Source organism: Gymnogyps californianus, chromosome Z (assembly GCF_018139145.2).
Source record: "Gymnogyps californianus isolate 813 chromosome Z, ASM1813914v2, whole genome shotgun sequence".
NCBI classification, from domain to species: Eukaryota; Metazoa; Chordata; class Aves; order Accipitriformes; family Cathartidae; genus Gymnogyps; species Gymnogyps californianus.
Genome location: NC_059500.1, coordinates 26464211 through 26720889, shown reverse-complemented (window position 1 = coordinate 26720889; position 256679 = coordinate 26464211). Strand labels below are relative to the sequence as shown.

Below are 256679 nucleotides of genomic sequence, written 5' to 3'. Positions count from 1 at the left end.
AAGAGCATACAACCCAAGGAAGAGGATAAACCCATCAGTTTGGTGGAAACAAGCCATATGAGCAAATATATGAAATCACCCTTCAGATCAGAAGAGTAGACTGATTAATTCTCAATACTTTGCTACAAAATTATTACATTGTTTTTCTCAGGTCCTTTTACATCTGAGAACACTTTTTACTTAAGCAAACAAAGGGCAAGCTTGTCCACGCTTTGGGCTCACAGGACATAAAACACAAGGAAGTGCTTGCCACACAGCAGATTTAAAGAGAACTGTTTACACAGATGTTATAAATGCATCCATGAGCTTTATCATGCCTTCCTCCAGAAGGAAGGGCACCATAGTGGTGGTGGAATCATGTAACACACAACAGGTGATTCAGTGCTGTTGCACAGAAACTGGCCAATGTAGAGTGATGGGAAAACCTCACTTCAAGAGGAGGAGTCATTAAAGTTTTCCTTCCTTTCCACTTAGGAACAATCCCCATTTTAATGCTATACTGAAACCACATAGGGAACATTTTATTATGAATCACTACTCTTAAAGTTTTTAGAATATATTTTCCATTTATTGTCAGTCTGCTTTCTTTAGCAATATTCCTCTTTTCTGCAGGAAATTAAGTCTTAAATCAGGTTAACTTTGTACTATTTACATGCACAGCACCTAAAACTGACTATAGAAGGACAACATGTCCTACAATATCTTGTTAATGTACACATATTCATGTACAGCACATATATAGAATATACCTGCAGTTATAAGTTAGCCTCTACTACCTATTAGGCAAGTCTAAAACAGCATTTAGCTAGTTATTTTATCGTAGTACACAAATAATAGTATCTTGTTAAAATATACACATCAGAAAATAAGTAATGCAGAGCAAGAAAATGCCATGAGCAATGTTAAATGACAGAAGTGTAGCCTAATTTGAGATCTAGAAATAGGTTCATGAAATAAGCAGATTACATATGGTAATGACAATCAAGCTCTGACAGACTGTGGTTCATAATCAATCCGCATCCCCACCCCCAATACCTCAGTTCACGTCAATCTAAAAGCCTGTGCCATTGTGTAACTAATTGATTATAGCGTCTCTCCTTCAGTTTTCTAGCTCTTCAATTTACATGCCCTAGGAAATTTATCCTGACATTGAGGTGAGAGAAGCTTATCACACTAGTTTGTTTTCAGAACCACATAATCAGGCCTAACTACAAAATTAAGAGAACCATCAATATACACTTTAATACAATTATAATCCTTTTATTTGCATCAGCTATCAGACTTTTTTTTTTTTTAAAGTCAAGAGTGGAGTCATGGACCATATTTTATGTTTCCAAGAAGCATTTTAAAAGCAAAGACGATTTACCACAAAACTATGAGATTAGTTTAAACCACCATGTCAAAACTGCCATCAAACAACAGTTTACTCTCTCTACCTCAGCCATTCATGTCATCCCCTTCTTGTACCAGTCCAAGGTTTAAGCAGATTGGTAAAGTGACACAGGTTAAATCTAACCTGGATTAGATCCACAAACCTGTTTCTTGCTGGCATAAGAATGGAGAGAGAAGGCACTGGCTTTTACATGATCAAGAAAGTCTGATCTGAGATAAGCCAAGCTCTGGGAGAAGTTTAAGATGGGTGGCTGACCATTTTTAACTACCTTTTCTCATTAAACTTGTTTTCACTTCTAAAAGTCAGTGGATTAGACTCACATTTTAAAGAGCAGAACTGTATTAAAGGCAACACCATCCAACAGAGTTAGTCATTATAAACCTTCTTGCATACTTTAACCTAACACATCTACCTGAATCCAAGTTATGTAAAAGCCAAAATATTCCCAAATATCTAATGCAACATACTAGCCAAGAAGGCAGAACTGACTGTGAGATGCTTTAGCAATTACATTAATCAGAAGTAAGACAGGTCAAGACTAGTTTTACTCACATCTTAAACTGCAGCCAGTAGGTGTGGGGTTTTTTTGTCTTTTGGGGAGCGGGGAATAGTTTAAAGAGAGTTGTAAGGAGTGAGAAATAAAGAACAGCTTGGTTTCTATTCCTTTTTAAGCTTGAAAATCTGTCTTCCCTTTAAGTCTTGAATGGCAAAGTCACTCAAAGCTTCAACGAACATGCTGAATGAAGACTAAGTTCTTAGTTACAGTATTACAGAACATCTAAGTGGTATAGATAAGCAGACAAAGCAATGTAGAGAACAGCAGCACTATCCATTATCTCACTAATCAGACAGTTTCTTCAGAGAGCAAAATCAACAGAAAAACCACAGACACACTGATGGTGCAAGACAAAACAGTCAAATTAGAGGCTGGCATCACACATTCTGCCACCATTAGTACCCAAACGCCACAGTCTTCTTCACTCCTTAACTGTCCTTGGCATGTTCTGGGAAGGAAGATCAATTAATGTCCTTCCGAGAAGATCTGCTAACTCTCAGATCCTAAAATGACTTATCCACCACCTGAGTTTCCAGTAGAACAGAGAACTGAAGAAAGGTATTCAAGTAATTCTCTCTTCTCAAATCACACCACACACATTTCAACTCAAATAGCTAAGACTTGTTATTAACAAAGATATTTCTTTTTTCCAAAGACATCATTCACATCCTGTTACTGAACAGATTCATGGAATAATTCAGGTCGGTAGAAGCATCAGGCAGTCATGTAGTCCAACCTCCTAATCCAAAACAGCATCAAAACCGAATGCAGACCAAGTTGCTCAGGACTTTACTCAGCAGGGTCTTGAAAACCCCCAGAGATACAGACTGCACAGTCTTTCTGGGTAATCTGGTCCAATGCTTGACTGTCTTCACAATAAAGTTATCTTCCTTGTGTCAAGTGAAGAACTACATTTCACATTTGCTGCGACAGACATCTTCTACAAATTTAAACATGTTTCAGTAAGATCTGAGACAGAAGTTTAAAAGCACATTGCTTATAGCATCTGCAGTTTTTACAGTCCTCTGTACTGCCTATGGCTAATCAAATACAGAATGGTTTCATTACAGACACACCACTAGATGGAGCTCCTGACTACAAATATCAGAGCCAGCTGAGACACTGACGATCCTATGTAACCTAAAAAAGTTATCAGAACAAATAGCTGGTTACAGCTAGGTTACAAATTTGAGTCTGAAGCCTTTCTGAAGATTAGACGAGACATGTTTGCTGTGGCTAAAAATTTTTGTAAATAGGTAGACCATTGGTTAGCTACTCTTTCAATATGAAATGGATTAAACTATTTCTAAAGAGTGTTATGATAAATATTTCCAATTGAATAGTTTTGTAGAGTAGGATACTTATACACTCAGAATAAAAGTAAATTAATATCTCAAGGTAAAACAGTAAATTCCAGGAGTTCTGTAAGCCTTATACTGGAGGCTAGATATATTTTGTATTCCAGACTAGATCTATTAATTAACCTGGCAGCCATATTAAATATTGCTCTGAACTATACTTCAAAGTTGTCCTGCAGGTAAAACTCACTGTACTTACATATAACAGATGAACATAAATAATCAAGTAACCAACTAGGAACTGTTAAAAAATAAATTAGGTGGTTGATTTTAATACAAGGCATCAAATAAAAGAGTTTAATCCCAATACATTAAAATCTCTATAAACTACTCATCCAAACAAATAAGCAACAAGGAAGGTTTTTTGGGGTGTGGTGCTATTAAATCCTGCAACTAAATGTATAGTTAAGATGTTTCATCAACATCAGAACTAGCTAAAACAGACACCCTATAAAATCATGTACTGTGGTTTATTTAACTGTTAAACAATGCCATTGCATAGCACCTGCAGATTTACATCAAGTCTGTCATGGTGCTGACATTCCCTGCACTCTGTAGTCATTCATCTTTTATAGTGTTTTGTTTAAGTCAGCTTAAGTCCTTAAATCTGCTCACCACAGTCGCAGCATAGGTAACTGCATTACAGCAGTCAAAGCAGCATGAATTCAGTCAGCTTACAGTGCCATGGAGAAGAAAGCACATGTTCCATTTAAAATTTTCTCTACAGCTTTTAGATTTCAAAAGTCCATGTACAATGTGATCCCTAACAAGGTATCAACACCTACAGCATCTTTAATGGCAGATAAAGTGGCAGATATTTGATGAAACAGCAACAGATTCTTTGAGATTTCAACCAAAATTGGTAGGAGGGGGAGAGATCGGTTGCAATAGTTGGCCATCTCCCTTCACACTCCCACCCTGTCAGTATCTTGTTTCAATAAAAAACCTACAATCAGGTTGGAACTTTTTTTGTATTAAATTCAGCTTCCCTACCTAGCCACTAGTGAAGTAGGGAGGGTAATACTGAAACTGAAATTGTAGAGAAATGGGACTGTCATAGAACCAGGAGCAAGTAAGCTGTTCCCTTCTACTAAGGGGTAACAAGTAATCATCTGCTCATAGCCCCCAAACACTGAAGAGTTTTTTCTTTTGGCCTTGTTCAGTTAAAACTTCCATTAACTTCTGCCTCAGGTCTTCATTTATTAGATGCGAAACAATAGCTTACCAAAGTTATTTAACTAATGGTTGATGTCTGGACAGCTCATGGAAGTGTGTGACCTTTCAGCAAGAAGATGGTAAGTCTAACAGCTTTCCTTTAACATTTATTCTACATCACTGACCTAACTTGCATTGATATTCACAAAAAAATGCCAGATCATTTTTTACTCAAAGTGAATTTTAATTGCATTCATCAATGCAAGTCAAAAAAGCACTTTTTTCAAATGTTGCTTATGAGCAAGAACTGATATTGACACTCACACCTCTTCTGAAAAAGAAAGTTCACTGCGCATAGAGACAGCTCTTGAACTTACAGATTTCACAGAATCATTTTATTTTCAGTGCTAGAGATAATACCCTATTTTTAGGACTTTGATAAGAGATTAACTGTGTTGTACCAAATTAAGAGTTGCACCAAGTCGCTACAGAGATTTTTTTTTTTTAAATAATTTTCAAAACATAAGGAAAAGCTTACCTTCAAGTTTAGCTCCATAGTGGTATTTACCACTACTGAAGTGTGGTAAGGAAAATACAAGCGAGCCCAATCCTAGCATAAATGCTGAGAAAGCAAGCCATCGTGGTTTGTGCCCTCTTTCTCCAAAGAAAGATACAAACAGTGACAATATACAGAAAGCAATGTCATAGCTTGCAGAGATTAAGCCAGTGAGGGAACTGTTCAACTCATAACGCTTCTCAATTGTTGAAATACTTATGTTAATCAGGCCATTCACCACAATACCTACAAAAAAAAGGAGATAATTAGTCAAACATATTTTAATTCAATAGAGTTGCAAGGGTAAACTTACCATTGTGTGATGGAAGGGTTAAAATGAATATATTTACAAAGCTACATTTTAAGGTATTTATTAGCTTTAAAACCCAGGCATATAGCGGATTGATACAGTGCCAACTTAAGCCAGCCAAACTGCACAGGACCTATTCTATCTTGTTCTCTCCTGTGGGCATTAAAGATTCAACACTCAAGTATTAAGCCAGCAAAATACCATGCCTCAAACTCTGTTCATGTATTAAGGTTCCAGATTCAGTTTGAAGCACAGACAGATTTCAAACAGAATGCATTACCGTGTCATAAGATACTGTACAAATTAAAAGGAAATTAGTCAAGGTTATGACTTGCATTACAATACAAGCTACAACTGAAGCAAGTTCAGGACGTAGCTTTCAAATAACGTTTGTCAAACAAACATCACCTCCTCCCTGCCATCACAAAGGGAAGATACAAGAAGGCTTTTGAACAGACATCCTTCCCCTATAACACAAAAAAAGTGTAAAGCTATTTAAAAATACTTTGCAACTGTTTCAGAGCAACCGAGGTGATTTAACTGAGAAAAAAGTTTGCCCTCTGAGTCTTGAAGTTCCCTGAAGCAGAAGTATCAGACAACCTGAAGGCCTTGCATGAGCTGCCCTACTTAGGCACAGGCGAACTTCAAAAAACTGATCCAAAAGTAGAAGCAAGAAAGCTGCAGTTGCCGGTGCATGCTTATACACGCTGTCCATTTTTACAAAAGTGTTGTTTGTAGATCCTAACTTGAATCTCCCATCCTGCCTCACATTCTGTTTATACGTGAAACACCAAGTAGTTAAACTTACAGGAGTTTACTTTTAACAGTCCCAAAACAGGATTCTGTTACAAGTGAGATGAATAACTGTACTTCATAACAGGGTCAGATAACTTCATGGCAGTCTAATTAAACTGTGCCCATAATAAAATATATAACCTGTGTCTTGGTTTCAGCTGGGACAGAGTTAACTCTCTTCTTAGTAGCTGGTACAGTGCTGTGTTTTGGATTCAGTGTGAGAATGATGTGGATAACACTCTGATGTTTTAGTTGTTGCTAAGCAGCACCTATCTTAAGCCAAGGACTTTTCAGTTTCCCATGCTCTGCCAGCAAGCAGGTGTGCAAGAAGCTGGGAGGGAGCATAGCTGGGGCAGCTGACCTGAACTAGGCAAAGGGGTATTCCATACCATGGAATGTCATGCCCAGTATATAAACAGGGGGGAGTTGGCCGGGAGGCTCGGATGGCAGCTCGCGAACTAACTGGGCATTGGTCAGCGGGTGGTGAGCAATTGCATTGTGCATCACTGGTTTTCCCCCCCCCCTTCCTGTTTTTGTTATATTCCTTTTCATTACTATTATTATAATATTTCATTATTATTATTGTTAGTATTATATTTTACTTTAGTTATTAACCTGTTCTTATCTCAACCCACGAGTTTTACTTTTTTTTCCCCTTTCATCCTCCTCACCCCACTGGGAGGGGGGAGCGGCTGCGTGGTGCTTAGTTGCTGACTGGGGTTAAACCATGACACCCTGGAAAAAAGTTACGAAGTCTTGCAGTCACAGTTGCAAATAAGATTAAGAGTTCTGTAACCTCACAGATGACTGATGAGGATCTCTCATGACACAGGCCCTACAGTTATCCTTCCTCTTTCTAGAATTCAAACACAATTCTCTACTGTCACTCCAAGAACAGAACAGGACAGATGACTGGGGACAGCAATGGATTTAAGTTAGTTTTCAACAAGTACTACACCATTCAGAAGTGCTGAACGCAGGCTGAACTTCAACAGATCTGTCTAGCATGCTCTATGTATTAAAAAAATTACTCCAAATCTGTGATCAACCAGCTGTTTCCTTATCAGTGCAATCCCCACCATAACACTTCAGCTTTCTATAAGGAGACAGCTCTTGGCACAATCTTAGTTTTCTAGTACCCTACTATGGCCTCTTGATCAAGGGTGACAATTCCACCTGTCAAGTCTGACCACCACACTTAAATTCATATGGGATTAACAGATGTATTCAGGTGTTCTTCCACTGCCATTATTTATACATTTGGCAGCTTTCTTTTCTTTGTAAGGAGCATTGACCAAAGAACAATACTAGCATGAAGGAATGAACAAACAAGTTTTTCCCACTTGCCAGCACTTTAAACATTTACTAAGGCCTTAAAACATTCACATGAAGTAGGTGTGCTACGTAGCAAGTTGATTACAAAACTAGAAGACATTGTCTTTTACCTGTAGTTTAAGTTGCCACCTTTAATTTACATCCTAAAAGACATAAAACCTTGCAGTTAATTTTATTGGAGAATTAGATTTCATCTGTAAAAATGTAGATGTGATGAATGGCAGCATAACTTCTCCAATGCCATCACCTAGCGATTAATCACTGAAGTCTCTTCAGGAAAGATGAAACATGGCTGATACCAACTTGATCTGAAAAACAAATCCTACAAGGACACCTCAACACTTAAATAGTAGTACAGAAATTATTTTTCAACTATTCTCATCCAAAACCTTATTGTCCTGCCACATTTGTTAGAAGTTTAGGTAGTGTGTACTGTCCCACAAAATCCAGATTAATCATAAACCAACTTCAATTGCTTTAAGAGTATTTTTTCTTCATCCATTTAACAAAAAAGTGCTCTACAGTTGTTACAAGTATGGTGGCTTTAAAGCAGTGGTTTGCAGACACCCAATTAAAAAGGAAAAAACCAAAAATCATTAAAATCCTCCCAGTAACAAATCTCACCAGGGTATAAAATATTAGTGCTATCCAAAGTTTTGAGACAGATTAGACTGGACCAGTCTCAAACAGTAGTTCTGTTGTTTTGTTTAATAAAATTGTCACTGACATGAGAAATAAACAGTCCTTCTTGTACTGAAAATAGTGAGATAACTTCTACCTTGTTTGCTACTACAGCTATGAACTGCAGCACATCCGGTTATTGTATTACAAGATGCAATCATACATTTATGCAATTCTAAGTGCCATACAGAAAGCAGGTATTAGTCATATAACCATGTTCTACACAAGGAAGTGTTTTCTATTCTGGAAATAGAGGTTTCACATGTACTTGAAACAGAAACAGCCAAAAATGAAGAGTTAAGTTTCACCTGGAATATTCTGAGAAGCTGAAATACAGCATATCATGTGCCAACTAGGGCAGCTAGAAAATAACGTAATAAATACATGCCTTCAGTTAGACACACACACACAAAAATCTACACACATGTACCAGATCACTGCAGATAACTACCTACTATGTTCACTCCTTGTGTAAGAAGTCTAGTAAAACAACTTATATACATCAAAAGTGTGTTAAGGATTACTTCATTATTCTTCAGTGCATCAGGAAATAAACTTTCCTAGAGGTACATTAGCATTAGCAACTTTTATAGATATATTTTATCTTCCTCAGTGATGGTTTCTGTAATTTGGAGGGTAAATTAAATAATTAGACCCAAAGCTAGAGTACAGTAGTAGCTCACATAACTTCAAAACCCCAGTTGTGTTTTGTGTGCTTTTATCCAAAGTCTGAAGCCGCAAGACCTGAATGTTTTCACAAAGTTTCACATGCAGCACTGAATTTCTTGTCTGAAAATGATTCTTGTTTTTTCTGCTTCTCAAAAAGAGTTGCAACTTGAGACTTCAGTGCTCGAGTTCCTTTCCATGATCTAGCCAACGGGAAGGTACTTGTTCAGAAAATCCAGATAACACACCATTAAGAATGCCACAAGGTCTGTAACAGCCATGCCTACATCAGCTTTCAAAACAAGCACCAGAAGTTTCCTTACATTAAGGCTCTAAATCTGAACTAGATTAGAAAGGTACCTCTCTGAGGTCTAGCATACATCTACAGTAAGATAACAGGACTAAGACCTGCATAAGTGGTGTAACCAACATCCATAGCATCCTAAGGGGACAGAGATTCTTATAATACAAGACCTTTTTATGACTGGGAACCTATCCACACTACTAATAAGAGGCAAAATTTAAATGATACTGAATTCATTATTCAGCTGAGCAGATGATCAGATCAGCACAGCAAACTGCATTTTAAGAAATATTGCCATAGCAAATTTAGAAGTGCTGGAAATAGTCAAGACACTTTGTCTAGTGTAATATAATCTGAAACTTTTCAGTGCCACATTCAGGGCATTTTTGGTTGCCTATCCTATTTTTGTATCTTAAGCTACAAAAATACACATGCATGATCTAAAAGTCTTCTGCTACTCAGCTGCCATTGTAATCTGCCATGTTAGAAGTTCTTCCACCCCTCCCTTTCTTCTTTACTATGTTAGAGAAAATAAGTTTGAGCTAACAGCAGGACAACTGCAACAGTAATCACCTCGTGGTCCTACCAGCTGTAGTACGGCCTTTCAAATACAAGCAAGGAAAAACAGGCTCTGCCCAAAACTCTCTAGATGATACTTCTTTTCTAACACAAGATATATATGCTAAGAAAAGATCACATTCTAAAAAGGTTGAAATCAGAAAGAGTTCACGGAAATAAGTACTGAGAGACACTGTTCTAAGGATTTTCCAAGCAACACAAGTAGCAGTCAGATCCTGCCAGGTTTTAAGCAGAACCTCCTGCTCAGTTCTCCTCAGACCATCCCAGTTACCTCAGTATGGTTCCAGGCAGGAATGCAGCCATCCATATCCCGCATGTCTTCAGAACAGGCTGCCTGCTCTTCTAGCACTGAATCTCTTCTTCTACATCTCCCCCCAACCCTCTACCACGGTCTCATTCTTTATCAGCAACAAGGATGAGCTTTAAAGCCTCCTAATTTTTCAGGAAACGCAGTTTTATTTTCTAGTTAGTCCAATAAAATTGAAGGGTTCTGAACATTAATCCAATAGCTCCATTTGACAGACAAACGCGCTTTACAAACCTCAAGTTTGTACATTTGGTACACTAATGCTTCCCCTCCCCCTCAGCCATTACTACTACTTTCTAAGCCTAAGGCTTGCCAAGGTCCTAACAAATCTTTTTACAGAAAACCAAAAATATGGACAAGAATATGTGAAGCTGAACAACTGAAATTAAGAGCAAGCTAAACTTCAGGTTCCCCCCAAGCTTAAAGTAAGCTGTTATTTAAGTGTTAGAAAGATGGCTGCACTGGGATCCACAGAACAAAACCAGATTTTTTTAAAGCCATCTTAATTACCCAAAGTCCCACTCAACCATGCCAAGGTACCTTTTTAATTGGCAGGCAGGTAACAAAATACATGCTAGGGCACTACAGTTTTGTCTCTTAGTTTATATTGTGTGTTTTATTCCCCAACTCATATGTCTCAACCTGGGAGGTGCATATGGAGCACTATTTCCCTGTGAGCAATGGGGATGCAGTATAGACAAGAGCACAAAGCACACAGCTGATGGGACCACAGACTCAGCAGTGGTCAAAAAGGTAGGTGGGAAAAGAAGAAAAGGAGGAACAGAGTGAAGTACAGAGAGTAATACTGTATGAGCAACTTCCCTATCCAGGGCACTAGGGTACTTTCTCCCCCTAGCAAAGTCACCACTGTCACTTTTCAGCAACAGCACCAGACTCAAGCAGCTAGAAGAATCCTGCTTCCCCTTACCCACCACCCAAATCACCACCACTCTTTCCCTGCCTCCCCCAGCCCAGGCTCCCACTTGGCTTCCCCCACGGCTCCAGAATAAGGAGCAAGATGTGCCCAAGGCAGCACAAGGCCTGCAGGGGCCAGGCCCCACAGGGAAGGTGGGGAGGAGGGCAGCGGCTCTGGACAAGGTGGCAGGGACGGGTTACCTTGGAAGATAGCCAGGAGGCTGTAGACAGCCAGGTAGCCCTCAGGGTTGTTGCAGAGCTGCAAGGCCTTAGGGGCGCAGCGGCCCCACCCGCAGGGCCCCTCCTCAGCCTCCGCCGCGGGGACGTCGGCATCTGCCCCGGCGGGGCTCGCCTGGCGCTGGCGGCCGAGGTCGGGGCTGGGTGGCTCAAACACCGGGTTCTCGATACCGCCACCCTGCATAGCGCTAAGAGGCCGCTGCCCAGCACCGGCTGCAAGCGACACCCGGCCGCAACGCTCCTCTAAATACCACGAGGGCGGGCCGGCCCCCACGGGAGCAGCTTGCGGCGCCTTCCCCCTCCCGCCGAGGAGAGCAGCCCGCCCCGGCCCGGCCCGGCTCGGCCCCGCCCCGCCGCGCCCCGCCCCTCCCGGGGCACAGGGGGCCGCGTCCCGTGGTTCCCGCCGGCCGGCGAGACCCCGGCGTTGGTGGCGTCGCCTCTGAGCCCGCGCCGGGGAGGGGGCTGCAGCGGCCGCTGCCGGTGCCTCGCCGCCAGCCCCCCGCACCTGCCCCTCGGCCGCTCGGTGAAACGGCTTCCAGCCCCGCCGGGCCCCGGCTCGGGTCACTCTGCCGGCCGGGGCAGTCCACATCGGCGCCGCGCCCTCCCTGAAGGAAGATCCCCCGCACCGGGAGCCACGTAACGTTAGGAGCAGCGATTAACATTAACGTTGGGCGGATCAGCCCGGGGTGCGGTGAGGGCTGGGTTGTGTTTTGTTTCAAGTTCATGCGTCCACGTCAAGTTCTGCTTTAAACTGGCAGTTAGCGACTGGTAGAAGCGTGCCGTGGCGCCCACCGCCCACGAGGCAGAACCACGGGCAGCAGGCGTGGGGACGTAACGCAGTGGAGGTCAGCGGATGTGAGTGGCACATGCCCAGCAGCGGCAGCAAAAATGGCACATCGGTTTTATCTAGAAACATTTGCTCTGAAAAAAATAAAAAATCAAGCACCTGAAAAAAGTCCTCATGAATGTTTCTACCCAGAAACCAAAAAATTCAATGTAAGTGTTGGAAAAAGTGAAAGGGATGTTTTTCCAGATACGGTACTTTCCCACTTTAGGCAAGTGAGTTGGCATATGACCCACTTGGGTGTGGAAACCCATCTCTAACAAAAAAACCACTGGACATTTACAATGTCATCCTTTGGAAATGTTATTCCCCTGCTGTACCACAGAAAGTTTCCACCTGCAGGACCTTCCAGTCATTGAACAGGTTAATTCAGTTGCAGACATCAACCATGAGAATTTGTGAAGTGTACAAGGAAGTACCAAGTGTGTTTGCATATAGTGGGAATTATTTTACTCATCTGAACAAGAACAACTGGGAAGGAGTCCAGGGATCAATTAACCGTCACCACTGGTGGTAATCTCTGGGCAGTACAGGTTTGTCCTGAAGAGTCCTTCCCCTTTCAAGAGTCCAAACAGTTTTAGAGACAAATGAAATAAGACTGAAACTGGAGACAAGCAGTGGCTTTGGTTTCACCGTGAAAGCCAGGGCATCCTCCTGAATTCCCAACCATCCTCTCTTCCCCTGGTGTCACAGCTCTTCAGAGGGAAGCACACATTTTCAAGTACTCATTAGCAGCACAGAAACTACCTGGAGATGACCTTCTGCAAAAAGAAAACCAGTAGGTTAGAGAAGAGTATGTGTCTATATATTTGTATAGACAAATTGCAAATGAGAAGTCGGCTGCTTCTGCTGCCCCTGCAGCTTGCAGGGGCAGTGGGTCGTGGCTGGAGCTGGAGGGCCACAGGCTTCCCTGGCAGTCGGGCCTTTCCCACCCTCCACCTCGGCTACCTCAGGGTCCCTCCCAGGCACTGCCTCAGCCCCACAGCCAGCAGAAGCTCAAATAGCTGCTCCCCAGTGAAGCATTCCTCTGCTGGTCACTGACAGCCCCCAAACCCTGAAATTCGCTTATTACAATTTCAGGCTATAGTCTGGAATAGTTTTTCCTCAACTGGTTCTCAAGATATATCCCGGTTAACAGCCTCTTGAGAGGTCTAAGGATGAGCCTAAACCAGCTGGCACACTAACCTGTTTCAGAAATAGCATATTAGTAAAGTCTTCTTTTGCCTGTGTTTGTTTGCATTTTATTGATTTTTTTTTCTTCCCCCTAATTAAAATTAAGTAGGACATGTCATTTGAAATAATATCCTGATCTTCGCTAGAGTGCCTACATGCTAGAGTAGTAAGAATAATCCACAAAACAGCTAAATTATTACACTGCTAATGAGACATAAAAACCTCCCCTGATCTGCCAGGTCAGCTAGGTTTGGTTATCTTCATCTAGTTGTCACCCTCCCAACTGATGATTTTGGTTTTATCATCACAGGAAGGTAACAGAAGGGAAGGGAAAAAGAGAAGTGAGTGGAGCTTGCTATGAAAAATAGTGTGTTCAGCTGAAGCTGACAACATTTTTAAGAAAATTGGGGAGGGTAGCATTGTGGTGTCCAGTCTAGGCCTAGTCTGGGAATTAAATAGGGAATTGAATAATCCAGGGAATTAAATAGGATTGAACTCTCGTTTATAGCACGCTAGTAGAATACAGATTTTAGGAGAAAGCCACAGGGATAGGGAGAGAGAGAGGGAATAAAATATGATGTATTTTTGCACTGGTTACGTTGCCTGAGTGATACTGTTGTTCCTCAACAAGCAATTTACAGAGAAATGCAGTAGATCCAACCAGCTTTTATAAACTGCTTTAATATGAGACATTACTTAAAGCTATTAAAGAAGTTTGAATTCCTGACATTCAAAACTGGATACACAATCTACCTGAAAGTGCCAAAATACAACTGGTTTCTAGGAAAGTATTTAGAGTGCTCAGATAAAAATGGTAATAGACTGTGAGGTGAATAATCTGTTGGACTAGATGGAGGTTGCTCATGAAAAAGGCAAATATGACCTACAATTTATGTGTGTATTGCTATCAGAGCTAATGGAGACCTGCTAAAGTTGTTCTGCAAGCTGCTATCTGCCATACTGTGTACCACTTGGGTCTTCAGCTTCCCAGAGATCACTTTTAAAGGAGCAAATGTGCAGAAAGATTACTAGATAAGTTTATTTTCCAACAAAGAATTGGAAGAAACAGGCTTGTGCAGTCTAGCAAAGTGAAGTGCTCCATGAAATAATAAGCAACTGTAAGGAAATGGACAAAAGGCAACAGAAAATTTTAGAACAAATGATCAAACTGACCATAATTAATTTTCTCTTAGAAGTTAGAAGGCCTTTAATCTTCAGTAGAGGAGAGTTTTGGAACAAACTTCTAATGGATTTAGTGAATTCTAAAACTTTAGACGGAGCTTGATCAAATTATGACTAGGATAAGGACATGAGAACTGATTAACTAGGAGGTCTTCTTCAGATCCAAAGTTCCTGTGAAGTGGGAATGGAAAGCTATATTCTAGGAAAAAACTGATGGTTAACTTAGAAGAATATCATAAAATTCATACTGGAATACTTTGCAGAGAGACAAACAAGTATTTTAAAGAAAAAAATTGCTAAATTTGTGGAAGGATTATAAAATGTAGCCGCCTTTAACTTCACAGTGTTGCATTTGATCAGCTACAACTTCTGCAGTCTCACAAGTCGTAGGAGTTCTCCTGTTGCGTGGTATCATGGTGTGACACATTTTTGATTAGACATAAACCCCCCCATAAAAATGCTAGATAAGACCTGTGTATTTGTTTAAGAAATAGAGTTACATTTTAAAAAGTCTGAGAACGGCCGTTGTCTGAATTGCTAAAGTGATTGAGTTTTTACCATCAGATAAGGCAGATAAGGCAAAAAATGCATATTTAAAACATTTTTTCCAAGCATCTCAAAGCCATCCCCTCTCATTTAAAGGCCAAGTGGTGCACAGACCCACTCTCACCTTGTAAGAAGATTATCTCCGAGAAACACAGCACAACATTTCGTCAGTACAATACTCCCTTTGACTCGACTCTATAAAATAAGATGCAAAGTAGATTACCTGGGATCCTTACAACACACTTTCCAGGCAGCTTTTCAGTGTTTGCTGAATGTTTCAGATGTCAAATTCTTCCACAACTTTATTTCTGATACTTTGGCACTCTGAATAAAATCCTTCTCCTCTGTGGATTATTTTATCTCTACTGTGGTAGCTCTCTCCACATCACTTTCTGTTATTTGGCCTGGGTCAGAATTCACTCAAAGGAAGTTGTGAAAAAACAGTGCTACCTTTTTTAATGAAGGATCTTCCTTTGTGTCTGGTTTTTTTTCCAGTGAAGAAAAGCCTTGGGTCTTGGATTTTTATCTACTTTATGATATTTAAAGATGCAATTAACACCTCTACCAAGTATATTTCCCTGTTTTGAAGAGGCATGTGGATTGGGATATGGTAGCACCCAGAAAGAGTCATAATAGAGTAGAAATTAGCCTGCCTGCTTGGCTTGCAGAACCAGGAATTTAATACATCGGTTATCTTTTCTCTTGACTGTCTTCATTGTTTCATATTTCTAGTAAAATCTTAATTCCATTTAAATCCTGATGATGTGTTTGTTTTGGAAACAATGTAAAATCAGCATTTTGATTGTGTCTATTTTTCTAGTTATTTATGCAAAAATGATCTGGTTTTGTTTCTTTTTGAACACATTTATTATTTTGAAAGTGAACAAAGCAAACCTACAGCTGTGTACTCTTCTGCTGTAGGATCTGAACTAGCTCAAGGTATCTCTAAATTACATCGTGCCTCAGGGCAGTCATGTTCTTCTGCCAACATAGCATTAACCTCTCTGCTTGTTTAGAGTCTTGTGTCTATGTTAATTAAGGTAATGTAGCTCTTAATCTGCCCTGTGTCTAATTCTGGCACCAGTATAGGCCCAAAGAAGCAAGATCAACTTTTTCCCTGTTTTGAATATATGGCAAAGGAGACATTTTCTTGAATGATTATCTTTATTAAGACATTAGTAATGGATCTTCTGTTCTTACTTTTGTGCCTTTTTCATTCACGGGAAGTCCAACCAACTTATCCTGCAGTGAAATACATTTAAGTGTATGCAGGTTTGTTTACTTGGTTAGTGATGGTAAAGGGGTTAAACTGGTATCCTACAATTAATTCCTATAGTTATTCCCATCATTTGTTAAACTGTCTAATGAATGTGCCTCAATGTGAAAACTCAAGGCATCTCCTGTTTTTATCTCAATGCTGTGATCTTTTACTTCTAAACAAACCTCGCCTGTTTTCTGTAGACTTCATGTTCTTTGACCTGTTGTATTGGGTTTGCATGGCAAGGTTTTGGTAGCGGGGGGGCTACAGAGGTGGCTTCTGTGAGAAGCTGCTACAAGTTTCCCCTTCGTCCAATAGAGCCAGTGCCAGCCATCTCCAAGCTGGACCCACCGCTGGCCAAGGCCGAGCCCATCAGCAACAGTGGTAGTGCCTCTGTGATAACATATTTAAGAAAGGGAAGAAAAGTTACGGGGAGTAGCAATTGCAGCTGGAGAGAGGAGTGAGAATATGTGAGAGGAACAACTCTGCAGACACCAAGGTCAGTGAAGAAGGAGGGGGAGGAGGTGCTCCAGGCACCAGAGCAGAGAGATTCCCCTGAAGCCCGTGGTGAAGACCATGGTGAGGCAGGCTGTCCCCCTGCAGCCCGTGGAGGTCCACGGTGGAGCAGATATCCACCTGCAGCCCATGGAGGACCCCACACCGGAACAGGTGGATGCCCGAAGGAGTCTGTGGCCCCGTGGGAAGCCCGTGCTGGGGCAGGCTCCTGGCAGGACATCTGGACTCATGGAGAGAGGAGTCCACGCTGAAGCAGGTTTGCTGGCAGGACTTGTGACCTCATGGGGGACCCACACTGGAGCAGTCTGTTCCTGAAGCACTGCACCCCGTGGAAGGGACCCACGCTGGAGCAGTTCATGAAGAACTGTAGCCCGTGGGAAGGACTCACATTGGAGAAGTTTGTGGAGGACTGTCTCCCTTGGGAGGGACCCCACACTGGAGCAGGGGAAGAGTGTGAGGAGTCCTCCCCCTGAGGAGGAAGGAGCGGCAGAAACAACGTGTGATAAACTGACTGCAACGCCCATTCCCTGTCCCCCTGTGCCGCTGTGGGGAGGAGGTAGAAAATTTGGGAGTAAAGTTAAGCCTGGGAAGAAGGGAGGGGCGGGGGGAAAGTGTTTTTAAGCTTTGGTTTTATTTCTCATTATCCTACTCTGATTTGACTAGTAATAAATTAATTTTTTTTTTTTTCCCCCAAGTCGAGTCTGTTTACCTGTGATGGTAATTGCTGAGTGACTCCCTGTCCTTATCTTGACCCATAAGCCTTTAGTTATATTTTCTCTCCCCTGTCCCGTTGAGGAGGGGAGTGATAAAGCGGCTTTGGTGGGCACCTGGCGCCCAGCCAGGGTCAACCCACCACACCTGTAAACATATTCAGAGCTAATGTGACAAATCCCTTACCACAGTCATTGATTTTTCACATAGTAAGTTCCATGGATTGTTTTCTACCCTTGGAATCTAATAAGTAGATGAATAGAGAAGAACTAATTATTTCATTTCTTTTCAGAAACACTACTTTCAGTGTTTTCTAGAACTAGGCAGTCTCTTCCTGTTCTGTTTCTGCTTGGTTCCCACTTTGAACAAAAACAAATGTTCTGCCTTATAGTTTGTTTCATCAGCAAATACATGACCTCTAGTGGCAGGCAGTTAGTAATGATTCATGATGTAAAGTAAATTCTGCATACATAGAGCAGGAACAGGTAAATCCACAAAATTTCTCTCTGAAATGCTATGCTTACCATGATGGCAACCCCTTTTTTTTTTCAGTGAATTTAATCTATTTATAACATTCATATGGCAGGTGAAAATGTACACCCCCTCTGTGTTCATTCTGCTTCACTGGCTTCATCCTCAGATCACTTCTACTCAGCACTGGTGAGGCCACACCTGGAATAGTGTGTCCAGTTCTCCCCAGAACAAGACAGAAATTGAGCTAATGGAGAGTCCAGCAAAGGGCCACTACAATGGTGAAGGGACTGAGCATCTCTCCTATGAGTAAAGGCTGAGACAGCTGGGACTGTTCAGCCTGGAGAAGAGCAGGCTCTGGGGGGTAGATCTCATCAATATCTATAAATACCTGAAAGGAGGATGCAGAGAAGACAGAGCCAGGCTCTTTTCAGTGGTGCCCAGTGACAGGACTAGAGGCAATGGACACACACTGAAACACAGGAGGTGCCGTCAGAACATCAGGAAATACTTATTCACTGTGAGGGTGACTGAGCACTGGGACAGGTTGCCCAGAGAAGTTGTGGGGTCTCCATCCTTGGACATATTCAAAAGCCGCCTGGCTATGGTCTTGGGCACCTGGCTGTAGGTGGTGCTTGAGCAGGCAGTTAGACCAGGTGACTTCCAGACGTCCCTGCCAACCTCGACCGCTCTGTGATTCTGTGATCTGTCACAAAAAAGATTTCAGCAGCAGAAAAAAGTGCCTTTTTGGGAGTGGGATGGTATAATTCTCTTGTGTCATCATTTTAGTTACTATTGACTTTGCCTTTTTACTAACAGAGAACACTGCTATGAATGTGCATCTAGAGAGTATATCAAGTCTCTCCATTTGGGCTTTTAAAAAAATCCCTGAAAGAAATGTACACAGAAAGAAACTTGCTAGTGTGTTAGAGACACCACTGCACAAGAGGTTCAATCAATATTAAAGCTGTACAGTCTGTATAGTTAAAGTTTCAAAAATAAGTGACAAAATCATATCATTGTTAGATTTGGGCAGTTTTATTGCCATACTTGATGTCTCCTGTCTTAAAAACTGATGGAGGAGATACCTGAATTTTCTCAGGAATCGCAGATTTTTCTGAGAAAAGGATGTTTTCAGTTTTGGAAAATCCATTGTGTTTTAAGGGATGGATCAACTGATATGACAGTCTTGGCAATTCAAGGGATCAAGATTATATGGGGTTTGTAGCAGTTTTGCAAATTATAGCTACACAGTGCATGAACAAGGCTTCTTATCAGCTAGATATTTCTGTCTAGATGTCAGGTATATATTCAGATAAATATATAAATCCTGAATTTGTTGCTTTGATTTTCAGAAGTGTCCTGATGTCAAGTATTTCAAACTCTCCTAGCCTTTTACAGGAAATTTTTACCATTAAGTGCAATAAAGCTGAAATTACACAATTCTGCTCCATGTTTTTATTGATGCAGCATAAACTTGCCCAGGGTCTTTCAAGGATTTTCCCTCTTTCTAAATATATAAAGCTTCTGTTTGTTTAGGAGACTTAAGTCTGATTTCATTCACTAACTATTATCCTCCTGGCCAAAAATAATGTTTCTGTGAGTGATTCTTGGACAGGTTCTTTTTTAACTGATGTGCTCAGTCATGATAATTATATGTATGAAATATAAAAGCTGGAAAGTATTAATATGTATTACAAAATAGAGAATTTGTGCATGAAAATTGTTAAGTTGATGAACTCCCTGGAATATCTCTATCAAAAAATTAATCTATTAACAAATTAAGCTTTAAAAAATTGTCTTGCACAGACAAAACTCTAAAAATGAAGCTTTCCAGTTGATGATTGCCTTTTATATTTCTCTTAACCTAGAAAAACAACAAAATACTGATATTAACTTTAAAAAGGAAATATAAAAATTAAAAGCTGTAATTGCAAAAAAAAAAAAAAATTGAAAACTCAAAGTCAATTGCACTGGAGTTTAAAATATTTTTAGCTGCAAATTAAGCAATTTTCCTGCTCAGCAGTCCACTGAATATCAGGTTGATCAAATAGATTTAATGCACAAGATATATAAAAATAGATGTAAGAAAAAAAACCCAAACCCTTTGTATGTTAGCTCTTACCAAATGCGGTAGCCAAATTATAAAGTTAAGCCATAACGGGATTTTTTTGCAAAGAATCTCCAGTGATAAAGTGATTTATTTGACTGGAGAAGAAATGTTGATCTTCATTAAATGGTTTATTTTTAAGGAGAAGTTATAGAGAAAATTATCATTTTAGAGGTCCACAGCACAATAATTTAAATTCTATTTTAGTTTATACATAGAATCATAAAACAGGAGTTGTTCAGGAGAAACCTTAATAATACATTTCCATTTCTTAATTTCTGATTGAGGGATCATACGTACCAGTTTTTAAAAGTTGCTTCATATACAGTTCATTTTTGTACTAGATTTTTGTTTGGACTTTTGTAATGAGTAATGTAATGGAACGAGAAGATTTCTGTTGTGGGGCATGTAACTAAAATATCCTGGTCATCATTACCTGTTTCACTGAAGATGACCTGGTAGGGAAGCTGAAGCTCTGAGAAAACAGAAGTAAGCCAAGCTGATGGCCTTCCATCAACTAAATCCCATTCATATTTTTACATCATACACTAAGTTACTAATGGAGGTGATGTTAAAGAAGCCTTGCAGAAATAAAGCGCTGCATTCAGCATAAGATTGAAAAAAAAAACCCCTTATACTAAATGTATTTAAGAGCCAAACCACAGGGGCAGAAGAGCAATAGGGTGAAAAAGGATCAGAGGATGTCCAGCCATTAGTAGATCACTAAATACAACAGGAGAGGGTATAGCATACCCATCAGAAGTGGCAGGAGCCATATCACCAACAGCAATGCATGGGAATATTTTGACAGATCTAGGGGCACTTCATGCTGTCACCAGTTTATGGGATCCAAGTTAGTGTAGCTTGCTTGAATTCCCAATAGTTTGTTAAGCTCAGTCTTGTTCTGGGCAAAACAAACACACTGTCTTAGGAGTCTAATCAAGGAATTATTGCTAGTCCAATTACCATGGTTTTAACATTTATAGTTCAAGTTGCATACAGTTAAAATGACATGCACAAACTTCTAGTGTCCACCCCTTCCTTTGGTGTTATAGTCACACTTCCACAGACCCTCTGGGTCTCAAGGTTGACAGCTTCGGTTTGGATTGTGGGGGAGAGTGTAGCAAGCCATTAGCATCCTGAGTCTCCAGGCAGGCCAAGTGAAGTCCATACAAAGCCTGACAAGTCCTGAGGCCTGTCTTATCAGCTAGGTACAAAGCGTGTGGCTTGTTACAAGCAATGCCAGCCATATTTACAGGGCTAGGAGGCTGCTGTGCTCTTTTCACCTATGCAACTCAGAAAAGGATATTGTAAAGAGAGGCGCAGGAGAACAAGAGAGCCTATGAACCTATCTACTACTAGTCAGCACCTCTCAACAGGTGAGGATCAGGTGATGAATGAGCTAGCAGTCTGTTTCTGGCATACTCAGATTTCCCCATAAAAAGTCTGAATTCTCCAGGTGGAGATACCAGCACTGACACATTGAGGTTGTGAAACCTCAGGAGGCCTCAGGGAGCAAAAATCATGTCCAGACTAGCAGAAAGTCTTGAAGGAATCAATGGCACTAGACAGGACTGTTAAGGGGTAACAGTTGTTTGAGAGACCAGGTAGCATAACTCTTAACCTAAAGTCAGGGAGCAGCAAGGGCCAGTGACTGCGTAAGGGACAGGGAGCCAGGAGCGAAGGGCATCAACATGGCCCAGGGGCCTCATCAGCCCCAGCAGCCTTCCTCTGCACCGTCCCCTGGAGCCCCAGGCCCATGGGCAGGGGTGTGGGTAGAGACCCCACATGAGGCTGGTCAGGGCCTGTTAGTGCCCTGCCGGCCCTCAGACCTGAGGTGCCTTAGGGTGTGTCACCAGAAGAAAGTCAGACTCTCAGGAGTAACTGTGGATGTCTTAAAACTGAGGGAACATCCCTAGTGCTTTCTGTTTGGCATCAGAAACACAGGATGGACTTTTGTAACCTGGCTGAGGGACTGTCATAAGAAAAAGAATAGGGAAGATAATAGAAGCTGTTACAGAGGGCAAGAAAGTGAGCCGTGGCCAAGGCTTGGAGACAATATAGATACATCACTGTTAGACTCACGAACATGATGGAAGTACATTCATGATTGGTCTTGTCAGGGAGCAGCAGCACTTGCTGCTGTGCAAGGGCTGGGGAGCTGGGCGCTGAGGGCAGCAGCAAAGCAAGCAGGGGGACCTGAGCTAGATGCAGCTCCCAGGGGAAGCAGGGGCAGCCCCCCACAAGGCTTCACCCAGCTCCTGCTCACACAGCTCTGCTCCCAGAGGCCTGATCCAGGGCAGCACATCTGCACCATGTCAGAGCTGGCATAAGCACAGGCAGGGAAGCCCGGAGGAGAGACGGATGGGAGGAAAGACATTGGTGCACTGCAGACCCTGACTGATCTGATTAAGAAATAACACGTTATGAGTATTTGTTCAAATTTTCTTGGACTACATCATATTAAATAGCACCAGATGTGCATCTCTCCCACTTCTTATTTCTTTAGTTACTATTATGTGCTTTTCTTCTTTTGTTTCGCACCATTGCATAGATGGAAATGACAAACAGCTGGGGGGACACAATTTTTGAACTGTGTTTGTTTCAATGTCCTATTATATTACCTCCAACTATAAGCTATTAGCAATCTTAATTGAACCTTAGATAGTCTTTCAGTTGTTCCAAGCATGCAGCTCACACTCATGCAGATGCAGAAGGTTTAAGTAGTTGTTAAAATTTATTCTGACTTTAAAAATATTTCAGAATATTAGATTACTACCAAAGAGAAAGTGACAAACTGATTCCACTTAGACTATATTCTCTTTGGAAGACTGCTAGTCATCCGAGGGAAACTTTGAGGACGAATTAAACAGAATGGAAAGCATTCTAAATAAATGAAGACTGGCAAGTAATCCAAGAGATTGATGTCACAACCTGGGTGGAAGGGAAAGAAAACAAACTGAGCTTGTTTAAGTATAGCAGCCCAAACTACTTTATAGAGACAACACATCAGGAATTTTCTGGCAAATCTGATGCTATCTTAACTTGTCCTTGCTATGATTCCATTGGTTTTGCTACTGATGTTAGCTGTCACAATTACAACAAGTTATGCTAACACATGACCCAGCTGACATTTGGAACTGGTGTGACACCAAACAGTTTTCACTAAACAATTATCTAACTCTTCACAAGCAAAGACTTTTGAATCAAATCCTGCTGAGATATGTGTTCCCTTGGGGAACTATGCATATAGCTTAATGCACCAGTTTCTGGGAAGAGCATTTAAAAGCATATGAAAACCAGAGTACATGTTTAAATGTGTAAATCACAAAAGATAAGTTTAAATTGTCCAGTAGAAGGGAAAAGGAAGTTTTCAAGAAGGTTTTTAGGGTAGAATTACAAATGCTGATTCTCAGTTCAAGTATGCCAGAAGTAGGTATCCCACTGACTGGAGTTACTTTAAAAGCCTGACGTAAGAATATAATCAGAATGAAAACCTGACGCTATAGAAGCTGAACGTTATCCTGACATTTACGTCACTGAGCAAGAATTTTTTTCTTTTGACTATACCCATTTCATACCCTTTAGCCACTCTAATAGTCACCTTGGCATCAATGGGACACCTGTGTGAGTAGGAACACTAGAGCGTCTATTCACCATCAAGAATGTACGAACTCTCAATGACTGCAATATTCTTCCATAAATGTAGGTGAAACTGCTTAGAAGATACTTTTCAGAGGATGTAAAGGGACAATATCCATTCACATTAATAAAATGCCTGTTTGCGTCTAGTAGCAGATGATGTGAGTGAGGAATAAATTCATTATGTGGAAACAGGAAAGTAAGATAGTCCTAAAAATTTGGTAATTTTCAAAATTTGTTAGTTTAAGCCAGGTAAAATACATAAACATTTAATATTAAAAAATTGTAAGTATGAAATATTACAAATCATAAACTAATATACAACTATTAAAAATTAATATAAAATTATTTACCTTAAAACCGTTTCATCATCTAAATGTTTTTATGGGATGAAACAAAAAAAGGTGCTGGATATTTTTATGAAACTCATTATGACGTTTATTTTTCAGGGGCAGCATTACTGTAAGCTGTTGTCGTGGTTTTAACCCCAGTCAGCAACTAAGCACCACGCAGCCGCTTCCCCCTCCCCCCTCCCAGTGGGGTGAGGAAGAGGAAAGGAAAGAAAAAAAAGTAAAACTTGTGGGTTGAGATAAGAACAGTTTAATAACTAAAGTAAAATTTATACTAACAATAGTAATAATGAAATATAATAATAATAATAGTAATGAAAAGGAATGAAACAAAAAAAGGGGGGGGGGGGAGAAAAAAAAACAGTGATGCACAATGTAATTGCTCACCACTCGCTGACCGATGCCAGAGCCGCGATCCGCGCCTCCCAGCCAACTCCCCCCTGTTTATATACTGGGCATGACGTTCCGTGGTATGGAATACCCCTTTGGCTAGTTCAGGTCAGCTGCCCCGGCTATGCTCCCTCCCAGCTTCTTGCACACCTGCTTGCTGGCAGAGCATGGGAAACTGAAAGAATCCTTGGCTTAAGATAAGTGCTACTTAGCAACAACTAAAACATCGGAGTGTTATCAACATCATTCTCACACTGAATCCAAAACCCAGCACTGTACCAGCTACTAAGAAGAGAGTTAACTCTGTCCCAGCCGAAACCAGGACAGCTGTGTTACATATGAAATCTTCTAAAATTCCATTCATAAATACAGTCTGCCCAGTTTATAAGTTATGTGGCAATATGTAAATTGTAATCTTACATCACATTTAATTGATGTAGCCATAAACATTAAGCTAAATCCACAGCAATAAACCCAGCAATGCAGTGAATGTTTAAAACGTTCATGAGAAAGTAAGAACTAAATACAGTAGTAGTTCTGAAACATAAACTTCTACCCAATCAGTCACCCCATGGGTTTGCTGCTAACATGTAGTCTGAATAAAATTTGAAGGCAGTGTTCACCCATGCATCAGCCTGTATGCCAATGTTATCCCACAGAGACTCAGGCTCTCTTTCAGAACCAGATTAAGCATTCCAAAATTCTGGCTTTGACCTTCAGAAATAGTCTAATCAGTCAAATCTGTAGGACACATGTCTGCTGCAAATATGTGGAGAGGATGAGGAAGGAGAAGGGGACAGAAAAAAAGCAGTTTTGAAGGGGTTAGTCATATCCCATCCCATACTTGTACTACTGTTAACTTTCTCAATTCATCCTTTATGTTGAGATGGTTGTGAAGACAGGTACAGCCACCTTTACCTGTTAAATATTTTAATTTTTTTATAAATATATGTTATTGACGTAATTCACATAACATTTTCCTATGTAATATTTCAAACTCACTTTAATTCACTTTTATTTAATTTCTCCTTTGAGAAAGGAAAAATTATAAAAGCAGCTGTATTTCAAATCTACATATCTGAATGAGAACTTTTCCAAAAATTTCTGTAACACTAAGTTTGAACTCCATGTTGTAACTGTTAAGTTCAATTCAAATGTTGAAGCAATAAGCTTTTATCTTTAATTAATTAAATACATGGCTATCACTTCACAATTCTGATATTTAAAAATCATTTGGAAGTGTGAGAAAGCAGCCTGCTATTTTTCCATAATCCCATTTTTGTTCAAAAAATAAAATTAGATTCATGTTCATATTAAGAGTATAACATTTTAGGAAATATAAATTAGTAGCATGTCTCAAGCTGCCAGTTTTCTTACTTTCTGAAATAGATAATAGCTGGAGAATTTTCTAAGTTCCTGTTTCAAGTAATACAACTGTTGTATGTCTGGCTATTTGAGATAGAAGAGCTGGTATAAAAATGTGACTCACATAAAGTAAAAGAACTAAAGAAACACACTGATTCTGAGAGACAACAGTGGCCGCATGAGGTCTCAAGTGTACAAAGTTAACTGGAATTTCACTTGGCCTTCCTGATGCTTGGAAGTTGAAGGAGAAATTGGACTGCTAAGATGAGAAAACGAAAAAAAACCAAAACATCATTTCCAGGGGTTTATTGTCCTTTCCACATTCTGTGTGAGAGGATGAATCCAGATTTTGAAATAAATGGTTTATTGCGCTACTATTTTGTTTAGCTTTGTATTCACAGACATTGGTACACTCTGGAAATACCTAACTTGCTGCTACTGCTTTGGTCTTCATCTGCTTGCAAGCTAGCGCTTGATTAGCCAGTTCAGTTGACTTAGACCACAAAATTTTTCTTAATCATGTATGTAGGAAGATGTTTATATAGTTCATAAAACAAATACTTTAGAATCTATGTTTCTTTGTGTCCCATCATGTTTATTTAACAGTATTTGTTTTCAATAACAAAATTGAAAGTGCAAGTTTGTTTTAGAAAAAGTTCTTACAAAAAGGAGAAAGGAGTTTAATGCATAAAATATCTTTCAGTTAGCTATTATTTGAATTTAATTTCTAGCTTTTAAAGGCCTAAGAACACCTTATGGCTAAAGGTGAATAATGCACTCAATTGTAGTAGTGGTCATTACCCCATGGTTTCAACATAAATTGAAAGCACAGGCATCAGGTCTAGTCTGTGCTATGAGTCAGTAGGGCTTAGATCAGTATCTGTGTTTCAGCCAGCTGCAAAGCAATTGCCCTGTTAAATTTGCAGTGGTGCGTTAAGAACTTGCCTGTGCCCCAGAAATCTGGGTGATGTTATCAACAGGAGAAACTGGCCTTTTCAGTGCATGTCTCTAGAGAAGATAACTTCACCACAACTTCATAAAACTTGCAACAATGAGAACGGATAGCAAGCAAGGGTGGGTTGTCTAGCACCTGCCAGTGACAGAGCAGTTTGGGAGGTTCAGTTCTAAGGCATAGGCCAAAGAGAAGCTTGAGCATGTTGCTGTATCAAGTCACTGGAGGAGGACAGAGTTTGGTTGTTTGCTTATTGGTCAGTCAGGAGTTTGGTATTGGAACTCAGGTTAAAAAAACTCAAAAAATTGCTGTTAATGATATTAGAACATACCTTTAGTCCTCAATAAAGAAAAGAAATGTAACAAGCAATGGATGTGAGCAAATTTATATATCTGTGGTCATATAAGTAAAGAAAGAACTGCATATTGTATTCTCGTCCACATAACAAATGAATTTTGTTTGGACATAAAGGAATGAAATTTATTCTTTCTCAGTTTTGACATTAATGTTTTTAGAATAAGTAAATATTGTTGAGAAATGGGTGAACTGCCAAAATACTGAAAACTTAAAGTGATCTGCACGATGGCTAGAAGTTCCAACAGTGTTCATGGCTTCCGCTCCAGCAAGTATTGCAGCTCTTCTTTGGAACATCAGGGTCTGCTGGACACTGGTAGTCTGTATTATGGTAATTCCTTTATTACTGTATTTCACACTTGGTGCCTACAAAAATATCAGTCATATATTTTGCTGTCCTAATGGTATCTTACCTTAACGCTACAAGTTTGGGTGGTTTTTATTTTGGGGGGGGGGGGGGGGAGTTATATTTCAATTGACTATAAGAATGCCACTTTTAAAGAGGTTATTTCTAGAATTATGTTGCACTGTGAAGTCAATAGTGTGACTGAAACCTCTTGCAGAACAGAATACCTGTAAAATTCCTATATTCATATTGTTCAACAGAAACTAGCAGGTACCTAGTCCTCAGCTGCATTTTGGGACAACACAGAGGAACTCATTAGCAAGAAACACAAAGGAATTCATTGGCAAGAAAGAATGTTTTTCTTCCAACTATGACTTTCTAGCATTGTCTCTTTCTGGCAACATTTCATTCTTAGTGCTAACTGTGCCTCTATGACAGAACTCATGCTGGAGCAAAAAGGAGGCGTTCAGTCCCAGGGATAGTTTTAGAAGAGAACGATTTCCTGATTTGCTACTGGAAACATGGAGAAGAAGCTATGAGACTCTGAGTCACCCCTGCTGCAGTTTATTTTACAATCATGTATATGTGCTAAACTAGCCCATTTGTTTGCCCAGGCATGGGTCATTACCAGAAATAAGCTATTGCACTGACTGTATGAGCACTGCATGAATATTTCAAAAGCTGTGTTTGTGCTAGGAGGTATGGAAAAGCAGAGACCAGTTCTTTAGCTGTCATTGCATGCGCCTCTAAGAGAAACTTAGATGAGTGATAAATCAGCCAGGGACAGCTGGGGAGGTAGGCCATTGGGGAAGTTCCTTATACCTCTTCCATTTCTCTCTAGGCTCTCCTACCTCCCATTTCTTCTTCCAGAGTTTGGCAGAATCTTTCTCTTTATCTCTGAAAATACAATAAACGTACAGAGCTTTCTATATTAACTGATACAATTGTAGACGCAGGACAAGAAGGATTAATCAGCAAACTTCCCATGACTACTTTATCAATGCAAAGCCCTCAAAAGGCAGGCTGGCTGCAGTTCTTTCTGCCAAGAGAGCAGCTGAGATGTCAGGGATGGCAACTATTGCAGGAACACCAAATCCTCCCATCATCAGAAGACATGCCATCATGTCCCCCACCTTCCTAGTGGCCTGACTCTTCAAGGTTTTCCATCTCTGCTCTGCCAGTTTCCTGGCTCTGTACTCTTTGGATTTTTGCTGCAGAAAAGTTTTGAGCCGGATTTTGTTAACGCTTGCTAACACTAACAGACACATTGATTGTATTGTTTTTATTGGATTCTCTTTTTAAGTGTGTACAAGCAATAAAGTCAGTAAAACATTGTAGAAAATATACATGCTGTTGTTACTTGAATAAAAATTACTTTTTTACACCAATACTAAACCAGTCATTACACATTCTATGAAATCTTCAACAGTGGTTTTTAAATGCTATTCATGCTATTCATGCCAGTGTCTTTGAATTTCCCAAATTATGAATAGTGCTGCATTTAACTTAATTTCTTCCTTTATACCAGACTTGGCTCGGCCAAATTTTTTAGCCACAAGGAAGTAATTTTCTCCTGTTTCAACATTCCATGCCTGTTCTCAGAAATCTCTTTGGGTTTCAGTTGGCTTGAAACTAGAGGTAAGGCTGAGTAGTTTTGTTCCAACTTAGCCAGTGCAATTTCACAAGAGCTACTTGGGTAGCAGCCAGAAGTGGAGAATGTAAATACAAAAAGATCAATACCACTGCTTGGAACACTGTTTTAGTAATAAGTCATTATGTTCGTGTCCAGTTAAAACAATTACCTGAAGATTTAAAGGCAGTAAACCATAGTAAAGCTAGGGTAAATGGAGTATCTCAATGGCATTATCTTCATTTGTATCTTCTGACACTCTGGCCGATGGCATTGTCAAGACAGGCAGTAAGCTGACTCAAATTCAAGACAGAGGAAACTTAGCATAGGTGTATAATTTACATTTTTAATGTATTACTTTAGAATGAAATGGTGTTGCTGGACTGGATGCTAGTCATTTGTTAGTGAGTTTAAGTTACTAATACTCTGAGTTCAGAAAACACAGGCAGACTTTGTATTACCAAGAATTCATTGTTAGCAAAGATAAGGTTCTAAAGAAACACACGTGGAAGTCTGAGTTTGGCTAAGTTTCTGAAATAATTTCTCCTCGGATCTTAAAGCACAGCAATTAGAGCTCATATGTTGGTTTCCCAGTGTGCTTTAGGCATTACGTTTACTTAACACAATCTAACAGAAATACCATCTTTGGGGAAGGTTCCTGTTCAATTTGGAAGTTCCCAGGCAGGTGTTAACAGTGAGACCAGCAATAATTTTCTCCTCAGTCCCTAGGCAACGCATTTATACACGCCTTTCTGCCAGTGTATGCAAATTAAACTTCTAGAAGGTTTTGTTTAGGAGTTTGATATAAACTCTACAGCCATAACAAATATATTACATTTATTATTGCCATTGTTTCATTTGACATTTTGTTTCATTTGACATTTTGCATTTATTATTGTCATTGTTTCAGTTGACAGGTGCTACTTTGCTACTATTGTGTATTTTGCAGGGTACATAAAAAGTGATTAATGAACTGGCAGTTTCTAATAAGGGTGTTTTTTAAAAACCACAAAGAACAACTGTGCAACACATAATAATGCCATAATTAAAAGTAAACAAAACGGCATGAGAACTTTGGGCATGACCCCAAATTTGTTTATTAAAACAAAGCACAGCAGCTTAACAAAAGCATTTTCTCTTGTACTACTGCTTTCTGCTGCTTTTTTCCTTTTCTGCTGCTGCTTGGATTTTGAAATTAATTTCTGGATGGAAACCCTTCCAGGGAGACAATGGGGCAGCATGGGATGGGTGCAATGGCCTTGGGAAGAAAAGATCTGGCAAGGCTCTGCCAGCCGCAGAGGGTAATTCGTCCACAGCATCTGGGCTCACCTGCAGCCTCTTCCTCCTCCCTTCTCCTACAATTCTTCCTCCATGCCAGGGCCCAGCAAGGGCCAGCGGTTCCCATGGGACAGGAGTTGAGGACAACACCAGGCAGGGCCTGTCAGCCAGGGCCTATCTTGGGGCTGGGCCACCCCAATCAGGAGCAGGGGGCACCATGAGCAGCCCCAGTCCTGGGCATCAGGCACCTCCTTGGGGATGGGGATGGCTGCAGTGGGATCCAGCTTGGCAGGGACCATGGATGGGCAGGGCAGGGCTGTGGGGAGCTGGAGAAGGTCCCTGCTGTGGCATCACTGGGGCAGGGGCTGATAGCCCCAGGGGGCTAAGATGGGGTTCTGGGCCGTGGGCAGGTGAGGGGAGCCTCAGGGAGGCCAGGCAGGGACAGTCAGGGCTGGCAGTGCCCTCAGGACACTGGCAGCTGACATAAAGAGTCTTTTCAATAGAAGTCACTTACGAGTACTTAAGGCTTTTTGAAGACCATTATTATGGGAAAGCAAAAATTCAAGTGCCATGTCTGCTCCATCTTTGTTGTGCCTGTCTTTGATCTTTATTGATTTGTAGAAGCATGAGCTCCTCTACTGAACTGAACTGGAGTTAAATTCAGGTTTGTATGTGGGCCTCTCAATCTTCTGTTTTCAGGAATTAGTAATTGCACAAGAACTAGAACATTAAAATAGCAGTGAGACCAGAGGGCTCATTTCAGATGGCCTAGTAGCAAGGGAAACCTTACTTTTTCATGTTGGCATTTGCATGGATGGAAACTCATTTTGTGAGTATAATGGAGTTTCCATTCACAAAGAGAATTTCTATCCTCAGTGATTTCAGTAGCAACAGAGGAAAAAGATGAAAATGGAGAAATTAAATACTAGATGTTATAAAAGTTTCCCAGATTTCACAATCTGAAGTCTTTGACCCAGCTGTTACTTTTTCTTACAAATCTTTTAGCAAAATAAGATACTCATGTTTTGTTAAGCAATGATTCATTGAGGAAGCTTTATTGACATCATAAACTGATCCTTGTTGCTAGCAGAATTAGAACTGAAGCCATTTAGTTTACTGTAGGACACGTTACTGTTCGGATAAAAGGAAACTGTAAAAGATGTATTGCTAAATTGGTTGTACTTAAAACAGGAATTCACTCCAGAACTAAGAAACTACATTCCTGCACTTCATTTTGTCTCTCTAACACCCCTTCCTGTATGTCCACATAGCGTGGACAAAAGCAAATTCCCCATCTTTTCTCTAAAATCCTTTCTGCTCCCATTCCAAGTTACACTGTCATTCTTACTTTCATCCAGAACTGCGAGGAAAGAGTTGTTAATTCATCCTCTATCCTTTCTCACGTTCATGTGTCCATTGACTGTAGTCCTTAGGAAATGTTGTTGAAAAGATCATTTTCTGGCCTGTCAGTTAGACTGTCACCTTTATCTGAATAGCTCTACTTGATTCTTCTCTTCCCAACCAAACTGGAGGTCTGTTTTTATTTTTTTCTATTCTGTTTATTTGTTCTGATCTGTATTATACCCCAGTCCTTCTTCTTTGTGTCCTTATACTTCAAGCAATATATAAATTTAATTAATAATACATTGCACTATTCTTCTACAAAAAACGGGGTTGCTTAGTGTATCCTCAAATGTTTTGCATGTTGATTTGAACAAATGACTACATTAATGATGAAGTCACAGCCTTGGCTGTTCCTTTGGGAAGCCAGCTGCTGCAAAATGGAAAGAACATACTTCCCCCCGCCCCGATAATTTATATTCTTTAAGTAGATAAATTAGATATATTGCTTCTAACTTAAGAAAAGTAGGACATAAGTAAATTTTGTAATTAGTATGTGAAGATTGTAAGACAATCCCTGTGCATTTTTCTCAGTCCTCACATGACTAAGTGTATATAGAATTTGGTAACATAATAAGGCTAAAAACAAAATGCTGGAATAGTCTGGTCGAAGAGATACAGAGAATTCTGCTTATGTCCCATACCTCTGTATTTGGGATTTCAGAAGTTAGCAAATATCACAGTTTAAATTTTGGTGAGCCAATATAAAAATGTACCAAGGAAAACACATTGTAAATACTAGGTTTGTATTTAAGAGATTATTTCTGATTCTTAGGAAACAATGAAAATTGAATTGCTATGAATACTAATTGTTGGATGAATAAAGGAATGTCTGTCGTTACCATGGCTTTCATAATTTTAGAACTGAAGTGAGAAATACAGAATCCAATATATTTACATATACACTCAGATTAATTCTGCTCTTCCTTTTATATGAATTAACTCCTGCAAATAGAAGCAGAAAGGGAGGAGTGTCCCACAGATACCACTGATTTACCATTTGCTATCTGATAGTCTGAACCAAAACCAGGGTCATTTTTAAAAGAATTCTAAGGTGAACGCCAGAATATATGCCTTGCAATGTTGTTGTAAAGGAAGCTAACCTAATCTTGATGACTCACAAAGAAATAAATATTTTTAGTTTTACATTTAAATAACATTTTTTCAAACTTTAAGATACTATTAGAGAGAGCAGTGAATCATCAAGTACAAAATGATGGGCATGCTACTGAGTAGACTGCTGAGGATGCTCTGTTGTAGGAAATCAATTCTTAGAGAGAGTAACTCAATAAGTGCGAGCACTAGGAATCACTCATTCCTTCAGAACTTAATTGTGTTATAAAGAGACAGCCATTAATGCTTAGAATAAATTCTAATCTGTGTGTTTAGACAATGCAAATATTCTAATATTGGCAAAGTCTGTGTACGTTGCAGTTTCACCTTCTGCAAAGTTGGGGAACTGACCTCCTGCCTTGTAAAGGTCAGTATAGGGCAGCAGTGGTATCACAAGCAGAGAAACTACGTTTTTTTCTAGACACCTTTCCCAGCTACCTATCTTCTTCAATTCTTCTACTTTATTCACATGAGGAAAATGTGATGAAGTCAGGCTAGAGATCTCTAGTCTCACGTTTACTCTAGTTGACTGGTTTCCTGCCTGTGTGCCTTGATCTGTGTAAGGAATTAAAGTCTTATATCACACTCATGTATATCTATCTATTGTCTATTTAGTACTGATCATGAGATTTTAGTCCCTTAGCTAAGCCTGAGAGAATATGCTCCTTTTCTGAGAACACTGACAGAGTATTCTGAGAACACCTTCAGGATTTTACAAGGCTCCATCTTGTCACTTATTAAATGCACACATTAATTTGTTAAAGGCCTAATAAAGACACTTGGATGGACATTTTGATACTCTCGGGTGATAACGTTGTTCAGCTCTACTTCTCTATATATCAGCTATTTCTCCGCAGCATTGTCTAGCAAAGACTAGTGCTTGGAGACCTCAGTCTGGACCAGTGGTAAGCTAGTTGAATCATCAGTAGAAACAACACCCTCTTTACTGAGGAAGAATACCTGCATGCTGTTTTTCATTATTGTATATGGGTCTTGTTGCATACAAAAATTATTTGCAGGTAGCTGCTACAGACAGGAATACATGGTGAAAAAGATGCCTTTCTCTTTACTTAAAAAAAAAAAAAGATTGCTGTGGCTATCAGTATCATCATTATCTAACATATAAATTACAGACCCATATCATACATGCAACATTTTGAAATATGTTATTATGAAGAATTTGCTTCTCTTTTTATTATATGATTATTCACATCAAGTGTTTTGGATTTGTGGTTAAAACACAGTTGATAACACACCAATGTTTTGGCTGTTTCTGAACACTGCTTGCACAGTGTCAAGGATTTCTCTTTTTCCCGCTCTGCACTTCCCCCCGCCCCCTGCAGTGAGAAGGTCAGGGGTGGGCAAGAGATTGGGAGGGGACACAGCCAGGAGAGCTGACACCAGCTGGCCAGAGGGATATTCCATACCCTATTATGTCAGGCTCAGCAGTGAAAGCTGGAGGTAGAAGAAGGAGGGGGGTGGTTTTGGCTTCCAAGGTGTCTGTCGCTCAGAGAGTGGCTGAGCATGGGTCTGCTTGTGGGAGGTGGTGAGTGATTGCCTTTCTATCACTTCTGTTTTTTTCCTTTTTCTTTCCTTCGCCTATTAAATTGTCTTTATCTAGATCCATGAGTTCTCTTGCTTTTGTTCTTCGTATTCCCTCCACTGTCCCACTGGGCAAGGGGAGGAGTGAACAAGTAGCTGTGTGGGTGCTTGGCTTCCGAATGAGGTTAACCCACCACATCAGGAAAAAATATAGAAGTTTTCCATAGATTCCATGACTCCAGTTGCATCTTGGATTAAATTTATGGGGAGCGTATTGATCCAGATAGCACCCAATTGTCTTGAATCTTACTACTTTAGGCAGAAGCTCACTACATAGTTCTTGCAAAGCCATAACTAATACAAGGGACCAAGGTAACTGCCTGCACATTGAGAAAGAGAACTGGCTGTGAAAAGTTTCATCAGATCTTTGCAGATTCTTACAGCCACTGTAAAACTATCTCTGTGAAGATACTTTCTTATTATCCCGATATGAAATTTATTTTGATTACAATGACTCTAGCAAAACCAGCAGTGTGAAGAGGAAAAAAAAGTCCTGTTTTTTTAAAAAGAGAGAAAATCTTTTGGGCAAAATGGTACATTTCTGTCTGAGATAATTCATGAAGTTGCATATTTTTCCCAGACAAAAGATTTGCAATAAGAACAGGTCACATAATTACATTTCTGGAACTGCTTTTAGCAGTTAATCCTTCCTCTTTGCTTTAGCTGGGGTGAAATTAACTTTTAAACCTAGACTTCTATGTATGTAAAATACTTAGGCAATGTATCTTTTTTTCAGATTTTACAGAAGAAAAAGAAAAACCTCTAATGGAAATTTGCTTTTTAGGCCAAAATTTATTTGAAGATAACTTAGCAAAAATGAGTATTTATTACAACAAGAAATTATTTAATCACAGCTTCATGTTTCTGTTAGAAGAGTTTTGGTAGACAAACCTAGCTAGTCCTCAATTCATTGCTGACTTTAATGGGAAGTTGTTTCTCTTCAGAATTATTTATTTTTTCTTTTGATACACTATTAATGTGGAGTCTGTCTGTATGCTTCAAAATGGAAAAATGAAAACATGACATAAAATGGTAATGTAAATAGCAAAAGCTTTTCATTTAACTGACTGTTTATTTTTGTACTGAAATGCTCAATTATAGTGCATAATCCATGTGAATTTCAAGTGTCTGTTTATTTTATGCTATAGGCTAGAATATATATGAGTTCATAATACTTAGAAAAACACTATCTTAGCATTTGATAATAATCACATTCTTCATAAACTAGCAAGAAAGTTTGTGTCAGCCACCCTTCTATCTTCCAGCTGCCTGATCTTTTCACACAAGGTACTGTGTGGACCAAGACATGAAAGGGATCAGTGATGAATTTTACCTACTGTGTTTATTGAGTATAGACTATGTTTGCAAAGTTAGAATGACAAAAAGGAACATGGTTGTAAAATTTCTAGGATAATTTCCTATTGAAATACTATCACAGATTGTCACTACCAGGAGAATGAAGCGGCTTACTCTTCTATATAAAGTCTCATTGTCTGCAGTAGCAGAACAAATGTGATCCTCTCTTCTACTGAGTGATATCTTTTGTCTCACAGGAGACAATGCCATTGTTTTGGCATTGTCCAAAATTAATTGTTTCCTGAATTATGTCAGCAAGCCACTGCATTATTTCAGCATTTTTATTTTGGTTTGGGTTTTGTTTAATATAATGCCTTTAGATGTGTGTAACTTAATGCTTAATTTTTTAAGTATACCACACTTAGGAGGAGATTTTAGTTATTATCTAAAAACCTCTAAGATGTTCTCAGGGTGTCCTCAAATTATTTTTGTTCATAGAGGATATTTGCTATTTTAAATCTTATTTTTCCTCTATACAACCTGTGCTAAACATCAGCTTCACTAAAATAAGAACATCAGTTTCCTTTGGTAACTTTAAAGGTGCATCCCACACTTACAGGATAGAAGTTTTTATCAGAGGTTGTTTTCTACTTCTCCTCTGTGAGAATTCCTTCTAGATGATGAACAAAAACCATGCAGAGAAGTTTACACAGCATTTTCATGTGTAAGCGTAAGTGAATGCTACCCATAAAATCAATGGTATGTGGTACATAGTTCTGTCAGGCATAATGTTACCATGTTTGAATATTGTAAGAACTTATATGTTTCTGGTTTGTGGTGTTGAATCTCTTGTCATTGTCTTTTTCTTTTAAAAAAAAAGAGAGAAAAAAATTGTGGAAGAAAATATCCCTATGTGATAGAGTGAGCTCTGAAACCACTCATCATTTTTAGAGTTATGAACTCTTTTGGCAGTACTTCAGTGAGGTATGTTATTTCTTGAACTGTTTCATCTGTATTTCATAAGACAATACATAGATCTCTTTTCATTGAAAAATATGAATGGGAGCCACAAAAGAAAACAGCCTTTCAAGTAGATAATTCCATTTTCCAATTACTTTTCTTGTCAGATTTCCCTCTTTTTATCCTGTGTTACAAGATAAAAAAGAGATTAAAGCTTTAACTGGTTCTGTGTATAATGAAATACTTTATATTGTGTATATTGTGAAAATCATTCAGCAATAGTTGAATATGACATGAAACATTTCTTTACAATGGCATGCTTTTCACTGGTCTTTCTTTGAAAGATCTATCATCAAACATACATTGTTTTGATTATTGAAAGAGATGACTATGCAGAAAATCTTGATGTGATGATTCATACTGGCAGGATAAGTAGATGTTTCCACAGGCCATCTGCTATTCTCTACCTAGCAATAATGTTTATATATAGAAATGAAATTCTTCTACTCATTCAGCTTCTGATTGAATATTTCAGAATTGGACAAAAATTAACTGCAAAGTACATAAACTTTCAGCTCTTCCTAGCAGCATCTTGGAAATACAAAAGCAAATGAAGAAAATTTCAGACATACATTTTTATATCGTTTTCATTATTTCCTGAAACAGGTATCAAAGAAATAATGTTCCATTTCTATTGGCTTTTACACCAAAATGGCCTATTTGCTATAGGTACTATTTCTTGAGGCACATACATACAATAAAAGCATAGAACACATATATGCTTATACTCACACATACATGTACACACTGGGAAACAAGAATGTTTTGTTAGTCTTACAGATACTGAGCCAATTCCAGCTGACTGGACTGAAAGTTCTGTATAATATGAAATTTTTGTTTATTTTCATGCTGCTGTAAGGTATTTCCTCCTTAGAAATATTTTAACATATCAAACAACCTTTGTAGTTTGTGACATTGTGACAAACAATGAATGAGGAGGCTAACTGGGTAAGGAAACTTCACAAAAAATATTCTGCCACCACTAAATCCTAGCTTCTTTCCACCCGCAATGCAATGATATAGCATTCTTGACTATAGCACATAGTCAAGAATGACACTGAGACAGATAACAAGGCCAAAAAAAGAAAACAAAGCAGTACAAATGCAATCTACCCTACTAAAAAGACAGCAAAAGAGTTTAACTTAGTCCATGTTTTTGAATGAAAAGCCAAATGCAAGAACAGTCTCTGTAGCTAAGGCTGGATATGTCACATGTTTTTATTAAAAAAGTAACTCAAGCCCTACAAAATACAGCTGAAAGTGATTATGGACTACTGAGTCATGGTGTGTGAGATGAGTGTTCAGTTTTGTAACCTTGAATGCTGTCATAGCAAATATGAAGAAATAATGAAACAGGTCTCTTGCAAACATACTTGTAGCACACCAGAAACTTCCTGCACAATCTACCCCTAACAGTACAGTATCCCGTTTTCAGTTCATAGGGAACAAACACAGAGATTCTCAGAATCATTAAAGTGAAACCTTGCAGTGCAAAGAAGACTCAATTTGGGGAAGCTAAAGACATCTTCGAAAGTTCCTGCTTGCTCTTGCTAACAAGAAGGTTTAGTTATGAGTAGAAATAACTGTCAGGAAGGAAGTTTTGTAAATTTGTGTATGGAGACTCCTCTAAATCGAGGGTTCCTTTTTCAGCACCTGAAAAACCAGGGAAAAACTGATCATTTTCAAAGACAATGTAGTATTTCAGGTTTCGTAAACTTTCTGAAAATACTCTGTGCTCTTTTCTATTTGCAGAGAATATGATCACTATAATTACATGTGACAGAGCTAGAAGCTCGAGCTTCTAGTATACAGGAGAACTCTGTGAGAATACAAAATAATCTTGATATGTTGGAAAACTGATTTGAAAAAAAAGGGTGAAATTCCAAAGCCAACTACAAAACTTGTAAATTTGAATTTACAAGCCTGTGTGTAGGCTGAAATTGGCAGCTGCACAAATACGGAATGTGAGCCAACCACTTGGGCAACAGTTTCCTAGAACAGCATGTGAGTTCATAGTGGTTTGCAAAGCTGACCATGTGAGTAATGCCATATAGTTGAAAAAAAGAAAGAATACAGGTTCAACAGAAAGAAGCAGAAGCTCTGAGAACATGAAATGGTCTTTTCCTTCTATACTGCAGTAGTAAGGTGTTTGGGCATTGATAGGGCATTTTGGTACCATGCTTCAGGGGACATGTGGATCAATAAGGATGAGAGCTACAGAGATGTTCAAAGGCCTACACAGCGTGATCTACAGAGGAAGCTTGAACAGCTGCAGGAAAAGAAAAATGAAGAGGAATATAAATCCCCAAATTTGTAAAGGCTTTTGCTAAAGGGAAAGGGAAAAACTGTTCTACATGTCCAAGCTGAATAGCACATTTGCTGCAGGGAAGATTTGGGTTAAACAGTGGGATAAATGGGTCAACAATAAGGACTGTAAGGAACTGGAACAGATTTCCTGGTGTTGCTGCAGTGTTTCCATCACTGGAGGTCCTTGGGACCAAGTTAAACAAACCTTAGTTAGACATGCTGAAGGTACAGCTTAACATGACTTAGGGCACAGAGTTAGATCAGGTGACATCTCAAGATACTGTGAGTCCAGGGCTTTATACGGTTCTGTGCAATGTTGATTAATTTTAAAAGAAAAATGCTGTTTGAAATGAAAAATTGAAGAGTTTTACCAAGAAACTTTCAGAACAAATAATCCTCACATTTTCATAATCATCCCTATTTTTTTCATCCAACTACTTGCTACACTGAATGTCATTTCATTATTATTTTCAGCCATTTCAGATGTGGGATTTTTCTTTTCAGCATAGACAAAGGAAGCCAAAGCTATTCAGTATGGCTGCATCTTTGATCTTGAGTTTGAAAAAAACAGCTGACAAATATATTCTGTCTTTCCTTCTCCGTGATGACTGTACTACCACTAAGCAGATACTCCAGCCATTAAGTTTTCGTTATTCCGTTTCCATCTGCATGATTAAGATATTGAGACTCAGGGGTAAATTTGGAGTAGGAATTTCATATGCTAGAAACAAAAGGAATACTAGGTGTTCAGACCTGTTTCAGCAACCTAAGGTTCTGTCAGAATCTGCTTTAAAATTCTTGAAAGCAAGATGGTATAGTACAGTATGTTTTCAGGTGCAGGGACCTGATTAGGAAATTGCTTATTGACATTCTCAGGCATATAATCAGCTATTTAGGAGGCATTTACAATACTCAGTTCAGTGCACACAAAGGCCTGAAATATTCTTCCAATTACCTGTTGTGTGTTGCATGCAATTTCAGATCACAGATTCACACTGTGCCGCTTGTCTGTCTTTGCAGAGAATGTAAACTGAGAGGAGCGGTGATTCTCACAGAGACAGAGTGGTCCACAAGATTACAGAAAGGAGAGGTCTTGTGCCTTATGGAGCCTCGTGAAAGAGACACAGAGTGTGCTGAGCTTGGCAGTGGGGAGGACTCTGACCGGAGGGAATATGAAAGTGTCGTCCCCCCTTGCCCCTGCTGTGTACCCTTGACTGAAGAAAGGCTTTTCCACTGATTTTCTTCGGGGAGGTGCTGGTATTAGAAAAATGTTGATGGGAGCCAGGGGACTTTATATTACCCCCAGCTCACGACACCCCTGCAAGAGCTTATAAAGGAAAGAGCATAATGCAGAGTTTGTCTTTTCTACTACTACTCTGGAATAGTAGGGTGCATTTTTAAAGGGAGTTCCTGGAAACATCTAGGGGATGATTTGATACTGAAACTAGATTAAAGGGGAACAGGCAAGATTAAAAAGATGGAAATGCATAACCAAAGAGTGTCACAAGCCTGCCCCCAAAAGGGCCAGGATTTCTGTATTCCATACAGATATTTGGGTGTGAGAATTTTTCTTGCAACTATTCCATAGGTAATCCTCAACATGATATTCTCCCATAGATTTACTATGGAAAGAAATAGTCTAGCCTAGGATAAGGATCTTCATGGCATTTCTGAGTCTTGTAGGCTCCCAGACACTCCTTAAAGGAAATATACATTATTTTACTATCTATTTATTATTTTACTAGTTACTTCATTACAAGAACATCACTAAAATGATAGACAATGAAAAGCATCAGGGTGGAATTTTGACAATATGTGATGACACAGTGGGACTCTCTAACTCCACTTTGGGATGCCTGTGAATCACAAATGAAAGGTAGATTTCATTACATTCTAGAAATGTTTCTAATCAGTTCATGGTGGCAGTTAGGGAGCACTGCAAATTGCAGTGATGAAACCGCGTCATAGCTGGGATGGCCAAACTGACATGAAACATTCTAAGGAAAAAAATTCTCAACCTCATTCTGATATGAAGTTGGAAGGATGTCAAAGAGCACTAGAATTCCAGTTAGTGTCAAAGACAAGTACTTCCACTGAAAATCTAGCATGTGTCTTTTGCCAAGCTTTGTGCTGCCATAGTGATGCCTACGCCAAAAAGAACCTTTCCATAGTTTTGCTTTTAGCTTTCACATGTCACGGAAGCAAGATGTAGCTTGACCTAGTTTCATAAACTTAACTGTTTGCTCTATATTTCCTATTTTAATTTGATCATAGTAGATCTTAGGGATTGTTCTTTTTCTGAAGATTGCTTAAATTATTGTTTTAATGTAATGTTATTCAGCTGTACCAGTATCTCTTCAGAGCTGAGGTAGACTTCGAACTGTAACAAAATGGCGTGCATGAAGAGGTAGAGGAAAGGCAAGAGAAGAAAAAGGGAATATTTGGTGCACAATTATACAGGATGTGACAAAAAATGTGGATTGATTGGTTTTGTATTTTCTTTACTTACCACAAGATGGCATCAATTAGTTTTTACTGGCTAGAGAGTCTCAACCAAAGAATTACTTTTGTGGCCCACAGGTTTGGGGAATGCATTAAAAGGGGGAAGTCGTGTGTGTTTTTCTAATAAAATGCAAAAGCTCTCAAAATAAGTTCTATATTTAACAATGTAATATGAAGAAAATTATTAGTTAACCAAACTACTTGGAGTTCGTATGTAAACTGTATGTAAACTGGTTCCAAAAATGTGACCACAAGAACCCTGAAGTTAAAATTTATAAGTTTTATACTGCTTCAGTTATCTGTACTGCCCTAAAGTATATGTTACTGGATATGGCTAAACATTCAAATGAAACTCAGGAGCAGAAGGTATTGTTATAACATATTATCCTGCTCCACAGCAAGTTAACCAAAATTTTCATAAAGTGGCTTCAACTAAGGAGTTTGAATTCAGCTCCAGATTTCCTGAAGCTGCATAGATACTTGGTCTCTGATTTTTTTTTTTATTTTTTTTTTTCCCTCCTCTGGCTTATCTTCACTGTATTTTTCCTTTAAATGTTTAAATTTCTTTCAACAGGCCTTTCTTGGTCTAGAGGTACACACTTGTAACCTATTGAACTCTCACAGACCAGGAGCAATACATATTGAGGAAGGCTTTTGAGAGTAACATCTGTCACAAAGGTAATTTCTTTGAGGGGTGTATTAGGAAAGCAGAAGTCTTGAAGTAAGCATGAAAGAAGGAAAAGGCAAGGAAACTGTTAGAAGTCAAGGAGAAGGAAGGAAATGCCGACAAAGAAAGACCTGAAAGGAGTCTCTGAGCAACAGAAAATATTTCAGTTGGTTTAAATAACTGTATTGATATTTCAGAGTTTATCCAAACCTCAAGACTTCGGATTCCCCCCATATAACACTCAAATTGTATTGTCCACACTGTTGCAAAATGTTAGCAGGGACTGACCATCCATGACAGGCTTGGTCTTTACTCAGCCTACAAAGATGTAATAGAGATGGAGAAACTCTAATCTGTAACACAGAAGTAATATGTGGAATCATTACTCCCATTATAAAAAGGAATAGTAAGGGAACTCCTCTAGAAATATCTTTACAAACTTTAAAGAACGGGGGGTTTTGGGAGGGGAAGGGTTGTTGTTGTTAATAAATCAGGCACCTGAAAGCAGATGTCTGGACATTATACACTGCGTTAGCTGTTTTTGGAACAGGCTACGTCATCTCCTTCAATATCCTTTATAACTGCTAGAGCTATTATACAATATCGGGGTGCTCTGCTTCTCTTCTCCTTAGCTGTATGGGACAGTGATTCTGGTCTCCATCCTGTCAACTGCATTAATGAAAAAAGAGAATATCTCACTTGAAGTCAGTATTGTTGTAATGATATAGAAGTGAAGGGAGACTGGGACTGTTAACAGCCAGTATCTGAAAGCTCTTCAGTGACTTGCATCTTCTTAGACAAAACCAGGAATTACCAAGAATTGCCCCATGCCCCTTTTAGAAACTTCCATTGTTTACAGGTATAATTTTTATGAAGATTCTTTATTATTATTATTCTGGGAATAAGAGAGCTTTGTTTAATCTCAGTTTAAACCTTTGGACAGTACTGGTTGCTGCAAGCTGGCTCCAGTTTGAGAAGCCTGTAGTTCTGAAATGCAGCACCACCCCTTGTATTGGATATTACAGATTAAGCACAGGAGAGGCTTCAAGTAATAGGTCTATCTGCTGCACAGTATCTCAGAAGCAGCCCTCAAAATTGGTATCCTGGATAAGAGGATGAAATGGCTCATACTGCAAAAAGAGAATATTTGTGGCTGATTCTTTGGATATCTACTGAGGAACAAAAGGCTCAGCATGAGAAGTAGGAAAAAAGAATAAAAGCCAGGAGATTGACAGAAGATTCAGGAGGCTTCTGATGCCTGTGTCTAACATAACTGTGTCATTTTCAGTTGAACTAATGCACGTATCTTCTATATTTAGACAGCCTTATATACTAAATGACAACACAGAATTACATTTATTAACTGACTATTAGTGCACTTATAACTATCTCTGCATGAGTAAGCAAATGTATTTCTCAAAATTGCTTATATCTTTGAGGAGATATAACTACAGCATTTCACCACTGGAATTTACATTTCTTTCAGCAAGTAACAAGGGATTCTAAGTGGGAAACAGAGACAGAACAAGAGAGGGAAATTAATGTCTGACATTTGTAGCTAATTTTTGAATGGAAAACACCTCTTCAGCTGAAGGTCTATTCTGAAATTAATCAGTGTTAACGATTCTGTAAATGTTTTCCCTGTTTGAAAATATTTTCCCTTGATCTTGGATGGTAACACCTTGTATAACTAGCATTAGATTTAGAACAAGTAGGAAAATTTATATTACAAATAAAGACTATTTTTAACTAGTGGGTCAAAGCAAATGATGCAATTACTTAGATCATGCAATCTCCCATATCACTGAATCTGCAATAAATATTGTGTTACCTGGTTTGTTTAAGATGACAAGAATATAACTGTCAGTTGAAGTCCCAATGGAAACAGAAAAGCTAATTGTAATTCTTTCAATCAAATAGTTGGCAGAATGCAATGCTTTTGTTCTGTCTAGATGAGTGAGATCAATAGATTGCTGGTCTTCTGGCAAAATACTCTGTATTATCAAAAGCAATATAAAGATGAAAAACAAGTGCAAAACATAATCACTCTATTTGAACAGAGAATTCAGTTCCTGTATGTTGGATTTGATTCTTTTCCTTGTAAAGTTGGTAGAAGTATTTCCATTGCTTTTGGTAAAACCAGGGCTGGGTCCACTGTGATAGTGAATGACATGTCAAGAAAGGAGCAGATAGCAGTTTTGATGTGCAGAGGCTGCCGTTTTGAATTACAGGGTCATTCATGCAGTTCAGCTTGAAAATACGACAGACACAACATTTACCATTAGAGGCCATGCAATATTTTAATTAAGGGATAATGTAATTTGCATACAATTCTGTTCCAGGATAACAGTCTCCTGTTGCTGGATGGAAGCCAAGAAACCAAGACAGTCACTGAATATAAACACTGAGATGCAAATGTTTCCAAAGAGTCGACATTTATCCTTGGGATATCATTTCAACTGTTTCTGTTAGAGCAGGTGGTTAAAAAATGAAATAGATCAGTGAACATGGATACATCATAGTGACAATTGTTTACTGCTGACCAGACTATGCCCACAGGAAGGAAATTCCTCCATATTATTTGTTGCAGAGAGAGGCTTTTCTTCTTCAAATAGAAGTAATGTGTTCTGACCCTGGGCCTCAAGATGTCCTGAAGGCTGCCTTACTTTGACAAAAGCTTTTGCCATTTTCCTAGGGTTATTTGCAACTCTGATCTACAGCTTCACAACAGAGCTGCATACAGCATCTCCCCACCTGCTTTAACTATTTAAAATGACATCACATGGGTCTGCTTTATTATGTATGTAGGTCTGACACTTAAGAGGCTCCACCGTAAACAGGGACCTGATTGTGTTACAAATGCATCCCAGTAAGTTTCCAGAGTTTGTTCTCTATGTAATTTAACTGTTTGCTAAATGTCTGTATGTTTCCATATGATTTACAGCTGTTTGTATTGCTATGTCTCTACTGAAACAAAGATCTCAATTTTATCCATAGATAAGCCTGGTATTCAAGAATCTGGGCATTAGGTATGAATTATATTACTAAATCATCTTGCTTGAATAATAAATATTGAGAACTGCCATGAAAGAAACAATAGAGCAGAAGACAGATACCTCTTCGTAGACATACAAAGAACTGGAACAAAGAAGCCTGAAGTAGTTTGGCCTGCTGATGAGTTCCTCCCAATAAAATGTTTGTTTCAAAGCATATGAATAAGAAATGGGTAACTAGCTCTTTTAGGCTTTCTTCAAAAATCTCTGAGGCTTCATATTTTCTGTAAATGTCAGTGACAATAGCCTGGCATTAAATAATCCCTTAAAAGGACTGAAAGTTAAATATTTTAACGTGGCTGTAAGGAAAACATAAGCTGTCTCACTGGCAAAAATTTCTTGGCCAGAAGATTTGCAAGACTGTGGAACTATCTCCATATGAAAGTGATGTAGAATTATTTTACCTTAGATGCTTCCAGTTAAACTGAACAGACCTCTGATAAATATAACTATGTGAAACAAGCTCTGTTTGGAAGAAGCGCTTGTAATCTGGTTATGAATTCAGTGGGAGTTTTGCACAGTCTTCAGTGGGCCCAGGTTCACATCTTTAACATAGTAGACTTCCCAATCACAGTTGTAAGGGTAAGAGGTTATTTTTATAAACTAAAAACAGAGCTTTCCTTTTGGTACCCATTTTCACTGCATAAACTGTTCCTACTGCCAGAAATTCATGTGTAACATGAGTAAAGTGGAAAGCTGCATTTTTAAATTTTTACTTCAAATAAACTCAGATGCTTTTTAAAGGATGTCATTAGTTTGAAAATGCTGAAAGTGTTTTTAATAGCTTTCAAAACACGTTTTTATAGCCTTCCTCTAGAAGTCTTATAAAATAAGAAAGATTCAATATTTGGAAAGAAGAAATAAATGACTGGCAAGAACATTTTTCCCTTCTTATTTATGATTGCTTGGAAAGATACAAACACGATAGCTAGAAACCCCACTGGCCTTGATTTTTCACTTGCACTATCATACTGACAGTACACAAGCCCTTTAAAATGGAAATAAGTTAACAGAGTGGCTCAAAAGGTTCTTGATGTAAATGAAAACCAGGTTTACTGAGTTCAAAGAAAGCTGAGGAAAATTAACCCTGGAATGAAAAAAATTAAATGCATTATCCTGAAAAAAATGCTAATTACACAAGGGAGAGAAAGTTCAAATGAGACCCTGAATCTCTGTCCTGGTTTCGGCTGGGACAGAGTTAATTTTCTTCTTAGTAGCTGCTACAGTGCTGTGTTTTGGATTTAGAGTGAGAATGATGTTGATAACACTCCGATGTTTTAGTTGTTGCTAAGTAGCACTTATCTTCAGCCAAGGACTTTCCAGTTTCCCGTGCTCTGCCAGTAAGCAGGTGTGCAAGAAGCTGGGAGGCAGCAAAGCCGGGGCAGCTGACTTGAACTAGCCAAAGGGGTATTCCATACCATGGAACGTCATGCCCAGTATATAAACAGGGGGGAGTTGGCCGGGAGGGGCGGATCACGGCTCGGGAACTAACTGGGCATCGGTCAACGAGTGGTGAGCAATTGCATTGTGCACCACTTGCTTTGTATAGTTTAATTCTTTTAGTATTGCTATTGTCATATTATTATTATTATCATTATCATTGTTTTTCATTCCTTTCTGTCCTATTAAACTGTCTTTATCTCAACTCATGAGTTTTTTTTCCTGATTCTCTCCCCCATCCCAGGGGTGGGGGGGGCAGTGAGCGAGCGGCTGCGTGGTGCTTAGCTGCCAGCTGGGGTTAAACCACGACAATCTCAATGCACAGGAAGCCAACACGAGCACAGGCAGGTATCACTGCAACACACGGGTTACTCCAAAACAGACAAGCGGTCCCCAGTCCCCTACCTATGTCTATTGATTTTACTGCTACGGATATTTTTTTTTGTTCCATATTTTATATGGTGCTTTTTTCATTTCAAAGAAATGATCAAAATCTTGTTCTGAATCACATCTGAAAGAACTTGGGCTACTATCCTAAGAGTAATCAACTCATTGAGGCATTAAATGCATTCCTGGCTGCACTGTTCACAAAATTGTAACCATACTAGACAGTCTAACAGGGGAAACGCATACTAAATTCAAGATGACACTTCTTTTTTCTTTCCATGAAAAGTCAGACCACAGAGCAAGTGGCAAGTGTTATTAGTTTTACTCTTGGGAAAAAAATACAGTTCAGGATTAAGGAGAATTTATTATGAACTTTGCCACCAGACCAAATAATGATCAGCAAGTGTCCAAGAAAGATCAGTGCAAAAATGGACACAATTTTCAAGAATTTCTTGAGGAAATGTTACAGAGGGTGGCAGGCAAACTACTTCATTTGTTGCAAATAAATTAGCTGTCTTACCAATTTGGAAAAATACAAATATGGACTGCCCTTTTCACTTAAGCTGATATGTTTCAAATATCACAAGGAAGCAATATTAGATAGTAATTAAAACTAAAACATTATCAGTGACTGTGGGAGAAACTAGGAATATTAAAAAACTCAGTAATTTTGACCTAAAGCAAAACCATCAAGATTTATTAGTGTGCTACTTTTTTTTTCCTTTATAAGAGCATAAAAATATAACATAAACCTCTATAAAGCCCCTGGAAACAGACAAAAAAAACCTCACTGAACTACACTTTGGCAAATCTTAGCTTTCCAAGTAAGTGAAAATTAGAGCATTATCATTTCTGCTACATCATTTAGCTGCATACATTCATATATATGTGTGGTTGGGGAAAGTTTTACCTAGAGTAATAGCAAAGACATTCAGAATGGTTTATTTAAGGAAATTTTGCCAACCATTTCAAAAAGTAAACCTACTATATATTCCCAGTGATAGCATTCTGTATTTCTGGAAAAGTCTTGGACTCTGCTCCCCACTTATGAGAAGAAATCATAGCAAGAGTCCTTTTGGAGGTATATGGGATGCATTCTCGAACAGGCAACAGATTGGTGAAGCTAAGCTATGTAGTAAGCTACTCACTATTTGCCAGGAGTTAGATAAATCATTCATGCTCTCAAAAATGGACTTTGGTGGTATGAAAATAGTAATTTAGTACAATCATCAGAGCTGAAATGAAAGTCATGTTTCAGTATTACAATCTGCCTATCTTAAAGAGGCACCACCTGTATATCTACTTGTAACAGGGAAAAAGAATTTAAGATTAGTAAACAGTTTAAAGAAAAGTCTCAGAATAATCTGCTGAAAGATCCCTGATCAGACAGATCTTTTAAAAAGTAATACAGTACAAGTAAAAGCTACCGGATTATATGGCATTTTGAGGGAGCCTGTCAATGCCTACTGCAAGACCTGGCTAATATTAAAGAACTGGTTCTCTCATCAAGGAAAGGAGGGACCCAACAAACTGAGTTCATCAACTGAGCCATCAACTGTCCGCAGTGAACTTGAAACCAAAGTTCTATGTTATGGAAGGTGTTTATTGATGTGATACTTAAATCCACATTTGTGTAAGAACACACCCTCATAGCTCTACAACTTCACTATGAACTCTATGATACTTACTGCTTACTGAACTGAAAAGAAAAACCCTCTCAGTAATTCAGGAGTGAGAAGATTCTATTTCACCTCTAGTTTGAATCAAGCAGTCTACAAAATGAAGTCATTTATAAGACTGTAATTGTTCCATCAGTGACAGATGAGAATAGCTATCTGAGTCTTTCTCCTTTGAAGCTCGTTACAGAAGATTTAACATAATGAGTGACAGCATACTCATTAAGAAACAGAGGTGTTTGGAAGATTTAATCCAAATGAGGAAAGTTTGCAGACATTAACATTTTTGTAGAAAATGTTGCAACACAAATCCCCACAGGAACCTTAGATTCAGATTTGTTGTCTCTGCTGTGTTATTAATGAATGTGTGCGGCTGGTGCAAATGAGTCATGCAGAGCTGCAGCAGATTTCTGTTTTCTTAAATGTCTCATTACAGTATGTGTCAATATGGCAAGGTTACAACTGCTAGGCACATAGAGACACCAACAGACATTAACATCTGAATTTCAGCAGTAATTTTTAAAGCCCTAAATATTAATCAGTGTTTTGCACACAGAAATGAAATAGAATCTGAACAACATGGTTTATTGCAGTGTAAACTGTTTCATTATGTAAGACTCAATATCTAGAAGACAATTGTTCAAATTGAACTGGGATTTTTTTTAAGATTTCCAGAATAAATAATAAAAAATAAGGCTTTGATTGCCTAGCAAAACACTCACTTTACTTGTTTCAAAATGTTATTTTTTAAGATGCCTGCCTCTTCAGAAAAGATCATATTTTGTTCACATGCATTATAAAATCATTAAATAATCTTTTCAACATAAAATAAAACTGAAACATAGCTCTTTCAAAGAACTGTTTCAGCATTAGTCCTGTGAGAAGTGTACTCTACTGTACAAAACATAAGGAATGAAATATGGAAGACCTACCTGTATCAGGAAGGTTAAACCACGGAATTTTTTTAAAATGTCAACAATGTTATGCAAAACAGAGTCATTGACAGTCTCCTGCACTGAGAAACCCTCCACAATGCTGTACATCATAAGCTATTCTTTTTAGTTAGACATATAAGAGTATAGATTAAGCTGTGAGTGACTGACACTACAAATATCAAGAGAAAAAATAATTTTGTTATGCCTCCTGGAACAATCTTCCTTATCTTACCACATGCATTTAATATCTCTTCTTAATCCTCTTTAGAACCGTGAGAATCCCAAGGGATCTCAAACATGACATGCTCTGTTTCCTTTAAATACAGACATAGCTGTGTTTTACAGATTTTTTTCATAAAGGATAATAGGACAAAATTAGACATAAGACATAAGTTAGCAGTTTTCACGGAAGCATGACAAAACTGCAAAAGAACCAGGAAATAGGAGTAAGTCATGAATACTAACATTTCACTGGGTCAATCTAACATGCAGATTTGAAAGCACTGAAACTGTAATCTGAAAGCACAAGAATTCAAAGTAAGGAATGGTTAAAATGTATCAGTTACGTTATTTGAAAAGTATAGTTCCACAAGAAATGGAGGAACAATTTTCCATACATACGTTATTTATTAAGTTCAATTTATTGACTTCTGCAAGTAAAACTAATAATTAGCTGAGAATCGATGCATTTTGAATGCTATTTCAAGTATAGCTATTTTTTACCACAATAAATCTAAGGAAAAGCAAGATTTTTTTAAAAGAATAAAATGTTTCAAGATGCTATGACTTTAAATTAATTTATGTTGAACACAGTGGGTACCAGAGTCAATTCCCGTTGCCATGACAACAGACACTGAAAATTTAAACATCCAGTGACAGGCTGAATTCCCTGCAAAGAAGCTACTCTGCATTAAAATGATGTACTAGTGAAACATTAAACAGATCTACATGCAAACTATTTATTTTAAGCAGACAGCTTGATTATAGCTTATAAACAATATAACTATTCAGACACTAAGTTTATTATTTCAGATTAAATTTCTCTAAGATTTAAACAGTGACCTGAAGACCAGTAAGTAAAAAGATCAAGTAGCTAATTAACAAAGACTGTTGAAGGAAGATATATTTTTTTTGAGAGTGCAATTCCTTTATCTGTCTGTCATATACATTAGATTAAATCATCTCTGCAATATATATCATTCCATACACAAAATGAAGCCTATACATACGGCAGGCTGTGCTTTGCATATTCATTATATGCAGAGCATTTGGAAGCCTGATAATGCATAACTATTTCTCAGAAGGTTATTTTATAACAAGTTATAAAATTACTGGATTTGAGAATGAATATGCTCTGCTTGCACCCAGTAGAGTTTTTATATTAACCAGGCTCATGTATTTTAAATGCAGAAGAATTTTTTGTAGCTGAGCAGAAAGTTTCAAGTCATAGGTATAAACTAAATGGGGGGGAAAGCATTTTAGTATCTACCAGTCAAACTTTCCAATAAAAGGATATAGGAAAGGTAGGCACAAAATGAAACCACTACCACAGTTTATACTCTGAAAAATCACCATTTGACCATATATGGAGCAGAAGAGGCTGCTTTTGAGCTGGTGGGCAGAATCTCCCCCACGATATGACACCTTTCTTTAAATGGCTGTCCTTTAAAAGAATCACATTAGTGCAGTGTGGTGGGTTGACCCTGACTGGATGCCAGGTGCCCACCAAAGTCGCTTTATCACTCCCCTCCTCAGCTGGGCAGGGGAGAGAAAATATAACGAAAGGCTCATGGGTCGAGATAAGGACAGGGAGTCACTCAGCAATTACCATCACAGGTAAACAGACTCGACTTGGGGGAAAAAAAAAAAATTAATTTATTACTAGTCAAATCAGAGTAGGATAATGAGAAATAAAACCAAAGCTTAAAAACACTTTCCTCCCACTCCTCCCTGCTTCCCGGGCTTAACTTTACTCCCAAATTTTCTACCTCCTCCCCACAGCGGCACAGGGGGACAGGGAATGGGGGTTGCGGTCAGTTCGTCACACGTTGTTTCTGCTGCTCCTTCCTCCTCAGGGGGAGGACTCCTCACGCTCTTCCCCTGCTCCAGCGTGGGGTCCCTCCCAAGGGAGACAGTCCTCCATGAACTTCTCCAACGTGTGTCCTTCCCATGGGCTACAGTTCTTCATGAACTGCTCCAGCGTGGGTCCCTTCCACGGGGTGCAGTCCTTCAGGAACAGACTGCTCCAGCGTGGATCCCCCATGAGGTCACAAGTCCTGCCAGCAAACCTGCTTCAGCGTGGACTCCTCTCTCCATGAGTCCAGATGTCCTGCCAGGAGCCTGCCCCAGCACGGGCTTCCCACGGGGCCACAGACTCCTTCGGGCATCCACCTGTTCCGGCATGGACTCCTCCATGGGCTGCAGGTGGATATCTGCTCCACCGTGGACCTCCATGGGCTGCAGGAGGACAGCCTGCCTCACCATGGTCTTCACCACGGGCTTCAGGGGAATCTTTGCTCTGGTGCCTGGAGCACCTCCTCCCCCTCCTTCTTCACTGACCTTGGTGTCTGCAGAGTTGTTCCTCTCACATATTCTCACTCCTCTCTCCAGCTGCAATTGCTACTCCCCGTAACTTCTTTTCCCTTTCTTAAATATGTTATCACAGAGGCACTGCCACCATCACTGATTGGCTCAGCTTTGGCCAGTGGTGGGTCCGACTTGGAGACGGCTAGCATGGGCTTTATCGGACATAGGGGAAGCTTCTAGCAGCTTCTCACAGAAGCCACCCCTGTAGCCCCCCCACTACCAAAACCTTGCCACACAAACCCAATACAGTCACGCTGACAAAGCTGTGTCTGTTTTTGTAAACGAACAAATTGGAGATAGCTCTAACCTAAGAGGATTAATTACCTGTTCCTACTTCATGGTGTATTTAGTTCAAACATTAATGCTATGAAATTGTTACCATGATTTATGCCTAATTTTTAATTTCCTTCTTAGTATTCCTCAAATAGTCCTTTTCAGTTCCTGACACTCCTAGTCTTCTGCCATCTGTAAGACTGGACAAGAAGTTCAGACCTTTGATAAATCCACCTTGGAGAATTCCAAACATTTACAAAAATAATGATGTAATCCTCAATATCAGCTTGTTAAGACATTCATAAATGGACTCCTTGCATACTACCTTAGTCATTGTTGAAGCACAACATTTGGAGAAACACTAGCACTCACTGTTGGCCTCCAGTGCAGCAACAGGCTCTGCAACCTCCTTCCACCCATGCATGTCCTCTTCTCTGGGTTTGCCCACCTGTGCTCATGCCAGCTCTGACATGGCACAGATGTGCTCCCAAGTCACTGGGAGTGGAACTGCATGAGCAGGAGCTGGGAGAAGCCTCGTGGGCGACTGCTCCTGCTTCCTGGGAAGCAGCATCAAGCTCTGGGTCAAGCCCCTGGCCCTGACTTGAGCTATGCTGCAGATATCCCTGTGCTCCTGTGCCCAGCCATGCACATCCCTGCACCCAACCCTGACCCACAGACTTGACTTCCCAGCTTTGCCTGGGACCTGCCTCATCACCACATCCATGTCAGTCCCGCTGCCTGTTCCTGGCTACTGTCACTGCTCCCTGCTCTCCCCCCTCCCTGGGCACTGTGGGGCTGTGCCCTGTCCCCCTGCCTGCTTCACTGCCACCCTCAGTGCCCAGCTCCCCAGCCTTTGTACAGCAGCCCCCTCCTGCTGCTCCCTCATACCCTCCTTACTGAACTGCTGTCCTGAGCTTTTACTGTGTATGTTTCTTGGGTTACTTATAGAAGAAAGCACTATTATTTATTTACATGGGATTCTGTAGCAGCACAAGGAAGAAATGAAGCATGAACAAAAACATTGCACAGTTACTAGATTCAGTTATCCGGCTGAATCATGCACATGCCAGCACATACTTGGCCCACGTGTCTTCCTAATGCCCTTGAAGGACTCCAGGTGCTGTGCCCAGTAACAGCACAGTAACGCCAACCACATCACTGCAATGACAAACCCAGAATAATGCTCTTTCTGAGTTGTGACGGAGATTTGGGGCTCGCAGCTTCTATCACAATTCAGTCAAACTTTTGTTTGCCTTGTGGACTTCTTCCCTGGACAGTGTGAGCAAGGTCTTTGAGGAAAGACCACCTTTGTTATCTTGCCATGCTACTGCAGGTACAATATGGTGGGGTTTTTTTCAGTAATTCATCCCTAGTTATACAGCAGGGACAAGCCAGTAGCTGACTACTTCTTTTCAGGGCTTTCGGTAAACAGAACTTGAAGAGAGCTGCCCACGCAGAACATTATGTGTTTGTGGTGACCTTTTGGGAACACATTGAAAAGATGAGAAAATGGAAACATTTTACCAGCAAAACAGGGCAGCTCTGGGCAGAAGCAAAATAAGGCAGCAGATTGCCTGGAGTAGGAAAACACCTGGTCTCCTTCAGTGCTCCTGCTGAAGGAGAGGTCAAGACTGGTAGGGTAGCCCTGGGCATATGAGAGGGGAAGCAGAACATCCCTTTTCAGAAACAGATGCTCTGATTGTGCTCTAGAAACTACTTCAGGAGGAGCAGTGAAAATAAGCTCCATTTTCCGCCATTCTGCTCGCCAGTTCCTCCTCTTTTGACTACTGTGTTCCTTCTATGGCACTGTAGATGAACTGTCCCCTCTGTCCCATCTCCATGACAGAAATGCTGTCTGCTTGCATCATTGAGAAGCCTTCAGTAGGCAGAGCCTACAGAAGGTAAGGACCCGTCTTCACCACCTCTAAGCTGCTGTAGAGAGGAAATTGACAACATGGGATGTTCCAGCTTAATCTTATCAAATGACTCTCCTTTTTTTCTCTAAAATGAAAGATACATTAAAGTATAGACCCCATCGATATATCTGTTTTGACCTGTCAGGGCATTGCATGGATGGGTGGCTCCCTGCGTGCTGAGGGGCCAGGAGCACCAGGGGCTCCCCTGGCAGCCCAGGGACTGTCCCACTGCCCCAGCGAGGAGCAAGGCAGATGGGGGCACAGGGGCAGCCCCAGCCCTGGGCATCGGGCACCTCCCTAGGGACAGGCCAAGGCTGGGCCAGGGAGTGGGCTCATGGGTGGGCCCGGCTTGGTGGGACCCATGGACCATCAGGGCAGGGCTGTGGGGAGCTGGAGACACTCCCTGCTGTGGCATTGGTGGGGCACGAGCTTACAGCCCCAGGGGGCTGAGATGGGGTCCTGGGCCGTGGGCAAGTGAGGGGAGCCCCAGGGGGGCTGGGTAGGGACAGTCAGGGCTGTCCATGCCCTCAGGGCCATGACAGTAGTGACTAGCATAGCCTGCCATTCCTGAGCAAAATGTACAGTTGCTAAACATCGCTGTTACTTTCTTGCCAAGGAAAAGTAAGGTTGTTCAACAAATTTTACATCAATTTTCTACTTATATTTAAATACAACATTTTTTTTCATTAACATGGCAAATTTTCCTGAAGAAAATTCGTGCCATTCAAAAAATTTCAAGGTTATAGTGTCCTCAGCAAAAATTACCAGCCCTGCTGCTCCTTTTCTAGACCAGTCATCAAAGGCAAAACAACTGACAAATATGAAGTATTGTTGTCATACGGGTCATGCCTGAAATTTCATTCAGGATTTACTGTGCCAAAAATCTAGTCTGCCAATGTTTTTTAATTTTTTAATCACACTACAAACATTGCTATATAGCTCTTTTAATAGTGTAGTGGATTCAATTTTCCCTAGCAAGCTCACACATTCTTATGTCTTAAAAAAAATCGTTTACTAAGCCAATAAATTAACATAGATATTCTCCCTTTACTTTCAGATTATGAACAAGACTGCCATTTGCCGTAGCAGTTATTTATGGCATGAAATATCTTATAATAACATTAGATGGCACACAAAGAACAGCAGGGATTACTTTTAATTAAGATAAAGAGATGGGCTGTGTAATGTAGTAGTAAAAGTTGCATCTCAGAAACTAAACAACCATCAGCCGCTCTTGCTGTAAGTTTTCAAGGCTGTTGTAGAACACTAAGTCCAATAAATCCTCTCTTACAGTAAGTACATTAACCTTAAAGACTTCAAGAGATTTTGGGTCCCTTCTGGCCAATTTAATTGCCAGACTTTTGGACTATTTCCTGTTCCAAAGCTAGTGCAATTTTCCAGAACTGCTGAGTAAACCAGCAAAGTATACATTGATAAAATGCTTTTTTTTGCAGTTAAGCTTTTAAGATTCTTCAGCCCAAATTAATGAAGTCAAGTCATTGTAAAATTAGCCCAATTATTTTAAAATAGAATATATTTTTTCTTCTGATTTCCTGGAAGAGTTCCATATTTTCTTCTGTGTAACAAAGATATAAATCCATCAGATGACTAAGAGACAAAACATCAGCTTCAGTGATTCATTCTAACTCAAGAAGGAGCATGTACAAAACAAAAGAAAAGAAAGCATTTTCTCAGTACAGATTTCTGGAGATCTACTTTATAGCAACAAAAGCATATCACTCAGGATAGGCCTGCATCAAAGCATGAGTAATAATAACATTGCCTATTTTTTATCTTTCCTGTGACTGAAAATAATGTGCATTATTCAGGGATTGCTTACTCTCTACTGAAATGCAGCCACTTCAGGGACATAACACATTATTGCAATGTCCCTTTACAACAGCAAATTTTCAAAAGTGCTTTCAGTGAAACAAAAAGCAAATAGTGAAAAATATTACAATGGAGATAGAAAACATGAAGTTATTTTCTTTTTATTATCTTTTTTATTGTTTTTGAACAGGTAGCTTGTTTACTGAAAGTGAGATATTTTCTCAAAATCAAATGTAATTGACAGTTATGTGTGGGGAAAACAACTCAGTTTTATATAAAATCAAAGATTGTTGTTTTTCTCTATTTTACACTTTTGCCTGATGCCATCCTACCGATACTGCAGACAGCTATAGAGATATCTGAGACAGGTGGCCTTCAGAAATTCTCTTATTAAGACATGGAAGACAGCATCAAAAATCCAGTGTCAAATTTTGTGATCCTTAAATACCTCACAAATAGAGACTTCCTTCGTAGTCATGTCTTTCTATATGCAGCATTGCACTTTGACCCATGACTCATGAGGCAAATGCCTCAGATAATAATGTTTCTTAATCAGCCAGAAAGCTTGCAATTAACCCAAGAATGATACTCCCTCCCCTGCTTTTCCTAAGGCTATATGCACTACATCTGATGCATTTCCAATCTCTGCAGCTGGCACACTTATTTTTCCAGCATATTGTTAAAAACAGCTAGTGGCATAGACTGTTGTCACAGGGTAACTCAAAGTATTTCTGAGCAGCGTTTGTTAGAAGTCAAGTCAAGATGCCGCTGTCTAAGCTGCAGAGACTGATGGTATGACAATGTTCAATTGCATTTTTGGATCATTGAGATGGAATATGTATTTCTTTATACTTGGTGAAATGAACATTTACTATAGGGAACCATGCAGAACTTAGTGTTCATACTCTTGATCTAAACCTTTGTAAGTAATGCAGAAACTAAATATGTTCTTGTCATTTTGTAAACTTGGCTCATTGTGAAACATTTGGGGGCACTCTGATTTTCTTTTTTAATGTCTATTTCTCTTCTTGTATAGCTAAATTATGATAGGGTACTAAACCTGAAATAAATGGTGTGAACAGGTCACCAGACTGTTAAATTAAATGAGTTAGTAGTGCTAGCCAACCTCATAAAATTCCTGACTTATCCAATATTCACCTGACAATATATGTTCATCCACTCCGTTCCTCTACTTAGGCATGCATGCACGTACAACACAGCAGACAGAAAAACAATGCCAAAGTAAGCTAAAACAACATCTATTTCTTTATCACAGAGAGGTAGCATTTCATATATAGATCTTGAAGTTCTCTACTATAGTGACTTAGCATTATAAATCTCACTGGCATAACAAGTTTGGAAAATTTAATTAGTTTATATAAAGGCACTGTGTTGCAGAGGAGAGCGTTTGGGCTGACACACCAGACAAGAAGGTATTTAATATAGCCAAAAGTGTCTTTTGGCGCAGGGGGGCATCCACAAGCACATTTAACATGAATCAAGGCTTCTACTACTTGAGCTAATATGAGATAGCACCATAATAGGCTTAAGATCCTCTCACAGAATGGGCAGGATCTGTTTTTTAAAGACATAGTCAAGAATTTTGCCCATGAGCTATGAGCTACAAAATACTATACACAAGTTTTGAGTGTGCAACAGTGAGGGAATGAGAGCGCCATGTGTCTCACTTTGGAAACAGAACTGAGACTAAAAGGCTTCCATAATCACTGTCAATTCATTGTGACTGTGTTAAATACCAATTTTATCATTTGGCCTTTTTGGATTTTTACTTGTCAGAATAGAAGGAGACACTAGCTGAAGTTATCCTCAGCATGTCATGAGTAATGGGAATGCAGCAATTTGGAGCTGTCCACATGTTAACTTGTCAAAAGAAGGATAAAGTAGAAAGCAGAGGTTAGAATGCAAATTTTTCATTTATTCTTCTGTGGAAAGAGGAAAAAAATGGTGAAGGCAATTCTCCTAGCTAAGGAAAAAGTTTTAAAATAGCTTACCTGAAAAGAAGACTTCAGGTGATTAATTTGAAAACAAACTGCAAACACTGTGGCAGCCTTTAGCAAGTTATATATATTGGCACTAATTTGAATAGATGTCTAGAAACTTCAGCTACAGCTAGACACTAGAATCAGAATTTTACTAGTAGTTTTAAATCTTTTCAGATATATGTCACAATGACAATGTTAAGCCTTAAAACAGAAATACAAAATGGTAAAAGAAATGTAGTGGTAGAGATAGATGCAGGCATGGAAACCCCAAGGACCAATTCCTCTTTTTTCCATATCAGACATTCCAGTGATACTCCACAATGTATGTCATCCTTGTATTGATGAACCACCTCTCCAGGCTACAAGATAATTCACTTTCCATACTGTGTTATCAACAAGCAGCTGACGAGGTATTCAGAGTCAGATCTGAATCAGGTTTTAAGCTGAATCTTACGGTCTGGGCTCAAGGCCAGATCATGCTAGGGTTCATATTCAGAGACATAAACCTGATAAGTTCTTCTCACAAGGTATCAACTAAAAATGACATCCATTTGAAGTAATGGAAACCTCACAATATCTGCCAGTTCTCCTGCATGTGGGTTGTATTCCTACCTTCAGAACAGCACAGAGGTTAAAGCTCATGGACAGAACTTTGGCCCCAGCTCAGCAAAACACATTAAGTACATGCTTAAGTTGATCCCTAATCAAAAAAGCACAAACCGAAGCACATGTTTATACTTAGTCATTTGCTAAAGTGCTTTCCTGAATCAGGGCCTGACTCTGGGAAATGAGGTTCTGGCAAAACCTCCTCATTTGCTTTCTATATTCCAGTCAGCCAAAATATTGCCTTGTTTAACAGAGGTTTTGGATTATGAATAACAAGTAATTATCACAAAAATTTATGCAAGGAAATTGAGTGCATGTAGAACAGGTTTATTTTAAGAATACCTAATAACAAAGCAAACTGAAAGAAATGTGTACAGTATAAAGCTTGTATTTTAGCTTGTAGTCTGATACTGATGCCATTTCCAAAATGCTCTGGTTTATCCCAGACTCCCTTTACAGCATATAATGGTGTCATGGTTTAACCCCAGCCAGCAACTAAGCACCACGCAGCCACTCACCCCTCTTCTCTCCCAGTGGGATGGGGAGGAGGATTGGGGGAAAAAAAGTAAAACTCATGGATTGAGATTAAAGCAGTTTAATAACTAAAGTAAAATAAAATATAATACAAACAATAATAATATTAAAAATATAATTATAATAATAATAATTGTAATGAAAAGGAATATAACCAAAAAAAGAGAGAAATAAAAACCAAGAACAGAGAAGTGATGCACAATGCAATTGCTCACCACCCACTGACCGATGCCCGAGCAGCAATCCGCCCCTCCCAGCCAACTCCCCCCAGTTTATATACTGGACATGACGGTCTATGGTATGGAATATCCCTTTGGCTAGTTTGGGTCAGCTGTCCCGGCTATGCTCCCCCCCAGCTTCTTGCACACCTGATTGCTGGCAGAGCATGGGAAACTGAAAAATCCTTGGCTTAAAATAAGCGCTACTTAGCAAGAACTAAAACATCAGCGTGTTATCAACATTATTCTCACACTAAATCCCAAACACACTGTACCAGCTACTAAGAAGAAAGTTAACGCTATCCCAGTCGAAACCAGGACAAATGGGCATTTACATTTTCTCTGCAGTTGCTGCTACCATTTCAGAAGAACGGATGACAATCATGCTGCCAGATTTAAAGACTCAGCTGGATGAGGGAAAATAATACCTCATGACTCCAGTCACAATATTTGTGTATTAATGAGTTGCTAACTTAAGATCTGGAACTCATCTTTCAGTTCCAAACTTACTCAAAAACAAGGTGTGTTTAGAATTAGTATTTTAGATGAGCTCATTATCTATTTGTGCCTTTGCTCTTGAAGAGCTGTCCTTGATTGAATTTTAGTTCTCTATCTAGTTTAAAAGTTGGTGGTCGTGATTTACTCTTCAAGTAGTGTCCAGTATACTTGGTATGTTTACCCCACAAAAGATATGAAGCATTATTATGTTTCATAGATGCAGTAGCGGCATAGTCTCATACCTCACTTCTATGGAAAGTGAAGAAAAAAGAAATAAAGCAGGGGCCAAGAGTAAGCTATATTTTCAACAGCAAGAAAAAGGAATGGTCATAGCTGTATGGTGATTTCCTCAAAGTAATACAAAGAAACACACTCCTGTAGAATAATTGAAAAATAAAAATATTTTTAAAATAGTAAAAGCATAAATTAGGTGACTTTCATACAGGACAAATTATGCTAAATATGGGAGAGGAAATATGAAGTCAAGAATTGACATGGCAGGGAGCTGTCCTGATTAGGAAGTGGGCAATTTAATTTCTTCAGGAGCATGAAACTCCAGCATGAATTAATTTGCTTCATGCAGAGTCCTGCTGTTTTCTCTTCTTTCCTCAATCACTGTTTACTACATAAAGTCACACCTCACCTATCTTCTTTGATTGTTTAATTCTAGCAGGATTTTCTTTTCATGGCACTATTAGTAGAGCTAAGCTTCATTCTGCATGTAATACATAAACACATTACTTTGGGCCACAGGACCACCGAGGCTATTTCAAGTTTGAAACAGTATTGTTCCAATATTTTGCTTTCAGCAAATCATTTCACTGAATTTTAATAAGGTATCCAAGCCATAATCCAACGTTACTTTTGCAACAACTCCCACCTTCTTCAGTGGATGTCCTGGATTTCTAATGAATAAATTAACTCCCAAAGAAAAGCAGGCAGATGAGCTCACCTCAGTAAGATTAACCTCCACTAAGGTAGTAGGGCTACTTTTAGGATGTGACTGAAGAAATCCAATAGGACCAGATCATGTTTATAGGACAGAACAGAGAGAGCACTAGAAGGCTTTAGAAAGGCTTTAGAAATGTTTGAAGAATACAAATTACTAGGGAAAAGTGATCAGCTTTTAAATGGTAGGCACCCAGAAGCGTGAAAGTTTTGGACTGTGTATTCAAAAGCTAATAAAGTTCCTGTTTTGGACCACTTACAGGAAGATCTATAAGAACAGACCTATAGACTGCCAGTATAGAGTGACCTTTCCTACTGAGCCCCAGTAGGCCAAATGTTTACATGTTTACAGATTTCATTAATGTTTATTATGTTCATAAATTACAGTTTATTAATTAAACTAAATACATAAGCAAATGTATAAAACACAATAAATTCTCAACAAATCAAATGAGAAATGACTTATGGTCAATCATAAAATTAAACTCATTAGTAGGATTATTATACTAATTATTATACGAGATTTCATAAACTATAATTTCCTTAAAAGGCTGTTGTAATGACAGCAGTTTACATATCAGTCCACAAAGTACCACAGAATGAATTATGTTCCTGAAATATTAGAAGAAAGTGAGCCCTATATATGCAGAATTTGGCCCTATATTACTGAAAGATGCTTGTAAATTCCCCTTTTCTGTCACTGAATAGCTCAACACAGCCCAAACTGTGGAAACACTGGTCTTTAAACTGGTCAGGTAGAAATTCCTCTTCACGATGTGGGCACCATTTTTTACACAAAGTCTCGTCTCAGAGATGCCTATCATTGCCAGGACATCTTAGTTGCCTTTTGGCGGACCACTAGATGTAAGATTATGGTTATCCTTACATAGATTTAACTTAGACAGTGTTTGAGAGGATTTCCACTGTATGCCTACTTAAAGTAGATCTCAGTCAGTCCTGCCATTAATAGCGTCACAGAAAAATATTGTGCTTGACCTCTGAAAAAAATGAAGTTACTTGCTTCATTCACCTTTCTCAACCCCTCCTGCCAGTAATGGAAAACGACTGGATATAAGCATCCATTTCTCTGCCTTGCAATCTGGCATCAACATGCTGGAGGTGGGAGATGCTGTTAATGGGTAGAGGTAGAGGGGAAACTACACTCATGAACAACCAGGAAAATTGTACAAGGAACTCCCAAGAACACGGTCTGATTTCTAGCTCCAGAAGTCCCTTCTCTTAAATCCTCCCAATAGAGAGAGGGAAAACAGCAGGAAGTTTCTAGGGTAGGTTTATCTGATAGTCTGGGAGCTAGCTATAAATTTAACACCGTGTTCAACTAAGTCACCTGGGCTAGGATATAACAGGGTAACTTCACCAAATCCTGCATTTTGCTACCTCTCAGGTGACAAATGGTCCCTTGGGAGCAGCCCACTGCTCATGCATTCACAGCAGTCTCTGGGCTCCTGCAAAGGTTGGATTTATTCTGAAGGATGGCACTGATCAGAGGATCACTGAAGCAGGTTCCTGGCACCTTTACACTTCTTTGCCACTGGACGTGACAAAAAATTTGGCCTGCAGCACTTTATATCTGATTTGTAAATGAATGATAAGATATTTACAGACTAACCTCTGAACTTATGTGAAGGACAATGCCTGCAGGAATAGAATTTGAGCATAACCATTGTGGCACCTTCTGGTGTGGTATCTTAGCATAATTTTGATTTATTCCCCAAAGAGAATCAGCAATTCCTGAGGTAAGTGGAGACAAGTGGTAAAAACCTTATTTCTACAAAAGGGCCAACTGGGTTGCATTAAGCACAGTATAGCTAACCGATCAAAAGTGATTGTCCCACTATACCCGCTGTTGGTGTGGCCTCACCTCGAGTACTGTGTGCAGTTTTCGGCTCCACAATATAAGAAGGATATAATAATATTAGAATGTGTCCAAAGGGGGGTAACAAAGATGGTGAAAGGTCTAGAGGGCATGACTTATGAGGAGCAGCTGAGTATACTAGGTTTGTTCAGCTTAGAGAAAAGGAGACTGAGGGGTGACATCATTGTTATCTATACCTTTCTCATGAGGGGGAGTGGAAAGAGAGATGCTGATCTCTTCTCTCTGGTGTCCAGTGACAGGACACAAGGGAATGACTTAAAGCTGCATCAGGGGAAGTTCAGATTGGATATTAGAAAAAGTTCTTTACCGAGAGGGTGGTCAAGCACTCAGACAAGCTCCCCAGGGAAGTGGTCATGGCCCCAAGCCTGTTGGTGTTCAACAAGCATTTGGACAACACATGGTTTAACTTTCAGGTTGCCCTGTGTGGAGTCAGCAGTTGAACTCGATGGTCCTCATGGGTCCCTTGCAACTCAGGATATTCTGTGATTTGACGATTCTAAGAGCTCTCCCACTGTTCAAAGGAAAGAAAGATCCATGTAAGTGCCAAATAGCTGTGTTCCCACCACTCTAAATAAGAGTACCTCTGTTGTTTTCCACCATTTTTCCATATGCATAAGTAAATCTGTTCATGTCAGTAAAGACAGTATCACAGTGAATATACCAAAAAGAATCTAATTCTGATATTTCCTACATTTTCAGTGATTCAAGTGAAAACACATTCCTGTTAAATGAATCACCTTTTTCCGTACTGTTTTTTTTTCAGGGATTATTTAGTATAATAGACATTAGCATTTTAAATATTCATATACTTGAGAAAAAAAATTATGATTAATTATCTGCTAGGACCACTTTTGATTCTCTGCAAGGAAGTTTATTCTGAACTTCAAAATGCTTTCCCAGAAAACAACTGTAGCAATTACAATGGATGCCTTTACTTAACACATAAAATGAGGTTTATGAATCAAACGCCCACTCTGAAGCTATCACATTAGCCCAGAAGTATTCTTGTTCTTTGATCACCTTGCTTGTTGCAATCTCAGCATAGAAAGGGAAGGAAATAATTTGTATGGCAATAATTTGCAGCCACTAAAAGATGTAGAGTGGGCACTCAAAAAGGATTGACAAATGACTATAAGTTATTTCTATCTGTTTGAAAGGGAGTCCTTATAGAAGCAGCATATTATGTTTCTAACTGATTTTACAGAGCAGGTGGGCATCTTCTTGCCATCTGCTGTATTTCTAAGTCAAGAGCCCTTGAGGAAGTCACCAGTGCAACAGTAGGCTAATGAACAGTTACGGACATTAATCAAGAACTGCATCAGAAGAAATTAATTATTTTTCACAGGTTTTTGGTGTGCAATCCGTTCTGTGGCTTCAGAGTATCAGGCCTTACCTCACAACAGCTTCAGCATTCTTCCAGAGAGCTTCTAGTTGAGTAACATTTTTTCTGTTTGCTTTGCAAAATAGGTCTTTAGCAGTTATGTCTTCATTTCGACAGGTGCTTAACGTTCAGGCCAAGGGAAAAGACGAAAGAGCACATTAGAAGGTACTTCCTCTTTTGTACTAGAATTGACTGAAAAAGGGCAGGAAGGATGAGTTTCAGCTTAACTGATGCAACTGCCAGAAACGTTTTAACCATTCCTTCATGTAGTAACCAGACTTTCAAATATCCCCTTCTTGGGTAAAACAGAAGCCAAGTTGCATGGTTTTTTAGGAGTGGACCTGGGCTGCCCTTCACGAGGGACGTGCTCCTTCTGTTCCTTCCTCTGAACCACTGCAGGGTGATTTGCGAAGGAGGGAAGGGACGCAACAAAGGTATTAGTGATTGGCTTATCATCTCCTTATGCTTCACTGCTCCTGCAAAGACTTAAGGCAGGATACTACCTCAGATAGCTGTGTTCCCAGATTGCTCTTGCCTCCTAATTTACTCCTGAAGTGCATCTGATTTCCAGAGGGCTCAGTGAAATGCACTGAATATGTATCAGGATCGTTATTCTCATATGCCAGATGGGTGGTTTACAGCTGCCTGCAGTAGCTGGCATGGTAATAGACTCCTGACATGAATTGCCTGTAATAAAAAATAGGGAATTCAACACAGAAACTTATCAAATTTTCAGTAATGCCCAGGAGACAAAATATCTTAGTTCTGACCAGAACTTTGTAAGCTGGAGCATACGGACAGCTAGTATGGCAGCCTTGGAGAGAAAGGATTAGAACAACGCTATTTTAATCCCACATGTCCTAGAACAAGCAGCTTAATGACCTTCATTTGCATTGTCTGTGAAATGGGGATAAATAATACTTATCGTACAAAACCACTGAGGTACATAAAAGTACCTCTACTGAAAATCCTTTATAAAACATCATACTTTACCAGCATTTGCCTATTAGCATGAAATTGGTTCTCAAGCTGTTCTTGCCTTTTGCATGAATTTAGTTTTGAGCCAAAGAAACATATTTTTTTTCTTCTGTTTAATTTGTCTTTCCCTATTTACTTTAAGGCTTGCTCTTCTGGATGAAGTTTCAGGCAGGAGCTCCATGCAAATGCATATGTTTCTTATTTGCTGTCTGTGATACAGTTAGCTGCGCAAACTGAATGTTATTTCAGTGGGCATTTTGCCACTCAGCGTGGATGGATGCTACCTATTTGGCTTCTCTTATTGAGTGTGGATGTTTTCTTTCTCTTTATGACACTATTGCATTAAAGCATAAACATCGTGGATAGAAATATAGAATTTCAAAGAAATTCACAGTCAACGTTTTAGTTTTTAGTTCTGTGTAAAGTAGCATGTGCTTTTCTCTATCATACCTCTAGTTATCCTTTTATCAAGCTTCAGGCACATAATATATTAAGGAAATAAGTAAGTTCCCCAGGCTGACCTGACTCTCTTGAGCAGGGCATAGGGACAAAGATATTTCAAATACTGGGCTTATGCATAGGTCTGCCTTATTTTAAGTTTAATGATGTAGACTATCAAAAAAAAATGCTACCCTGGGCAAGACTCAGAGCAGCCAGAGCTGGAAGAGCACTTACACGAATATGCCTTTTTATAATAGCTTGGTGTGCTTCTGGCATGTATTTGTGATGGAAGCTAGGAGACTGTAGAAGAGATCCATTTATGTATTCTGCCTAGCATCACACTCCAGGGATATTTCCAATGTATATATTAGAGTTCTGAACCCATCTATTTCACTGAAATTCATTAAATCGAGTCCAGAACTGATGTTTGAAAATCTTGCTCAGCCCTTTTTTACATTGTTAATCTTTTGCCCTTTCACTGTCACTATGGGAGTTTTTATACATAGACTGCTACTGTATTTGTTGAGACAACAGCTGTGGCTAGAAAAAGATTTTGAAATTAGCATTTAAAGACTGTCAAAGTAAACAAAACCAATTTAGAGTTATACAGTTGTAAGCAAGGACACAATTGTCCTTATCTAAGTAATACTTAAACTCTTATTGGATTAGGCATCTGTTGCAACATATGCAGTTTATGAAGTAGAGCCACTGTGATGCTGAAAAAGATACGGGTGTCAAAAATATGTATTAAGTGTACTATATATGTATAGCACTCAAATTCAAGTGTATTTGAAATAATGAGCTTACAGATTTAATTAAAATGATAAATTCTAAGTACACAGTCCTGCAAAACACTCAGGCATTGAATTTGCCTTTAAATTTCATGTAACAACCAATTCGCTGGATAGGGGCCTAAAAATATCTGCATTGAGTTCTAAAGATAGGAAAAATTTATTTTTAGTTTGTAAAAAAAATCCTGAAATCAGTGGTTTTTTAATTTCTAATTTAAATTTTAAGAAGTTATTATATTCTAAATGTTATCTTAGCCTTTTTCTTTTGTTGCTCATTAAGGGGAGGAAGCAATGAGGTTAGATGAAGCTGATATTGCATGTGATCTTCCAGTTATCTTGCAAACATATGCCAAAGCATCTTAGGGATGATTTATGCTCACTGCTGCCCTAGGTTTGAGAAAGGATTAACGGTCATGCTAGCCTGCATAGTGGTTTTCTTTTACTGACAAGTCTGCATTAGGTATTACATTTAAATGCTCATTTATTTCACTTGCTGGCCTGAGGAAGTATTGAATTGTGGTTACGGTTACCACTGTGTCAGAAGGCAGACTTCTCATCACAGTTCTCCTTATGCCGCACTCAGTAATGTAGCCAGCCTTTTTTGTCAGGTGTGGATATAACGTAATATTATTTTGTCAACCACAAAGAACTGTTGCAAAGTATAATAATTTATAACCATATTTTAAAAGATACCTCCTTAACTATAGTGTGTAAACTTGAGTTTCTCAGAACACAGAAACATTTGTAATATTTTGATTGCACTTTAAAATCTGGAGGGGGATGGGTGTGGAGGTGTGTATGGGTGTGTGTGGGGGTGGGGGAGGTGTATTCACTCTGTACGGAGACAGTTTCTGCTGCCTGTCTAGCTGCCATCACAAGGTTTTTCTTGGACAGCTGCGTGGTCCGTATGTTCTTACCCTGGATAACTACCACCACAACTTGTATCACTCCTGAAAAGAAACCCTAATTATAGAAGAAAAAGGGTTTTGTTTAAATTATGTCACAGACTACTCCATTCTAAGGTTTCATCTTCTGGTAAAAAAGCATTTCATTCAGATTGACCTACATTATTATTGCATGAGTGTGTAGTCTCAACACAGCTAAAATTCTTGCATCAGTGTCTGTGATTCAGTACATCAAGCACTCTCCACTAAACTTTCCAACACTTAGCCAATTTTTTTTCTGGTTGGCAGGTAGAAAAATGGAGAACAGACAACAGGTGAGATAAGCGTCGTATTTCTTCTAGTGTGGCAAAGAGAGCTGTCTGTTGCTAGACAACACATTTCAGCTCAAGACAAGAGAAGTAAGCTGCCCAGCCTCAGCATCAGGACTCCAAAGAGTTTGATGGAGCTGACTGAGAAGGCTGTAAACCTGCCACTACAAATCACTGTGCAGAGGAATTATCAGTTATGAGGGGGAAAAAAACCCCCACCTCAAACTTCCTTTACCCAGGATTCTGTGCCATTCAGGAAAAAAAAAAAAAAAAGATGTTTTAACAAGGCTTACACACGACACCTTTGACCACAATTAGGAGAACAGATATATAAACATAAATTAACCTGCCTGTATGCCCCATACTCATCTCATCCCTCCTTGAGATTGAATGCCCAACCACAAGCACGTATGCAATGAAAGTGTACCTATTCATCTGCTTCGAAAATCCCTGTTTCTGTCCCCAGCTGGCTGGCTACCTGATTATTTACCTTCAGATAAGCTTTTGAAAATGTTGCCTTTAATCTTTGTGAAATAATTCCATATTTTGGACACAGGAAATTACTGTCAAAGAGCTTACTACTATTAATACCTGCATAGGATTTGAACCAAGGTTGTTTATTTCGTTTTTTGAACCAGATGTTGGCAAAGGTTGCTGGTCCTTTGCGTTTTCTAACTTCTGAATAACAAAAATACTCTCCTGAACTGAAAGTATCAAAAGCAAATCTCTGCCTGAAACTGCTGACCCATGAAAAATGTGGTGGATAATGGAAATCTTAGCATATCCCCCTAAGCAGAGATCTACTACTAGGTATCTCTATAATAGCCTCTGTTGGGTGAAATTATCATAGTGCCACTGAAGCTCTACTTGTTTGCACTTAGTAGTTTTCCTGCTTCATTAGTTCCCGATCCCTCCATCAGCTGAGTGATTTTCTGTTTCAAACATTAGATGTTCATATTTGTGCTATTGGTTTTTGTAAATGCCAGGAAGGAGAAACATGAGCACAGTCCTGTTTTATTTGCAGATTTACCTCAAGAAATCCACTGTGATTTGTGCTGCAGAGGCTGGGACTACTGTGATTTATCCTTGCATACAGGTGACTTTTACAGTAGCTGTAGGTGATATAGTATGTATTTAAAGGGGGGAAAAAAGAATCCTATGGGTAAGGACACAATTTGTACTCCTGAAGGACATAGTTGGATGCCACACTTTCATTTGTCTAATCTTCTTACATAGCCTATTCCCTGCAACTCTTGTGTTTCTGCTTCCTTTATGTGACATGACAGCCATGATGGGTTTGGAGCAGTAAATACGTGCTATCAATGCTTAAGGAATTTTTTTTCCTGTTGTTGTCATATTTATCAGTCTAAATGTGATGCCGGATATATTCCTCTTCCTAGGCAGATAACACTAGCACAGCAGCACAAATGTCATCCCCTCTGTCTCCAGGGACGATCCTGTAGTACAGATTTGGCATTTTAAAAATTTGCTTCGTATGGCTCAATGAGTTCAAGTGCATTCTATAATGTGAAGCAGTAGCTTGGGTAACAACTGCAATATATGGGTTACATACATCAGCAGTTTTCTCTGTTATTTTTCACATTGAACTGAAAAGAAAAACAGGTCTTTTTCTCCACTTCCTGCTACTAAGTAAACTCATGGTAGGAACTAAAGTATGCAGGTTAGTTGAGTGCAGACCGTGTGAGAAAGCAGCTCTCTTTCTCTTCCACTGGAGAAAAAAAAGCAAATGCAAGAGAAAGGAGCAATTCCATTAATTTGGAAAGCAGTTCCTGTCAAAACTTTCCTAATTTCAAACAAGGAAAATAGTGATTGTTTCTCCCCTTTTTTGTATAAAATCACCCACCTAATATTCTGGATTAATATAAATTGCTGACCACTACATTTACATTGCCTTTCAGGAAGCTCTGCTTCTGGTATTGCAAATTAAAAGTATATCCCTGGAAGATGTAGGACAAGTCTTACTGGAGGAATAAAATTCCTGCTCGGGGTCACACAGGAAGTCTTTAGTAGAGCTGGAAATGGAAAGTTAGTCCAGTGCCTTTACCACAAAACAACACTTCCTTCCTTAAACATATTGGCTAAGTGCACCACATTACAAATTGCTGCATTGGTCACCAAGATAAAAGCATTTCAGGAATTGTGAAAGTTTCGTTTCTACAGAAGTGGAAACATCATCAGATTTCACACATTCTCATTAGTTCTGCCTTCCAGTGTGACTCATTTCTGTGGCTTCTCCCTAAAAAAGGCACAAATCCACACACATCATTGTCTGAGCAAGCCTGGGGCTGTTTGTGTTTGCTAGGGCATTCTGGTGTAGGGATGTGAGTGCTCGTGAGCCTGGGGCTCTGCCATCTCCTGGGAGTGCTGGGCTGCTGTGGCTGGTTTGGGGACCAGTGAGGCCTAGCACAGCCTTGCAGGAATACCTGTTCCAAAACCCACAAAACTGCAAAAACATACAGTCATTCTACGTATCCCCACCCTTCTCTTTTATCTCCATCTCAGCGTATAGCAGTATTTTTTTATTCTGTTTTGTCTAGTTTAAATAACAGAAGTTCAATTTTGTGTTACATAAATACTGACGCTTCATAATCCCTTTTCCTGAGCAGAAGAACCACTATGGAGATAAGCCACCGATGAAGTCTTAATTTCCATCTAATGACTTTCAACATAGAAGCCTTTATCAGTGGAGTGTGTAACGGAAAGCAAGGTTCTGTGCAGGGCAGCCAGAACTCAGCATTTTCTGCACTGACCTGCCAGAGGCTGCCAGGAATAGCAAATAAAAAGAGTTGTTTCCAGAGCAGTTGAGCTACTGAGGGTTGTTTTCAATGATTTGGTTTAAAATATTTATTTCATTCAAATAGGCATGCGACTACAGTGTCTGTGTGCTGCAATACTAGTATTTAATTTTTCATTATTTCTTTGATAGTGCTTGGCAGAATACTTAAATTTGCAGTCAGTGTCCTGCTGATACATTCATCTGCAACACTCATGTCTTTTTGTCCTTTCTGCTCTGTCTCAACTCTTTAAATTCAATCCTCTGTTTCCTCTGGTACCCTGGTTGAGTTTTTCTACACTGCTGAGAGCCAGATGGTGTTTTGGGCTTGCTCCTAGAACACAGATCTCATTAAGCCAGGAGTCAGTGGCTTAACAGGTCTTTATCCATGTTACCTCATGATAAAGACGGCAAAGCCACATCAAATATCTTAACCCAGTTAGATGCTGCTCTTCAAGACAGCTTTGCAATTTTGTCTCATTCCTTCGATAATAATGTAATACATCTGATACGTGTGTGTGTGTCTGTGTGTGTAAGCATGCGCGCGTGTGCCTACCCCCATACCTTTTTCCTTGTGAATGCAATTTTAGCTTTTCATGTATTCTGCTGAGGCACAAATTGCTTTATCCAGCTGTCATATTACTTGCTCAGATGGAAAATGCAGCTGAGTGAATTGTGTAACAGTAGATCTGATTTTTTTGTTTTTCTGAATATTACTATATTAATTATGGACTGTAGGTATCAACACCACCTTTTCTAATTTTTGTCCAGTATATACGAAATAACTATAAGAAGGTAGGCAATTAATTCAAAAGTATTTGATTTTTAATATTAAAAATATTTACCACTTATTAGTCTCAGTGGTAACTAAATTTGGTCTAGTTATTTTTACTGCTTTAAAAACTGTTGAACAATTTGGAAGTGTGTTCTTTTTTCTTTAATGTTTTCTACTTGAGGCATAAGGTTTAGAAAAGAGCTAGATTTCATGTTTAAAATAACAGATTTCAAACGTTGTTGAAAATCTACCAACATAAGTTTTATTAATCTGTGCCTCTGTGGATCCTTTCTCTAGTCCATAAGATCTGGTGACACTCAGGTTGCTGTCCAAAGCGAAGTTGTTCCTTAACGTAAGAAGTCAGCCTCCTGCTTGTAGAGGCAAGAAAGGCAAAAAAAAAAAAAAAAGAAGAAAAGAGGGCTATCTCCACTGATGTAGCTTTTGGCTACAGCAAACTCCTTCTATACATTTGATGAGGAGTTGCAAAAATGAAGAGACAATGGATGAGAATGTTCCCCATGTTAGTAATGACAACATAAAACACACAATAAATAATTAACGCACACATACCCCTAATAAAGGGGTTTACCCTTTATTTTTACACTTTATACCATAGCATAACTTGTCTTTAATAAGACATGGCTGTGTAGACTGCATTTTTTGCAAGATCAGGGAGTAAGATACTGCATTCAGTACCAGTATATTATTAAATAATTTTCATGTATTCAACAAACATTATCTGGTGAAGGAAGCTGGATCAACAGTAGTTAATATTTTGCATTTGCATGGCATCTTAAGAACTCCAGTTGCAGAGGAAAGCTTAAAGGGCTGTGAACATACATGCCTATTTCAATCCATCATCCTGCAGTGAGCTCTTTATGATGAGATTGCAGAAGGAAGAGGAGGGAAAGCAATGCAAGGAAAGGAAGAAAATAAGAAATGAAATAGGACATAGCAGAATATATTCCTAATTTACTGCATGTCCTTCTTAGGAGGCTTATTCGGCATCCTGAATCAGGTAATTAATATACAATTATGCAACAGTTTCAGTAACCTGACCGTTCTGCTGCTGTAGTCAAAGTGGTAGGGCAGAGCTGCAGGTCTATGAGAGACCTCCAGCACATATCTCATGAGCTACCAGATGATACCATTCAAGATAGCCACGCTGGCGTACACTAACAAGAGCCATGTGGACATGTGGGAAGTGGGAACTCATTCTGCTCATGACCCACACTGCACATGGGAGGAGGAGTAGACGTGACTGTGGAAGGATGAGGAAAGAGAAAGGGTGCGAGAGAAGCGAGCAAGGCTGAAAGCTAACCAAAAAAAGTAGTCTTGCTAGTTTTGGCTCAGTGTGTCAGTTTATCCATATATGTCTATGCGAGGTGCCTCCATGCAGAACAAATCTAGGACTGTGATGGAAATATAAAATAGGTTCCTCGTTCATCATCTGTCACCAGTGATTTTTGGCATTAACCTCTGTGACTAGAGTGAGTAGATGACCTAAAGATCCAGTCAAATATGTCATCTTTCATCAACCCAGAGATACGGCCTTTAGACACTTCCCTGGATTTTCTAAAACAAAGAAATTCTGGACGTGGGTGAAATGCTCCACTTCCATTAACTATGGTATGTTCATACCTATTACTGAGTTCTTCATATTCTTGTATACTTACGTCATCTTAAATAAAATCTATTTGCTTCTGGTTTATGCAGAACAGCTTACCAGCTCTCTTATAATTTCTCCTGGTATTGTCACAGCTTCAGAAAAAACTACCTGTGTTGGGTTAATTGCAAGTTTTGAAAAATTAATAATTGGAGCATTGCTTTTTCCCCTGCTGTTCTGAAACGGAACAGAACAACCTGGAAGTGAATTCAGTGCTGGATAGAAACAGACCAACTCATATTTCATAGCACTCTCAAGTCATTTCCTCCTCAATTTCAGAAAAGCACCAAGGCATCACAACAAAACATTGAGAATGCAATTGTGACAATAAAATTAAATTGAGAACATAATAACAGTGGGTATGAATGCACACATGCAAAATCTGGTAATTTAGTGAGAAATGTGCTTTCCCTCGTGACTCATTCACCTGTGTCTCCAATATCTTTAAAATAGATGGGCTGGTTAGCTCTCTGCTTTGTACCACACCTCCAGTAGGACTGTCAGACCAGCTGCAAATCTGTTGTGATTGCAGGGAGATAAGGCCTATGCCTGCAACAGCCCTCTTCACCCATAGATCCAAATATCTGCTCCTTTCTGATGCAAAGGAGGTCAGCACTAAGATTCTTAATTTTGCATTGTAATCAATTTTTAAAAATGTTAAAAGCTGATTATCCTGCCTGCCAGAGACTTCCTCCCCATTACTGCCAGCATAATGTCATAAACACTTGATCTTGTATGATGGGTACCAGGATGACCTCTCAAAAAAGGACCAGCAGCTGGCACATCAGGTAATGGGCCCACACTGATGCCATACGGAGGGTGGACATCTACTTACACAGACTAAGTTGGAAATCTGAATAGTCAGATTTGCTTTTATTTGTCTGCAGTCTATCATGCTCATTGATGTTCAAATACTTGGCAGGTATTTTATCATATTCAAAGTAGTGTAGTAGGTTTTTAAGTTAAACTTCTCTCCATGATTTTTGATAGTTATTTCCCCTTCTTACCTCCTGTTCTTTCTTTGGATTCCTTAAGATAGTACCCAGGACTCCCCCAAAATGAAGCAAATCACTCTTAATTCTTGTTGTTATATTTTGCTTTCTTTTCAAACAATTAAAATAATGAGATCTGTTTCTCTACTTTCCAATCCCCTAAAACAAATCCCAAAGCAAGAGAAAAAGTTAGCTACTGCTTTGCTTATTTCCTTGCTTGTAACCTCTAAGACTTACAGATTCATGCCATCAGGGCAGGATGCTTTATCTGCATTAAGTGGATTTAAGCTTTTAAGAAGCAGTTCTCTAATCTGTACATGATCTAGTTCATTCTATGTCATTACTTGTAAACTGATCTCTGGCTTGAACTGATCTCCTCTGTGTTTCTCTGTAAAGAGAGATGCAAAGTAAGTGTTTAACAATGCTGCCATTGTCACAGTATCTCCTGCTTATAAACTGTCCGGTATCAATTTGAAGTGGCCCAGTGGTTTCTTTAATCCTTTGATTAAATCTTTCCAGGATAACATTTCAAAAGGTAGCAAAGGTCATGTCATTAATAGAGAGGTACATGTGCTGTGCATTGTTTGTTCTCACTCCAGCCCTACATAAAAAGCAGGCAGCATCATGTACAAACGGATGCATGCAAAATATCTTGTTCCACAGAAGGAATTGATTGTTTTTCTCCTACACATTGATTTTACTGCTGTATAAACCTCAGACATCCATTTTGAAATATTTTGAGAGTATCTGAGAGTTGCAACAGGCAACGCCCCAAAACCTTTCTTCTTAAAAACTATTGCTTTAGTTGAATGTATGAATCAATAAAATTTTTGAAAAGAAATATCAGATTCAAAGTTAAAATTAAAAAAAGCTATGACAACACATTATGTACTTGTCATACAGGGTTGTCTCACACAGATGGGAGAGGCTGCACAGCTACTCCGCTGACATGTAATCAGGTACATGTATTGCACCAGGAGGCAGGGCAGACAAAATAATAGCATCATTAATACCTTGGATAAATCTAGTCCTGCTTGTTCTTCATGCCCTTTTGATTGTACAGGGGAGAGAGAGAAAAGATTCAGACTGATGTCTGTGTTTTTAAGAGGAATTTGTGTTGCTGTGCTTGGACTACAGACGTCTTGATTGTCCTACAAAGAAAATCACAGTGATTGTAACCAGAGCTTTGAAAGAATGAAGGAAAGAAATATTAGAACTTACCATTTATTTCTAGATAAGAATTGATACATCTTAAATGGTAATCATAAAAATCAGAGTACCTCATTTTTTAATGTTTTTATTGGCTAAATAACAGCAATTTTCTCTGAGCTTAAATGACACAAACACCAAGATCTGAAAAAGTTAATATATAGGTGGCATGCACAGGAGGACACACACTAAGAGAACAAGAGGATCAAGCTGCTTTAGACGTTGCATTTTCACTGACTCACATGCTTGTGAAAGAGGCTCACTTTCTTCATTCACTACCTTTAAAATGGAGTGAACCGGATCAAATGTTTCTCTTCTCTGTTTAGAAGCTTCTTTTAAACTAAAATGAGCATGTATGAGTTTTCAATAGAAAACTGTCTGCTGGAAAGTCTGTGAATCCCTAAGTCTTCTCACTGAGCACAGCTATGATTCAACTTCAAAACTTGCTCGTGTTTAATTCCAGTTGGTATGTAATATGCTTTTCTGATTTTTAAGTCTTTTGCTTATGTTCTTAAAAAGGACATGCTTTCTTTTCTTCTCCATCAGGCATTTTGTGCCTGTTGGGACCTTGGCATCTTACACATTTCTGGGATTGCTCTGCTACTGAGAAGGAAAAACTGGAATATTTGTATTATAATATTTTTTTCTAAAGCAGAGTGACATTGTTGAAGTCATCCTGTTAAATTCCTTGCTGGTCACCAGATTTATGTCTTGAAATTGGCATTGTGTGGAGTGGTTTTAGTAATATGTTATCTTCTCATATTGCAAAAAACTAATTTAGTGTGTAAGTTCTACATTTCTGCTGTTCTTGCTATATTTTGGTATATTATTTCTAATAGATGCCAGATTTGCTTTCTGCATATTATAAAGCTGAGATCTATTATTTGTTTCTGTATCATATAGCATGTTCCCCTGTAAACTGTGTGTCAAAATATGGGAAATATTTAATTGCATTAGATTAGTAGAGTGGGCAATATTTAATACAGCCTTATAACCCACTGTGTGACTTTACTGAAACAACTCTTACTAGCATGCACAAATAAGATTCTTACATTTCTCAAGTTTGCATGAAGTTTCTACAATGTGTCTTGTCTCCTCCAAGTTCTGTGTCTGGTTATAACATCCTACATAAAATACGGCAACAGTGAGAGTCGTGTAAGAAAACCAGCTTTCAAGGATTCAGATTCTCTTTATCTAGTCACAAGCCTTCTTCAAATCAAATGTCTATCCTTGTAAAGCAGTCCAAAAGGCATGTGTTTAGGATGGATGTTTAAATGTTTGAGAACAGGAGAAGAAAAAAAAATTCTTTGTACTTGCTCACAAATGAAGACCCACATCCAACATAATACTCGGGCTGAATGAATCCTGAAACTGCACAGAGTGTCCTGGAAGTGAATTATGAAGCAACATGATTCAGCTTACATGGAGAAGTTTATGAAAGGATAAGGTGATGTTGTTGCTTTTGATAGCAGTTGTTTTTAATGCATTTTTAAATGAAGCAAAACTGTTTAAAGACAACCTGTGGAATAAACTACTAATCTGCTCAGGAAAAAAAGCAGACTAATAGAAACTAGCTGTGATTATTGGGAAAGAGGCTAGAACAGATGAGCTCAGTTTCCTTAACAGCATGCAGAAACTCTTGTAAACTACTGAGACAGAGGTTAGAGGTACATTTCTACCACAGAAAACAACCAGCAATAGAAACACTGTAAGTGCAGTAAGTTCAATAAACAACAGGGGTATGATGAACGTGCTTGTGAATTCTTGTTTCAAAGAGGAAAAACTACAGCTCTGTCCTCTGGAGTCATAACACAGAGTAGCTGAGTAATGTAAATTAGAGAGGGGTTGATAGAAAGAATTCCACAAGACTGAAAGTCAGCCTCTGAAAAGTCGTGTAATATCTTCCTCATTTCCACATACACCAGTGCAATGAGTTAGTTCTAGCAAATTTCTGCACACTTAGCACCTGAAGAAAAAGCTGATCAGTTTGATGTGCTGTAACTGCCTGCAATCCCCCTCTTCCTTTTTTTTTAAATGCTTCTCCTCTCTAACCCACAGCAATGCAATCAGAGTGTCAAGTCACAAATTAAACCCAGCTCCAGGCAGTGCTAGAAATGTCAAGCTTAATGGCATCTCCGCCATACAGGGTCTCAGCTCATGTTTCAGCCTTATAATAGGCTGAGTTTTGATACAGTTAATATATGCTATACGGGCATTTTATAAGAAATTACTGTTCCAGTCTCCAGTCTCATCTTCATCCTCTCTCTCTCTCCCCCTCCTAAATTGCAGCAATTCAGACTGCAAATAAGACCAAATAAGGGATGAATGTGGAACACTAGCAGGAAATGGGGCAATGTATTTCATTTATCTCCATGAGGAATTAATGCATATGCTTAGTGATGATTATTTAAACATTGACGTTATTAGCTGTTGCACTGTGGGTTTTTTCCTAGTGACTGATGCCTCACTCTGGTGCAAGAAGCAGCTGTTTTTGGGGGGAATGCCATCATGTTTCCTCCCCCTACCCGAAAAGAAGCACTTTGCAACACTGGAGATAGGAATGGAAGTAACTTGAAGGAAACGCGAGTTGGTACAGTATACAAAGTCCATAGTACACAAACAGCTATAGCTGCACTATATCCTCCAAGTTCGAGCATTTTCTTATTTTTGGCAACTCATTCAGACAGAGATTACTGTGCAGAACCCGAAAAAGTTCTACACTTCTCCCACCAGTCTTGCCCAAACCTGTCTCTGTTTCTTCTGTAGAAGCGCAGTTTGCATTTTGACAGAAACCAATGAGTTTTTTGCTATCTTGGAGAAAAGTCCATACCCTTCCTCTTCAGGGGTCTTCTTTAAGCTCTTACAAGTTCTTTTTAGAGGAAGTAAACACATGTGCACAAACAGTATTGAGAAAAAAGCTGTGAGCACTGCAGAAATTTTAGCAGCTCTTACTCATTGTTTCTTAACCCTGGACTTCTGAAAAAAAATATTTTTATTAGTTACACATGTTGATAAGAACCCTTTATAGCCAACACCTTAGTACCAGTGAGGATGTTACTGCAACCTAATGACACAGCCTTGCCATTTCCTCACACAGGATGACTAGCCTTCATACACTACACAGCAACTAAACATGGCAACTGATGTTCCAGAAGATGCTGCCACCACATATACAGTTCCTGACACTGACTGATGAGTATTATACAATGCAAATTGGAAACAAGAGGCTACATTGTCAAAAACAATCCAGTGAACGTTAATTCACATACACATACTTCTTTCTACATACCATTAGCATTGCAGCAGTAAATAAACCAGAAAGAATTGACTAGCACAAAAATCTACATAAGATTAATTTACTCTAAAATAACTTTGACCTTTAACAAAGGGGTGCACAGTGTCATCTTGCTGTGTTCTTTTCTGTTAAGTGAAACAATCCTAAGAATCAAAATAGAAGAAAATATATCTGGCCAGAAAGACCTAGTCTATGCTATAATAAACCCCAATGATCCTTTGAAATGCTCTTGATATGTTTCAAGCTATTCTGTTCAGTTACTGCTCAGAGATGAGGAAAATACTGAACTCTTATCTGGATCCTAGACAAATCTTGTGGATTTCTGGAAACAGAACTACAGGAGAGGGTATGTGTGGAAGAGTGTCCTTCTGATTTGGAAGTAGGGGAAAATTCATTATCAGGACAGACATGTGGGGAATAAAGCAGTATTTCCTCAATTAAACAGAAAAAAATGAGGGTAGATTATAAAGCAGAAGTCAGAGAAGATGGAAAGATGAGCTGGAAAACAGATTCAGAAAACTGAACTTCGAATGGTTTCTTTAATTTAGTTTGAAATGTTGGTAAAACTGCATGGAGAATGATATAGCTATGACTCTATGCAATAGTATGTTATTTTTAGGTCACTCAAGCTGTGAATAAAGCAAGAACCCCTGGGGAGACTTTTCTTTTGTAGACCTGGCCTCCTGCTAAAATATTTTTGTTCAGCTGTGGTGGCATGGGCTTTCTACAGGCCTCTGTATTAGTTCCACTTACTCTCTCAGAAAATAATTCATTTTAATTATGGATATGGGAATAGACATGGTGCTTACAGCATCTCAGGGAAAGAGAGAGAAAGTAGCTGAAGCCTGAGCAAAATACTGTCCTGTAAGTGACCAATTAAGAATATTCTAGGTCACAATAAGGAAAAATCAGTCTTATCTCTGACCTTGCAGCACTTCAATTTTGATGAAATATCATACACATTGCATCTGTAACTAGCATAATGTCCAGCTGTATTCTCCTTAAATCTTTTTCACAGTGGTAGTTGACAGCCTAATTTATTCCTAGCTGTGGAATTTTCCATTGACTTCAATTTTGCAAACAAAGCAAGATTTTCCTGTTATCATTATTAAAATGGAGGAGGTAACTGTAAGGTTAATTTAACAGCTTCATCCACAGCTGTAATTTCAAGGGATGACTGAATCAGTTAGGACAGGACAGGACTGAATACAAGGCTAGAAAATGAAGATGCTAGAATTGCTTGCCATGAAACTCTACAAGCAAGCAGTAACTCATGACAGCAACAGCAAGCAGGATTGGCCCTGGGACTAAGATACTATTGTGAGATTTAAAAGATACAGGAAGTGTGGATGCTACCAGCAGTACTAGAAGCTGCATGACCTTAGGAAAACCATTTGACCTTTCATTTCCTTAGTTTTCAGTCTCTTCCTGCATGAGAATTCATTTTGCCTACTCTGTTTAAAGTAACAGATTTCTGATATTCTTTGAGTGCTAAGCAGTTAGTGCTCTAACATACCATGAACTGCAACTGAAAGAAAAAAAAAGGCTTAAAGGCGCCTCCAGCTTCCATGGGCTACAAAAGAGTAAAGCTGTCAAATAATCTTTTTAGCACAGGTCTGCCCACATTCAAAGTAATTCTTCTTCCTCTGCTCTGTTCCAATGACAAAAGCTTCCTCTGCCCCAAACAGCTAAGATGGGGCATGGAAAACAAAAATGCTCAGCAGTACATGATTCTATATTGGCTGGGCAATAGTGCATTACTAGGGAGGACAGCTACATACGCTGTTCGACCAAAAGGGAGTTTTTTGATGCCAATTCATGAAGCCTGCAGGTAGACTTGTATGAAATGATTTAACAAAATAACTCCATTTTGAGACCGTGAAATCCACTATTGCCATACTTTGTTGGCCAGCTAACTAGTTTTAGAGTCAATGCTCCATCTACACGCAGGAAGATAATTTATTCTCTGTATATTCTGCTTGCTATACCTGGCTGCATACACAATTGCAGGTTGTTAGTAGAAGACTTCAACCCTGGAATGATTGACACAACCAAATAAATTTTTTTTTTAAGTTTTTCCTTTAGGTACAATTTATTCACACACACACATACAGACACACAGATATACAATGAGAACCAGAGCATCAGGAGTCTTTCGTCCACCTGATTCTCTATGTCCACCACAGGAAATAACCTTTATCCTGCAATATCCTCAATATCCCAACGTCATCCCATCCAGGATCTAAAACATGAACAAACCAGCTTGCACAAATCCCTTGCACTTAAAAGAATGGCATTTAGGATGCTTTCTTCTCTTAGGTCATTTATTTTGTAACAGGTTGAGATGAGGGAGAAAAGAGAAAGAAGGAGATAAAAATATGCTCTCCCCTCCTGGAAGCGGTGCTGCAAGTCAGAATCCCCAGGGTGTGCAGTGCCCTGCAGAGGTCAGAGAGGGGCCTTGTCCTTGTCCCCAGTGACTGGGCAGGCTGACCATCCTGGCCACGTCTCCCCAGGGTATGGGCAACCATCAGGCATCAGTGATACAACCTTTTCCTCAGCCTCCTCTTGGGGTGACACAGCTCTGCACTGCAGTCTAGTCACACCAGAGACACTGCACTACAGCTTTACACATTTATGTGCAGGGAGTAGAGAAAAACAAAACAGCACCAGCTCCACAACCTTGAGAATAAACTCAGGACATGACTGCCAGCTGACACTGTATTCTCCATTTCATCCCCATCCCGTAAGCACTCCTACCTATTTCCCATTCCTTTTATCAAAACTTCACTTCTCTTCTGTGTTGCTATTCTTCATGCTTTGTGTCCTTTACTTCCCCTCCTTTCTTCCCTTTTGAATGATCTGTGCTTTGTTCATAACAGCATGTGGTTAAGCCTGATCCCTGGAAGCAATGTACCAGTATGAGTCTCAGCGGCAGTTTCCAAAAGGAAGAAAGATGCCTGATTGCTCAGTGGAGAGATATTTGCAATATTCTTGAGGGCACACTTTCTCATTTTGGCCACAAGCTCTGGCTTGGTTGCCATCGGTTTCCTCCAAGAGAAAGTCTATTTGACTGACGAAGCGAGCAATTAATTTGCTCTTCAGCCTCAGTCTATACAGGATAGTTTCAATGACAAGGTTGAATTTAGCTCTCAATCACAGAGATTGAGAGGGTACCAGAGATTTTTATGATGTGCAGTCGCTTTTCATGCGTAAGCATGCCAGCAATGTAGCAGAGACATAATTACTTAAGAAATGTTTGTTACACAAGACACTTTTCTAGATTATTATAGTTATGTTCCCACCACAAAAGTCTCTTAAACAAATATGAAATAAAAACAATGAAATTTTTATATAACTAGAAGCCCCATGTAGTAAATTATGTAATATAATTACTGAACTACTGCCTAATCTGTTAAATGAACCAAAATCCTAAATGAGTAAATCTGCTGGGTATTTATATATTCCAAGGCAAATAACCTTGTGATTATATCATTAAGTTGAGAATACATTGCCCTTTAAATTGGTGTTAACAGAATGTTTGTTAAGTTATGCTACAAATTTCCAAAGCATCAAGAATCACATTACTATGCCAGTGTCAATTTTAAATGCGCCCTCATGTTCTCTTCTGCCTTACATCAACAGGAAACCCACGGCATGCACATCTGCAAGACAGACCAACAACAGAAGTGTTGCTCCTGGCCTGCTGTATTCTCCTGAGCTGGTAATTTTGTTCTGTTATGATATCTAAGCTATGAAATACATCACTGCTATAAACAGCTATGGCAAAATTCTGTTGATTTGTAGTATGCCTAACCACACCTTCAAACAAGCTACGAGCACTCAGAGAGGTAGCTACAGAATATAGCCTTCCTATCATCAGCTTTCCCTGGAAAACCTGGCACACTTTGTAAGTCAGGTAACCCACTTCCCTCAGTTTTAACCGTGGAAGAAGAATGAGGATTTGTACAAGAACTATGCCTGTACCAGTATGAACATAGGCCATTTTTGGGGATACTAAAATCTCTGAATTTTCCAAATATCTCTAAATAGCCTCCAAACTTAGTGATGCAGTTTAGCATGAAATGTGATGAAGAGTCAGTTATGAAGGAAAATATTTTCTAAGGTTGCATTTTCTTTTTCTTAGCCGGTACACACAGATTAGACCACTACAAAATACTGGTTATGATTCTGTTTACGAAGTTCACAGAGATGTGATGTATTTCAAGTACAGTGGACGGACACCTGTGACATTAAGTTATTTTATAGAACTTCAAACATGCCTCACTGTTCTGCATCAGGTTGTGAAGGAAGAACACCATTCTGTGTTTTGTCCATGTCACTAATTATGACTGAGTACTATAGTTCCAGTAGAACTATATTTCCAACAAAGATTTTTCATTAAGGAAAAATCACTACTGGTGGTTGCACAATTAGGACACTTTAATTTCAGCTATATGCCCTTTGCTGAAGGGGACGCCACATGTTGTAACTGTCACCCTTACACTTCGATCAGAAGCAGGAATCCACTGTATCAGGCATCAGACATAAACCCAGGATCCTTGTCCTCTGGATCATTAGTAAACAAATTCAGATAACCTGCTTTTAGAAACATGGTATGTGATTTTCAGTATGTCCTAGCCGAGGTCAAAAATGTGCAAAGGGCTGTCTTGGTGCCTCATTTGCTATCTCCTATGAGTGAAAAAAAAGGAAAATATATATGTAGTAGTATATATAATGTTCAGGCTCTGACACGTCAGTTCTACACCAATACAGAATACAGCAGTATACTTCGAGCCCCAGAGATGTAAAAAAAAAAAATCAAAATAAATGAAATAAATGGAAGATGTTTTAATATTGCCTATTGGTATACTGTCAACCAAAAATGTTAATGGAAGGATTAATAAATTTGTATTACAGTCATAGTAATTTACCAAAAGGGCTTTTTTCCAAAATCACTTATTTTGAAGGAAGATGATAATAGCTATTTTGGTATTCTGATAGTTGCTAGATGTAGGTTACAGAAGATAAATATATGCCTTTCAAAAATAAATGTGCAAGATCCCCAATAGATATACACTCTCAAACACAACTGCTATGAGTTGAAAATGACTAAAAAACTACATATGTTTTTGTACAGATATTCATCCAGTAGGGCCCTGCATAGTAGGAGTTACTTCTTGGTTAACAGAGCTGCTTGTTTGTGTGAGGCTGGCAGAGCCCCAAAAGCAGAAACATTTGCAGTTTTTAAGTCGCATAGTTCATATTCCTAACTAGCTTGAATTTTGGTCTTGCATATTGAATATATTGCCTTAATCAAGGCACATTCCTTTTCTTAAATGCTGCAGTGAATCTAACCAGCCAAAGAAACTTTCAGCCATGTTCATTTCAATGATTTGGTCTTTTTTTGAACTCTTTCCTAGCAAATTCAGCCTCCCAAATATCTATCTATCTATCTATCTGTATATCGAACAGTAGATAATAGATAATAATTCCTAGCCATGCAAACAGAATTGGAAATGGTGGTCTTACTTTGTGCAGTGGTCTTCATCGGTAATCTTGCTTTCATACTTCAGCTAATAGGGCCAAACTTTAGGGCCTTTGGAACAAGCTTCAGTCAAGGTAGAAGGGAGGTGCAGGTTTGCTGTAGCTCATTTCTTTCCCCTAAGAAAAGTTACTGTCCATTTCTGTCCCTGTCAGCTACTGCACCCTGGCAATTCCTTAAGTTTTTCCTCTTTTCAAGCAGTCAAGCCTCTGATTTCCTACACTTGCGTATTAGAAATTGTATTACTGTTGCAGCCTGTCAGTATGACAAGGATGACAAAATCTGTTTCACTCAGTCTTTCCTCTTATAAACAAACAAACAAACAAACAAATAAATAAATAAAGTTTTAACTAGCAGATGAAGCTGCTGAAATTCTCCTATATGTCTCCTACATTGTCTTAGAGTGGGACCTCAGTCTGAGGCTGAGAGCAACAGAAAGAACAGACAGAAAAACGATATTTAAAAAGAAAGCACCTTGGAAAATAAGAAGCAGTTATATAATAGGTCCAAAAGGTTCATTTTTCTCTGCTGACAAAGATTATGGCAGAACTATCTTTTTTTCTCTTCAAAAATAACATAATTTTGAGACTTTATCACTTCTTATGACATTTTGCTAGGGTTTTCATCACATAATTAAACTTTTTAAATAATCCTAACTTTTCATTGCTCTATGTTTCTACAGCAATCTGCACATTACGCAACCTGGAGTTGCTCCCTGATTTTCGATATAGAAGCTTAGCTTTGGGCACAACTTCCCATACATTATCCTTGTTTTGATGTGAGAAGATCTACCACTAGGAACTGTGGCACTGGAGACAGGTCTCCAGTCTAGGTGATCACAGGGGAACCTTGGGATGCACCACAAGGCTCCCCAGCAGGTAATCCAGATGCCCCTGTTCTGCACCATTTCAGGTATGAATATTCAAGGAATAGTTAATTGTTTCATTTTTTCCCTTCAGTGAAGAGAAGCCAATATAATGAGCTGAAAATTATATTTTTATTTGTCTGGGCCTCTGCCAGCTGCTGCTTGTTAAGTATTCAAATTTCATATTTGTTTTGCTTTCTTTGTCTATGGTAGGTCAAAACATCCTCTAATAGATTGTGATGTACATCTGTTAAGATCAGTGGACTTATGCCAGCTTATATCTGGTGAGCATTATCCTATATCACTGCAGTTCCCTTTATCAGTTGAAAATTTTTGTGAAATTTAGAGCATTAAAGCATGATGTTTGAACACTATTTACTTATGAAACCGTACTGGTTATAATCTTTAGAAGTATTTAAATGAAAAAGTATTCATTTTAGGCACAGTGACCCTCCTCTAAGGCAGTGTAATGGAACAGGTGGCTTTCTGGGCTCTCTTTCACTCCATGATTCTACATGAATAAAGGATTCACAACCAAGACATTAAGATTTTACTGAGGAATTACTATTCCTTCTAATAATTTTGTTATCTTTATACTACTTTGTGCCGAATAGGCTGTACTGACAGATGTATCTGTAGGATATGCATAACATCAGGACTCTCTGCTCAATACTCCAGTTACAAATACCAAAAAATATGGGAAGAATATGGTTTAAAAATGCATTTGGAACCTGATGGATTTTCTTTTTGTTGACTGTCTTCACCCCATGATATCAGAGGGATGCTTGAAGAAATCTGGCCAGCTGATTTCCAGACAAAGTAAAAATTATAATTTAAATTCAATATAGCACAGCAGTGTAACCATAGTTTCACATAGAATTTTGTAATAGGATTCTGGAATTAAATTTTCCAGCATGTGTTATACCTATGGTGACATAGCAAAAACTGAGTGAGGGTGAGCATTTTAGATGTGTTGTTAACCTTAGAAGTTCGATCCAAAGCCTATAATAGTGAATTCTCTTGTCCCAGTGATGTGTTCTTTCAAGACAGTTTGTTTCAGCTGAGCGTAGCTGACCTTGTGGATAACTCACTAACAGAAGTCTGAGCTGGCCTGAGACACCCTGCAGCTCCTTCCAAGCTTTAGGAAAACCTGGCTGTTTATCCTACACATTCATTAGTCTATTAATGTTATTTAATTAAAAGAGTTTTCAAATTACTTTCATGAAAGGACCTGGCTATGGGACATGAACAAATATGAGACATTCCACTTCTCTTTAACAAGATAATGCTTATAGTGTTCCAAGGAACTTCCAAGGAACAGCAATGCCATTGAAATGAGACACATTTCTAACAACTTTTAATTTCAGAAAAACAAATATCAACAAAAATTTTTGCAAAAATAAATAGAAGCTGGCACTGACAGCATTAGTACAGTTTAGGAGACAAAGACATGGAAGTGACTGCACAGTTATCTGCAAAATCATGGCTTTTCATTTGCACTCACAGTGTTGAAAGCAGCTATATTTTCACAAGCTCCTTCTCTATTTTAAGAGTCTTTACCATGGAAAGCTTGTGGGCAGAAGTAAGTCTCGATTCCTAATGTGTCAATTGCAATGCTTGTGTGTTTTCAGGGAGTGAGACCAGGCTTACTTCAAATCTTTGCAATGTGTGAACAGAACTACTTATTTCACCTTAAGGAAAATCCATTATAATAAACCAGAAAACCCAGACACAAGCTCTTCAGGAGTTTTTCTCTTCCAGAACTCTAGTGAAAAAATAAGTGGGCACCCATTAGGGACCGCTTAGAAGTCTTCAAATATATTTTCAGAGTTATCTGACGAGATGTTAAAGCATTTCTCAGTTCTTATAGTGTTTCATCTGTTTTTGGCTTGTTTGGGTTCAGTTTTTTTGAGAAATCAATTAGCAATTTTATGAATAGGAATGCTGTTTTGGAAAATGAGTATTTGCTTTCTTATTCAATGAAGCCTGCACATTGTATACTATGGGCAACACCTCTCTTGCAACACTTCTATTTCTTACACAAAGGCCATACTAATAGCCACACTAATTCACAGTTATGAATAGAATAACCTTCTACACTGTTAATTCCCACTGCCCTCTCCCCTATGGTTAAAATGAAGAGTTTAATGGTAGGTTGTCTGCATTATGCAATCCCACCCCTGCTGTTAATAAGAGTATAATGGAAATGTAGCTACTTCATTTTATGATCTACAGTATAAAGTTCACAAAGAGACTGACTGTGTCAGTGTTTTGTCAGTCTGCCATCCCAAATGAGAGGTCCACTATTAGAAATTGTGGTTTATTAGAACTCATATTTTCTTTCCTAAAACCATGATTGTATCTGTGGTATGAAGGAAAGTTCAAGTAAGGGAAGGCTGGCTGAAAATAGCTTACACAAATGCAATATTTTACAGGTTTAGGACAAGATCTAGCAGTTAAGTGCAGCACTTCACTTAGTGGAATTAAAAACTCAAGATTAGGGTGAGCTTCCTGGGCTCCATATATAATGATAATGTGGGGAAAGAGTTAGGTGTCCTAAAAAATCTATAGTGAAATGGTGACCTGAAACATCTACATGCTGAACAGGAAATTCGCTAAATTTAACCTATAGGAAATACAAGGAAAGGAGGAAAGAAAGGCAGACATCTTGAACCTTTTAGTTCTGCAAGGTTTATATGCAGAATTGGGGCTGAAGGCCATCTTTACACTTAAGGATACAGAGATGGGAATCTTCTCAAAAGGATAGTGCATCTTTTTTTTGGGGGGGGGGTGTCATTAATTAATGGATCATGACACAACTTTCTATCAAACATACATGCTGGGGTGCTGTTGCAATATTCAGTGGTAAGACAACTTCCCAAGAGACCTCCTACCTGGAGATTATTACTAAAGCATCACTTGAACACAGAGAAGCTTCAGCCATACCATACTTTGATCAGAAGACAGACACTGATGCTACTTAAGTGTTTCGCTGAACCTCTACTTAATTATCGGCTCCTGAATGCATGAAAAATAGTATAACAGCAGTTTTCATCCACAGGCATTTTTTCTCCCCCTCATTTGCTTCCATAAGATCCAAAAGATCTGCTTAAGCACACATAATTCTTCTACTGATCAACTTGCATGTTTCACTAACTTTGCACTCAGGCCTATTGGTCTTGCTCTGTCTCCTCTACTGTTTTCCTGGGGAGTCTGAGCAAGTATCACTGTACATTCTACATCCAGAGCAGTCCAGAACCATTGCAGACCCATCCCTCAGCACACATTCCAATACCTCAGTAGAAACACTATACAATCAGCAAAAGGGGACTGACTTGGCTGGCTGCAGAGGAAGCACCTAGGTTCCTCCTAAAACAGTTCATGACATGGAAGAGATTTAATAAGACTGACAAGTATTTCTCACTGACCTTTGAAAAAAAGACAAAGCCACAAGAATTGCTGTTAGTTGTTCTGATGGCTCAGGCAATTATAGCCTGTCATCAGCAGTCTACCTACACTTGCACAACTGTGACTCCTGCTTGAACTTTACATCCATAATAAGTAGCTGCCATGATGGAAGTCTTTAAATCTCTGCTGCATTAGGTTGAATGAAGATGTGTTTTTGTTCAAATGCAAGTAAATACCATTTTGACATGGAGACTGAGGAATTTAGTACAAGCATTTATACAAACATCTGCTCTGAATGCACAGAATATTTACATATAAAAGCACTGCTGAAACATTCCCACATTTGCATTGTTCATTCCCTTTTAGGAATTTGCATCAAATGCCAAAGGAAATTCAAGTAATTGAAGTAATGTGGTAATTCAAATGGCAGTTATGTTTGGATAGATGTTCCAGGTCTTCATTGCCATGTGAATATTCGCATACAATACAGCAGATCTTTCATCAGCCAATGAATGATTTGGATATAATTTCTTGATTTATAAGCTGTAAGGAAGGTAGGTTGATAGCAAATCTTACAAAAAAGAAACTTTGCTATTTCCAAGAGGACTAGAAAAAACAGAGGGGAAAATACTGAAATCTACAAGACAAGGACAGGTATCTCACAAGTGATAGTATCTTGATTGCATGTCATTAAAAAAACCCAAAAACAGAACCTCAGTTTGATTGTGGTCGAAAAACTATCCTGCATCTTTGACCATGACAGGCATTAAAAGCACTAACTGCATTTTTGTTAATATTTAGTCCAGCATTTCCCCATGGAAACAGGCAATTTATAATCAAGTTTAAGTTTACATTACAGTTAAAATGGATTGCAGAATGGAGTTAAACCTTTTTGTTTACATTTAGAGGACTCCAGATACATAATATTAATGGCTACAACTGCCACAATGTTAGAAATTCAAATAGATGAAAAACAACTTAGTTGGCTCTAGCAATCCTATGTTCAGTTATTTCAGAAGAATCATATATCAAGGTAAAAATTTAGTCTTGTATGTTGTTATCTGCTCTGTTGCAGGATCAAGAGAAAGGATTCTGTTTCTGGAAACCTGGCTTCGCTGGCCACAGAAATAAGCTCATCATGCATGAGGGAATCTCAAGTAGGCTCACATACCTTGCTCAGCTTTCTGCATGTGAGCCAGGAAAAAACTGGTTTTGGTGGCATGCTGTTGGAGTCACATCCCTGACGTATTCCAGATTCACTCAGTGGCTTGCTATCGTTCTCCACAGGTGATCACTGTTCACTTGAGGGACAATGACCTCCGCGAAGAGATATCTAATCATTAACCTAAAGGCCATCTGCCAGATCTCAGCACTTTCTCCTGCTGTTTTCTTAATCTGGTTGGAGGTGCTTCCAGGAGGAATCTTCTAGCAAGCAAATATCAATCAGATATAAAGGAAGTGAACCAGAAAATGAGTAAATGCATTACAAGAAAGGGAAAGATGTGTTCCTGTTTTAAGGATTAAATGCATTTCTAAGGCTCTGTTTAGAGAGGATGGAGTAAATCTGTCTGCAAATCTTTTTCTTTAGAGACCACGAGCAATGGATGGGTTCCTTCTTTAGATGTCAGAGTGAAAGTGGATGTCTGAACTTGTTGCTCTCTTTTCAAGAAAGCAATTTGCACATCATCCTCAAACATTTCATGGTGGTGGGATCCTGCCTCCTTCATTCTGGAAAAGGGGTATAGTTTGAGACCTCTGCTTTCTGACATGATTCCTAGTGACTCTTTTGTTCTCTAAGGGACAAATAAATTCTGGGTTAATGAGGAATAAGGAAAATAAGTTAACCAAGTCTTAAAATAATCGAATCATAGAATCATGGAATCATAGAATCACAGAATGGTTTGGGTTGGAAGGGACATTCAAAGATCATCTAGTCCAGCCCCCCCCCCCCGCCATAGGTAGGGACATCTTTCAGTAAATCAGGTTGCTCAAAGACCCATCCAACTTGACCTTCAACACTTCTGTCCTGGTTTCGAGCATGATGCTCCGTGCATTGTCGTGGTCTTGCAGTGCCTCTGGGAATGGTGCACCCCCCGCCAGGGGATTTACTCAAGTTAAAAAAAAAACAGTGATGCACAATGCAATTGCTCACCACCTGCTGACCGATGCCAGAGCAGCGATCTGCCCCTCCCAGCCAACTCCCCCCAGTTTATATGCTGGGCATGACGTTCTATGGTATGGAATATCCGTTTGGCCAGTTTGGGTCAACTGTCCTCATTATGCTCCCTCCCAGCTTCTTGTACACTTGCTTGCTGGTACAAGGCAGAGCATGGGAAACTGAAAAATCCCTAATTTAGGATAAGCATTACTTAGCAACAACTAAAACATCAGTGTGTTATCAACATTATTCTCAGACTAAATCCAAAACACAGCACTGTACCAGCTACTAAGAAGAAAATTAACTCTAACTCAGCTGAAACCAGGAAAACTTCCAATGATGGGGCATCTACAACTTCTCTGGGCAACCTGTTCCAGTGTCTCACTACCCTCATCGTAAAAAATTTCTTCTTTATATCAGACCTAAATTGACTCTTTCAGTTTAAAACAGTTGCCCCTTGTCCTGTCCCTACAGGCCTTAGTAAAAAAGCCTTTCTCTGACTTTCTTATAAGTCCCCTTTAAGTATTGAAAGGCCACAATAAGGCCTCCCTGGAGCCTTCTCTTCTCCAGGCTAAACAACCCCAACTCTCTCAGCCTGTCTTCATAGGAGAGGTGTTCCAGCCCTCTGACCATTTTTTGTGGCCCTCTTCTGGACTCACTACAACAGGTCCATATCTTTCTTGTACTGCAGACCCCAGAGCTGGATGCAGTACTGCAGGTGGGGTCTCATGAGAACAGAGTAGAGGGCGAGAATCACCTCCCTTGACCTGCTGGCCATGCTTCTTTTTATGCTGCCCAGGATATGATTGGCTTTCTGGGCTGCAAGCACACATTGTCGGCTCATATCCAATTTTTCATCCACCAGTATCCCCAAGTCCTTCTCTGCAGGGCTGCTGTCAATCCATTCATCCCCCTGCCTGTATTGATATTGCCCTGACCCAGGTGCAGGACCTTGCACTTGGCCTTGTTGAACTTCATGAGGTTCATATTGGGCCCACTCCTCAAGCCTGTCAAGGTCCCTCTGGATGGCATCCCGTCCCTCAGGTGTGTCAGCTGCACCACTCAGCTTCGTGTCAGCTGCAAACTTGCTGAGGGTGCACTCAATCCCACTGTCTATGTTGTTGATGAAGATCTTAAATGATATTGGTCGCAGTACGGACCCTTGAGAGACACCACTCGCTACTGGTTTCTACTTGGACATTGAGCCGTTGACCGTAACTCTTTGGATGCAGCCATCCAGCCAATTCTTTGTCCATCTAACAGTCCATCCATCAAATCTGTATCTCTCTAATTTAGAGGTAAGAATGTTGTGGGGGACCGTATCAAAGGCCTTAGAAAAGTCCAGGTAGATACATCAGTAGCTCTTCCCATGTCCACTGATGCAGCCACTCCATCGTAGAAGGCCACTGGATTAGTCCAGCACGATTTGCCCTTGGTGAAGCCATGTTGACTGTCTCTAATCACCTCCCTGTGTTCCATATGTTTTGACATAACTTCCAGCAGGATCTGTTCCTTATCTTACTGGGCACTGAGGTGAGGCTGACTGGTTGATAGTTCCCAGGGTTCCCCTTTTTACCCTTTTTAAAAATGAGTGTGATATTCCCTTTTCTCCAGTCACTGCAGACTTCACCTGGCTGCCATGACTTTTCAAATATGATGGACAGTGGCTTAGCAACTATGTCTGCCAATTGCCTCAGGACCCTGGGATGCATCTCATTGAGTCCCATAGACTTGTATATGTTCAGGTTCCTCAGGTGGTCTCAAACCTTATCTTCTCCTAAGATGGGAGAGACTTTGTTTGCCCAGTCCCTGCCTTGAGGTTCAGGGACTTGAAAGATGTAGGAAGAATGATTGCCAGTGAAAAATGAGGCAAAAAAATTCAGTACTTCAGCCTTCTCCCTGTCAGTTGTCACTTGTTCTCCTGTCTTATTTGGGGTGGGGGTGTGTATATTTTCTTTAATCTTCCTTTCTGACCAACGTACGTGTAGAAGCCCTTCTTATTGTCCTTCACATTCCTTGCCAAATAGCTTTCCTGATCCCACCCATACACATCCGTGCAGTGTCCCTACATTCTTCCCAGGATACATGTCCCTGGTTCCACTGCCTGTGCATTTCCGTCTTTCTTACACTTTACTTTGACCAGGAGGTCCTCACTCAGCCATGCTGGTCTCCTGCCTTCCTTGTCCCTGAGGACAATTTCCCAGGGGATCTTATCCACTAATTCCTTGAACAACTGAAAGTTTGCTTTCCTAAAATTCAGGGTCTTATTGACTGATAGTTCAATAAAGGTGCAATACTATGGTGAGTCTGGCAGATTATCTAATTAGTTTTATATCCACAATTGGATTTCTTTATTTTTAGTCTTAGAGAAATAAAGAGTTTACCAGATTCTGTGGAACATGGTAGAAATGGGGAAAAAATGCCTTATCTTCTTTACACTGCTGTTGCAAAGCTCAGTTAGTTAGTATTTAAATACTCGGTAATAAACCTAAAGTACTAAGTAAATATTAAATAGAACCATTTCATTTCTTCCACTGTCTCTCTTACCAGTGTCGTACCTTCATTCTTTTTCATTAATTTTGAACAGATGATTGATTTTACTGACTGAAAAAAAGCAAGAGCTGGCATCCATCCCACATCCCACCACTGCCTGTTGGGGCACACACACTCTTGGCCATGTTATGTATTTGTGGCTGAATAATCTCCCCCAATGTTCATTCTGATGCTACATCCTTGCCTAGAATATTAAATTTTGTGGTACTTTGCATTGCCTGTGTGTAGTAATTTGCTTGTGAGGAACCGACCATGAGTTAGCCCATGACAAATCCAGCTATCTGGACTTTCAAAAGGTGTGGATGCATGACTCAACCCATAAAAAAGTGCCCTAAGCCTGGCACAATACTGGAAAATTTACCCCTAGATAAATCATGGCTAAATGTTGCCACTTTTTCAATTGCTTATTTTTCAGTGTTTGTTTCCCACACTTTAAAACATAAATCTGCTTATTTATACACAGCTGCCACAGCATGATTTGCTCTGGCTTCAAGAATTGCCTCTCTGTTCATGTGTTCCTGGATGCAGTTACCTTTAAAAACCAATGTTAGCATAGAATAAATGGCCTCTAAAACTTAGTTAAACAATTGTTGTTTGTTCAGTAGACTTTGCTGGCAGATTTTGTCTTGTTCTAGGCAATCAAACATTTCTATGTATAGTCAATTAGGGATGTATATGCAAAGAATAATTTGGCATCACTACTCTTCTCCCTTTATCTTCTTTCATCTCCTCTGTCTATAGCTATTCTTCTTTCAAGGTTTCGTAACAAAAAACCACCTGATCTCCCTTCTTTTCAGTGTGCCTATGGTTAGTTTTCTGAAATCTGGGATTATTTTGTAGTTTTATCTTGAAACTCAGTAATGGAAGTACTTCTTAAACACTTAAAATGTAGCAGCAGCACAACCCTCCAACAAGCAGAAAGGACTACTGCAAGACTTTCTCAAACCATTTTAAAGTTTACTGTTACTTCTTTTTCTGTAAACAAGTATTCTTGCACTAGGAAAAATTAACGTTTTAGAGTGATGTATCTCACTAGAGACAATAGCTGCAGCTTAGACATCAGGTCTCTCAGTAAATATGGCAGAATTTAGTGGTGAGCTGAGATCTACCATCAGTCACTGCTTAATGCAATTAAGTACAAACAAGGAATGTCAAACCACTGTTTTCCTACACCAAATTCTTAGGAGACAATTTAAAGATGGAGTCTAAGGTCTAGTTCAAATGTACTTAACATTTTTTGCAAGTCTCCTTTCATTATTACCATCATTCTCAAAACAAAGAAAAAAATGGTAAGCACATGAAAAAACCCACCCTTTCAGTGGGACTTATGTAGAGATCCCAGAGGCAAAGGGGCAAGAGTAAGGTTATTTAAAGACACATGAAAAGCCTCAAGAGAAATGCAGATAATTTTCCAAGGACGGTTATTTGAGTTGGCACATTGAGATTAATGACAACTAACAATTACCTGCACCAGGGCACCAGTAATCACTCGTACATATATTCAGCCATGTCAGATTTCTCTTACGCTTTAAGATCCAAAGGCTAGTGTATATGAAGGATAGCAACACACAATAGATGAGATAGATACAACAATAAATATTTCCTGTTCTGAAACTATGTCTTATTAGAAGCCATTCTCAATGGTATGTAAAATATGGCATCACTCTAGGTAATACAGTGTTATGAATAATTTGTCTTCAAAACATTGATATGATTTATTGTTTTATTCTTTAAGTATCGGTCTAGCAGAGCTAGAGATTAATATCTTTCGTTCACGGGAAACGCATTATATAAGCAGCAGTGCCCCAAAAAGCTTACCTCATCTGCAGTCTGCAGAGACCATTTATTGCACACAAGAGTTAAAGTTTTGCTAAGGGTGCTAGCTGAGGTAACTATATTTGTGGCATATTTCCGTTCGCCTGGATAAAATTAAGCCTCCAATGTAAAGGTGTTTGTTTTGTAGTATTTTTGCATTATATTGAGGTATAAAAAGTGCATTAACTATAGCTGTGTTACATAACTATATAATATATATCCAGCTCACTGGGACTCTTTTTAAATTGAAATTTATCTTGGTGAGTGTTTGAAAAAAAACTTGGAAATAACAATGAATAAGATTGCAGCCTGAAGGAGATCATGGACTGATTTCTATCCTCAAAAGAGCTCTTCAAAGACTTTCATCCTTTATGCTGCCAGCATGCTGCTCCATTTGCAAAGTAAAATCTCCATGCAGCTCTCCAGTGTTTGATGCAGTCTGTGCTTTTATATATGCTAAAGAATAAATGGAAGGGTGGCATTTTGTTTGGCCTAAAAAAGAGGGAAAAAGGAAATACGAATCTGTGGCAAAAATACAGTAAATGGTGCTCAAAGCAAAGAGTTCAAAGCCTGGAATCAATCTATTTATCTAAAATACTTCATCAAGATACATGCTACTGACCTTTATGATTTAATATTTATTATAGCTGTTTGCCAGTAACAATATTATCGTGCTATGGAAATATAAGCAAGAGGACTGCATGACCCAAAAGCTTTTTGGACACATTCAAACAATACTTTCTCACATATCTATAAATGGCAGGCAATGATTGCCTACATGGGTCAGCCATGGATAATGGAAATCTTCAAGATATGTTTGCCACAATGCAGGAGCTCAGGACATTAAATTAAGTTTATTCCTGCATACAAGAAGCCCAACTACATGCTCATGAGATCGTAACCACAGACCAAACAAATCTTTTGATGTAACTTTCATGTCAAAGGTCTAAATTTAGTTGCTTTAGCATGTACCTAATTTCCAAATGCTTAAAGTTCTTGCTGAATCGGGACCCAATGCAGAAGTCTGTAGATTTAAAGAAAGGATTTGCAAGCTAAAGAAAAGCCCACATTGTTTTATTTCCCACAAAAATGTTATAATAAGTGATCTTTTATGAAAAAAGAACATTCAGAATACTTTGTTTTTAATCAGGATGTCATTAAAGTAAAAGTAGATACCCAGTCATGCAAGATGAGAAATACTTTTTCAACTCAGTGAAGTCAGTCTTACAGGAAGCTTAGTACTTTACAGGATCTAGCATGTGGTTTGTTTATTATTCTGCACTTCACACTAGGAGGCTACAGCATAAGTCACAAAATAAAGTTTAAAAGTTATTTTAATTTCCTATGCTAGGAAATCTCATATTCGAAGAAAAGGACACTATAAGTCTAGTCTCGGATTTCAGAAGAGGAGACAAAAGTTAAACACCACATTTTAATGTATTCATTTTTATTGCCTTTGTGAAGCAATATGAAATCATTTGTCACAGAGATCACCAGGTGGGTAATATAAATGAAATTAAAGTTAAAAAGCATTCAAACAACACTCAAAATAATGAAAGCAATATGAGCAAATGGAGGTAAATACAGTAGAATTATTTAGAGAGCCATTAAACGTGAAGTCTAAGGTAGATTGCCTTATGTTTACCATAATGAAAAATAAAAGACTTGGCAGATTCTACTGAAATTAATGACTTCAATACAAAGGTATTCACAAAAAGCTGAGATTTTAATATCTTTTCTCTAATTTTGAAGAAAAAACTTTTAAAAATCAGAATGCAACTTTAAAGAATATCCTCTTAGTAGGCCTCAAGTCTGCTCTATTTCCCAATTACTTTTCAAAGAGTTGATTACATAATTCTTCAATGCTTTTCTCTTTCTTTTTTTTTCAAATACTTTGATGCCTTTTATTAATACCTGTAAGCCAGATGTTCTGCACTTAAAAAAAGGACTGGCTTTGTAGGGCCCTAATATTCTCATAAAATAGGACCTTCTAATTCAGGGAACATTCACATGCTAAGGACTATTTTGAGCTCCTTCTCCAAATTCTTGTCCGTACTTTCCTTTACAAAGATTGCTTTGAGAATATAAATTAATCTACACCAATTAAAGAATTTGCATAAAAGCAGCTAGCATGGGAAACACTGCTAGAAGAGGATGTAGTCCCCTGCGAGTGAGAGACCGTGAAGCTGCACCCTTCTATATGCCACACCATCCCAGTCAGAACGAAAGGTGGAGGCAGGCCTTTGGCATGCTCCTGCCTAGGCAACAGATGTGTGTATCAGCTTGTCATTTCACAAAAGCACCACTGAATCACTTTGCTCAGGGTAGGGTCCGAAATCCTTAGACTGGGCCTTTGCAATTACAGTGTTCAGTTTCATGAGCCAGATCAATAATATAAGGGAAGTCTGGCACAAACTTACATGAGCGCTTGGTATGACAGAGAGCTCTACAATGAAATGCTGGCGTGACTCTGCAAATCAGCTGGAGCCAGTAAGTCATCATTTCTGTTCAAAGAGCTTAATATTTCATGTCATCAAAAAATGAAAACATCTTTGGGACACATTAATCACTAATTGCTTGCTATGTCCTATACCCTCACAAAGGCAAGTTTTCACATTCTGAAGAAAAAAGGACCAGGCATCTAAAACGAAACCAAAAATCCATTGATGTGCTTTAATTTGGGAAATGTGAATAGGCTTTCAAAGCATTAATTCATGAAGTCTGTGTATCTTGCATTTTATATGAATAAGGAAAATCCTTCATCATAATAGTACATCTAGCCTTTGTAGAAATACTGAAACATCCATCACAGGCCCAATTACCCAAATTTGTTTTCATAAAGAAGTCAGTAGATCTACTTATAAAATGAGGTATTACTTTAACCTGAAGGTGGCAGAATCATGTCTCACCATATATATTTTTATATTTTAAAGCAGTGCTAAGACAGTCCCACTTAACAAATGAATGCTTCATTACAATGCCCCTGAAATACAGTACAGATTTGGGTCCTAATTATTCCAGTTGACCTATGCAGATGGATCTCTCAAAGGTCTCCTGCATAAACTTGCTCAGCCAGTGATGCTGAGCAATGATCACACAGTGGGTACGTGCTGTAAGATACAGCTCACTGCAAGACATACCCGAGCTTCAGCTTCTTATTATATGTTATGAATGCCACTGAAATCATCATCTTATTCAAGTACACTGGAGTTCAACAAGCTTCCAACAAAAATCAGCATGTCTGCCTTGCATTCTTCATTACCAGTAACTGACCGTGCTATTTGCAGCACCCATCCCTTAGAGGTTACCTTACTCTGGCTCCCCATTATCTTCAGTCAGTAACTCCCCGGGGTTACCGGGAGCTGTCACAGCTCCACCACCGAAACTCCCTCGGCTCTAGACGGGGCAAATTTTCTCATCCTAGCAAAAGCCTGCGTTTGTCCTCCTTTGAGCTGCAAGTGCCCGCCGGGCTCTATTACTGTTCACCGAGGCAAAAGGCGTACAAAGCCCCGCGTCCCGGGGCCTCGCGGATCGGCTTTAAAAACCCCTCCCGCCTGAGAGAGAGGGTTTTGCAGAGCGTTTCCCTCACTTGCCACAGCTTGCGACCCCGCGACCGCAGCCTTTTCGCTCCCGGCACAAAGGGACTTCGCCCCCCCGGGACTGACAGCACGTGGACCCACCGGCTCCTTCCCGCAAGGCGCGGCGACAGCGACCGCAGCCAGCCCTAAACGCACCGGGGTGCCCCGACCTACAGGCGGGGATCCCCGCTCACCCCACCGACCCACTCGCGGGGAAAGCACTCGCTTTCCAGGAGGAGCCGCGACTCTCCCCGGCCGTCTGAGCCAGGACCGGCGGCCAGGCGGGGTCGGCGCCGCTCGGAGGGCAGGCAGACCGACGAGCCCGCCCGCACCGCGAGGGGACGGGGCGGTTTGTTCCCTCCTCCCTGGGCTCGCACCGCTCGGACCCCGCCAGGCTGATGCCGAGACCCTTCCCGCGTCCTCTCGCCGCGTCGTCGGACCGGGAGCGCCTCGCCCCGCCGCGCCTCGCCCCGCCCGCGCCGCGCCGCGCCGCGCCGCGCCGAGCCGAGCCGCCGCGGGAACGGGCAGCGCCCCCCACGCCCTCCTCCGGAGAAATGCGCAGGCAGACGTGAGAGGCGCCTCGTCCCCCGCGCCGGGCGGGGCGGGGCGGGGCCGCGGCCGGGGGGCGGGGCGTCGGGGGCGGGCGGTCCCGCAGGGGGCGGGGCCGGCGCGGCGGCAGGAAGGGGGGTCGCGGCGACGGCGCGCGGCAGCCCCCGGTGTCGCCGCCGCCGCCGCCAGCAGAGCTGAGGCAGCTCGGCCGGGAGTCGGCGGCGTGGCTTGGCTTGGCTTCCTCCCGTGAGTTTCATGTGCTTCTCGTCAGCCCGGGCGCGGGGGCTGCGGGGGAGGAGAAGGAGGAGGAGGAGGAGCGAGTTGGAGTTGCGGTGATTTGCCCCGGCCCCGCGGCGGGGGCCTGTCCGGGTCCCGGTCCCGGTGCCTTCTCCGAGTGGAGGGGCCCGTGCCCCGGTCGGCGGCTGGATGCTCGCCTCCCCCGTCTGCGCTGCCCCTTCCCAGGCGCACGTGCCGCCGCGCCGCTCTCCGCCGGGCGGGCCGCGTTGCCCGAGGCGCGGCGCCTCCCCGCGGGTGCCTGAGGGAGGGCTGCCGGCCGCGGCGCGGGGGAAACTGCCCGGGGGTCGCTGCAAGGCCGCCGGGGGCTGCGGCTGTCTGGCTGCTGGGTCCGGCTCTCCCCCGGCGGGCTGCGGACTGCGGCGGCTGTGGGGCTGCGGCGCGGGGGTGACGGGGGGAGCCCCGTCCTGCCTGCCTCGGCCCGGGGGCGGTGGCGGAGCTCTGCCGCCGCCTGACGGGGTGCGCGCGTCGAGGTCTCTCTCGGAGCCCTCCCTCCGCCCGCCGGGGCTTTGCGTCCCGTGTAAGGGAGATGGGAGGGACGGGATTTCCCGGGGGGGCGGCGGCGCGGCCGGGGCGCGGCGCGCTCCCCTCCCGCCAAAGTTCCCTGCGGTGCCCGGTGCCGTCAGCCCTCGCACCGCCGGCGCGGCGGGGGGAAAGCGCGGCCGGCTCCGGGCCGGGCTGGGGGGAGTGGGGCGGCCGTCCCGGGGGCCGGTTCCTCCCGCTTGTCATGGGGTCCGGCTTAAAGGGACAGCGGCAGCTCGGGAGCGGTGCGCCTGGGAGGAATCTCGGCCGCCTGCTGCGGTGATGGGGAAGATGGCTGAACGCGGGAGAGCCAGAGCCCCTTCGGACTTTGGCGCTGTTTGTTGAGGCTGTCATTTTTTCACCTCTAGATGTCCAGCCATGGAAAGCAGTCAAGTGTTGACATTTTGTTAGTCTTGACTTCTGGCTGTTTTGAGCTGTGGTGGTATGGTTCCTATTAGTCCTTGGGAGTGGCTTGTTTTTTTTTTTTTTTAAGCCTCCACTGCTCATTCTGCTAATTATTTAAAAAAACTCCCACATTAGATCTTATGCATTAGTTTTGAAAGATGTGTGTTTTATGTGTCAGTCTCTCACAATTTTGATTTGCACATGTTTTTGAACATACCAGATAACTGTTCACGTGCCAGCGCATGGCTGTGCTGTGAGAATTGGTGTATGAACGGGTGGGTCCCCTTCTGGACCGGTGGAACCACTGTCAGTTCTCAGACTGTCTTGTGGACCACCAACACAGAGGAGCGGTGTTGACAAGTTGCTGTGTTTTACCACAGACTGTTTTCAGATTGCCTACTGTAGGCTTGCAGATGAGCGTTCTTACCGGCTCCAATAAAAAAGAGAAATCACTGGCATTAATTAGAATTTTTAAGCTGCTTATTAAAGATTGTTTGTTTGGTGTGGAAATGAAAGCCTTCTTATAAGAAGACAGTCATTTTCATATCTCAGGTCTGTTCATGATATGTCACTTGATATGAATAAGGCCTTTTGTTTCCTTTTTGATTTGGGGTACTCCTTCTGTGTCTTTACAGGTGTTCCAGTGTTAAAAGCATCAGTAATAAATCTAGCTTTCAGAAAATTGCCGTTCAATTCCAAAATCTTAACCTAACTTAATTTTTTTAGATGATTTATATGTTAGACTCTTGTTTATATTTCTGTTTTGTGCTGTAGATCTGAAATCAGGAGATAGTTTTTAAAAATAATTTTACTGAAAGATTGATGCATGTTTGCCAACTAGTGCTTGGCAGAAAAAATGGAAAGCAGGTTGATTTCAATCCTCACGTACTCAGCTAGTTTCTTTGATGTGGTGATCCCATCACTGGTGCAGGTGAAAATAGGAGATCTAGGAGGTAAGAGCTACAAGTAGTCAAAAGCAGATACAGAACACACAGCCCTTCCTTTGACAAATGGAGGCAGAGGTCTGCACAAGCATGTGTGCAAGCAGGCTCAAAATAATCTCAGAGGTCTGATCCAAAATACAAACCCACCATTTCGTTGCTTTATCTGCTTCCTTGTCAAGTGAGATAACCTCCACGCTTCTGAGTGTCAAATACAAGAAGATACGATTGAATCTTCTCTTCTGGAAGTTATTTCCCTGCATGTGCCTGATACCACAAAGCGTTCAGTTTGAGTGGAGTTTTCTTCTTGATTCTTTACATATGAATCCTAAGGAACTGTGGTGTAAAATGCGTACATATTGAAGACAAACTTATTCTCAGCATATTGCTTCCATTTTACATGTAGTCATGGCTCAAAGGGAGCCAAGAGGTTGGGATTTGTTCTGCAGACCTCATTTTACAATTTGACAGAAGTATCCGTGTTGCATACTCAAGAACAATGGAATGAAATCTATATTTAAAAGTAATTTTATAACTTGCCAGTTTTCCATTTAACACTTAATTGAATCTGAGCATTACTGGTGGTATTTGAGATGAATAAATCTCCTGGGATGCTTACATGTATAATAGTACTATCCAAAGTTACAGCTATTAGTACAAACAAAGATTTGAAAAGTATCGCAAATCAAGGCAAATAAGCTAGAAAAATTATTTCTGGTTTATACCTGAAAGCAATTTGTAACAATTAGGATTAAACACTTTATGGAGTAGGTTATACCGTATCTGTCATATTCTGTATGGTAGGTTATACCATATTAGTCTCCTTGTATCTTGAGAACGGTATCTGGTGCTGGCTGCTCTGAGCAAATTGTTGCTAGAATGGTTTACCAGTCTGGTCTAGAATGACAGTTTGTATAGTCAAAGTATTCCGAATAATTTTCTTAAAAAATCTCTAGTTGAGGCATCGTAGTTCAGTCTAATGTTAAGTGACAGAAAGAAACATTGCACATTCTCTAACTAGTGAGCCTAGTTGAACTTCTGGTTTTTCATGCTGCAGAACTTGGATCAATCAAATAAATACAAGGTGTTTTCCCAAGGCACAACTAAGTATTTTGTGACTGCATAAAACTGTAGTTTGGAAGGAGATGGAACTATTGAGACATTTAATATTTGTAGGCTAGTGCATGGTAGCTTTCCTTTTCCCTCCCTCCCCCCCCCTTTTTCCCTCCCCCCCCCCCCTTTTTCATTGCATAGAGACTCTCTTTTTCATTTCTATGTGAGAATGCAAATGAAATGTAAAACTAGCCTCTAAAAGGATACATGCAGATTATATGTGAAGAGATGACAAAAGAAAGCAAGCTTTTCTGATTTAGTTAATAGAAACAAGCTGCCTGACATCCATCTAAGGAAGATGCTTAGCAGTCATTAGCTGGAAGAGCTCTGTTGTAACAGCACTCCATGCACTGTGAGCACTTTCTATACTTTTTACAGTAAGGGGTTTTCTCAGTCTCCCTCCACCCATCAATGTATTACATTATGGTTAATGAAAATACTCTATGAGAGGAATCCACCATTTTACACAAAGAAAAAAAGTGTATTTTGCTGAAACTGAAAGACAATAAATGATAACCTAGTCTGTTCCTGCTGCAGTGATGAACTTCCTACATTTTATGCAACAGATGTCACTTGGCAAATGGTCTATTTTAAGATATCATGGGTCTGCAACAGCCAAACAGGATGTGTAACCAGATGAAGTGAAAGAGTTTGAAGTGCAGCAGCTGAGAATGGATCAGTGGATAGAAGGAAACATTGACTTTTATTTTGAACAAAACCAATTTCAGTAACTCATATTTGTTACCTCGTGGATTTCTTTCGTCCTTTCATACTCACGCTTTTGCAGTCCTACATTTATGAAGACCAGGACAGATGGGTATCCCATCAGTCTGGCCAGGATTACTTGCAGTGACAAGGGGAGCAAGGGATGCTGGGTATCATCCTCATTGTGTCTTTTGGGTTATTCTTGACTGGTAATGATGTTGCATGATCTTTGCTGCATTTATGTTCCCTTTTGACAAAGAATACCGAGGGCAATGCTGAGTTATATCGTGTATTTGTGGTTCCATGTACGTGGTACAGTCTGACACTCCACCAGTACCTGCCAGTTCCTTTCTGTTATCAATATTCTTTCTTGGATTTTATGACTCCACTTGGTCTCTTTATTTGCAGCAGGTGTGCCATTCTTCTTACTCCTGCTCTGCTGTTTTAATCTGTGCTGTTGTATATTCGAGGACCTGGTGTACTAATACAATATTTACGATATAAATCTCTACAAAAGAAGGGTATATCTCAAAAGTTTATAGTCTGTTTTAAAATCATCTATCTCTGTCATGATCCCTAGTGTGTAGGGTTAATCAAGGCTTAAATAACTTAAAAAAAAATTTTTTTGTTTCTGACACTCCCATTGGATGTTGCAAGTGGCCTACTAGTTTTCAGAGTCTTCTATGTTACTGTATGCCTCAGGTCTTTTATACTTAGCAACAAAAAGGGATTATTGGTCTTTCATACTTGGGAACAAAAAGGGATTATTGGTCTTTCATACTTGGGAACAAAAAGGGATTATGAAGAAATGTTTACATTGAACTTCAGATTTGTGAAACCTTTCTCTCCCCCCCCCGGACTGGATTAACCCTAGAGGATCACTATAAAACTATAGAAGATTTGTTTTGCTTTTATACCTTCCACCCAAGTATGCAAATGAGTTTTTTATTTTTATTAGCTGTACATTTGCTTTCTGTTGCAGACCTGTAAATAATGTCTTTCAATCTGTATGATAAAACAGTTGTTCATGTTAGGATATGCTGTGGATCATCCTTTTTTTTCTGGCTTGTTTCAAAAAGGTCCATTTAATTTCCAGCCTAAATTATTCATGGCCTTCACATACTCATTTATTCTTGTTTAGTATCATTCAGTAGCTTAGTTCTTAGTTCTTTCCCTGTGATTGGTATATACTTTGGTTTATTTATAGAGAGCAATCATGTTTACTTTTAGACTTTATGTTGCTAGGCTGAACAATCCAGGCTGTCTCTGTCTCATTACATACTGGGAAAATTAACAGCTTGTAGAATTCAGCATGGAGAAGAGAAGGCTGAGAGGTGACCTCATCACAGTCTACAACTTCCTCAAGGGGCGCAGTGGAGGGGGAGGTGCTGATCTCCTCTCTTAGGTGACCAGCGATAGGACACGAGGAAATGGAATGAAGCTGTGTCACGGGAAGTTCAGACTGGACGTTAGGAAAAGGCTTTTTAGTGAGAGGGTGGTCAGTCACTGGAACAGGTTCCCTGGGGAAGTGGTCACGGCACCAAGCCTGTCAGAGTTCAAGGAATGTCTGAACGACACTCTTAGTCATATGGTTTAGTTTTAGGCAGTCCTGTGAGGAGCAGGGAGTTGGACTTGATGATCCTTATGGGTCCCTTCCAACTCGAGATATTCTATGGTTCTACGATTCCAGTAGCCCTTTCTCCTACTGCCTACAGTTTGAACACATCTTTCTTGTACATGGTGATTGGGACTGTACTTGGATGTTGCCCATGAAGACAGTGACACTAGTATAAGCAGCTCTGTAACGGAGAGAAGTTGAAATTACTAAGTAGCCCTTAAAATTGCTTTTTATTGTTGCTGTTTGTTATTTTGACTATATCATAGTAGCTGTGATCATGTAATCACCTGATACATCTGTTCTTTCCAGCTGATGAACTGGTAGCTAAGAGCAGATAGTCCCAAAGTGTTTGACTTAAACGCAGAAATTAAAAATATAGATACTTTTGTTGTTTTGATTCTCAAAATTACCCATTTCTTTATGGCACTCTGATCTTCCTGTGAATGAACGGTACCACTTCAGCAGATTCTCTTGGTTCTGTCCTGTATTTTGTGCCAGTTTCCTTTATGCAAATACTACAGCTATATTTTTGAAACACTCTTAGTTAATGAAACTCTATCACTTCACTCTTGTTTCAATGCTGGTTACGGTTGTCTTTGTTTAACCACTCATACTGATTTTTTTTTTTTTTACATTTTCTAATCCAATTTCTTCGCATTTAATAATTTTCCATGTTGTAGTATGGGTGAAAATATACCAAATTCCCCTCCTCCACCCCAGACGAGCTCTAATGCATTTTCTTTTGTCTGGGGGAAGGATCTTCAATTTCAACAATGAAAGATGGTATAATCTGCCAAGATAACGTAAGTAAATTCATATTTAATTTCTTCTGCCACTCCATTTTTCATTTCCCTGTCTCTAATTATTCTTTACTTCAGAATCTGTTCCATTTCCCCTTCTCTTTGATTCTGTTTTATTAAAAGCACCTGCTGTGAAACTAAAATGAATTCATGTACAGGTGCGTAGATGTTAAGTAGAAGTAGCTCCAAGGTACATTTCTAAACTACAGGATGATGGTCAGCCTTGTACACTTAAAAAGACTGTCTGATACTTCCCACAATAACTTTCTGAGGTCTGTAGCTTATAACGTTGACAAATTATTAAGTGTTGGTGGTGAAGTCTTCCATGTCAGGGTTGAGGTGTTGCTTTGCTGTGAAGAGAATAGAGGACCGAGAAGCTGAGATTAGAAGAGAACTTGAGGAGTAGTAGGTGAACGGAGGAGAAGAGGAGGAGTTGAGATGAAGGTAAGTCCGTTGAAGGAAGCCAGTGTGCAGAGAAATGTGGCATCTGTGGATACTGTTGGGACTGTGACCGAATGGGGATGTACAACCAGGAGAGGGAGGAATCTTGTGAAGTCTGGGGATGGGCTGACAAGGATGTGGATCAGGTGAGGAATTGGAAAACTGGAACAGGAGAAGGGCTTATATGCACCATTGACCAAAAAACTGAAGTGAAGGACTGGAAGATTGAAGATTAGGCTAACCTGAAGTGAGGTAGAAGAGAGAAGGAGACAGGAAAGAGAAACTGGAATAGGTCATACATCTAACCTGTGTTGCAGCAAATGTGTTACTTCTCATGTCTGTGTTAACAGGTATTTAAAAGATTACATAAATAATTATTGAGTACAGTCAGATGCTTTGTTCTGTGAGGTTCATTAATAAGCATTCATAATCCAGCATCGGTGATACACAGTTACACTTACCTTCTTCATCCACATCTTTCCTGGAAGCCATAGCCTTTTCTTTTAGAAGCAGATACCTGTCTGTCATCTATGATTCCTCCCTGTACCCCTTCCCAGTTGAGTCAGCTCTGTGTGAAACTACACCTTTACATCTGTTCAGGTACTGAAGTTGGTTGGAGTCCAGTGTTTTGTCCACAACAACAGTGCTTATTGCTTGGGGACTGTTTTTGATTCTAGAGTGCCAGTGATGATTTTGTTTTACAAGTCAGCTTCCTTTAATAGAGTTCTTTTCTCCTTGAACCTCCTTGTTCGTGGGCCCTAAAGCTGGATATTTTCAGGAGTGGAGAAAAGGAAATTGAAAACTGATCAAGTCAGCCTTGCATGCTTACAGCAGCCCATTTAAAGAGGAAGAAAAAAAAACTGTGAAAGTTAGCATTTGTTTTAAATCAGCAGTGCTCTGTTGCAGACTTCTATGCTATATTCTTCAGTTTTCCATGGATTATTTATATTCAGACTGGTTAAATTCAGTTGATTTTAATTCCTTTTGCAAGCATGTTTTACCCTGAACTCAAGTTAAGGAGCTGGATTGCATGGTACTAAGAATCCCAATCTCATTATGGAAGAGATTAAGAATTTCTGGTGGATTTTAATGCATCTTTTTTTATCCTGACTTAAAATAGCTTTTGCTTTCTGCTTGTTTACTGATGTTTGTATTGAAACAGTGTTAATGTATTTTGATCACAAAATTATTAATTTTTTAAGTACGTTAATTTAGTGTAGTCCTTTCAGAAGAACTTTATATGATACCTAATTTTAGAGAACCTAGCTATTCCTATAAAAGCTATTCCTGTATAACAGAGCTTTTATTGCATGTGACAGTTGTGAGAATGTTAATTCAACAGTGATTTCTAGTTTTGTTTCTTTTTGACAGCAAAAATGTGCTTACTAATCCTTTTTTCTTTTTTTTTTTTTTCCTTTGACTGTCTCACTCTGCTTTCTCCCTGTGACATTAATATAGAATCAGAGGATGATTGAGGTGGGAAGGAGCCTTTGGAGATCAAGTAGTATAACCTCATCCCCTAGTTAAGCAGGGTCAGCTAGATCAGGTTGCCCAGGAATGTGTTTAGTCAGGTTTTGAGTACCTCTATGGATGGAGACTCCACAGCTTCTCTGGGCAGCCTTTTCCCATGTTTGACCACTCTCATGATAAGCAAGTGTTTTCTTTTGCAGACAGAATTTCTTGTGATTCCATTTACGCCCATTGCCTCTTGTCTTGTCAGTGGGCACTGCTGGGAAAAATCTAGCACTCCCTTCTTTGCTTTCACCCCACACCGATCAATCTGATATTTGTATATCTTGGTAAGGTTCCACCCCTTCCCCAGCAAGCCTCCTCCTCTTCAGGCTATAAACGATCCCACCTCTTATCACACGGCAGATGCTCTAGTTCCTCAGTCATCTTTGTAGCCCTTTTCTGGACTTGCACCACTATGTCCGTGTCTCTCTTGCACTGCATTGCCCAGAACTGGACACAGCACTCCAGGTGTGGCCTCACCAGTACTGACTGGAAGCCGAGGAAATCACCTCTCTCAGGCTGCTGGTGCTGCTATTCCTCAGGCGGCCCAGGATGCCCCTGGCTGCCTTTGCCATGAGTGCACATTGCTGGCTCCTGTTCACCTTGTCCACCAGGGCCTTTACTGCAAAACTACTTTCCAGCTGGTCAGCCCCCAGCCTGTACTAGTGCATGGGATTATCCCTTCCTAGATGCAGAACTTTGCGTTTCCCTTGGTTGAACTTCGTGAGGTTTGTGTCAACCCCTTTCTCCAGCCTGTTGAGGTCCCTCTGGATGGCCACATGACCCTCTGGTGTATTGACCACTCCTCCCAGTTTGGTGTCATCCGCAAACTTGCTGAGGGTGGACTCTGCCCCACCATCCAGATCATTAAAAAAGATGTTGAACAGGACCGGAGCCAGTATTCACTTCTGGGATACGCTGCTAGTGATTGGCCTCCAGCTGGACTTTGTGCCACTGATCGCTACAGCCCTTTGAGCCTGGCAGTTCAGCCAGTCCACCTAACCATCTGTTTTTCTAGGCCATGTTTCACCATTTTCTCTGTGAGGATGTTACGAGAGACTGTGTAAAATACACATACTTGAGTGACTAAGTTGGTTTATTTAAAATAGCAGTTCTCCAAACTGATGTGTTAAATGGCTATTGTGTAGATTCGCAGAGAAGGAGAAAGCTTATTTGGGGATTCTGAGTCCACCAACTGCTCCATCGTAAGGGTCCGACTCTAGCAATGGCTTGAGGTTGTTTTTGCTGACAGTAGCTTTGCAGGCCTTAAAATGTGTTTCTTTAGGATGGGATCTCAAAATTTAAAGTGGCCTTAAATTGTTAGTTAGTACGACGAAGTGATATATGTGAAAATACCTTCTAATTCCTATGAGAACTTACCCATATAATTTACTCAGGAAGGACAGTTATCTTTCATGACTTTTCCATGAGTTGCAAGCTGTGATGGTAGCGGCAGTGAGTTGTTATGGTCTTTCTTTTGTGGAATGGACCTTAATAACTATCATGCCAAAGATGTTTTAACATTGTAGTTTGTATGAAAGAAAGATAGTAACTCTTACTGATGAGAATAATTTGTATTTCTCTCTGTAAGAGGTCAGTCTTACATAGCAGTGTTTATAAAGCAATCTCTACAAGGCTCATCAAGGCATGTGGGTCTTCCCACACACACCCATTTCCAAGGCTCCCTTTCCTGGCATCCTCGGATGTTGACCAGCACAGACGTCTCTTAAAAATCGGCCTTTTAGTTCCCACCAGAGTGTCCATTGTCCCCCAAAATACGGCGGGCAGGCGGGACTTTGAGCATCGCTGTAACTTACCGGTTGCCGACAGATGTCGCTGTGGGCTAGTGCAATGCTGAGACTTCCTGGGGAGGATACGCGTGTCCGTTTTCTGCAAAACAGATGGAAAGCACAACTTTTTACGAAATACATGTTGCAGAACATATTAAGGAGTATCGGCTGAGTGTTCTGAAATTAAGAACATAATCCTCAGCACCTGGGCCAGTATCTTGGCAGGGATCGCTATAAACAAGATTGTCCATCCAGTGCCAAGATACAGCCCTCTTCGGTTTCAGACAGGAACCTGGTGCGCATTGCTGTATGGTGATGGCCTAACAATAGTTTGTAAGTGGTGTAACCTTGGACTCCCACCCTGCTATTCAGATTTATTAATGCTCGTGCCAGCACTGTTGGCCAGTTCCACCAAAGTGTGGGTGGATGGGTGGAAGAATTCACAATTGTTTTTTTCGTAAGGCATTAGTACACTTTACTAAACTGGCTCCACAAGGTTGATGGGATATATGATAAACCCCTGCTACCTGGTTTTCACCAGCCCACTGCTGGACCATTTGTCCTGAAAATGACAACCATTGTCTGATTTAATACAAGTAGGAGTACCTAACCATTGGCTTAGAAAGTGAAGGCCTTTCATAGTGGCCTTCTGATTGGCATGGGAAGTAGACAGTACAGCCAGGTGGCTGTACATATATCTGCCATTGCCAGTATGTATTGCAAACTCTGGCCTGTTGGAAGTGGCCCAATGTAATGTCTGTCAGGTGTGGCCTGGGGCCACCCAGTGCTCTCTGTCTTTTGATAGGCCTGTTGTGGCAGTTTTCTTGTTTCTGTTAATTTGCAGATCTGGTATTCTTGAAAAGCATTTTGAATGGCCTCTCTTGAGCAAGAAATGCCTCTATTTTGTTCCCATTTGTAGGTAGCAACTGTCCCTGAATGACCTGACTTCTTATGAGCCCACTTGGCTTACGCTTCCTCATTGGGGGATATTGCAGAAATATGTACCTTAGCTAACTGGTTAGCAAAAGCATTGTGTTCCTACTCCAGCTCACCATGATGTGAAGTGTAGGCATCTACATGTCTTACCCAGAGAGCCGTGGTTTTGCACTTGCTCCCTAGTGTTTACCAAATCCTACCACCAAAGAGGTTTACTGTGTATCATTCAGTCACCTGCTTGTCATTTACTAGGCCACAGTGTGAGACCTTTATATACCGCCCAAGAGTCAGTATAAAGATTTCTAAAGCTGATGGTTCTTCCAGCACCAGCCATCAATTCGACGTACTGGCTACTCCCCGCTTCCCTTGATAGGTTAGGAAGGTTTGCCCAGCCGTTTCAAAGGCTGCTGCTTTCCATTGCAGTTTTTCTTTCACATATCTTGCTGACCCATCAGTGAACCATACATTCTGCTCTTGGGTTAATTGCTCATACGGTGAGGCCTGCTGTGCCCAAGCTGGAGGCAGACCAGGTGGTGGAGGCACAGTGTCATTACCCAGGCCAATTTGTGCTGCTTTCTCCTGTAAGGCACTTACATCTCCCAGCCCAAACAAAGTAAGCATAGAAGTGCGCCATTTCCATTTCACAATGCTAGTCTGTTGCACCTTCCCGATTTACTGACTGGAGTCATTTGACAGTACCCACTGTAAAATTGGGAGCCCTGCTGTCAGTAACCTTGGCTTCTTGGGTGATTCTTTCTGTTTCAGCTAGGCCTGAATAAGCAGCCCAAAGCTATTGTAGTTTTGCGCTGATGGGGGCAACCTCTGAGACCAAAAGCCCAACAGTATATGCCACCTATCCCCTTGCTGCCAGAGGCTCCAATAAGCCACGTCCTCATCTGATACTAGGGCTTCGAACTCGAAAGGCTTATTGGCTTGTTTTTAGCCTAAACTACTGCATGGGAAACTGCTTTGCTTGTTCAAAGGCGGCTCTTACCTTTTCTTCTGGAAAGAACTGCCCTTTTTTTTTCTTACTATATTATATAATGATCTTGATATCTGGGCCAAATATGGTATAAATTGTTTCTGAAACCCGGAAAGACCAGTAATCTTGTTTCTACTTTGCTCTGCATTTCTGCCATATAAAGTATGGTTTGTTTAGCTGATTCGGGCATCATTCTGCAAAGTCCCTGCCAAATTATCCTTCCAAATTTTACTTACGTGGCAGCTCTTTGAATTTGCTTGGGGCTAATTTCCCAACCATGATTTTGCATTGTCTCAGTAACGTTACTCAGTGCTTCTCCCACTTCTTGTTCAATGGGACCAGCAGTTCCCCCAGCGATACGGGTAACATCATCTGCATAGCTGTGCAATTTACAGTGTGGGGAAGTATTGAAATCTTCCAAACACTGGGCTACCAGCCCATGGCAAATCATGGGCTGTGTGGATACCTCTGGGGCAGTACTGTGAAAGTGTGCTGCTGACCCCAGAACCAGCGTGCAGATTGCTCCTGTTGTGCAGATTGCATTAGCAGCTGGAATGCTGAAGAAAGCCTTCGCTGGATCCCACGCAGCATGCCACAGCTTCAGATACAGCTTGCTGAGGAGAGTGATCACACTCAGCTGCAGTGCCCGATGTCGGGCAGCCTTGTTCAGTGATCATTAACCAGCTGTCGTTCTCTGGGAGCTCTCAGGCATTTTCACTGTCCAGATGGGGCTGTTGAAGAGGGGAATGGGCTCTCTGAATAACTGCAGCCTCTAATAGCTGTAATCATCTGGGTGATCTCTATGTAGCCTCTGGGCAGCCTGTACTGTTTAGATGCAGCCAGTTTTAAGGGAGGCTCCAAATTAGCAGGAACTGTAACCACTTTTCCCACACTCATAGTATGAACTCCAAAAGAATATTTGCCCCCTGTTGTCATGAAAGTTTTGCCTGCCAACAAGTCATGCCCAGTGATGTATTCATGTACTTTAGCTACCTGCACTTTTGCCACAAAAGGCAGGTAGGAACCCATTTGTAATAGCAAAGAGATTTAACAAGCAGGTTCCGCTACCTCCCTCCCTCCCTCCCTTCCACCCCCCCCCCAATTAATTTTAATCAGTGTATTTTTCAGATATAGGGATGGGTCCCTGTGAATTACAGTGACCTCAGACCTGTAACCATTAGAGCCATAACCTGCTGATGGTTATGACTGCTCCAGTGTACTGTCAATGGAATATAAGGTTTGTTACCTCCCTGTGGGACCCTAACCACCCATTGCACCTTGCAGAGGGAAGATCCGAATCTGGTCAATTGATACGGGTTTTGTATGTGAGCCACCAGATTGGGGTAATTAATTGGTCCTGGTGTACTCTCCCTTTCCCTGCTGAATGGGGGAGCAGAGGGTGTAATCAGTTTATCCACTGTCCTGATTTCTTGTTGTCGTCTATTTTTTCCTTTCACTTGTTTATATTTTTCCCATAACTAGACGGTGGTTTTCTATCAGTTCTGTCTTTTGGGACTCTGGACTGGAGTAGAACTAAAACTATCTCCTTTTGGGTAACTTTTTTCTGTTGCAGAGGATATATCCACAGAGTGTACACAATACATCATCTGCTGACAGGCAGGAGGGTTGTCTCTTTCATGATGCCCACCAGTACGCAGCACAGGCCAGCACAGGGCACTCCAGCAGATTCCCTTGCAGCAGCTGCCCATACTGACAAAGGGGCTTCCCAAGCCTTAAGTACAAGGCCTGATAGAGCAGATGTGGCTTGCCCAAGATCACTAACTCCTCAAATGTAATGTCTTCCACAGGGCTACCAATACACCTCATGGTTTGTTGAATTTGAAATGCTTGGGCCAGAGTTTAAAGAGGAGATAGTGAACAGAACGTTTCAGAGCAGGCTTTTTTTTAGTATAAAAAAAGAGGTCTTTTTCAGGCTCATAGTCATATCACTTTTGAAAGCAGAAGTGCACATAATGAGTATTTGTACACTGACGTTGTATGGTGATAAAGCTGAGACTATATCTGACTCGAAACAAAATCAGTAATGACCAGATATGATGAAAAAGAGCATGTTGCAGTGAAACTTTCTCACCTTTCTTTCTGAAAAGAGTTGATCAAACAAAAGGACGCTGTATTTGTCTTCCTCAGTTTTGAACCATGTTCTGCTTCTATCCTGAAAAGTTTGATACCGGCTTTTTTGCCCCATGGGATATAGAATGCTCATTGCTTCTTTTTAACTGCTTTTATCTAATGTGATCTGTTTCATCTTCAGAAGAAATTGAATTGAACAAAGTGAATTAGCTACCAAATCTTCTTCTGTTTTGCTTGTAGCAAAGAAAAAAAAAAATATTCAGAGCTGCATTTAGAGACCCATTACTATTCTTGTGTGCTCTTCGAAAGACATCTCTGATTTGGAGGTTGGTCTTCGAACAGTAGTCTCAGTGTCATGTGATACTTGGCCTTTTATTCCTAAGGATGTGTGAGGATAATACAGATAGATAATGCAATACTACATTATCTATATTATATCAATTCATGTACTGTTGCACTCATAATGCATACCAGTGGAAATTGTGGGCATGTGTTGCTGATCAATTCAGTTCTTCCACTTGCCTTAATTGGCTTTTGAATCTAATCAGACTGGAAGCAAAATTGCATACTTAGTTTGTTGGTTTGTTTTTTTTTTTTAAATAGGCATCAGAACTAGCAATGCGTTAAGGAATTGAGAATGGTTTTTGGCCACTTGCAAAAGTCAGATCAGCATGTTGGATATAATTCTACCATTGTGATAACCTTGTGGGTCTTGTTTGTGCATTGTAGTAATAATTCTTTTTGATACTGTGTTGTTTCTTTACCATCCTTTCGCCTGCTGATAAAGGTATTCCATAGTTAGCTAACATAGCAAGGAGTTATCTGTTCATTTGATTACTTGTGACTGTTTCTTGCAGTAGCTGCTGGTTCAGAAATGAATTGCAAGCATGATTTTGATTGATCAAAAGCAATCTATTTTGGAAAACTTGCTTTGAAGTGACGTAGCTTTCCTCAGATATCTGTGCTTAGTCTCAGACAACTGCTTGATCATGGGAGAGGATCTTTGATCTGTGGAAATGTTTGGTTCTTTGGTCTTCCCAAAGCTATACTCTGGCTTGTACTGAGGTTTGTCTTTATCCTATTCTTGCTGCTTGGGAGTAAACAATTAGCTTGTAGCACAAGTTCTTTCACTTTTTAGATAATAAAGCAGGGGAAAACTTGCTGGTATTCTCAGTGGATTCATTATGTGAATATTTTATTCTTACCATATTGTGTTTTGCAGCCTTGAGCTTCAGGAAGATGCCTAAACCATTAACTTTTATTTGTTACTTTTCTGTAAGAGTCTAAATACAAATAAATTTTCCTATGTAACTAATCTTTGGCTTTACTGGAAATATCCTCATACTTTAAAAGAGGATTTCTTTGCACTGCTGTCGATATAAGACTTGTTAGCTGTGCAACACTTAGAGATGAGCCCATAACTGCAGAGTGCACTGTAGTTGGGAGGTTTGGTGGCGTATTTTGAGCATGTATGTCATCAAGATTGTGTGAACTTTTTTTAACCTAACATGGGATTTAAATATTTATCAGGGCTTTAAAAGAAACACGTCCCATGAGAACTGTGTCACCCAGTCTGTAAGTTCTGTTTAAAATGTATTTTAATACAGTAGTTAAACTAAGTATTTGTGTAGAGTATGGATTATTTTTTTTTGTTTGCTGTAGTTGCCATTGCTAGCTAGCTTTCTTGTTGTTGTCGTCCTGTGTTGTCCCGTCCCCACCACACCCCCCAGTTTAATTTATTTTTGAAATGGCCTTGCTCTAGATCCAGAAACTGTGACTAGGTAGGAAATGGATCTAACAGACCTAGTATAACTCTGTCTCTTCAGGGAAGTCAGTTTTCATTACAAGTGCTTCCTTCATCACCGTCTCTGATACTTGAACTGTGTAAAATTAAAATTGGAAAAATACATTACTAGTGTAAGAACAGCGACTCTGGTGTTACATCTCAAAGATAAAGTGAAATAAAGCTTCAGCATAGGGTAGCAACATTAAGTAAGTGCTCTAAAGTTAACATTGGTGCTTAGACATCTTAGAAAATCTGCACTGAGGCTTTTACTGTTGCCACGTCACACTCCCCATGGAGAGCTGGAAGTATTGTTTTTGCATGAGGAAAGTACCTCTAGGTGAGGTTAGCAGCCTTCTGTAGTATCTAGTGTTAGAGCCTAACAATGTGAATCAAAAGCAGCTGGCTTTGGGCAAGCATATTCCATTGATTTTATTAGTTTCGGGAGACCTTCCTCCTAGTGCTTCATAGCCTAACAAACACCTTTGCTTTTTTCAGGATCCTGCATGACAGTAAGGAGTAAAAGAATAAGGTGGTATCAAGAGGGTTTTAAAATGAGTTCACATTGGAAAATAAGCTTTAACAAAAAAAAATTACAAAAAAAAAAAGCTTCAGAAACTGCAAACTATGTATTTTTCTTATGAATACAGAAGTGTTGAAAATGGCTTGTATAAAATATTGCACATACAGTACTTTCCTAATGTCAAGCTGAAGTGTTTTCTGAAAATGACTTGCAAACAAGAAGGACTAATGATTTAATTAATCTCAAACTCAACTCTCTTTATTTGCATAAGTACAGTTTCCTGTCATCTTCAGGCAATTTTCTGTTTTTTCTGCTATAAATAGTGTTCTCATTATTTAGTTACTGTATTTGACCTCTTTTATTCAGATTCTGTTCTGACTATTCATTTAGTGGACACGTTTGTACTAAATACATTTGCAAAATAGACTATAAATTATTATCTTGTTATACGTAAGTGCTTTTTGAAGAATTTGTATTCACTGTGAAATACAATATGAAAGTTTCTCAAGGTTCATGTTTCTTGGGACGTTGGCAGTTTCAGCTATAAGATACCATCTGTAGTTACTAAGGTTTGTTGGTAATCTCGATGGACAAATATGTATGCCAGAAAAAGAGGTAACCATGGATTAAAGCCACCTTTGCCGTTGAAGTTCTTGATGCTGCCAAGATTTTCTGGACGCAAGTTAATGGACCCTTCTGGCTGTGGGCAGAGCTGCCTGCGACTCCTGCCTGTTATTTCCTGTCCCCGTGGCTCGAGATCCCCATCCTCCCTGTTCGCTTTTACCCAGGCTGATTTTTTCTCTATCTTGTTCTGTCTCTCTGTTTAGTCGGTCTCGATTTTTCATTTCTTCTATGAATCGACTTTCAATGTAGACCGTATTTTCCTCAAAGTTGTTCCCATTAATTTCTTTCTCCCTTGCTCTGGTCAGGCAGTCTCTGATTTGAAATTTGGGCATTTCTCCTCTGTTACAGTGGCGATGAAGTTGCGGGAGGGGGGAAATTAAGGGAGAGATACATAACGGGATCTGTAACCTGACCTTGTCTTGTCAAAACCTTTTATGCCTGGAGGGGCAGGAGTGCTATTTTGACGATACTGCCCACAAGTATGGGAATGTTAGAGCTGTTACGGTGGGTACTTGTAGTCATCTTGGTTTGTTTTATTTTTTTTCCACCAGTCCCATTTAGAACAATTGCTTGTTAACAAATACTATTACTGAATTTTGCCACATTTCTTTGCCACATTTCTGAGAGCTTTTTCTCTCCTGCTTCCCCCGCCTTTCATTTTTGGAGACTTGTAAAAAATAACTCTCAGCTTCATAGTTAAGTCTTCAAAATATTCATTCAAAACAGTTGTTTACCTATAATTGGCTTTTCTAAATTGGGCTGGTTTTGTGAAGTTTTTGTTGTTTCATATTTCTATTCAGTTTATAGTTCATTAGTTTTGTGCCCTCTTTTGAACTTGATTTACTTCTGTCATGCGGTATTTTAATTTAATACTGAGTACTTTTTTCCTTGAGCAACTGAGTTGGGGAAATCAATAAGGAGTTACTGCTTTATTGAAATTTAGGCCACTGTTGAAAACTTCTTTATTCAGGCTGACCTGAACTTTTGAATTTGTGTTCTTACTAGATGCTTTCAGGAGCAAATATTTCCAAAGAATGGAACATGTTTTCTAGTAATATGTAAGATTTATTCTGTCCGGTCAGTGCTAAGAAGCTGTATGTTCACAACAGAGCTCTGTCTCCCTATAGTTATTGTGGTTTTCAGTAGGCACTAAAGCTTTTCTTTGGATGATGTTCAGATCATGAAGATCTCCGTCTGTGTCTTATTTCATCGTCTTTCATCCCTGTCAAGACAACTTGATCTACATACAACCACAGTAGTTTGCTTAGGAAAAGTTTTTGAGTTACAGTGTATATGTGTATATATTAATTGAATATATAATCTCTTTTTGATTATAATAGCATATATTCAGTTATTAGTAATGAGTTGACACTTAGACCGTGTCCTTGAAATTGATCTTTGAGGTAGGATCTTTGCCAAGCATTACAATATCTGGTTATTAGTTTTATTTGAAGTTGAAGGGTGTTGGATTTTTTGTTTGTTTTTTAATGAATGGATAGTGGTTGTCAAGGGCAGAAATTATCACTTGCTGACGTTGTTCTGCACTGCAAGTTGAAATTTCACTTGGGGCTAGATTGGCATAGTCGCATCTAAAAGTGACTTGCTTTGTTTCACACCTTCATTACTACTTCAGTGAAATCAAAGTCTGAACAGTTGTGTCAGTCATTTACTGTACTGTGAGTATGGCTTGTTTCTTTAAAATCTATTGGAGTATGATGTGGGTTGACCTTGGCTGGCTGCCAGACGCTGACCTAGCTGCTCTCTCACTCCCCCTTGTCAACAGGACAGGGGGAGAAGGTAAGATGGAACAGTTTATGGGTCAAGATAAAGACTAGGAGTTCACTTGCCAATTATCATCACGGGCAAACAGACTCAACTTAAGGAAGATTAATCTAATTTATTGCCAATTAAAAATAGAGTAGGATGGGCTCTCCATGGGCTGCAGCTTCCTTCAGGGCGTCTCCACGTGCTCTGGCATGGGGTCCTCCACAGGCTGCAAGGCAGATATCTGCCCTGATGTAGGGCTCTCCAGGGGCAGGGGAATCTCTGCTCCAGTGCCTGAAGCACCTCGTCCTCTCCTTCACTGGCCTTGGTGTCTGCAGGGCTGTTCCTCACACTTTTTCCTCACTTCTCTCTCACACTCTGCTGTGCAGCGTTTTTGCCTTTCTTAAATGCTCTTCCCCAGAGGCACCACCACCTTGGCTGAGGGGCTCAGCTGTGCCCTGTGGTGGGTCCGTTGGAGCTGGCTGGAACTAGCTGTGTCTGGCATAGGGCAGCCCCTGTCTCTCCTCACAGAGGCCACCCCTGCAACCACCTCACTCACTGCCAGCACCTGGGCACATAAACCCATTAAGACTACCAATGAAAATTCAAAACTTGATGTTAAAAATAATATGGATAATCCATTTTGGGGACACTTGTTGTGCGTGTTGGTTTATATAGTCATATAGAATGAATTACGTAGAACTGGCTAAATGGTTCAGTGTTTCCTGATTGTGTTTGCACATACATCTCTTGCAGTTGAAAGTACCTGGTGAAGGGTAAAATAACTATTAGTTTTCTTTACAGAATCACAGAATAGTCAAGGTTGGTAGGGACCTCTGGAGGTCATCTTGTCCAGCCACCCTACTCAAGCAGGACCAAGTAGAGCAGGTTGCCCAGGACCGTGTCCAGATGGCTTTTGAAAATCTCCAAGGATGGAGGCTCCACAACTTCACTGGACAATTTGTGCCAGTGCCTGGTCACCCTCACAGGTGATTCCTTCAGTCCTTGAGCACCTCTCCCAGTCACCATGATTGATCAAAGATTATCAAGAGTGGCCTTGCAGTAACATCAGCCAGCTCCCTGAGCCCTCATGGGTGCATCCCATCAGGGCCCATGGACTTAGGTATGTCCAGTTGGTTTAAGTATTCCCTGACATGATCAAGGAATGTCTTCCTTGCTCTAGACTTTCCCTCTGGTGTCCTTGCCTGGGATGTGATAATGTGGTGATACTTAGTATGACATTTCCTCTCACTTTCTAACATAAAAAGAGGCCAAGAGATTGGTTCATTATTTGCCTCTATGTGGACATAAAGCATTTTATGTAGTAATTCAATGGGTTTTATTTATTTCAGTGGTGGTCATTGCTGCTGTTAGCAGTATCAGCTCCTGCTCTGGGTTAGCTTTCATCTAGTATGTGAGAGAGTACGGCTGCAGTCAGCTATCCACCTTGGAGCAGTCTTTTCTGTGTGTCAATCTACTGTTGATCTACAAGCAAAGAATACGCTTTTAATGAAAATGTGATATTTAGGCCAAGGCACATGCACTAGGCAGGTGGATGGGCAGTTACTTCAACCCCTGCAGCTCTTGTCGGCTGCATTTTTACACTGATAACTGAGTTGCTTCTCAGTTGCTTCTCTTGTCATGGTTTAACCCCAGCCAGCAACTAAGCACCATGCAGCCACTCACTCACTCCCCCCCACCCAGTGGGATGGGGGAGAGAATTGGAAAAAAAAAACCTTGTGGGCTGAGATAAAGACAGTTTAGTAGGCCAGAAAGGAAGGAAAATAATGATAATTATAATAATAATAATATGACAATAGTAATACTAAAAGAATTAGACTATACAAAGCAAGTGATGCACAATGCAGTTGCTCACCACTCACCAACCGATGCCCAGTTAGTTCCCAAGCTGCGATCAGCCCCTCCCAGCCAACTCCCCCAGTTTATATACTGGGCATGATGTCATATGGTATGGGGTAGCTCTTTGGCCAGTTTGGGTCAGCTGTCCTGGCTGTGTCCCCTCCCAGCTTCTTGGCCCCTCCAGCCTTCTTGCTGACTGGCCATGAGAAGCTGGAAAATCCTTGACTTACTATAAACACTACTTAGTAACAACTAAAACCATCAGTGTGTTATCAACATTATTTTCCTACTAAATCCAAAACACTGCACTATATCAGCTACTAGGAAGAAAATTAACTCTGTCCTAGCCGAAACCAGGACATGCCTGCTCTTCGATTTCAAACATGAGCTTTGTTTGTGTGTACTCGAAGAATGTCCTCTGAGCCCAATTAGAACAAATACTATTACAGTCAGGATTTTTGTCTTTGATTTAACATAGCTTCCTGAAAAGGGATGGTAGCACAGACTTTGTAAAGGAGCAAACTAGTTCTCATCTTAAAAGCAATTCTAGTATCTTGCATATCTGAATCTTCTAAGGCCATTTCCCTTGCTATTCATGAGCTGTCAGGTGTGGTTTTTTTTTTTTTTTTCCCTTGCTGTTAATCTTTGAGGTGACGGTAGCAGATCTTGAATGTACACAGTTATAACTTTCAATGAACTATACGCTAATTATTTCCTTCTTTAAAGGGAGGATTAGGGAAAACGAGATTGTTTCAGCTTAATCGCAGAATACCAGATCGGATTAGGTCTGGCATAGGCAATTTTCTGACTCTCATTAACTCATTTGCAAGCCACAGCTTTCTTTTAGAAGTGAAGCCTGTCATGTATCCACATTTAGAAAAATAACTTACTGATTCATAGTATAATGAAACTTCAACAGTTACGTAAAATACAAAGCAATCATGCTGCACTGTGAACACTAAGAATGGTACATCTCATAGGAGCATACTGTGGTGATACTTTGACATGAATTTTTCATTTGTATCAAATTCTAAGTCACTTTGTCATCTGTGAGGTCTTGTGAGCTGTGTCAAACTGTCCTTCCTTTCTCTGATTTTGCTAAAATTTTGATGCATATCTATCTCTCTAGTATTTCTTGAGGTTCATTTTGTAGACCAAGTACAGCAGCTGCATAGGAGGTACCCTATGGTTTTGGGCCTCCCTTAAGTGCTGTGTTGACATGGCAGCATCAGCTCTCAAATATAAATGCTGAAACTTTCTGGGGGTGAGATATTTGGGTGTTGATGTGGTGCATGCTGCTTGAAGGAATGCCTCAAGCATCCTCCTCCTTTTCATCATTGGGAGCTAATGAGAGCATGTTCTGTGAAGTTGTGTCTCTGCTTAGGCATTAGGGGAGGAGTTCATCAGTTACTGTTGTGTAGTGCTACCTGACAGTACTACTCTTCTCTAAAACAAAACCAAAATATTATTTACTCAATTAGATCTGCTAGCTCATGTTGTATGTTTAATTAGCTCATTGTTTTGCTTTCCAAGCAGTCTGTGATTCCCAATAATCTTGAGGAGTAGTAGAATCATATCTGTTGTTTATGGTTTTTGTTAGAGCTATTTGCTCTCTGTTAGTGAAACTCAAACTGATTGTTATAGGGAGTATTTTGGTTTTATTTAAACTGGTGTTAAGGGCAAGAGTTGTATATGTTACCAGTAGAGAGGGATTGAGGATTATAACTGTGTGGGGATTTTGTTGTTGTGTTTAAAGGAGAGCTAATACATTAGAGGGGGATCTTCTAATAGATTTAAATGCAGATAAGCAAGACAGTGCTTTGTTTGAAGGCCTGTTCAAGTCCTGCTTCTCTTAGCATGCTCTGTCTTTCTAATTTAAAGAAAATCTTCTCACTGATTCTGTTTACTTCTTGTTTTCTGCACACTGCCAAAGCAAGTTCCATTTAAACAACAAATCCTCATCAAAAGCAATTTTCTACATGTTTTGCACTCTGGCAAGGAATTATAAATTTGCATTCTTTATGCCTACTTAGGTGTATTAGGCATAGGACAAAGAAATAAATCAGTAATAAAACATGATGCAGTGGCAAGAGGTTCTGTTTTCTTTTTATATGTGTGCTTTTCTTGTTTATATGTGAAACCTTCTTGGAGAAAATGTTACAGCTCTAGATATTTCTCTTGTGATTGTTTTGCAAAGATCATCGTTGTAACTCTCATTTCACTATCCATGGTACAAATCCTTTATTTTAATTGACTAAATCAGGCATATCTGTCTTGTAATAAATTTGGCCACTTTGAGTCATCTTTAAATAAAAATAAACCTTCCACCATAATCTGTATTTGCTTTCCTTTAGGGCCAAGATGGAAAAACAACTGGCAGTGTAAGGTGCTCATTTCACTGAGAAGTCTGTCTCAGCTGAGCTAATTTAGGGAGCATGGCTTGCCTTGCTCATCGTGCTTAGCAGATGTTCTGCAAGGCATTCTCTTGTCCTAATTAAATATTAAAGGTTCCTTGATCAGAATTTACCTTTTATATTTCTGTGTAAAAGCTAGAAAGGAGCTACTGGAAGACACAGAAATAACACACTCCATCTGTAAAATATCCATTGCAGAGATTTGCCAGTTGTAAAGTGCTGTGAAACTCTAAATCGCTTCAGCATGAAAACAAAGTCAGATATTCTAATCCTTCTTACATGCCCCTCTGACTTTTTGTGGTTACAGGAGAGAGGTTGTAGCCACAATGTTAAATTTTCTCATTTTTCTGTTTGGTTGGGAGATGCTTATCTGCAAAAGTAGCCCATTTAATTTGGGACAGTGGCTCTTTTATTTGTCTAATAGTGGTAGAGTTTGAGGCTGGGAACATCTATGGGAAGTAATTTGTGCCATAAACAGGCTGAGATCTTTTTATAACTCACTTTGCTGTAATAAAAGTTAGAGGCATCTTAAAGTGTGGTGATTGTGGAAATGTCCTTCTTCTAGAGATATTTCTGACTCAAGAAAACAAGGTATGCATGTGTCACTGAGACCTTTTTGAGATTTGGAAGCAGTCTAAACTCAGTATGCTCCATGAAGTGGAAGTGTTGTTAAAGTTACTGCAGGACAGTGGAATGGAATGAGGAATTTAAAAGAATTGGTATTTGGTTCTCTCAACCATTTAGCTGACCTTCTATGCACTTTAGTCAGCTCTCATGCCAGCAAAGCAGTAAAGAAATGGTGCTAGTCAATGACTGAGGGATAACCCTGTTTTAGGGCAAAGCAGGAAATTTTGCTGTAAGTATTGAATGAAAAGCTCTGTTGTCATTCCATTGGCAGAGCTGCAGAAGGTATCTGATAATTGAACATGCATCTATAAAGCTAAGGGGGTGGATGGAGGTTAATGTGTATTTCTTTTTCAGCATGTCTGTGAGGAGCAGTTGGACAGAGTTGGACTTACTTATTTTTAGATGATGGAAAGTTGGGATTTACTTTGGAATTCTTGTCTGAAATGCAGAAATGTAAAATGAAATGGAGTTTGAACAGTAGAGACATCAGTCTTGGCAAGTGCCTCATTTTTTGCTCTCAAACAGGGTGATGGGAACTGCTCCACCCTTACAAATATAAGTAGATACTATTGTGTGCACTGATGTTCCTTTTAAAGCAATGTATCAGAGTTATGAGAAGTTTTCTTTTCTAAAAAAAACTGCTTGCGTGTTTCAAGGATCCATGTTTACAAGCATTTATTGCCTGTGGGTATTGTGGTACAGTGTTATATGTAGACCTTAATTTTCAGAGTTATACTTGAACTGTAAGAAAGATCTACTGAGCCTCTTTCTTACATTTTTTTCACAAGTGCCTAGGTACATGCTGTTTGTAAATACGTTACACCATAACTATTTTAGAAGCAGTAGTATAGTCCTGTCTCTTTCTGATTTTCATTTTTGTAGTTAATCCCCGTGTATTACAAAAAGCAAATATGCCCAGACAGGATATGTTCTGTTCAGAACTCTAATTAAAGGGAAGCATAGACTTAGAAAATTAAGATGTGTTTCAGGTCCTTAAGGGGAAAAGATTTGTGTAGCTGGAGACAGACAGAATCACCTCTTGAGAACAGAGTTGTGCTCCTGCCTTTTTTTTTTTTTTTTCTTTTTCCCTCCGGCCTTTCCTTGAAGAGGTTGGTGGTGGTCATCATTCCAGAAGTAAGTACACGTGTTGGTCCCCTCCCCCAGCATTACAACATCAGAAAAGATGTTGGTCATGAAGATATGTGCAGGAATAAACAACATCTGAAAAAAGTTGTGTTAGCATTCTGCTATCAATTGTGCTTCTATGAAAGCCTCCTAGGACTACCCAGTCCATAGTATGCTTGAAGTGGGACTGGTGCCAAATAAGAGCCAGACTTGCATAGGTTTAGTAGTAGAACCATGTGAAGTAATCAAAATACTTTGCTTGGCCTGTAACAGCTGTTTATTACTTATGTGTGTATGCTCTGTGATAGGACCAAGTTCAGGAATTTATGCTATAGAGTAAGGAGTTGCTGCTTGAGAGTACTTTCCCTCCTTTTTACCACTAGTGTTAGTGGTGATAAGAATTGCAGCTCTGTTTTGGCAGCATATCACTCTAGAAAATTAGAGAAACCCTTCAGTTGGAGATGAACATGTATGAAATACAACACAATCTCCTAATTCAAAATGTTTTCTAATTTAATTTGGTATTCATAATCCCTTACATTCCATCATACTAATAGTATATTTTTTGTGTGTAATATCAATTTATCATTTCCTGCTTCGACAAATAATCATTCATTATTTTCAGCAATGTTCTAACATGTGGTAAATGTTCATCACTTTATAAGCTGGTGGCTCTTATAGCTTGTCCTGTACCTACCTGTTTAACAGTTACTGACTTAAATGGCTTACGTCCAGATTTTAGTATGGATGGTGGGTAAAAGTTGCTGAAAATGTTCTGGGAAACAGTGGTAAATTTTGTGTGTGTATTCTTGATCTCTTTTGCAGAAATTGTGGCTGGGGGAAGAGATCTGTGGAAGAGATGGGTGTAAGTAGCTTGGAATGTCTCTTAATAAGAACAGGACTTCAGAATATGCTGTCATGATTGCTTGAGCTACTCTCATTCTTTCTATTGCTGTAGAAATGAGATTCTTGGAAGATTATGGAGTCTTAGGCTAATAGTCTTAGAAGCTTAGGCATATAAGGAAACCATTACATGTGTCTGCAAAACTGAAGTCAAGATTGTTCTTCTACATACCAACCTTAATTTTTTTAGTACTTGACTTTCTGACCTTAAGAAAGAATTTGTGTGCGGTGCTCACACCATTATTTGCAATCCCATTCTAACCTGTGCTGATACCCTAACCTCGTGCCTGTCTACAGTCATATAAAAATAACGTGACTGCTCATTGTTTTGTTTTTTTCCTCTTGGAACCCACACTTTATTCAGCTCAAATGAAGACTCTTCAGAAGCGTGCAGAACTGTTATTTGGCATTTTTTCTTCTTCCCCCCTTTTTTTTTTTCCTTTTCCTTTCTTATTGATAACTTGTATCTGACCTAAATTGTTTCTGTGGGGATTCCAGAAGGGACATTATATATACAAACCCTCTTGGCTGACAGTATCAAGTTTCCATACCAAATTAAGTTACTGTTCAAAGTATGAACAAGCTAGCCTTTATTTTTACTTAGTTTTTAAAACAGTCAAGTGAGTTAGCTTGAGATGGAAGAGGAAGTTGTAGAATTTGCCCAGAGAAATACTTTCACATGAGATTCTAGCTGGAAAAAACTGAGACAGTCACTTAGCTACTAAATCAAGACCTCTGAGGTGATGGATTTATTGGATTTATTTATTACTACATCCTCTGAGGGGATGGATGTAATTTACTAGACGTGCCAGATACTGTCTGTTCCTCCTCTTCCCGAAACAGAAAGGAGATTGTAGGAAAGGTGTTTTGGATAAATGCCACTTTAAAAGCTGTATGTGTCATATAGCAATTTAAGATTACATAAGTTTTCATTTTTATCCTCTGTAACTACATTTTCAACTTTGTAGTCAAGAGATTAGCGCTTCAATTCTAGAACAAGCTTTTATATTTGGCTTCAGGCTGATCTATTTAGGTCTGGGGGTTTTTGTTTTTTTTTTTAATTTTTTTTTTAATTATTCACTTGAGAGTGAATTGGAGATAGTAAACACCTTTGCATCTTTCACACCCTGGCTTTAGAAGAAGTTTCACTGTTCATATTGCTATGGCTCTTTTGGCTTTTGGGCTTCCTAACAAGAGCTAACTAGCTTGTTATGTCAATCTCTAAAGGTGGAATTCAAGGGAATAGAGTGGGTACAATTTTCTGCTTTTGTTGAGCTCTTATTTCGAGCTGCTATTTGTCTCTGTACCTACACATCCACGTAGATGAGTGCTGTTAGTGTCCTTTAGGCACCTAATACCTGTCTCAACAGAGAATTGACAGAAAAAAACTAGTTACGGCTTTCTACATTGCAGCGGTTAGAGGGAACTTACTTGAGTTGTATATATAACTTCATGCTAAAGACGATTCTCCAACTGTTTTCTACTTCTGTTCTCTACCTTTTCTTTTTCCCTAAAATGTGCATAGCATTATATGCATAAAGCAACAGGGAATGTGATGGAGAGCAATACACTTCTTTGTACCGTAGACTGATGGTTTTGAAACCAGATGTGTGTGCAGAAAGTATGCTATGAAAAGCAGTCTATGTATATGAAGTATCTGAAGCATTTTGCACTTGTATTTGAAAAGGGGGCCACAAAGTGTGGTTTTTTTTTTTTTAAAAAAAAAAAGGTGCAAAATTTAATCTGCAAGATTTGTCATGTTGAATGACAACTAATTGTGGAAGTGTTTGGCCCAGTAGTGTTCTTAATCTACCATCTCATGATCAGAGTTTTCAACCTAACTGTGGAAAGCGCAGCTTCTTCAAAAGGGTTTGATTGATGTTAGAATTGAAACAATGACATTCATTAAACAACCAGTTTACAGCAGCTCTTCTAGATACTCCAGATAGGGGGAATCCTAACTAACTGTTTATCTCAAATCTCTGTATGGTGGTAGGAAGCTGACATCAGCCTCCTGCATAGGAGGCAATGCTGATTTCCTTAGAAAGAAATAGATATTTTTGTATTGGCAGGCTGCAGTCTAAACAGAACTGTGCACGCTTTAATCAGCACCTTGTGCTCGATATTGAGTGACAGTGGTTCAGAAGGAGGTCAGGTTGCTGGCCGTACAGTTCAGCATGGTATGCTGTGTTCTTTTCCAACAGATACAGAGTATGAACTGACTGTCTCAGCTATGACGTTAAAGAACTTGTGTAATTAATCATCCTATGAACTATTTTTTTCTTAGGAATGGGTTGTCCAATGAAGTTTTTAGACTTCTAAGTATCATAGAAATTAATGAAAGCACTGTAGCATTACTCTTGCAAAATCTGATGTATTGATACATTGACAACCACCTTTAGTTTTTGGTTGGTTTGGGTTTTTTTGTTGGTTTGTCATTTGGTTTTTGTTTTGTTTTGTTTTTTTAAGTGCCTAACCATTGTGGGGAGGGGGAGGTTAGGATTAAAATGGAATAGAAACGGTCAAAGATTACCCAATAATCTGATCTTTAAGGGAAAAATAAAATTAATTTCAAGATTCTAATTTGCAGCTTTGAGCCAAACCCAATAGATAAAATGATTGATTCTGTCTTTTCTGGGGAAATAGTACACTTCTAAAAGAAGAACTGTTAATTGATCGTACTGCTCAAGCAGAACATTAGCTGAGGAAACGACCAGTAAGGGGAACTTAAGTGCCTAGAGAACTCAAAACGGGAGTGTCTACATCACTGTTCTCTAGTGAAACTGATTTCACAATTACTCTATCATAGTTAAGCCAGACCTACAGACAGCAATTTCCTCCCTGACATGCCCTTAAGGTTTAAAAACCCAAACTTGTTGAAACTAAAAATTAAAGCCAATGTGACTTGGAGGTGTCTTTTGTCCTTTTCCCCTCCATCCCTTACGCTTCCATTTTGGTTTTGTGTAATTCTGATTGGGTTGTTAGTCATGTGGTTGTTTTTCAGTTTTGAAAAACCAAATAAACCCCAGCTGAGCTATTTGTATGCAAAATGAAGAGATAATACTGCAGTTTTCTGGAAAGCTTAGCCAAAACTACTTATTCAGCTATCCATTGGCCATATCATGTCACTGCTGGTAATATTTACTTGACCTTTGTCCTTCATAAGTGATAGGTTGGCAGATAGTCATTGAAGTTGAGAGACACATGATACTAGGATAAATATCTCATTTTACAGCATGTCGGTTTATATTGTACCTGAACCTTAGTATTAGGACTTTAGGTTCTGTTGTGATCAGTCTTTGACCCTCCGGTACAGAAGAACACTCTATACTTAAAACTATGCCATGACTTGAAGCAGAGAACGTCTCAATGTGGTGGTATCAATGTGTGCAGATAGAGAAAATAAAGTACAAATGCTTATAAAATTGCTACCTGACAGTATTGCTTCTTGACCTGTGACTCCTGGCAGATCTTGCAGATGTCAGAAAATTTCAGTAATGGATTCAGACTATGACACTTGTCATTTAAAAAGTCACATCACAATAGATTCAGGATTCAGTGTTTTTCTTCTGCACAGCGTCACACTCGTTGCCTCTGTGACAACCTTCATTTCCTTCTGAGCAAATGGAAGCCCAATAGCATGAGCCTCAGGAAGTTGTTAAAGCAATTAAAGCCGTCTCTCTCTCAGCACATTGCATGGTTACCATAGTATCCTCTGCCTCCAAGTCTTTACTGATGATGTCAGTGTGCATACAGGGGCTATTCACAGTATCTACATGAAGATGATTCAGCCCTTGCTAAAGATCATAAGCATCTCTCCATATGTTCCATTATCTAGTGTCATTTTGGGAATTCATGAGACTGGAAGGTAAGTGGCTTTTGCTTCATATTTAATAATTTTTATGTATCCTTATACTGTGAGGTGTCAGGGTTGCTTTTTTTATCCTCTGTTGCATTGTTCACTAAATGCATAAAGTGTGTTTTAGCTGAACCAATTGCATAGCTTGTGTAATTTAAACTTGGCAAAGTCTAGCTAATCTGCAACAATATAAAAAAAAGGCAAACTAAAGATTCCTGAAGTTAAAAACTGGTTTATTAAGTAATTAGAGGTTTTTTACCAATTAAAATTCCCAGAGCTTTTTTTTAAGTCATAAGAAGAGAACACAAATTGTGTAATGGGAGCATTACCTAACAGAAAAATGTTCAAGCATTTTTTATTAAAACAAAACAACAACAACAAAAATTAACCCCCAGCTCACATTACCTTTTCTTTTTTCTTGTCTTCTTTATGTGGATAGTAGAACAGTGGATGAACATACTCTCATGCAACTATTCTGCATGCAATTTTGTTTGTATAAGGAAATGTGAATTCTTGTTGAAATCTACTGTTACTCTTTAGGAAAGCAGATGTTCTATTGTTTATCTTGAACAGTGGAAAATCATAATAAGACACTGAAGGAACTGATTTTATGAGAAACTTAGAGGACTCCTGCACATTTTGGCCTTGCAAGCTAAGTTTTTTTGTAAGCCTGAGATGCTAAGCTGTTAACTGTTTGGTTTCACAGTTGGAATTTTTTTCCTTTTCCCAGTCCACTTTCTGTATTGCTTTAGATTACCATGATTGCAAATGGCCATGCCCAGTCTGATTCTGTCACCAGAATTTTGTTTTCCAAAAAACAACAAAAAACCACAAAAAGCCACCCCAAAACAAAACAAAAACCCCCAACCCTACAGGAGCTAAGCTGCAATACTATAATAAATGTCCTTTTTCAAGTTGTCTCTTAATGCCTTGTAACTTCATTTTGGGTTTATTGTATTTTGATTTCTCCACCCTGAAAACTCTGCGGGGTTTTACTTATAAAACAATCTATGTATCTGATACTTAAAAGTAGAATAATTTTGGGATGGAGGTGGGGAATGGGGAAAGACCTATTAGTGTAAATGGAAACAAATTTGTAAGAAGGGAGTTTGGTGTTGCAGGAAATTCTACATTAAGATGGTATGTTTTGTACAAGCCTACCAATTTATACAAGCCCCCAAGTATACAGTATGCAAATAGTTTTTCTTTCCCTCTACCTGTTTTGTTTTATGTTTTCTGACCATAACTTCCATTGGTTTATTTAGACACTGTCTTTTTTGGGAATGGGGTCCTCTATGGACATTTCTTAAGCGAAGTACTTAGTATGCACTGACTAATAAGACACTTAGCCAGTCTAATGCTACACACAAGATGAGATGTGGAAATACTATTAATCACAATAGACGTGGTGCATTAGAAGAATGAGGAAGACAGTCTAGTGACAATATTACGATTTTTTTGGATCTTTTTAAGTCCATGTAGACTGAGGATTTTTTGCTTTCTAGTACAAAGATATATGCACTTTTTTTCTCTCTACTTGACTGCCTACCTATTAGTGTGGATATTAATGTAGAGAAGAAGAATATTTTAGGTAAACTGAAGAGCCAGCTCCCCTTCCAGTGCTAACATCTATTAATTTTCATATTTGATACTTAAAAAAAAAAAAGTCTGTTCATGTACTAAATGCAGTCTTGTATTGTTCACAGTGTACTCCTTTATTTTATGGCTTTAGGTGTAGTGGATCTTCCCTGTTTTAATCTGGAAGGTTACCTAGCAAGTAGGGACAACAAGATGCATAAAATGTTCAGAAATAGAATATTTAACTATATTAACTATATTTAACTATTAGAACTTGAATTATTTTAAAGTTGCTTTCTAAGATTTTTGGGGAAGAAACCACCAGCCCTGAGGGTTCTATAGTCAGAGCTTTGAAACTGCTTTGGTTAAATGTCAAAAGTTTTATATAATTGTGCAGAAGAAATCAAGACTAAAGATCCACTCATAATTTCCCCTCCTGAAAGCTCTGGAACGAGAGCTGATTCTGAGGATTTTGTCATTTTTCTATTCAATTTCATTTGAACAGTTCCATATTATGCAAATAAGGAAGTGTATTTCAAGTTGCATATATATGTTGGTTGTCTCATGTAGCTTCTCATGAATTGAGAAGGTTGATGGTGGGCTTAAATGCAAACAAGTTTATGGTCCCAAATATTAGGAATACTATCTTTAAGCCAGAAACTGTTTTAGAAGACAGGTGAAGATTTCAGTTAGGAAAAAAAATGCAGATCTGGAGTACATGTAAGTGGAGCAGACTGTGTATACAGGTGTACGGTTTTCACGTATTTGTAAATTGTTTTTATTAAACAATTTTCTGTGTACTTTTTGGCATGTTTTTTCAATGGGCCAAAGTGAACCTATACATGCAGAAGTGACTTGCATGTTAAGTTATCATATATACGAAAGAACAAACCAAATGCTTTGAAAAAAGGAAAGTCTTATCTTTCAAAACAAAGTCATATTCTAAATTTATCATAAATCAGTGTAATTGTCACTTTCAAGGTAAAAATTAATATGATAGAAAGTATAGCCTGTTTATCTTTCTTGAATAAGCACTTTAAATGTGCAAAAAGAAATAAACACTTTACATATAAACATAAATACTTCATCTTTGCCAGTACCGTTACTCACTAACACTGAATACCAGCTATATTTAAGTGTAAATGGACCCTGTTCCAGCCACAAGTCAAAGTTGAATATAACAACATTTTGGAAAGTTGTTAAAATGAGTTATTAATTCAAAATATCTTACTCAGATATAAATGGAATTTATAATTCTACCCTGTTGAATCTAGATATTAATAATTACTGTTGTAGCATATTTAACCCCTGAAATGCAATTAGCAGTTTCAAGTGTTATTTTTTTTTTTAGTATGTGCTAACAGCAATGACATTTTTATAATCTTTAGGATTGTATTTCTTGTCCCAAAAGACACCATTGTATTAATTACCTTTTTTATGATTGTATTTTCTCTCAAGGACGTGCTTTTGATTTTAACTATGGTCCCAATTAAAAGCAGCATACAACTCATCTTGAAGTTGTTAAAATGACAGTTAGCTATTGATTGTTACTGCCTAAATTTGCTTTTAAACTGCTTTGATTGTGTTATTTTGTGGATGCAAACAATGTTACATGGTTATCACTGTAGGGAAACAAAGGTGGGTTTTTAATTTAAAAAAAAAAAAAAGTCATTTTGGCCATTGGAGAGAATTTGTTGAACAATACTGTTGTAAAGGCTAATGATCCGACCACAGATCACATTGGCAGTTTGCTGATGATTTCCGTACATAAATGGAGATTAAGTTTCAGTTCTAGTTCATTTTAATTCTGCATAATTATATCCTGAGCAGTTCTTTAAGTGACTTTTAAAAAGCAGGGAAAAGTAAGCTGTGTTCAGCTAGTGGCAGACACCTGGCAGTTCCTGTGTGGGAGGAAACCTGATTTTTTTTTTTTTTCCTTTGTATTTTTCTTCTCTTCAGGAGTTCTTCCTACTTTATATCCTGGCGTAGGAGGAAGAATGAAATTCTGTACCCAGTGAAAACTATTTAGTATTGTTTTTGGGGAGCAGTTGTAAGAAACATTTTTACTTTGCATATTGGACACAACCCTCCAATTAGTACATGTAGCAAAGGAAAAGTGATTGTCCAAGGCACAACTGTGTCTTTAATGACTCTGTCTAATGACATAGCAGTAGTTTGGGGTTGGGGGCTTCTTTTTTCTTCTTTATTTATAGCGTTTTTTTTCTCCACCAGGGCTTTTGACTCTACGTTCATATTTCACATTCAAACAATTAATTACAGAAACAAGACTTCTGTTTGTTCTTCCACGATAATTAGGTCGTTTATAGGGGTACATGTTTGGGTGTACTCTGTATTGTAATACTTGTAGAGGTACTTGAGATCTTCTGTTACAGTGGTGTCATTAATCATTGGCATGTTTTCTCCATTCTGAGCAGAAGACAAGCAGGATTACAGCAGGACTGAGGGAAAGGATAAAGACTACTTTAAAAAAAGAAACATGCTTTTTTCAAGTCTGTAATACTGGCCATACAGAAGGACATTACAGAATTAGAGGGAGTTTCAGAAGGATGTTGAGAATGAAGAGATGGAGATAATAGCCTTAAAAATGGACTGAAGGAGAAGTTATTACAGGGAAAAAAGGCTTAAACAGGGTAAATTGGGAACCCTTTCTGTTTCTATTATCTAACAAGATTATGTAAGCTAATGCTAATAAATTTTGATGATGTTCAGTAGCCAGGCATTGAATTGACTTCTGAAAAGAGTAGTCTTGCTCTTGCTTTCCTTGGCCTTGCTCTCCTGGTGCTCTCCTCTCCCTACAGCAGTCATAGGGTGAGTTGACTGAGCTGGCCGATATTACAGATTAGGTTTCTGTCACAAAACAAATGGCTTTTCCACCAAATTAGCAAGATGAACCTACTCCACTTGAAGCTATAGACACACAAAGTCTGTCACAGTAGAGAAGATGGGATCAAATGCCCCGCGGAGCTTGAGCTGTGAGCACACCCCGCTTTATTAGCTTAGCCATAAAGTGGCACCATACCCTAAAATTGTCGTGGGGTTTTCTGGTTTTTAAAATCTCTCTGTTCAAATGCAACTGTAAAATAGAAGAGCCAATTGGCACAGGAGATTTTAGTTAATTGATTTAGTTGATTTAAATGGACAGTTTTTGAATGTTCCCTAAAATTTAGGGAAGTTACTATTCAGATAGAAATCTTAGAGAAATTCTTGACCTTATTTGAACAAGGAAATTCAGTTCAAGATCTGACATTAGGAGTGTGCTGTTTTTAAATGATAACACCACGCCATCACCCCCAAAAATCTTTTGAGCAAGGGTGGGGTAGAAGATCACTGCAGCGAGATTAACGTTAATATTTATTTTATGTGTGTTTGATTAAAGTGTGAAGTGTTAGGTTATGTGATAAAAGCTGGTCTGCACGCCCATGAAGGACCAGAGAGACAATGGTAGGTGAGGGAACCCGAATAACATCATGCCCTGACTGTGCTCAGGCCCTTCACAGGAGCCGTCAGCACATCAAAGGCCTGGTCTCTGCAAACCCAGAAGAGCAGAAGAGCACAAAGCTAGGCAGTGGGGGGTACCCCAAATTAGGGGTACGCCCTGTCTGGGGACCCTCCCAGGGCTGTCCCAGCAGCGTCTCAGCTCCAGTGTCCAGCCATGAAACCCATCAAGATGAATCAACATGGGAGCACCTTTTAGACTGAGAGGAGTTGCCACCCAGGGGTATGGGACACATTATGGGATGCAAGCATTTTGGGTTTGCACAGGGCAACTTACGGGGTGTGTAGGGGAGGAACCAAAGGCTGGGAAGGGGATGGAGTGAGGTGATTTGAGGATGAACAAGGGTGGAAAAATAGAGGGGTGAGTGGTTAAAAAAGGGCCAGTCATGTGCAAATAGTGTGCTGGTCAGTACGCTTGTCTGGCCATGCCATGCACCTGGTCAGCACAGTCTGTCCTGTCTACGTGTTAAATTCCTTTCTAACTCTTTCTCCAGTGAGGGCTCTGTTCTGTGTGCACCTGTGTGCGCGAGGTCCGAGTGCAGCCACTGGGGTCACACCACAGGTTGGAGGGACCACATGTCAGTGGTGCAGTGACTGGAGAGACCAGAGTGAGTGGATTTAAGTGCCAGCAACTGGAATGGGACCTTGGGTCATGGGGGCATGTGTGTCCCTGGCACCAGCAGCTGGAGCAAGTATGGGTGTGCGAATGGGAGGTATGATGGCTAACGAAGGTAAAGCCAGACTAGCTGGTGAGTAGGTGGAGTGTCCTGGGAGTCAGATGTGTGTGCCTCTCTCTAAGGACAAGACCATTGGAGGAGCTGGCTAGTGAGGGGACCAGGAGGGTGCCAGCCAGCTGCCAGACACACTGCAGGTCTGGGGATCTCTAGGGGTGAGACTTGCTGTTGTGGGTCTCTGTGGGCGAGACTACAGGGGGTTGGCTGCTGGGTGACCAGGGGAGTCTCAGCCAGCTCTGTGTGTCTGTGTGTGCGCAAGTGAGACTGTACCAGCAATGTGAGCACACCTGTGGCCTCGGGGTCTCATATTCCAGGTGCCAGCAACTGGGGAGACTGGGATCCAGGGACCAGCTACTGGGCAGACCCAAGTGTCTCAGCCCAGCTGCTGGGGGACCCACATTGCATGTAGTGAATCTTCTCGTCAGTGGACCTCCATCCTGCTCAGCCAGAGGGGAGCGGGATGAGGGTGTTGGTGCTCTTTGTGTCTGTCTGATCTGTGTGGCTGGCCATGTGTATAATTCTATGTGTGGTATATATGTGTGCTTTGTGTGCATGTGCTTAGTGGGAATACGTGCTTAACCTCACTATGGTTGGATGTGGGGACATGAAGCTGCAGCTGCCTTGCCTTTCTCGGCCTGCTCGATCTGACCGGATTTTCCCCCAACACAAAGTTTTAAGCTGTTTTGCATAGTTATATCTTTAAAGCATGGAGCTTCTGCCTTTTTTCCACGTAAGTTAATTATAATGGAGGAAATGTGTAGTGTTTCAGAATCAATACATGATGTTTACTCAATTGCCTCCTGTCTCTTACAACATTATTTGTACATTTGTATGTGGAATGGGGAGATAAAGGCCATGCGGCTTGCATTTTAGTCAATAGGAGAAAAATTGTGCCCTAATCTTGCTAAGATTTGCTGACAGGATGTATGTAATATTTTTAGTCTTGTCACAATAAATGAAATTACTTAGAGATAAGCACTCACATAATTCTGTAAGATTGGATCATCTAATCAGGAGGGCTACAAACGTAGAAAAATCCATATGTAACAGTTGTGTCTTTTTTTTCTTTTCATTATTTCAAAAATCTCCCTTCCGCTGTGCCCCTGAGATGTAGAATTTCCCTCCTGTAGCTGTATGAAAATGAAGAACAATCTGCGTAAAAGAAAGCCAGTTAAAAGAATTTTAAGTGCCTTTCTTTTGTCTGGAACGTGTGTATGTATTTGTCTAAATGTGTGTAACAAAATAATAATAAACCAGGCAGAAGTGGTGGTTAGAACTGGTATTCTCCTGAATGAATTCCTAAAGTTCTGGGGTTTTTATAAATACTTTGAGTCCATATTGACCAGTAACCTGTTTTCATTCTGCTAGTGCATTGATTTCCAAAATGATATTCTCCTATTCTAAAAATACTGCTTTCTGGTCTTGGGAATATTGTAATATCCTGTAAATATGATTATTTTGCAATGGCGGGTGGCTTAGGTGATCGTTCTTTGGGAGGAAAAAACTATAAAGGCAAATATACAACAAAAATAATAGTGTACTAAGAAAAACATTTTAGCATTCTGTAGAGCTTGTGTTGTGCTGAACTGGCTGTTTTGTGTCTGCCGTGTTTATCTACAACACCTAATTCTGGAGAAATTTTTAAAAAGCAAAAGAATCCTTTGGCAGTATTTAGCTTGTTCTGTCTGAGGGGGAAGTAGGATTTCACTGATTTTTTTTTTTTGAGGATTTCATTTTGGGCTTGTATAGTTTTTGTTTGTGTTTTGGTTTTTGAGCCCCCTCTTCCATACCCCCCAAGTTGCAGTATTGTTGGTTTTGGGTTTTTTTCCTGAATAAAAGTCAAAATTATGAAGCCACACAATTATTTTGCCTTCTTGCTCTCAATCTCTTAACTATTTAACCTCAGAATAGAAGCAGTGCTGTGCATCTAGCAGAGGCATTAAATTATGATTCAGTTAAGTACCGGTGTTCTTGCAGTTCCATCGTGTGTTACCTCAGAGAGGCTGTAGGTGACGGTTTTGTCTTTTTTTCTTTTTTTTTTAAAAAAAACAGTGCTATTATTTTCAATGCACTAGAATTAATATCAAGGTAAAAGGATTTCAGTTGGAGGTGCTGCAAGAATCTTGGCTGAAAATAAATTATGTTGACTTCAGTGAAAGCTGCACAGTTTTATACTGGGAATGAATTTGATTTTCAGTTTTCTGAATGTAAATCTGTAAGTGATTTACAATGGAAAAGAATGGGAATCAGAAGGGAGCTTTAAGTCCAGAACTAAACCAGACCGTCTGGGTTTGTACAGGAATGAAATGGTCTTGGACCTCTCTGCAAGATTTCTGTGTCTGACTTCTATTACTTATTGAGCAAGTCCAGTACCTTTTTTTTTTTTTAAGAGTTCAGCAGTAGAATTAGGCTGATGAATCTTTTTACTTGATAGTATGTAAGGAGTCTCTTACCAACTGTTTGTGTCCTTAGAACACACCTGAAAGAAGCTTTAGTGCATGAGGAGCACAGTGGGTCAGTCTTGTTCCTTAAATGCTTCAGCTGCAGAGAAATACTGCTGATGGGCTCATGAGGAAGGATGGGATTGCTACAATGAAAACAGTACTGTTACAATCACTGTACTACCTTTAGTTTTTTGTTTTTTCTTTAATTAAAAATTTAACATCACTTGAAGGCTTGGAGGGCTTTTGCTTTATCAGTAAAGACTTCCATGAAAAGAGGGTTGTAGTTTATTCTGTAGTGCTTTCTTTCAGAAACCCCCTTAGGGAAGTGACACATGGATTTCAAGGGCAGGAAAGGAGCAAGTTCTTCAGAAAAGTAGTGCAGAACTTCAGTGTTGCAATAACTTGATGTTTAAAGTGGGCTTTATAGTCAGTCAGAAGGAACGTGACAGTATGAAGTTTCCTTGAGGTTCCCTTACGAGTACCGTAACCTAGATCTGAAGAGTTGTGAAGTACTCCACTTAGTAGTATGCCATCCCTCCCTTTCCTACTTGGAAGGACCCTGCCTGGAAACAGGGATGCCTCGGGGGTTCCTTGGCTGACAACTCCTGAGATTGGCCTCACTGCCACGTCAGAGTAATTGCTGCTATAGACCTTTTGGATGTGATAACTGTTTAGGGAATGACCAGAGCGAGGTGTGGTGCTTTTTTATGCTTCCCGCCCCCCCCGCAGCTGAATTTACTAAATAATAATTATGAGTGAATGAGAGTTTATTTAAGTAGATATTTTCAACATACACTTTAACAGAACACTTTTTTTTTTTAGGAAGCTGTTAAGCTTTATCTGTATTTCAATATTTTAACCTTTTTCTCTGCAAACAGTGCATGATGGCTACTCATGGGTAGCCTCCTTTAGTTAAAAGAGTTTATCTTTTAATGTTACAAAATGGTGGAGCCATTGGAGGTGTAATGGATGGTTTTGCTGTAGTAATTAAAACACAGATGGAGCTTATAGCTGAAATGTATTTGAGTGGCAGTCAGTGTTACTTGGTGCTGAACATGACCACCATCTGCCTTCAGCCTGATTGAAAGGGTATTCTCAGGAGAATTTTTTGTGATTATCGTGAGGTAATTTTAACTTCTTGGCTTAGCAAAATATCTATCTCCTGCCCAAAGATACTAAAGGTAATTGGAAAACAAATCTACACTAAGACAGAAATTTTAGGGTTGTAATATTTACTAAAGTGACAATTATTAGTGATGTCATTGATCAGTAATTTTTTTTTAACATTTAGTGTCCACTGTTGCATCTAGTAAATGGAGAGTTTGTAATACAATAAAATAGCAATGAGAATGTTTCCAATTTTAGGCAATACCATGGACTACTTTTTGTAGATTTTCTTTTAAAAATTTTTTTGTTTTGCAGGTAATGTATTGTAAAATTCAGAGTTTATCTACAGAACAGAACTTTTCTGGGGTTTTGAGATAATTTAGGATCAAGTTTAGACTGATGAAAAAATCTCTATAAACATTTACTTGTTTTTTGGGTGGGTTTTTTTTCCCCCAGTAGGGAACTGTCTTAGTTGTCTTTAAACTTATCCCTTGTCAGTTTTTTTCTTAATCTCTCATGTAGTCAAATCTCAAGTTTTTATTTTTTGTGTAATATAAAACCTTTCTGTCCCTTTTGTGCTTTCCTGGACATCCTTAAAAATGAGTGTTAAGTAGAAACAATTCAGTCATGTCTATTAGAGCTGACAGCCTGAGACAGTTTTGTCAGTTTATGGGCATTATTATTTATTTTCAGATTCTTAGTTTGCACAGCATTATGTCTGACAAAACTGAAGTTAGGGGTGCTACTGAATACCTGGTTTCCCACTATGTTTGGTAATAGATTGGTATGACTACTTTGTTTCCTGTCTTTAAAACCAACAAATGCTTAACAGGAAAGCAAACTTCAGATACAAACTGCATCTGTTTTCAGAGCAGTATCTTGGAAGGGCAGTTGTAGTTGATGTCTTTTTTGCTTAACTTTCTGAAACTGGGTGGTAGGAAAGCACATGGTGCAAATATGCTTCAGTGTAAGTCTGTTGTCTGCAGCATGTCAGTGGTAGCTGCTGAAGCCCCCTGGAAAGCTGTCAGGCTTTCTGTTTGGTACTGCCACTATTGTGGTAAAAGAGAGCAGTACTGGCTTTTATGCGTGCCATGCTAGATATAGCTTGTATTAACACAGATGTGTTTTTTGTTTTGTTTTGGTTTTTTTTCCCCTCCCCAAAAGCATGACAATGATCATCAAATTATATCAGGCCTCTCTGACTGCAAGTAACCTAAGAATATAGAAAGTGTTTTTCTTTGCAGCTTAATGCAGAATCTGATTTGATTCTCTTTAGCCAAAGTACAATGCCAAGGCTGATAAATGATGCAGCTGTTTTGTCATCTGATACATCTGATACATAACACCTGTAAAAGTACTGGATAAGTAATTAGAAATTAAATAGAATTGCCTGTTTTGAGAAAGGGATGAATAGGAAAATTCAAACGTGGGGAAAGCAAGAAACAACATTAGAACCAATTCTACCTGTTCTTACTAGAGAATGCTTGCAGCATCCTGTGTTTCTGTCTTCCCCTTTAAAACCTCAATGACAATTTCTTCAAAAGTATTAAAATCTGTTAAAACTGTTTGAAAACAAATTTGAGATGACTCAGCTGCTAGTCATGAGTTTCTGGAAAGTTCTTCCATGTGGTGGATGTGTGGCAAGGAAATGAAGATCACCTTCCATCTAGCAGTTATGTTAAAAATGCATGAAGAGTACATGCAACTAAACAGTGTCAGGGTTTTTTTTGCTGTGCCACCTTTATTTGGCCTACATGCTCTTCCTCTGCAATGCCCATCATCTTCACTTCTGTAGAAGTTAAGCTCTGTTTGCAGCTGTTTCCTTATTTAACTGCCGTTAAAAGGACCATGGAGCCTGAATAAAGAACAAAGCAGCCTGTGGCCTCTCTGAGGCATCTGGTTGCAGGCGTAATAGTGACACTGGTGCCTGTTGCTTCAAAATTGCTTCTTTCCACTTGGTCCAGATAGTTTGTTATACTTCAGGAGGTTGCCTGTAGGAAACTATAGTTATGTGACACATTTGTGAGATTTTGTTGATGTATTTTGTACAGTTACAGCACTAATAAACAAAGCCTTTATCTATAATTGAAATTCCATGCAAATACAGTGCAACTGTGCAGCTTGGGCTCCTGGCAGCCTACCGCAGTTTGTCTCGTAGTGCTTGTGGAACAAGACATTGAGGTGCTGGAGGGTGTCCAAAGAAGGACAACAATGCTGGTAGCTAGAGCACAGCTCTTATGAGGAGTGGCTGAGGGAACTGGGGTTGTTTAGCCCGGAGAAAAGGAGGCTTAGGGGAGACCTTATCGCTCTCTACAGCTACCTGAAAAGAGGTTGTAGCAAGGTGGGTGTCAGTCTCTTTTCCCAAGTAAGAAGCGATAGGATGAGAGGAAACAGCCTCAAGTTGCACCAGAGGAGGTTTAGATTGGATATTAGGAAAAAGTTCCTTATGGAAAGGGTTATTAAGCATTGGAACAGGCTGCCCAGGGAAGTGGTGGAGTCACCATCCCTGCAAGTATTAAAAAGACATGTAGATGTGGTGCTTAGGGACATGGTTTAGTGATGGACTTGATAGCGTTAACGGTTGGACTCGATGATCTTAAGGATCTTTTCCAATCTAAACCATTCTATGATTCTATCTGCCACCCCCTAGTGTCTGTGCCTCTCTGGTGCCTGCACATGACTCCTTCAAGGTGATGCTGTTGGCAGTCCCTGGGCACAGAGACAGGCATGGAAGTAACTTAGACAGTGTGGGAAGGAAGAGGCATAATATAGGAGAAAGTTATCAGGTCCTTTACAAGGTAATGGCTGTTTTTTCCCATTCCCTTCAGTATTATCTTGCTAATGAATAGTTTTATTTCATCATATAAACATCACACATAAACATCTCCTAAACTGTTATGCAAGTGCACAAAAAAAGTCTACTATCAAATTTTCTGATGAGATGCCAACCAGTTACAAAGTGTTTGAGTCGCCTCTCCTTTCAAGTATTATCTGAAAAAACAGCATTAACCTGTTTTATAAAGTTCTAATAAAGTGCTGTGGTTAATTCTTATATTGAGTGGTAGATGTGGGGTCTTTGCTGATGATACAACACACCGTTTCTCCCTTGAAGGCTTTAGCTAGAAATGACATTTACTCACTGCGGAGAACCAGTGATCTGTGATAATTCTGTACTCCTCACAAACAATGTGACTTCAAATAAACCATTACATAGCCATACAAAGATGATTGTAAAAACGTATTACCAAAGGAAGCTGGGAGTGCTTACTGGGCTGGCATGAGTAGCTGTTACAGTAATCCAGCTTCAAGTAGAGAAAATTGACATTGAGTTCTCAAGCCTAATTTTCAGAAGAATGTGTCTATCTAAAATCAATACTCTTATTTTTAGGTCACAAACAGTTTGCGGTGCCCTAATCACTGGATACAAAGTGCAGTTTAGACCATGGAGTTTCAATGGTGAAGTTTCCCGTGTCCCAGTTTCCAACTTCCCATCTAGTATCTCTGGCACATATTTGTATTTTGTCATCACACAGCAATTCCCACTCTAACTTTCTTTTTCTTAGCTTAAAACATCCAAATGTAAGTTTGCCGGTCAGTCCTCTATGCAGAAGACAGAAGAATGTGAATCTCAATCCTCACAGCGCTGTGAGCACAACCCTCTTGAACAGGTGCGTTGCTAGCGCGCACTGGCACTTTTATGGATCACCTTACCAGGTTACGTCTTGATACAAAGACAGATGTCCCTAGCATTACAAAAAATTTTGCTGAGAAGGTGATTTGAAAGGCAGTCTAAAAGCTAGGTTTGTCATCTGGATTTTTGTAACAGTAAGGTTTTATGGGTTTGGTTAAAAACTAGGAAAAAATAATTCTGCTTATGATGCAATGTATAAAATATAACAGCTTTACAGGTGCTACCAAAAGTACTCTGAATAATAGAAGTATTGATATTATCCCTTCCCACTGCTAAAGTCTGAATTGAAAGATAGAAGCCCACTTCTGGAGGTTAAGGGAAGACGGAAATACAAAGTAAAAGCATTTGAGTCCCAGAGGCTGTTGTCTTTGATGAGAGCAAACAGTTGTATTTGGAAAAGAGCTGCATGTCATCAGACCCGCAGTCCTATCTTGCAGAAGAGTCAGAAGTACTCCTTGCATAAAAAGAGGGAAGGTAAGCATAGGATGTGATTTGAACCTGGGGAGAAGACAAATCTCTCTTCCTGCTGGTGTGGAGGTTCTGCTGTATGAGTTATGCCCTCATTTCTGAGACTTAATATGTCTTGATTCCAGCTGAAAAAGGCCATGCCAATTACATTTTTTTTAATACAGAATTACTGTCTTTTTTTTGTTATTTGGTCACCTGGCTTCCATCTTTGACTTGGAGCTTGATCTTCACCTCATTACGCCATGTGCTTTAGTACCTTGATTTCAAGCCTGTATTGCCAGGAGGCAGTTCAGGCAAAAACAACAGATTTATGGTATGTTTGTAACTGTGGAAATTACAAATGTAACTTGAAAGGGCAAGGGCTGGTAAGCACTGTACTCCAAGGTGAGTTTGGAGTATGTTGTATGTTCCCTGCCAAGCTGTATGCCTCCATACGGGCGTTAGAGTATCAGAAGCAGAATTAATGTTTAATACTAAAGTCTTTCTCCCCTTTCTGTGACACTTGTTTAGGCTATCCTGTTTCTATGGGCTAGCTGGTGTGGTCGGATTTTTTAAGACACTTTATTGTAATTACTACCTTATTTTTATTTTACACCAATTTATGTTATTAGTCAGTGAAGTAACTTGCCTTATATTAAACTGTCAATTAATGTAATCCATTGGAAAAACAGTGTTTCCTCACTTGAGATAGTAGTAGTGTTAAAAACTTTAACTGTTCTCAACAACTGATGTAGGTACTGACCTTTCTGTGTGTTTGTCTGCTGATAGCTGACCTGCTTCTCCATTATCACAAGCTGAGCAAATTCTGTTGTACGAAATTCTTGTCATATTTCACACCAAAACACATTAAAAAATCTGGTTCCTTTCTATTTTATCAATGGTTAAGGAGGACTTACAATGTGGCAATGAAATATTTGTATGAACAATTTTTAATGCTGACCTAAAAAAATTAATCTTTCAAATTTTTTTACTATGCTCTCAGATCTCTTTTTCTATCTGATTATTTTCAACTGCTGCATCTCTGAAGTCTTTTGGGATTCAGTTTTTGGGACTCAGCTTGAATAATTTATTTCTGAGTGAAAATGTGTGTCTGAAACTAAGTAACTTATGCTAAAAATCTGTATAATGTTTTGCTTAGCACTTGAGAGGTAGGTGAAGGAAAAAAGCTGTAACTAGCTCAATATGTAGTACTCTATTTTTTAATTGAGCATTTTCAAAAATTCTATACTGATTTTTATTTTTTCTTTTCCTACAAAAATGCATGGTCTTGTCCCAGGAGGAACAAAATGCAGGAAAACAAAATACTCTATTTATAATTTACAGAGTAGTAGACATGTAAAAAATGCTACAAGCTAAAAAATACTCTGTTCAAATATCCTGTTGTTTTTTTTTTTTTTAAAGCTTTTCTACTGCTATTTCTATACAGCATATGAGTGACTTTTATTTCTTCTCTCCTCGACCCACACCCCCCACCAGCCCGTAGCTTTCACCCTCTGTCAGAAAGATCAGTCCTGTGGAGTGGGAGTGGGGGATTTGGGACTTCTTGCTAAAGAAATAGATGATGTCATGCTAGGAGAAACTAAAATACTACTGTGAAAAATTGTTATGTGGAGGTAGGTGAGCCTGTGTTGCATTTGGAAAAACTTCTAATAAGTACTGCAATACGTAAGAAACCTTTCAATCAACTGTTTTTCCATTATCAAAAAGTTCAGTAGTATGGCCTTAATAAGCATTAATATGTTAATTAAAAAGTGTTTCCCTTTACTCGTCTAAAACTTTATTTTTGTTACAGGTTCATAAAGTTCACTAAACTAATGTGAAAGTTCTGTAGCTGAACTAGACAAAATAAAAATGTGTAAATGAGTTTCTTCACAAATCTGATTCTGGAAGGACAGTCTCTTATCTCTAGTTTGTAGTTGTTTCATGCTGCTGCATTGAAATGAAACATTAAATTAAAATTAATTAAGAATAACAATTTTATTCAAATTTTTGATAGCAAAGTAGTTTTCTTAGGTTTTAATTGAACTAGTGGCAAAGCAATTTTTCTTTATGGGAACTTGATTATTAAAATATAAACCAGAAAAAATAGTGTCTGTTATACAACAAATAAAAATCATTCCAACATTCCTGCAAACACACCTGTGTGCTTACCATTTGGTGATGGTTATGCAGCCTGGATTGTGACCAGGTTTCCAGTGCTTATGCACATGAGTGAGCCTTCTCATGAGTAATCCAACTGAGTTCATGGGATTAGACTTGCGTGCATGTGGACAAATCACGTCTCTGCTGATTTAGTCTCTACAGGCTGTGTTTTTAAGAGTATTCAGTATTCAATATGATGATTGCCTTGGAGAATCTGGCATAAACGAATTGCGAGCCTTTCTGAAACTTGGCTTGTTGATATTCGTGCAGACAGCTTTGAATATCCCTCTGCATACTGGTTAGTTTGAATAGCGGACTGTCGATCTTACATGTTTCCTTTTTTGGCTGAGAAGCTTGCGCAAAAAAAAAGGCATCTCACTTGAATAAGAAATGTTGGTGATGCTTCATGGGTTTTTATGTGTCAGAGTGATGAGTCTGTGGACTGTAGTAGCTCTGATACCCTTTAATGGGTTGTGATTATGTTTATCTTTTAAAAAATAAGATTAAGATCAACTTAATCTTTGGTAGTTTGTCCCTGTCATCTCTTGACAAACCCAGAAATGTGGTGAATCTCGTTGCTTCCTCTCTAGGACTTACCACCAGGAGTGCTTGTCTGTTCCCTGTGTTCTGGTTTGGCTAGGAATTCATGTTCTGGCCATAAGGCCAGGCATTTCTGCCGTGTCTAAAAATGTCTTGCATATCAGGGTAAACAGATTTTTATGTAGGAGATTAAAAATTAATAGGACTGAAGACATTCTGATTACAAACTGAAATAAACCTGTAGGTGATGAGAAAAAAATAAGCTAAATGGTTTTCCTCTCATGATTAATTTTCTTTAAAATTTAGACAGATTAGACCTGCAAAATAGTGCAAGTAAATGTCCAGGTAAAGGAATGCTACCTTTCTTTCTGACAATTGTCAGACTGTGACACTGTCCTCAGGATTCTGTTAAAGCTAGCTGTAATTGAAGCAAAACAGAAAGGAAAAAAAAAAAAGTTTGATTACTACTTTCTAGGCAGATTACCTTCATCTTGAGGAAAAAATGGTGACATGAACTGAGCAGCAATGCTGCTTAACAGAAAACATGAAACTGTTGACCATTTTGCAGAAGATCTTTGGAAAAGCTTGCATGCGGCTTGTTCACCAGCTTTCCTGTCCCCATTTTGTGAATGCATCTCATTTGCTGTTAGCGTGTGTCCAAAACTTTTAAGCCAAATTTATAGCTGTGAACAGCAGAGTAGCATGCCCTGCCTTCCTCTGGGTTTGTATCTGCCCTTAGCTACCACCACACCTTTCTCATTTTGATTGCTCACCCACCTGCTCACTACCTTCATTTTCCTTTCCCCAAAAAGTCCCCGCTAGTGTCCCAGATCTCCTGGGACTGTCCCCTCACCGCTGCCTGTGCGAGGCAGGACTTGGTATTCACAGGGCTGAACTGGCAGAAGGGGTTGAGCAGGAGGCCAGGCGGAGCCACGGGCTGAATCCATGTCATCTTTTCTAGTCATTGGCTGTACTGGAGAATTTTGAAGCAACTTCCAGTTTGGCCAATTTCAAACAAACTTGGAGTGGGTTGAGGAAAGGATGCACAGTGCTACTGCATAAACCTTTCTCTTAACCAAGTTAAAAATCTTTACTGTTATAACCTGATGGTAGTAAGCATAAGAATGATACAGTTTCATTTTCTGTATTTAAAAGTCTATATTAGTTTTCAGCATGCAGTATTCCTCCAAAAGGAAAGAGTCATCTGTGGTTACGTATGTGTAATTTGTCTGATCTCAGGTGTTAGTTGTCAGCAAGTTCTAACTTTGGTTTCTTGGAGTGTTTGCAATATCACCGAGGCTGTAAAACTCAGCCTCAAAATAGGAAAAATGCTGAAATAAAATACATAAATTGGTTCTTTGTATCCATTATTCTCCTTTAATTTTCAATTATCTGCTGTTCTTGCCATAGTTTTATTACTGCTCTGTGGCTGAGTCTGAGATGAACTTTTACTCTAGAGTTCTTTTGTAATGCTGGACAATTACCTAATTAAACAGTCTTTAGTTGTCTCTAATGAGTTGTTCCTAACTTCAAAGATTATGATCTGATATCTGGAAGTAGTAAACGCCGGTTTTAGTCATAGGTAACTGCTTTGAATTTATATAATATTCTAAAAGTAGGGAGGGAGGTTGGTGGGTGGAAATCGTCTGTTCTCTTTTATTCGCACCTCTATTTTTAAAACATGGTCTTCCTGATTGACAGGTGGTGAATATTCAGAATTAATTTTATTTGGGAAGAGGTTTGGCACAGCTTTTATCTGCCGCCTCTTCATCATGTAGAATTGTTTACTTCAAATTAGTAGAATGGTATTATTACAGCTCCAACATACATCTTATAGTTGAGTTGGTATATTAAAGGTTACTGTTTTGGACTGTTGCTATGTGCACTGGCAATTTATTGTGTGCAGAGCAATTTCAACCTAAATATGTTGCTGCACGATAGACTCATTATACAGTTTGTAATTACTCTGTCATTCATTCCACTTAAGGGTAAAGACTGTAACTTAAGTGTCGTGAGATTATTTTTTTTTTCTTAGAGGTTTCCAGAATCACACCTATTTTGTTCAATTACCAGAGTAAATACTAAAGGTCTCTTATTAAAATAATTTGCTCATTTCTAGACTTTTATTCTGTTTTACAAAAGGCGCTGTGTTTGAAGTTTTGTTCTAGTTGTGTATTATTTACCAGTTTACTTGGATCATTGGGAAAATAATGCCGTAACACATGGAACAGCAGTAAGTATGGCTTTGGAGGGTGCACCTTAGGAAATCTTCTGAGGGGTTTGAAGGAATTAATGAGGAATGGATGAGGGACAAAGGGTGGGCTTTTGCTTGAAAGTACAAAGCAGTTTCCCTGAGGTGTGTTTTCCGCTGGGATTTGCGCTGTCTAAAGTCTGCCCTGCACTATAAAACCAAGATTCACTTGTTTACGTTTATGGGATTCTTCTGTGGTTTTGATTTAATTCCATATCTTTCAATAAGCTGGAAAAAAGGCTGTGTTTTAAAACATATGTGGAAAAAGGAGTTACATTAAGACTGCAAGCAAATGTTCTTCCTCTCACACCCTGCTTTGAGTATTTGACCTTGTAACTCATAATCTCAATATTTTCCTAAAAGCCTAACTCAACACCAATATCTGCTGTAAAAGTAATGTTTCTTACATTGTGACCTTTCTAAATTATATACAAACAGGGAAATTTTGTTCTTACGTGTTTGATGGTTTGCTGTTTCTCTTGATTCTGCTGAATCTGTTTTGGAGAGAGAGTTGAGGGTGGAAGTTTCTTGGGTCTGTCCCTGCACTGCTTCAGGTATGGTATTCGAGTATACTTTGTTATCTGTCTCAACAAGCTTTTTGTTACTACTTTTACAATTTATTGGAGTAGCAAAATAACTTGGTACTGGGTACAGTAAAAGACTGTAGAAAATCTGGAGCTCAAGGTTGTGGGATTTCTTTGTGTCCTATTCCAGCAAAGGCCAATCTTTGAAGATACCCGTCTTTCTCTTTTTCCCTAAGAGGTTAGTTTATGGTTTATCTGTTTGGATTAAGTTATTATTGTTAAATAAATAGTAGAATAATGTTAAATGAACTAGTAGAAAGATAAAAAAAGGTAAATGAACGTGAAAGTATAGGTTTCAGTCTTGCTACTTTAGTCTGTATTTGATTACTGACAAAGCAAAATAAAATATGTCCAGTTAGAAGAGTGGACTATTCTGGGGAAAGGTAAAATGGACAAATGAAGGTGCATCATAAAAATTTATTGTAGCCTGTAAGCTGTATTGTCTAGGCTATTCTTAACTCTGTTCCATAAAATGAAATCTCTGAATAGAATGATATTAGGGAAAAAGTTGTAGGTTTTTTTGTTCAAGATCTGGCCTATAGTTAAAATGATCTTTTAAAGATGTTTAAAGGCTTGCTTCCTGCAATGTTTAATTTGTTGCCATCGTCAGTCTAACTGTCCCGTCCCTGACTCCAGTAGTGGATAGATTCCTGATAAATTCTGTGTTTCCGAGTCCTTTCTAGCTTGCTTCCTTCTTCCGTAGGAGCTGTCACTTAACAAACACCATTCAGAGCAGTGTACTGGCATAAATCTGTTACATGGTGCTTAACAAAAGACTGTTTTGGCATGGCAGGTCGCAGATAAAAACAGTCTTTTTAATTTCTGCCTTTTTAGAGAATTAAAATAATCACCTGACAGATGGAATAGAACAGGAGAGAGATTGTGTTCTGAAGAAAAAGGCAAACAATGCAAAATACATAAAATAACTAGCCGGTGTGTGGTTAGTTGGTTGGTTTGTTTTAAATTGATTAAACTTTGCATTTAAATACCTACCTACACATTTACCACTGTTGTATTGAGTGTGGGGAGGTGGAGGGAAATCACTTGCAATGCTAATATAGGGTCTGTAAGAGTGGTCATAAGCAATGAGACAAATACTGAGCCAAAGAACTGAGGCCTTTCTTTGAAACTGGAGAGATTTCATTACATTTCATTACATTTCATACACTCCATTTCCATGGCTGTAGTAGAATTTGAGAGTCCAGAGGTCAGTGGGATTCACATGTACTCATGTTAGGAAAAGTAACCAATTTTTGCTGTTTCCTAAGGGAGATTTCTGGTACATCTTAATTTATTTTAATTTTCAGTAAGCAGTGGTTGTACTTTGACAGCTAAGAAGGCCTGATAGTGTCCCAGCATGTTCCAGTTTCTCTTGCCAGGTGTCTGCAGATCTTAGCAAGGGAACTTCTGTAGTAAAATGCAGAGCTTAAGTTTTTTGCTTTCTGATATGCAGGCTCAGAAGGGATTAAACCGGAATTCTTAGGCTGTCCAAACTATGTATTCCAGAAATGCTTTTCAACTAATTTGTTGAAATTAGTTAGCCTAAGGACAAGCTAAGTCTTGTCCTTTAGTTTTCTTTTTATTAGAGTAGGTTAAGATTCTTCCTCATTCTTAAATCACGGCCATCGTGCAGAAGTCAGAAAACATAAAGCTTGAGAATTTTGTAGAGTGGTATAGGAAGGGCAGTGTGATGACCAGTTTTACACCCACGTTTGTCAGAGTTTTGTGGAAAATAGCAATAAACCAGTATCAAGCAAAGCTATTGCTGTTGCTTCTTGCATCTCATACATTCAGTGCAAGTTTCTCTTTAAAACACAAAAAAAGCCTTAGCAGACATAAAAAGAAAAAAAAAAAGATTGCAAATAAACTGAAAAAGTGTATATAAGTGATATCCCAACTAAGATGTAGGAAATATTTGCCTGAAAAGATGGTTTTGTGATCCAGTGCAGCTGTTACAAAGCATGCAGGTGCCTATTCAAATTTGTATTCAAAACATGACAAAAAAGGTAGTCTCAGTGCATGCTGTTGCTAAGTTCAATACAAAGGTGAGCGGGTGAAGTGTACTGCTGTGCTGGGGATGAGAATGGATGATCTTACAGATCTTTCCGACGCGACCTAGCAGCCATATACAGGACATGTGTTTTGTATGTGGCTTTAAGTTAATGTTACAGACACCAAAACTGAATCGAGCTGTCATGAGATCTGATTCTACTCAGTCCTGAAGAACCTTTGTGTGCAGTGAAACTTCTTAAAACTTTATTGTTGTTTCATTGGTTTTATTGGTACTATTAACGTGTGTGTATATGTATTAAAGCTGAATTGTAAGTATGTGTGGAATTAAGTCAGTCTTGAACATGGTTGAACAGGAGGGCACAGTACAGCTGTGTGTGTGCTATCTGGATTTGTTCCCCCTGCTCACTGTGGTTCTGTACTCTCAAATGTGTGCAGTTGTCTGTCACACAGCAAGATTTTGTTTCTTAACATTTATCCATTAGGAATTGAAATTAGATAGTCCTGATAATTTTTTTATGTTTCATAATTTAACCGAATGAATGTGTCTGTATCAACAGTTTTGTTATAAAAATGTTTTCTTTATTTTTGCAATACGAAAACTAGTACAGTTTTTAAGTTTACCGTATTTTCTTATGTAGAGCTTCCACAGTTTATCTGTCTAATAGAGGTCAGATCTTTAAAAGACAGAGTATATCTTTAATTTTGGCACCTCTCAGGACCTCCTTTTGTAGCATGAAAGATTTACTTCAGTAGTAGCCTCTTGTTCCTTCTTTTGTGTTCAAAGGTATCTGATTTCTGTTCCTTTCATTCAAGGATAGGTCTGCTTTTAAACTGCGTGCTGTGAGTATTGCTGACAATAATGAATTGACTTTAGTTAAGGTAACCTAAAATTAAGGTAACTTGTAATCTCTGAAATTACTGAACAGACTCTAGAAGAGAAAAAATGTATATGACCCATGGCTGTTGGCGAAAGTCCTAACTTTTTTTTTTTTAATGCCAGCCAAGATTTTCAGAATGAATAAAACCTAACATTACTGACGAACAGGAGTAACTGGTATGTCAGTAAGCTTTTAAAATGGCATGTGCCATTTATCTCACAAGTATGTGAAAACTAATTGTTTAAATAGCTTGTTTTATTATGCTGAGGGAGAAGGTACTGTAGATTTTACACGTCTTCTCTGTTACTCATACATACTTTTGTCTGAACAAGTAAAGGAAGTAAAAGAAACGTGAAATAAAGATGTCTGTCCTCATAAGTCAAACGTTGCTCTTGCGTGAGCCAAAATAGACAATAGAGGTGCTGAAAGTCTTGGGTTTAAAGGTTTTTCTGCCCCTGCAGTTTGTGGAAAAGGAGGTTAAACATCATTTGAACTACCTAAATTTTGAAAACAACTACTTCCATGTAAATCAATTTTAAAACATTTTTTTTAAAATTCCAGTCCCCAGAAAGAGTAAGCTATCTTTCCCAACCTTGCATATATCCAATTTCATATCCTTTTCCCCTACAAGTATTATGGTTTTGGTAATAATGCCATTTATTTGGGGATTGAGTCTAAAATTCAGATGTTTGGGGGGGGGGGAATCCTATTATTTTTCATGTATCATCTTTCTAGTCCTACTGGTGTATAACTGAATAGCATTTGCCAGGTAAGAACATGTGATTCGCTCTACTCTGGAAATGAACAAGCTTCAGTGAATTGGAAATGGTTTACAGACATGTCCTAGAATCCCCCTTCCTACTCCAGGAACCAGGGTAAGGCACACTTCTACAAGGAAATTTTATCAGGAGCCTGGAGTTGGACGTTGTAGAGGGGAGGGAACAAGTCCAGAGTAGTTTAGATACTAATCCTGATTACTTGTTTTCCCCTTCATGCTTATGTCTCTTTCGGCTTGTTTTACGTTACAGAGAGAGCAAATATAACAGAACTAATTGTGGTTTAATGCTGGTGGGCAGCTCAGCGCCACCCAGCCCCTCTCTCACCACCCCCCCAGTGGGATGGGGAGGACAATCGTAAGGGTAAAAATGAGAAAACTTGTGGGTTGAGATAGACAGTTTAATAGGGACAGCAAAAGCCGTGCACACAAGCAAAGCAAAACGAGGAATTCATTCACTACTTCCCATTGGCAGGCAGGTGTTCAGCCATCTCCAGGAAAGCAGGGCTCCATCACATGTAACGGTTACTTGGGAAGACAAATGCCATAACTCCGAATATGTCCCCTTTCCTTCTTCTTCCCCCAGCTTTTATTGATGAGCATGTCGTCATGTGGTATGGGATATCCCTTTTGGTTAGTTGGGGTCAGCTGTCCTGGCTGTGTCACTTCCCAGCCTGCTCACTGGTTGGGCAGCGTGAGAAGCAGGGAAGGCCTTGATGCTGTGTAAGCACTACTCAGCAATAGCTAAAACATTCTGGTGTTTTCTGTTTTGGTCACAAATCCAAAACATAGCCCCATGTAAGCTACTATGAAGAAAATTAACTCTATCCCAGCCAAAACCAGTACAAACTCCACCCCTTATTCTATACTGTTTATATCATGCTCAGGTCCCATGCTATCCAATACATCCTCATTATCCACAGGCCACACACATGCCCCTTCCTGTCCTTTGATACATACACAGATATCATTCCCTTAGTCAATGGACCACCCCTGTAAAATGCCCATAAAATGTCCATTGAGTTCATTTAGTCCATGAGTTTGGGCTCCATCTGTTAAGGTGGTCACTCAGGACAGGAGAGGTGGTGTGTTGTGTAGAGTTAGTGGGCACTAAAGCCAGCTCAGATGAGGTCACTGCTGCACTTGAACTGCCTCATGTGAGGCTTGTCCACCACTGGTTTGGGTAGTTCCTGCTATAGCACTTCCTATAACATACAACTCAAATCATGGGTTACAACAATGTAAAGGTATAGCCATTACAATCTCCACCCCAGTCCCTTTGGGCCAGGTTATAGCATTTAACATGGCAATCAAGTCCTCCTTTTGCCCCTAACCTGGCTAGCAGCAAGGGGTTCCTGCTGTAGTACTTCCTGCAACATGCAACTTGCATCATAGGTTACAACAGTTTAAAGGTATATGCATTACAATCTCCACCCCTTGTCCCTTCGGACCAGGCCATAGGGTTTAACATTGCAATGAACTCCTACCCTTGGCCCTGCTCCCATGTGGAGTCCCTACCATGGGATATAGTCCTTCAAGAACTGGTCTAATGTGGGCCCTCTCCATGGGTAGAGTCCTTCAGGAATGGACTGCTCCCACCCGAGTCCCCTGCAGGGCCACATGTCCTGCCAGAAAACCTGCTCCTACGTGGGTACCTCTCCACGGGCCACAGCTCCTGCCAGGAGCCTGCTCTGGTGTGGGCTCTCCAAGGGCTGCACCTTTCTTAAGAGCACATTCACCTGCTCCAGTGTGGGGTCCCTCCTACTGACTTCTGCCATGGAGTTGCATGTTTTGTACAAAGTAATAGATCGTAGTATGTGCTCAGCATTTGTTTCTCACATCGATTTTGGTTCTTGCTTTTTTTCCTTTACTCTTCCTTTCCCAGTGTGCTCTGGTTTTCTTCCATTTTCTCCTCTGAGCTACTCTTGTTTTCCCATATATAATGGTGACTTCTAGCAAAGAAACTTGGGCTTCTTCTTGATTATCTATGTCCTCTATACTCCACATATATAGACACTTTATAGAAAATCTTAGTGCCAGTGTAATGACAGGTAATTGTGTAGTACTTATCTTTTTACTTTTTAAAAATTCCACTTAATGTTAAGACTTGTTCTGCTGAGATACTGGTCTATTTTATTGTGTTCAGTTACCTTAGTATTAGCATTATTGTATTTTGTGATATTGAAAATCCGGATCTCTTTCTAGAGATGCGGGATTTCTAGCATTTTTTTTTTTATGTTTACAGAATTATTACTTTTACTTTCATGGATACTAGTTTTGAAAAAATACAATATTCAACTAGAAAAAGGTTTGTCATAAAAAGAACTATAATAGTTGAGAATTCATTTATCTGCTTTTAGTATGAGTCTTATATTGCTCAGTCGTTAACTAACACTAAATTGAATGAGATTCAATGACTTGGTATTCATCTTCCACTCTTCTCATTATCTTTTCTTTAATTAAGAGGTGTTGTTATCTGAGTAATTTGGAACAAAAATACTACAACATTAGTTTTGTAATGAACTCTAACAAACTTCTGTTGAATTATTTTCATTAAATGAAGTTGCTTGTGATTTTTATGAAGCTACAATGCTGTAAATCTCAGTTTAACTACATCACTTATGCTGGATCTGTGGGAGGATATTCCAGATTTTCATCTGGAATGGCTGTTAAGAGTGTCCTACTAAATACAATTCAAGGAAAAAAAAAAGTTCTGTATTTTTTTGGGAGGGGGAAATGCCAACAACCCTCTCCGCTACACTTCTCTCAAATAAAATATTCTGCTAGAATATTGACCACTCATAACAAAACTGTAACATAACATAACTCTACTTCACGGATAAGAAGCATTTTTCTTATTTTTTTCTAGCACCCATACCTTTTGTTATTTAGTCAGGTTAACTTATTTTCAAAGTGCATTCCCAAATAACAGTAATCCTACTTTTCTTTCCTTTATTGAAAATAGTTCCCTTTATTTCATCCGCTTCTTGAAGAAAATTTATTTAGGTGGGTTTTTCTGGAGGGGGGTGGTGGGGGTGTTGGGGGGTGTCTTGGATAGTGTTTGGATTGACAGGACATTCCAGTATCCTATTCAGGTGTTAAGCAAGTAGGAAGTGTGGAAGTAATCACTTCAGCGTACTCAGAAACCAGGAAACATCATTTGCAGAACATCATGCCTAAAGATGCATTACAATCGCATGGCCAAGCGGAGCTAAAAGGTCGCTAGCATTAGAAGTTGTTCCCACCCCTGCTGCTGTCCTCACTCCTAGCTACATACTACTGTGTCTTTCTTTTTTCCAGTGCTTATGTTCATCCAGTACCTTTGGGAACCAGTTCAGCTCACTAATCTGACAGAAAACTAGCCTAGGTTTAACTCCCCTGCAGTGGCCAGGGACAGGAAAAGAGGAGAAAAGAGGAATGTCCTATTTGATGACAGTGAGCAACTCGCATGGCCCACAGTCTCATCAACTGTGTAGTAGGGCTGTGCTCACAGGTACTCTGAGCAGCAGCTGTGCTCCTTGCCTGTTGTCTGTGCTCTGTGAGTTCAGCTGCTCACCTAATCACTTCCTAATGTATTTTGTTTAGAATGAACCAGTTTAAAATAGAGTAATAGCCATATGTAGTGAGTTGACCTTGGCTGGCCACCAAGTGCCCACCAAGCCCCTCTCTCACTCCCCCTCCATGAACAAGGCATGGGGGAAAAAATATGATGAAAAGCTCATGGGTCAAGATAAGGACAGGGACATCACTCGCTAACTACTGTCACAGGCAAAACAGACTAGATTTGGGGAAATTAATTTAATTTGTTGCCAATTAAACAGAGTAAGATAATGAGAAATAAGAACAAATTCACAAACACCTTCCCTCCACCCCTCCCTTTTTCCCAGGCTCAACTTCACTCCCAACTCTTCTCTCTCATCCCCCTGAGCGGTGCAAGGGGGTGGGGAATGGGGGTTGCAGTCAGTTCATTACACTTTCTCTGCTGCTCCTTCCTCCTCACGCTCTTCCCCTGCTCCAGTGTGGGGTCCCTCCCAGGGGATACAGTCTTCACGACCTTCTCCAACATGGATCATTCCCACGGGCTGCAGTTCTTCACGAAATCCTCCAGTGTGGGTCCTCTTCCAGGGTTCAGTCCTTCAGGAATTGACTGCTCCAGCGCGGATCCCCCACGGGCTGCAGCTACTGCCAGGAGCCTGGTCCAGTGCGGGCTCTTCAGGAACTGCAGCTTCCTTCAGGGTACATCCACCTGCTGTGGCTTGGGTCCTCCACAGGCTGCAGGGTGGGTATCTGCTTCACCATGGTCTTCTCCATGGGCTGCAGAGGAATCTCTGCTCCGGCACCTGGAGCACCTCCTCCCCCTCTTTCTTCTCTGACCTTGGTGTCTGCAGAGTTGTTTCTCTCACATTTTTCTCACTTCTCTGTCCCAGCTGCTGTGCAGTGTTTTTTACCCTTTCTTAAATATGTTATCATGGAGGCACCACCAGTGTTGCTGATAGGTTCAGCTTTGGGCAGCAGCAGGTCCATCTTGGAGCTGGCTGAAACTGGCTCTGTCCGACATGGGGGCAGCTTCTGGTGTCTTCTCACAGAAGCCACCCCTGCAGCCTCCCCGCTACCAAAACCTTGCCACCTAAATACAATACACCATATTAACAAAGTTCTACACACTTTGACTGAAAAAATGGTGCTTTGCTCTTGTTTTGAGTACATACTTTGTACACAAGGAATTCAGGGAGCCTGATTTGAAGTCCTTCTTAGAGAAGGAGCATGCAATGAATTTAATTCATAGTTCATACATAGTGTGTAATTGAACTTAAATATTTGAAATGGTCTCTCATTTGCTTCATCCTTGGAGACTAATCCTAACTCTATAAAACATTCTCCCTTTAGTATTTTCTATTTTTGCGTAACAAAGGAAAAACAAAGGGCACTTCAGTGAACCTTTGTCCTTATTACATTGTGTTACTGATAGTGATCTGGATATTAAAATGAAAGCAGAGGCTTCTCATGTCTTTTCCCTTTTAAGCAAGTAATTAGGACCATCCAATTTGTTCACTTTTTCAGAGTATGAAGTTAGTAGTTTGTTAAGATGTCATCTTTCAATGAAAAATGTTGATCTTCCTTGACAAGAGAATTTTACCTGTTTTGATACCTGGTCAAAGCAGAAGGATTACAAGGTGATTTATTGTGAATAAAATGCTTTTCAAATGCTATTAAAATGCAGAATGGGAGAACTAACACATACTCTCTCTGGTCTTCAGACTTCTGAAAAATGTCTGTGAATCCTACAAGAAGAAAAGGAGCTTTTGCATTTTACTGTTTTAATAGGGACTGTTTCAAGCAGTTTCATGAGTTTGTTTCACAATTATAAAAGATTTTATTATCAATTTAGTAACGATTATTGAGTTAGCAAATTGTGACCATTCTTAATTCTAAAAGATGATGGGGGAAAAAAAAATCAAAAGCTTTTCATTCTTAGACTTTCAAAAAAGGTATGGAACTTTCCTGATGTTTGACTACAGGGTTTTCTAGTCTGTGGATGTGCAAGAATGAAAAATCAGGTTATAAAAGTGAATTTCTGCTTGAAATCTTCTAATGTTTCAGTAATGCAAGCACGTTTATATTAATATGAGCCGGAAAGGATTTTGTGCAGTGGTTTGCTTACATATTTCTGTTCTATCAAAAGAAGTACAATTCCTCATTCTTAAGCGAGTTTATACCTAATAGTTTACAGTACAGTGATGGAGAAAATTAATAAAAATCTTACCCTGAATTGTGTATCACATTTTGAAAATCTCAGCTTAGAATTTAGAAATTGATTTCAGTTTCCAGAATTTCCAAGAAGATTTGTTTTATTTTGGTCTGAAACATAGCAGCATGTATCTCTATGTAGTATTAAATTTCCTTCTTTTTCAGGTATTTCTTTGTCTCACACCTGAGTGTGCATTGTTTTGAGGAGTGGTATTTGTCATATTTACTTTGGGAAAGGGGAGAAAATGTGACTGAGGAGATAGTCCTAGGACAGCTCTACCTGTTGGCAGATAAGCAAGTCTTAAGCAAAGGCTGCTCAGTAAGATCACATTGCGAAGTAGCAGTTAGACATTTTTGCGTCTTTTTTTCTTACACATTTTCTTCTGTTTTCACTGAGTTTTCACTGTTTAGAAAATTAACTATTCTAGAAGTTGATCTGACCAAATCAGGTCTGCTCCGGCTTTGAAGTTTGCCCCTTTCAGTTGTCTCGGAGGCACTGAGGATGACAGCTGTGGGCAGAGCTTGGAGCCTGGGGTGACAGCGATTCTGACACTTTGAGTTGTGCTTTTTTTGCTTCTTTTGGTTCTTCTGTTTTTCCTCGTGCATTTCCTGATGCTCACAAAAAAATTCTGAGGCTGGTTTTAATATCTATTTACTCTATAAATTAGTAGAGGATAATAAACTTTCTTTTTGCCTAATCCCCCTGGAAATAATGTCCTTGTTCTTGCTTTGCATAAACACATCTTATAACCTGTTTTCTTACGTCTATTTGTTTCTGATTTCCACGACTGGTATTGCTGTATGAGTTGCCTACTAAGTACGATTCAAATGTTTCCTTTATTGTTCAGTGAACAGGGTTTGCTTATTGCTTGGAGTGATAGGGTTTATACCTTTGCGATTCTCGCTCTTTATACCAGTTAGGAACCTGCAAGTCATGTTGTGAACCTGTTGATGTCCAAAAGGGAAAGGCAGAGTGTAAATGGCAGTTCTTCATCCTCTATTTCTTTGCTATATAAAACTTAGATAGCTTTCTTTGAAATTAATTCAGTAGGTAAACCTCTTCATACCTACTGAATTGACAGAGCATTCAAAGGATTTTGCTTTATTGATTTTTCTCGGTACAGATAGCCTGTCTTCAGATAGTAAGTAGAACTTACTTTCCCAGTAGGAAACCCATAAAAAAATGCTTCATTTAATAAAGAGTACATAAATGATTAACAGGTCAGCAAAATCCCTCAAAATAAGTTTAGATATTCAGATATTCAGCTTTTTTCATAATTCATGTTGCCCTTATAAACCATCCTTTTAAGCACTGCTTAATACAAATTTTCATTTAATACTTGTAGTCAAATGGGAAAGAAATACACATTGTCCAATTTCAATATATTCGGAAAGCAAGCAGAGTAAATCCATTTAGAAAGCATCCAGTTTCACTGCTGTAATACATTCAAGAAAATTCAAGTTGCAGTTCTTTATTCAGTTTATAAATACTGTGCTTCTTCTGATGGAGGGGACAATAGGTTTCTTATCATTATGAAATATTTCTTTTAAAAATATGCACCATACTTATGCTGGGCAGATCAAATTTTAGAAAAGTTTGTTCATAAAAACAACAATAAGAGCAATCATATTTCTCTTTTTTTCCTTTGGTATCTGTGTCTGAAAAATGTTTTGGTAGCAGAGGATACGAATTTGTAAAACATAAATTAAACGAAGAGGCAAACTATATTTGACAACTTAGAATTCTCATTTTAAAAACCTTTAATATTACACCAAATCCAATGTGGATTGCTGCCAAAACAGGGGGTTCCTTTCCAGCCCCAGCTGCATGCTCACACCATTTCTTTTGTGACAGAAGTACAGCAGCTGCCTGCTGGCACATTGACCAGTTGATCTGATGGAAAACTAGCACACCGCTGGGGAGGGCAGGGGGGAGGGCATCAGCTTCCTGAACCAATGCAGAGGAAGAGGAGGAGGAAGATACAAGGCAGCCTACAATTACAGTGGGTTTCATATATGGTGAAAATTTGTCTTTAACTCTTTTTGGAGGAACAGTCCAATGAAGTCTAGTTGGAAGCAGCTTCTTCTAATCTAAAAAAACCTTCTTAGTTTTTTGGATGATTTATAATCATGTTCTAAATATTCTTCTCAAACTATGTAAAAAAATTGCTTCAAGGAAAGTAAACAGTTCTCCACAAGCAACATAACAAAGCTTTAAGGAAGAACTTTCTAAGGTGATAAATGTATTATTTAATCCAAAAATTTTGGTAAAAACATGACACAGAGGTCAGGACATTTTTTGATACTTACTTAAAAAAAACCCCAAACAAACCTCTAAATATAGGGTTACATTTGTTTGACTGTACGTTGCATTAAAAGTTAGGTAGGCCCTCTGTTTTCTATAATCATGGTTTCATTGGTGTCCAAAGAATTTTAAGCTGTAAAAGCAGCTTACCTGAGGAGAATTTCTTGGCTTTCCTGGCATTTTCTTACCTATTCATTGCCCTGTATGGGCAGTGGAGTTATAAAAGTAACTAAGAGACCTCAGTTTGGAAACAGAAAGTTTTCATCATCTGCCACCACAGTCCAAAGGGAAAATCCTTGGTATCATCTGTCCTTGGTGCCTTCAATCTTCTCCATATCATGGGGAATGCTAGAACTTGCATGGTTGTAACCCCTTGTCCACATCACCTGCTATCTATTTCTCTCAAACTGGTTTGCTACTTTTAATTGACATACTGAACTGGCCTTATATATTATTTTTAAAGGTTGAAAGAGTTTATTGTCACAGACTCACAGAATGGTTGAGGTTGGAAGGGTCCTCTGGAGGTCATCTGGTCCATACACCCCTGCTCAGGCAGGGCCACCTACAGCCGGGTGCCCAGGACCATGTCCAGATGGCTCTTGAGTATCTCCAAGGATGGAGACTCCACATCCTCTCTGGGCAACCTGTGCCGGTGCTCAGTCACCCTCACAATGAAAAAGTGTTCCCTGATGCCCAGAGGGAACCTATTGGTTTGTGCCCATTGACTCTGGTCTTGTCATAGAATAGAATCATAGAATCGTTTAGGTTGGAAAAGACCCTTAAGATCATCGAGTCCAACCGTTAACCTAACGCTATCAAGTCCATCACTAAACCATGTCCCTAAGTGCTACATCTACACATCTTTTAAATACATCCAGGGATGGTGACTCCACCACTTTCCTAGGCAGCCTGCTCCAATGCTTAATAACCCTTTCCATAAGGAACTTTTTCCTAATATCCAATCTAAACCTCCTCTGGTGCAACTTGAGGCTGTTTCCTCTCATCCTATCGCTTCTTACTTGGGAAAAGCGACCAATACTCACATCACTACAACCTCTTTTCAGGTAGCTGTAGAGAGCGATAAGGTCTCCCCTCAGCCTCCTTTTCTCCAGGCTAAACAACCCCAGTTCCCTCAGCTGCTCGTCATAATACTTGTGCTCTAGACCCATCACCAGCTTCATTGCTTTTCTTTGGATGCACTCCAGCACCTCAGTGTCTTTCCTGTAGTGAGGGGCCCAAACCTGAACACAGTATTTGAGGTGCGGCCTCACCAGTGCTGAGTACAAGGGCATGATCGCATCCCTAGTCCTGCTGGCCACACCATTTCTGATACAAGCCAGGATGCTATTGGCCTTCTTGGCCACCTGGGCACACTGCTGGCTCACATGCAGCTGGCTGTCAACCAACACTGCCAGGTCTTTTTCCGCCGGGCAGCTTTCTAGCCACTCTTCCCCAAGCCTGTACTGTTTCATGAGGTTGTTGTGACCCAAGTGCAGGACCCAGCACTTAGCCTTGTTGAATCTCATACAATTGGCCTCAGCCCATCAATCCAGCATGTCCAGATCCCTCTGTAGAGCCTTCCTACTCTCAGGCAGATCAGCACTCCCACCTAACTTGGTGTTGTCTGCAAATTGACTGAGGGTGCACTCAATCCCCTCATCCAGATCATTGGTAAAGATATTAAACAAGTTGTCACCTGGCTTCATCCTCTTTGTGCCCTCCCTTCAGGTATTTATATACATTGATGAGATCCCCCTGAGCCTTCTCTTCTCCAGGCTGAAGAGTCCCAGCTCTCTCAGCCTTTCCTCAGAGGAGAGATGCTCCAGTCCCTTCATCATCTTTGTGGCCCTTCCTTGGACTCTCTCCACTATGTCCATGTCTGTCTTGTACTGGGAAGCCCAGCACTGGACACAGTACTCCAGGTGTGGCCTCACCAGCGCTGAGTAGAGGGGAAGGATCTCCTCCCCTGACCTGCTAGCAATACTTTGGCTAATGCAGCCAAGGATACCATTAGCTGCCTTTGCAGCAAGGGCACATTGCTGGCTCGTGTTCAGCCTGGTGTTCATGAGGACCCCAAGGCCTTTTCTGCCAAGCTGGTTTCTAGCTGGGTGGCCCCCAGCATGTACTGGTGGCTGGGGTTGTTTCTCACCAGGTGCAGGACTTTGCACTTCCTTCCCCTTGTTGCACTTCATGAGGTTGCTGTCAGCCCACTTCTCCAGCCTGTCCAGGTCCCTCTGGATGGCAGCATGACCTTCTGGCATATCAGCCACTCCTCTCAGTTTGGTGTTGTCAGCATTATACATCTGTGTTTCTGATAATTGCTCTTCCAACCCCTAGATAACCGTTTTGTGCGATGTTTTTTATTGATGTTGAGGCTCAAGAGGTTGTCTAATTGGCAGCTTCTTGCCAAACGCTTTTTGTGTGCATCTTTGACCCATGTGTCATAAGTGGCTGTATTTAGTGCATTAATGAATCCCTAAGCCGATCCCACAACATATTGATTTGCCTGTAGTATTAGAGGCAAAGTGCTTCAACTTGGAGGCCTAGCTGCAGTTCATTTGTTGAGCTGGCTATTGTTTGTATACCCAATTGTTGCTTAAGCTTAAAGTTTTGTCTAAGACGAAATGTGGACTCTCTGCTCTAGCTGAAGAGAGCACTTACGTAATCCTTGCTCAATTCCCTTATTTCAATGTGTAAGAAACAAGAAAATAGATTCAACTATGAAAAATTAGCACCTGTGATAGACTTTCATATCAATCCCCATAAGCTTTGACCATCTTTTTTTTTTTCTTCTTTGAAGGTAGTGGTGGTTGAAGGTGAGCTTTCTGCCTCTGGCTTGTTCACTTGGTACTCTATATAAAATGTTCTAATGACTAAACTGAAAACAAGAAATTATTATAGTGTGCTTTATGAACTTGTGGTTAGTTCAGAGCTTGCTTTTTCTGTAGTTGATTTTTGGAAATTGATCATTTAATTGCTATTCCTTTAAAAGACTCACTTCAATTTGCATAATATCATATTGAAATATTGTTACTTTATTTTGTGTGCTATTTTGAATTGTATTTTGAATTCCAGCTTCTTGGCCACTTTTTTTTCTTTTTTTTTTCCCTCAGCCTATTCAGTAAGATATCTTTGTGCTAGTTGCTGTTGGCTGTTTTGTTTTTCTTCACTCTTTTGTTTTATATCATTGTTTTCTGCTGTGTCTGGGTGGGGCATATGGGATAAAATACCATGCTTACATTGCCCAATCTAATTTTCATCTCCCTTTCTCTCCTTTCACTCTAGTCTTTGTCATTAATTATGTCTTTTTTTACTTCACTACTTCTGTTCCCTTGGGATCTCTTACCCCAAATTGAAAGCAAAACAGTGGTATCAAGATGTCCCCGTAATGAACCTAAGTCACTGTGTAATCTTATTATTGAATCTCTCATCCTCACTTTTTTCCCTTGTCTGATATTCTGGTGTATTGCATCATATCTAAAATTATATTGAAATCTCTTCAGGATAGTGCTGCCTTTTTTTTTTTTTTTTTTTTTTCCCTGTCTGCTTTTCTCCCAAATATAAGTTTTGGTTGTGCAGGGGTCTAATCTTAAGTACCAGGTGCATTAAACTTGTATCCATTTCATATCTATCCAGCTGATGAAACTGTAGTGAAAAACAAAGCTTGTGGATGAAATTGGCCCATTTTTTAAGTAGAATGTACAGATGTTAGGCATACATGTATTGATCTCACTACAGATTTAGTTTCTTTTCTTTTTTAGATAATTCCAAATTATCCGCTCCCCTCCCCCCCCATGGTCAGCATTCTAAAAGCCATGAATCGTCAGATATTTCTCAGTAACATTAAGGTGTGTTCTGGTGATTTTCGCTGTTACCACGCTTAACTCTGCAGTGAGAATTGAAAGCTGCTGTAAAGAAACCCTCATATTTCAGATGAGGAGGGACTATTAATGATCAGGTTTCTCAGTAGCTTTCTTTTATTAATTTGTATACCAGGTAGATGTTTGTAACAGACCTGGTGTAACCAATCTCAGACTTCTTGAAGCTGGCAAAAATTAAGCATTTGTTTTTATTTCTAGGCACTGGAAAATACCTTTTCAGATTCCAAAATATTAAGTCAGAACGTTTTAATTTTGTGTATGCTAAAATCCAGTGTATTCCTCCTGCCTCTGTTCTTCAGAGTTCTTGCTTTTCAAGTGTATTTACAGTATGGTCTGAAAATAAAGGCATAATTTCTTGGGTAATACAAATAAAAAAAGTACTAGAACTTCCAGCCAGGTGGCTTACAAAGATGCTGAACAGTTACTGTTGCATAATTATACCTTAAAGAGTAAAAATAATGCAGCCTTCTGTTTTTATAGTTGCCTTAACTTTTTGTGAAGCATATCACATTTGTCTTTTTTTTTTAACTGATTTTTCGTTTTCGTCATGGTACAGTCCTTTATATGTGTTGTAGCTTTCCATAGTTCACTAGTGAAGACGATTTAGATCACAGAAGTGAAGACATGAAAATTTACATTAAAAAAAAAGAATTAGGCTTGTATTGTTGCTTGCATGAATGATTTTGGACAGCTTTGGCATGTTTTTGGCGAGCTGAAAACTAAGAGGAAGTCTATTTTTAGTTGTTTGTGACTGAATCTTTTGTGTCATCCTTCAATGAATAAAATATGAAACTTTAATGATGATTAATGTAATCAGGTTTTTAAGTCTTACAAATAGTTCAATGCAAATCTAGTGTAGCTGCTAAACAACAGGCAAGTGGCCAGCGTGGCTTCTTAGTCTATGCATAAGCACTTTTGTTTCGTAAGAGGCCTTTTCTGTACATGTGCCCTGAGATGGAAGTGATTTTTTGTAAAACACATGAATTTCAATTGTGTTTCATGTCAGAATCCTTCTTTTCTATTTCATCCTTATAGCAGTATTTTGACTATGTCTTCCAGGGGCTGGGAGATAGTTGGTTTTGAGTGGTTCTTTCCTATGAATATTTATGTTAAAAGAATTATTACATAATACATTTTAAAGATTTTGAGTTTTATTATTACTTGAAATTTTTCTTCTGCCAGAATTGGAATGCTCAATAAAAATACTAGTATATGTCTTCAGTAACACACAGTGTGATCTTCTGGCATACTTATAAAAAAACTTAACATTTTGAAATTAAAATGTCGCATCAACTGAAATAGGGAAGTAAGAACAGTTAAAGCAATCAGGAAAGTAATGGTTTATGCTGATATAACCTCAATATATGAAAGGATAGAATACTATTCACTAATATAAAGCAGTTTGATCTAAATCGTTCTTGTTGCGGTATTTCCAAAAATAATTTGTAAGTATCAATTTTCTGAAATGGATATAAAAAGTAACTAAAGTACATAACAAACAGATACCTTAATGACATAATGATGCATTACAAGTTGTATTAAAAGTAAAATATTCTCCCACCCTGCAATATGTGTAGAAACATTTAATGATAGTTGATAAAATTTACAAACCTTGATTCTTGTGATGTCAGTGTTTGACACTTTTTTGCTGCTTGTACGACACATTATACTAGTGTTTATATGTGTGAAATACTCCATGCTTTGCCTTTTGCATATTGAGGGGTTTTTTATATTTCTTCCTATCATGTAAAACATGTTCTAGAGTGCGTTTTGTGTATCGGTATGAAATGTGTCAGTTTCTGACACCATGTGGATGGGAGGGGAGGAAAAGGAGGAATCGACAGACTTGGTGCAGTCTTCACTGGGTTGGGCTAAAGCTTGTGAAAGAACTTACTAATGTATTAAAATGCCTCAACAGGGATTTGCTGAGAACTAATGCTGTAATGTGTTAGTCATCCTTTATGTGCTTCTATTTTTACAGGTTCTGAAGGATGACTGACGCTGGTTTCTGCGATGCCCCTTGGAGTCTCCGGCACTGTGGATTTATAAGTAACATGCAGATTTAACTGCACAACCTGGGGAGAAAGCATCAGGAGTGCTACTTCTTTTCAGCTCCTTAAGTGGACAGAAGTACAGTGTCATCTATCTGCAAGGGAAGATTCTTCAACAGATTTTTACAGCTAATAAGAAAGACAACATAGCATCATCCACCTTCCTGATACGCAGCGCATCACCTTCCAAGACAGATGGTCTGTCTGAAGCTGGAGGATGCCCACAGAGCACATAATAATAAAGTAGTGAATTGATACTGCTGCTGCTGCCGCCTAATTGTCAGGATCATAGCTGATAGAACTACACTGCCCTTTTTCTGCTCACTGAATCAGGCCAGAAACAGCAGGGTGGACATGGCTGGCCTCGTTAACAACCTGCTAATACTGTTTCTTGTTTTTCGAAACATCTGTTTGGGTTTCAGAAGCCCACTTTCTGTCTTCAAGAGGTGAGTTACGCAGGAAGACCTTATGTGTTGAATGCATGCAGTCGCTTGTGGTATTATGGAAGTATGAAAAAGCATGTCCTAGATAAAAATGTGTATGGTATTTGTTCGGTTTTGCTCACTTGCTCTGAATTTTCTTTCTGCAATTTTGAAATGGCACTCTTGTCATATTGAAGACAGAAACTCTTGTTTTTTCCATAGGCTGCTCTATAAAAGGTCAGTTTAGGATGATAAAACAACAATTAGTAGAACTTTTTAGATAAAGCCACAGGTGTATTTGAGACTACACAGGGAGTAAATATATTTCAGCTACTCGAGTTAGATTGCAGTATAAAATGATGTTTTAATGAGAAAGCATCAGCTAGCTTAAAACTGGACAATCCTGGGAAATTTGGGGGGGGTTGAATGCAAAATTGCATAGGTAAACTTTAATGTAGTATGGGCAAGAGAAATAGCCTCTTAGCTCTCCAAAGAAGTGTTTTACTGTTTGTGAGGTATATTGGGTATTGTAGTTACCCTGTCACTTCTATATTTATATATATACATGAATATACATATGCAAAATTTATATCAGTGTTGCATCATGTTTCAGATGTCTTACCATTTAGTTCCTTACAGTGATCTACATTTTTTTACAATTTGTTTATACATTGCATTCAATACAGACTTTGATATTCATGTGAAGTTGTAAAACTTACGGTTTTACTTCACTACTTAGGAGTTGATATAAATGTTGTGGTGTTGGAATTAAAAATTTCCCTTTTACACATTGTTTAAATTTAATCTGTATTGAATTATACATCAGGCAGATAGTCTTAAAAAAACCCCCGAAACTGTTGTGAATGATTAACAGTACTTGACATTTTCTAGTGAATTAATTCTTTATCTGTACATTCATGTACCTTAGACAGTTATTTAGGTGAGGTGACAGCTTATGTTTTCAGCGAGTGTTTTCCAGACTAGTTTGTCTTATTGCTCAGAGGAACTACTTGAGTAAGTGCTTGATAACTAAGATGTTTTCCTCAGCTCATGAAGGAGTGAAATTTCCAGATCACTCCTGGAGCTACTCAGCATTGTCAAGCTTCTTTACTAGTTCTGAAGACCTTTCTTTTTAGAAAGACATAACAAGAATCAATATTTTTAAAAATCTTTCCTCCTTCCTTTTAAGGTATAAAGACACTACTAGATCTCTTTCCAGTGAATGCCTTGGAAGCGACCAACCGGTGATATCACTTGGTCTGTCAGATTTTGCATTGGACATTCGCATGCCTGGGGTGACGCCTAAGCAGGTGAGAGAAATGCAGTTTTTCTTTTTGCCACTTACTCTTTTTTTTATAAGCTAGGAAAATAAAGCCTTGCCTACAATATCACTCACATAAAATGAACAAAAAAACCAGAGTAACTTCTATAGATATATGTATGTCCAGAGAAAAGTAGGAAATAGAAAAGTAATCTCAAATGAGAGAAAAATCTTTCCATCTGATTAGTTTTATTTGTAAAATGTTGGTTTCGTAAAGTGAATTATAGAAGTTTATTAAAACAAGGAATATGAGTTTTATTAAAGTGAAATATTTCCAGCTGTGCTAGTGAGGCATACATTTATTTAGAGTTTCAGTTTACACCAAATCTCAGATGATGCCTCAGTGAATTTAGTTACATTGAATTGAACATTGCTGCAACTTTGGCTATCTGAGAAAAAACACCAAAAAGCATTTTATAAGGGTAATACTTTTGACCCAGTGTTTTAAACCCTTAAAATACTCCAGGAAAGCTACGATAAACAAGTTGTAATGGTATACTCTCTCAGGTTTGAAGTTGCTTATCTCCTACTGAGCCAAGTGAGTAAAAATTAAGACAATAATTAAGATTTTTAACATTAGCATTAGCATTTTTAAGATCCACATAAAAGTCTGAGATTCTACTGTCATTTTCACATGTAGTTCCATTAAGCAAGATAAACAATGATTAATGGGTTTTTTTGCAGCAAGGCAATGCAGGGAATTATATATGTCATTAAAAGACCCTACGTCTCTTTTAGAGGGCTGCAGATGCTTGGAAAGAGCAGAATGTTGTGCTGCAGTAGATGATGACTCATTGTTGCAGATAGCACTTTCAAAAGATACTGAAGGGAAAATGAGGTTTTCAGTTATTGGGAAGCACGCCTCTGGAACATATAATTTAGAGCAAGTGGTGTCATTCCAGCGAGTACAAAACAAAAACATAGTTTCTACTAGATCTTATTTGTCTGCAGCAAAATATTAAACTTCTCTGTCAGAAAGAGAGAAAAGTACTCTCAGTTCATCCAGGTGCACGTTTGGAATTGCATTTTATTGATTTTACCTGAGGAGCCATTAGTTGAAGAGCTAGGAAACACATATGAAGGGGTCGGTCACTTCAGTTTCCTATTAAAAAAAAAGAAAACCAAAACTCAACACCAACCACAAAAGGCTGTGGTAGGTAATAGGGAGGACATAATACTTCTCACATTCATGTGTACCTATAGCCACCAGCCTTGATGTACACAATCAACTGAAATGCTACAGTGTAGTGTAGATTTGGGGGAAGGACGGGGTAAGACAGCAACAGAAAGCAACTTGCCAAGTTAATTCCTAAAAAGGTAAGTGAAAATGATCAATAACTAGCCTTATATACTTTTAAGTCTAGCTTCTGTTTTCCTCTCTTGGTCTCACCTGCCCTTCTGTTCATTTCCCTTCCTCCTTCCACAGTGTCCCATACTAACTGTACAGGGAACTTGGTTCCCATTTAGACAAGTTAAACACTGATATACTCAGCAAGAAGCAATGGCAGAAAAGACAATCTTCATTTTCTTGCAGTTCACAGAAGGAGGTAACAAACAGCTTCGTAGTTCTAGTGCCGTTAGTTCATTTTTGTGGCAGAAAGAACATGGAAGGGAAGAATCTTCTTCAGAGAGGAAATTCTTCTGTAGTGGCTTCCTTCTAGCTCACTGTCTTTTTCATGTACCTGTTGGCCCTAATTGTGGGCAGATGTATTTAGCAACTGTGGATCTGCTGTGAGTTCAAGTTGTCCATACTGATGTTTATATAAGAGCGTAAGCTGGGAGTTGGACTCAATGATCCTTATGGGTCCTTTCCAACTGGAGATATTCTATGATTCTGTGATATACAGGTTTCTGCTTCTAGGGTCTATCTGCAAGTTTATTCATGAAAGGTACAAAAATAAACCAAAGAGCAAGAGGACAAGTGCAATTGCTAAAATGCTTTATTAAGGGCTTTCTGGAGGTATATCACTATTTTGGTTATGACTAATTGCAGTTCCAGAGTTATCAAGCATAACAATTTATGTGGCAAAGGCAGGGGGAAAAAAAAAAGAAAAAAGCAAGGAGGCACAGAAATTAGTGGAGAAGATGTGAATGAGTTAAATCCTAGAGAATAGAAGAGTATCTCTAGAGCAACACCAGTATGTTCTGTGCTATCTCTTCTTTGTCATGCATTTTTTGTGAAAAGAAAATCTTGTTTCAACTGGATTGTTATGAATTCTGAATTCACTGTTTGGCCACAGGTTAGTACTTTCAGGAGACTTCACAAACTGAATTCTTCTAGCCTCTTTCTCTCTTGGTGGTATGCACATGTGACAGTCACATTTCTTATCTAGAGTCACAGCTAGCTAACAGAAAGATGTCTAATGGAACTAACCAGTTCCTTCTTTACAATTCATGACCAGTGTGACGTGCAGTAGACGTACAATCAGAAGGGTCATGTAATGTAAGAATTGTTCTGGAAGGGCTGGAGTCATGGTTGTTTAGTGAAAAATATCTCCAAGCTGGAAAAAGAAAGGGAACTTCTGAAATAGTACTGCTGCTGAGTTGAGTTCTTCCATAGCATCACTGTAGGCAATTGTATTTAATTTTATTTTCCAAGGTCCTTGATACTCCAGCTTTCCAGATAATTCTTGTTGAAAACAGATACTGAAAATTAATCTCTTTGGATTCCAAGAAGTCTAACCATCTGCATGTATTCCCTGAAATTGAGATGAATTTTTGGTACTACCAGTAAGGTTGTACCTAGATTATAAGCATTCACATTGTTGTTTTGGAGTGGTTACTGTAGGAATCATTTAATTCTCTTAATGCAAGAGCGTACAGCTAACATACAGCTTAAACTCTGTAAAATATATACCTGGTTCATGGAGAAAATATGTACATATTTCCAAACAGGACGAGGAGGGAAAAGAAACCCCAAATGATTTTGTATCATCTGCATAGGTAGCACCTTATAATGGTGGAGGTGGTATAATTCTTGGTGGAATGATTTGCAGATGGCTGGAGCCAAGTTTTAATGTCTGTCCCTGTATTGGTAGATTGCATAAAATTCAATTCATATGTATCCCGTGTTGTCAAGGTTGTGGGAAAGGTTGCCAAAAAACCTCCATTTTTTTCCAATGAGTTACTAGACTCATGGTGACTTTGGGGGTTGGGGGGAGTGGGGTGCCCTACATTCTGTAGCTGCAGCTGCCCTGTGGGCGAATCAATGAGAACTGACCCCTTACACGGCTTAGGAGTGCACTAACTGTGCAGATCTGCCCTGAGTTGTGCGTTCTTTTGGCACAAGTACCAAACATGAACATTCATGTGAAAGTGTTCCGAGCTCTCCTTATGAACAGGGGCACTGAAGTGTATATTCAAGCAATACAAATCTGGAAATCAGTGAGGTAGAATAGTTCTCCAGCTCAGTTAATAAATGTGGTTTATATTTGTTGGTGCTTTTGAACAGTACCACCTCTCATAAGTGAGGGAAGCAATATCTGGAGTACTTAAATACTCTGGTTTTTTCTTAGTAATTATTCCAGTTGCACAGTAGGGAAAAATGCAACTAACATGTCATGTGAAAAGTAATTTTGGTATGCTGCTGAAGGATGGAAGACATCTAAGATCTGTGGAGATGAAGAATGAAGGGCTTTTTCAGTTCTGAGGGAAAAATTCTATAAACTTTCTTTATACTTAAGATAATTATAAGAAAATTATCCCTCTGCAAAGTAAATTAACAGTATGTTAGGACTTACTATTTAGATGGGAAGCCGTATGTTTTATCTTCCAAGAAGGGATAGGATCAGCTCATTTTGAAAACTCTAAATTTCAGATACAAACCCCAATACTGTTAAGCAAATTGAAGGCTATTTTGTGAAAGCATTATTAAGAATGTGGGGTAAACATGTTTACTCTGCTGGTAACATGGTTTTGCTGCTGTCAATATCTGTGTTTGCTACAAATCAAATAAGAAATAATGATAAAAATTTATAGTGCAATTAAAACTGTATCTCAAGTAATTTTGTTCATAAATAATGGTTTGTTTGGGTTTTTTAGTTAATTACTACTATGTTTGAGGCTGAACAAACTTTCCCTTGGTAAATTAATTTTGTTACAACATTGGCTGAGTTCTTAAATGTACACTTGAAACTTCAGAAATATTGCTAAAGGCACAAAAAAGTGGTAAAAGTTGTTACTTGGTGGGATATTGTTAGTGTAGAAAGGTTGTGTGTGGAGGGGTTCTTGTCTAATGGATTTTGCAAGTCTTTTTTTTTTTTTCTTTTTCTTTTTTTTTTGAAACTGCTTATCTTGAGCTTCTGCCAGTAGGTCAGCAGTGACTCGTAATACCTGCATATTCAATTTTGTAACTAGTTTCTCAGTTTGAAGTCTTTGGTTAAAATTTTTCTTCTCATCTTCAGTTTGCTTGGGTATACCATACCAGATAAAAAGACGTAAAATGAGAAGGAAATTTGATCATTCAGATACCCATAAATTACCGGCACCTCTTTCTTTACTATTGCTACAACAACCAAGTTGAGATCTTGACCCAAGATCCCCCAAGACTTGCTCTGACTCTGGAGAAATTTGCGTGAATGACTTGGTTATTACGTAGGGTGAAATTCCATAAAAAGTAGAATTTAGTTACTTAAATGAATCTGGACCCTGGCACAGTGAATAACAATACCAGAGATTTATGATAAGTGATGCAATTATTAGTCAGTAATGGCCCTTATTAATAACAAACATTTTTCCTTTAAAGAAAAGGGGGGGGGGAGCAGGAGATAGGAGGGAAAAGTGTGGGGCTTTTCTCTTCCCCGCTCCCTAGTATGCTTTCAAAAGGCAGCCTGTTGCACTTCAAAAGTTCTGTTAGTCTCATCTTTTCACTTTTTTTGGAAACATCTGAATTGATGGAGTTGTGCATAGTGGAGCAATCTCACTTTTCCCCCTCCCCCCGCTTGTTTCTTACGTAAGTTGAAGTCATGTAATAATTTTCTTCTGAAGATGGATCAAATGTGCATCCTCATGCTCACAGACCTGCTTATGGTGAGGTAGAGAAAACAGGACAGAATTATTGCGGATTCTGCAATGTGCTTTTTGTAATGCTTTTGAGTCAGGATGTTCGTGCTCTTCTTGTGTTTGAAGTCTGGAACATTGACAATTGGAGGTAAGCGAGCAGAATCTGTTTTGTTGAATCCAGTAGCTGCTTTTTCATTTGCTCATTTTGTCTCACTAGCTAAATACTACCTGGCTTGTACGTCAGAAACAAAATTGAAAACTCTTGTGACTATGCCAGGATGAGTTTTCATGCCAGTAATGGTAAAGATTTCCGAATGACCACATTGATTGACTGCATTATCCATTTGGCCAAGTGATCTCTTCTGTGACTATACCTAATAAGATTTATTTATGAAAAGACTGTAAGAGGTAGGATAGGAGAGTAGTAATGCAAAAGCTAGAACATACCCTCCCTGTTTATGGTAATAATGAGAGGTTGCTGGCTTGGAGTTTTAGTCCAGACTATCATATTTAATAAATAGTGATCATTCTTTGTGTCATGAATTTGTCAAATAAATTTTAACCCATAGATAATCTTGGAATTTTTTTTTTTAAATATGGTTCTTTCCTTTTAAGAAGTTATTGGAAGCATTTTGAAAAGGGTTATATTTAGGGTAATTTTGTGGGTTTGTTTACTGTTTCCCTGCTTTTGAAAAATACATTTTGATAGGAGAGAAGAGGAGATACATTTTTTAAAAACAATGTGGGTAGTAGGATGGAACAGTAGGAAGGCGTAAGGGATATGAAACTACACTGTGAGTAGTATGGAATTTTAACAATTCAATGCTTTGCCTGTCCTGATCATCTATAGGCGTGTCATGTTAAAGTAACTGCTGGCCAGGATCTCTCATTAATGAAATGGAGTTGCTTCAGATTACTTTGGAGGGCAATCTGAAGATGACTACTGTAAGGCAATACAAACAATAACAAACAGATGGAAAGTAAAAAACTTTGAATATTCCCTTTCCTCCCTGCCTCTCCCCCCCATTTCTTCTCCAAAGCAGTGAGTCTTGTTAATTTTTTTGTTTTTTTTTTCTTCCTCTTAAAAAAAAGCTTTGCTCTTTTTTAGGATTAAAATCCTAAAGGCACATCAGATTACCAAAGAGCATGTCTCTGAACTATACAATGTAGAGTACATCAGTATTGAGGAGAGATGACAAAGAACATGGAATAAAGATGTTTAAGTGGGACAGTTTCTACTTGTAGATATATTACAACACTGAGTCAGAGGCAAGACTGAGTTCTGCAACAGCTCAGATAATGAGTAGCACAATACCATTTTAATACAACTGTAATTTCCAGTTAACAGTCTTCGATTAAAAAAAGAGCCAAAAATATTAGTAAACCTGGACTTCTAACAATCTTTGTAGATGTTATGACACAAGTTATAACATCTCAGCCATTGCATCCGTGATAAGTCCTAATACTCTGTTCTTAACTAATTTAATTCTTAATTGGGTAAATGATACTTTTAAAAAAATACGTCATCCTTATTTTCAGTCCATGCTGTTTCTAAATTCAATTTGTTGTTAAAGACAAAGAATCTACTGTTTATTTCTACTACAATGTGAAATATTGCTGCCATTGACTTTCAAAGTTTGGATGTAAGGTTCTAAATGAAGGAGGTTTTTACAAAAATCTACTTCTGAACCCATACTAAATAGAACAGGTAGAATATTTCCTTTTCTATTTCTAGAAGGCTTTAGTATGTTCATTCTGTAAATGCATATAACTACACTACCCAAAGGCATTCACATCAGTTGTATCAGCTGACCTCTGTTGATCCTTCCCATCTTCTAGCAAAAATACCAAAAATGGTTTCTTATCTGTGCACATCACTGTTTTGTGTAATCACATATTGTTATCACCGTTGTACCTGTCCTTCCTTCTCAGTTGCATTTGTTTACACCTATTTGCAGTGTCTTCTTTTAAATTAGGTTTGAAGTTTTTCATAGCAGGAATTTTGTCTTCATCTGTTTAGTATAGTCCTTATGAAAGTGAAAGTCCTGTCAGATTTTGAGTTCATGGGCATAGTGAAATTCCAGTAGCTGACATCTTTCCTTTCTTAAACAGCCTTAAAAGTTGAAAAAAAAGGTTTAAAATAGTTAGTAGTGTAGCTATCAACCTAATAGCCACATTGCTGACCTTATAGCCTAATCTGTGTTACATGTAAATAAACCATGGCAATGAATTTATTTCTTACAATAGTAATCTAGATAGCCTACATCATCTTTGGCCAAATATCTCAGTAAAGCATGTGGTGTTTTTTCTAGATGGTGCTTTTGTAGGACCTGCACCTCATCTAGCTGACAAAAATGAGACTGACTTAATTTTTTGTGTAGTTCACATGCATTTAAAAAATGTAATTTTGTGCTCTTCCAGTGATTTACTGACTGTTTTTTTGATGTACAAAGTGAGAGCCTTCCTTTCAATAGGATTGCCATATTTAAGTTTTACTGTTCTCAAGGACTTTGTTTTATATTGCAAGTTCTTTCATAGTTATCCAAAGTGCTTGTAGATGGAAAACCTGGATTTTGTTTGTGGCCATTGCTCTGAGTTTACTGTGTTTGCATTTTAATTGGTTCATATTTTAATCTAGGAATACTTCCAAGGCTTACATGCTGAGCATTTGAAACTCAAACTGAAAGTCTTTTAGGCAACAAAGGCAACTGTAGCATCATGAAGAGGACATTCTTGATAAGTTTTCTGCCCAGAGTGCCCATTACACTGTATCTTGTGCAGATTGTTTATCCAATTGCTCCAGGAAAATGTTAGTCCTTTACAGTGCTTAAGCAAGAAAATCGCATATCGAATTGTTTCTTTTTTAATTGATTCTGTTCTTTTTCTTTGTTTTAAAGGGTGTGTGGTGTTTGTTAGAATGCCCAGGGAAGAATATTTTCATTGATCATAATAGAATTAGGTGCATGAATCAAAAATAAATGTATTTCTATCATTTCTGCTACACTTGCACGGCATTTTTACACTTTGTGGTCCAGTTATATAAATCTTGGAATAGGGTGAAATACTGCTATTGGTAGAAATCTGTTTAGCTATGAAGTCATAGAATCATAGAATATCTCAAGTTGGAAGGGACCCATAAGGATCATCGCGTCCAACTCCCTGCTCCTCGCAGGACTGCCTAAAACTAAACCATATGACTAAGAGCATCGGTGCAGATGCTTCTTGAATTCTGACAGGCTTGGTGTCGTGACCACTTCCCTGGGGAGCCTGTCCCAGTGACTGACCACCCTCTCAGTGAAGAACCTTTTCCTAATGTCCTGTCTGAACTTTCCCTGACACAGCTTCATTCCATTTCCTTGTGTCCTATCACTGGTCACCAGAGAGAGGAGATCAGCACCTCCCCCTTCACCCAAGTGCTGTTAATTCTTAGATTATAGTAAGTTTATAAATACTGAGAAAGTAGTGCATACCAAGAACACAATGAATCAGAAGCACAGTAATTCTTTTCACTTTATGTAGCACACTCATTGGTTCATGCTGCTTATTTGGACATCGGGAGGGTACAGTTACCCCTTCAAATTTTTAGCAGATGGGGAGGGGGTGGTGTTTGTTAACCACTGCAAATAAATTCAATGCTAAGGCTTATAAGTATATAGTTTTTATATATTAGTTTGTTCAGTATTCCCACATTCTTCTTCAGAAAGTGTAGAGAATTTTGATGATTTGTTTCTATTCTTTTTGTTCTAAATATTCCCAATTTAAAGGTAATTTCTGTTCTTTTGTCTTTTAATAGTCCGATACCTACCTCTGCATGTCAGTACCCCTGCCGGTGGATGATGAAGCCTATGTAGGTGAGTATTGGTTGACTGGAAGAACCTAAGCAAGCCGTTTTGAAGAACCTCAGCATTTTCTTTTTTTTGTTTGACTCATATTGACTTAATCTTTGGCTATCAGAGTTTCCAAAATGCATTCATCATGGCTAATGCAGAAACAAACTAGAGAGAGCTACTTAGAGTCAAGATAACAAACTGTATCTGGAGAGATTCATGAGCAATAGTAGTTAAGGAGCTGCATGCAGATGCCTCTGGCAGTCTGTACCGTACAGTCCCATTTGTAAAGTATTGGCTTTCTGTCTCTGGCCGGATACTTAATTCTGCTCCACTGAGCAGACTGTTTATTTACCTGCCGGTACAGGCTGTAAATCCTTTGCACTTACAGTCAGCGTAGGCTGCAGTAAGATTTTACTTATCTGGGGGGAAAAAACAAAACCAACCAAACCCTCTCCCCTCTTTTTTTTTTTTTTTTTTTAAAATGTTGTGGCATGAATAAGATGGCAGACAAATAGGAGGAAATACTGTAATAGTGTACAAATGCTGAGATCATATAGGTCAGCAAAACAACACCGTCTGTTCAGAACGTCTTTGAGGTACTTTTAATTTTATTTTGCCTTATTTGTGAACATACAGTTGTTCGGGTAGAGAGAAGGCTTTTTGGTTTGGCTGAAGATAGTTTCATTATCAGAACATGCTATAAACTGAAATAAAATAAAACAATGAGAAGCTAAAATGTCTATATTTTTCTTCCTTTACTGTTTTGTTTCATTTTAGGATATCTGCACTTAGAATAAATATGGTTGGAATCCTATGTAGTTTTTGTTGTAGTGTATTATAAGACCATTGTTCCATGTGAATTTCCTTGTGGAAATCCTTCAGAAATAGAATATTGTGTTTAGATTTTCATGGTGTATTATAGTAACTAAAAAATTGAGTAAATTTTCGTCAGTGCTTTATCTGTGTATCTGTTTTGTAAAGAAGTGAGAACCTGACCTCACATTTTGGCTATGAGTTTGACCCCAGAAAGAAAAATGAGCATAAAAGGGAGTGTGCATTCATTCTGTGATAAACTATACTTGCTGTGCAATGTGTGCAATAGACTCTTCCGCTTTCAAGTGATTCATAGAAAGGCATACTACTAACCTGCTGCTTAAGCAGTTTTTATTTAGTGCTTCACTTAGTTGCAAAATTGTGTAGTTCAATTCTTTATTAGTTTGCTGCACATTTAGTTCTGTCATTTGGTGTTTACGTGTGTTAAAGACACATAAACTTCTTTTGGTGGTGTATATGTTTAAAAGGACCTACTAAAAGAATTTGCTTAAAAGTGGTATTTATGCAAAGTCTCAGTATGAATCATGCAAGGCAACCCATTTTTTTCTCTGAAGACTGAGAAACTTCTAGGTTTTAGGTTTTTACATGTTCTTCACCAGATTTTTATAGGATTTGGTCACCTTTCCAGTGATCACTGTGCTTGAGTACATGTCATTACAAAGCAGAGTAAGGTCTGGACAAAGAAACCATCCTAGTTGTCAGGTAGAGCTTTGAAGAGTATGAGGAACTTGATGAGCAAATTTAAAAAAAACCCAAAACCTTGTTCTGTGGACATAAGATTTTCCCATGATAGCATTGCTTACAACCTCTTATATTTGGATGCTTTGAAAAGAAAACAAAATTGCTTACTTTTTTTTCCTCTTTCATCCCTTCCACCAAAATGGATAGGCATGTGGTCAGTCTTAAGCGTGTGATCAGTTCCATCTCACTTCAGTAAAGTCACTGGAAAGTGTTTTCAGTGGAAAAGATTTGTCAGATTCGAGTCTTCACAATCAACAGAAGTTACCTAATGATTGGAAAGAGTAGACTCAGACATATCCAATTGTAGAGAATAGAAAGAATGCAAACTCACCTATCTTGTAAAATACCTGGATAGCAAATTAAATCTTCTTTTCAGGAAAGAGATTTTTACAATAGGTATCATCATCTAAGAAATGAGATGTTTAGTGGAGTTTTTCCTTAAATACTTCTTAATACCATTAAGTGTTGTGAAGCTAACTGTTAACTTATTTGCATGGATGTATTTTCTGTTGCTTAAATAAGCATAGAAGATTGACACACAGAGAATGAAATACTTCTTTTTAAAAGGATAATGTCTACATTTTTATGGTTTAAGCTGAATCTGCCTTCATTGTGTTGCCAATAAATGGTGTAATTAACTTTCATTAATTACAGTTTTACTTTGTGATAGAAGCATCTAAAAACTAACATATGAACTGTCACTCTGGGTTGCTGTTCAGTGATGTATTGAGAAGACAGTGTGTGTTCTGAAGAGCTTCAACATGAGGAAGTGTGAATGCACAGAATTAAAACAATAACCTGGGTTTCTGAGACAGTGTGGTGTTAAAGCTAAGACCAGAACCTACATGTTCTGCCTCCAGTTCAGTTTATTTGCACATAATGCTGCCAAGTAAATGCCTATTCTTTTCTGTGGGTTGGTTGGGAGTTTTTTTATGCTTTAAAGGACACTTCTGACCAAGTGTCCTTACACTTTGACCAAGAATCACTTGTTTATTCCTTTTTTACTTTGTTTTCCTATTTTTACCCCCTTTTCTTCCCTCCTCCAAGACAGTGTGGAAGAGGAGGTTCTGTTTATAGAACCTGCAGCAGGACAGTTTTGTTGCATATTGGTGAAATACAAGGGCCTTGGAAGAGAGTACTTTTTTAGTGTTGTATGTGGGCAGTACTACATTTGTTAGTAAGTAGAAAATATTTTCTGTAACTTTTTTCAATATTTTTTATTAAGTTTGTATTTGAGGACTTTGAATTCAGACTCCAGCTTTGCTATTCCCCTAAAGATTTAAAACCAGTAGACGGTCATGCTTGCACAGGGACAATGGGTATAACTTCGTACTGCAAAACTGGAAGGATACTGTACCAGAATTTACCAACTTGTTCAGAGTCAGTTCTCAGACATTATCAAAAGAAGGAACTGATCAATCTTATTTATGAAATGTTACCAACTAGAAGGAGGAGTAGAGCAAGTTTTGCCCCAGAGGTCTTTTTCAGGGATGCATCTATGTATTTTTGCAGATGCTGTTAGTTTTCTGTCTGATATTTTTTAGTGGAGGATCATACTGTCAAGGCTGAGATTTCTGTTTGAACCAGTTGTTTTTCTGTCCCAAAGGGCTATAAATGCTGACAAATTAGGGTGGGGGGAGTGTTTGTTTGTGGGGTGGGTTGGTTTACATTTAGGTTAGTGTTAGGAACATACCTTTTGCTCCTGTGAAATGAAATGTCTGTGAGATTAATATGTAAAAGATATTGAGTGAGATTAATATGTAATTTTTCAAGAAAGTATAATTCCAGTTACATTTTAAAAACATATTGCTGTTTTCTTCTTCTGCCTCATGTCTGATTAATGTTTATGAATAAGTAGCCAAACCAGAAACTAGATTGAGTCTTTAATGGTGCAGGCATTGATTAAAAATCAGTTTTTGACTACTGAGCTGTAGCGATAGCTAAAGGATGCTCTACAGACACTCATAAGAATTGAATCTGACAGCAAGCCACTCAGCCAAGAAATTTGACTGTCGTCTTCACCTCCTTACACTCATTCACATGAGTGACCAGTAAATAAATGTGTCTTTTTCTCACTGACCCATGGTAAGTCCCTATCTGTCAGATTGTGCTGTAGAAATGAGATGGAGCCTATTACGTTCAGCAACACAAATGGAAATAATTAGATGATTTATTACTTTTCACCCATACATGACTGAGATGCTGTGGGTTTGTTACTCTAGGATGGCATATCTAAACTTCCCTATTGCCAAGTAATGATGACTTCACTGTATTGAAGGCTTCTAATGTCTCCGTAATCTGCCAAACTGTGGACGCTGATATGTTGATAAATTTCTTTAAAGTTAATTCCATTATAGACAGCAATTTTTTAAAAGAAAAAGGATATCAACTTTATATCATTGAACTGTTATGTGTAAAGGTGAACTTTTTAGAAATTAATTTTTTAAATACATAGCTTAACTAGATACTGCTAAGATTAAATTGGTGTCATATTCTCTTCATTCCTGTTTCTCCTGGAGTTCTAAATTTAAAGTAGTACTTGGTCAGGAAAGTAAGTCAGACTTTATTCAGATTTAGTATGTATACCAAAACTGTTACTGTTATTTTAGTAATCATTTTGTAGCACTTCTCTATGCATAAAAAATATTTAACTATTGAGTAATCTTCTGTTCATTATTGTAAAAAGTGGAGGCTGTCAACTAGGAATATAATGCTTTTGTTTGCTATTTCTTAAGCCTTTGGTAGTGACAGGTACTGCATTTGGCTTGAATCTCATGCTAATTTGTATGGCTTTTACAACGTAAGATTTTTTAAATGGCTTTTTTTTGACCCTCTGTTTGGAAGGGTATAAGCCTGGGTATGCTGCTGAGAAAATAACTGTACAGGAACAGAGTAACTGACTGTACAAAGCTCTCTTAAGCTCACAGGCAGACTGAGAGGTTTTTCAACTCTTCCTTCAGAAGCAATGATGAGATATGTGAGCTAAAGTAGTGTATGCAAGTGACTTATGCAGAAATCTAATTTTGCTTTGTTAACTGTGGTGCGTTATTTTCTATTAGTAAGAGTAGTATCTAATAACCTATTTGTAATAAGTTTTTATAATAGTGCTTAAAGGTCCCGTCCATACACTAGAATGTCATTGTAATGGGCACTGTGTGGAGGGGAATGAAAGACTTCGTGACACACTCATTAGAGTAAATACGCAAGATGTGAGAGCAGTAGAGGAGTAAAAAGAAACAGTGAGACAGTATTAACCAGCAGGACAGGTGGTGGCTTTAGCAGAGAAGAGGCCTAATCTTTAATTTTACCTTTATTGAAGGCTGTCCTAGGTGTTACTTACAGTATGTTTTGTACATGTATCAAGTTCAGCAATAAAGTTAATTAAATTTCACATCTGTGAACTGCTTATAAACTCCTTCAGGAATTTAATCTCTCACTTAAATTGGTAACAGCAGCTTAAAATACCTGAAACACCTGCAAACTGAGGTAGGAAGTCCACATAAAATGGCACATTGTCCCATGCAAGAGTCAACCATACTTTCACTACTAATTATTGCTGATAAAAAAGTTGAAACAAAAGGTCTTTCTGTAACGCAGATTAATTTTTTAGCTATGAAATGAGTAGAATTTGCTTGTAACAAAAAAAGATGTTATGTAGTCTTTAGACTTTAATCATGCTGGCAAGTTTAGCACTTCTGAATTCATACATGGTACTCAAAGTACCTTCCCAGGGCAAGTAGGTGCATCTCTTACTTCCCAAACCAAGCCCTCAGCTCTGGCGTGCTCATTTCCTTACAATCTGACTGCATGCCTTATGTCTTCAAGCTAGAATTTGACTTGCATGCCTTAACTTTTGGCTGTTTTTCCTCACTTTTCACAACAGACATCAGCTCCAAAAATAGAGTTATAAGCTATTTGATTCATTTTTTTCCCCTCATGGAACTAGGACAATAATCCACATCATCATTCACTTCAGGAACCCTGCCTCAGCCACATGTTAAAATACTGAGTTCAGAGTGCAGATAAATCTGCAAACTTCGGGAGCAGAATAGCGTTTCAGTGTTTTGCAGCTTCACCATCTGCCCACGTTAAGACTCTTACAAGAGCTAAAAGACACTTACTTGAAGGCTCCTCAGTGTCTATGTACATGTAAGGGCAGGAGTGACTCGGTTTTGGAATTTCTGCTGTAGGGCAGGGTTAAAAACGCTCCAAGGTCCTTCTCTGTCATATGTGAAGAAAAATTCCATTGCATTCCCTGCTTCTGACAAATCATTGCAGTAGTAATAAAGTTGCACAATGTAGCTTGCTTTATTTCCAGAAATGCCATCATTGTACATTCACGGTCAATATTACTACAGTGTGATGTTGGTGACCTTTTTCCTATACTAAACAGGATCACGAATATTTGAGAAACCGAAACAGTTTTGTTTGTGGCATGGGATAAAGAACAGACATTTCAGTGCTCAACATTCACCTTTGTCTAAGTTTCTAATAATGAGAAATATTTCAACAATGAGATTGCGTTGACTTTAAACAAATCTTGTTTTCCATTCCAAAGGGTTTGACAGTGAGAATAAATCATAATCCATTCTTGGAACTGTTGTCCCAAGAAAGATGCAGCAAAAATGTAAACCAGGTGGAATACTGGAAGAATTTATCACTAATGCATAAGATGTTAGTTGCTCTTAACTGTAACTTACTGTTTGTTTGTACTTTTGATGAAGTACAAAAGAAGTAGAAAAGTATTACTAAATCAAAAGTGCAAATTTCAAAGCTAGATTGAAATTAGACTGGTTACAGTAAAATTTCGTGGTTTGGGATACATTGATATGTTTACTAAGTGTCATTTAACTTTTGGGGAAAAACAGAGCAGTTTTGAGTGGGAACCTCGAATTTCTTTTTCTTAATGACTAAGTGAGGTACAGTGTTTTAGCTTGGGAGATAGGCTGTTGAATCAGAATTGAAGGAAAGTTTGTAAGTGGAATGCAGAAGGTAAACAAATGAGTGAGGACATACACGCCTTGTTTCTAGTATTACAGAGAAAAAAAGGCACAAAATGCTCTTGCTTATGTAATTTATGGTAAGAGTAAGGATAGCTTATTTATTTTATTATTTTGTTTTTCAGTTGACTTTAAGCCTCATGCCAGCATGGACACTGTCCATCACATGTTACTCTTTGGATGTAATGAACCCTCTTCTACCACAAATTACTGGTAAGAGTTGCAACTTGCTTTTGTTATTGTACATAACTTTTCTTGTGTTAATTGCTTCCACATAAACCTTTTCCGGTGTTGCAATTTCTTGGAAAAGTAGAAAAATTTGGAAGGAAGAAGAAATGTATAACATTCCAGTCTTTCCACGCTTAAAGTATATAAATAATAAATAAATTTTTTTAACTAACTGGTCTGTAAGGTGGAGAAAAAGGTCTGTTTTCTGATTCTTCATGACTAATTGACTGTCTCCAAGGAAGACACAGGAGCTATAGTGGGCAGGGTGGATACCAAGAAATCTAGGCTTCCTCTATAGTTGGCTGCTTTTCTGTGTATGAAGAAGTGTTATATCAGGTGTCCAGGAGGAAACTGAGTGAAGGGTAAGCTGAAGACTGTTCTGTCAAGTGGTTTGGTAGTTGACTTGCCCTTCAAAATGCCTAAGCAGTGAGGGCAGAGGGAAGCTCTCAATGCTACTAAAACAGGTGTGGGGAACCAAAGTGAAGAGAATGTGAAGGTGGGTGGAAATTAATGGTCTGTCCAGCAATTTTGCAAGTTTTCTGCAGGTTTTCAAGAGAGAGCAGATGAGGTAGTTTTGCTGACACTACAAAGCTTATATGACTTACTCTGATCTGTGGAACAATTTTAATATAGATTTTCTGACAGAGTTGTGTAATCACAATTTATCTTTTAAGTATTTACCAAAAAGGTAACTAGAGCTGGAGTTTAGGGCTAATAGTGTAGTATATTTTCCACAAAAAATATGAATTTAGCATTTCAAATAATCTCTGCATGTTTTTGGGAGATGATTTGATTAGTATTTTGAACATAAACAAACTTTCATCAAGTTTTATCTCCCTTCTACCTATCAACCAACAGTTCTAATATTGAAAATGTTGTAATCTTGTCTTGCAAGAAAAGCAGATGCTTAAGAAGTTCAGACAAAAGTAAAACTAGGAAAGCACAGAATTTCTGTTGATTTCTTTTCCCAGCAGACAGCTTTTCTGTGTTCTTTTTATTGTGTCTTGTATGTTAGAATATACTTTTTTAATAGTTTAATGTGAAAAATATAACAACGTAAAACTGTTCCCATTGTGGCCTTTTAAAACCAGTTTACATCTTGAGTGTTCTATTTAAAACTGAGTACATTGTACTTGTAGTTTGTTTTCATATGTCTGGAAGTAGTTTCATTAGAGCCTTAAAATAATCCGTACGTGATAGAATTATATTGTTATAGATTGATCAGGTGCTTGAGTTGAGAAGAAGCCATGAGTGGATGCCTAAGTCACATCTAGCTGATGTTCTGAAGATGTAGGGGAAATGTTTAGTTTCTGAGATTTCAGATATGAAGAGATGGATCAAAAACTAGAAATTCATAAAGTACTTCAAAGCTGAATCCTAGGTTTGAGACTACGGTTCTGGTAGTTTGAGCTCTGTGGCTATAGCATCACTCTGTGGCTATAGCGTCACTCTTCCCAGAGAAGAACTATTGCCCAGCAGAAAACTCACCAGTGGCAGTCTGTGCCCTGTAGCAGCTAATGTTGCTTTTGTTCTTGATTGCTGTACTTAACAGCTACCTGTCAAATGATGAAACACGTAATTAGTTGTGGTGGGTTGACCTTGGCTGGACACCAGGTGCCTACCAAGCCTCCTCAGCACTCCCCTCTCCGCAGCACGACAGGGTGAGGAGAAAATAAGCTGGAAAAAAACTCGTGGGTCAAGATAAAGGCAGTTTAATAAAGCAAAAGCAAAGGTCATGCACGGAAGCAAAGGAAAACAAAAGATTTTATTCTCTACTTCCCATCAGCAGGCGATGTCTAGGCACTTCCAGGGAAGCAGGGCTTCAGTACACGTAGCAGTTGGTCCAGAAGACAAACATCATAGTAATGAATGCTCCCTCTCCTCCTCCTTTCTGTTAGCTTTTATGCTGAGCAGACATCATATGGTATGGAATACCCCTTTGGTCAGTTTGGGTCAGCTGTCCTGGCTATGTCCCCTCCCAAGATCTTGCCCACCCCCTGGCCTACTAGTGAGGGGGCAATGTTGGAGGGACAGCCTTGATGCTGTGCAAGCACTGCTCAGCAGTAGCCAAAACACTGGTGTGTCATCATCACCTTTCTAGCTACCAATACAGAGCACAGCAGTATGAGGGCTGCTATGGGGAAAATTAACTCCATCTCAGCCAGACCCAATACATTAGTGTTGTATTTAAATCTGATATTTCCAATTTTTCATATGCAGGTTTTGATTAAATCTTGCTATTTTTTTGTGTGTAGTTTCTGAGGTGTAGTATTTGCTTTACAGTCTCAAAAATTCTTCATTCAGTGTTTCATCCTTTCACATCCCTGTTGTTGCAACAGTTTGCAACATTCATCTTGCTCTGCCCATGGCTATCTGCAAGGCTAGAGAGACGATCACATCTGTTCTACATAAAACAGGCTTTAGACATCTGCATTTACGCCTGTTTGACACATGTAAGCTTGTATAAATGCCTGTTCCCTATGTATCCACATGTGTATATAATTAATGTAGTATGTGTGCATATAGACATATACATGTGTGTATACATATATATGTGTGTATCTATAAATATCTATGTTGTAAATATGTTCATTTAAATGTTCAGATGTGTAGAAACTGTTACACATTTTTGTAAGTCATTGCAGAGAGTACTAATAATTTAAAAGCAAGTGTTTTCCTACTAGTTTAAATTCGCTAGAGGCTTCCAACCACTAGAACTAATTTTGTTAAAGTAATTCTGATGACTGTGTATTAATGAGACGTCTTTGCTATTTTTTATTTTGTTTTGTTATTTGTAATTCTTTTTGTTACCTGCAGACTAGTAATTGATGACTTCACTTGCTCTTCCATCTACTATGGGAAAGAATAGTTGTTTGAGAACTGACATTTGAGGACACCACTATAAGACTTGTTTAGTAGGGATCCTTCCCTTACTGTTTACATGGTCAACTTTTTTATATAGCCAGTTTTTATTCAATTAAGGCATACCATATTGATTTTTTGCTTTATTGTACTTTCTTCATCAAAATTCTGGGCAACATTAGTTAGATGGTTTGTAGTCAGTTGTAAGAACATTAAAACATACCAAGTCAGGAGCTGTTTCTCAGACCATCATGATGTGGACTAGATGTGTTATGAAAAAATAGTCCTTTAAGAGCATTCAGAATGCAAGGACAAAATTCATTTCCCTGAGGCATGAAGTTTTATTCAGGCCAATTTTGAGTGTGGAGGAGTCGGAGAGGGGAGGATACAGCATCCAGATAACTCTATTGGGATTAGCTGCCCCGTGGCCATAGCGGCACTGAGCCAGAATCTGTGACGCCACTCTGGCCTGATGGCTTTTCTGGTGACTTGATGCTATGCCTGCAAATGCCCCTGGCCTTCTGAAAGGGTGTCTAACAGTGTGGGACCTGTGCTAGCTCTGCAGAGTGACATGTTCACTGCAACATGGTACAGTCTTTATCTGAACAAACACTAAAGGGGGTGCACAGGTGTTTCTTCCTTCTTGAAATACCCAGGACTTTCCACAGAAGTAAAGTAGGCTCCGAGGGATCATTTGCTCAGGCCTTATTCAGTGCACCAAAAAATGGTGTAGCTGCATCTGTTTCTTGATCATAATTGGCCCTAAAAACAGTTTAGCTGCTATGACAAGAAGTTTTGCCTGTGCTGATAAACTGTGCTGAAATCGAAGTAGCATGCCTGAGCTGATTCATCAAAAGTTCAGATTCTCCATAGATAATGAAGAATACATGTGAATGACTTAAAAGGAAGTGTTGAATTATTCAGAACTTCTGAGGCTCCTGGCAAGACAGGTCTCGTGCTGCATCAAACCTAATGCTGCAATAAGCTCCCATGAATGAGATGATTCATAGACGTAGCCTTTATTTTGAGATCAGGCGGGGCAACTTTAAATAGTTATCTAATCTAAACAAATATATGAGTACAGGTCATAGATCACCACCCAGTAATTCCTCCGTCAGACTAGCTGCTTCTGTTGGCGGGAGGGCATGGTTTTGGAAACTTTTGACATCAAAAGTTCAGTAAAGGTTGCAAAAGATGTCAAGACTGGTTCAGTGAAATACTTGTATTTCACTGCTTAGGGGAGAGTGGGAACAATATAAAGATTTATATTTCTGAGTGTAGTTTCTTACCATTGTCACTGCCCCAGAGTGCTCTGTACCATTCTTACTCAATCACCTCAATTAGCTTTTTTTACAAGTCTTGGTTAGAATCAACGGGTAGACTACAATAGAGAAAGAAATAAAGTTCTTTGTTTTCCTAAACAATGCAAATATCCTAAAAGGATAGCCAAATACTGGTCTTGCTGACATAGTGAAATATTTTACTTTCAGTCTAGGTAATCACTCAAAACGCCAGTGCCATTAAAAAAACAGCTCCTGAGCTTACCCAAGATTGAGGAGAATGCCTTTGGAAAGTCCAGGAGAGTTTGCAAAAAACAAAGACCCAAGAAGCAGTCAGTAAGCTCAATTTCTATGCCCTCCCCTACACCACCCACCCCCAGATTTTTACCACAGTCAAAATGAGTTGTTAGTACAGTACTTCATAGTATGCAGTTTGTTGTGGTTTAACCCCAGCCAGCAACTAAGCACCACACAGCTGCTTCCCCTCCCCTGTCCCAGTGGGGTGGGGAGGAGGAAAGAAAAAAAAGTAAAACTCGTGGGTTGAGATAAGAACAGTTTAATAACTAAAGTAAAAATAAAATACACTACTAACTAATAATAATAATAATTGTAATGAAAAGGAATACAACAAAAAAAGAAATAACACCCAAGAAAAGACAAGTGATGCATAATGCAATTGCTCACCACCCACTGACCGATGCCTGAGCCACGATCTGCGCCTCCCAGCCAGCTCCCCCCTGTTTATATACTGGGCATGATGTTCCATGGTATGGAATATCCCTTTGGCTAGTTCAGGTCAGCTGCCCCGGCTCTGCTCCCTCCCAGCTTCTTCCACACCTGCTTGCTGGCAGAGCATGGGAAACTGAAAAATCCTTGGCTTAAGATAAGTGCTACTTAGCAACAACTAAAACATCAGAGTGTTATCAACATCATTTTCACACTAAATCCAAAACACAGCACTGTACCAGCTACTAAGATAAAAGTTAGCTCTATCCCAGCCGAAACCAGGACAATATCCACCCCTTATTCTATACCATTTACATTATGCCTAGATCCCACACTTTCTGATACATTTCCAATTAATCACCATCACTTTTCCTGTCTTTTAATATATACACACAGATATCATTCCTCTGGTCTATGGGCCATCTCTGTCAAAAGTCTGTTGAGTTCATTCAGTCCATGACTTTGAGCTCCATCTATTGTAACAGTCTGTCTGGGCAGGAGGGATGATGCAAAGTCTGCTCAGTCGGCTGAGCAGGATTGGGCTTTGGTGTGGTGTGCCAGGCGGGTGACATTGGGTGCAGCAGGAGGATGGTGTGTGGTGCTGGATTGTGGCATGCTGAAGTCAGTCCTGGTTCCATCATTACTGCACTTCAGTCAGTTTTATCAAAGTTCATTCTTCATTAATCTAAGTAATTCTTACTGTAATACCATTAATATAGCATATAACAATTATAATAATGATGACATACAGTGGCAAGATTATGTAGCAATTAATATCATACAATTTAATCTATTGGCTGTTCTCATGTAAAATCAAATCCGCTTGAGGTACACATCAGACTTCCGCATCCTTCCGCATCACCCACCGAGTGCATCCGGGTCCTTGAGCAAAAGCAATCCCCCGAATGGGTTTGCCTTTGCCTGAGGCAGGAGTAACCCAAACTGGTTTTCCTAGCATGTTTTTTATGTGCACTACAGGAACTTTATCCCCTTCTACAGTATGTAAAAGTTCTGATTGGGCGGGGCCAGCTCGATTGACAGATCCTCTAGTGTTAACTAACGAGGTGGCCTTTGCTAGATGAGTATCCCAGTGTTTGAAAGTCCCACCACCCATTGCTCTCAATGTAGTCTTTAACAATCCATTGTATCGCTCGATATTCCCAGAGGCTGGTGCATGATGGGGGATGTGATACACCCACTCAGTGCAGTGCTCTTTGGCCCAGGTGTCTATGAGGTTGTTTTGGAAAAGAGTCCCATTGTCTGACTCAATTCTTTCTGGGGTTCCATGTCACCATAAGATTTGCTTTTTGAGGCCCAGGATAGTGTTCTGGGCGGTGGCATGGGGCACAGGATATGTTTCCAGCCATCCGGTGGTTGCTTCCACCATTGTAAGCACATGGCACTTACCTTGACGGGTTTGTGGGAGTGTAATATAGTCAATCTGCCAGGCCTCTCCATATTTGTATTTCAGCCATCGTCCTCCATAACCAACGAGGCTTTAACTGCTTGGCCTGCTTAATTGCAGCACAAGTTCCACATTCATGGATAACCTGTGCGATAGTATCCATGGTCAGGTCCACCCCTCGATCAAGAGCCCATCTATATGTTGCATCTCATCCCTGATGACCTGAGGTGTCATGGGCCCACCGAGCCATAAATAATTCACCCTTATGCTGCCGATCCAGATCCACCTGAGCTACTTCAGTCCTAGCAGCCTTGTCTACCTGTTGATTGTTTTGATGTTCCTCAGTGGCCCAACTCTTAGGTACGCGGGCATCCACATGATGTACTTTCACAACCAGGTTCTCTAGCCAGGCAGCAATATCTTGCCACAATGGGGCAGCCCAGATGGGTTTACCTCTGCGTTGCCAGTTACTCTGCTTCCATTGCTGCAACCACCCCCACAGAGCATTTGCCACCATCCATGAGTCAGTACAGAGATAAAGTATTGGCCATTTTTCTCGTTCAGCAATGTCTAAAGCCAGCTGGATGGCTTTCACCTCTGCAAACTGACTCGATTCACCTTCCCCTTCAGCTGTTTCTGCAACTTGTCGCATAGGAGTCCATACAGCAGCCTTCCACCTTCGATGTTTTCCCACAATGTGACAGGATCCATCAGTGAACAGGGCATATTGCCTCTCATGTTCTGGTCATTTATTGTACAGGGGAGCCTCTTCAGCACATGTCACCTCCTCCTCTGACGATATTCCAAAATCTTTGCCTTCTGGCCAGTCTGTGATCACTTCCAAAATTCCTGGGTGACTGGGATTTCCTATTCAACTTCGTTGTGTGATCAGTGCAACGCACTTACTCCATGTAGCATCAGTTGTATGATGTGTAGAAGGGACCTTCCCTTTGAACATCCCTTAGTCCATTTTTAAGGTATTCTGTGCTACTCATTCTGTTCAGAATCTCATGATTTTTTGCATGTAAAGAAGCTATGAATTTCAGTGATTGGTTAAATTTTTGTATTTGTTTGTCAATTTATACTTTTTAATAGCTTCCTGCTTTTAAATCTGTTCATCAGTTATCTTAACTCTCCTTTGTAATCTCCTCTAGGTTTGTTTTTTTCTGAAAACTTGATGTTTCAAGATCAGCATTGATGGCTAAATGAGAGGGTTGACCATTTTTTAAGCATGATGAAAAAGCAATGTGTGTATTTCATCTTTCTCCCCTGCAGTCTTCCCCCTCCATTGGCCAGTGTCTCAGGAGGAAAGTTTGGAACAGCCTATGCAGTTTTTTTTACTTAGCTAATGTGGTCCTAAAAAATACTGTGGTATAAACGAAGGCTAGCTGGCCCAGAGTGTGGTGGTGAAGCTGCGCCTGTGCTTGTGGTTTCTGCTGTTGTTCCCCCTAACTGATCTCTTCAACACATTTCCAAACTGTGAAGCTCAATACCTGGTTAGATCCCTGAAGTCTTTTGTTTTTTTCAGATTGTAGCAGTTGAAAGCTACGCAGCTTTTACCTGCAGCTGTATGAATCATTAGTTTGTGAAACATTTCATTTATCCTGAAACAAGTTTTGCTTGTCCATTGGGGCATATTTGAAGAGGGAGATGACCAAACTAGTAGTTGTGAAGGTCTAGAAATATGAATTATGAGCAATATTAATGCAAAGGAAGAAGTGGCATGTTCCCTTTTTTCTTGGTAGTCTGATGATTATGGCAATGCTTTCTGTCAGCAGAAAACACAGCAGCTATGTTGCAGTAAGGCTCTCTGGGATCACAGAATCACGTAATGTTCTGCTGAGGTGGTTTTCCCTATGTGCCAGAAGAACTGGTAATCCCCGGGAGAGCAGCCTGGAAAGCATTGTCGTCATTTGTTCTGAGAGGTGGCACATATGGCTCAGGCATCCTCAACAGAAATGTTACTGAGCCTGCATCCGCTAAAAATCCTGGTGTCTTATGCTTTTATACTCTTCCTCACACTGTGTGAGACTATTCTCCCCAGTATTTAAAGTGACTGAAACCATGCTTTATGTGTACAAACGTTTTCCCAGGTCTCATTTTACCAGCAGTAAAAACAGAGAAGGGGCTGTACCAGTTTGTTTTGGATTGAAACCTTGGCATGGGTATCAACCTTCATTGCATGTGGCCTGGATCAGTTGATGTAGTCTGAATAGTGTCAAGTTGACGCTTTGTAAAAGTCCTATCTGTGTATGCTGCACCTGTGGAATGACTTCTACACTGTGGTCAGTGTCGCGATGCTTTGCCACTGAAGAACGTACAAATACACTCTGTAAATAACCCTTTCCCCTAACAGAGGATCGAGAGGGAGAAGTGGCTTCTAGGTGGGTGTTTGGAAAGCCCCTCAGCATCCCCTGTTTGTTTATCCATGTATACCATCCTGTAGCCTACACCCACATATAGCAGTCAGCGCCCTCTTGGATGGGATCCAGGTATATTTTGCTGTCCATACGACTGTGTCTGACTGGCCTTTTATAGATGCAGTAGTGTCTGTGCCTCGAGCTTATCAGTTCTTGCAGATTGAAGGTATCTAGAGCTTAACAGTCTTTGGGAGTCTTTCACACTCCACCCTTAGTGTCGCCTGCAAGGTGTTAGCTGCAGAGGCTAGGGACAGCTCTAGAGCTCTCAGTTATTTTAAGTATTTGTGACCTGTTTGTGGTCTGTAACTTGGCAAACACTTTTTTCGTCTTTTCTTTTTTCCTTGGAGGTTTGGGGTTTTTTTGGTGTCTGTAATTTTTCTGTTTATGAAAAACAAGAAATTGTGCAGTGGAATAAAAATTAACTTAAAGCAGCAAGCTTGCGTTAAGTACCAGGAAGAGCATGAGTACCTCCTACCTGTCGGTCAATATACAGCTTCCTGTCACCTTCTTTTTGTCAACGATTTTTAAATGAATTTTAAGTATCAACTTTGACTTAAAGCTTTGACGTCTTGTGGGTTTTTTTCTGCTTTGTGCATGAGTCCTGTTCCTCTGTGTAAATGTGGCAGCCATTGTAATTTTGTGGCACTTGAGCTAATAATGCTAGAAATTTGCTTATGGTTCATTCTCACAAAAGGTTCCTTTGTTTTTTCATCACTGGCTACTAGGCTGGCAGGGATTATCAGAACTGTCTGTGGTTTTGACCCTGTTTGCTTAACACTATCTTAAGGCAGAGGGAGGAAGAAAAAAGAAGATGGAGGATCTAATGATATCTGGGAAAGCAGTCTACATTAAAAGAACTGCGTTTAATCAACATACTTCCAAAAAGATCTTCATAGATCTTAAACTTAGTGGTTTTGCATGTAATTCACCTGCCCTTTCCTGATTTCAAAATTCAAAAATTATATTCCCTTTTGTTTTCTTTCCTCATATTTTAGGGACTGTGATGAAGGAACATGCAAAGACAAATCTAACATTTTGTATGCTTGGGCAAGAAATGCTCCACCCACCAGGCTACCCAAAGGTATTGTGCCTTTAATGTGAAGTTCTTGTGTACAGGTGCAAGGGAGAGAAGAGGATGTGGAAGTAAGCACCTGGCTTACCTAGGAACCTCCTATAATATTTTTATTATGTCTAGCTGATGGAAACTGTGTAAACATCAACCTCATAAACTATGAATATATTGTGCTAGCTAATATCCTTGGAGTTTTTTGTCATCCTGTTTGCTATAACATTATGGGTTTCAGTAGGGGAAAAAAGGCTAAGGGAGAGATAACAGTCATAATGCTTTATTTTTATATAGCATTAATCTTGCATTTCCTACTATATGTTATTGGAAGGGCACTATTTATATATCTTTCAGCAGCACACAAACTGCATTAAGATATTTTTGTGTGTTTTGGAAAGCACAAACAAGTCAATCTAAACATTGAATTTTTTCTGTGTCTTAAGTATACTTGACAATTTTATGTGCTTTTCGTTCCTTAATGCTTTGATGCAGTTGAGCAACATGTTTATATACCTCTTTTCTTGTATGATAGATGACTTCGCTGAATTCAATCAAAATTTTTTAAGCTACTTGGAGTGGTATGTCTGGAACACAGGGAGAAGCAGTTCTTTCTAATAACCACTAAGGGTCCTAGAAGTATCTACCATCTATATAGCCTCAGTCTGAAAATACCTTGAGTTCTAAAAATTTTTTCTTTTATCTTTTACTGCCTCTTTTCATAACCAGGAGCAGTGCACGGTATCATGAAGAGGTTTATTTTTAATAATCCATTTACACACTTATCAGCACGAATGTTATTTGATTTGGTTATCAGAATGTCAAGTTAAAAAAAATGTTGCTTGTAGGATTCTATGGGAGCTTGGTATTTGCTTTGCTGTTAAACCCCAGCTAGTAATAATTTTCTTGTCTCTAAGCTGTCCATAAATACAAGGTTTGTGGGGAGGGTTCATAATGATATTACATTTGTGCACAGAGAGGCTGCAGTCACATTTATAAGTAGGCTTTGCCGTGGGCAGTGTTTAATCTAGTGGGATTCATTGACCGAATCAGAAGAAATTGCTTTCTCTGCTTCTTTTGAAGAGTGTTCATTGTAGAATCAGTTCAGAGAAATCCCTTTTGGTGATGGTGATATTTTGCAATTTCATTATTTTAAATTAGTTCAAATTCCTCCATTTTCTTCTGTGCCTGTGCTTACTTCTGTCAACAAGTAACATAGCTTCATAATTTCCACAAGATTTTTTCTGCATACAATATTAATTTACGTCTCAAAATTTTTTACTGCAGATCTTTTTATCTTTTCATTCTCAGTGTGTTCTTAATAAGTCAGTGTTAGTCAGTTTGAATCATTCACAGGTTGTATGAGAAATGAAAGTTCTACCAAATCCTACAAGGATGGCAAAACTTGATTTTTTAAAGTTTTTTTTTATAAAGTTGTATATATATACACCAAATCTGTATTCATATTCTTGGATTGAGAGAATTCTCTGCTTAAAGCAGATATCTGTTCATTAATAACTAAGTTGTGGTCCTAGCTTCTTGGTCTGTTTGGGAACATGTGTTGTGATGATGGTTTTCCCAGTTTACAGGACAATGTTTTCTTCACTGGTGTCTCAGTGAATTTTTCTACCCCTTCACTCTAAACCATTACAGTGATTTGTATTTTTAGATATGGTCAGCAGTGGTGAACTGTCTTAGCTTTTATTGTTTCTGAAAACAATGCATTTTCCTTCTCTTAGGTGTTGGATTCAGAGTTGGAGGAGAAACAGGTGGCAGATTTTTTGTGCTCCAGGTACACTATGGGGATATTAGTGCATTTAGAGGTATGTATTTTGGAAATTTGTTCTTTAAGTTATATCAGTTACAGCATCAAAAATATTTACATTACCTGTAGAAAAGAATTTTGCTGTTAGTGCCACTCACAAAGGTAAAGGTCAGTGGACATATTTGTAATAAAACTTGCATATTAACTTGACATTTTATAAACTTGCTTTGTCTTTATAAATGTTTGAAGGGTGAACAGATATTTTTTCTTCAAAAAATACAGAAAAGCAAATGACCTAAAGTAATGAAGAAGCAGATTAATAATTTTAAGTGTAGGAAGAAACTTGGTTTTCTCTGTATAATTCAGTGTTTTCTTTAAGAAAGTTGAAACAAATACCTGTGAACACCCTTAACCTGTCACATTACTTGAATAACTGGTGAGAAAGATGACGTACACTGGACAGTCAATCACTGTATCTGTGTTTGGAAAAAGTTGTAAGTCGTGGAGACAATGCCTTTTCTTTTTTTTTTTTTTTTTTTTTTTTAAGATGAAACACTCATTTCAAGCATGGCAATATGCTTATTGTTGTCAGTGAGTGTTTCACAGAATCACAGAATGGTTGAGGTTGGAAGAGACCTCTGGAGGTCATCTGGTCCATCCCCCCCTGCTCAAGCAAGGCCACCTACAGCCAGTTAGTTGTCCAGGACCATGTCCAGGTGGCTTTTGGATATCTCCAAGGTTGGAGACTCCACACCCTCTCTGGGCAACCTGTGCCAGTGCTCAGTCACCTTCACAGTGAAACAGTGTTTCCTAATGTTCAGAGGGAACCTCCTGTGTTTCAGTTTGTGCCCATTGCCTCTGGTCCTGTCACTGGGGCACCACTGAAAAGAGCCTGGCTCTGTCCTCTTTGCACCCTCCCTTCAGGTATTTTTGTACATGAGTAAGATCCCCCCCCGATCCTTCTCTTCTCCAGTTTGAACGTTTCCAGCTCTCTCAGCCTTTCCTCAGAGGAGAGATGCTCCAGTCCCTTCATCATCTTTGTGGCCCTTCCTTGGACTCTCTCCACTATGTCCATGTCTGTCTTGTACTGGGAAGCCCAGCACTGGACACAGTACTCCAGGTGTGGCCTCACCAGCACTGAGTAGAGGGGAAGGATCTCCTCCCCTGACCTGCTAGCAATACTTTGGCTAATGCAGCCAAGGATACCATTAGCCGCCTTTGCAGCAAGGGCACATTGCTGGCTCGTGTTCAGCCTGGTGTTCATGAGGACCCCAAGGCCTTTTCTGCCAAGCTGGTTTCTAGCTGGGTGGCCCCCAGCATGTACTGGTGGCTGGGGTTGTTTCTCACCAGGTGCAGGACTTTGCACTTCCTTCCCCTTGTTGCACTTCATGAGGTTGCTGTCAGCCCACTTCTCCAGCCTGTCCAGGTCCCTCTGGATGGCAGCATGACCCTCTGGCATATCAGCCACTCCTCTCAGTTCAGTGTCATCACGAAACTTGCTGAAGGTGCACTCTGCCCCATCATGCAGCTCATTAATGAAGATGTTGAACAGGACTGGACCCAGTATTGACCCCTGGGGTACAATGCTAGGTGCCATCCTCCAACTAGACTTTGCACCACTGATCACCGCTCTCTGGGCCTGACCATTCAGCCAGTTTTCGACCCACTTCACTGTCTGCTCATCCAGCCCATACATTATAAGCCTGGATTCATGAAATTTGGATTTCGTTAATGCACATTGAGATATTGGTGATCTGAGATTTTTTGGGACAAGATTAATTAATTTTTTAATTTATTTGTATTTCATGTTGTACTTTGTTCTTTAAACCTGAAATGCCTTGTTCTGACACCTTCGAGGTGCATGAATTCTTATTTTTACTCTGTGACTCACGTCCTGTGTGGAGTTTTTGGATTAGGGCCTCTCTGGCCTTCAAGAACAAAAACCTGTGGGTCATCATTCTCTTGGAAATCGGTTGTGATACATTGCTGTATTTAAACAAGAATGTGAAGATCCTCATGGGCTAAGTGATAATCAAAATGTTGGACTTGAAAGAAGAAAGGGGAAGTAAGCTGAACAGTAGCAAAAAATTAAGAGAGGAATATGCATTACACCAATAGTTTGAGCTATGCCCATGGCCTCTGAATCGTCCTGTGGTACCACGGTAAATGATCCACAGGTTTTACTTGGTTTTGAACAGAGAAGTTACCCTATAGCTGGCAGCTTCCCAGTGCCATGCAGCCTCTCTTCTGTACACCTCTGGCAAGGTGTGGGCAATATTCATCTAGAATTTTCAGCAGCACTGTCTGAAGCTGAAGGTATGGTTTCTATTATGACGTGAAGATATAATGTAGCATAATGGCAATAATGGTAACTGAGGAGGAGGAGAAGGAATAAACTGAGTGTGCCAGCACTGTTTAAATGGAACACCTATGCAAGTGTGCATAACTGAAGTTGAAAGAATTGATTTTCATGAGACCGTTCAGATGGACCTGTACAGCCCATGAGATTCTTTGCCTGCTAAAATCATGAATAATTAAAGTCACAAACCTCTAAAGGGAGCATGTTAGTTGAGAGCCTGCTCTTCATTATTGCTTGGGGACAGCGAGAGTTCTCACTGTTCATTTTCACTCTTAAGTATAATTTATGTGTATGTAGTTATTAAAAAAAAAAAAGAAACAAATGAGATCAGTAACCTCCATTGCACATTAGTTGAGGATGTGTTCGGAAATTTTCATTAGTAAATTAACTTGGTAGTCAAAGCTTCTACTCAAAAAATACACTTGCCCACTTAGAGAAACTATAGTGAAATAAGTTAGCACCTGAAGTTAAAACTTAGTTTTATACCAGCACCCCCCCTGCAGCAGACTTCCTTATATTTTGCCTAGAATATCTGTGCAGGACTTAGAATAATCAATGTCATAGATATAAGCCTGCAAAATTATGAGAGTTTAAGAAGTGTGAACTGATAGGACTATAATTTAGGAGATGATAACTAGTGTCATGTACTGTTTCAACAGTTAAAGGGTATGACAGAATGCTCTCTGTTTTATTTCAGTGCCTTTTACTTGGCAGTCTGATATCTTATTTTTAAAGTGAAAAATAATCTACCTTTTCTGCCATTTTTGTGAGAAAAAAGTTTTTAATATAGCCTGCCTGTGAAAATTCCAGTAGAGAAAAATGTAATTAAAATCTCCTACTAATTTAAATGTCCTAAACCTTGATTGTGGTGTTCAAGGATATTCAGTGCATAACCTTTGACTAGTTTTACAGGAATTTTTAAACTTCAGGAATGACCTAAAGGGAGCTTTTTTGTATGAATGAGGTGTCTGTTGATAACTGTGGCTTGTCAAAGTACAAGAATATAATCATTACAGTTTATATGTAACCACATGCAGTTGCTGCAATTCAGAACAGAGGACAAATGATGAAATATACTCAGTTAACTTGTTATGCTTTCAGTAGCACATCAAAGATTCAGAAGCACTGTTCAGAGTTTAATTTGCTGACTTACAAGTCATTGCAAATATAAAATATTTGGCTTGAGGTAGTAATTGTTTATGTATTAGCACCCAATTCTACTTTGTATCAATTTTTTGGGAAAAAAAGTCATAGTTAAAATTTATCAACTCTCATTTTCAACTCTCTGTAAAAAGGATATTTCTTCATTTCATTAAGCAGTTATTAAACTAATTCTGCTTTCCCTCCCTCCTTAGCTATAATGCAGAGCTAAGTGTTCATATTTAGATATATACTTTATGCTCAGATATCAAAATAAATCTTATTGTGTCTTGTCTAAAATACACATAATTAAAAAATAAGCTGGAAAACCAAAAATAAATTTACAAAAAAATTGGAGGTACGTGCAAAGAGCCATCTTAGAAAGATAGTAATTGCTCTATTTGACTTTCTTCACTTTTTATATTGCAAAAATTATTTTGGTTTGGAGTTATGGTTGATAGTAGATACAGTTAAGTATTAAGTAAAAAGTTATCAGAAATTTGTCTTTTTTAGGTATTCGTGTGTAGGGTTCAGATTCAAATAAAAGTAAATCTAGCCATCTTTAGCTCTGTAAAGGCACCCAGTCAACTTTTAATTTGGGCTGTAGGGGTATGCAATGCAGTTCTCACACTGTTCTTCATTTATTCTTCCATGTACGTGACTTCAGATCTGATTTTAAAAAATGTGGGTTTTTTTCCCAATCCCTATAATTTTGTTTTTCCTGCCCTCCCTATAAGCAAGGACTAATGTTGTTTCTAACCCACCATACTATTATCTTAGTCCTTTCCGGCACATGTGAGAATATAGACGTTATCCCCAAGAATCAAAGTAATTAAAAGTTATCAATAATAATCTCTTTTAACTTGTTCTGTATGAAAGGTGGTCACATTCTATCATTTTCTATGTGTGTAACTGTTGCATTGTTTGAAGCAATTAATAATTTTTGTCAGTATGCTTGGAGCAAACTTTTGGGGAATTCTTTAATTTTTGTTCAACTTCGACTCCTTTCTCATTCCCTTTCTTGTTCCCTCTCTTTTCTTGCACAAGGCATGTATAATATTTGGGTTTTCAGCTACTTCTCCTAACCCCCACTTCTTCACTGAGAATAGATTTATTTCTTCCCACTATCCCTACAAGAATTATGTTACCCGCGTTACATATAATATCACAGACATACCTGCTTTTGTGAGGGGGGTGTGGGGTTCTTACTGTTGGGTTTGGTTTTGGTTTTTTTGATTGGGAAGAGTGATTAATTTTGGCCACCAAGCTGGTAGATGTCTTAAAAATAACTGTTTTCTTCATAAGCATGTGAATTGCAAGCTGTCATTTGCGTTCTACTCTTATTTGAACACTGGGTTCAGTGTGCTTCTCTTTGATAACCAGAAGGCTTAACCTTGGTGTCTTGAATAAAATTAATTTTGCATATTCCCAGATATTCATGTCTATGATGTATTATGATAGCCTTTCAGCAAATCGGTCATCTGTGACCTTTACAAGGTATTTATTTGTTAAAAAAATTATACCAGACCAGGATCAACAATTGTTTGTCTCTTTTCTATTTGGAAGGTAAGTTGTGAAAATGGCACTGGGGAGTCTGTGCTTGTGTTTTGTTTTTCACAAACTGAATAAAGGTAGAGTTGCATTCTACATGTTACTAGACTTTTAAAAAGAATTTTACTGAATTGATTTTGTATGAGGGAGCAGATCAGCAAGAGCAAGCACCTTGACTCTCATGAAAAAAACTAATTCAGCTGGTGTTCTTTTATGTATCAAATATTAGATATCAATATTGAATGCAACATACTGAATTTGTCTCTCTCTTTACCAAGACTTCAAGTTCATTTTTGTGCTGCATGTCTTTGTCTTTTTAAATATAACTTGTACAAAGTTACTTCCCAGTGGGCATTAGCTTTGGAATTGCTTTGCTCAGAGGTTGTGCTCCAGCTTGGAGGCTACTTATCATCTTTAATGAGGCAAAGCCAATTCTGAGACCATATGTGGAGATTCTGGTACAAATCAAAGGGCTGACTTTGAAATAACAAGGGGTTTGGAGCTTCATAAAAAGCACCACTCTGTTTCAGTGAAAGCTTTTAAGTATTCTAGTAGACATGTATGAGTGCTATACTGTTCCTATTAAATATTAGAAATAGAGCAATGAAGAAGCTGAATAAATAGTTTGAACAGTGTGCTCTATAGTTTATAATCCATGTAGCCGGAGTGCAAAGAAAATAGGTTTTGAAGAGTGTTTATTTTTCTAATTCTGAGTAAAAAAACACAGAATTTTAAGTATCTAGGGAGCCCTAGAAGTCTCAACTTCTCTGGCAGATTATCGTACGTGTAACTAGAGAGTTCAGGATTGTAGATCTGGATAGACAGACTGGCAGGAAGCCTGTCAGACTTGCATTGGAAGTTTATCAAAATCAGCCTACAGAAAGAGAGTGTTTCTGTTTAGGATAATTTGGCTTCTCCTCAGTTATGAGTGTTTCATTTGACAAACTCTGAGTATTTCTAGTATTTGAGGTATTTCTCCTAGAAAACATGATTAACAGGAGTAGCACAGGTGATTCTTTTTAACTAATTTAAGCTGTTATTGGCAGTTAAACTTGGAATTACTATTACAAATTTGTCATGTACGATTTTTAAAAATGATGTATTTAAAATCTGAAGCCGGTGTTAGGCTTTAACATGCACCATTGATTTTGTTTGACATAGGTAAATAAAAGCAGGGAATATTTAATATGATTGTGTTATATTTGCACACCACACAAAAGGCAGTCATAAGCACAGCTTCTAGTTTCATTTGAGTTGGAAGCTCTGCATGGACAATTGGCTTTCATTTGAACCTCTTTCTGAGGTATATAAAAATGCATTTTCCAGTCTTTGCCACATGGCAAATAGTAACTAGTAACTTCTTTGTCCCAGAGCAGTGCATATTTGCTGGATAGCCGAAACGAAGAAATCAAAGTAGTTAGATAAGCTGGACTGATAGACTGGAAAGGAGACCTTAAGATTTTGTTTGGTTTGTGCATTGTTGAAGGATTGTTTTGGTTAGGTCATGCAGCAAAACTCAAAAAGAGTTTGCACCGGGAACTGGCATGGCCTCACTGCAGGCAGTGTTCTGGGCGGGGGAGGGTTCAGCAGCTTTGAGGATTTCAAGGAGGTGAGCTGTAGGGAAGGAGAAGCAAGGAAACAGCATTTCCAGCATACCTCTGTAGTTGTTAGAAAAATGCTTAGCTCAGTCATGGCTAAACATAACCACAGACAAAATTAAAATGCGCTGTAGGAATTTCTTAAAAGTCTAGACCAATGTATCCATCCATTATTTTACTTTTGACACAGCACTGCAGATCAGATTCTTGTGCCAGAAGCTGATTTATGTTTCTCCTGATACTGATTAATATGATTGCCTTGTATAGTAGCAATAATAATTTTCCCACTGTCTTCAGTTCATTTTGAAATTGCTCAATTTAGATGAAAATACTGAATGAAAATTTTTTCAATACTCTGAAAATTTAATAGTGTGAAAACACTTCAATACTGGCAAACTGAAATATATTGGAGTCATTTCCCTCCTCCCGCCGCACTATTTTTAAAAGAGACACTATGACATAGTAAGGGTTAGATTTTTCAAACATGACTCATGTTTGGCATATGACAGGTTTGGTTTTATTGTTTTGGGATAGCTTTTCAGCAGCGTTTAAAAGACAGGATGGTGATGTTTTCAATGGCAAATTGCAAAACTGAGAGACACAAAACTACTGATTGCATTTTAAAGTTTTAAATTTTGAATTTTATTACTTTAAGTAATAAAGTAAAATGTTCTGAGAGGAAGCAAGCGTTTCCCAACTTCCATTAAGATTGATATAGTGCAAACTTTCTAACAATGTTAAACTTATTAAAGCTGAGTTCTCCAGCATCACCTGTGTTATATGAATAGTAAAAAATTTAGTAAAAAGATTTAGTTTGAAAGGAGGAAGGTGGGGCAAAGGAGACTTCACAAAGACCTTTATAGCAAACATAGAGGTATTGAGATTGTAAGTGAAGCTTCCTACAGTGAAGAGTAGAGGAGGATGAACAGTATATACATATCTTGAACTTTTTCTAAAACCATGGACAAAAAATTTAATTTCTCTTTCTCTTGAATGTTTTCCTACCGTTCCCCTACTTTTGTCCTAATAGCTTTCTGGTGCTTTTGGATTCATGACTTGGCCATTTGAAAACAACATTTGTTACCTGTGACTGAAAACTAGTGCTTATTCTGGCATGGCATAACTTCACTTTTTGTTTCCATCTTTAGCCAGTGCTGACCATATCTTGACTTTGTCATTTTTCTCTTATCTACTCTGACTTAGTCTTTCATTTGGTCCTGTCCATTCTCTCTCCTTCAACCTTTTCTCCTCTTTCTTTACCTCTCTCTCTGCTACCCCCTGCAATGACTTACCATGTGGTGAATGTATTTATGGAAAGATTTTTTTTTTTCCTTTTTCATTTTTAAGATGTAACTTTAAAAAAACATTTGAAGACTATATTTTAAATCTGTTTTAAAGACTGTACTTTAAATTGGAGAATTTTTATCTTAAATTTTAGATTAATTTTTCAGTGTCTACTATTTTTCTGTACAAAAATGAATGGTTCAATAAAAATTATATATAAGAATGTATGTTATTATACCGAAAATCTCTATTCTCTACAATATATTATTTGGCTGTTTTGTAGAACAGAAAAAGTGTAGGTGATACAGCAGCAATAACTGGCTCACCAGCTTTGCGTTTTTGTGCACATGTGCGTAGTCTTAAAATACTTCTACTGTAATTGCAAGTGAACTTTATCAGTACTCTGCCATTCAATCCTTTGTACAGAATATAGGTACCGAACTCTCTGTATTTGAGGCAATATTAGATGTAGCTTGACACAGACAGTCAGAAATTCCATCTGCATTGAATGGGTATGCTTTTGTTTCTGGAGTACCAATTGAATTTTCAGCTGCTTTCCTTCTGATTCATCACACTTGGTTTCAAAAATTCTCATGAGCCATGCTTTCCAAACATTCAATGCAACTACAGTAGTGGGTAGTCTTGATGAAAGAGCTACTGTTCTGATTTTTCTTTTGCAGGTACAGTGAAGACTTTCCTTTTTTGTTGTTATTTGTAAAGGTACAACTGTGATTTACTGATTCAGAGTTTTAAATATAGAAGTGTTTTCTGGGACACAAAGAGCTGGAGGAACTAAGAATTCTCAGATGCTATGATGATAAGCATTATGAGAACCTAGTGAAATTGCGTTAGCAACTTTTTCACTTGCATAATGTTTGTACTAATTTATACATTTTGTAAAAATAGTGACTGTCTACTTTGTGAACATATGGAAATTAATTTCTAGTATCAATGGTGGTAAAACACAAACTAAGTATTGTCCCTTAGTAATGAAATGTGGTGTGACTAAAATAGTTATTGTTTGAAAAACTAAACTGATACTTTTTAATCTGTAATGTCTTCCTGTTTTGTCCCACTCTAGTCATTATCCTTTCTTCTGTCCAAATGCACTGCTTTTTTCAGTTCAGAATCTAGCTACTGATGGGAGGAAAATCTCTCCCAAGTTAGCACTTGTCAGCAGATCCATAGCTACTCTGTTCTCTTTCTTAGCTGGAGCATATACTGTTAGAGTGTATTTTTTCAGCATTTTCTGTTTACTTGCTTTGGAGTTATATCAATCTTCTAACTACAGCTGGTTTTGGTATAAACATAAGAGGAAACTTTCTTGAAAAAGAAGGAAGATTGAACTCCCAGATCATCAACTAAAATTGAGTAACTGTCAAGACAATAGTATCTTTAAATTAAAATGTCAAACATATTAGATAATGCTGATACAGTACATCAACAAATTAATTAACTATTTTTACTGTCCTTCTAGAATATCCAATGTTAAACAGAACCGCTGTCTGTATTGATATCTCAAGTTCACCTGTTGACTTTATTACAAGGATTTCTGACTGCTTCATTATGAATGGCTAAAATCATTGCTTTTCCACAAATCTTTCATTTTCCTAACTTTTGTCAAAGCACAAATTTGTTTGAAGCAAACCAACTTTTTCTGCTATTGTAAAAATGACACTGTTTCATCCCCAGATGCTAGTTCATAAAGATCTGCAATTTCTGGCGCCAAAAAAGCAGTTAGTTTTTCATCCACCAGAGTTTTACTCTGTATTAGGATTTTGCTACAAATGTAGCACTGTGATGTTCAGGTTTGTGCAAATTTGAGTAATGTTTCCACAGTATGAAAGTTTTACTGCAAACAGTAAGATTAAAACTTATTTTGTCTTCTGGTATTTTTTATACAGCAGAAGAATGTTATTAATGTGGAATAATTTCACATGAGTTCAGTTGCTAATGATTAAACTGTTTTGTGATTTGTACAGATAAACACAAGGACTGTTCTGGTGTAACTTTACATCTGACACATCAAAAGTAAGTATCTTTAAAAATACTTACCTATTATGATTTTTTTCATCAGAACAGAAGGCATGGAAACCCCTCCTTTAGATTCCTTTGAAAACGTGAAATAAAAATAATACATACTTCACAATATTAAGTATTTTGAAGCCATGTGTCATCTGTTGGAGAAAATTTTCGTTTCTGCTAAGAAACTTGGTGAAACAGTGCTATCAGTACTGAGTTAATCCATCTTAAGAGCTTCATATTTAGAAAGCTGGGACAAGGACAGTAATTATGTAGTTGATCATTTTGTCCTATTTCACATACTTTGTAGAAGATGCTTTAAAAATTGTAGCTCAATATGAAAAAAAGGAGGGAAAGGGAAGTGCTGTGTAACAGCTTCTTTCTCAGTAGACCAGTTTCAGACATAATCCAACATTTAGAAATTAGTGGTGTTAAATGGTATTGCATATTTTGTCACTTGCAGTTGGGTTTTACAAAGGACTTGTTTAGCAGAGCTTGGGTTTGAATTGCAGGCAGCCTTTGATTGCTGGAATGTATCTTATGATGTCTGTGAACACTGTAATACCACCAGGCGAGAAAGGTGAGTTGTAATTCTACAAAGTGATTATATAATTTCAGCATCCGATTTATTTTTACTGCTTATTGCGGAAGAAAATTTAGCACAGACTTGCTGAATTATAGATGGACAAATTAACTGCTTAATTAAATAAATGATGAAAAAAAATAGTTATAATTTTAAAACTGTATCATTTCCCGATGACTACATCGGCAAAAGCAATCAATGTTGTAGAAAACAATGTTGTACAAAACAATAATGATCTGTGAAATACTGAAGTTTCTAGGAGTCTTAAGAGTATTTCTTTGATTTATTTTTGTCTTATTACTTTACCAAAAAAGCCCTACTTATTTTCTTATCTCCCCACCTCACCCCAGAAAACCATAAATTTTTTTGACTCATCTTCATCTGCATTTGTCATTCATGCTATTTGTGATTTACTAAGAGTTCAGTTTTAATAAATGAATTTCTACCAGTAAGGAGCTGCTCTTTAAAAATCTTATTCCTATGTTCCTCGTTGGTTAAAAGGTCAAAATGCTGAAAACAGAGTTTCCAAACAGTTTCTATTCAGAATCCTACTCAGTGGATTTTATCTGAAACTCAGCTTGGATAGTCCCAATGTCATTTCTTCAAGCTAGCATGGAATGTTACGTTTTCAGGAAGCTGACTTTACACTGACTTTACATTTTCCTGTGCTATACCGGAACTTTAAATTAGATATCAGAGAACACCATTTGTCCCATTTACCGTTAGCTGCCTAAATAGGATGAGGTGGTCAAATGCTCAGCTGACTCCAACTGTTTGGTGAATTCAGCAACTTGAAATCTTTTTTAATTTTAATTGAAACTTAACATATTTTGCTCTTCAAGACGAAAATATATCAAACGCATCCCCCCTACTGCCCTCACCCCCCCATCCTCCCGAAATATTTGATCAATGCAGAAATTTGCTTTTTCAGCTGGAGGGGTAAGGGAAAGGGGAATAAAAACAGTTCTATTGATAACTGGTTCAATCAAATTTGCAGTTCTTAAGTAAAGCATGAAGTTTATTGTAACAGGAAGAATGCAGCCAGTCCCCAGATACCTCTGAGAGAGACATCGGCAGAGGAGTTTCTCTGTAGGCTCTTCTTTAGCTACTGTTACTGCACCTAACACAAGTACTAGCCTGCAGATATTGTCTATACAGGACTTCTCTGCTGAAGTCTGCCCTAACCCTAAATCTGTAAGACTGGGCCTAGAACCATAAGATCTTAAAATCAAGCCTTCATTATAAATTGTATCAGTTCAGAATTATATCAGTTTATTTTAATTTTCTCCTGAGTAGACTATTTACCATAGCTATGTTTATTTTAACTGTCCCTCAACAGAGTCTGTAAGCAAATTTATTACTTTACTTCGTTAAATAGCAGTAGTGTACATTGGAAAAAATACTGTTGAGTTTCAGCCCCGTTTTGTATGTACATCATCACAGAGAGTAATTTTCAAGTGACTTGTACTGTATTTTATTAGTTTTTCTTTACAGCTGTCTTGAGATAGACGCTGCAGAAATATAAGGTATTATCCAGTATCTTTTGAAACTGTCTGTTGTCCAGTGTAGGTATACCTTTTGTAAACCATACTGAATGGAGTACAGTAGTGTAACTTTTCTCTGTTTGATAAATAATGTGCTTTTCTTTGTTTATTGCCCCCATATGTTAACAGTGGTTGATGCAGACATTGCCTGCCATTACAAAAGGTTTCCAATGCACCTTTTTGCCTACAGAGTTCATACACACAGACTAGGTAAGAGTTTTATTGCAACATAGAAATATCAAATACTTAACAGAAAAATACTGACAGTATAACATTTTTTTAGAAGTATGTCTCATGTTCACATACATATTGGTATGTTATAGGTAAAGTAGTGAGTGGATACAGAGTGAGGAATGGTCAATGGACATTGATTGGTAGACAGAGTCCACAACTACCACAGGTTGGTTGTTTTTTTAATTCTAACTGTAAATTTTAATTATTTAAAACTGAGAAGCTGAATTGGCAGTCATGTACCCACAGATTTGCGTCATGGTATTTCCACTGGTACATGTTGTTGTGCCACTGGAAGTGAATACTGCCAAGTATTGTCATGATTACATTATGATGCAAAAACCATTCTGAAATTACTTTTCAGATGTGTAGCACTGTCATTCTCGTGTGTGTATATTGATGTAAATAATACAAGGCACTTTCACTGATTATGGTGAATCATCCTCTCTTTCAGGCATTCTATCCAGTAGAACATCCTGTAGATGTTAGCTATGATGATATCCTGGCAGCTAGATGTGTCTTCAGTGGTGAAGGCAGAACTACAGAGACACATATAGGGTAAATTTTCTCTGTTTGCTCCATTTCCTAACCACTTTTTTCCAAGGTATTGCTTATGTGTAGAACTGTATTTGTTTCATGTCTTCTTCCAAGGTAATTCTGACAAACTGCTGAATTCTGCCAGAATGGTCTGTTTTGCTGTCTAGTCTGCTAAAGATTTAACTCTGCACAATGTTCATTGCCTTTACTTATGTGAATAATCACTTTGCTGAAGTGCTCAGGACATTTCTCTGGTGAAGCTATGCTGCCAGACGCCTTACTCAGATGTTGGGCTGTTCTGCACTTAGAGAATGATTCAGAATATCAATTCTAAAAAATATATTTTTTAGTAAGTTGAAGCTATTAGCTGTTTAAAACAAAATAATAAAGCTTCACAATTTCTCTTCATTATTTCAGAAAGAAAATGTATGGAAGCTTATAAAATTCTGATAAATTTTGACCCATCGTAAAATCTAATCTTAAAAATTCTGAATAATATACCAGTTACCTTTTTTGAAATATAAAAATATACAGGCTTTTATGAAAAACAATCAAAACATAAATGATTAATAATGATTAATAGGAAAATCTGAACTGTGTTTGTCAGTGATGCTATTCAGCCGAAGATGACAGACAGAGCTCTATAAGATGAAGTTGACAAATACAGCTGTAAAAATAGATGCGGTATTAATATTCTCTTAACTGGCTCCAGCTCTTTGAATCATAGTTTACTGCATATGTAGAGATATGAAGATACCCTGCAGAAGTCTCTCCGTTCTGGAAGTCTGTTCTGCAGCATCCCAAGGGACGAGTTTTTTTGTGCACTGAGCACCCTAAGATTGCATCTCAGTAGAGGGTTAAGGATTCAACACAAATTTATCACCTTTCAGTGGATAGTTAAAATACTGATGAGTAGCAGCTGAAGCAAAGTGAACACTAACAACAATATATCCAAAACCTTAATTTAACTGTAGACCTTTTTTTCGCAAGTTCTAAAAGTTTCTGTCATGTTTCTGTAACGTTCCCCAAAGTAGTTCCTGTTTGTTGAATAATCCTTACAGTTTAAGAAACAGTCCTAGGACAATTATGGTCTTTCTTTCAATGTACTAATATGCTTTCAATGGGGAATTAATAGGAACAGAAATTAAAGAAAGAAGAAAATCTTTACATTTTTATTACATAATTTCTACCTATGAATTTTGAGAAACAACGCATAAGCATTTTAAGCAAATGTTTAAACTATTACACAAAAACTGATGCATAATATGGAAGTATAGATGGTTGGAAAATAGTTATCACCATTATATGAAATGAATTGATGAAAAGGAATACATTCACAACAATGCTGGGTATATGGAAAGATATACAGCTAAAATAAATTAAATGAAAGTTGTTTAAATCTTGGAAAATGTTGCCCTGATGCTGCAGTTGTCTTGCTCCCATTCAGAATGAGTCATTGGTTCAAAAGAAGTATTAAAAGAACCTTTGAGTTCCAAATATAAACACTGAAAAAATGGGAAATGCAAATGTGAAAGGAAAGCTGTGAAATAATACATATCTGAAAAGGATCAGATCAAGTTTGCTTGTTCACTTTCCCAGTCTCTGTATTTAATTTTCTGCCTGTGTTTTTGTTTTTTCTTAAACTAGCTGAAAAAAAGATCTGAAATTCCTTATGTGATTTATCTTTAATATATATAGAAGGCAGGGCTAAAACAAGCTTAGAGTTTACTTTGTCCATTTGCCTTTCCAAAGCTGATCAGTTAAAGTTTAACCATTCATAATATATGCTAACTGTAGTTAAAACATGACATATTCTCAGTGTTATACTTTCTTAACTGTGTAATAATTTCTGTGGTAGTCAACTAGTCCTTTTCATATGAATGCAGTGTCATTTTTGGCCAAGTCTATTACTTAGTATCTAGCTTGGGGAAGGAGGATGGATGTTCTTGTTTTGTTTTTATACCTTCCTTACTGTGCTGTTTGTTTCTTTACATATTTGGTCTTGGTTTTTTTTATATTTTTCTTTAGTTACACTAACTGCTTTCTATTATCTTCCATTATCTCATGACCCCCATGGTTCACACTAACTTTTTTCATCCTGCTTCCTCTCCTAGTCTGAGAAATTGAATTAGGTATTGAGGCATGCCTCTTAAATGTGTAGAGTTTGGCAAACCTAGGTTCAAAAGTGAAACCTGATTTTGCTTGTGCAGTTGACTACATACAAGTTCAGGGTAATTACACGAGCACAGACTTGATATCTCTGCTGTAAAAAGGTGAGGCCCGAGTCATCTCTTCAAGTTTGATAAATCATCCATTTCAGTTAGCTGGATTTCTCCTCAAGCTCAAACTTTTGCATATTGAAGGGTTGAATTATCCTTTGTCAAATAAGAAGGACATCAACTATTCCTAATTTATAAAGCAAGATTTCTTCTAATTTTTGCTACAGACCAGCAGGTATTCCATGCAAGCATCCACTGCAGTTTTATAACAGATAATTTAATGAGGTTTCAGAGTAAACATGAGAGTTGATATAGGGTCAAGTAGTATATAGCTTACCAGTCTAAGGGATGTCAAACAACTGGAGCCCATTCAGTGTAAAGATCATATCTTTGTAAAGGAAAGTGCCATTGGCCACAGTGGCTGCTTATTTTTCCAGTTGCAATGTAATGTATTGTTTAAAACTCTTAACAGACAGAAGAGTGTGCAACCTGTATCTTTCCCTTTCAAAATATGTTTAACAGGTATTGTACTATTCAAGAGAAGGTTTATGTGCCTGTAGCAAAACAGTCCCATTCAATATTTAAGATTCTTTAACTGCGTTATCTTGCTTTACGATGCTAAATCCTCTGTTTCATTCTGCTTCACTGTGTACTGTTAATATACCAAAATTTGGATATGGTTCTAGATACCTGTGGCAGTGGTGTGAAGGTGGTTAACAGGAATTTTTTAATTTTATTTCTTTTTAACTTGTGCATCAGTATTTCTACTCATTAAACTCATTCACAAAACAGGGTTTCTCAGGAGTTCAAATATCTAATGGAAGGATTCTGGGGTTTCTGTGAATTCACTAAAACTGTTGTTGACAGAGGGGTGTTTTTTTTTAAACTGTAAATATTTAAAACGATCAACTTTGAAATGTTTAGACACAGTAACGTGTCAGGTGAACCAGAGTTCATGTGGGTTCCACATCCCCTTTTCTACTGGACTTTTAAAGAGGAGGCAATTATAGTGACAGATACTGGGAGTCCGACAGTGAAGTTAATGCTTTCTAAAAGCTTAAGCAGAGCTTGCCAAGTCAGAGTCTGATTTTTGTGGTCTCCAAGGGATGCTAAATTTTCAATGCATGGAAAAATACCAATTCCCCTTTTGAAACAGTCTCTTCTCCCATATTCCCCCTGTCTCCCCTCTGGCTGGTGTCATTATTGTTGCTATGGTGAATAAATGAATGCTGCAGGATGCTGCTGGAAAAGTCAGCGCTGACGTCTTTTGCAAACAGCTAATAGGCCACCCCCGTATATTTTTATGAGTGTGGGCTCACTGGTTAATTGTGAAAGCTAATTAAAAAATCTGTAAAACCCTTTATTTTGTGAACCGTTCTTTGTAAGTCCTAGCTTATTCATTGTCAGGATTGTAGCTATAAATAAAAGATACCAACCTATATGGCAGAGGAAAAAAACAGAAAAAGATCACAGCTGCAAAGAGGCCCTGTATTGTCTGCTTCACTAAGTAATGTTTTTCAGAAAAAATTCTTTCTCGTACTAGCTGTTTTTTCTATTCAAGACAGGATTATGTAGCAATACAGAAGAGCCTCTTCTGTTTCAAGTACATGCGCAACATTTATCAAAGAACTGAATTTTGCCGGTGTTTAATCATTCCTCTTGCACTCATGTTTCCCTTACAGAAGCTTGTGATCAAGTTATTCTCAAGATGGCAGTGCTATCTTCGCTTTAAGAGATATTTATGGTGCCTTAATATGTAATGAAATTAAGTTTTGCTGCATTAGAACCAGTGTGATTGGCCAATAAATGGTTGCACTTGAACACGGGGGGAAAAAAACTGTCGTAACAGATAGCTGCTGAAATGAAACATAGATGTTATTTGCAACGATTTTAGATTAGGTTTGCCCCAGATTGACAGAGAAGTACACAAATGGTGATGTAATAAATAATACAGGTCTATTTTATTTCATCAGATCATATGCATAGTTGGTGACACACTGCGGACTATGAGGAGTATACTGGGGAAATGAGAAGGAAGAGCAGTTTAAATAGTTGATGCAATTTTCTGTAGAATCAAAACCAAATTGTTAGGAATTTCTGAGATACCTGGGGAGTTTGTGCAAACTGGTATTCTCTAGTATAAAATGAAAGAAACTTTTTATATTCACTGCAATGAAGCTATTATATGTTTTAGCATGGGACTTCTAAACATTTCATTGCAACTTTTTAATATTCTGTTAAACAAGTTAGATGAATTGAATAAACAGCTGGTCGTGGTTTAGGCCCAGGCCAACATACAGGTATATTCAGCTCATTTTTTCCTAACTGCCACATCTCTTCTGTGTTGTGTAGGGGAACAGCCAATGATGAAATGTGTAATTTTTACATTATGTACTATATGGAAGCCAAGCATGCTGTCTCATATATGACCTGCACACAGAATGCAAACCCTGAGATGTTCAGAAATATACCACAGGAGGCAAATATTCCTATTCCAGTCAAGTCTGATATGCTAAAGATGACGCATGGACATCATGAAGGTGAAAAAAATGTGTAATCCATTTTATTCAAGTCTTTTTATGCTCACTGATGTGTTTGTCTGTGTTGCTTTGATATGCTAAATTTTCATAAAAAGGAAATTCAATTCTGAATAAAATTCAAATCGCTAATTATAGACCATCACGGGATTCTGCTCTTGTTTTTGATGGAAATGTCTGCCATAGTCTTTTGTCCATTTCTTTCTATTGTCGTCTTTCAATTTCCAACGTATTTTTATAGCTACATGAGCTGTGTACCCAGAAGACTGACCTCTTTTCTAAGCCAAATATCTACTTTATATTAACAGTTTCTTAATATTTGCTTTATCTTCTATCTATTTCCTACAAAGTTGAATCATAACATTTCCATAGTTTTCTGAATCCCACTGCCTTGTTACGGAAGGAATCAAATGTTTATATTGAACACTAGTAGGCATATAAGTTGCAGCAGCAGTATTATCCAGAAGTAATCTGACTGGTATGTCTGTGTAGAAAAGTAAAACTCTTAATTTTTTATTCCAGTTGTTTTACTGCTGCACTGTTTGGTACAACTACTATAGACAGATAAAAATACCAAATGTTCATTTCAGAAGGGCTTTTTTTCCCCAGTAAGAAGATACTCAGTTCCATTCACACGCAGAGGCTAACATCATATCCTAAATCAATTTTTCAGAAACCAAGGATACTGATAAAAGTTCTTTGCTGCAGCAGGCCAAAAAAGAAGAGGAAGAGATTTTGGATCAAGGTATGTACTTGTTTATTTCTGTGTCAAGTACTTACTGATGGAAAATACTGATAAATTATATCCTGATTGTTAACAAGTTATGAAGTTTTTAATCTGTTTATCTTTAATTGATGCAATTTGCAACGTTCTGTACAGCTAATATGATTGAATGCTATATAAGAAATAATAAAAAAAAATTACCACTGATCTCTAGTGTTGTAGGTAAAATTTATTAGTTCATTTTAATCTCATTAGGTTTTCCTGTTCTTGGTTTAATTTGCTAAAGAAGGTTGTAATTTATCTGTAAGTGCAATCCTAAAGAATGGACACAAAGAAGTAATCCTATAATATGTAACTATTCTATATTCTATATGTAACTATCTGCTATTAGCTCTTTGCCTATTTCTCAGTTTGTATTACTATGTATGTATTAGGGAATAATATGTGCTTATGCTTCAGTACTGGTTGTACATGCAGTGAGTTGAGTGCAGCTAATGTTTAATACTGAATTATTTTTCACTACATTTGTATATATGTGTATATTCGCATAACTACTCATATAAAAATGTGTGCAGAATTTAATTGCAGGAAAAAATCCATGACTGAGAAAACTTCTAGAAATATGCTGAACATTATTTATGTTTCAGAAATATATTAAAATAAGACTGTAAAGTTCTTGTGGATCATATGCTATTAGATAAATATTGGTTTAATATCAAGATTTTTCTTGATACTGAGGAGAAGACGTCGTCAGATACAGTTTCATACTGTTTTCATTGAAAATTGTTGAGGTTCAAGGACTAAATAAATTAAAGATGGATTTCCTTTTGCCTTTAATGAGAGCAAAGATTAGGCCAGTGTTTAGTGTTTTTGACAGCATCTCCCAAAGGGGTTAGATTTTCTATATACTCTGCCATTTTGTAGAGTTAACTCAAATAATGAAGTTACAGTTACATGAAAACTAGCTTCTAGAGTGTAAGAGGGTCTTGACTGAAAGTACCTTAAACTACTAGAGACAATATTTACAATTCCATATCTGAAGCTTATCTTCGTCAATTCAAGATGGATTTTATTAGAAAGAAATAAAATTCTAAATTTTTTTAAGCCTATTCCAGAACAGAATGAGCTAGCTGCTTACAAATTTATGTCAAGATTTATGCTGACAAGCTGCTTCACCCTTATGTTACTAATAAGTGCATTACCATTTGATTGAGGATCTTGTTATCTATGTGTTTTATTGAATTCATTAATGTTTGAAACAAAATGTTGAAACAAAGTCTTGTTTTTAAAATCTTTTTCATTTATCTTTGAAATGTATTTCAAAGCCACATTTCTGCAATGCAGTTTTGTTTGCTGAGACCACTATATAGTGTGCATCCTCATGTAACATATTTCTGTGGAAACACACTGCATTGTTTTGTCCATTTAAAATTAGTTGGGTTAATGATGTGAAATATCAAAACACAGTGGTTGCCATGACAGAATTTTGTTTCGTGTTCTTAATTGTTAGTTTACGATAAATTCTCCCATCATTTACAGGAGCCTAACTTCAATTTTAGATTGATACAGCTCTAACTTCAGTTGAATTATGTGCGTCTAAGCAAAAAAAGTAAAAGGAAAAATAAGCTCAGGCTTGGTTTTATTTTTGTCTCCAAAGAGGGAAAGTTGGGTGGCTGTTTCAGAAAGTGTTTTTTGGTCCTATAAGCACATGAGCACCTGGTAAGATACACTGGGAAAACCGAGAGCTGAAAGTGGTCTGCTAAAATATGCCTATAAAAATTACACACAAATTGGGAGTCCGGTTTTGTCAGGCAAAGTGGTTTTATGTAATTGCGTTGCCAATTTGTCCATCTCCTCAAGTAACTTTAGTGAGTTAGCCAATATCAACCAAATTTGAATAGGGTCTTAACGACAGGAAAATTTTACTGTTTGGAGGGAGAGGGCAATGGACCCCTAAGCTGCACAGAAGCAAATACATACTTTCACTGAGGTAAAGTGAATAAATTTTTCCTTTTGTGGTCTGGCATGACATACTGTATATGATAAGCTTATCTACAAAACACAGATCCACCAAAACTCAGGCTTTGATTAGTTCTATTGCTGCTGAGCTGTTGCTCAGTAAATTCAGCCTTTGATTTGCTCTGAAGATAGTACTTCAACAATTTTTCCATAATTCTGCGTTTTATCTTGCATGGTTTTTTCTCGATGACTCATTATGTTGTAGCAACTTAATTTTCCCCTCCTTAGTTTCAGGTAACTGAAGTAAACAGTGTTACTTCACTAAAACTGAAATTGTTGTTAAATTGTTATATTGCCCTGGAGATACTTACAAATCTGGGGGTCATGGCATGGTCAAAGTGACAAATTCTGATGTGAGTAGTATTAAATCTAAGCATTTGCCTCAAAAGGGGAAAACAAAAAAGCCTGCTATGTGAAAGTATATGCCTGCTAATAATGTGTATATCACATGATTGCCTGGGCCTGGGTGTAGAAGATGGACTTCCTGCTACACGCAGGCAGTTCATTATATCAGCACCTCCAGGAGCTATCATTGCTTTTACATTAAATTTTCTGTTTCATCACCTTCACTCATCAGAAGCACATTAATAAACAATGTAAATGTATTGAAATAAGTAGTAACCATCACGAAGTGAACCACCACTCAGCATGAAGACAAAGCTAAATCCCTGTAGTGTTAAAATTAAACTGAACTTACCTTAATGAAACTGACCTCATTATATTGTTTCTGAAACAGCAGTGTCACTGTTTGGTAAAGATAAACTGTTCGTAGGAAGTTAATTATTGTAGGAAATGCAATTGATTTAGACATTTGTGCATATTGGAGAGTTTCCTGTTCCTGCTGAAGCACAAAGTCCCTAGCAAAACAAGTATTATTTATGTTTATTTTTTGTTCATCAATAGAAGTTTGATTAAATTGTATTCAATAGATACAGTAGTGAAAAAAACTGTTATCTATTCATAGCATTCACCATGTCTGCTAGATGTCTCTTCTTTACTTGTGGAAAAAAGGCCTAAATGTGTTTCATTCTGTTTGTTCAATGCTTTCCTGGCTGTAGTCTGTAGCATAATATAATATGGTTTAGGTTTGTTTTGGTATGCAAGCAGGGAAGCAGCCTTTACTATTGAGAAAGTCAGCTGCTGCTGTACGTGAAAGCTGTATGGACACAATAGCAGGAGTAGTTTCTTAATAACGAGGAAGGAATATAGAGGTGATGGTTAATCAGATGTGCACTGTTTAATTTGTTGACCTGTGGCTCATGATTTGATATCTCATTTTGTGTGCATTAGATGTAATCATAAACTTTCTTTTGAAGCAGAAAGGGCAAGTTTTTTCGCTAGTAAAGCCAATACAATTATGTTTAAATGGTTTAAAAAAAAAAATAAAGGCTGGCTTGAACTGAAAATTCACTTGGCAGCATATAAACCAAAAATTAGATTTGATTTTTTGTTTTAGAAGGGCATGAGTGTACACATGTATACATTACTTACACATAGATGGGAGAGAAAAGAGAAGAGATTTTCATCTTCTGGTATTAATGTTTACTGTGACACTTACAAAAGTACATTTTTGCTTGTGTCTGTCTTAAGGAATTTAGAAGTTAGTACTGAAAAAGTAACATATATTTTTGCCTCTGATGATGGAATCTGAAGTGAGAGTCAAAGTTGCGATTCTTTTGCTCTCAGTATTGGTCAGTTGTACTGCCAATACGGGTTGTTTTTCCCTCATCCCCCATTACTTCATGATTACCAGGAGCACAAGTTATTCCAGGAGCTCAAATGGTGAAGTCCAATACAAGTGAACTTAAGATCTTTCTTTTTGAATGTCCCAACTAGACTCATGTGAGGTCCCTTTTTCACAGCTGAGTGTTTTAACTGAAATCCCATTAAACCTCCTACATTGAAAATAATATTATGGCTTGAGTCCAGCATTCAGAAGTTAGCTTTTATAAAGTTAGGCTTTAAGTCTGCAATCACAGAATTACTGTCCTGGTGGTGAGATAGGTTAAGTCTTGTATATATGTAGCTCCTACTGATACTGACTGGAAATGTGGCTTGAATGTAAGATGTGAAATATAATGCTAAGTACCCTGTAAAATCACATTTTGAGATGTTTCTAGGTGGGCACCCAAAATGAATGGATGCTAAATGACCGTTCTGGCTGTGATCTCTAGCAAAGTAGCAGTAATTATGGACCTTGGTTTCATAGGACAGGCTGTGATAGTGAAATAATTTAGTGTAAGTAAGTGTTTCATAAACAGAGATGATGGAATACAAATGGTAAGAGAAGTCTTTCTGTTCAGTTAAAACACTTGTTCAGGAGTGCTTGGAAGGAAATTCTTTGAATGAGGTTAAATATAAATATATAGTGATGGCCCATTGATTGTATGACGAGGTTTCTTTGTAAGAAAAATTAACATCATAATCCATACAAAATGGGGGCTGAATGAAGGTTACACATAATTCTGCTATTTATTACTTGTTGGATGGCTAACCCATCTTTTAATTATTTTCAGTTGTTGTACCTTATATTTGCACGTGAGTGCACACACACACACACACACACAGATAAGTACTTTTGCACATCATATTTGTTACACTGCTGGAAATATTTTGCTCGATTGTAGCTCAGTCTGTGAGTTGAGAATCAGAAATGTCTGTTCATTGTTGCATATTTTGCTGTTTACTTGTGCATTTCTGTGAAAAGCTCATTACAGTAAAAATGTACGGAACAAGGCTTTTTGTATCTGGGACAGAAATTTCTGATTGATGTAAGTGAAAGGAGGAGGTATTGTTCCTCCTCTTTTTGCCTCATCTCTTTTGTTTCCTTCTTAAAAAAAAAAAGAAGGGAGGGTGAGATGTGAAGGGAGCCCTACAATTTCTTACAGGATAGGTGTTGAAAGGAAGAGGAAAGGAGAATTAGCATGCAGGCAGGTCCTTGATTTTTCAGGTAATGAAGTAGTGTATTTCTGAGATGGTATTACATGGCAAACCTCTGGCAGCAGAGTCAACCAATAAGACTTGATGTATTTTTGTTCCAGCACATGTAGCCATGAGTTACCTTCCTTTCTAAAATAAATTTGTCATAATTTACCTTTGCTAGTTTGTGTGTAGTTGTAAGAAAAGAGAGGAGTTGAATTTGGTAGGTGGTTAAAATTTCTTAGGTTGATGAAGAAAGGATGAGGCCTGAAACAGAAGACAAATTCACTCTCCAGTATTGATGTGGGATGCCTAGAATGAAGTGTTGAGACATTTTTCGATTAAGGCCAGACATACGAGAAAATCTTTAGATGTTTTAGGCTTGGGATGCATGTTTGGTGCTCAGAGATTGTATGAGGTCCTTTAAATAGAGTACAAAAGTAATAGAAAAGTGACTCAAACCTTGGAAGAAAATGCTACTGAAAGGTATGAAGAGCAGTATTTACAGTTAGAGAAGTATAATTAGGAAGATTCAAAATTGCAGAGGATTTGCTGCTTGTTTCAACACTGAAAGATCCTGCCCAAAGTTGTAAATAAAAGATGAGCCTTTGATTTGGTTAGAATAAGGTTATTTATAACCTTTAAAAAAGCATCTTCAGCAAGGTAAAGAAAGGAGCATCGGATCTAAGTACAAAAATTGCAATTGGTATAGGTTGCATACCTAGCAGGAAAAGAACATGACAAGCATGGGAAGAAGCCATTTTAAATTGAATGTTTCAATCTTCACTGTTTGTAACCTAGTTTATGTTCTCTGGTTCTTAAAATCATAGAGAGACTTTCCCTAGGTATTTTCTGTAATGTGAAAGACTACTTATAAATGAACAACTGCAAAAACTGCTTAGAATATCATTAACACATCTGAAGAAATGGAAAGTAGACATTGTATTAGTACAGGAAGAGTTCAAAGAAATGATGAAGTCATAGCACAAATATAAAACACGCCAAAAATATTTTTATTATTATTATTGGCAAAATGTTTTCTTTTTTTATAATTTTCATGTCTTTTTTTTTAAACTAAAGCATGATGATGCTTAAAAGAAATAAATTGAAGATAGCAGAACTACTCTTTAATAAACATAGTCTCATATATGTCATTTTGTGAGAAGAAATTTATTTACAAGTATGTACTGCATGAAATAGAAATTTGAGGTGGAATGGCGTACTGTGTGCCTGAATTACAAATGTGTGTAATATATCTGAATGAGCACAGCGAAGTCCTATGTAGTAAAACCTTTGTGTTTATTGCTAAGTCATTTAGCAGTAGCTGATAAATATATTTTATTGTAACAAAATGATTGGTGCTTGTCAGGAACTTTTTGCCGGTCCGGAAGGAAAGGAAAGAATAGGGCGATTAGGAAACTGCAACAAGCTTGGGTTTTGAGTCTCAGGTTCTGATTTGTTGATAAAGAACATGCATCTGTAACAAAATGTAATCCTCAGTGAAGATTCTTTCATCTTCTGTCATACTTTCTCTTACCTTTAACACTCTCATTCCAGTTACAAACTCGTTTAACCTAGTGATTTTATAAACTATGCTTGGACTCTCAAAACATTCGTACATTAAAACATTTTGACAATTGAAGAAAAAAAAGAAAGAATTAATTAAAAACAAAGTGCATTTACATTGCAATAGTAGTAAAAGCCCTTCTTAGGGACATGCAGACATAGAAGAAAACAGCTCATGATTTTATTCTTTAACCTTTTCTTCGATCTTTTTTTAGCTCTGTAAGCTGCTTAGAAATGCCTTGAGAGCAGATACAGTTCCTGTTCTTCAAACATGTCAGTTTGGCTATGCTATAAGGGCACATCACTTAGAGCACAGTGATGATGACCAAGACTCTCTAGAGCAGCTTAACCCTTTTCATTTCCTCATATCTATGCCTTCTTCCCCCAGCCCCTCAAATCCCTTCAAAAAGAAAATAGCCTTACTTATCAGGAGTCTTTCCAATGCTTTCATCAAAGCAACAGATTAAATCAATATGGTAGGACTCACATGAAAAATAATAGCAGACTAGAAGCCATTTTGAAAGTTGTTTTGGCCAGATACATCAAACTGTGTCCAATGTCACTTCAAATAAATAGACATTAGATTTTGTTCACTTCTGCAATGTCTTTCCATGCCTTTCTCCCCTTCTCTTCTGCCAGCAACGTTATCTTATGTATGCCTGTTAGAATGAGCTTAGTAGCTTCATCTAGGAGCCAAAGAAGGCAAAGAAAATTAAACTTTCTCCAGCTCTCTGGATTTTGATAAATGTTTATTTGGAAGGCATTTATTCATGATGGCACAGTCTTGAAGGTGATACTTGCAGCCAAATTTCCATATCTTCACCAGGAAGACGGTTCTTCAGCTGAAGTACACATTCTCTGATATGACTCTTAAACATATTACATAGACATTTAAGAAGAGGCGAAGTCATAGTTGGAGTCCATATTATTTGGGCCCTGATTTCAGCACTTCTGAAAAGGCAAAGCACTGACTATTTTTGCCAGATGAACATGCTAAACAGAAGTACATGCTGGTAAGACAGAGACATGCAGTCTCAGAATGCACTCCATTTTGTTCAGAGATAATTAGGAAACCAAAAGTCAACTATGAAAACGTGTCTCTTAATACAATCATAATAGGACTGAGACCTGAATTTGGAAGGACCAACATACTGGCTCCATGTCAGATCAGACATGCTCAAGAAGAGGAGACTTTGAATACAAGCATTCACACCAACTGAGCTGCAGGAACACACAGATAAACTTTGCAGTACCAGTCCCCTGTCAACACAGAGGACTGCTTGCTAGATTTTTGCTTTTAATCCCTCAGTTCTGGTTATTTCCTGGTAAGACATCATTTTGTCAGAAGGCTGCAGTGGTGGCCTTGTGTTTGAAATCCTCTTCAGTCTGATTCCTAACAAAAGTCTAGAACGCCAGTGGCAGACTGGAGAGCCTATCTGAACTGTCTCAGTGAAACTGTACAGGCATGATGACACAAATACATATTCTGGAGATGAGAATTCTCAGACATCACCAGGGTGTTCTTGCCTTTTTTCTAAAATGCAGCAAAATGAGTTTTCACATATGTATCTTAACAGCTTCACATTCGAGCTCTCTGGACAGGCTTACTATGGCTGAACTTCCCATCCATCTTATAGCTTGATCCTGCAGCACCATGGCTAGATACTTCAGCCAGACTGGAAATCGGCACCTCCAATCGCATAATGGTGTGCTGTGGATGGACCATGGACAGCGACTGCTCGCTGCAAGTTGGGGAAATCGTGCTCTAGTGCTGAAAAAAAAGGGTTGTTTTTAGTCATGGACAGTTCAACGCTATTGGGATTCTACCTCGACCTTGGTGGTCAACATACTAAACTGTTTTATTAACCTTAAACTAGTCTGGTCTTTTATTGAGATCAGGTAAGGTTCAGCTCATGGTTTGCAGTGAAGTCGCCAATGTTATGATTTTATTTGTTTGTATGACTGTTTTCCAAAACACTGTTCTGTAAAAGAATTTTCCTAGTGTAGAACCACCACAGTAATTAAGTTTAAACTTACTGGAATATGTTTGTGCATTGTTTCATTCTGGAGATGTTGGTCTTGACAGCTATTGCTTCCTCCAGAATAGAATAAACTGTAGGTATTTGTAGCCAATCATCTTTTACTGTATTACATAGAGGGAAGTGTCCTGAGGGCTTACACATAAGAATTGGATGTAAGTGTCCTCTATGAAACTAACCTAATCAGTCAGCTTCCCTGAGACTGCACTGCTAGACTTCAGTTATTTCAACAAGAGCAAGTTGTTCATTCACCAGTGTCTTCTTCTAGTCATACCCAGGCATTCTAAAGGCCAGGCTGTCTCATCTCAAACAAGACCAAACAAATAACATGGTGCATCTTGCTGGTGTTCCTTTCCCACTGAGTATCTTCAGGCAAGCAACATCCTTCAGCTGTTCCAGCTAGTACAAGACAGGTGTAAAGCAGCAACAAGAGATTGTGCTTTGATGTTTGCTGGATATTGCTTTGCAGAGAGCAACTGTTAATCAGAAACAACACAAGTCTGCTCTTTGTTAGTTATCTATAGTGAATTCTGAACTACTTCTTAAAAATACGCCGCTTACAAATTTATTGGAATCCGCCTGGGAATCACAAACAAAGCTGAGAAAAGTTGGTCCCAAATAATATGTGACCTCCATTCAATGTGTGGAGTTTAGGGAACAGTTGCATACATTGAGTAATCAGGAAATTTCAATTCTTCCCTTTCACATCTGCACACATCTTTTCTGCTTTGTAAATACTCTGAGTTGTGTCAAGATGCCAAGTAATTGACAGAAGATTTCAGCCTACTGTTTGTGCCAAACATATGGAGATGTTGGGCAGATATGTAGGCTTCATGGATGTCTTTTGAACATAAGGTGTAGAGATTTCATATCCATTGTCTCAAACACATTTCCTTAAGGTAGAGATCACAGTTTCAGAGCAGCTACACTTCAGACCACCTTCATACTCTGAGGCACACCCTTTTTCGTACATTCAGACAGTTCCTAAATATTCTTAACTGTTGTGTTTACAACACCCCTGCTTAATGAAAGCACTAATAGGACAAGCTCAACTTGGAAGACATCTCATCTATAGCCACTGATAGCGACATACTCAAACCACCTTACTCTGTACTCCACTGTTTTGAAGGTTCCTCATATATCTTACGATCATAGGCTCAGTGCTAGGAGAAAACCAAAACTGATCAACCTGCTTGGAGTTGAGTCCTTGATTAAGAGCTCCCATAAAGACCACTGGAATTTTCTATGAAAGCACCTTGTCCTAAAAATTGTTCCCTGGGCTTTTGTTGTTTTTAAGTTGGATTCCCCTGCTCTCTTTTCTTCTTGTCCTCCACTGAGTCCTATCTCTTAGGAGTTTCTTTTGTAGTGAGAGAAGCTAATTTCAGACAGGTAAACTGAAGCACTTGTTTGTTTGTTTGTTTAAATCAACAAGCAATATCTATTTTAGAGGCTGAGTTAATTATTCTGTGGCAACCATTGCACAACAGAGGTAGAATGCAATGTCTTTGGCTGAAGCAGGAAGCTGGCAAACTTCTTTGTTCAAATAGAATGAGCACATGAGTTGTGAGTTAGGGATCTGAAACCTTTAATACAAACTGTAGCATGTTGTTCTTTTTGTGACCAAGAATTACATGTAAATTGATACAGAACTAGGAAAGAGTGAACTGGGCGAAGATCACTAAAGTTGCTTTAAAAAGGTCTGCAGTTTAAAATAGCACCAGGCTTGCTGGTTTAGGGAGGCTTTTCACAGTTACATTAGGCAGAACGCTCCTTTTACCGTTCAGACCTCTCCATTGGAAATGATTGCATATAGAGAAGTCAGTGGGCTTTGCTCATCTATGGGTCTCCAGCCATGGATAAAACCAAAACATTTGTACATATCAACTTTGTTTAATTTTTAAAATGGTGCAAAAATGTAGTTAAGGCCAACGGAGAATATTTTAATACTGAATGTTTCCTAAGTAAAGGAAATTCCAGATGTGTTTCTGCATCAGCACCAATTCTTGGATGCTTTAAGTAGAGACTACTGAACCTGATTAATGTAATTATAAACCTTTCTCAGAATAAATATGGTTTGTATCCAAAACTTCTGTTATATCATACTCTTTGAATATTTGGATTTGTTCCAAATCAGTAGTTGGACTAGGTGAATGACAGTATTAGGATTATGAAGCATTCTAGCTTCACAATTGTATTTGAAGCAAATAATTCATATTTGTTATATAGCTTAACAATTTTGTTTCTTATCTAATTTGCTTTGTTCATTTTATTGAAATTGGCCCTGTTACTTCGGTAATTATTTTCTGACAGAAGATTTCATCTGGGATATTTCATTTCCAAGGGCAAGGAATGAAATCCTACTCAAAATCATTGAACTAGTTTATAAACATGACACATCCTTTTAGGGTCTTTTCCAAAAGACTTAATTTCCTCTGTCCCAGGCTGCAAGTGATGGTTTCTGGTTCTGGATAGGGTTTTTTGGTGAAAGCTTCATTAGTTATAGTTCTGCTTCTCTAAAAAATGTCTTACATAGCCTGTCATAAAATAATACAAATTCTTAATTATGAGTGATTTGTACATAAAATGAAATAGAAGTATACCTACTTGCATTAAATCTTAAAGCATATTGGATGTCTCTTTCCATTCAAATGATGCAGTTGTATTTAACAGATCTGATAATAGTTTCAGGCAGCCAAGATATTTGGTTAATAAATTCCAACAAGCGGGGTACCTGCTAGTTAGCAGAGAGTCCCAGGAGAGGGATATACTTGTCATCATGTCATCACTTTATTTAATCCTGCAAAAAGAATTGAACATTGACTTCATCAAAGCCTGTTTGGGTGGTTTGAATATTTTGTGAAAAAAGTTGCAGTTCTGGAATTTGCATACCTAATTTTCGGCTGATTGCTTTGAGCTATTGTTCTGGAATTTACTGAAATGTGTGTTGGTGTCTAAGAAAGTTATAGTGATAACTGCATTGCTAGCAAGCAGCTTGAGAAAATACTGTTCCCTGCATTGCTAGATGATGTTATGATTAAGAGGTGTTACTATTTGGAAGAAGAGGAGGGACAGAACCCAGACCGAATTAATAAATGAAAATTTAGTGGATCACTCTGTTTTACTAGTTTGAAACAGAAACAAGTTTACTAGACTTGTTTTTATAGTATGTTCTATGGAATCTGTTTGCAAAAGTTTGTTTTCTTACAGCCTAAGCTTCTTATGCGATGACAGATTTCAAAGAAATATGTTGTGAAATGCATCATGACTGTCTAGTATTGTCTTTATAAGTGAACAAATTGATAAAACTATAGAATTTTTACCTCTTTGTTTTATAAAAATAGAATAAGTCTGCAGCAGCCTGGCAAATCCAGGTAATTCCATCATAAATATTCTTTTACTGAAATTTGCACGCTTTTTTCTTCTTTTTTTTTTTTCTTGTTCCCAAGAACATCTGTGCAGAGGTGATGATTTTTTGATGCCAGAGTGTCAGGTAAAAGTGGACATTTATATGTAAATTAAAGTTGAACAGATTTGTAAATTAAAGTTTGAACAGATTAAATTTGAACAGATTATGACTTTTCATACCAGAGACTTGGCTCATTCAATTCCCGAGGCTGAAACAGTTCCCTCTTATACTACTTTTGACAATGACTGTTTGAATACCTTTATTACATTATACTTTGCTGAAGCTTTCTAAAACTACACGATGTCTTATAATTGTTTTTTCCCTCCTTTCCTCTTATCTTTTCTCTTTTCTGTACAGGTGATTTCTATTCACTCCTTTCCAAGCTGCTAGGAGAAAGGGAAGATGTTGTGCATGTGCATAAGCATAACCCTACAGAAAAGGCAGAATCAGAGCTTGTAGCTGAGATTGCTAATGTAGTCCAAAAGAAGGATCTTGCCAGAGAGATCACAAATCATGATGAGAGGGACAATACTATTCTTGTCAGAGACAGAATTCACAAATTTCACAGACTAGAGTCTACCTTGAGGCCACCAGAGAACAGACATTTCTCTTTACAACAGCCTAAACATGGTGAGGGAAGCTGGGAAAAAGAACATACAGGAGGTGGGTTAGGGGTTAATTTTATACAATGAAATGCACTGTAAGAGCTGTGATCCACATTAGCAAAATCTGAAGGGAATATCAATTGATGCTTGGAAGTATTTTACATGACAGTTTTCCTAATCATGGAAATGTTCTGCCTCTATTTTAGAGGTATTTCAGTGGGGTTCTTTCCCCCTCCATGTGTGAAGAAAGAATGTATATCAATGGCACAATACTAGTACTTTTTGGAACACAGAGTATTTTTTCTACTCTCAAGACTATTACTTAATGATTTGATATCAATTATGCTAAAACAAGGTAAACACAGGATATAGTAGTCATGGGACGTGAAAAATTTTCTTAATACAAGTAACTACTATAAAATCGTCACTGGGATAATCGATGCATTTCATGAGTCTTCTGATTACCTTGGTTTGTCAGATACAGGATTTTATAAAATTTATTGCTGTAATTCTATCAAACATTTTTTCTCTCATTCAGAAAGAGTGGTAGTTAATCCTGAAATATTCCTGAGAAGTAAAATTTTCTGCATATTTATTTCAAGTTGGGCTTGGCTATCCAAATATTCTTGGACAGGCTGTTTTATTATACTAGGATTATAATTCATTCCCTTCAGGTTTCTATGACAGCAGAAACCATGGAAGTATTGTGTTTGTTTTACTTGCATTTTGGTCTCTGTGATATTGATTGTGCTTAGTCTTACTTGCTAATGTGGAAAGCCAGATAACGCAGCATGTGACAAGTATCTCATAAAAGAAACTGGTATGTATGCATGAAAGTCATCTGTACGCGTAAGCTGTAGCAGCCCATGCTTGCTTTTATGTTGCAACCAGCCAGCTTGATGTTTCCCAGTACTATTGTACACAAATATACATCATGCATCATCCATTTGATTTTTATTTCAGTTCAAAATGTTAACATGTATTGTCTCCGCTTATGTGAGATTCTGTTATAGTATTCAAATTCAGCAAAATTCTGGATTTGTGTTTAACAGAAAACCAAAGATGAGGACTTTCCAATGTTATGTTACACTAGTCAGTTCAATGAGAGCCTGTCAAGTTATTGGCATGGGGCAAAAAACAGGTGGGATGTTACCATATGCCTGACATAAGTGTAAATCATAAATAGGTTCATAGGTGACACTGGAATTAAATCCTTGGAAGAGTAATGTGCGTAGCATTTCTGCAAAACCAGTTTATTCAGATCAGATTAATAGCATGTGGTGTGTAGAGGGGAAAAAAGACATTTCCTTTCGGTTTTAACTGATCCAGAGGAGGGAGTGTCAGTGAACTGAATAAATGGATTAGTTGGCACACCATTATGGCATGAATTCTAACTACAGAAAGCATTTGCTTGGCTACTTTAGTAGCTATGTATTCATCTTGGAGGAATTTGTTGGTAGAGGACTAATTAATAAATGGACTTTCAAATGATGCAATTTTGAGTTGCAGCAAAAAGGAAAACTGAAATGATCTTAATTAGCATTGATTTTTTTTTTTTAATGTTTGTGATAACTGCTAACTACAGAAATTCTGAACTCCAGAAGCTGTCAGCGCCATCTTTTGGCAAAAGAACTTTTATAGCAATAAAATCTTTAAGCTCATGTTTAGTTTCTGTTTTGGGAAGTATTTACATATTAGAAGAACAAGACTTTCCATAACAGAATTTTCCTCTTCAGGGGAAGAAGTGGAACATAAAGTGTTTTAACTGGTCTTGATTTAATAAAAAAATTTGCACCCTTCATAAAATTCTTTACTATATTGAATTTAAAAAAATCTCAGTATTTCTTAGGACAAGACTCTGGTTGCTGTTAAATTAATTTCATTTAACTGTTTAAAAATTACAGGCATTAAAATAGTTTAATATTTTTAGTCTTGCAAATATTCCAATTTTAAACATGTAACTGGCCTGAAATAGCAAGTGACCAATATGTTAAGTAAGGTTGTTATAAGTGTTATGTTTATAACTTCATACTACTGCTCTTCCTGCACAGTTGTTATCTTGTTACCCCGAGACTGATCGCTAATCGGGTTGTTCAACGTCAGTGCAACCAGTATAATTATGCCTCCTAATTAAGGCAAACAGTGTAATTTTCCAATTTTTAAAACTCCTTTGTGCAGTGCTTACTTATACTTGTCAAGATTTAAATGGCTACTCTGATGGCAGGGAGTAAATGCAACATGACTGAAATTTGTAATGTTAAAAGCGAGCAGGAGCTTCCAGGGATTTCTGGACAGTAAATTGCAATTTTGCCGATAAATAAGGCTTTATTCTTTCACTTGTAGAGACATTAGAGGCTGATATGCATGTTCTAAATCTATGTAATTATTTATAGTTTTATTGATGAAAGGAATTACTCTAAATTACAAGGTAGAAGATCTGGTACTTTGTTTAGAAATCTCATTTACAACAAAACTGGTGATTATATTTTTTTTTTTAAAGTAATTGTAAACTATTTTAATAGGGAAAAGTAATTTTCTTTGGAAATTGTTCCATGGACCACTTAGTTTTGTAGGGAATTAATAATCAGTCTTAGATAAATAGATAAGTCTAAATTTAGTAAGTAAGTTTTTGTAAAAAGCTAGTTGCCTTAAGATAAACCTGTGTTAAAGGACTTTCAGTATGAGACTTGCAAAGGGAAAAGAAAAGATAACAATAAAAAAACAATTTTGGAAAAGTGAGAAAATCTAAAGGTTGTGTAGAGGCTGGAGTTCTTGTCATTAGACTGTATTTCACTGTACATTCATTTTATTGTTTTGATCTATCCAAAATCTTTTAGTCCTTTAAATGTAAGTATAAACATTTTGTATTTTATACTACATGCCTTTTGAGAGACTGAATTTTACAGAGGCCAAGATTTAGTTAATTTTTCTAGCTTTTGTGGAAAAAGCTCAGAGGCCAAGGGGCACTGTAACATTAAACGTACATAAGTTTTCTGCAAGTTAACTTAGACTGATAGGGGATGAGCAAGTGAGGAGGCAGACATGGGATTTCCATCCTTTTATTCCTTTCAAAATTTTAATGTCCATGAATATACCTGGTCCTGCACCTGCTGTGATCAACTGAATGGTACAGAAGTATGAATATGTGTAATTTTTTTCTTACCGGCTTTTCTTTTAGCTTCGAAGTTTTGTTCAGCTAAAATTGCTAGAGTAGAATTTCTTGTTTTCGAAGTTTCTGATTACTGTCTTGCATTCACTGCAGCTGCTGATTGCCTTAGGTTTGTCTTAGGTTTGTGTTAGCCTAAAGAGTTTCTCTGTCACCTACTCTAGCTATGGTATCTAAAACTACAAAGGTAAAATATCTCCTAGTCTGTGGTAGGTTTTCAGCACTGGTTTTATCTTTCCCCTGTGTAGATTGTAGAAAATGGTTTTCCCTGCACCCCATCCTTGCTGTTACTGCTCAGACTACATCACTTCGAAGTTAAATGGAAGGGGCGGGGGGTGTGCTTATCAGAACAGCTGGGTTACACAGGTGACCTGAAGATTTTGGACATTGTTTCCCTTTTCATTTTTCCTTTCATTAGAAAAACTTCCAACTGAACCCTCTCACACTCCTTGGGTGCTGTGTGTTAAGGTCTGTGATCTGCCTTGTTTCAAAGCACTGATGCCCTGGCACTTTGTGAATGGGGATATGTGTTTCACCTGCCTAGATCGGCATTTAGGATCACAGCAAAACACACAAACTTTGGGTGAACTGAAAGTTGCAAAGTACAGCATGATGCTGTCAAACACATTGAATAGTAGTGAAAAAGCTCCAGTTTCATGTAACTGCAAAGAAATTGCTTTCTGTTCACCTTCAGTTTGGCTATACATACCAAGTCTGCACATTAGAAATGCTTGAATTACGCTGAACAATTTCTGAAAGGGAGGAGTGATGGATTTCCTAACATGTAGAAGGCATTTTAGGATTTGGTTGGGCTTTTTTTCTTTTATCAGAATTAGTGACATTTATCTTGCCATTACATTTTTTATTTTGGGGAATATTGTTAAATTATCTCTTAATACTGCCAGAGCAACCCAGACCAGCCTCTTCCAAATAGCATTTAAGCAGTCTATTTGTGAGAAGTTAATCCTTGTAGCCAACACTCTGCAACTTTTTCAAATTTTGGACTGTTCATGCCTTTAATCATTTTAAGTCTATTTTTACATAAAACAGAGATTGAAGTAAACATCTTTTTATATTTTTAATTTTAATCTTTAAGTTGAAACTAAATTTGTCTCCCTTAATTGAGGAGTTTTATGATTTAAGACAAACACAAGAAGTATCCAACTTTTTAGTAGTGGCTCACTTGCCAGATGCTGTGCTGTTGATTTAGTGTAAAAATCAGATTTGTGTTATTCAAAAACTATTCAGTATTTATTCTTAAAAACAGTGTGTTATGGCATAAATAATGACAGATATTCTACCATTCTTCATCTCTTTCATCAGATTTAGACATCTATTTCCTGTTCATGCCTATAATATTTAGATTAGGATATGAATACTATCCAGAACTAATGCATATGTTGGCTGTAAGAAATGTCATAGGCAAACTTCACAGAATTACTGTTTTATTTGCTTCTCATTGCTGTTTTTCTTCCTTCCCTGTATTTTTTTTCTTAGTGTTAAAAGCTTTTTTGAAAAAAAGTCATGAATCAGCCACTTCTGATATGTAGTTGGTTTAGTGATTCATAGTCCTTGTTACGCATTTTTTAATAAAACACTGACAGGTTAATATTTAAATCTGCCTGCTGATTTTGGATAGTAGTTGTATATTTCTGTAATCTTTCAATGTAGAAAGTATTCACCGAGCTCCTAAAAATTCCAGAGTCTGTGTACCTGTATCATTATAAGATGGAGAAAAGAAGGGAGTCAAAAGCAGTTTTGAAGTTTCTGTCATCCTATATATAGCAGGATGCCAGTGCTTGTGCATGCTTTACTATAATAAAACTATGTTTGGAATTAAATTGCAATGCATTAGTGGAAATACTGCATGTAAGAAAATGTCCATATAATTCCCAACAGTCTGTACCAAATGCCAGTTAACCATGTTTTTTCATAGATATGCTACATGAATGTCTGTCTTTTGTTTATTTGTTTCTTTGGTCAGATTTCCATATAGAAGAGGCTGTGGAGTGGCCTGGGTTAGACCTCAAACTAGGCCAAGTTTCTGGGTTGGCTCTGGACCCTGAAAATAACCTAGTTATCTTCCACAGAGGTGATCACGTTTGGGATGAAAAGTAAGTAGATACTCTGCCGAATGGCATGTTAGAAGGTCAAATTGGTGTGTGCTGTTTGTATATCTTCTCAAGAAAAGACAAGACAGATTGCAGTTCTTTTTCCATTTAAAATTCAGTTCTTTGGCTAAAAGTGCCTTTGGGAGATTCAGAATGGATGTGGTGACTGACAGTTCAAGATGACGGGGTTACTAAGTCTTTAGACAGTAAGAATGTGTCTCCAGAGAAAAAGAGCATAGTACATTAGGTCCTTAAACTGTATGACCATGTTAGTATGATATTCACTGACATTAATGATCCCTGCTTCTCCATGTTTTTTAGCAGGACTAATTAGCCTGGGAGAATGATGTTTTAGTGTGGTATACTACTGTTAGCACTTGGGTTTAAGACATGCAAAGCTAGCTCCAGTGTATCTTCATTCTTTTTTTGTGTTTATGTCCACTGAACAAAACTGGATTGTTACAAGGCACTCTCTCAAAGCAGGGTTTGTTCTACTCCTTTGATAAAATTTACTACATTTAGTGTCACTCAAAACAAAAAAAAAAGTCCAAACTTTATAATGGCCATTTTTCTAGTGTTTGTAAAGTAATACACTCAAAGGTATATTATTTTAAGAACAGAACATTCCAAATAAAGTATAGCGTCCTTATTTGTACGGTGTCCTTATGTGTTTGAGCTTTAAAATAGTATGTCTAACTGTTTAGATGGACGCTTCGGAAAAAATTCCATGAAATTGTAACAGAACATTGGGAGGAAATAGTATTAGCCTGTGACAGAATATTATGTAGTACCCTTTTTAAATGTGCTTTTTTTGTGTTCTTTCTAAGCATCTGTTCTCCATGTGTATAACTGTAAGGCTAAACAGTAGGGTTTTTTCCAACTGCCGATGAATTCATTTTAAGATAACATAGTTTCTGAAAATTAGAGGGGGCAGCTTTCTCAACCTTATAATAACAAATTATGTTTATAATACTATTTTATGAAGGAAACTAAGTTCTTTGGGTTTTTAGCTAAATAACATAATGCAGCAGATGAGGCAATCATTTATGTCTCGTGCATTATATCAGTGATCTCTCCAGCTCAAGTGTATATAAATATAGACTATAAAATTTGAAAGGATGATGCATGCTGCAATTTGTATTACTCAAGCTTCAAGTAAAAGCTGATACTGTTTTTTTTCATCCTCCTACACATGAACGTAAGTGCTGTTCTTTGTGTCATTGAAGAAAGAATTGAAAAAATATTTGAAAATAGGCTGGCAGTTGTATTTATTTCTTACTTCTGAAACGTGTATTTTTGAGTGTCTGGCAACTGAGGTGTACCCACAACCCAGAGCACAAAATTGGAGTTTGAGACCAAGCAGTATTTGGAGAGGCTACAGATTTTAAACAAAATAAAAAACCATTAACATTCCCTAAAATAGCAACTGAGCATAATGAATCAACCATGTTGAGAGACAGATTGAACTTCAGCTTTCTTATGGTGTGGGTGCAGAAGAAGATTGGAGCTGTGGTCTGGAGTCTGGAAATCCACGTACCTACCAGCTGTGCCGGGTAACACTACAGGTTCACTTAACTCGGCCGTGTCCTTGACAGCAGCCATTGTTCATATTCTGAGTATTCTAGCCTGTGATTATCAGACTTCCCAGAAAAATGCTTTATTATCTTATATTTAGTGTCAGTAGTGTTAATCTGTACATCAGTCCTGTGTGGGAGCTTGCCATATTTGCCATCATTTGGGGACTGAAGTTGGAACAAAGTGAAACTTTGCCTGGCCTTGTAAATATGATCAGAAGCGTTCAGTCCCAGATGTGTAACCAAGATGTAAGATGAGCTGCTGTTAACTGAAGCTGGCTATCGGCCTTCTGTAAAGATAACTACACATGAAATCCTAATTCATTTCGGAGAGGTTTTGTTCACAAGGTGGTTTTTTTTTTCTTCTTGTGCAGCACAGTTAATCAATATGTAGGAAAGCTAGTGTTGTCAGGAACACTTAAATCAGATAGGCTAAAACTTCTGTAGGCCTGTTTATATAGAGTATTGTGAATGTAAAACGTTGTATTTGGAAAACATGCCTGTGGTTAAGCTGTTGTTCCATATCTTTTGGCACAGAAAAGAGGCACACAGACGTGTGCTCAGCCAGTCAGCCTTCCCTTTTTATCTTTGGGCATGTCATGGGCATATGAAATAGTCTGGGGACTCTTTCATGGGTTGTGCTGAAAAGGAGGGAGTATATGTGTTCTCAATTTTCAATAAAAAGGAATAAAAAATCAGTATTTGAAAGGGGTTTATCATGATTATTGTATGGGGGAGTGTGCTGGTTTTGGCTGGGATAGAGTTAATTTTCTTCATAGTAGCTAGTATGGGACTATGTTTTGGATTTGTGCTGAAAACAGTGTTGATAATACAGGGATGTTTTAGTTATTGCTGAGCAGTGCTGACGCAGAGTCAAGGCTTTTTCTGCTTCTCACCCCACCCCACCAGCGAGTAGGCTGGGGGTGCACAAGAAGTTGGGAGGGGACACAGCTGGGACAGCTGACCCCAACTAACCAAAGGGATATTCCATACCATATGACATCATGCTCAGCATATAAAGCTGGGGGAAGAAGAAGGAAGGGGGGGACGTTCAAAGTGATGGCATTTGTCTTCCCAAGTAACCGTTATGTGTGATGGAGCCCTGCTTTCCTGGAGATGGCTGAACACCTGCCTGCTGATGGGAAGCAGTGAATGAATTCCTTGTTTTGCTTTGCTTGTGTGCACAGCTTTTGCTTTACCTGTTAGACTGTCTTTATCTCAACCCATGAGTTTTCTCACTTTTACTCTTTCTGATTCTCTCCCCCATCCCACCGGGGAGGGGGATTGCACGAGCGGCTGTGTGGTGCTTAGTTGCCGACTGGGGTTAAACCATGACAGGGAGGGATAAGAAGTTATCAGACTTTTAAGTTAAAGTTTATCATTAGCTGCAAATACGCAGTTAATTGAGTATAATATTCCTTACCAAATCATAAACGTGATGAACCAGTCAAGCCTGAAAGCCCAGAATTTATTTTCTCTGTTTCAATGCTGCACCAGCATAGTATAGAAACAAATTAAACAAAAATTATCTGTGCTGTTAGGCAATGCACAGATGTTTCCCATGCATTATTAATATATGCCATAAAAGCTGGATCCTCGTTCAACTAAATATAGCTGGATGAATGGTCTGTGCTGTTTTATAAGGCAACTTCAGTCTGCTTTAGAACGCAAAAGCAGTTATGCAATGACAAGCCCTATAATGCAGTAGCAGCTTTTCAGTGGCTGTAGCATTCCTTCTGTGCATGATTTAAAAAAAAAAAAAAAAAATCCTTTTAAATAAGTCAGGTTCTTCTACCACATCATCTCCTCAGTTTCAGAACAGTCTTTGCTATATGCAGCATGTGCTGTTCAGAATGAAGAAAATTAGAACTATTCAGCTGGCCAAGCAATGAATCAGTTGGAAGTTATTTTACGTTTTGTGATGAAAAAATATATACCATTCATGCAGTTTATAAAACACATAATAAAGAAGATAAACTGCATTCTTGTTACTGCATTCTTAACAACCTAGGCAGGTTAATTTAGGCTGAGCACAGTACCACAATGGTGTTGGATATTGACCAAGAATAGAGCTCAGGGTTGTACCTTTAGGGGTTATGAGATCAGGTGGTCTGTCTAAATTTAATATGTAGCCCACCAGAAGCACGTTAGATTTAGCAATAAATTGTTGGTATTAGTGTGAAGTGGCCAGCTGAGAAGTAGAAAAATAGCTGTGGAATTACATTGAGGTTTGAAATTAGAAGTAGTGACATATGCAGCGTATTTTAGTTGTCCTTCGATATCAAACTGCAGAACCTATTAGAAAACCATGCTGCAGAGCAATATGACATATAATAGTAAGGTGTTTTTTTGTTTGGTTGGTTTTGGTCTTGCTTCTTTTAAGCTAGCAGTAGTCAGCATCGTTTGTGTCCTCATTTATCAGTTGAAACAAAGGAACCTGGAACATTGGTCTCAAACGCTGTGAAGGAAAGAGTGACTGTGATTCTGTAGCATGCCAGTCTTCCTCCTAGAAGAGGAAATTTGACAGGGAGAAGATGCATGGAAGATCACTCCCATAAACTCATTTCAAAGTTCACTAGGCTTCCTTTGCATAAAATATCATACAATCTCTTACTTACACTGAAAGCACTCAGTTCCCAGAAGAGCTGGGTAGTTGTTAGCAGGGAATACTTAGAAGTCTGGACAGCACTGTTACTAAGAACCAAAATCATAATAAGGAAAGCCAATCTTTTTTTAAAGTTGTCTAGATAGTCAGTTCTCCAGAGTTACAGTCTTGTTTTCGGTGGGTTTTTTTGTACAATACCTACCATCACTAACGTTCTCTTCTGTGATTAGTTGTGCTGATTAATAATAACATTAATAATAACATTATTTCAGTCTGTCCTGTATTGGTTCTCCAGTTGTGGTCATCCATACCTAGAGCAAGTCCTTATGAGTATTAGACTCCTTTTTAAGTAAAACTGTTTAAAACCAAGAGAACTTGTCACGGAAGATTACTGTCAGTCATGGTAAAGAATAAAACAACACCTGCTGAACCATGGTCAAACCAGCAGATAAATATCAGTAGGCCATTGTGTGCCAGTACCGTTTACCCTATGTCTCTCTATAGAATCATGGCAGAGTGTTTAGGAGGGCTCAGTAGAGAGTTTTAGTAAGTATCACCTTGTGCTTAATCATTCATAGTGAAAAGGATTTACTTATTTCTATCAGAAATTAAATAAAGTCACAGATAGTTACCATATGTAATGGCAATATCTAAATATTATTTTTTAATCATAGCCTATGCAGAAACTTGAACACATCCTGTCAATAGATTTTTCTGGTTATATATGAAGCCAGTATTGCTTTTCCACATTGAATATTCTAGATATATAAATATTTAATGTTACGGAGAGGTGAGGCTGCTAGGACTGTACAATATAATGTTTTAATAGCTTTATTCATAGCCTTCTCTATGACTACAAAGTATATTCTTGTTTACCAACTTGCATCAATCATAGCTGGATTTCTCTTAGGATTAACAAATGGATTTAAAAATACAAGGTGGGAGCGTGGAGTATGTCTCATTCACACATTTTTCATCCACAGTCAAATACCATTTTCAAACATTTAGACTTAAATTTTGTTGAAAAAATTTTACACTCTGATTACCTTCACTAAATGCTGAATGTATATTTCAACAGGTTAGAGTAATAGCCAGCTTCTCAGTAGGGGTACAGACAACTATATTTTTTATCCTTTGTTAAGCATATGATAATTTTATGCCTAGTAAATGTCTTCTGGAAAGTTAATCCCAGTTCTTAATGTCTGAAATAGTGCCATGTTTAAATGTTGTGTATCAATATATTCTACATACTCTGAAAATTGAGTGTAGAGTTGTGGGGGTAGGAGAAATACACATCATGTCCTGTAGTCTCCTGCAAGCACACTCTGAAAAGGATAAGAACCTTAAGACCTGAATCTTACAGTAGTAAGCTCTAGCAAAATATTGAATTGTGTTTGAAAAAAAGAAAAAACCAAAATACACGCAAACACGCACACACTGCCTTAGACAGTACAAAGTATACCTGTTTTTACTTGCAATTATGCCCTGGTGATTAGCTATATTTTTACTTAGGCTATGTTGTTTGATTTCCCATTTCTGATTTGCCACAGCAAAGAAGAGAAAAAAAAGGAAGAGGTTTTTTGCTTGCTTGCTTTAGGTTTATCTTAATTGTTGCTGTGTTGATTTGGTGCTCCTTTAGTTTGGAAGTCATAACCTCAGTAGGAAATGCAGATATCCAACACTAACTCTTATGATCATACAGTAATGCAACGAGGCTTACTTAAAGAAAAAAAGAAGCCAATAACCCCACACTGGAATTAAACTACAAAACTCGGTTTTACGTTGCATATGTATTGTTCATCAGTGGAACCTTCTAATGCTGGCTTTCTATTCCACTATTTTTGTGTAGTTCTTTTGACAGCAAATTTGTTTATCAGCAAAGAGGACTTGGACCAATTGAACAGAATACAATTCTTGTCCTGAATCCAAGTAATGCAAAACTGCTTCATTCCATCGGCAAAAGTCTGTAAGTTATTTTTGCTTTTATTAATAGAACTAACATTTATGTATATTTTACTCCAAAAAGTTCCCAAACCCATTTTCACATGTTTTATATTACATTGTGTGATTGTAGCCTCTGAGTTTATTTAAATTAATAAATAATAATTACAAAATCAACAACTAATAAAAGTAATTTGCCATCTTTACCACATCTGCTTTCTAGCAATTCATACCATTTCATCTACCAGCCAAATTAACAGAAATGCAGAGCTCATGAGTATTGTATATTGTCCTTAAAGATACCAAATATTAGCCTGAGTGAGATACCAGAGATCAACCAAATTTCAGAACTGAGACACTCTTGTCAAGAGAATTCTATTCTGTAAAGCTTTTTCATTAAATACTACAGGTAGTTAGTATGTACAGCATTTGTTGATCTGTAGATAAAAAGTGAAATCTTCACATGTACATCATTCTTCCTGAAAGATGTTTTTAACTTGATTCTTCTACATTTGTGCTTGCAGATTTTATTTACCACATGGTTTGAGTATAGATAAAAATGGTAACTACTGGGTCACTGATGTAGCTCTTCATCAGGTATGTTTTTGAAGCTTTAGTACCAGGACCTTAATATTTTGCCAAAAATTGTTTCTGTTTTCCTAGAGATTTGACATAAATTATTTATCTAGGCCTGTTAAGATAAACATCAAGAATATGCCTACAGAAATTGACGCCTGTGGCCTTCATGGAGTATAGTTGTGTTGAATAATTTGCTACATGGACATAGTATTCAGAAACAAAAGTATCTGTTTTAAAACAATGATTCTTTTGAAAAAGAACAGATTTTTCTGCTACATCTTTGCTTATCAATTCTCCCGTGTACTTAAATCCAGAATGTGAAACTAATTTGTTTGCTGTAATCACATTTATATATTACACATCATTTGTATTTTAGGCAGAAATTTCCTAGAATCAACACTATTGAAAAACTGGTAATAGATGTCATAGTCAATATATTAAGATTATGTTTGGTATGTAAATTTATTTTATACACAGTCATAGATTTTTTCCATAGGCAGTCATCCCTCTTATATTTCACCTTCCATAACTGAAACCTCTTCTCTTTTCCCATTGACTAAAAAAAAGGTTTTCAAGCTGGGAGCAGATGACAAAGAACCGTTACTGATCTTAGGAGTGGCTTTGCAACCAGGCAGCGACAAAAATCATTTCTGTCAACCAACTGATGTGGCCGTGGATCCGATCACCGGCAGTATTTATGTCTCTGATGGCTACTGTAACAGTCGAATCATTCAGTTCTCTCCAAATGGATTGTACGTGATGCAGTGGGGAGAAGGTACAGGTCAGAGCTCTTGGCACTTTACCCATACTGCTGTTATCGTGAACTCATCATAAACCATGAGATGCTGATGTTACTATCACTTTTATTAATAAATTTCTATTACTGAAATACCTCCCAGGCCCTAGCTGAATTTCAGCCTTATCATTACATTCCAATTTTCTCTCTTCTATTCATACAGCTACTTGTAGTAGTTATATATTCACTAAAAATAAAAAATGGGAATTTGTTAGCATACTTTCAGTACAAGTATTGGCATGTCCTATCTTACCAAGAAAATGTTCTGACTTTCACAAAAACCTTATTTTTCTCTTAAACGTTTGATCAAATAGTATAAGCCTTTACCATTTTTGCAAGATTTATGCCATGATCCCATCTATTTTAAGTTTTATGAATAATTACATTTTTGCCTGACTCAGATTTATGTATCGGGCATTAAACTATGCCAAATATCATAGGGAAACAGCGAATTCATAAATGCAGGATTTACAAAGACAACGCAAAAGACTACCACAGTTTACCTGCCTAAATGAGTAAAAGCGCTAGGAGAAGGAAGCAACCTGATTTTATTGTTCTGCCAATGTTATATTGCGTTATGTGACATATTGCTGTTTCTAAGCAAAACTGATAGTTTCAGTGTGTCCTTTAACACAAACCTGAATATTTTGTATTGCAGAGACTTCTTTAGGCAGAGCCAGACCTGGACAGTTTCATATCCCTCACAGCTTAGCCCTGATCCCCGACTTCAGTCAGCTATGTGTTGCAGACAGGGAAAATGGTCGAATTCAGTGCTTCAGGCTGGAGACTGGGAGTTCATAAGAGAGATCAAGCACAAATCGTTTGGAAGAGAGTTGTTTGCAGTTTCATATGTTCCAGGTAATCTTTTTTCCTCTTCTTCAGATTTCAAGTAGTTGCTTTATGCCAGTATGTCACAGTACACAGAGTTATTTCATGAAGAGTGCCATCATGTTATCTTAGGCCAGATATTTATTCTTTTTCAAAGTAGAGCTGATGCAATGGAAAATTTTAGAACTATCCTGTTTTCCTACTTCCGGGATGAGGGAAGCTTGCATATAATCTCTGCTTCTGAGAAATGACTGATTAGACTCCCTAAATGTGATGTCAACAAGTAGATGATCTTGTTTGCTTCCTAGTGACTGCACAGTCAATCAGTTAATAATAATGTTTTAAAATGTTCATTTCAAGCTCCATTGAAGACAGGATATCAAAGAGGTTCCAAACTATCAAGAAAAGTTTTGGGTTTCATAAAACAAAAAATCTGAAAGCAAACAGTTTGAAAAAGTTGTGGTTTTTAATATCACAATTACATTATATTTAATATAACAATTACTATATTAAGTTTTTGGGTTAGATTTTTAATACCGATACTGAAGGTAATGTAAATGTCAAGAACTGGATGAGGAATTGCAGCATGTCAGGCTCCTGACTCTGTAGTTGATATCAAATTTAGTATCAGGGTTATCTCTCTTGCATCTGCCAAGAACATAAGAAAGCTGTACTGGATGAGATACTTGATACTTATAGCTCTGTCTCTGACAGTGGCAGCAAGAAAGGCATTCTAAGGAGAATGTGTAAGCCTGGCTGCATTTTGTGGTCCATTCCTCTCCTACCCCCCATGCATCCACAAGCCCTTTATTTAAGGGAGTTAGGAGGTATCTCCTGACCTCTCCTTCATAGTATCTTTCTATAGACCTATTGCCCATGACATTTCCTAATCCCATTTTGAACTGGCTTGTACTATCTGCCTCCTTGACCTCCTGCAGTTACAGGCTCCAGAAGTTCACTACCCACTTTATTTTTTAATGTAAAAAAGTGACCTAGTTTCATTGAGTGTTTCTCAGTCCCAGTATTTTGGGAGTTGGTGAATAACAGTTCCACACTCCCCATATCTGCTCCCTCTTAGCCTTCTCCTCTCCAAATGAAAGAACCCCAGCCACCTTAGTCTCTCCCCATAAGCCATTTAATTGCTTCAGCCCCTTGACTATTGTAGTTGCCTTTCTCTTCTAGCATCTTTAACTTCCTTAGGATGTTCTTGAGATGCAGAGAGTAAAACAGCACTCAGTACTCAAGATGTGGGCATGCTAAGTTTTTGCGTAGCAGCAGAACTGTCCCCTCCATTCCTAATTCTCTTCCTGATGATGCCCAGCATTCTGTTGAAATTTTGGCTGTCACTGTACATGGAGCCAAAGATTTCAGAGACCTTTCAGTGATGGCTCAGAGATGTCTCTCCTGAGTTGTAGCTGCCAGTTCCAAGCTAAACATCATGTAGGCATGATCTAGATTATTTTTTTGCAGAAGCATCACTCTACATTTGTGTTTGCTGAAACTCTTCTGCCATCTGTTTGACAACTCGCTTATTCTTATAATAAGTCTTTCCGGACTTTCTCAGTATCATCTGCAGTACTCTGCAGAACTCAGTACCTTCTTCAGACTGGGAGATGTCACTGTTCACCCCATTTTTCAGGTCACTGAGGAAGACTGTTGAATGAAATTGTTTCTGGCTCTGATCCCAGCAGGATCACACTACTCAGACTTCTCTATCCTGAAAAATTACAAGCTCTGCCCTTAAGCTCTGCTCTTTGCTTCCCATTCATTAATGGATCTTTCATTCAGCCCTGTGACAACTCACATTCTTTAATAACCTTTGATGCACAACCTTGTCAAAGGTTTTCTGAAAATCCAAGTATGTCTACAGAATCTTCTTTACCTGTGTGCTTTTTCTCCCCGTTCAGAGGTGAGGCGCAATTTCCCCTTAGAGAAGCCATACCAACTTGTTTCCGACAGGCCACGCTTACCCATGTCTTATTCTTCATTATGGACTCTACCATCTTACTCATGTTGGAAGCCAGAATTGTTGACATGTAGTTCCCAGGCACCCTTTTGAGCCCTTCTTGTAGATGGGCATTACTTTGGCAGTCTGCTAGTCTTCTGGAGGAGTGGCTGTTTGCAGTGCTAGGTTATTCAGCTTGGCCTGAGGTCTGTAATTTCACATTTGACTTCGTTCTGAACTTGAGTGCCATCCAAACCTGGTGAATTATTAACCTCCAACTTGTCTAACACCTTTTGTGTATCTCCTTGCAGTTGAGCTGGCTCCTCTGACCTCTTTGCTATGAAAAAAATTGAGTGTCAGAGTCTCCCCAACATATTAAACAGAAAAAACTGACAAAAAAATGAGCTTCTCTGCCACAGGCCCCTCATCCCTGAGTCCCCCTTTCATACCTTTTCCTCTTGTGGTCCCACTGATTCCCTAGCTGACTTTCTGCTTTGGATGCTTTTAAAGAACTTTCCGTTATCAGATCAAGCATCCTCAGCAAAGCATGCTTCAGGGTGGGTTTTTTTTGATGCTTTCACATTCTTTTTACATTTAACCAATCTGTAAAATATTGCCTTGCTTGTTCTTCTCATTTGGACATAGGGTGCATCTCTTAAATGCCAAACTTTCACCTGTTATACCTTACTTAACCTTCCTCTTGTGATTTAGTTTCCTATTGAGTTACCTTTCTGTCTGTCTCTCTCTTTCTCTCAAGACAGCCTTTTTTCATCTGTACTATTACAATTCATCTTCACTGTAATTTGCTATGTGTGGATTGTTAAAGCAAATCTGATGTTGTTGCAGGTGGTCTCCTCTTTGCAGTTAATGGAATGCCTTATCCTGGAGAGGCACAACCAGTGCAAGGATTTGTGATGAACTTCTCTACTGGAGAAATAATTGATACTTTCATTCCACTTAGAAAGGTAGAGTACTGCACAGAGTGCCTGGTTCATATAATTGTATGTATGAGAACATTGGTAATACCCTACTTCTCCAACTTTCATAAGACTATTACAGGAAATAAGATGTTTTATAATGTAAGGTATTCAAAAGGAATTCTGTATAATACTAACTTAATAAAGACACTAGAATTTCAGGTCTTAGTTTCTACATGTGGTACACATTGGAAAATGATACTACCCTCAGGATGATTCCTACAGATAATACCTTCAATCAGGGTAAGCCTACTTTATTGCTGTCAGACAGTTCTTAAAAGTTAATTTAAGAGAAGAATGGATGACTTGAAATATTCATATATTTAGATGCTAGTAATTTGTCAAAAAATAGAGTATATTCCTAAGCAGAAATAATATTCAACTGTATGGTTACATCCCTTCTTTACAGAAGATTAGTGTGGAAGTTAAGGCTAAATGTCGTTCATACAGTATTGTACATAAAAATTATGTTCATTTTTAAAAAAAGTTTCCATAGATTGTCTTAGACTAAAGAATGAATGTTAAGATTCCCATTTCTGGGTAACACATATACTCTGTTATTCGCAGTCCAGTTTTAAATTATATTAGAGAGAGTTATTTTTTTCTGAGTATAGCAAATAGCTGTGTTGCATACAAACTGGCAAAAACTAAATATGTGGGCTTGAAACCAAGATTCATGATTTTTGAAATGTATATTTCACAGAATAAAATTTAATGCAAGAATATGAATATAAATATTGTAAATATTATAAATATAAACATTGTTTAGTGAGAATACATCAAATAATCTCCATGTTGTTATCCCTGGAGAAGGCAAACATACAATAGAAATGGAATTCCTCTGCCTTCACTCATGTTAAGCCTTCACACCAGCACCTGCTGTATTTTCCAGTCTAAGGACTGAATATGACCAGTCTCAAGTTCAGGGTTAAGGAGGCCTCATGAATGTGTAGACACTTAAGAGTAATCTGTGACTGCTTATCTTCACAGAGCTTTGAGATGCCACATGATGTTGTTGCTTCAGAAGATAAAACAATATTCGTTGGAGATGTTCATGCCAGAGCAGTGTGGAAGTTTGCATCCACAGAAAGTATGTTCTTTTTGTTCTTAATGTCACAACTTCACATTTTGTTTCTTCAGGTCAGTACCGCTATCTGGTACCACTGGCCAAGAACCTGGTGGCTTAATGACAATGATTTAAGTACACTACAAGCTCAGCCTGCAGAAGTTGTGTGCCACTGCTCAGTTTTCATTAAAAGGCCATTCTTCAGCACTGTTACATGCTCTGTCAAAGAAGAGTCCTGAGCACATGAGTTTGTTGCAGGAGGAATCAAAATGCATTTGCCTCATGGTAGATCTATCCCTTGTCATGCTTCAACAAAAGCATGACTCTTCAGCATTTTAGTAACTTTAATGTATCATTTGCTGAGAAGTCAACTGCTGCCTTTGAGTTTATCATATAGGAAACTCCCAGAGGCTGAAGTAAAAACACAAGTCAACTTAAAATTTATATTCATTTCATTGGGAGTATTTATCATTAGAAAATGAATCTAGTATAATTTGAAGTCCTATTTCCATAAAGTGGAAACACTTGCCAGTTTTAATCTAGTAACGCCCAAGGCAAGCAGCCTGACTTCAGGGCGAGGGACCTGATTAGTCAGACATCAATTCAGTAGGATTCAGAGAGAGAGAGATTTTACAGGAATAAAAATATAATCCACTGTTACATTATATCGGATAAAAAATGTATGAGAGAGATAAAGCGTCAGGCTTCAGGGTGTTAGTCAACCAGTAAGAGACTGCTGTTATAAATGAACTTCTGACTAAGCTAGTTATTCCATATTTGTCTGTTTATAATTCATGGATTTTCCTTTCGGGCATCTGGTATCAGCTGCTCTTAATAACAGGAAACTGGACCAGATAAATTGTAATTCTGACTGGATATGGCTTTTTCTGCATATAGAAACCTGAACAAGAACACTTCTAGGCTTTTATTCAAAGAAACATGAGAACAAAAGAATAATGGAATTATTCATCACTTACAGGTTAGATGAGGAAAGTCCTTGTATATCATTTTCTTTTTAGCTTTTGCTGCAGTATAAAATGGCAGTAGCTAAGGAGCCCTGATTCAGCCAGCCTTTAATCCATCGTGATTTTTATTATAATGAACATTTTTATTTTTGTGGGACTCCCTGAACCTTTACACGTGCCCATAAAATCTCTCTGTGGCATAAGAGTTAATTATTGCAAACACCTTTCATGAATCAAGCTCTTTCTTTTCTCCATGGCCTTGTGAGCTATTGAATAGTTTATATTGACTCTCCTTGGTGAAGTTGAGATGCTGATGGGATTGTTTACTCTAGGGTTGTACTGTACATTTGAGAAAGCTAGCAGGAAAATGTCACTGACTGTCTTTCTGAAATATCAGTTGTCCTGAAGAATAATTTTGTTTTACAGAAATGGAACATCGTTCAGTTAAAAAGGCTGGTATTGAGGTACAGGAAATAAAAGGTTAGTCTGATTCATAATGGAAATGAAGGAACCAGTATTTTCACATAGGGTAGGACTGCTTCTGCCAAGTTGAAGGGAAAAATGCTAAATGGTTTGACACATTTATTTTTCACCATCATTTCATATAGATAAAATGAGCTGGCATAGGAAGCACTAGAAGGCAGCTTGTAACAGTGTTACCTAGTAGACGCTATTTTACAGCCAATCTAAACATTTCATTTTCAGTGATGACAACTGCTTCACAGACACTAAGATAAAAATTGCCATCTGGTGTGGTCCAGATTGGTATCTGTGTCAGCTCCCTTACATGCAGAAATAGGTCTGAAATACAACTGTGATAGTTACTCCCCAGCACCCTTCCCCCCGCTCCACAACCCTCAACCACCAAAAAAGGGTTATTTGAACTGGGAATTGGTTATCTTTCTGCATAGTCTTTCAGTACACAGCCTTGCCAGTCACACCATATGGCAAAAAATGTTATTTTTTCTATTTATATTTATTTCCCTGCATTTACTGCTTGCTTTTTTTTTTTAATTTATCTGCATGAAAATGAAAAAAAGAAAACAAAAAGAAAATAAAAACATGTAGAAACTTAATATAAGGAGATAAAGAAATACATGTAGAGGAGATTGAAAGGGGTAAAATAGCAATTCAGGAAGATGAAAAGTAATTTCAACCATTTGTATTCTGTTACGTAGGTCTTTCATGTTGAAAAGGAAAAGTTCATTTCCCTTTCAGAAAAACAGTACCAGGCTATGGAGAGGCCTTTATGAAATGTTCAAATGTTATTAACTGTTTGTCTTTGGTTGAATTCAGAGCTTGTGTGGTTTGCTTTAGCCATGCGTATGCAGACAGAGGAAAATACCCAAAAGATCCCAAGTGCCAATTGCAAGCATATAGAATAAAGCAGAATAAAGGAGACTGACATTATAAAACAATTAAATCCTTATTGCCCAAACCATTATCCTTCTATTTGATCTCTGTTGGTACATCAGCCCTCCTGAAGCACTCAAAAGGGAAGTGATGACATTACAGCATCCACAGTACAACAAACCTAGGGATATATTAATACATTTTGGCTTTCTTTAGGAAGACAGCATGCTAGCTGACACTTCGAATGTTACAGAGAAAAATGCAATAGTATCACCAGAGTAAGAAACAGTTTTTAAGTAACGATCTCTAAAACTGTTTAGGGTACATAGACTGAAATTAACATCTTTCAACTCCGCTCGAAAAAAACAGATAGCCAATGGACTTTGTGTCATCCTCTGCTTAATAAATGAACAGGAGTGGCCTGCACTTTCACAGCCTCCTGGTGACAGGCTGTTACTATTGCTTGCACTGCTGTGAAGTGGGGGAAAATACATGGAGAACTGTAGCTTTGCGCAGAGGTGGGCAAGATGGTGGAGGAAAATTGCTCCTGGCTATAACTACTACTTGAAAAGACAGCATGTTATCATTGTATCATTGTTATCATTGTATTAGTGATAACAATGATATCATTGTTGTCATTGTATTAGTGTTAAGTGTAAACTGAAGCATTTGCTATCCTTTCAGAATAGAACATCATTTTAAGTTTGATGCAGAATCAAAACAGTTGCTTCAGAGTGTGTTTCTGATGCAGCTACTTCTTAAGACATGCAGTTAACTCAGACTTTAAAATATATAGCTAGACCGTTTTACTCATTAAAAGTTAGCACAAAGCGTGTGATCCTTTATACACACACAAAACAGCACAGAGGATTTTATTGAAATGGTTTTTCTCCTTGTAGGTGGAAAGGTAACAAATTAGTCGGAAATGATTGGATGCAGTTTTCAAAAGCTCTCCAGATTTACAGAGCCAAAGTTCTTTCACGGGATTTAGCAGTTCTGAAAATTTAACCCTTTGTCACAAGTTTATTAAAAAGAACTTTAAATGTTTTCCTTTTGGTTTATGATAATACAGCATATACTGTATTTCTATATTTCTTTTGGAAGTGTTATTATCAAAAGGAGATACTTAATTGATATTATATCACACGCCTATTTGCAAAAATAGATCTTTTGGGGATTTTCCTATATTTTAAATAATAGATACTTTTTAAGACAAAACTCTCCCTGACACCTCTCCTTTCCCCATTTGAGAAAAGGGGAGGGCATCTTTGCTAGTGAGTGATATCATTCCGACTGTCTCTCCCTTACGTTTGGGATAACATCAGCAAGAGCTAAAAATGTCTCCATAAGTGTTTGTCTTTTGTTTCCTTGTTACTCAACACTTCAGGTATTCTAGCTTGTTCTTTTCTTTAACACCTTGTTCTGTGTTGCTTGATGCATATGGATTACATACTGAAATTGTCTTCTTTTTAAAGAATCAGAAACAATTGTAGAAGCCAGATTGAAAAACAACCCACAATCAACAGACCCTCTAAAGAAGCAGGAAAAACAACATTTGGTCCAACAGGCCAGCACTGGAGTTTCCTTTGTTCTTATTACAACTCTTCTAATTATCCCTGTTGTTGTCCTGCTGGCAATTTTAGTATTTATTCGGTGGAGGAAGACAACTGTCTATGGAGGTAACCATGAGTAACTCTAGAGAACAGGCTTTTATTGTTCCAGTTCAAAACATTGCTGAACACTGAGGGATGAGGGTATGAAGAGAGAGGCTTACTGTCCCTTCACCCTTCTGAACAGTTACTGTAAGGCTGCATGCAAACTAAGAATCAGCATGCACACAGCACCTACATCCCCCTATGCCTTTAGTATTACATCTCTAGCCACCACCTTTTCAGAACATGTATCTTAAACTTTAATTGGTGTCAAGCTGAAAATTGGTATCTCAGAAATGACTAGAATATATTCATGTTATTGTCTAGAATACATAAATTTTAACACTGAGCATAGTTTGATTTTCAGTTTGGGATCTTTAAATTGTTGAGAACAAAAGACTCTATGAGTGCTATAAAGGTATAAGCAAAATGCAAACAGATAACATTTACAAGAGATTATATATTATTGTTCACTACTACCTTGTGCATTTTGTGAGTCAGACATGTTTCCATAATGCACCTGCATCCATTGCTGTGAGAGCTTTAATTGGTACTTACAATGCTATGTAAGTTTGTTCTTAATTCATATTATATAACAACATTATTTTTGAGAAACTGGTAGACTGCAGTAGAAGTTTGATCATTACACTTGTTGTTTTGTATTGCATAAATAGTTTTAGCAAGATACTCTCAAGAGAAGAAAATGTACATGGAATAGACAAATAACACAGTTCTACCCCTGGCTAGGACATACTATGACAGAGTAGGTAATTTAGCGATCTAATATTGCTGTGCAACTGAATTGGATGTATTTTATTTGAAGGTTTCAACGTGCAGCTTCCTGACTCTGTGTTCAAACATGTTTAGCACATCAAATGTACTAACACTCTAGACTACTGCCGTACTGCCGTTAATGGATATGATCTATAATAGCATCTTTGCATTCCATTTGGATTCAAGCAGTGCTTGAATTTACTGTGTCAAAGAGCATGATGCAGTTACATTGGTAAAAGTAAACTTCTTGCATAGATTTATGGAAACTGAGTAGTATATAGGAAAAGACAGTTTGGTCATGGCATGTAATTTTTCTTCAGATGAAGGATGGAAAGAGTTACCAGGGAGGAGGATATAGTTTGTGAGGGGGGAGAGAAAGTTCCTCCAAAATTCCTGAAGAAATTCACAGATCACTGTCTTCAAGAAAGCCAGTCTTCGCTGAAGGGAAACTATACCATTTCTAATGTCAAGCTGTATTTTGCAGTGTGCTGGAATGTAGTCGGGCACATTATAAATGACAAGGTTCTTGTCCTTCCTGTAAACTCTTCACAGTGACATAAGTGAACAGTTGAGGGAATGAAATTCTCAGAAATAACTTATATGCAATTCTTCTTAATGGCTGCATTGGCATAAACTGAACATCCATGGTATGATAATTTTGTTAGGAAGTATAATTTCACCTTAATCAAGAAGATGAAAAGTATCAGTTTTGCTTCTTAGAGCTGCTAATCAATTTGCTGAATGTCTGTGCTGTGTATCAGAAAATACAGATAATTATTTAATCATAGAATATGATTTTTTTAGCTTATTTTTGAAATCTACCTTATGTTTCAGCTGATGGGGAACACAAACTTGATTCAAGTTCAGGCAGAATTTTAGGCAGACTTAGAGGTAAGTCTAAGTCATTGAAGAACTTTTAAGAATGCAGTAACTGGAGGGTTTTTTCTGTATTCATTTCTAGTTGAATACCAGATTTGATGGAACTTCCTCAGAGGAAGGATTGGGGGCAAACCTCAGGTGTTTTGTGGAAATGTCTTTTACGACACCTTTCATCCGTCATTATCTGCCCACTGAAGAGGATGTGTCACTACCAGTGGGAGAGCAGTAGCTGTTATAATGTGTTATCTGTGGATCTGCTGAATGAAATGAAGCACTTCGAGACTAAGGGCAAACTGGTGGGAACACAAATAGCCTGTGTAAAGACTTAATGAAACAATGGATGCTGAAAAAAATAGTTTGAAACTTCTACTTCAAAGATGAATTCCCTTCCTCTTTCATAATCTCATACTTAGCTTTTGTGGCTCATGTGCTGATCTTTAAAAACAGTTTCTGGAAGGATACTTAAAATAACCTCCACTATCCTGTTGAATGAGTATGAGTAGATGGATTTTTATTCCCCCCATACAGTAAAGCAAACCTTATGACAAGCCTTTCCTTTCCACAGGGAAAGGCGGTGGTGGCCTTAACCTTGGGAACTTCTTTGCAAGTCACAAAGGCTACAGCCGAAAAGGGTTTGACCGACTGAGCACTGAAGGAAGTGATCAAGAAAAAGATGAAGATGATAGCACAGATTCAGATGAAGAGTGTTCAGCACCTCCACCCCAACCAGCACCTTCATCATCCTGAAACCAGCCTTTGAGTTCTCCATTATACAATTCAACCCAGAATGTCAGATTCCTTTTCCCTTAAGCACGTTTAAGATTTTGTGTATTTAATTGTAAACTGTACTAGTCTGTGTGGGGCTGTACACTGGTTCCTTTAATTTTTGTTTGGTTTTAGTTCTGTTTTTTAAGTGGAGGAGTGTATGGAAGTTCCATATCAGTGCCATTGTTTTTTATGTGAACATCTTAGTAAAGCAAACAGTCTTCTAATTGCAGCACTGATTTAAAGCAGTAGTATTTTCTCATCTCAATTTGGGGATCTTGTAAATAAGTCTTACTATCTGCTTCATCAAAATATTTTTCCCATAACTAATCAATTGCCAGTTTCTGTTTTGTGCCTTTCCTCTTCAATGTCCTTAACTTGTTGCAGTACAGAGAAAATACAGTGCCACAAGAAAATGAAGCTGCTAAATCTTCTTCTATTTTTTTAAAATCACTAACATTATATTGCATTGAAGGAAAGAAAAAAGTCTCTAATTTTTTTTCTTCTTCCTAACTTGATGTGTTTCTGGGATGTCTTATTTTTAGATGGTATCACTGTTAGAACACTATTTTCAGAAGCTGAATGTAATTTGTGTAATAAAGTATTCGCAGAGCATTAGCTGTCGGAGTGTACTTTGGAATTTTTGCATACTTGCAAGTTTTTTGTATACAACTTTTGTAAAAGTTACACGGACCACTTAATACAGTAAAAATTTTAATGTCTTCTACCAGCAGAGAAAAAGTGCTATTTTGTATGGAAGCTGGAAAAATATTTTGCTATGTCACAAGGGGTTTTTTTAAAGACTAATAATTTACATACATGTACAAAGTCAAGCTTAAACATTTAAAGAGGACTTTTACTTGTATAATAAAACTGCAGGGTATTTACTTTAATAAAACATGGTCACAGCTAAGAGGAAACCTGTGTCTCCAATTAAATACGCAAATTAGTCAGGGTAGGCATCTAATACTACTCGATTTGTAGTACTGATTTTCTTGTTTCTCCACACATCCTTTTTCATTCATACAACAGGAGTCCTCAATCCCGTAATGTGCTCACTCATTGAACAGAAGACTTGCAGAAGACCTGCTAGATAATTATCCTGGCTGTATGAGTCATCTGAAGTGTGAATCATTGTGTGATATCATCATGATTTATCAGTCTGGTTTGAGGATCAGAGCATGATTAATCTCCTTTTAAAACCTGTATTATGAGCAGAGTGTACACAGCTGTAATTGCCACAGGGTTTTATGAAACAGCTTTCATTATCGTTATTGCAGGTGTCATAATAGGCTATTGCTGGTGTTGAGCTTGAAAAATAGGCTTTAGGTTTCTTGTGGTGGCAGGTTTTGCAAGGTGTATTTTGAGGTAATAAGGGTAATGCTAGTGGAGCAAAAGATAAGATTTCCTCCCCCAACAAGATTTTATAAATCTCCTTTTTCTGGAACAAAAACTTAAAATCCTTGACAGGTGTTTTTTTCTTAAGTAGAGCAAAATCTCCAGGATAGCTTTCTAAAATGCTGGGCGTACAGGCTCAGTTTCATGTGATACATATTTAGTATATACTGTTCTAATTCCTATTTTGCTAGTGTTACAAGGAAAACAGCCTGTTTCTGTCTCGCTTTTGAAAGCAAGGCAGTGTTATTTTTAGCTGTGGCCTTGATCCTCTTGTATATGAATAAAAACAAATAAGATAGTTGGGAAGGATCTTCTAAAGCTGTCTGCAAAGATGACAAGTCACTAGTTTACAGGAAGTTTTCAGTGGGTAATTAAGAAAGCTGTGGCGGTGGCATCAGTTCTAAAAGATCACAGGCTTTTCTCAAAAGTGATCAGTAAGGGTATATTTTTCTAACATTTGGATAGCTCGCATTATGTCCATCTGATGTTAGGTGTTCTCTGCTTCCATGGTATTAGGTCAATGAAGATAATATGCAGCTGCCTCCTTCCTCCTTTCCTTTATTTGATCCTTATCTCCAATTTTAAAAAACGCTTTGTTGAGGGAGGACTAGCTGAACACAGTTTAATTGCAAGTACAAGCTAAAACAGATTAATTCAGTGTTAGTCATAATCTGTACTCTGAAATTCGGAGGTTGGTCTCTACAATAATCGTGGACTGTATAAAGAGAAGCAGGTCAAGGGAGGTGATTCTCGCCCTCTACTCTGCTCTCTTGAGATCCCACCTGGAGTACTGCATCCAGCTCTGGGGTCTGCAGCAGAAGAAAGCCATGGACCTGTTGGAGCGGGTCCAGAGAAGGGCCATGAACATGATCAGAGGGCTGGAACACCTCTCCTATGGAGAGAGGCTGGGAGAGTTGGGCTTGTTCAGCCTGAAGAAGAGAAGGCTCTGGGGAGACCTTGTTTTGGCCTTTCAGTACTTAAAGCGGGCTTATAAGAAAGACAGAGACTTTTTACCAAGGCCTGTAGGGACAGGACAAGGGGCGATGGTTTTAAACTAAAAGAGGGTGGACTTAGACTGGATATTAGGAAGAAATTCTTTACCATGTGGGTGGTGAGACACTGGAACAGTTTGCCCAGAGAAGTTGTGGATGCCCCATCATTGCCAGTGTTCAAGGTCAGGTTGGACAGGGCTTTGTGCAACCTGATCTAGTGGAAGATGTCCCTGCCCATGGCAGGAGGGTTGGACTAGATGAGCAAGGTCCCTTCCAACCCAAACCATTCTGTGATAACTGCATTGACAGGCAACCAGCTACTTTCCAGCAGCAAGCAAACTTCAGCACCTCAAGTTGCATGCTCTTAATTTCATACAGGTACAATGGCAGAAAATCTGAACCTGCTTGAAGGCACTGAATGTTCTTTATCTCTTACTAAAGCTCCATCTTATGAAAACAATGTACCAGTGACTTCATACTGCAATAGAAAATTGATGTAAAAAGGAAGACACAAGCTTTCTGTAATCATAGCTCTTATTTTAATAAGCCAGCAGACCATCCTCCATCCTAGCAGGTTCTGTGTGCTAATATTGTTATTTATGTATTGAATACTGGTTATTCAATCTCAGCTAGTGGATTTGGAGTGCATGCGTTTAATTTAGTTTCAGCAATTGTCCCAGTTAAGCCTATGCTTTTTAATGAACAACATGGAATTGCACATTTTAAAACTTCAAAGACATGACACTAACTTTCATGAATTGCCGATTAATCTTTTCTTAAGCCTTTTTAAGATGGAAGAATCTCGGCTATTGTAGGGGCTGAATATTTGATGAAGTAGCAAAGCACCTTTCCCTGTGGTAGTACTGTATCAAGCATCTGCCTGTTTTGAATAGTCTGACATACTGGAAGTCCTTCAGAGTGATGGGAAGGTGGCTGCTATCCACTGGCAAGCAGTGTCAGGTGATTTTCAGTAGCTCGCTGTGAACCAGCTGTGAGGGCAGACGGGGGCAACTGCAAGCTGCCATGAGGAGGGTGCACTGAACTGTAACGTGCAGGTTGTCATCCAAGTCACCTGAAGGTGTCCCAATTAAATGAAATTACCATCCCAATTAAGCAGCTGTCCTTGCCACAAGTATCATTAGGTGTAAATTGATTCCTTGGGAAGCATCTTAATTAAGTAGAGTTTTCTAATTAAGCAGTGCACTGCAGTAGTTAATGAGGATTTATAGATCAATGCAGTAAACTGCAACAGCTTCTTGCTTGCCAAAGCTAGATTTATGTTTTATCAACTTCTAGGTCAGTAATGTCTGTCATGCTACAGAGGATTAGGATTAAGTGTGGGTCATGGTACAGACAAGGGACTCGGTTGATTTCTATCTAGCTTGCCATTCAAACACATGTGGGAACTCGTTTGAAAGACTACGTATGTATTAGCAATACAAGTTGTGGGGAGCAGATCACTGCTGAGCAATTCAAAAGCAACTTTATTATTTCATTGCACATTAGGACATACTTTTAAATTTGAAAGACTGTGTTATGTTATAGTGCATAGTTTGTGTGGATTCATGTAATGTACTAATAAAAAAACCCCAGAACCAAATGTCCAGGTCAATTAAAATTAAGAGCTGAAATTAGGCCACTGTATTTTCTATGTAAAATAGATGCTAGTAAACCCTAGAGTTTTAGCGCTCTGATTTGCCTTTACCTGTTTTTTTAATACTTAAATATGAAAATATTTTTTCTGCATTGTGAATTATCAAAATTTGTTAGCAAAATTTACACTATAACTGCTCTTCAAATTCCTCTTCAATACCTGTGAAAAATTTAGATTCATCTGTGTAGCTAAACGTTACTGGCAGAAGAAAAGAGGGGAGCTAACAGCATAGCGGAGGATTTTAAATCTCCAGTAGCAGCTACTTATCCAAGCAAAACCTGCGAACTTCTTGCTGGTTTTGGACATGGTGGCTGGAAAACCTAAAGTAAAGTAGCATCCAGCTGGCTTTGAAACACACATACTTGGAGAGATACAAGAGAGAGCTGCGTGGGACTCAACTTGGAAGCTACACTAGAATTTCCTAAATACTACAGGTCATGAAGGCAAGTTTGCTGAACTGCTCCTCTCTTTAGCTCCTTTCCGCTAGTGTTCCTTATTAATTAGTTGCATGTGAAGCATGACATCCTGCAAGTGAAGCTCTGTTTGATTTCATTGTACAACTTTTAAAAAAATACACAGATGATGCAGAGGCAATTTTTTTCCAGGGAACTGTGCCAAAAGTACCATTTTAAAGATGCACTGGAGCAATTTGTTCCTAGAAAATAGTCAGTGGTAACAGTTCAGCAAACTAGGGAAAATAATATTAAATATTAGCTACATTTATTTTTCAAACTGAAACATATAAGAAACCAAAATCATCTACTTTTTTTTTTAATTAGAATTTAAGAATTTTGTCAGAATGGGGATAAGGCAACCCACATACCCAGCCACAACAGGCTAAAGTTGCTGCTACTTATCATGTAGGCGTTAAGAGCAGAACCCTGCCCTGGCCACTGCATTCCTCAATGCTTTGATACCCTCCCCCACCATGTTTGTTACTACTTTCTTCAGCCATGGCACATCCTACAACTGCAGCTCCAGAGAAAATCACTTGCATTAAAAAAGACTGAACCCTACAATTCTGCCATGTTTCCTTGGGTTGGTCTCAGATCGCACACTGTGCCATGCATAAGGAACTGAAGGGATGGTCTTTTTCCAGGCACTTGTACTTCGCTCATAGCAGCGAAGGTTTAATGAGTACTGAAAAGTGCCCAGTTCTTAGGAAGCTGCAAAGCTGTATTGAGTGTTTGCCACAGTTGGCAGTTATGGTATAAACTACCTAATGCACAAGCAGATTATTTTTGTACTGTCACTAATTTACGTGAAAGGTCACTCACGCAGCCTTCACACAATGCAGGTCACATTGCTCTCAGAAATGTATTTATGCTTCCATAATTATAATCTGGTTACAGTTTTTGCTGTAACCAGATGATAATTCTGCTGAGAACGTAGTTTGGGAAAGAAAGACTCAGAGAAACAGACCCTTGGGCAGCAGTTCCTACAGGCATCGCGTATTCACCGTGTGGCGGTGGCGGAGTCAGCGCGGGGTGTGCAGGGCGCGCTCCTGCGGGGACAGGCTGCCACCGTGCGACCGTGTCAGCAGGGAGGCAGAGAAGTCAGGGCTCAAGTGGCCGCTCCAGAATAAATCCCTAACGTCTGCGGAGTCGAACATACGGAAGTTAAGAATCTAAAAAATTAAGCTTGCCGGTATAATACCGTAACCATGCGCTAAATCCTGCCCTGTTCCTATCTAGTCTGCTCTCCTTTTCCTAGGTCTTTAATCTGTGGGAGTGATGGATGATGTCTCTGACTAGATAAACATTCAAAATCAGCCTGGTGGGGAACCCCGTGTACTATTTACTGCATATCACTGAAATTCTGCACAAAACACAGAACTCGTTTTCTTGTGGACTTTTCTATTGGGGCTTTCATCACTATGCCTGCCAGCTTTGTAAAGAGTAATGAATTTTTTTCAGTATGTCTGGCAACTGACATGGTGCTATTCACTTTGTACAGAACAGGGGAAGTGAGGCATAGAGAGGTTAAAGGCATAAATTGTCGAAAACCATCAACTAATTTTAAGAAGTACTGAATTTGTGAAATCTGATTTATTCCCTTTTAACCCACTTTTACTTAGGTATCAGTTTACATATTCAAGGCACTGCTGCTTGCCACCAGCTGCAGCTCTGAATACACCAGCTCTGCTGCTGAAAGCTCAGAAATTCTTGTCAAGCACCCAGAAAAGGACCAGGCAAAGAACAACTGGTAAATTACTGAAAGTTGTATCCAAGTGATCTGTGAACCATTGCACAAGCAATCTGTAGCAGGGCAGCACTGCCTGGCAGACTGGGAATGCTGTATTTCCTACAACCTGTCTTGTTTATTAGCATACCTATTACTGCTACCAGTGCAGCAAGGTTCCTGCAGATCCCTTCGTTACCGTAACACTTTGCATAGTGCCAGGGTAAGATGGACTGCACATGACTGCAGCCAGGAGCCCTGTGGGAAGATAAACATGTGAGCCTATCAGAGCCTGCAGTAATGCCTACTGCAATGGGACAAACAAGTAGGCAGCTCAGGCAACCTGAGGGCACTTGTATTTGCAAATGTGGTCTTTGTCTGTGTACAAGTAGAGAGGAGGAAAGGAGAACTGACTGGGGAATGCATCTCTCAGGATTAATAGTTTCTGAATCAAAGGTTTCAAAATTAAGGTACTGTCTGGTTACTTCTATCTGGAAGAGCCTTCCTTTTCAAATTAAAGCTTTTTGTGTACTGCTTTTCATTCTAAATGTCTACCTAGTTTGATTACCAAGATTTAAACAGTAGGCCAGCAGGTCTTTGAATATGTGTAGAAGAGTGTCATACCCATTTCCTGAAGACACTGCTAAATCCTGTTTATTTGTGTTAATTTTAGCCTTCTAATTTAAAAGCATCCGGTCTTGGTGACTTCTAACATGGCATTTCCTTCTGTTGAATTCACAGGTGGGCAGCATACTCTCAGGCCAACAGATGACAGCTGCTGATGTGCCTTGCTGAGTTTCCACCACTTAGTGAGACTCCAGAGCTCATGTGTTTTATTTTTAGCTAGTTCAGTAGGTTAACTGAAAGCATCCACTCCACGCCAATCCCAAAAAATATTCCATTATGTATTTTGAAAATACCAAGAAGGTTACTATGCAAAGATTTTGACGCTAGGTCATTAGAGTAATTGATGTCTGCTGCAAAAGGTCACTGATATGGATGTTGCACCCCAGCAAATGAGTAAAGGAAACTTATCTGGTTCTCAAAAGTGGTATTTCCAGATTTGTTAACTGCTTGCTGTGAAAAGCAAAGCATGACTCACTGGTGTTCTCCAGCAGGGAACATTCAGTTCTAGGGAGAAGGAAAAAAATTTAAAATGTCTGTAGCTGGAAAGCAAGAACACCTTAACACAGAATGGGCAAACAGTACACAAAAGTTCAGGAAGTATTCAAACAAGAGACAAAAGGTTTTCCATTCCACAGTAAAACACTCCGAGTGTCTGTAGAGAGTCTTTTCACTAGCAGATGTTTTTTATGGTGGTTTTATCAAACTGTGAGCTGGCAGTTAGCACTACTAGCAAACCTAAAGGATAAACATTTGTAG

At 38.6% G+C, this 256679-nt stretch overlaps 2 protein-coding genes across 2 annotated transcripts in view; one reads left to right on the top strand and one right to left on the bottom strand.

The window, feature by feature from the left end:
- Positions 1-11331, bottom strand: part of LOC127027259 (solute carrier organic anion transporter family member 4C1-like) — a 36045-nt gene extending 24714 nt beyond the window's left edge. The window contains exons 1-2 of the mRNA XM_050912859.1: positions 11112-11331; positions 5001-5264 (exon numbers count right to left, since the gene is read on the bottom strand). Of these exons, the coding sequence (XP_050768816.1) occupies positions 5001-5264; positions 11112-11331 (484 nt within the window). The remainder of the gene's footprint in view (positions 1-5000; positions 5265-11111) is intronic.
- An 87849-nt stretch (positions 11332-99180) lies between these two features.
- PAM (peptidylglycine alpha-amidating monooxygenase) lies at positions 99181-249691 on the top strand. Its single transcript, XM_050912673.1, is given in 26 exon segments — positions 99181-99222; positions 165245-165760; positions 166926-167046; positions 175852-175909; positions 182589-182676; positions 192380-192465; positions 194187-194270; positions 204127-204175; positions 204679-204746; positions 206423-206503; positions 206617-206693; positions 206979-207082; positions 211633-211820; positions 212491-212562; positions 230246-230375; positions 236401-236517; positions 237017-237089; positions 237639-237846; positions 238526-238654; positions 238657-238725; positions 241487-241605; positions 242608-242707; positions 244075-244128; positions 246477-246680; positions 248262-248318; positions 248872-249691. Coding segments are annotated over 25 exon segments (2610 nt in total). The 5' UTR covers positions 99181-99222; positions 165245-165668; the 3' UTR covers positions 249054-249691.
- The last annotated feature ends 6988 nt before the right edge of the window (positions 249692-256679 follow it).